Below are 208,412 nucleotides of genomic sequence, written 5' to 3'. Positions count from 1 at the left end.
TTTTAATACATTTGCATCTGACCTAACACAACTGAGCAGATTAGGATTTCAGCACCCTGCCAACCATGAGTAAAAGCCAATGAACCACACTAACAGGACCTGAGTAATTAGAAAGTCCACACCCTAAAAACCTCCTCCCTGACCAGTGAACTGAACACAATCAGTGACTAAAATATATTTCCATTAACTCCTCTTCCCAAAATGATCTTTGTGGCCGGGTGATTACAGTCTGCGGGATTTCATCATCCGCCCTCTCCATTCTCAGAAATCGGGGAAGACAATGTTTCCCATTGAGTGCACGGAGTCACCTGCTCTGGACTCATCGCTGCCTATGACACCAGAGAGATGAAAGCTACACAGAGAAGATGTCCAGGGGGGAGACGGCACACTGGTCTTGTGTGCTCACGATGCAAGATACAGTAGCGAGAACAGAGCAATCACATGTGGAGTGAGGAGAGAGGCGAGTGAGCCAGCGGCTCTGCATGACGATAACTAGTATCACTACAAACTCCAGTGAGTCCTGAATGAATGAGTTACTCTGCTGACGGTCTTTAATCTCACACATGCACAGTGTGAGTCATGTGACACAAGACAACACAGGACAGAAATCAGCATCATCCTAAAGTGCATTTATAATCCTCAGAGGAAAGAAGTCAACAGGCAGGTTTCACTAAACCCAAAATTGCCCAAATTGAAACTGCAAATATAAAATACGCCTAATGGAAACACGTCTATTTCAAAACAAATCCCATTATTTTTACTATTACCTATTAACATCAGGCAAAGGGACTACAGATGAAAACTAGCTTTTGGGCGAACACATGTTCATTTCGATTCATTAATTTACACTGTCCCACAAATCGAACAAAAATTTAATTAAAACAATTAAATGCAGACAATCCATCCATCCATCCATCCATTTTCTTCCGCTTATCCGGGGTCGGGTCGCGGGGGCAGCAGCCTAAGCAGGGAAGCCCAGACTTCCCTCTCCCCGGCCACTTCGTCCAGCTCTTCCCGGGGGACCCCGAGGCGTCCCCAGGCCAGCTGTGAGACATAGTCTCTCCAGCGTGTCCTGGGTACTCCCCGGGGCCTCCTTCCTTGCAGACAATATTTTGCCAAAAAAGCGACCAACTTTTGGTGACTTTTTGCTGCTGAAACTGCCAACAATGTTCCATCAAAAGACGCCCGCTTTTGTTGTCACATTCACGACTGGAAACGTAGCCAGTGTCTCCCTAAATAACTGCTTTCGGTGGCACAATGTCGTCTGGAAATGCCACCAATGTCCCGCCAAAAAACTCCTGCTTTTGGAGGCCAGTTGTCATTACAAACACTGCAGATGTCCTGCTAAAAGATGCCAACTTCTGGTGGCACAATCACCATGTTCATTGTTCACCATGTTCATTCATCATTTGCTGATTAGAATTAAACACCAAGTACAGCTGAGGCTGATGGGAATGAAGCTTTGAAGGTCATAAATCAAAATAGTGCTCAATTTAAACTGGATTTCTAAAAGAAAAGACAGACTCACCTTCATTTAACTCACCCTGAGGGAAGCATGAATGTCTGTGCAAAAATCTATGGCAATCCATTCAATGGTTGTTGAGGAAGTTCACTCAAAACCACAAATGTCAACCTCATAACAGAGGAAGAGACAGAGGACTGCCAAAGTCTTTAAGATACATCATCTGGGAACCATGAACATCTGCACAAAACTTTAAGGGCAATTTATCCGAAACTTATTAAGAGATCACAGCCTGTGTCAAAGTGGTGGACCGACCAACCGGCATTGCAACAAATATACAACACGCAACTACGCAAGTCATGACAAATTGCCACTTTGCAGAGGACTTCCATGTCTTAACATTACGCTCTCGATATCCTTCTGCATCTGCTCTTTAAATTTTGGGATGCCAATACCGTGACGTCAACACAAACACATGCTGGACAGACGTTGCACATGGTTATGTTTAGCACATTGCAACCAACACCGGGACATCAACAAACGCACGTGCTGGCACCGATGGCAAGAATTAGGCAAAAGAGGAACATGCGAAGGTGTTGAAAAAAAAACACATTTAGACAGAAAGTGAGCACTAGACTCCTGCATGAAAGTCTGGGGTTTGTTCAATCCATCATCCAGCCCTCCCACCTACACTAAAAGGGCCTTCATGCTCCTTTTTTTGCATCATTACCGGCTGCATTTCAACTTGACACCGCCTCTCTGTGTATCACGCTGTTGCTAACTGTTCTGTCTGGCTGCCTTCTCAGCTGACGCCATCTAGCTGTGTATCATGGAGACACAAAAGTTTGCTTTAGGCGTCGGATCTTACGTCGAAACCCCTGCAAAAGCGGCAGGATTTGACGTCTTAGGAATGAGAACAGTCTGAAATATAACCATGTGCATGAATTTCTTAAGAAGCGTTCTTCTTTAAAAGGCATAAATCAACTGGGCAAACTTCCTCTGCTGGTAAAGACCATGTGATATGATGGAGAGCTTGAGATCAGCTACTAAACGGACCTTTTTGAGAACGCTGCCTCAAATGCTGTTTCAAAGGTCGACAAAGAAGCTCAGCTATTAAAATTGACTTCATCAGATGCTGTCTCCATTCAGAGTTTCAAGGCCTCATTCAACTCCCACTCAGAGACTATAGAAGGGCAGGATTATGAGCCGCCAACTCAGTGACCTCTCCGGCTCAGAGGAGTGCTAACCAACCATTTAGAGAGCAACAAAAGGCGAGGCCTCGGCCACCAGCACCACTTCATCAGGGCTGTGGCACAAATGGCTCACATCCAAGAGTGGCACGGTGCACACATTCAGCCCAAACTACAGCGTGAAGATGGCCATTCTTTAACCAAAAGCCTCACTGCCCCGAGGGCTCAAACGAGAGCTGATGATGAAGATCAAGTCTAATTAAGGAACTTGCAGAGCTCTTATGGGGTTATACTGCTGCCCGGTAAAACCCTCCAGGTCAATTTAAATTAAAAATAATCTACCTAGTCTTCCAGTAGCAGCTCTAGCTCTGCACGAAACCCTTGTATGTGAGAACAATTCCTGTCTCCTGGGTCTGACTTAAGTTTCTGCATCAAGGTTCGTGTTCGAGGGAGGAAACTAGGGCGCTAAAATCATCATTAACTGGTTTAGGCCTGTCAAAAGAAGGGCATTTTTGGTGGGATTATTTTGACAGCTTTTGGGGAGACATGATGGAATTCCACTAAATATTTCCAAGCCACCACCTGAACAGTTAAACTGCTTATCCTTTGGACAATGCACCCACGAACACGGGTCAGTAGTTAAAGCCTCACAGTAGCGATGGAGGTGCTGTATGAATTTTTCATAGTTAGCCCCGAGGCCTGAGGTCTCACAGCCAAGAGCCTCTGATCCTTTAGGGGTGCAATAAGCTGCCTCTGCATTTAAGTCAGCAGCTTTTTGGGTACGCAGTGACACAGGTCAAGCCACTTTTAGACTTCAGACTGGATTCAGTTCATGAAACATTTAGGATGAGGTTAATATGAGGTGAGTTATAAACACTGAGGCTGAGAGATGCTGGCTTTATAGGCGTTATGAAATGATGTATGAGATGTGATCCCTGTTTGGGCTCAGCAGACGCAGAGTCACTGTAAACCAGCTGCCAGTACAAAAGAAGATCCTTTTTACTATTTTCTAATGTATCTAGTCTAAAATATCAGAATTTGATGATTTCATTCAAAATGAGTTTGCATCTCCTGAAATACATTGCCTATTTAGGGTATAAATGTAACACTTGTGACCTTTGTTGAAAAGTTCATGTGCTAACTTTTGAAACAGTTTTCTAAACAATTAGTTACTGTCTTTCATGATTTGCTTTTTTTTTAAGAAGTGGAGAAAAAAAAATCATTTATATACAGTACAGTACTTAAACACTGTTTTTATACTATCATCTTCACTGTGGTGAAACTACATTATCAATATTAGATCATGGATGGTTGTGTTCAGTGGACTGGAGAATTTACCACCGTTCTTTGTCACTCTCATACTCTGCCTTTCCAGGAATTTTTACATGTTAAATATGCCTCACTGGTCCTCATGACTGAACACAATAACACAGACTTTGATCATGTCTGTGAAACTGCACTCATGACTGATAAAACTAAAACTGAGCTTCACTTTAGTAATATTAAAAATATTTGGGAGGGGATAGTAGATCTACATGCTGTTCACAAAACATTTCACTACTTATCTCTTAAAAATAAAAATCGTTGTTGCATATGGAGCCAGATCGAGGCCAAAAGGTTTGTTGATTTAAAATAAATAAATAAATAAAATTAACAAATAAAATTTGAATGTGAAAGTTCAAGTTGTGATCTTGAATTAAAAAAAGAAAATTTTCAAATTTAAAAAAAGTACAGGAAAAGGTTAATTTCAATTCTGATTAAATTTTTACAGTATTTCAATAAGTTATCTATTTTTAAATTAATAATTTTATTTTTTATCAGCTGCACATTTTGTATTTTCAGACTCAGATCTCATTTTTCTTACACATTCAAATCTCTTTTTTTGTTTTAGATTTTTTTTTTCATTTTACAATCTTTTCACTTTTACATCACATTTTTTTAGTTTGAGAGTTTTGGCCCTGACCTGGCTCCATAGTTGCAGCCAGTCAGAAGTTACAACACTAATTTACAGTGCACATAAAACTGAGCTGGATGAAAAAAAGACAAGGAAAAGATTTTTCAAAGTCGCAGACACAGGACCATCATGCTCTTTTGTCTACCTCCCACAGGCAGTCACATGCTGCTGCAGAGAGCTGCCTTCTCCCTCTCTGTCTGTCTGTCTGCCTTTTCGGTTAAATCATCCTGAGCCGAGCAGCATCCCTCACCTCCGCGTGATCCAAATGCAGCGGACTGAGACGTCTCTATTCACATGTAAACAGCTTAACATGATGTTAAAACTAACGCTGTCAGTAACAGAGGCTTAATAAGCTTCACTGCATAATTCAGTTATTTCTAACAGGCCTTTCCCTACAATAAAGGACAAGTAGGAGGTGCATATTAAAGATTATTGGGAGTTTTAGGCATATGTTGTTTGTATATTACATTCTTTGAAAACAAGAATATCTCAGGTACATGTTAAAATATGGTATGACTCCTCTACATTTTATAATGTATTAATTGTACTACACAGACATATTTTGAAACTTCCATGCTGCATATTAACGACAACATTTTAGAATAATAATGGCACCTTAAAGTGGAATTCCACCAGTGTTATGCATCAAATTCTGTTAGCAGGAGTTTGTTCATAGAAAGCATTACCGAAATGACTAGAAAGAGACAAAAAAATAAATAAATAAATAAAAGACATAAAATCATCTAAGTTGTAAAGTATTTTTTAAGTCAAAAGGCTCAAGTCCAAGTGAAGTCATGAGTCATCGGTGTTAAAGTCGAGTTGCAAGTCTTTTTTGATCGAGTCTAAAGTCGTCAAATTTGTGATTTGAGTTCAGACTTCTATAATGAGGTCTTAAGTTTTGAATTACAGTGCACAGACTCATTAATAATGGACAGAAATCTGTCAAAATTACTTAAGAAAATAATAATATATAACAGTGGTAACATGCCATTTGGATTAGGATTCAATGAACACACAATAACATTTTTTTTCCACTGTGGTTACCGATGACTATTTTATGTAACAGACTATATAGCACATAGATGAAGGAGACCGTTCATTCCTCTCCCTCCCTCCCTGACTGTATCGAGAAGCACCTGACTCCTTCCAGCATAATGCACTTTGTGATTATTACTGGAAAAAAAAAAGCTCTAAGTCTACAAAGAATGCTAATGATTTTTAAGCCAAATCAAGCCTTCATAAAACAGACAGGGTTTTTTTGTCCTCATGCTTTTGAACTACACATGAATATATGAGCTGGAGAAGTAGAAAACACACGCACGCTCGAGGGATTTTAACTTACTACAGAGACACTATGAGGAATGCGTAGTGACGCCTCTGCATGAGTGAGCGGGGGTCTTAAGATCCCCTACATCACCGTTTTTCCCAGCACGTGAAGGAGGCGCTGCCCCTCATGATGCTGGAGCTCTGCTGACAACAGCACACTAAAGAAGTAATTATGGGAGATTTCTTTAATCCCATAGACCAACAGGGTTAACAGCGGCATCCTGCTACAACCTTTGTGCCATATAATAGAAGGCATTCTCAAAGAAATCAAAAAGAAAATCAGATTGAATTTTGGGTAAAGCTCTGCCTGGTAAAAAAAAAAAAAAAAAACCCAAATGATCCTCTGACCTAGTTCAACACAATGGATTCATGAGGAAAGCACGTTAACACGTCAAACAATGACCACAATCCAGACGACGTTAGGATTTATGAATCACCAAAAAATAAATAAATAAATAAGGAATAAAGACATAGATGTCATTTTGAAATGATTAGAAACACTGCTTGTATCAATTTGTGTTGGACTTGTTTCTCTAAAAACCTTTCAGATCCGGCTGTCTGCTCGGCTCGCCTACAGAATATTACATTTTGGAAACAAACACACATTCTTGTACTTCTATCTCTGTGGGGACCATCACTACAATAATGCATTTCTGAGCCCCTAACCGTCAACCGTCCCTAAACGTCAGATCTAAATCCCTAACTCCAAACCTAAAACTAATGCTGTAAGCAACACAGCAACAGCTTGACCAGCTGCATAATCACCACTGAAGTGTTGCTCAAGCCTTGCGTCGTCAAAGGGTTGTGTGTGTCAGCAACTGGCCACAAAGCACCTTAATTGAAATCATCTAAACTTTGTTTCTGGTTAAAAAAAAAGTGTCTGGGCCACATTTTAACATCCCATTTTAACGTCTCACTGCATCACATGCGCATGCAAGACACAGAAAGTTACACTGATATTGTATTTTTTAGATGGGCGTTCTTTTAAAATGGCTTAAATACGTTTTGATATCAACCCCTCTATATGGCATGGTAATGCCGTATAGAGGGGTATATCATACAGCCTTACTTTAATTATCAACAACTTTTCCTCTAAGTGATCCCTAGGAGAGGAAAATAGGGACACATACGCGGCTGTACAGAAGCAATGTTGACAGATAGTTGTCATTCTTTAAATATAATTCAATTCGTTATTTGCCCCAGAGTGCCGTTTGTGTTGCAACAAGTGCAAAAACATAATAAAAGCACACAAAACAAACAATTGGACACACAAACGTACAACTGTTCACAATAATCTGTACACAGGGCGACTTGCACCTGTTGTATGCACTCAGTCTACTTCTCTTTTTTGTTGAGACTTAAAGTATCAATTTGCACCGTGTTGCCTTGTTCCTAACAGTTTGCATCGTGTATCTTTTCAACCTTACTGTCACCTCTATGAAATAATATTGCAAAGTGCCCAAAAAGTGAGAAACATTGTGGCATCCAGTGAGGAGGAACCAACAATACCATGTTTTTTGTTGTTTTTTTTTTTTTAGCTTGTCCAACTTAGCAACAGTAACTAAGGAGGCAGAATTTAGGATTGGTCAGCTGTAATCAGAACCTTGAACTAAATCTTAAACCTAAATCAGGCATCTGAAGAGAAGAGAACCGGTGAAAATGTCCTCACACTGTTGGTTAAATGTTTGGGTCCTCATTATGTAGCAAGTACAAGTACATGTCTCTCTCTCTCTCTCACACACACACACACACACAAAATAATTCTGAGTAAAAGTGTCACTCCAGTACAAAAATGTTCAATAATGTCAGCAAACCATCACACAGAAGGCGCCAATATTTTCATTTGAATTTATGAACAGAAATGTATTAACATTTAATATGCAGGAATGAGACCTTCTGTGAATACATGGCACAATCATATTATATACATTCTTTAAGGAGACAGTGCACGAACATGGTGGAGGGAGGGGTAAATACGGGAATCTTAAAATGACCCTTCAGTGGGCTCTTACTGACGTGAGCCGAGTGAGAAACACAGACTTTAAGTTAAAAATGTTGTTTGTTTTTTTTTATAAAGAAACATGGCTGTTACCAAGAAACAAAAAGTAATACTACTGTTTTGTCGCACATCAATTTCTATATACAAACTAGGGACAGGAGAAATCTACCACAGTGCTAGGCTGGAGCCTTTTTCTTCTTCTTCTTTTTTTTTTTTTAAACTGTAACAATATACATAATTCCCATGTAACACGACAATTACATGTGCAGCTGATCACCCCACATTATTTTAAAGAAACTAAATCAGAGCAAACCTGCGTTTGTTCCTCTCTTTAGCTTATAATGCTTTTAAAGCTCATTGCACATTTTTCCCCCACAGACGTTTGTGTCTTGGTAGAATGCCTGTTTGAATGTGAGCATTAATAGGTGAGATTAAGGCAGTCTCTTTGTGGCAGCTCCTCTTCGACTCGTCCTTCTGTAATGGTCGGAGTTCAGTGTCCTGTTAAGTAGTCCTGGGTGGAGTCCGAAGCGAAGGAGTCGGCGTCCTCGTTATCGGAGTCTTCGCTGCTGTCGTCGGCAGCAGGCTCCCCAGACAGAGCGATGCGAGCATAATCATCGGTGTCAATAGACTTACAGAAGTGAATAGCGTATTTTAGTTTTTCTTCCAGCACCTGTTTACACGAGTACCTGGGCAGCTTCAGCAGGAAGAAACACGTGTAGGACTCCGGCAGGAAGTGGTCAGGGGGGTTGTATTTATCCAGCACCTACGGACAGAGACGATTGCGTTAATATTTCTCCAAGTCAATATAAAGCTGGATTTATACTTCTGCGTTAAAGGGCTACAACGTACCAACAGTGGCTACATGCTGACCAAACTGTGGGACTCCAATTAGCCCTTTTTGCCAACTATAAATCCAGCTTTATACCCCGTTTACACTCGGTTTTAAAATGCGTTTTGGAGATCAGAACACAAGTGAACGGCCAAGACACATCACCTTTCAAAACTGTGTCTATAATGCGTCTCCAGCTGACTACTTGTGTTCAGATTTCGTTACCGCCTACTTCTCTTCCACAAGAAGGTCAAAGGGCCTCACGGACACTTATTACGTCCTCAATCTCACCAATCAGTATCAAACACGTCTTATTCCAAAGAGCAAAACGACGGACCAGGGGTGTAAGGACTCTCCAAAACCACAACTCGATTCATTTTTTCACCTTTAAACCTTTTTTTTCTAAGCGCCTACTGCTATGTCATTATTAAACGATTCGAAAATAACAACAGATCATTGGTTTAATGTCCTGACAACTATCGCTTACATATTTTAAATTCTTCTTTAAAATGACATATTACATGGTATCGAGTGTGATACAACCATCACGCTGACGACATATGATCAGGTTTAGAAAACTTATTTAATGTGTAATAAATAACAATGACTTACTTCACCAGTAAATATGGAACAAAAAGATAAGCCTAGGATTGCAGAAGGATACTTTAGAACGAAAACTGGAAATCTCTCACCTGCAAAAAGCCACCAGGCTTCACTTTCACTTGGATTGACTACAAACTGTAGTCCTTTTTACGGCGATGTGCTCGTTGTTTACACAGTTTTCCACATCGCTGTTGTCTCTACGTCGTCTCTGATGATCAATGACCATTTGATGATCACAATTGAAAGCTTATCTCGATTGATTTTCGATTTAGAATCAAAATTGCGATGCCACTACAATAAACCGTCACGCAACAACTCATCCCACTTGTTATAACAACCCAATCCTGCACGGATGATGCGTTCTCCTGATACGACCTTATTTAAGACGCATCAGGATAGTCAAATGTTTATACAATAAGGGGTATGTGGTGAAATGTGTCCCAGAACCCCTCAGCAAGTGGTTTTAATGATTGGTTCACACTTTTTCATGGTGGTCACTTGTATTTTGCGCTGTCTACTTGTGATCCGAGTGCATTTTAAAAACCAAGAGCAAACACAGCCTTAGTGTTGAATTTTACACAACAAATAACTTTTATAGGAATAGTTTCATGTTTGGGGAAATAGTGTTTATTCACATTCCCCTGCCAAAAACCATGAGAAGACTGATACCACTCTTGTAACTAAATACAAGGCTGCCTCTACAGCTCACAAATAAACACATTTTATCTTGTTTGTTTAATTCATAGAAAAAACCAAACTATAAAAAACACAAATTGTGTTTTATGTGCTGAACTATTTCATCAACTGGTGCAGTAACCTCTTGAAGTCTCCACTAGTTGCCTAGCAACTTCATGGTAATGACAAGACTCCAGGAAGTCGCTGGTCTTGGCCAGGAATTAGTCGAGCACATAACCATTAATAGTTGTTTTTACACCAGCTTTTATGCAGAATGAAATAACTCACCTCACCCGAACAAAAATGTAACACCCGTTTTACGTCATATCAGCTGAAGTATAGCCAGTAATCAAGTAAAAATGATTAATTTAATTAAGTTTTCATTCAAATCAACACAATCATTATGGGACACTGGGCTTCCCAGCTACTGTAGCCAGCAGTAGTGACAGTGCACAGGTGTGAAGATGCTGGCTGAGAAAGAGGCACGCACCTGCACGCACTTTACACAGTCAAATTGATACTATTATTAGTACAAAGGTGTATGCATCAATAATATATATATATATATGTATATATTGTATTTTTTTTTTAAGACAGAAAGTTAACCTTTATCTAATAAGGGGGTTAGAAAAAAGGTTAACCTTCTTTCTCGAGTATCAGCACTCACAAAATCTTTACAACATATGGGCACATCGGGATGAGATGCGGCTATGTATATATGATTTATTAATATACTCTCCACAAAACTAAAACTAAAACATTTCATAATTAATATCACTGCCTACAGCAGGCCATAGAATTTTTTAAGATTTTTGTGAAATAATTATAAGAACTTTGATACCTTCTTAGGCTTTCCAAGGAAATCAATTTTTTTTTTTTATTCCAAGCCAAGGAGTAAGATTTCATCTTCTTACCTGCACAACAAAGTCCCGCCCACGGAAGTCAGCAATGGTGCGCGGCAGACGTGTGCGACCCCAGACAAACCTCAGGAAAAGTGACCTCTCTGTGTTGGAGAAGGACTCCATCACCTCCCAGAACCACTGGATGAGCGACGATGTGGGCTCCACCCCTTTGTAAGTGGCCACCGACTTTAGCAGGTGGAGGGGGATGTCTGGGCTTCCACACACCTGAGGAGAGGAAACATTTACTGTGAAACCAGCACACAGACAGAGGATACAGGCACGTGACTCACAACTTTAAAACTGCTCTCACTGACCATAGTTTCCAGTTCATAACCGGTGAATAGCGACAGCAGGGGAACGGGAACGACTCGAGCCATTCCTTCACGCACAGCAGAAACCTGCTCGTCAAACTCATGGAGCCTGACAAAAAAAACAAAAAGTTTAACACAAACACACATTAGACAGTGAACATGTTGTAAATTCGGCAGGTTTTCTCACCTGTAGTTAATTGCAAGGCGGACGTATTCTGCGCGGTTCTCCAGAGTGATGTGGGAGTACTTGGAGCTGAGCTGGATGTCCTGGCCGCTGGCATTGGGTACCGTGAAGGGGAGCGTCATGGCCTCAAACTCCTCAGCTGTGGCCTCATTGTCCCGGATATACATCAAGCCGGGAATAAAATCCTTATCAACCTGAGAAATGAACAGAGCACATCACCGCTTAAAATTAATCTATGTGTCTCTAAAAGGGATAGTTTTGAAGTAAAGGTTGTGTAAGGTGCATATGCATTCTCAGTCAGTACGTTTCCATGCACAGTGAAGTCGAGCTACAGTTATAGCTCCATCAGGCCATTTAACCCTTTGGAACAGAGGAAAATATGTGATTTGAATATGTGAATATGTGATTGAGCAGATGGTAACAAGCAGCTTCACAAGATGTGGCCTGCAAAAAAATCATTAAAAAAAAGTTACAAGATAATTACCTGAAAATAGGCAGAAGAAAAAAACTTTTTAGAAAAAAGAAAGAAAATATCATTTTAAAAAAAGCTCTAAAATTAAAAAAAAAAGTAATAATTTTATGTTTTTTTTCCTGTAACATAATTTCAAACTAAAATTATTATTATCATGAATACCCTTTTCTGGACATTTTTCCCTCGTTTCTGGAGAATTTTCAAATAATGCTCTCCTCTTTCTTAAAACAAATTAGTAATTTTAATAATTTCAAAAAGTAATTTTTTATCACCTTCTATGAATTTCTTACAATTTGCGTGACATTTCTTGCCAGGTTGCCTTTTTTTCCCCCATTTTAGAAAGAAATAAAACTATTATACTCAGAGTTCAAAGATTTAAATACCCCCTTTAAACCCCCCCCCTTTAATAACCCATAATGTCACCTGCTGTATGCATTCATCTATTTGTGTTTTTGTATTTAGGCGTGAGTGCACTCCTGCCCTCGTGGTCACCACCCAATCCCCTGAGCTCCACAGCGATTCCACTCTTCCTTGAGTCTTATGTTGAATCCATTTCCCATCTAACCTTTCTAATATCTCAAGGGCAAAACCGCAAAACAACAGCGGCTTTGTGAAAGAAAGGGGCCTTTTTTTCCCACTCCGGTATTCTCTCAATGATGGTTCAGGAGCTCATGATCACAGCGTGAGGTCAGGAGTGGACTCACAGCCATCCCTCCAACAAAAGCTGAGATTGTGGCTCATGACTTCTTTTACTAAAATAAATTGAGATTTAACCTTTCTGGAGAGCAGGTACAGTGCGAGTTAACAGACATGTTTCTGGCTGCAGAACAGAGCGGAGCAGGGAGGTGACGGGCTTAAGGTTTAATCTGAGGAGGAATGTATAGGAACGTGTTCTTTTTGCAGGTTATAATACAGATCATGAGGATTTGAAATGTTATATAATGTCTGACATAAAGAGAGACTTTCTCTCTTGTAGTTGGAGGGCGGAGATGTAAGCTAGTAGAGTGTGTGGGAATTACAGTGTTCAGAACATTAAAATAATGTATGATACTAAGCTGCTCATTATTAAACAATGAGCCCAATGGAGGAACATTTTTGTATCATTTAATAAAAACTGTCTTCCTGTACAGTTCATCCCAAAATCAAAAATATATATTTTCCTTTTACCTGTAGTGCTATTTATAAATGTCAGCGGTAGAGATGTCTGTTTCTCTACTTGGGCCAGTTTCCTCTTATTTGTGTACATACATGTGTAAAAAACAAAACCAACAGGCCCGAGATCACACAATATTCTCTTGATATTGCTCCCCTGGGTTCACAGAGAATTTAGCATAAAAGCAATGTGATTGCCACTCTCTGAGACTGAAAACTGAACATATGAATGTATTTAACTGTTTTGTGTTGCATTTTGGGTTGCGCTCGCTCTTTGTAATGTGTGACAGTTGTATCTGTCAGCTTGTATTTATTGTTGGAACAATGTTTTATGCTGCACTCTCGGCCAGGTCGCTCTTGAAAAACATATTTTAAATTTCAATGAGTCTTTTGCCTGGCTAAATTAAAGATTTATAGGAAAGCAAGGAGCACTCTTGCTGCAGCTAAATCAGAGGACCCGAACATCCCCAGAGGTACATCGACCACACTGACTGACCAAAAACAAAAAACAAACACAAAAAAACTTGACTTTAAGAATCTTCGACTTTCAGGAGGCACCCCAGTCTTTGATCTTTTGGATATAAGTCATAATTTTATCCTGTAAGACATTTTTGTGAAATTTTGTCACAGGGACCTCCGAAACAGTCAGTTCAGTTCATCATCACTGAGTCAAAGTGGGCCAAAAATCTGAAGAAACTGAAGCGTTCCTAAAATATGGCACTCGAGACGGCAAACCCAAAAACATAACACACACACCGAAAAAAACATTTTGTCGAACCTCTCAATAATTGCACTATGGTTAGCTTAGTTAATTGTCACATTTATCATTAAAGATTCAAATTAGATTATCTTCTTCTATGAGCCGTCATGCTCGGGTGCAACAACTCAAAAAATTACATAATACAAACTAAAAATTTAAGCTTATGTAAGCTGTATCTTATTGACTAATTCAATTTAATTAAGTTTTATTTAAAAGGCCCATTATCACAAATTATAATACGCCTCAGAGAGCTTACGACATCCCTCTGTCCTTGAACCCTCAAAGCAACTGAGGAAAAACTTCCCCAAAACACCTTTTAACGGGGGAATAATAGTAGAAACCTCAGGAAGAGCGAGTGAGGAGGGATCCTCTTCCTGGGCAGACAGACGTGCAAAAGATGTCGTTAAGATCAATAAAATTACAGTAGCTGGCTAATCAGTCTAATGTCTAAATTACTTAAGAACAATTCTGTACGTACAAATGTTTCCTGCATGAGGCTCGTGGTCGTTTGACAAGTTATGTTTTCACACTAAATGAGCCATCATCAGTGCGTGCTACATGCTCACTGAGGGCCCTGCTGTGTGCAGGAGAGCGAGGCTGTGTACGTACCTCACTGAGGTCAGCGATGGTCAGGTTCATGCCTGCCAGCTGTTTCCATACCGGCTCCGCCAGATTCAGACTAAGAGGGCTTCCAGTCCGGATTGCAATGCCCAGGAGCACTCCTGCGGACGCAGCAAGGCACAGCGTATTACCCGCAAATCAAACAAGAACAAGCATCTGTCACTGTGATGAGCAAAAGCAGAAATATCTACAATAAATGAAGCATGCACAACCGTTTAAACCAGGTGTTTTATCAGCGAAAACGCACATGAAGCATTTGTACTTTCTAAAATAAACATGAATATTTTCAGTTTTTGTTTATCTCGGATTAACGCCCCAGAAGACCTGACGGGGAGATTAACTGGATTATACCTAGGAAGCGGAACATGCTCATGTGAAGAGGGGACTTGGCTGCGGGGTTGAGCAGGAAACAGTCCCTGTTGGCGCCCGACTCGTCGCGACCGTTGGGGGTGACGATGAGCAGCGGGGTCAGGGCGTTCTGCAGCTCCTCGCACATTTCAGCGATGGACTCGCTGTAGCCTCCGCCACAGTCGTCCACAGACTCACCTGAGTAGAAAAAAAACAAGAATATTGAAAACATGCAGCATGAGGAAATGCACGTAGTGTTACTGATAATTAACGTTACTTTTAATGGGGATCTATTGTGCTAATTTTCAGGTTCATGCTTGTATTTTGGGTTTGTCTATAAGATGTTTACATGTTTTAATGGTCAAAAAACAGTTTGTTTCCCTTATAATGTCCGTGCTCGAACATCTGTGTTCACCCCCGATCTGAAACGCTACGTTTTAGCTCATCTCTTTTAACCCCCCCTTCCAGAAAAGCCCAGTCTGCTCTGATTGGGCAGCGTTTCCGTGTCTTCTGTATCTCAGCGTCTCTACACCGTCGATGCAGCTTCGGGAATGACTGACACGGAGTATAGTGTCACTTTCTACTGTGAAAAATCACAAATAAAAGCTTCCAAACAAAACCAGATAGTTTCCTTCAGGAATATGATCCAAAAATTAAGACAGTGACAACCAAGATTACATGTTTCCCTGGTATAAGCATGCAGCTTCATGTAGCTCTGTATGTGATGTGAGCATTTACAGTAGCGTGCCTGGAGCAGATAACCATATAAAGAAAATACATTTTAAGACCTTTTTAAGACCGTCATGAGTGCTTTTTAAGACATATTTTATATCCAAACTGTCAAAAACTATTAAGGACTTACTTTTTTTTATGAGAGGAGATACCACATTAACCCACACAGTGACAATGCTCTGACATTTCTACCTGGGCTGCAGAGCTGGCATTAGTGGTTATTGGTTCCTTGCTGGTTTTGTTTTGTAAATATTGTGATCAATACAGATTTTTCCAGATAAAAAAAAGTTAATGCAATTTCATAAAAATCACATTAACTGGACAATCTACCCACTTTCACTGTCAAAATCACACTTCAAGGCTTTAAATTTGCATTATCACACTTTAGTAGATCACTGCTAATCGTCTGCAGAGTGGTGCTGCCCGTGTCCATGACTTGGAGGAGCACTCATGCAACTGTCCAGTTGGGGTCGGGATGTGTGGACAGTTAAATCATTCCACAACAGGAAAACCACAGATTGGCAGAATAATTCGGAAACATGACGACAGCAGCAGCCATCAATGTGAAAAGACACAAAAAAGGACTAAATTACAGAAGACAAAATAAAGGAGCTGATGGGATCAGACCTCACTGGAGAAAAAATGACTGTTTATTTTACACATTTTTAGACTTTTTAAAAACTAAAAGAAACTCTGTTTACCTCATTATTTGAAACTTGGACCACGTTTAGTATGAACATCCCCAAAAGAAAAGGTATAATAGGTCCTCTGTAAAGAATAATGGATCAGAGGGCGGACCTGACAGTGTAACACCTACCCACAAATTTGACCTTCCACACTCTGTGAGGGAGCAGCAGGCTGTCTGGGCTGAACGAACTCATTTTGGCACACATCTGACCAAATACAGACTTGGTTCCATCAGGACCTGCCAGACCTCCTTTGCTACGGGAACGCTTCACCTGCAGGGTGAAGACGGAAAAAAAGTACACAAAAGATGGTTTGATCTGTTTACATTCTGTGTTTCATAACTTCCTGCCAGATAGAGAGGAAGTGCCGACGGGCATTAATTCTTGGATATGACAGCTCTCTGCACCACTGATACAACCGGATCTACATGAGGGGGGGTGTGTGTGGAGAGGCAGTGGCCTGAAATGAGAGTCTATGTGGAGTACAGTCTAAATCTCAGTCCAGGAACCCCCTGCAGACAGGCTGGAGCACAGATCACACACACCACAGGGAAAAATCCCCTTATGAAAGACATCACATGTAACGCCCAGGAGCCTGTCTGGAACATGGCCTCACAGTGAGAGCGAGAGGAGGAGGGAACTACAGTAACAGTGAGCAGAGACTTAAAGATAAAAGAGATGAAAAAGATTATGAGCGAGCAGCTGAAAAACAATGTATTTCCTTCTGTACCTGTATCCTGTTGAGCTCCACCACAGGTCCATGCTGTCTGTCCCTCACCATCGTGGCTTGAACCACCTTCCTGAAAGCTGCTTCCTGTTCACAAAAACATTTTTTTAGTGTTTTGGGAATAAAATGATAGAGATCAAGTTTTTTTTTGTCCCCGATCCCAATCAAATTCATTTTTTATTGAGTATCTGCCAAAACTGAGTCCCAGCCCAATACATGTATTTACCTGGACAATACAGCTGAAAACTTTGAGTACTTTAAAGTTTTTAAAATCAATTCAGTGTATATGCATGACAGTGTAATCGCTCTGCAATGCCATATGCGAAAACTTGTCTGCAACAGTTCCTTTAGGTTTTTTTTTTCCAAAATAACAAATATTTTTATGTGTCTCTTATCAAAATTCCACTAATTGCAGCATTTTTTAAAAAATAAATTAACTAAATTTTTTTTAAAAAGTCTTTAGAAATAGCTATCAAATCCAGTTAGTGCAGCATTTGTTTCTTCAACAAAAAACCATAGAGAACAAACTAAAATGTGTCTTTACTTGCTCTCAAGAAGACTATAAATGTTTAATATAATCACAATTCCACTTCAGAGTAGTCTTATAGCTGAACTTTCCCAGTAACAACAACAAATAAAACTGGTCACAGTGTTTTATTACAGCATTATAGTAAATCTAGTTTACTAAATATGAACAACAAAAATTTTAATTCCACTTAACGTGGAGTAGCAGCTTCAGTTGACAGTTTCTACCTATTGGAGTAGCAGCATTACAATGAAACCCGAATACTTGCTGCAAATTGTGCTTTCTCTTATGGCACCTGCGTGACAGTGGATATAAACAAAGGGATACAAGGGGCCTGTGCTTAAAATAACTGTTCTTGATCAATTAAAAAATCTGTGGACCTGATAACAATCCTAACCCATTTGGGACATCCCTAGAAACTTCTGCCATCTCACCTTGCCCTGGGAGATGAGGATGCCTCTGAGGGTGTCAAAGCCCACCGAGGGTCCGTGGCCCGTCTGACCCAGTCGACCCTCCAGGTCAAACATGGGTATACACGGACAGAAGAGCTCGGAGATGTGATGCAGCAGCAGCAGCCTGTTCCTCAGGGCCATGATGGGGATCTCCTGCAGGTGGTTGTACTCCATGGGAACCTTCGACAGACCACACAGACAGTTAGGCATGATGAGCGTGTCAAATGTCTGCAAGCGACTTTGATTTGATGACACTTTTGTCTGCAAAACTTTACTGCCATCTACTGGAACATGTGGACAGAGAAGTAATATACAAAGACTAACAGTTTAACCCTTTGAAACCAGAGGAAATTGGCTTGATTCCAAACAGCAAAAAAAAAACTGACCCAAAAAATACTGAGAAATTAGTTAAAACTTACGGAAAATTATTTGAAAATTAGAAAAAAGTTAAAAGTAAAAAAAAAATAAAAAATTAAAAAGCAAAGAAATGGCCTGGAAAAGTATTTTTAAAAATCATTAGAATGTTGTAACATAATTTTAAATATGTAGTTCTGATAATTATAAATACTGTTTTCCCCTAGATTGTATCTTGTATCAATTTGACCTTTCTGTTTTAAAAATCATTTTCTAAATGTACAAATTTCTTGCATTTCTTACCAAGTTTCCCCATGTTTCTGAACAAATTATAATATTTTCTTTCTGCACCAATTCGCTCATGGTTCAAAGTTTCAAATACTTCTAAAAGGTATTTTAAAGGAGCACAAGAAAAGTGATGTCGCTCCAGGTTTCAAAGGGTTAAATTTCCATCAAGGCAAACCGTACCTGTGCAGGCAGTTTCCCTGCGTTGGTGGGCTTACTGGTGGACCAGGCGAGTGTGTGAGCAGACCCACAGGCCACCCTGTTGATCTTCTTTCCCTGCAGCGCGGCCACCAGCCGTGGCCTCTGGATGGCATTAGTGGTCCCGTCTCCCAGCTGGCCCTCGTCGTTGTCCCCCCATGTGTACACTTCTCCTGAGCCAAACACAACAACAAAGCCGTTCTGTGAAGCTGCGATCCAACCCGACTAAGCTCAATTGTTGGGACTCGATGACACAGACTGGATGGATGGCAAAGACAACTTGTACAATAAACAGATCTGAAATAAACCGACAAATACAAATGTGGGGGGGCGAGTAGAAAAAGATCCTACCATCCTCTGTGCAGCAGACGCAGTGCAGCGATCCCGTGGCGATGGCGATGACCTTCTTCCCTTGTAGCCCCTGAACTTGTCGGGGTCTTCGGACATGGTCGTCAGAGCCATGGCCCAGCCGATGATAGTCCCCTTTACCCCTACAAATAACATGACACATACAGTTTGTGCATATCTTTAACAGTGATACAAGAAGCCAGGACTGATCTTGTACTCTGCACCGTGCTGTACGTACCACGTGTACACAGCTCCAGACTTTGTGAGAGCCACAGAAAACTGAGAGCCGCACTCGACTTTGACGACCCCGAGGCCAGTGAGAGAGTCAATCTGAAAACAAGAAGTTCATTTATCAATTGAAACACACATCAGGTGTCTTTGATTACTTCACTCATCCCACCACAATGCACATAGATCGTGCCTCAAGGATATCATCCTTAGTGAGTTTCTGTATTTTGAACAGGACGAATCCACACAGTTATAATGTTATTATTCTATTGAATGGGCGCTGAATATATTAGAAGGCTCCTGCTACACCAACTAATATGTATAAAATGCTGCAATCAGGACGGGGACAGTGCGCTTACTTAACACTAGTATAAAGACAGACAGAAATTAAGTAAACAAGGGTGTTTCCCAAAATGTTAATCTATTCCTTTAATCCCTATCAACCACAAGGCCAGTTTTAAAGAAAGCACTACTTAACTAATGCATGTTGTAAATCATAGATGAGGCTACTGATCTTAAAATAAACAGAAACTCTCGTGAAGCGTAACCCTTTTTTCTCATTTTTGATTCTTTCACACACTCTGGTCTCTTTCTGTATAAAATAACTAGAGAAAAAAGACACGAGTATAAAATGGCACCTCTGCCGACCTCCAGTGAACACTGCTGTGTAAATTGCCTTACCTTCATGGGGACTTTGCAGCCATCGCTGCCTCCCCGGCCCAATTTGCCGTAGTCCCCGTCTCCCCAGGACCAGACCATGTCATCGTCTGTTAGACACAGTGTCTGGGCGTCCCCGCTGCCGCAGGCGACATCAATGACCCTGTGACCCTGCAGTGCATCCACCTGGATAAACCGCACAGACACAAACATCAGCTTCACCTCACAGTGATTGTTTGGGAAAGCTTGTCGCAGTGAGGCAGAGTAAACAGTTTGATTCCTGTCCAAACACCGACTGACACACTTGTCGCTGAAACACTTCAGGTTGACAGATATTTTTTCAAGCCTTTTCGGTGTGCTGACAAACTCTGAGCGCACTATGTGAATACAGAGCAGTATTTTGAGTCGTGTGCGCTAAATGATTACTGACCAGCTTTGGTTTGAGCTGATCCTCGCTGTCTCCGTGGCCCAGTCGTCCGTAGCGACCCTTGCCCCAGGTGAAGAGCTCTCCGCTGGCAGTGATGCAGGCGCTGTGTGCCCCTCCGGCAGCGATATCCACCACTTCCACTCCTCTCAGGGACTCAATTACACGAGGACGGTCACAGGGGCTAAAGTCAAGAGGAGTCATTAGCTACAGTTAAATGAACAATAACTCTTTAATCTGACTGAATTTCAACTTAACTTTTAACTCTAACTGTGCATGAATGCTAAATGTAGTGATCTGATAAGATGCGCGTTTATATGCCCCAAAGCATTTACTCAGAATATATATTTTTTTGACAAAGTGGTTCTGCCTGCTGTTAAGTGTCAAATCTGCCAGAATTATTACATAATTTATTTTTCAATTTATAGAGATAATGTAATTTAGTCAAAACATGAAGTATAGAAGGAGAAAAATTGGTTCAGCATGTTATTAAAATAAGGATTAAATCAAGTAGATGTAACCCAGATTACTTTCTGTAGCTACATATTACAGATGTCCCCTGTTTCCTGTCTGCGCATGCTCCGTCCTTATGTAAGCGGATGTGACGATGTACGTTTCTCCACTTCCAGAAAATGACGAATTTCAAGCAAAAGTGGAGTAAAGCATCAAAGACCATCAAAACACCAGCAACTACTGCACTGAACGACGATAAATATCCATTTTAGCTGTAAGTTTGACTTCAGCTTGTGTGCGGGGGGGCAACCATAGTAGAGCGGCCCTGTAACCATAGTAACTCACTCACTCCTGCTCAAGTGCGCGAAAGGAGAGGGAGAGAGCGCTGTGCTGCTGTCAGAAGTTATCCGTAATTTTTTTTTCACTGTTAGAAAATGCACTTGTGGCGATAGAGTGTGTGAAGAAGTGTTGGTCTCGTGGTCTATGTGAGAGTTGGCAGCCCTGACAAGTTACTATATTTTTTAATTGTTGTGCACGTCACACTGCTGCTCCGTTTACATACGACAGTGCATGTACACACCAGATCTTATTAGAGGGCATTCATGTAAACAGCTGACCCGAAATCTTAAATCAGATTGAGAAAAAGTGTGCATGTAAACGCAGCTATTGCTTGTTTGAAACTGAAAACTGAAGGTGCAAAGTTTTATATTTCAATCTCAACCTTCTGTTCCCGTGGCCGAGTTTTCCATCCTCAGCCTCTCCCCATGAGTACACCTCTCCCTCAGAGGACAGCGCCAGGCAGTGCTTCCCTCCAGAGTTTACGGCCACTTTTCTGATGAAGACGTGTTGGATGGACTCCAGCAGAGTCGGAGTCGACACAGACTCTGTGCCCCCGATTCCCAACCGGCCCCCAGCTCCATATCCTGTCGCATACAGCTGAGGAGCAAAACAAAATATATATGACAATAAATAACATCTTACTGGAGGTCATCAGATTGACATTGTTGATCAATGCTCTGTGTGCTCAGTGTGCAGCCACACAGGTAAAATACTGTAGAGGCTGATAAAAGCAGACAGACCTTTCCATCAGCAGTGACAGCAAACAGAGTCTGCTCCCCGCCGATAAGCTGCACAGGCCGCAGTGTAGCGAGGGCTTCAGTGGGAGTCGGCACTTTGACCTTTGCCCCCTCAATGCCCCCCAGCTGACCTCTGTGGTTGTGGCCCCAGCCGTAGATGGTTCCGCTTCCCCCAGCGGAGAGCGTCCAGTCATCCGGTCGTCGGTTCATCCACTGTACGAGCTGCTCGTCATGCTCACGCTTGAACAAGTCGTGGCTCTCGTGGAGGCCGTTCATGCTCTCGTGATCGGCCATAAGCTCACGAATTTTCTTTGTAACCTTCAAAGGGACAGGAGTGATGAAGCAAAACGGATTAAGAACATTCTCATGTCAAAGCGTGATGAAGAAAAGTGAGCGCAGACGGCACAGCCTGGCACTCTCACCTCGTCCAGGAAGGGTCTTGGTAAAGACGTTCTCTTGTCCAGAGCCACAGCGACTCTGGAGGCGGTGCAGTATCGGCGGAACCAGGCCCACTTATGAGTCTCGGCACAGCAGGGTAACGTATCGAGCTCAAGATCACAGGCAAGAGCAACCAAAACCTAAACATAATGTTAAAATTAGCCTTTATAATGAGCTTAAAACTCTCAGCCTCTGAACCTGTAATGCTAATGTGTTGCTACGGAAACTATTGTGAGCATACCTTGAAAAATGGACTATGAAGAAGCTGCTTTCCTCCCCTGACGATGGGGTCCTCGTATTCATACTGCCTCTGCAGAGCCTCTGGCAGCCCCTTCACTAAAGCGGCCAGTGCACTGCCAGTGAAACTCTGGAAGAAAAATTATCAATCAAATACATTATGTTCAAAAAATATGCCCTATTTACTAAAGTAGTTTTTCCTTCATGTTTATCACTGTTTACAGTTTTCAAAGAAATACGCAAAGCATAAAAAATCACTGCAATACTGCAGTAGACGGTGCATGAGGTTTCGGGAAAGAAAAAAATAGCTGAGGAAGTGGAAATCAAATACATAATCAGATACCATTGTAGGGAGAAAATGTAAACAAACACCACAAGTCAAAAAGCATGACATGCCACTGTTAAGTTAGCTTACACAAGCGCATCCCTCTCAGCCATACATGAATACTGTATTACAACAAATTCAGGTACCAAAGAAATACTTTGTTAATTAAAGACCTAAATATGCTCTGCTTGTGAAAAGAGAGTGACTTCCAGTTATGAAATTAACACTAAAAAGTAAATTAGAAAAAATAAGGGGACACTGACATTTATATGGATTACACATTTGGGTGAAGTCGTTCAACACTGATATATGAAACTTAGTTGTATGACAGTAAAAATAACCAATTAGCAATCTATTACTGCAAATGCTGTGGTGATAATTCTTTAAATGATCGTTACAGACACACAATAAATACTTCAATTAAAGGGGTATATACTAGAAAAATGTGTACAGACTAATATAAATGTTATTCCTTCTCAATCATCAATTATGATCCTCTCAGTGTGTGGAAGTGTGTTTCTGCAGAGACTCTGCCCTTTGTCTGTATTTTCCAATTTTTTTCTAATCTTGCTGTGTTTGGGACATTCCTGTGCACAACAAACGTGAAATCAGGACTTTATCAAAAGGTAGCGGCTTTGTGCCAGACTGTAAGCAGCATGCATCAAAGAGAAACTACAAAAATGGCACACACAGAGCAAAAAAAAAAATGCAAACAGGTGAAATATCAAGTGGAGTGAATCTGGAGAAACACTTTCACTGGCGCTACATTTTACAAACAGCAGCCATAAAAACATTGTACCGCGTAGAATACATTTAAACTGTTGATGTATTTTCATGTGTGAGATCACACTGTACTCACCATGGAGCGAGCCTCGCCCTCACTGTCACCCAGCAGCCTGTTGATGTTGATGGACTGACCGTACTCTGTGGTCAGGAGCTTTCGTAGTCTCTGCAGAGCCCACATCCTGTGTCCAGCAGCTGGACATGATAAAACAAAAAATACATATAGAATATTTAATTCCCAAAGTATATTTTGTGTCTATAGTAAAGCCATTACATGGTTGATCTGGACAATCTTACTGTACCTAGTGCGCTCAGCTGAGCACAAGCAGCGAGGGAAGCAGCGAGGCGAGGCACGATGCTCCTGTTGGAGGCAAAGTTGAGCCTGAAGTCCAGCAGACAGGTGACCAAGTCCATGGAGGGGCAGGACAAGATACAGCGATCAGACAGCAAGTCTTTGGGACCTGAGGAAGACACGAAAAAGGCTCAGTGTCATAAGCCAAGGTGGCCTGTGTGTGTGTAAGGGGTGCAGTTAGAGTATGATTTCAGGAAAATAGCCTGTGACTTCATATTTGTATATTATAGTGTGTTTCTGCTTTATTTCTGCCAATAAACACAGGATGTCACTATTTTTTTGTAGTTTAACATCTGTTGACAGAGTAGGGGTGTAAATCACTGGTTTCATGACAATACGATATTATATCGATATTACCATATTTAGTACCATAATTGCTGACGACATAAAGTCTGCCACAATACGATTTTGAGTTGAATGATTTAAGGGCTGGTGATTAATATGGCAGATATTATATGCTCTTTTAACACAGTCATTTAAAGAAGATGCTGCCACCCCTTTCTCTTGTTTTTGGCCAGAAAATTGCAGGACCTTTCTCCTACTCATAACTTAAACCAATCTGCATGTATTATTTGTGCTTTACATTTCTCACTGTTGGTTTAAGCCGCACAAACATTGTTGAAACACAGCAGCTAATGTCGCTGCAAGAACTGTTTGATGCAGCTTACCAGCAGCGGGCATGATGGGGTAGACAGTGAAGCGCCAGCCCCAGCCGTTCACAGAGCCGTCACTGGTGAATTTCCACTTGAGTTCATCTCCTGGGATCCTCAACTCACTGGACCAGTCAGACCACTCCCGACCTGAGACACACACAGCACGCCGCCACATTAATTTTTAATCCATTTGCATATATTCAATGAATATTTAACTTCACGGTCTTCCTCTCATCACCTGATCTGACAGAGACGATCCTGTTGGCTCCATCCATGATCGTTAACGGGTCGTGGCGTCGCTCAGTTGAACACTGTCGGTCAAACTCTATCCTTAAACCCTCAGCACCTACAAAACCAAATAAGAGCTGAGACTAAACCAAACAGAGAGGTCGTAATGATCTCCAGCAACATCCTGAAAATTGTGTTGTTCATTCAAAGGTTGCTCAAGCTTAAAAAACATTTATCCAAAATGTAAAATAAAGAGTCCCTCGATTTTCCCTTTTTACCTGGGATCTTCACGGTACCGCTGGTGGAGGTGTCATCTGTGTACGGGTGGCTGCTCTCCACAACAACTGGCTGAGAGGACAGACGGCCGCTCTGTGAGTCTGTAGCAACGTCCTCTAACTCGGTGACACACAACTCCAGCAGCATATCGGCAACCTGCAATACATAAACCCGGTGATGTCAAATTTGTCCAACGTACTATGGCCCACGAGGCCTACATGGAATCAGAAACTGAATACAGTAGATCACCTGTGGATAAGCTGTACCCATGCCGGACAGCACAGCAGACAGCACCTCCTTGCCCTTCTCCCCGGAGCGACACGACACGGCCAGTTTGAGCAGGTCCACCATTACACGCGTGTCATCGGGCACGAGCAGACTGGTGAACTCATCGAGGTACTGAGGCTCCGGACCAACCACTTTACTCTGACTCTCAGAGTCCTGAAGAGAAACATAAAACAAGACAGACTTACATACATGTGTCTGGGGTTATTGTAGACCAGTCACTACTTTTGTTGGACAATATATTCTCCCAGAAATATTTGTGAAAAACAATATTATTGTTGTTTTGGGACCATTTAATGCCACTGATAAAAATGATAATAATATAGCATAATAATGCAAGCCTAGACCCTTTCAAAGAGCAGTTAACAATAAAAATAAATAAAATAAAGGCACCATGAGTTACGCTTTGATTTAATTGTAACAATACCTTATTTAACTTTACTACAACAGCACGTTATTCATCTTTATACTTTACAGTATTAAACATTATAACAGCATTTTATTAAACTTTATTACAGCAGTAGTTTATGTAACATTATTTTATAACATTTACTACTGCATTTATAACTGGTTAATTTAATAATTCTTTACTTTAGTAGTTCAGTGGTTTAGAAGAGATTTCAAAATATCGATATGTATTGTGTATCATAATATAACCTAAAAATATCATGCTATTTTAAATCCATAATGCCAAGCCCTAGTTACGAATATTCAGACTTTGAAATTGGAATAATAAAAAATATTTGACATAATTTAATAAAGTAATTATAACCCGTTAATATATACAAACAAGCATGTATGAAAAAGTACCTTTATATAAGTAGCCAAAAATTACTCAGTTTGAGACTTAATACAAAATTTGGTAAACAAAAACAAAAACAAGTGATGCCTCCTGCAAATATATAATAGATGACAGGATAAAGCCCTGCTGTTTATTCTGGCATCACGTTGGCTAAAATGTTGGTGACATTTTTATGTAAACAAACACGCATGTAAACACAACGGGCAATATCGAGGTCAGCAAAATGATCAGGGTCATGGTGATATATTGTACAATAAGACGATAAAGTCATTATTGTGAGAAGCCTTGGTTAATGGCTTCACCAAAGCACATGCTCAGTTGGACAGACTGACCTCTTTTGTCTTGGTCATGGTTTCGGCTATGATGCTGGCGGCTCCGGGGTCGTCTGTGACAGGGATGAAAGGACGTGAGGAGGCACCAGAGGCGGAGGGAGTCATCGCTGATGACGGGGTGACGGCATCTTCTGATGAAGTAGCCTACTCACACACACAAACACACACATGATCACGTTTCAATGAATTTCTAAACTTCTCAATAAAGTTGCCTGATATCTATCTTCAGTCTGACATTTTGTCCTTTCATACTGGTTACAGCATACTGGTTTTGCCTGGATTTTTTGGGTGGAGCTGAGCAGAGCAAAAAAAAAAAAAACGACGATATTAAGAAGGCATGTCGAATTTCGAAGAGCCGCGATATCAAGCTCCTCATCAGAACTATCATTTTAAAGGATAAAAACTTTAGGGCCCAGAATAAAATTGGAGGAAGTTGTGTTACAAAAACTTGGAGTTGTAATAATGATCCCTGTGGTCCTGTGAGAGTTTCTGGTATTTCCATGTTGGACCCAAAATAATTTGCTGATGGTTGCATCTGCACACCTGTTTTTTATGGAAGGAAATGCACAATGCATGGTTATTTTTTTTACAATAAATCAGCACAAAATGCCGTTGAGGCAGCACTTTCAGGACAAACAAAACATCCACAAACACCTTCAGTGACTTCTATTAAAGTTTTTCAGAGACAGGGTTTATGAAATTAAAGTCATACCAAACATTTTGTGTCCCTCACCTCTCCCTTCTTGTCCTGCCAGGGATTAGGGCTGACTCGTTCCTCAGTTTCAGGCAGGACAGGAGGACCTTCTTCATCACTCACACTGGATGAGGAAGAGGAGTCTGAAGGGGGAACAGGTGAGCTGGAAGGACACTCTGCTGGCAGAATCATGCTGGCTGGCATCAGAGCACCGACCACTGCATCCCTGGGGAAACACACAACGCGTCCTGTCAACAGTAATACCCCCTAATGACGATTATCGGTGCCAGTTAGCTGATTAAATTAACTGGAGGTCAAACACATTTTTATCTCATCCTGTTTCAAATTTATCAGTTTAGGCCTTTTCCCAAACATTTTGTTTTCAGATATCTTTGTGTGGACAGTACAGTATGTATAGCAAAACTAGAATAACTGGAAAAAAAGGAAAGGGCGGTGAAATGGGATAAAGGTCTTTAGCCAGACTTGAACTTGCTTAGTCGTCGTTGCGCGGCGTGCATCATGATACTTAACACCCTGTCAACAAACATACCTCGCATACATGATTTGGAGGGCTGACAGCACATGAGACAGAGCCTGCTGTTTGGCCAAGTTGCCATCCAGACTGAGGAGAATCTTGGCCAGCGAGGGTCGATTAGGCTTCACGCTGCTCTGCCCGCTCATCTTGTTGTTCGCTGCTGACGAGTCACTGTCTGACTGCACACCTGGAGTGTACGACACCAAAACAATGACACGGTCACTGACGGGAAGCATCCTAACCCAGATCCAGACATAATTTGCCAGTTGCAGAGCTGCAGTATCAGCAGACTCAGGTCTGTGGTTACAGTCCAACCTGCGCCACGTTTTGATAACTATGTATGTATAAGTATGTGTGTATGTCTTTGTGTCACTAATACAGTCTCTTCTGTCTGTTTATATATCCCTGCATTTGCCAAGTTCTTTGGGTGAGGGGGTTTAATCCTTGTTTTTATTTTCTATTTTCATTTTACTTGTTTTGGAATCCTTTATTTGTCCTGTGGTAATTAATGCATGAAAAATAAATGTACAACACCGTAACATAAAATACTAAGAAGATGTTGGTTGAGACGTAAGAAAAAAAGAAATGAGGTGGGGGCAATTATTAATTTTTTCTATTTCTTAAAGATTTTTTGGGGTGCTTTTATTGCCTTTAATGGACAGGACAATTTGAGAGTGACGGGGGAGAGAGAGCGGGGGCGACATGCAGCAAAGGGCCGAGGCTAAAATCGAAATCCACAGTAGTTGCGGTGAGGATACAGCCTCTGTATGTGGGGTGTTGCTGTATCCATTGAGCCACAAGGCTCCCCGGGCATTTATTTTTTTATCTTAAATGTCAAAATTTCAGTTTCAGCAGTTTAATAAATATGAGCCATGGTCTAACAATGACAGATTAGCTCCCCCTTGTGGACTATCTGCAGTCTGCTAGACACACACAGTGTGTAAGAGTCTGTGGAAACTAAAGCAAAAAAAAATAATACAATTCCAGACTGTCAGTAAAGACGTGTGTGTGTTAATATGCTGCAAGATTACCTAAATAGGACGCTCCGAGTGAGTCCCTGGCCGTCTGGAAAAGTACTGGCTCGTGAACCGAGGGCGTCGTCACATCCACGGTGGTCCAGGCCACGCTGTGGGAGGAGCCACAGGCCACTCGAGTGATCTTCTGTCCCTCCAGACCCTGCACCAGGGTGGGCTTCCTGTTAACTGTAGTGGTGCCGTTCCCCTGCTGCCCGTGGTCATTGTCACCCCACGCATACACCTGACAGTAAACACAACAACGTAAAAACCTAATAACTTAGCTAACTAAAGCTGTAAGGGTTTCTTGCAGAGGCAGCAATACTATAAGAACCGAACAATAACGCCGAACTAAGGCCTGACAAAATTAAAGTAGAATTAAAAAACACAATTACAAAACCAAAAATGAGTAAATGCATTTAAAAGAATATCAGCAGTAAACACAGAAGTCGTCGTACTAATAATAGAATTAAACACAATCAATACAGAATAAAAGGATAAATTAAAAGACAAACTAAAATAGATTAATTAAAACCGATAAACTGACCATGACTGAATTTCATTGTGATCAGTTTTCAGTAAAAAAAAGCTGTATGTTGTCACATTAATTTCCACACTTTTAGATACACTGCTGAAATGTGTTGGTGAAAAAAAAGCCACACAAGAAAAAGTACAGGCATCGCTCCAAGCACTCAATCTTAACAACCTCTTTAAGTGTTCAAGTATTGAGTAGCTGCCTCTCATTATGGGGAGCGATGTGCTGACATTATTAAATTTGTTCTGAGCAAAGGTACTATAAAAGGTGAAACTGGCGGTGTGACAGCAAAGGTCAAAGGTGCCTGGAAAAGCAGATTGAGAGTCGATAAATAAAGTCCCACTACAGGAGGAGAAATCCACACATCTGAATCAGTGCCATGGCAGAAAGTGTCTGAACTATCTGAGTTTATAATACTCTTGATGGAGGAGGTCAGTACAAACCTGTCCTGTCTCTGTAACAGCAAGACAGTGCAGAGCTCCGACAGCAACGTGGACGATCTTTTTGCCCCTCAGTCCCTCAACCATCTGGGGCTTCCGCACATGGACGTCGGTGCCGTGGCCCAGTCGGAAATAGTCGCCTTTGCCCCTGTTTGGAAACACAAACCGTGAACAATCATTTGGGAAAAAAGGTGAATGATCACTTAAAGTCAAAGTATCATCTTACCAGGTCCACACAACTCCAGATTTAGTGAGAGCCAAAGAAAACTGCGCTCCACACTCAATTTGGCAGACGCCCTGCCCGTTGAGCCTCTCGATGTTCTGCGGGATGTTGCAGCCCTCACTGCCTCCACGACCCAGCTTCCCAAAATCCCCATCACCCCAGGAGAACACCAACCCTGAGAAAAACAAAACATACATTACCTACTAGAAAGTATAAAATATCTTTCCACAGAAAGTCATTCTGTGGAGCTCATTGTTAACCCTTTGAAACCTGGATTGACATCCGTTTTCTTGTGCTGTGTTCAGACGCCTTTCCAAACCACAAAAACCTTTAAAACCTGAGAATATTTGTTTGGTTTCTTTTAAAACATGGGGAAAAGGGAAGAAAGTGTGGTTTGTCTCCTAATTTTGCAAGAAATTAGGAAAGAGTGACAAGATGAAAATGACCTGAAAATTAGTTTAGGAGAAAGAAAAAAATATTAAATGTTTTTGGGGTTTTTTTTTAGGTGAAAATGTCCAGAAATGTTACAAAAATATATGTATGTGTGTGGGTTTTTTTTTTAAATGTATTCATTTATTTTTGCATTTTTTTTTAGGTTATTTTGTTGTTGCTGTTTTTTTTTTTTACTTTGGCTTATTTTCAGGTCATTTTCTTTATTTTTTTGTATGAACATATTTCTTGGTAATTTTGTGTAATTTTGTGTTAAGTTGCTTAATGCCTTCTCCGAATGTTTTTGAAAGGAATCAAGTCATTAGCTCAGGTTTTAAAGGGTTAACAGCATTTTTGAAAATATATATTTTAATATAAGTTTCTGACCAAATGCACTGTGTGGAACATTGGAATAAAAAAACACTTAAAAATATAAATCTCTAGTTCTGCTTGTGGTCTAAGAGGATTCCTTTAAGGACATTAACAGAAATACCTTCATCAGTGAGGGCTAGAGTTTGAGCATCTCTGCTCCCACAAGCCACCTGGATGACACGGTGTCCCAGAAGCACTTTTACCTGGATGAAAAAGTGACGGCAAGAATGAGCACATGGTCAATTTACACACCTTATAGTTTACATGGATTCTAGGGTTGAGCAATAGGACAAATAAATCGTCTATCTGCGACTGGCTGAGTACATCACGGGTTGTTTTTTTTTTTGCTGTTTTGTCATTTTATTTTGCTAATGAAATGGTCTGCCTCCAAAGAATGAATGAAAGTCACTGTTCAGTCAGCTGCTGTTTACAAAGAAAAATAGGTGTAAGAATATTTCTGCTCAACATTTTTTAATTTATTTTGTTTATTTGTTGGCCTAAAAAAGCTGACTTGTGGAACGTTGCCAATTCACCACTCGAATAAATCTCCGAGCTGAAAGTACCAGCTAGAAAATATCGGCAATTGCTTTTTTTTAACATTTCGCCCAACGGTAATGGATTCATAAAGAAAACATCATAAACTAGTCAAGCTCTACACATGATACATTTAATTACAAGGCGTAAATATTTGTCCTATTGCACCGGATGATAAAGCAACAGCTAAACATTACATTCTTAGTGCAGAGTGTCTCTGTGATAAAGTGTATTTTCTTCAGTGTCCCTGTAAAGTAAAGAAAGCAGTGAGGTAGGAGACACAGACATACCAGTTTAGGCCTCAGCTGAGTGGTGTTGTCCCCATGTCCGAGGCGGCCATATTCCCCCAAACCCCAGCTGTACAGCTCCCCGCTGGAGGTGATCGCCGCACTGTGAGAGCTGCCACAGGCGATGTCACGGATGCGCTTTGTCTTCAGCGCCTCGATCAACCGAGGCTTGTCACAGTTCCTAGGATGGAAAAACATATATGTCTTTAATTACATCATCAGAAAGTTGTCCACAACACTGCAGCTTGGAGATGAAAGAAATACTTTCTGAATAAGGAATTTACATTCTGGACTATAATAGAAAAAAGAAATCAACATCAGCCCCACGATCACAAATGTTAATGCAAATTCAACTAATTCTCAGAGAATTTTACATGACCGTGCAATTTTTTTGCAAACTGGACCAATCATTATAGTCTCCTATGTGTTTCACCAATCAAAACTTTCCTTGCAATTTCCTAATGAAGCTGCTGTGAAATCTGGCAGAAAAATGCCAATGCTGCCAAAATCCTGGAGGGGCTGCATGATTTATTCCACCATTTAAAGAATACCAAAACTGAGAATAGCAAAGTGCTCCTCTCTAAGAAATGAGCAGTATCTCCTCAAAAAGATAACCTACATTCTGCTGAAGTGTCCCAGTTTGCCATCGTCTCCCTCTCCCCAGGAGAAGACCTTCCCGTCCACAGTCAGGGCCATGGCGTGGCGTCCCCCAGAGTGCACGGCGACCTTCTTCACCACGTAGTTACTGAGAGCGGTGATCTGACGGGGGATCGGGATGGTCCCACTGGACAGGCCCAGTCCTAACCTGCCATTAGTGGCCTCTCCACACGCATAAATCTTCCCCTCGACCGTCACTAAAACAAAGCTTACATGTTAGATACACCATATGTGCAAGTTATTTAATAACATAAACTCAAATAATATTCTATCGCCCACCTGCAAAGAGGCTTTTGGAGCCTCCGGCCACTTGGACCACGTTGAGTGCAGACAGAGTTTCAGAGAAGGAGGGCACCTTGATCTGTGAAGGACACAAACAAAACTGATTAGAGATGCAGCCGCTTCTGAGCGTCTCCCACAGGCGCGACCTCAAGGACGAGTCTGCTCCGCTTTACATTCTCTATAAAGATGGTTACATAAGTGAGACATCCTCAAACAGTAAGCATAAACTGTTACATACTCAAAAGAGTATTATGCTGATCTGATAAACTGGGGCCACTGGTGGAAAACACAAAACTATAGTGTAGTACTTTACTATTACTGTATTTTACTTGAGTATTATCCTTCTATACCACTTCATACTTTTACTTTTCTTCATTTTAAAGGGGAAACATTGCACTTTTTTCTCTACTGCATTTAGATTTTACAATCAAAACGTTATAATCTAATACAAACTGGTAAAAATACATGTTTAAAATGACCTCCATCTGGACCAGCTATGACGTCAAAATACTCCAATCCAGATATTTATTATAGAATAATATGCTTCTCTGAAAGGGGCCATTCTCCTGCTTAAAGACTGAAGAGTGGTTTACTTTTGATACCACTTCATGGAGAGGATTTATGGCTCATGAACCATAGGGTAGTTTAGCCATTGACTCATTCTGGGTTGAAATATGCAAAAGCTGCACCTTGGATCCCTTGAGTCCTCCCAGCTGGTCCTTGTCATTCAGCCCCCAGACAAACACTTTGGTCCTGATGGTGGCGGCAGACTCCAATCCAGATGACTTCTTCCGAGCAAGACTAAAAGACAAAACAAAAACACAGAGTGAGATCATGAGTATGAATTCACTACATCTACGTTTCAATGTTTTTTTTTTCATTATTGTTTCAAAAAAATCACAGCTGTGTTTGAGTAAACACAGCTGTATAGTTAAATTACTCAACTGGAATTGATCAAACACTTTCTTAATGTAATTTTTATGGTCCTCAACCATGATCCTCTTCCATAAACGCATGAAGCCATTCACCTATGACCACATACGCATGGACAACTATGAAGGTTAGGGTTCAGCGCTGAACTTGATACTTTTAACAGTTTCTGCAAATGGTCTATTTTCTCTTCTATATTATTTTAGTAACAGTCTCATAAAACTGCTAGAAACTAAAGATTAGCTATATGTGTATTAACGAAAAGCAGAGGAACAGATTTCCCTTTTAGTCTCCTACGTTATACCTGAAGCTTGTTCAAAAACAAATGTTTTGTTATCAAAGAGAAAATAAATTACTGAAAAAAGGTGCTTAATTCCAGGTGCCGGTATAGTATTGGTTCAAATGTGAATGGTACCCAACCATAATTAGGGTATGTCCACAGACAATTGCTCAACATCCTCAATTTACTGGTTAATTTATGAAACTGATCATGGGATGGAACGTGCTTTGCTGCGAAAACACAGTCTGTACAAGTTTCCTCCTTAGAGGACAATAAAGTATGAACGTGAGTCTCATCGGCCTGCATCAGTAGAAACCCCGTGCTGTTAATGCTTTAATGTTTGCTATAGATGCGCAAAAAAGTCTGCAACCTGTCAGTCATCTGTTCTCATAGCCTTTTTACCTCCCAGTGGCAGTTTTATCATCATCCTCTTCTTCATTATCAGATGCCAAGAAAGGGACTGTGGCCAAGTCTTCATCCTCTGCTCTGATCCGTCCAACGATGCCCAGCCCGTGAATCTTACAGTCTATACCGGAGCTGCGACACTGCTTGATGGCGATCTCAATGTATCTGTGATACTGGGGGGAAGACATCATTCAAGTTATTACAATTTTAATATCATAAACAATAATTAGAAGCTGATATCACTAGCTAATTACTAGGTCTTAGCAGACTAACCTCAGTGCAGTCACTAAGGAGAAGGACGGTCGTGTCTGTGGGATTGATGTTAATCGTCTTCAGCTCAATTAAGTTGTTCAATGAGCTTCCGCCTGTATATTAAGAAAAAAAAATATTACTTCTGATGATAAAAATGCCCATCTGTCAAGAACAGCATAATGTTTATGCAAGAGGAACTATTTGAGGAGGTAGATCGCAAAACCACAATATAATCATTAAATGCCGAAAAAACAGAATCTTTCCAAACTAAGGGGCAACAAAGTGCTCAAGATGGGTTTCTTTTTTTAAAGAACAACAACATTGGCCCATCAATATCACATGTTCTGGTCTTGCCTGTTATTAATTCCTTTCTGGCAGGAGTTTTATGGTTTTCACACCTTTGTTTATAAACTGACTGAAGTATCATGATGACACACCTCAACATTCTGGCTCTATTTATGAATTTAGTTTTTCCCCTTTTTAAAATGTGTTTTTCTGGGTGCACATCTGTACTTTCATTCACTTTATTGGTCATTTTTAAATTAAATTCACTTTTGTAGTATCCTCTGATGTACCTGTGATTTAGAGAAGGCTTGGAGAGATAAGGCTACTAAGTCCTGTGAGGACTATCTGCTTGGACTTTGCCATATCTTAATAAAAGTAGAATTTAAATAAAAAACAAAAACATGAAAACAACTCACCTGACACAACCACTAAAGAGGGCATGTAGCTGCTGTCTGCTGGATCCACAATCATCTTCAGTCTGTGCACGAGAACGTCTGGAAAGAGCTCGAGACGAATCCAGTGCTGCAGAGGAAAGAATGACAAATCCCGACAGGTGATGCATTTCGCTTTAATAAAGCTAAACTAAAAAGGCTGTCAGCGGTTTATTAGAGTGTGCAATTCAATCTCCCACCTTTCCCTGCGAGCCAGAGGACTGCCAACACTGATCACTGCAGTCAATGAGGCGTGAGGCCTGGTTCACGGAGGATGAGACATTGAGGCTCTTGACGGCGCGGGACCAATCGTCAATCAGCATCCCGCGCTGGCTGCTGTGATGCTTCTTGAGCTGTTTTCCTGAGCGGCCGCAGAACGCTGGAGACTGGCCTAATCGTACGAGAGATGAACGACGCAGGTTTACAAACACATGTTGGAACATCACAGATGACGTCTGGGTGAATGTGTGACTAACCAGGCTCGTTGATTCTGCCAAAGGAATGTCTGGTGTTGTGTTTGCGGGTCTTGAAGCAGTTTTCACAGAAGTCAAAGTCGTCACAGTTTCTGCATTTGAACCTGGGGCCGTTTATAGGGAACATCTGACAGCCATCACACCTGCAGACAACACACATTGCATTTGAACATTTTGAGATTTAGTTGGTTAATTTAGCAGACAGTAACCCTGAAGGTAAAATTTGCCACCCTTTATGTGGACGTCCAGTCAGTGTCGGGTGAATTTTTTCAACAAAAGCATCAATGTCCTCAATGCGTGCATGTCCTCACATAACAGGTCAATTAAAGTCCGGGTAAAGCGATAATTAAAATGTGTTCTGAGTTTGTCACATCACAGAAAGATGTGTTATTAAACACCTGACCAAATTTGAATGATCAAAAAAAAGATCGGCAGGTATGTAAAAGAAGGTCTCAGAATCATGAAAACATGCACAGTATTCTCTGATCTGAAACACAGGGGCGTGTCCGCTGGCGGAGCGGAGGTCACGCCAAATTTCGGGACTATGCTAATGATGCGTCTCCTTTTTATACTGCTACATCGTCAGGGGCGGGGTTATGCTGAGTATAGCTCCAATGCATCATCGAGCTATGGTTTTAGGCCCGCCCAAAAAATCTTAAAATAACGAAAATGGTGAAAAAACAGTCTAACTCCAAAATTCAGTGCTATATAGTAAAGGGTCTTTGTAACTTGTTTTCAACAGTCAGTTTTCAACATTTAGAATGTGTTTTGAAACAAATCTCTGAGTTCACTTTACCCGGACTTTAAATATATTCATACCTCACTCCAGGGTGAACACTGGGCACCAGTTCCATTTCAGACAGCAAGCCGGTCCAGTGGGACTGCTGTGGGAAGTCTACGATCACATCCTTTCCATTGGCACTGAAAGCTGAAACAAACAATTCAGCTCAGTTAGTACAGACAGAAAACACCTTTAATAAAGGTGTGTGTTCAGATTTTAAACCCAATATGTAACTGAACAAACTCAATTCAAAGGCTACAGGGAACGGCTCACCTTTCACAACCCCAACACTCCTGTGAGTGACGGAGCCCCATTTGTACTTTGGTGTGGTGACTGTGGGCTTCACCCTCACTTTGTCACCAATCTTTATATGTGAGGGAGAACTTTGTGGTGGGAATCCTGGAAAACAATAAAGAAAATAATTATTTTGCATAACATGTCAACAGAAAACACGCTGCCAAGATTTTCCAGAGCGACTCACTTCTCACTTTCATTACAAGAATCAGGTCATGTTAAAATTAAAATAAACTTACCAAGCAGCTCAATGTGGATGTAACGGACCCAGTATGTCCCTCCTTTTTGCTGCCAGTCACATTGCACATTCAAGTCGTGAAGTCCATCTCTGTCTAGCTTGATCACTTTCCCGACATCTCCATCATACACTTCCTCGTACGTTCTGCAGCACTTCACCATCATCCCCACCTGCAGAGAGTTAGTGATCTGTCAGACTGTCACATTTCATTAATGCACTTAAACCCTCTGACACTTGAGCTAATTGGTTTGATTTCTTTCAAAACATGGGGAGAAGGCAATAAGCAACATAACAAGTCATGGCCCAAAAGTTTGCAAAGAATTATTTAAAAAGTTACAAAATAATTACCAGAAAAAGCAAGGGATTAAAAAAGCCTAAAACAAGAAAATAACCTTATAAAGTGTTGAAAATAAAAAAAAAAAATCATATATATATATTACTTTATTTTTGGTGTAATATTTTTAACTATAAAGTTTATATTATTATAAATATAATTTTCTGGACATTTTTCCCTTTTTTTTGGTTCATTTTCTAGTTATCCCTCTCTTTTTTTATCTAATTTGTAATTTCCTTTTGCAATTCTTGGGATATTGCTTGCGAAGATGGTCACAACTAATTTGCTCAGGTTTCAAATATTCAAACAGCTTGAGAAAGGTGTCTGAACGCAGCACGGAAAACTGATGTTGATCCGAAGGGTTAAGGAAATCTTTAAAAGGCTGCTGCTCTCACCTGAATGTTTTCTCTCACATACACAGCGTAGTCATCGTTGCTCTGGAAGTCTGATCTCTTCTTAAATGTTTGGCTTTCAGTCACCACTGCACCTGGAGGCTAATGTGACACACAGACAATATATCACATATAAAGCTATTCTTAATCACGTCATGGGGACAATTCGACAGGCTGTGTGACAAGTGACTCAGTCCATTATTGAGCGAGTTGTTGCAGAAATAAAAGACAAAGTAATGTACCACAGGGAATGTCGGCTCGGCCTCCTCCAGCTCCTCCAGCACCTCCTCGTCGGAGTATTCATCTGACACGGTGTCGGCATCTGACAGCTCGGTGACGTGAATGTCTGGATGGTCCAGCAGCCAACCCACCAGAGCCTCCACACCTGATGTATACACTCAATTACTCTCCAAAAGCAGAATTTCACATAGTGACAAAAATATAGCAAACACAGTGACAGCTACAGAGTTTCAGCTCGAGTAATAGTGACATAGTGACAGAGGGTGGAAATTTCACAAACAAGTATTCGAATATATTCACAAATTCAGGTTTGTGTCAGATGAAATTATACCTGGGACACCGGAGGCGCTGCCTGTAGTTCCGGACAGCGACTTCAATGCAAATTCGATGTTTTTTCGTGGGAAGCCCATCTCCATGAGCTGGAGGACTATGGGTAAAGGAGGGACAGGGGAGGTCTTCTGCTTCTTCTGTTTGGGAGGTCGGACATGTTGTATGGTGACAGGCGTGGTGGCCTCACTGGAGCTGCTCTCCTCAAACAGCGGGGAGGACGGGTGGGCCGACTCCACAGCCAGGTACTGACACACGGCCAGAGCTGCAGCCTGCAGATACAGCGATACACAGAGCGCTGAAGTCATACTGAAAACATGAGGTCGAATGTATGCAGTGCCAACACTTCGTCTACATCCACACTCATTTTATTTTGTTTTAATACACATACATTTTGTTACTTTAATGCCTAGTGTCCACACTTCTATGGCAGTTTTAAACCCATAAAACAGAGACTTTTGAAAACTATGAGGCAGACAATGTTCGCTTCCTGATTGGGTCTTCTCAGTCACAATGTGTCTTTCCTGACTGGTGACAGCTCTATCACATCATCCTTTCCGGAAAAAAACTATTCATCTAAGCCTTGACTACCAGTGGTGAAGTCGACATGGACATCTGTCCAGATGTCATGTTTCTGTTGTCAGTTAACACTCTAATATGTCACCAAATTTGCTTTGCAACAACTCCCAATTCTGTTTTTTGCTGCTTTGATCCCCTTCAGAAACATTTCCACCTCCTCATCAGTCAAATCAAAGAAATCTCTTGACTTCTTTTCACCATTGCTGTTCCTACTCTGAAATATTTTCTGCATCTAAGCAACCAGCCGCAGAGTTAACGATGTATTTCCTGTTTATAGCAGCATGTGCATGCCCAATGTACATGCTCATGTGATATGTGTCTTCAGGCAAGTTAGTATGGAAGGAGATTATTTTTGAAACTGTGCTAAAACACTCTGAGAGAGGCCTACAGACTCACCTCCATCTCTTGCCTGTCAAAAATGGCTTTGATAGGGGAGGGCTGAGTGGCGGCAGACAGCAGCTGCTGCAGGAGGATCAGCGGAGGCAGCGGACCCTCTGGGGACAAGTCTCCCACATCAGGAGATGACACCACTGGGTCCTCTGTAGGCAAAAAACGGGAGAGTTATCATAACAAGCCCAAACTGAAAAGATATAACAGCAAAATGGTGCTTCAAAGGTCTGTCCATAACAGAACGATTTTCTAAAGTCTGATCAGCAAATCAGTTAACATCTACACACATATGACTCAGAGCGACCTCCAAAGTGTGAAAGTCAAGTCTGTCCTGCCACACAGTACAGTGGCTGCTGTGTTGTGTCGGACTGTACTAATAATGAAAACACAGCTCATTGTGACCAAATGCCCCCCCACTTCACCCACTGGGCGCCATGATGTTTCTCCAAAGCAGCAGAAAGTTGAAAGGGAAAATTATGTTGATCCAGGGTTATACTATAGTGCTGAGCTGCACTAAAGAGCACCAGCTTTCTATAGAAAATTGTTCTGACCAACTTTCAAGATTCAAGAGAAAGCCAGCCCTTCTCTGGGTGAGGGCTTACCACTGGGGTTGGGTCCGATGTCCACGACTGCAGGCTGAGAGAGGATCTGCCTGAGTTTGTCCTGATGAGACAGCAGGGCCCGTCCTGCCTTCAAGATATACAGCCTCAGCTGCTGGCAGCGCAGCAAATGGATGTCCACCTGGTCAGCTGGAAACACAAAAGGTTTGATTAAATCCATCGGCCTACACCTGAGGCTCTGAACACTAAATCAAAGCATCCTCCACACCTTTTGTTGTGGTCATTACTTGTAGACCAAATGAGACATGGTGTTATTTATCGGACGAACAAAATCATGCATATGGTCAGGCGCTTTATCAACCATTAGTCTAAATGCAGTCTTTTTTCTTTTTCTTTTTATTAACCCTTAGGGCTCGCTTTAATATTGCACACACTCATATTGCTCTGCACACAAAATGTGTTTTTCAAAATCAGGCTATGAAAAATATTATACATTAATATGACCTTCTACCTTCATTGAGTTCATCTTTTTAAACATCTGTTCTTATCATAAATATCAAATATCCATTAATTTTCAGAGTTTTAACCCTTTTAATGCAAGGTTTTTGTCATGATGCCACTTTGATTTTGAAACGTAAAAAATTGTTTTCAATATACTACATGCAAAGTAGATTATTATTATTTTTTTGATTATCACAGCCGAGGATATGTCAATAAATTTTTGAGCAACATTGATTGTGACAGTGCACCAAGTGGAAATAGCATGCATTTTCCCCATATGGCAAATATAGTAAAAATGACTTAATCAGGTGGAAAATATTGAAAATTACAAATTCCAAGGCAAAAGCCCAGAATGACACCCAGAAATAATACAAAGCATGTTTTTATGCTTTGATGGCTGCAGGACCATAAATCTTACTTTAAATGGGTTTCCATGGTGCATTTTTTGCACCGTATGAATGTAAAACTTGCTGAAAATTCAGAGATAAAGTAAAAATACACAATCTTACAAAAGATTATGCCATATGCATGTACACAGCCAAAATTAAAATAAAAAAAAATGAAAAAAGAGCAGCGCGTTAAATGTGCCAAACAGTCCCTAAGGGTTAAGTATGATGTTTATGCATATAAGAGCATCAGCTCTAAAACATCTGTGTTGTGTCTCTCAGGAGGTTCTGTACCTGTTAGCCCTCGACTCAGGGACTTTTTCATGCGTTGTTTCTCGAGTTTGCTTCCAGCCAAACTGACCAGCTGGGCCCAAACTGCAAGCATGGGCTCAGTGAATGGCAGGTTCTGCACACTGAAGGATACTGCAGGCAGCTGAGGAAAATGACAACAGAAAAAGCAAATAAGTACTTTGTTGTCTAAAGTAAAAGTAGAGCTAACACACTGGCTGTATGTACACATGAGCACTGAAACACTTCATACCGGTTTGAGATGACTGAGCAAGCAAACCCTGCAGGTCCTCATCTCGTGAAATTGGACAGTGATGCGTCCTTTTGGGGTGATGCGAGTAACTGTTCCCTCCCCGTACTCCTCATGAATCACTTGGCCTCCCAGCCTGAGGCGCCCATCAATTCCTCCAATGACGGCCATCACTGCCATCAGACTGCCGACCCTGGGACCTTCAGAATCAGGGAAATACTCCTCAAGGAAACACTGTAGTAGAGAAAGGGGACATTTAAAATGTATCAATACTGCAGAATGAAAACGTCAGTTAACATTTTAACAAACAAAATAACTAAATCTATAATACTGTAGTAAGTCTTACTGCTTCGGACTGGCAGCTTGCCATAACCTCTCCAATGGAGCTCAGCTGAGTGTTAATGTAATCGTTTATCATGCTGTTCCACTGGCCGAGAGAGTGCAGAGTGCGCAGGACAGAAACAATCTCCTCCGCCAGCGTGCTGCTGTGAGTTGCTGTGAGAGACGCCTGAGGGCGGGACTTCCTCCTTCGCAGGGAACCCTCTGTGCAGGAATTAGCATTTTAGAAGAAAAAAAAAACAAATAGCAGATTTTCACAAAGGGACGGAGTGTAATTCATGACTGTACCTCTCAGAAGTGGCAGGTCTGATGAGCAGGTGCTTAGAAGGCTTCCCAAAAAGTTAAACAACTTCTCCACCAGGAACTTCATGTCCTGAGAGCGCTCCGTCTTGTCCCACGAGGGCAGGACTGCCTGCAGAAGGCGCAGTGCCAGGATCTAAAAACACAAAGGATGCAAAAAACAGAAAGTGTTACTTTCACAAAGCTGGTTTCCATCCTAAAAAGTTTGGGAAATGACCAATAGTTTATAAATAAGCCTCCAAAAAAACAAAAAAATGTCACAAGAACTGACTTTGTTACAAGTCGATGCTAAAAGTATCAGTCTACCATTAAATGCAGAAGGAGAAGGAAGAAAGACCTGGATATTTTGTGAATTCTTTTCAATGAAAATGCCACACATTCACACTATGTTACAAACGGCATTAACTTTTTGTCGCCAAGAGTTGAAAAATTTTTAACTTTGGGTAAAAAGTCAATAACCAATAGTAAAAATGCAATAGTCACGGTCACTTCAAATTTACCATGGTATTGAATTGGGAATCAAATATCGTGGAATTTCACTTGTATTGGTATTGACTTCTAAATTTCTACCCACAACAGTACGCAAGTCTACTTTACTCATGTTCTTCCCCTTGAAATACTGTCCTACTAGCATGAGGAGGACATTATAACTGACCCACCTGTCTCTGCAGAGTGATGGCATTGAAGGACTGGTGTCCCTCAACAATTCGGATGAGCAGGCTGATCCACGCAGAGGTGCTGAGCATGCTGCACATCTGTGGCATGAGAGCGATGCTGCGTATGAAGCCCAGTGTAGACCAGCTCCTGTGCTGCTCCCGAGACACCAGCCTGTGGGAGTGACACCCTGACAACAAAGATGGGTTGATTAAGAATAGCATAGAATCTAAAAACTTGTCATGTAAAGCAATAAAATGCTATTTATCAACGTGGCAGTTCAGCTACCTGACTTGTCATTAGCTCCACTCTCCACAAGCATCCTCAGGAGCCCACAGAGGGTCCGAGTAGCGTCTGTCTGCAGCACCTCTGCATAGATCCCAGCTGTCAGAGACAGCGTCTTCAGCAGGTTGACTGTGCTGGTTAGCATCATAGCTGTCGGGTGGCTGCTCTTCTCTATTAGCTCTCCTTCTGCATCAAGAGAGATCGTACATGTCAATATCTGAACGTCACATTTTGCTTGGAACTGTTCTGAAGTTTTATATTTGTTTAAATAGGAACACAGATATCCAGATGATTTTAAGACAAAAATCACTTGGAAAAACAAATAAAAACCCTCCGGTTGGTCCACTTTTACAAGTTGAGAGTGTTTTGTGGAAGAATTTAAGTACAAGATGTTGCTACAGGATCACAGCTGGATACAAAAGAAAAAGTGCACTTCTAAGCAATGGGAGCAAATATTTATCGAAACAGGACAGGCTGTCATGTAATGAAAACTCTTAAAGAGGTTTTTCTTTTTCCATTTTAATGAACGATATTAAAGCAGTCTGCCAAGAGCGTTCTGCTGGGGGCTATTTCCTATTGCAAATAATGAGTGGAAAATGTCCAGAAAACTATATTTAGGATATTACTAATTACAAATTCAAATTATGTTACAGGAAAAAAAGAAAAAAAAACACAATTTGTGGTCATTTAAATCTCTTTTTTGTGTGTGAATTTTCAGGTAATTTTCTTGTAACTTTTCACTAATTTCTTGACTATTTTTTGGGCCATTTCTTGTTGAGTTTCTCGTCGGCCTCTTTACAGGTTTTTGAAAGAAATCAAGCTTATTCATGATTTCAAAGGGTTAATTTGAGCATGAGCAGATGGTACGTGCCATATTAGAGGGCGGGCAGTATCGTAATCTGACCTGTGTCATCCTCGGTGTCTGAGTCCTCAGTCGGGGGCTGGGCAGCTGGTGGTGGCTCTGCCAGCTTAAGGTCATATTTCCCCTCTTTGCCCATCCTGTACGAGTTGGTGCTGCTGGTATCCCACTGGACCCTGATCCAGCCGTCCTCGCCCAGCTCCCCGATGACCCGACCGAGACCTGGTGCTGGACCATCCTGGACAGAACATTAACAGAGTCAAACCACAGTGTCTTACCTGCTTTAGTTAGAAAAACAGAGTCCATCAACTACCAATGCGGCTTTAAACCAGAATCTGGTACCTGATCTCCCCACTTCCAGTCGACTCCCCTCATAACTCTGGTGCCAATCTTCATCATGGCAGCCAGCTCAGGGCCTGAGGCAGGGAGGGGCGTGGGGGCGGCCTCCTTTCTGGACTCCTCCAGTACTGTGGCCGAACCTCCGTGTGCACACAAACTCAGGTCCTCCTCACTGCTGTCAGTGCTGGGCCCTGGAGAGACCACAACAGCAGAGACGTCAAACACCTCCGTCCATATGTACAAATGTCTTGTATTTGTTTGGACGTCACTCACCTATGAGCCTGAGGATACTCTGTGTGAGGGCCAATATGCCAGAGTTTAGTAAGAGGCTGAGGCTGTTGGACCCGTGTTTCAGGGACAGCATGTGTATCATGGCTAGAAGGAAGCGGGCCTGCGGAATGGTACCCAGACTTGGTCCCGCCGGGTTCTCATTGGTGATGGTCTGCAGGGGAACAGGCTGCACACCTGGTTACAAGAGCAGGTGGTCAAAAAGTCAGTATGTGTTTCTATAACAGCTCTTTAAGTTACATAAGTACGAGTTAAGTTTTCTGAGATGAACCAGCTATATGACCGCGCCACTCACCGAGCTCTTTGAAGCGGGCGCTGGCCTCCAGCAGGATGTTGCGAACATTTTGGATGGCCCAAGAGTACAACTTGCCAAAAGTCACCTCCAGAAGCATTCGGTTGAAGGGAGGGATCAGATCCACATCCTTCAGGCAGTCAGACAGGGGCTCTCTGAAATGGAGAGTTGAAACATTAGAAGTTTTAACACCAAACCTTACACCACTTCACTATTAGTGAAGTTTCCATTACAAATTCAATGTAGTACAGGGTGAGCAGTTTATATACAAAAGATCACTTGAGAGGCGAATCATATCTATAACACAGCAACTAAGATATCAAGTCACCCAAAAAGAGTCAGGGAAATTTCTAAAAATTTTTTTTTTTTTTACTATTGATCCAAAACTGTTGACTTACCCAATGTCGGTCCCTTCAGGTATGACCCTCTGCCAGCCGCAGAGCATTGCATACTGCACAGACGGCAGCAGGAAGCTTTTGGACGCCAACTTCAACATGGTGTCAATGCCCTCCAGTCTCACCTCAGCCCTCTCCAGCTGTAATGTAACGAAGTGAACATCTGTCACCTTTTTACATGTCAAAAGTAAAGTATATATATATCTCCTTTGTTTGTATTTGGGACTCATTCATGTCCCTCGTGGCCAATGAAACATGTATCAGTGACTGAAAAGTAATTGTTATATGGATAACATGGATGTATTGATCCTGCCTTTATTTTATTTATCTTATTACATTGATGTTTATTATATTACTTTACTACACATATATATATATATATATATATAATTAATTATATATTATTAACTTATTATTTTTTTAAATTTAATTCATCATTTATATATTTCAATAAATTTACTATCTGTTATTATTATTATTATTATTATTATTATTATTATTATTATTATTATTATTATTATTATTAGTATTGTCATTGTTCATTTTATTCTCTCTGTCTGTGGGGGTGTGTGACCGTATGGGGGGGATATATATTTGTACACTGATGTACATGTTTTGATATACACTTGAAATTTCAGTAAAAATATTGTTTAAAAAATAATATAAATCTCACTGCATTTTTAATTGTTTTTTTTTTACTGAAAACTCAGTGATGATCTGTCGTTTTACAATCACCTGTTTGAGAAGACACTTCCTCATCTTCTCGACATCCAGGGGCTCCTCTTTCAGTGCAAACTCCACAATGGTGGCCATAAGGCTGGACTGAGAGAAGGCACCCTGAACACTGTGTTTCAGCCAACGGTACTTCTGGACGTTTGTCACAGTGCTGAGGAGCGGATGCCATTTGTCCTGCTGTAAAGCAATAAAACAATTAAGGAATGTCAAACTATGCAACCAAAGACATTTTTAGGTGTAAAATTAACCTAAAAATATATATACACTTTGTCTAAACTCTTCACTCATAAGAGGAATTGTTATGCTAAAAAGTGATCAGTTATTCTCATTATTAGTTTCAGCTCCAGTCTGTATCCCCGTGAGGCCTGGTGTATTTTCATATTATCAAAATTGGCCAGAAAATGATTTAAGTAGCAATAAGGGAACTTATTAATTTGCTCCCTTGTAAAATGTTGCATAATTAACCCTGAGAAACCTAGAGTGACATCACTTTTCTTGTGCTGCTTTCAGATGCCTTTCACAGTTATTTAAACCTTTGCAATATGAGCAAATTGGTGCGATTTCTTTCAGAAACATGGGGATAAAGGCAATGAGCAACTTAGTAAGAAAAGTTTCACAAACTATAAGAAGTTAGTAGATTTTTTAAAAATAAATAAATAAAGTTAAGGAAAATGTTTAGGGAAGAAAGCTAGGGGATTTTTTTATAATTATCAAAATTACATAATTAAAATTACATTACAGAATTATTACAAATATTTTAATTTTTGCAGGGTCATTTCTGTGTTTTATTACTTCCTTTTTCGTTTATTTATTTATTTGGTTTTTTAACTTTTTTTCAACTTAATTTTCTTGTACTTTTTACTAACTTTTTGGCCATAAATTTGATAATTTCTTCTTTTGTTGCCCATTGCCTATTTCCCATGTTTTCGAAAGAAATCAAGCCAAATCGCCTCATCAGAGTACCTTGGTTGTCTTGCTAGTGGGTGACTTCCTGTCAGCAGGCGTGGGGCTGATGTTAACATTAAGTTCTTCTTCATTGGTCCCTTCATTCTCCAGCTTTGGCTCTTCAATGTCAGCAGACTCTGACTTCTTAGGCACTAAAAAAACAATAACAGAATACATTTCACTTCAGAAATAGTTGTATGTGAGAATTTAAAACCCCGTCACTGTCCTGCAGATTGATGAATGACCCACCTCTTTTTTTCCTGCGGTCCCTGATGAGTTTTTGGGTGATCCTCCTCCAGCGGGGCTGAGAGCTCAGCAGCTTCAGTTTGGACACTATAGACAGGTCGTTGCTTACGGCTGGACGCAGCTCATTGAACAGGAAGCGCAGACGCTCGATGACAGGGGCGCACACTTCCTTATACGAGCGACCTTGTTCCTGATGGGTCTAATTAAAGTGGGACAACACAAATACGTGATGAAAAGCCCAAAACTTTCCTTTGTCACAAATTATTGGAACTTAGGAATTAATCCGAGCTCTTGTGTTTTATCACGATGCCTTTCTATTACAGTACAGAAGCTACATGCAGTATTCATACCTTGATTAAAGAACACTTCGCCTGGTAGACCATGCGGCACACGTCAATCACAGATTTAGGGAGGGACCTCTGTTTTCCCTGGTCCACACCCAAGGCACATTGACTGACGAGTGAAAGAGCAACGTGACCTGTGACAGAAAGAGATTTTACACTTTATTAATGAACCAGTGAATATGAGAAGATAAAGCAGATCAGTTTTGAAATTATTTAAAAGTCGAAGACAGAAAACAGGCAAATAACAGTCATTTTGCTAAATAGATCAATCAGTACATTAAATTAAAGGTTCCTGCAGCATCAGGCGAGGTAGATTTAAGACTTCAAGACTTTTTTTTTAATGTCCCTTGGAATTAAGTTTCAGTCCAATTTTCTAATAAACAAAATTGAAGGACAGTTTCATTTTGCCCAAATGGTAACTGTAATATAGTGTAGTGTTTTTTATTCTGCATGTGAGATTCCACTGCTTGGATTGTCATCATGAGGAGTTTAAGCAGAGGAATTTATTAAATTATTAAACCAAAAAAAAAATGTTACCAATTGTTTCCAGATTTTACTATGCAATGTCAGTAAAAAACAATTCAGAAATCCAATAATAAAATTCTGAAAATTGATTAATATTAGATATTTATGGTTAGGACTGGTGTTGGTTAAAAAAAATAACTCACTGAAAGTAGAAAATTATATTACTGAATAATATTTTTATAGCCTGATTCTGAAAAGCGCATTTTGTGCGCAGAGCAATACGAGTGTGTGTAATATTAAAGCGGGCCCTAAGGGTTAAGGTTAGAAAAAACTGAGTTTGGGTTAAAATGAATTGATTTCTAGCCTTCTAGGCAAACGTCTCCTATATGCAGGTTTAAGCTGAGGAGAGGACAGGAGAAGTTATTAGTAAAAGCTGTAAAAATGCAAAAAGTAAATGTAAATTGCAATGTAGCAAAACAATACTTCTGAAAAAGTGGTGTTCTGTTGTGTCAAGTGTAAATCCATAATGAGACTCTGAAAATGTGAGCCCCTTAAAAATAAAGTTAAGGGGTTCTGATGTTGGAGATTGTGAAAGTACAAAACAGAAAGATTTCAATGCATCTCCGTATTAGTCATTACAATAAAAAAAAAGGCCAAGTGAGCCAAAATAAGCTCTTAATTCCCCCTCAAACAGCCCGTCTGAGAGCAGTTGCTAGGTTACCGAGGTCTTGATGTTTGAGCAGGCAGCAGAGCAGCAGGCGGCCGACTTCCTCCACAGGGTGCTCCGGGGGGAAGGTGATGGGAGTAATAAGATGGTACTGCTTACAGCAACGCTCTATTTGGCATAAGAAGTCCTATAATAAAACAAAGACAACAGATAAAGCATGACTTTATCCTTCAGCTGCGTGGAAACTGTGCAGCTGTTCTGTTTGGTTGAGTCACAGTTGCTTCGTACCTTCACAGTGTGGTCCTGAGTGTTGTTGTCAGCAATAGCCTGCAGGAAAGGCTGTGCGTGGTCACTGAGGGTGATTCTGCGGGAGTAGAGTTTGGCCTTGTCTGGAGTGGTCGTACCCAGGGAGCTGCAGTGGTCTTCATCCTTTTCTTCATTGTAGTTATAATGGATCTGACTGGTCTGCAGACCCCCAGAGAAAATGGAGGACTGGAGCCATTCTGTGCAAAGAGAGAAAAAATTACTGATAAGCCTTTGAAATCTGGACAAATTGGCTCGATTTTTTTCTTCAACTACAAAAGACATCACCAAAAAAGCAACTTATTTACCCAATTACCCAAATGAACCACAAATCAGTAAGAAGTTAATGAAAAAAAGTTACGAGAAAATAGCCAAAAAATTGGAATTTAAAAAAACAGGGAAAGACCTGAAAAAAGAAAGAAAAAAAGAAAGATTTTTAAATACATATTCATATAAACTATAAGTTTATTTTTCTGGATATTGTCCCAAAACAATTTTTTAATAATATTATTATGTCTCCTTTAAAAAAAACTAATTTTCAGGTCATTTTCTTTTCAACTTTTCCCAATTTATAGCAATTTGCAGCTCTCTTGCCAAGTTGCTCATTTCCTGATTCCCATGTTTTTAGAAGAAACCAAATAAATTTTCTGAGGTTTCAAAGGTTTAAGTGCTTGCTCAATCCAGGTTTCAAAAGGTTACAATTGGAACCACCTAAAATGCAGAATTTGGGAAAGAGGCATCTTGATTTTAAACCAAGTTGCATAAAAATCACTGAACCCACTGGCACATTCAATCTCCATGGCCGACAGCGGGGTGCTCTTGGCCAGGTAGGAGGCGTGGAGACCGAGCAGCAGCCCCAAGTTCCTCTCTGTGTCAATGAGCGGGGAGGAGAGACTGCTGAGGTCGGGGGTGGTGACGGTCTCCTGGTTCGGCTGCGGATGATAAAACATCCAAATTTTAAAGACTCCCACTTATACTGCATCGTTCAAGATGTTATGCAACACATCGAACTGGAAAAACTTCACAAAACTTCACTGAGGTTTTACATAAAACTTGTCATCTCTCCATTGAATAAACATCCTCACAGCTCTTTGCTACAATAACTAGATTATACTCAATCTGATATGTCAATAAGCAATATGTAAAGCAGCTCTAAACCTTGGTTAATATTTATATTCATTATTTACTGTACATGCCCAATTGCTCATTTGCTTTTTTGACGTGTTTGTAAATTCTGCACTTATTTTGTAATATCTAACATCACTTGTCTGCAGCGTTCACTGATTGTTTGTCAATTTAAATACCAGTTAACAGTTAGTTCACAGACTATAACCAATTTTGAAGAGACACTAATTTTGAAAACGTGTATTGGGACAGTCGGTACCTCCATATACTGGCCGACACAGAAGGCCTGCATCGACTCCCTGGTGTCTTCAAACTGCAGAGCGGCTTCCAAAGCAACCACCGGGTCCTCTCCTGCAAACTGGGCTGTAAGAGCAGATACTTTGTTTTATCAATCAAGGACGAATCCTAAACTGCAGCTTGATTCAGTGTTTGACAGTAATCTTCTCTACTTTTTCCAGAAAAAGGGTTAAATTCACTCTGATTAATTATGTCATTCCAAAAACTATATTTATTTTACCAAGGATGCTGTTTCCTGTTAGCGACTGCGACTGAGCCTGGAAATCCTTGATGTCGTAGACCTTTCCGTCTATGACCGTCCAGAAACCACCGTCTTTGTTATGGTTCTCCAGGTCAGCCTTGCGAATGAGGGAAACCTCCTCGTTGTTCTTAGAACTTTGTCCTGTGAAGAAGGACCCTGCCACAGCAGAAAAAAGAGGTATTTACATCCTAACACATCTTCTAATCTTCACCTCAAATTTAGGGCCCTAATAAATTCAGACCAGTGACATTGTAAGACACAAATGGTGGTGTACCCATAATGCCCGGCCAAGCCAGATCCTCATTATCGTCCCTCTCATGTCCCGGGGCCAAGTGGTTGAAACGGTCGAGGTGCTCCAAGAGTCCAGCCAGGAGAGGAATAGAGCCCGTCTCCTGCATAACACCTGCATCATCGGTGAGGAGGAGGACGATGGACACGACCAACTCAGGCAACAGTACTCCTATCAAAAGAAGACATGGAAAGGCAACTTTCTAACAAGCTCATTACAGGTCTGCATGCAATTCTTTTTTGGAAGGTCCCCCCCCTAACAGAGCAGAGCATTACCTGAAAAAGGACCTTACAATATAACACAAAAAATAAAAAAATGCAATAAAATAAAACAAAAAAATGAACATCTAATTATATATATATATATATATATATATATATATATATATATATATATATATATATATATATATATATATATATATATATATATATATAAGGAAATAATAATAAATAACACAAAAAATATTTGATATAATATAATAAAAATAATAATAATAAAGAATTTAAAAAATGCATAAAATATATAAATTAATTAATAAAATTTAAAATAAACAAATAAAGATTCAGACATTTACTAAAGGGGGGCTGTATGAAATTCATGCAACACTTAAATATTAAGAACTTTCCAAGGGCGAGATTACCAGTTAGATCTCCTTCAATAACCCGTGAGACTTCAGCAAAGTGGCGGCGACCAGTAGAGGCAATACTTGTCGCAACTGGGAGGATGTCTCCGATATGAGTACACAGCAGAGCGATGTACTTTTTTAACAGGGAGCCAACACCCAGAAGCTCAGGATCTGCAAAAAAAATAAAAACACACTAAACAACAGATCAGATATCCTCACCTACAGCTCATGTTCAAACGTGATAGCTGGTTACTTTTATCAGGATGACTAGAGAAAACTTCTGGTTTGAAACACGTGACTTACTGTATCCATTGACATTCTCTGTGCCGTTGACACCCAGGTAGAGTTTGCTAACCAGCAGCCTCTGGAAGCGCAGCAGCAGGTCCAGAGACGCAGAGCGCTCTTTGCTGACATGCTCTGCCTCTAAATAGTTGGAGATGCGCCGAGCAACGTCCTTCAGCCTGGCGATGGTCTGAGAGGCGATGTTCCTGCAGAAATTAAAGGTGTGAATCTGTCAGCAGGCAGCAAGGTGTTAACCAAAATAGCGGCATAGCTGAACCGGGCAGAGAGGAGTTACCTCAACAGCTGCTGTACAAGCTGCACCAGAGGGAGGCTCTGCTTCCCCGCTGACTCGTAGATGCCCGTGTTGATGAGGTCTTTGTCCAGCGCGGTGCGACAGCGGTGCATGGTGGAGGCATTGGCCTCCTGCTCATCGATCTCCTTCTCTTTCTGAGCCTCCTTCTTGGCTTCAATGTCCTGTTGGGAAAAAAAGTTCATTTCAGGAGTTCAGGGATGTCGAGTTTAACAATTAATGTCTAATATTCTGCATCAGTTGTAGGGTTTAAATACTGCACTTAAAAAACATTTGCCCAATGGCCTAAAGTTTGGGGAAAGCACATAAAAATGTATCTATATCTGCGCATGTTGCACAAACAGAGGGAGCACTGTTTCCATGAACATGTTATGTAAGAAAAAGAGAGCAAAGTGATGACTCATGCGTTAGCACACTGACCTGAATCTCAGCGGTGATGGCTGCGTTCAGTGCTGATTCCAAACCTCCATCAGCCATTAAGCTGCTGACCAACAGGTCGATCATGAAGCGACGTCCGGGGCTCACACTCATCTCATTTCCAGATGCTGGGAAAAAAAGAAATAAAAACCTTAGGTTGCTTTCACACCTGTAGTTCATGCAGCACTTTAATGCTTATCGAGTGTTTATATTTATGTTCTTTGGTGTCATGAAATGATCACGGAGAAATAATGAAACTGTGTAAGCATTATTAGTCAGCTTTTATTAGACTGTAAATCGATCACATTATCTGGGCAGCTGTGGGTGCATGATTGTAATGGCTTCTTTTTTCAGCTCACATGTTACAGAAGAAAAATCACAAAACTTTATAAACTCTGCATATATGCTCCACTACAGAACAACCATAGGAGAAGCATTTTTCAACAGCTGCTGGAGGCTTTACATAGAAAAACACATCTGCATTACCTGCTGCCAGGTCGCTAATGAGGTCATTATATGACGGCATCTGAGCGAGTTCTGCATTGATACTGATGACAGAAAGACCATTTGTGACGTTTCTGTCCTATTGCTGAAGTCAGGTATGTTTTAGGAAGCTGTAGTTTTGAAAAACTTCCCTCAGCAGAGGAATCTGACTGTATTAATAACTTACAATAATGTAAAAGTGCGCCCGCACTGCTGCACGTGCGTGCAGCGCCAGCTCTGGCCTTGAAACTGGATCAATTATGAGATTGCAGAAAACATTTCACAACCAGAAGATGGATTTATGATTGGTTTAGCTGTTGAAATTATACTAAAATCACGTCTCCCATCATAAAATCCCATGGAGGGTTCGTTAGTCCATTTGGAAGCAGTGCAAGACCCACTGTCTCTGTCCAGTTTTTTGGTCCTTTCACATCAGCTCAAACGAACCGTACTAACCATGCAAGCTAACCTGATTTTGTCTTAAGCGAACCAAACAGGACAGGTGTGAAAGCACCTTTACTCTCTCCACAGCCAAACACTCTTTGCTCTCCATATCAAAATGAACAAGACTTTTACATTTTCATGTGTTTAACAGCATTAGCAGATGATCGAATTTGCACTCACCAGCATTGGGCAGGAGTGAGGACAACGCCCTCGCCCTCTCCTCAGCGGTGGGTAGCAGCACTGACCAGCCACTCTGGAGGACTGCTTGAGCAGCTGCTTGCACAGTATTGAGCACCCCAGCATTGCTCGCCAGTACCACCACCGTTTGTTTGAGGTTATTGAGAAGCACGCTGCCGAGCCCCAGTCCCAGCTCCTCTGGATCCACCTGGTTACTTATGGCTGCATGGAGCTGAGGAGGGAGGTTTTTAGGAGATATATAAGCTCATTATTATCTGCAGTCCAACTAGTCTACAGCTGAAATGCTAACAAATATTAGGCACAATCACATATGATAAACCAGACATGAAAGAATGTGTGGAGATGTTGAAATAATCTAAAACTGCCACGAGCACAAATACAAAAAAGCCTACCTGGAGCCTGAGCAGGTTGAGTGTGGCGACTACCATGCACTCCTTCTCCTGTGGGGGAGGCCAGTCCGAGCTGCCGTCCATCCCCTCGCTGACCTGTCGCAGGAGCAGGTCCAGCTGCTCGAAGGTCATGGGGCAAACGTCCACCACAAAGGGCACACGCTGCCCGACGGACCACTCTGAGCACGAGGACCAGGCGAAGCTCTGACAAAAAAAAAATCACTGCGTGTTACATGTTTTAGCTCTGTCATACTGAGGATATAAAAATGATCAATGACAGTTTTAGATCACCTGTCCTGGGCCGCAGGAGATTCCCACTATGTGTTTGGAGTTGAGCCCTGGGAGTGCCTTAGGCTGCTTCTTGTTCGAAAAGAGTGTATCAAAGTGCTGCAGCTTATCATTGCTGCCCCAACTGTGCACCTCTCCGTCGTCAGTGAGGGCCAGACAATGTGTGGATCCCACAGCAACATCCACAACCTTCTTTCCTGCTTGCAAACATATCAGACGAAGATCTGTCTGTATTAGCGTTGTGTTGATTTCCGGTTTTCCAGTCAGGTGTATGAGCTTAAAACACATCAGTTTTATGCAAACCATTTGAACCAGCATTTGTCATTATGACACTTTCTGGCGAATAAAAAAAAAGCCCACATCAGCAACCCGTGCAAACGATCAACAGTGTTAAATCAATCCAGTATTGCATAAGAAATAAGCAATATGGCAAAATGATTAAGCGTTAGGGACTGTTTGGCACATTATTCAGAGTTTTCATTCTTCATTTTTTAGTACTATGTTGAAAATAATTCGTTTTTTTGTTTGTTTTTTTATCTAAAAACATAGTGGCATCATGAAAACTGGCATTTAAAGGCTTAAAATTCTAATAATCAATAAATATTTAATTTTTATGATTACGACTTTGTGTACTAGAAAGTTCATGGGGTTTTTAGGGCAGGGGGAGGAATAAGCTATTTCAAGTCCCATTTTTACAGCCTGTACAAGGCAGTAATGTTGCGCCATTATTCTGCCTCGTCGTTGTATTAAAAAAACATACAAACATAAAATTAGGAGGACTGATTTTGTTTTTGTCTTTTTTTATATATATATATATATATATATATATATTATATATATATTATAAATATTTTATATTTATATTTTTTTTTATATAATACTCACCCTGTAAACTGTCAAGCAATTTGGGGTAGCGAACATGCTCATCAGTGCCGTGACCGAGGCGTTGATTGTCTCCCTTTCCCCATGTGTACACTTGGCCATCTTTGGTGAGAGCCACTGAGAACTGACTGCCGCAGCACACCTTCACAATGTCCAGGTCCTGCAGTTTTTCTACCAGTTTGGGTGTTTTGCAGCCATCACTGCCTCCTCGGCCCAGTTTACCATAGTCTCCGTCCCCCCAAGACCACACCTGACCTGTGGAAACAGAGATGGTAAATTAAAAAAACTTCCATTTGCATGATGCCGATGGATTTCGTGGTTAGAAATCAAGCCAAAAACCCTTCTGTTCTTACCATTTTCTGTCACAGAAAGTGTTTGTGCATCACCACTTCCACATGCCACATCCACCACCTTAAGTCCCTTCAGAGCTGTCACCAGCATGGGTGTGGTCTGGTCCTCACTGGAGCCTAGAAACCCAAACAGAACACAATTCTTAGACAAAAAAACAGACAAAAGCTTTATCCAAGTCTAGGCTGCGTCCAGCAGGTCGATGCAGATGGAGCTTACCATGGCCAAGTCGACCGTAGTTCCCTCGGCCCCACGTATAGAGCTCGCCATCAGCGGTAATCGCAGCGCTATATGTGCTCCCACAAGCAATGTGTACCACATGCTTTCCTGCCTGTTTCCCATTGAAGGCTGCGATCATTGCAGGCTCTTCTAGATACCTGAAATAAAGTGAAAATGGAGATGCAGCAGATAAATATCTCCTCTGGCAGATACAACAAGCTCTTGGGAATATTTTGAATAAAATTAAAAGTAAAATTGTCCGTCTCTAGCCATGTTTCAGGCTTTTTAAAAGGAGCTGTGAGTGTTGGATGCTTTCATCTTTGCTTGAAATGCAGTCAGTGCTATCTGTGGACGCTGTCTTTGGTCATAGCATAAAACATTCATAAAATGTCCTAGATTTGGCATATAACATAACGTATCATTTTAGTATCTGTTGATTAATATTTAAAATGTACAATAAGTGATTTTCTACCATTTGGGGAGCGGTATTATACACAACGATTCTCCAAGGAAAATAAAACAGGTAACAGAACAGGCAAAACAAACACTGAGTGAAGTCGTTTCACGTTAAAAACCAATGTTTCTCCGATGCTGTTCAGCATGGCAGCGGCTGGAGCCGAGCTGCCGTTAATGTTTGCAAAGCTTGTTTCTCTTATAAGTTAAGATCCAGAGGTCAAATGACTAAAATCCTTTATCAAGTTAAAATCTATCTTTTAAAGACTAAAAACTGAAAAGAGTCTCATAAAAATGTGGCCTAAAACTGGATAAAAAAAGTAAATTTATGACAACTTATGGCAGTCAACCACAACCTTTACGCAAGTGCAACAGGGTATGACGCCACTGACAGGCGACAGCAACCAAATTAAAAGGACTTGATTCAAATTACAAATGTTCTCTGGCTTATTAGAAATATTTGGGATAATATAAGTACAAGACTCAACAAAATATATCCTAAGTCTTGTGGTTTTTAGACTACTGAAACTGTCTACAGACTATATTTAATACTCATATTTAATATTGGACATCAAATATCAGTTGGAGTTTTGTCTTTGTGCTTACGTAGTGTCTCCATGTCCCAAGCGGCCTCCGTCACCGCAGCCCCATGAGAAGACCTCCCCATTGGACGACAGGGCCAAGTAGTGCTGCCCATCAGGATGAGCCGCAAGCTTCACAATCTTTCTGGAGCTCAGACAATGGATCAGCATCGGAGCCTGCAACAAAACATTTCAGAGGCTCAATCTGCTGCAGATGCACAGCTGAAAGGATCAGCTACTTGCTTTTGTTTTTCAGAATAAAGCTGATTTATTAGAGTGTGCATGAATAAACAGAAACAACCCGTGCAACAGAACTGACCAGGGTTGTGCTCTTGTAGTTTTGGGTGTAAACAGCACCACTGCTGGACAGAATGAGAAAGCCCTTTTCTGAACAGACGATCTGAGAGACTCCGAGGCTTGACAGGGCTTTACACTGAATGGGGCCGTTAACATTGGCATACCGCTTCCAGCCCAGCAGGCCCCAGGCTATCACCTCCTGCAAGGTTCCCTTTAAAAAGAAGACACAGAGAGGAAAACTTAGTCAGTCACATGTACACCTTTTCCACCAAAAGGTTGGTTAGCATGTGCACACAGGTTTTTCAAACACGGATAAACAGGCTAAATATAGGCGTGCATCCCCACTGCCTGTGAACACAGCGTCGTAGTCTGGCTGTGGGTTGTTTTGTTAGTGTGTCCATTCGACATCCCACACAGGCCGGAAAACAGGTAAACAGACAGCAGCAAGATCAGAGATCTTTGAAAACTTTTCAGCTGTTTCTTCTCTTTATATATCTCTTACTTATTCAGTCTCTTTCAAACTCGGTTCATGATTATTTGGATCAGTGTTTCAGCGCTGCTTAGGAGGAGACGGACAGTAACTTGTGATGGTGTCATTGTATCTCCCTGGTTAAGGAGCTGAAAAAAGCAAGTTCACCCCTTTGTGTTGTATTCCTATCAATAATGATGTGAGCCAGAGGCGATAAATACCTGAGTCTACCACAGAGTCATTTGACGCAGGTGTGAATGCAGATTTTACACGTTCTCACTGCATTAAAAAGCCAGATTTTGGCAGGTTTTAGTGGGTATTTGTGCAGTGGGAATGAGGCAATGGTGACAGTTTGTTTCTCCTTTGCAAAAACATGATTATAAAAATACAGTGTGTAAAATTCATGTCACCCTTTCAGATCTGATTAACTGCTGATCAAGGATTCTCACTCGCGTAAAGTCTGATGATAACTATTTTTATCCATTCTTTTTCTGTCTCAACATATCATACAGTACAACTCATCCAAGATAAATATAGCACAAAGATGATGCAGCAGGCACATAACTTAGCATCAATTGAGGGAAGGAGTAGCATCATTGACCTACAAAATAAAGATAAAAAATAGTCACTGTCAGTTGATAAAAATAGTTGTCACCTTGTGGGATGTAGGAGAGTTGCAGTGTGGAGGACTGCAGGGGGAAGCCAGACGATCCAGGTGAGCCATGATCACAACAGCTGTTTGCCGAAGGTCAATAGCCAGGTCATTATCCTGAGGCAAGGTCAGGTAGCGCAAGAAGCTCTCATTTGGACTCATTTGGGCGGTGAGGATCTGGCAACCACAGCAAAGTACTAATTAGCTTGATTATTAACCAGGAACAGGAACACAGGGGCACTTAAAGACAGGTGACACACGAAACAACAGACCTTATTGTCCAGTCTTCAAGTGATATTTGGAGTATATGGAGTGGATGTGCTCCATTTCTCATATACATTTAGAGTCTTATGCTGCATTTACAATGCTTGGTACATCTGAACTCTACTCAACTCGCTTTTGGTTCAAAGTCCTTTTATCTTTTCATTTTCCGCTGCAGATAGCACCTCCTAAAAAGGCGTGTTTCTCTGCCAATCATGCCAATGCCGAGTGAAACTGCTGTGATGTCGTCATCAACTCAACATGACACCCACAGATTTCTTCCAAACCAAACAGAGGAACATCTGCACCTCGTAGTTTTGCGGGATGCCAATTTTTAGAATATGGGTCAAGTAATTTTTTCAAAATGTGGTTGCTATTGACTGTCGCTTGGCTATTTTTTCTTTTTTTATTATTTTTTGTTTGGCTTTTGCTTTTATTGTAAAGGACAGGTTAAGCATAAAAGGGGGATAAAAAGAGAGCGGATGACATGCAGCAAAGGGCCACAGCGTGAATCGAACCTGCTGCTGCAGCAAGGACACAGCCTCTGTACAGGTGGCACCCGTTCTCCTAGGTCGCTTGGCTATTTAAAGGCTGTTCACACAAAAGCAGCTCTTGCACGAAACGTTAAAATTTTGTTTTGTTTGGCCTTTCATTCATTTCATTTCATTCACACCACAACTGCATTTTGGGGGCATGAAAACACAAACTTTAGGTATGTGGTGTTCTTCTATAATGAGTTATTACAAAGTTACAGCTCCAATTGATGATCTGGCATGCATACTACCGTATTTTGGGTTGTTTTTGCGGATCGGTGTACAAAAGGATCATTCTAACAAGGCAGATTTATTAGTCTTTCTTATTTTTTTGGGAAACGCAGAGGAAGGACTTTGGGGTTTTTAGTAGGGACGTTCACTAAAAATGGTGGGTTTGTGCAGAATTTCTTAAGTCACACAGGTGCAGATAATCTCTGACCAATCAGAGGTCTGCAGTGTTTTAACTTCACCTTCTTGTACCAGCTCAGTTTACAAGGAACCTCAACTAAGGTGGTACCCAAAAAAGGACCAGGCACTATCTACAACTTTTGTAATGGAAAAACAAAAAGTGCATGTTGAGTTGAGTAGAGATGGACTGTACCATGCAGTTGGAATTTGGCTTAATTGTACTGCTATTAAGATACACAGATGCTGGTTCACCTCAGCTTCCTCTTCAGGAATGGGCTCCTCCTTGCTGCTGTGTATGTTCTGAAAGCGCTGCAGGAGGGGCAGCAGAGGGGCACTGGTTCCCTGGGTGGAGCGCTCGTTGTCCATCTCCCTGGTGCCACTTTCCCACAGGCGCAGCAGCAGCAGAACAGCAGACAGCAGCTGACTGCAAAGACACAGACAAAGTGAGCAATGAGGTCGCAGTGTATATAAACTGCAGCAGGATATCAGCATAAGCAAATGAGCAGGGATTAAGAGTATCTGGTTACCTGAGAGTGCCCCTCTGCACAGCCAGCTCCAGCAGGATGGCCAGGGCTAAGTGCTGGTCCTGGAGAGGAATGTTGCCTTTGGTGCTGGCACTCCCATGAACGTCACTGGTCCCAAAGAAGACAGGACGTGAGAATCACACAATTTTATCCAACAAGTCTGACAATACACAGAATAATTACTGATCAATAAATAACAAACCTGAGGAACTTGGTGGCCCTCTCAACAACTTCGAGCCACACTGATGATACAGTTCCTTCATCAAACAGAGTCGCCTCTGGAAGAGCTCGCAAGGCATCCAGAGACTCCTGGAGAAGCTCACTGCAAAGATCTGCATCATCTCCTGTAAAACACAAACATCGCCTGATTTATAAACACCCACAAATATGAGATAAAATATAAGACAGCAAGTGCTCACACATCTTCAGATCCCTCTGATATGGAGTGCACGGTTGATAGGCACATCGTTTGTTTATGTGACGCAACAGTACTATCAAATATTTTCATGCTTGATGCTTGATAACTCCGATAATGTTCGAACAGAATTTCTCCCATTTGTCTAAAACATTCAAATCATCCAGGACAAGTGGACCGGCATCAATCATTTCCGACAAAATTCTGCAAAAGAGAAAACTAGCAGTGTGAAAGGGGGAGAGAGAGTGGATGACAAGCAGCTAAGGGCCACGAGCTGGACGCCACCCATTTTCAGATTTGTGCAAAAACTTAAGCAGTAAGAAATGTCGATAAAACACAACTGCAAGATGACCACTTTTCCATTGAGTGTTGTTATGTGACTTCTTCTGCGATGTTATGCAGGTTTATTTCTACTGCAGCCACCGCACTCGCCGTCATTATTTCCAATCAAAGGCGACGTAGGCGTGTTATGCGAGCAGTAATGGAAAAGCAAGCTCCTTTTACGGGCCATGTATGAGGGATTTGCAGGAGCTGATAATCCACGATTTCACAGAGGAATTGTGGATTCAAAACTTCTGGATGATCCGCACAACTTTTGAAGAGTTATGCGAAGCAATAACACGTCTTGTAGCTCCTGCTGCATCATGCCCGAGGGAGCTGGTTCCTACCCACAAGCGCACAGCCATAGCATTATGTGGTCTATAAAAGCCCCAAAAGTATTTTCATTGCAAGTGCCTGAAATACCACCTTATATGAGCGTAAAAACTTTTTTGCAATAAATCGACGTGTTTCCATTAGATGTATTTTATATTCGTTATTACAATTTGCACAATTTGAGGGTTAATGGAAACCTACCTACTTATTGGTTCTAGGGTGCTTGATGAATGAGGTCTCAGACTTGCATGCATTAACATACTATAATCTCAAGCAAGTGGTAACCAATCAGATTCAATGGTCTTTATTCTGTCTGTTGAAGCACCTGCTAAATCAGGAAAGCTCCATAATATCAGGAATTTGTTGGTGTTCATTCAGCAGGTGGTGGTGGAAAGAAAACACTGTTACACCGCTCTGACAGTGTATTCCAGGAATACAGCGAGACTGAGGATGAGAGGCTTAACTGTCCGTGTGTGTGTGTGTGTGTGTGTGTGTGTGTGTGTGTATGTGTGGCTCATGTTACAGGAAGGCTACAGAGACGAGGCCGGCTCTTTGTTCCCACCCAGTCCCTGTGGACAGGCAGCTCTCCACCTCGCATCAGTGCACGTAACAAAAACAGCATCTCTGCTTGCCAAGATAACAAAGACGGACTAAAGTTTATTTTTTGTATTTTACTTGTACAATCAAATAAATATTTAACTCTTTGGTCATTTTTAAGGTCATAGTTTGCTGTGGTGTCTAATTGGACTGCTTTATATTAAAATATGTTTGTCAAAAACTCCCTTACATACATGAAGGGAAATGATTTTGACCCTTTGAGAAAATTGGCTTGATTTATTTCAAAAACATAAAAAGAAAGGCAACAAAAGGACACATAAACTAAAAATTAGATAGATAGATAGATAGATAGATAGATAGATAAAAATAAAATACACTAAACAGTGGAAAAGAAAAACTAAATTATAAAACAAGAAACTTGGAAAAATGCTTTCAATATATGATATTTCTGTAACATAACTTTTGATATTTAATTTTAATATGTATGAGTATAGTTTTTCCTTAGCTTTTTTCTTTTTCCCTAGACATTTTTCCCTAGCTCTTTTAAAAATAATTTTCTAAATCTATTAATTTCTTACAATTCGCGGAACTAGTTTTCGAAAGAAATAAAACCAAACGAGTGTTACAAATGAATCTCCCCAGGCCTAAACCCCTGCAGTCCTTCATCTAGCCAACATCACAAGCTCAGCCTAAAGACATTGAGAAATATGTTGGGTTGTTTACTACCAGCACCTTGTAACATGGTGCAACACATTCAATACCAGCTGTTAAGCAGAGCTCCATTTCCATGACCGCAGCTATCACCATCACCAACGAGGCACAACAGCTGTCAGCGTCCCCCGGATGTTCTTACCTGACCTCCAGGCCCGACGCAGGAAAGCAAAGGCAAAAGAGAGAGCTGCCCTGGACCCGACTCTGGCCAAACCTTCAACCCCTTTACTGGCCGGGCGAGGGCTGAAAAACAAAGCAAAATGCACAGAGATTAACACAAGATGCATTTGTGTGTGTGTAGAGTGCGCACGCACGCACGCACACACACACACACACACAGCTGTAGGGTTTAACTCAACCAAGTATTAACATTCTTTAAGTCATATAAGTACATACCAATCCTATATTATGTAGGTTGAAACAGTTTGGCCTCAATTTGTAGTTTTACAGAACACTTTGTTCAACCACTTTCCTAATTTACAACACTGTGTGCTCAAATCACATTTGAGTTGCAGTGAAGCTGCTAAAGGGGACCAATTATGCTTTTTCTCTTTACAATGCTGGATCTTCATATGCTGCCTTCACGTGCTCATCAGAAATATCATATATACGAGTTACAGCCCTCCTAAATCGGAATTACGAGTGGGAAATTGGGAACTTTTGATAATATCCGGGTTGCCGAACTGTGACGTTTGCGTGACATTTCAGGGCAGCAGAAATGGCAGAAAGCATAGAAATGGTGTCCTGGTGTTTGTTTTTATAAGTTGTTTTATTGAGTTAATAAATTCTACAAAAAGGGGATTTTCCGACATGATTGACAGCTGTGTCAGCCAATCCGTTTTTTTGGTTGTTTTTTTTTTTCAACGTTAAAATATGAAAAGGTGTCCTAATAGAAACCCAAAATACAACTATGGACCTGAAAATGAGCAAAATAGGTCCCCTTTAAATTCAAGGTCCTGTGGAAGAGTTTCACTCACAATAAAATGCCTTGGAAGCACCATTCACTTTTTGGAAAAAAAAAGTTGGATACAGGTCATGATGAACCTGAAAGGTCATCGCGGGACTAATCATGTGCACACTCACATTCACACTTAATCTAAATAAGATAAAATAAGATAAAATAATCCTTTATTAGTCCCACAGTGGGGAAATTTCCAACATTGCAGCAGCAAAGGGATAGCAAAATAGCAAGATAATACTGTGCAAAATAAACTATATTAATAAATAAATAAGTACAAAAACGTGCAGGATGGAGATGAAGGAATCTAATCTTAATTCATACTTAATCTTAATCTAAAATCTCTGCTTCGTCAGCTCTCACACTCTGGCTTCATTATTTTTTACCTCTTGTTGTCAGCAGCAGGCAGTGGTGGGCTGGGCGGCCCCTTCCAGCGGACCTTGTACTTCTCCTCCTCCTCCATCATGCTGTGGCTCAGAGAGATGAGGTAGCGCTCCAGGATGACCAGGCGCTGGCGCAGGCGTTGGGCAGACAGGGTGCTTTTGGCCATCTGAGCCGAGAGCTTCTGCTGGTCGTCGACCAGGACCAACAGACAGTCCTTCAGCTCATTCTCATCTACACACACACACGCACGCACACACACACACACACACAAGGGAAGGGAGATGAAAATATAATCTTCCCTCCTAAATATAAAGAATCATCCATATATTTTTTTTTTTTTTTAGAAAAAATTACATTGTTAAACTTATTTTAGGTGCAAAAAGAGCAACATAAATCAAATTATTTATAAATCTACAACTCGCATGTCATTTCTTTTATGAGCAGGTCAGCTTGAGATTTTTTTTGTTTCATAATACTGAAGAAAAAACTTATAATATTTTCTCAGAGGTAAAATAAAACCATTAATCTGAAACCATTAGTCTCAAACCCACCTGCCTTGTGATGCAGGTGGGTTTGAGTTTCAAAGTTAAACTGTCAACAATTTGTCTCCATATGAAACACACACATGCAAAAAAGGTAACTTATGGTCAGATTAATGGTTTTATTTTACCTCTGAGAAAATAATAAATAAATCTAAAAACATCTGTCAGCAAGAGTTCTCTTGGAACACATGTTAAAATGTACATGCAGTAAATACAATATGTTGGTTCAGAAATACGTTGCCACAATGATCTATGCATGGCCCACTGCTGTTTAAATTATCTATAAATATGTACTTCATGCTCTTCAAACAAATCCAAACTATTTTTAACCTTAGATATCCAGTAAAACTGGTTTCAGGTGCTGTGGAACTTTTAAAAGGAATGAATTGAAATCTGCCCTCAAACTAAGGTCTCATAATCACCTTGGAGATTTTAAAGCTTTATTAGCTCCACAGAGGAGGTTGTTTTTGGTTTGTTTGTCTGTTTGTCAGCAGGATTACAGAAAAAAAATAACTTGCTGGATTTTCATTAAACTTGGTGGACAGTCAGGAAGAACCCATTGAATTGTAGAGTGAATCCAAATCAGAGGCAATAACGAAAATTAATTATTTATTTTCAGATTTCTTTATCTGTTTTTATTTATTTTATTTTAATTTTTTATTTTATTTTATTTTATTCTTTTTTCTGATCCCTTTTTTCTATTTTTTATGATTCCTGTAACTTTTTTTAAAATGCCATGTTTGGTGCAAAGTTGTGTTTCTGTTTTGCTGATTGTGGTCTTGTGAATGTTTCTTGTCCTCAGATCTCTCTGAAAAGATATCTGAATGAGACTGAAAATAAAACAAAATTGAAAAAATATTGTAGCTGTTAAAGAAGTCTTATACTAAGACTATGTTTTAAATATTTTGCTACCCATAAAATTCACATCAACTCGTAAAGCCAAGTAATAAATTTAGCACAAACAGAATGAAAAAGGAGAGGCAAAAACCATGGAAAAAAGCAAATCTGTAAAAAGGCAGCCTTAAATATTCATCTTTCATGTTTACATGATGCATGAAATATATGTATAAAAAATGCTGTAACTTTCTTTTTACCAATATTAATAGACCACAGATAGAAAAATAAACAATAATTAGTAGTTAATACATTGCAAAAAGTGATGAAACACTCCGGTTCTTTTTTACATTGACAGCACAGTGTCTGTGGAAAGTGTCCCACGGTACTTCCTTATTAGTTTTGGTCTCGACTGTTTTTAAAATGACAAAAAGAAAATTAACCATATTCAATATTTTCCCTACCGGCCATGATCACAAACACTCCTTTGTTCTGATCTGGTAGCAAGAAAAGGTTTCATTATGTGTCTATGGAGCAGCGCTGCAGGGAAGACAAGATGAGCCAAAATAGCAGGTCTGAAATCCACTTAAGCTTTATGTAAGCCCGACTGGCCCGAGGTTGTATGAGCCGCGCTACAGTCAGCTGTGCTCGGCTGTCAGGACAGATATACGTCTCGCAGTCAGACAAAGTCTCTTACTATTTATTATACATCACCCTTGGCTAAAAAGTAACTTGTGCGAGAACATTTATAGGAGGTCGATTAACTCTTTATAAAAGATCTTAACACCGTCACAACTTCTTCACTTTAATCCCATCTTCATCAGCCACATGCTTGAAAAAATGCTAGAGGAGCACTTTTAGGGCTTATAGCAAAAGTTTTTGGAAGAAGGTTCTTGCAAAATAACAAAACTCAAAATCTCTTATTGGCCAAAGTTGAGCATCCGGAGGATTTATTTAAGTAATTTTATTACTAAGAACAGCGACCATGCACAAATAAACTTGTGTCTTTTGCAGTCTAAGAAAGCAACAGGATGAGAATTATTATAATTAATTATGGGAAAATGTCAACAAACCATGTATGGATCAATATTTAGGAGGAATGCAGTGATTGTGAAATTCTGGGCTAATACCGATGTTTAAATTATAGTTTGGCCGATAGCCGATACAGATGTTTTTTTGTTCTAATTGATATTGTTTTTGTCAATATTTATTCCAGCTTTGTGCCAGGGACAAAAATAAATCTTCAATATCTAAAAAAAAAAAAAAAACTAAACTGTTTTTAAGTCATTCAGTCCTTCATTACACTACCTTTGAAAGAGCACAAATTCAGGTACACGTTTATGAAACAACCTTTAAAATAACCTTGCTTTACATAAAAACCTTTTTTCTTTTAAAGGAATTTTTGAAAAAAAATTTCTTCAAAAGCCTGTTAACCAAATTCACTATATCATATTTCCTCTTTAATATCTATATTGCATTGCTGTGGAAACATCCATAAATTTCTCCTTCAAACAGCTGTATTTATGCAAATTTTTCACCAAAAACAGAATTGCACAAGATTACATTAAAAAAACACTTCTTGAAAATATTATAATATATCTTTGCCCAAGACACATTTTTACCCAACAGAGCTTGAACGCATCATGATGTAACTCAGTGAAACCTCCGATAGCTGTTAACTGATAAAGTTAACTAGCAGGGACAAAATGCGGTGTGTCCCCTGACAAATTTACTTTGTCCCTTTGTCCCAAAGACGTCCAGGAGAATATCTCAGAATATCTGTTCATGCCAAACACTTCTTCTATTGACAGGATATCAGTCTCAAGTCGTGCTTTTTAGCCTCTGCAAAACTGATCATCAACATCAGCCACTGCTGTGGGTAAATGTCATCTTATTTGCAGATAAGTTGATGGCAGTAATCAACAAGTTAAATATCGGCTGATATTGATGTTCGGCCGATAAATTGGTGCATCTCTAACATTAAGGATCTTTCAACATCTGCTGCTATGGAAAAACTAATGTGCATTACTGAATAAAAGGTACAGGGTAGATTAAATAATTAAATTAAATTAAATTAAAACACTGTTAGTTTTTGAAAATGTCTGAGGGAGCTTCATGTTGGTGATGAGAAATAAAGCTGAAGACTGTGGTCGGGGCAACTTCAAGATCTCTGCAACACCTGTATATCCACCTCTGTTTTATTTGCTTGCCAGTTCATTTTAAAGTATGCTGTATTTGCTGCCAAGACTGACTATTGTATTAATATGTTATCATTGTTAGAAGTAAAAAATTACTTAAAAATAAAAAATATTGTTGTAAAAACTGTTGTAAAAGAGGCAAAAAGAGGTATAAAACACATCCATTGCTCAGGTTTAGAGCAAATTTGTCATCGTCCCTGCACCTCTCTGATTTCAAAACAATAGATTTGGTCTGAGCTGTAACTGCTGAGATCAACATGTTCCAGATATCTGACCACTCAATGGAAAAGCAGGAAGTTTGCTGTTTGAACATTTAAGCATCAGTGACAGAGCTCTCATCCATGTAGCGATCCAGTTACACTCACTGTACAATCAGATCCGTCCGATTTCCTGCTTCACTCAAAGAAAAAAAAGAGAGAAGAGCAGCCAAGTAGCTACAAGCAAAACGTGCATTCACTAGCCCCCCTGACCTACTGCTTATCTCCTACCACCATGACACTGTCCCACCCAGTCCCACCAGTAAACACAACTGGGGTGAGAGACGCTACCCCTCTCTGTGCCACATTGTAACGCCTACCAAGATTACACTCCGAGGGGTAAAAATAACCTCTAAGACCTGCAGGCTGCGAGTTGTCATTTCAGAGTTTCCACATCTCACGTGCCAGAAAAACATGCACACATCAGCAGGGTTAGCAGACGTGAAATTGATAAACACAGAATGTTGGTCATGTGTCGAAACGGTCGGTATCATTGTATCTAGTCGACATTTAAGTGTTGTGAAACCATGTGCTGTCAGCGTGGTGTTAATTACACTACTGGGAAACAGAAAGGTGTAAAAAACAACAGGAGAGCAGGAAAGTATGGCGGTAGAAGTAGGTCACAACAGGATATTTTTAACCTTGTTCAGGTAGCCCACTCACCTGGCTGCCGCCCCCAGTCCCAGGTCTCAATGATGGAGTGATGCACAGATGTCGAGGTCTCCTCCTCCTCTTTCTTCTCTTTGTCGTTTGGTTCATCCTTCTTCTGAGCTCCAAAGCAGTCAGTGCAGTCTTCTGAAATTACCAAAAGAAATTGATTTTCATCAGCAAAGTTAGACAAAAACAACCCTGTCTCTGGCTCCTGAATCACATTTAGACACAGTGTAAAAATGTACCATGCCTTCACAAACAGACGGCATTACTGTGTAAATCTGTAACAGAGCACAGATGAATGCTGTAATCTCTCTGTGCTTACCTGGGTGAGCCGATTCTTCTCCGTTAAATGTTATCTCCTCATCTTTTACCATTTCATTCCACATCTCACTCAGTCCCTCTGGAGAGAACGCCCGCTGCCAGAGGAAGTGAGAAACAAAAAAAATCAGCACGGCACATTAATAAAAAACAGCATCAAAATGTTCAATGTGGATTTGCATCTTCATGTGTTTGCTTTGTAAGATCTGCATGAGTATGCTACAGACAGGCACTCATCACGTTACATAACTGGATCTTTAAAAAGCGTTTCACTGCTGGAAAGACGCTCATTTCATAAAACTAGGCTGTCTGAGCAGTAGAATACATTTGAAATTGGTGCAACTCGAGTAGACAAAACATAGTAAAATGGGCTGTGGCATTTGCTTTTGCTTAAGAGGTGGAAAACCTACAACTACCAGAATGCACAGCGCTGCACCGGCCTAATAAACCCTCCCATAGTTGGTTAACCTAAAGCGAGTTTGTTTTGGGCTTATTTGTCCGTAAACAATATGTTAGCCAGCTAGAAAAACAATATTGTATTACAAATAAACATTTGAGGTGAGAAATAGTCAATGCAGTGCTAAGCACTGCTTAGTTTTACCGTTTGATCTGCTTTTTCAGCCTCCTTTTTAACAACACTGAAAATAGCATGGCACCTACTTCTTACTCATACATTTTTGTATTACAGCCAAACAGGGAAACAAAATATGTTTTTGAAAGAGGCACGACAGTAACAGAAATTTGTTTTTTATTTGATCAGAACTGCCTTGTTTTACATTTTGATCTGAGTTTGAGAGAGAAAGAGAGGGTTGGGTCTCTCGATCCGCTACTTAACTCTTCGTATCCAGGGTGGTGGACAACTGAAAATGCTTAAGTGCAATCTGTAATTTCAGCAACAGCCCGGGAGTCAGCAAAAATCCACCTAACGATGCAAAACATATCACCCATCTCCCTGCTCATCAATAATGAGCAGGGAATACATGATCATTACAACCTTGGTAAAATAGAATAAAAAGTTTAAGGTGGTCTAAGACTTTCGCACAGTAACCTATGTTATCAAAAATCTTGGAAAACTGGGGAAAAGAAGGTAAACTTTAAGTACATACAAACACACACATTTAAGTACACCTAAGGTCTGCTCCCTTTATCAACAAAATCAACCTTTGATTGTCTCATCATCGATGAGCAGGGAGACCTAGGTGCTGGCACAATGGATGGAAGTTTGGCACAGTTCATTCACATACACACACACACACACACACATCAAATTGATATTCTATAAATCTAGTTGAAAATCAGCAAAGTTTCCCTTTAAAGAATCCAGTAAGACCAGTGAACCCAGGTTAGCTTCTATTTGTGCTATATTATCAACTAAATATGTTCTCTTATCCTGAATTTGTTTTGTATTTTTCAGCTTATTAAAGAAAATTTGTTGTGCCGTCTTCATAACCCAGCTGAGACAACTAAGCAACAAAATAAAACTAAATATAGGTGAAGAATCAGAGTACAAAATAGCTGCTTTATCACCGAGTCCCAGCTGATTCAAGAATGTATCTACTTTGAAATCTGTGTCATCATCCCAGTGGTGCAACATCTATGCTTTTCTTTACTTAGAAACATTCACAAGTGGAAAGCCAGCGCTTACTTTCAAGGATCCAGTGTCTTAAATGTCAAAAACATGTTAGCTCACAGATGACACCAGACCGGCAACATAGCACTAAATCTGCCTTCAGCACTGGAGAGAGCTCTAACGGTGGGAAAACATGACACCCTTTCCCAATTTTAGTCCTCATTTGGAAGTGCAAACCAATTTTCAGTCCAGACAGGCTGCAATTTGTGGAGCTGAGAGCAGACAGCTCATCACACAGCCTATTTCGAAGAATGAGACAGTGTTTTATCCCGATCTTCACTAAATCCATCATATATTGAAAGACCTCATAATTACAGCCAACAGTAGTTTGTTTTCACAACAGAGATTTCTTAATGCCTATTCCTCAAACTTACTGTAATATTATAGGCTACACTTCTTTTCACATTACAGGACAAACAATAATCATCTGTGCATGAGGTCTGATACAGCCTCCAGGCATGTCTGAAGTGAGGCGTGTCAGGTTATGAACACTGTCACTTTGTCTCTGAGTTTGACTTTCACCATGTTAAATAAGCAGCATTTTGGATGTTTGTGCAAACTAGTGTAATATGCATCCACTTTCTGGCATCATAGAAAACACTTTTTGGTGAAAAAATAAGGATAAGGGATAAGATGCTACTTCATTATCAGTGAAACATCAAGGTTTTGGGGTTTTGCATTATGTCACCAACATGATGCAACAAAGTAAGACTGACACTGACCTAGGAACAAAGCCACTTTTAAAAGAAACTTAAGTGATACAGTCTTTTTGGCAAAAACAAGTATGTCAAAACAAAAACGCCATCTTTCAGCGAACGCAAATCTCCACAGTCACATGTGCCTGAGCCCACAAAATAACATGCTGTCCTCTCTGAAAAAGCAGTTATTGTCACATTATTCCCTGTTAAATGCACACATACCTGCAAGTCTATCTTCAGCCATTTGTCATGAAATCTCAGCTGAGCATCGAGGGTAAAAGATGGAGAAGGCATCTTCCCCTCTCCTCTCCTGGCTGCAAACGCAGCCAACCTGCAAGACAAAGACATGATAGACTGGGATGAGAGACTGAGAAAATGCTGGGGATTGAAAATAACAAATTATATATCATGCAACTTTTTACTAAGGTTATCAAGACATTGAAATCTTTAAATTATTAGAATATGATATATGTAACATAGACCCTAGCATTATGAAAGGCAAGTGTAATTATTTTTTTGTTATTATTTACATTTTAGTTTTCACCATTTCATTTTTTGTTGTATTTTTAGTCCTTCTGTGTATCTGTATGCATTTTTAATGGTCTTGTGTACAATATAAAACAGTTTTGATGAGAAAAAGGCTAGATGAGAATAAGCTTTATTATGAGCCAGTGAATCAATGAGTGTTTAGCTCTTTGACCATGACTAAATAATAAAGTTAGTTTCGACATTAGCAATTTTCTTTCCTGGTAAGTTTACAGTTTACTTTGAAATCGGCAAAAATGTAGCGTAACAATAATCTATTTTAACATGACACTTGCACTAAGATCACCCCAAACCAGTAAGAAGCATGAAAAACCAATAATATAACCCAAATGTAAACAAGTGGGAAACCCAACGCCAGTTTCCAAAGCATGAGACTGAATCACTTCTATTTCAACGACAGGTCTTTATAAATATACAAACTAACTTTGGACAACAGCTAGGTCACATCAAAATTTAGCTGCTTTTACTATCGTGGATGTTTTGGTTGAAGCAGCGTTGCACAAAATGCTGCACACTTAGCATGACCATCTTTTCTAATGACATATGCGCCAAATTTTTACAACTTCATCTACAACCTAATGAACCTTGTTCTAGCTTCAATCTGATAATTAACGCCAGAATTTGAGGCCAAAGATGTATCCGTAACTATACCGTTACATGAGACGTTGGTAGCAAAACGAGTATATCGAAGCAGTTACAGCTAGCAAGGGCACAGTCTGTGTTAACGTCATTACCGCGGTTACTACCTGGTTATCATACATGATAACAAACACTAGTCCAGCGGGTAATAACGCGCACTGACACAGCATCAGTGTGCTCATAACGCAACACATAACGCTAGGTAACATCCACATTAGCTCGGGGGCTAAGGCTAACTTAGCTCGCTAGACAGCTAATACCAACACAGCGTTAGCTAGCTTAATGCTAACGATGAACAAGCTTTCTCGTGACATGACACCGAACCGGACGAGATAAAAACGTTACGGAGAGTTTCGGTTAACGTGTTGAATTTGACAACATCGTTTGTTTTTGCTAAATTACCTGCGGTCTCTTCTCAGGCTATTCTCGTCCCCTCAGCTGCTTTGCTGCATTAACAAGACGTTCATAATGGACTTGATTGACAGGTCGCGGACTAGGGCACGAGGCATGGAAACAAATTACGTAGTGGTAACTGGGAGAGTGGATGCGGTTCGTGTGTAACGCGACAGCCCGCTGAGGTGGGGTTCTGATGCGAGGTGATCCGGGGTTGTCTACTCCGCCCGCTCGGACCGGTCGGGGTGATAAAATGAGCGCTCCCTGTGGATCAGAGGCGGGACATATGAGGGGCGGGGTCGGCCCGGAGTTAAATAAAAAATGTCCGCTAGGTGGCGATGTGTCTCATGGAATTTGGTGTTTATTTCACAGATGTTTTATTTAGCGACAGAGTTACATATTTAATATAGTTTTAGATGTTTATTTAACGCGTTAAAAACTTTAGCACATTGGCTTGATTTCTTATACTAAATAAATAAACAGGAAATGGACGAAAGATCGCAAGACATTGATAAAAAGGTTCAAGAAAATAACATTAAAAATAAGGAAAGAGACAGGGAAAAAACTCAAGAAAAAGCCAAATAATTAAAAAAAAAAAAATAGTAAATACTTTTTTCTTTCTTCTGTAACATAGAATTATAAATATAGTTTTCTCGGGATTTTTCGTTTTTTTTAACTGACTCACGGCAATAAATTGATACATTTCTTTATTTATTTATTTATTTATTATTTTGACTGTCTGTTATGAAACCCCACCGAATTTCAGAGGTTTGAATGTTAGTAAAAGGCATCTGAATACAGCACAAGAAAACTGATGTTTAAGGGTTAATTACAGAGTGTGTTTATTTTATAATTTATTCACTATTTATTTGTATGTTTAACATGTACATTGTAGCGTCATTTATTTATTTATTTTTTTAACATTTCTAAACCTTTATTTATAGTTGTGCACATTGTAAGGTAGCATAAAGCTATAAAGTGTATTTCTTATACACTATGCATATTATACATATTTTTAAATATTTTAAATATTTTACATACTGGTGTGAAATTGAAGCATAATGCATTTCTTTTCTTTCTTTTTTTTGTTTTTACTCACCTTTTACTTTCATCATTCCTGTTGCTATTTTCTAAAAGTATCTTTGTTTTACCTCAGAGCTACTGCAGTGTATCAGGATTTTCCCCTCAAGATCAACCGATACTGATTTTATACCATTGACCTTTTTAAAACCATTAAATTTAACCTATTTTACAATAAGTTATACTATACACTATGTTATACCCCAGCAGTTGACTTATACAATATTATATTACTCTTGTTTTAGTTTGTAGGGACTACCTCTTATAACTTATTTATGGTATGTTCTATACTTATCTGTATTTATTTCTGCCCTTATGCTGCTGCTGCAATAACCAAATTTCCACCTGGGATCAATAAAGGTGGATATCTTAAATGCTTAAATCTAATCAATAGACCTGTTTGGAATTGAATGCAGCACAATCTGGCTGTATATTATTGTTTGTTTAGTTTTTTTTTGTTGTTGTCCATCATCTGCATGCTGTTATTTTATCTCACTGACCCTTGACCGTTTGAGCAGCAGGTATCAACAATTCATTGCTTTGTAATCAGCTGTAAACAACATTCAGTTTAACAAATTTGTCTTTACTTTATAGGTAAAGAAAAAATAAACAAACAAACAAACAAAAAGACAAATACACAACTAACCCCCCCCAGGGCATTAAACCATGTAATTTCAAAGGGGGTCAGTATTCACAAATTAGGATTTTTTAAATTCTATTAATTATATAAGAATATCAGGATATGGATCTGTTGACTCAAACTTCCATTATTATAATTTCAGTAATTAATTTCACTTATTGGGATGAATATACAGCGATACTGATGGTGCAGCTTCTTTAGATTACGGAGATAAACAGCCTCTGGGGTGTGTTAATAATCTGGGAGGGTTTCTCTGTGAGCGTGACATTTCAGAGGCAAATATAACGTGTTTGTATCCGCCTGAGACCCGGCTATTCGTATTTGTCTTCTGTGGGACAAAGACTGAGGCCTGAATTTCAAACAACATATACATGCAGTTTATTTGAGTCTAAATGTGCTGTGAAAAGCACATGCTGGACTTTCTGTTGGTGTAACACACACGTGTGTGTTCAACAGAACACACTTTTTTTTAAAGGGAGGATTTAACTTTTTAAGACAGTGAAGGGGATCATGAAGATATATTGTTTCTGTCCTTAACCCTTTGAAACCTGGGTGGACATCAGTTTTTCTTGGGCGACACCATTCAAAATTTATTTAAAGTTTTGAAACCAGAGCAAAAAGGTTGAATTCTCTTCAAAAACATGAGAAAAGGCAATGAGCAAATTGTAAGAACTTGGTTAAAGGTGACAAGACAGCAAGCTAAAAGCTCATGTTAAAAAAAGGAGAGAGAGAAACGAGAAAACAGAAATCATATTTGTGATATAATAATATGTGACATAATATTCTTACATTGTGGAAAGGCAAGAAGATTGACCTGATGTCTGTTATGAGGGATATGCCATTAAAAATAATAAACCCTTTGAAGCCTGGATGGACATTTCTTGAGTTATATTGAGTTTAATACTTTAACCCTGCACATATCAGTTTGATTTCTTAAAAAACAAAAAAGCCAAAGAGCAACCAAGCAAGTAATGTCCCACATATTGCAAGAATTTAGTAGATTTGAGAAATTATTTTTTAAAGCTATAGAAGAAATGTCCATATATATATATTTATAATTATCATAATTATATATTTAAAATCACTTTCAAAATTATTATGATTTTTAAGCATTTTTTAAGTTTTGTTTCTTCTTCTTTTTATACTTTCCTGTTTTTTTAAAAAAAATGTATTCATTTAATTATTTTTGATTGTTTTCAAGTAATCTACTTTTAGTTTTTACAGGTTTTTTTTGCTCATTTTGGGGAATTTTCTTCTTTCTTTGCTCATTGCCTTATTCCCATGTTATTGAAAGAAATAAAGCCACTTTGTCAAAGGGTTAATACGTTTATTTAAAAAAAAAAATCATCATAATCATATATTTGAAATCACTTTTTCAAAATTATTAAGATTTTTAAGCATTTTTAAAGTTTTGTTTCTTCTTCTTTTTATACTTTCCTGTTTTTTAAAAAAGATTTTTTTTATTAATTTAATTATTTTTGATTATTTTCAAGTAATCTACTTTTAGTTTTTACAGGTTTTTTGCTCATTTTGGGGAAATTTCTTCTTTCTTTGCTCATTGCCTTCTTCCCATGTTATTGAAAGAAATAAAGCCACTTTGTCCTGGTTTCAAAGGGTTAATACGCTTATTTAAAAAAAAGTAAATATATATATATTTACTTTTTTTTTTAAATAAACGTTTTTTTTTAAAAAAAAATAAACGTTTTCTTCCGACGTATCAGGGGTATATAAATCAGAATATCGCCACAAAAGCATAATTTTTTAACATGTTATGTTGTGATAGTGAGTTTGGGCTGGTGGTCAGCCGGGTGCTCATGGCAACGCGCATGCGCAGAGACTCACTTCCCAGTCTAAACTCCACACTGGACCGCAGCCTTCAGTCATTTCACAGTTAAGCTAAATAAACAACAGAAATGGCTGCTGAGCCGGATCCAAGAAGCATTTCGTTGCCTGTTTTTGGGATAGTAATAGCAGTAGTATCAAGCTTCATCAATGGGTCGACATTTGTGCTCCAAAAAAAGGGAATTTTACGCTCTCGCGACAGAGGTAGCGTGACAGCGCAGATAAGTAGACGAGCATTAGCTTTATTTAAAAACAGCTGCACTGACACAAACGTGGACGTCTTTGAAATAACGCTGTTAATGAGTGAGCCGCCGTTTTCCACACAGACTTAACTTCTTTGACTGCATTTTGTCCGTAGGACGGTCGTACCTCACAGACGCGGTGTGGTGGGGAGGCACACTGTCCAGTGAGTATAGCGCCATCTATGGACTCTGGAGGCGCTCAGTTAACCCTTTGACACCTGGCAAACGAGCTTTGTGTCTTTCAAAAACATAGGAGGAAGATGAGCAGCGACAGAAGAAATTATCCAAAACCTTTGGGTAATAGTAAGAAAAAAATTGTAAGAAATTAGTAAAAAAAAAATCAAAAAAAAATCAAGAAAATTACCTTAAAATTCGTAATAAATAAACAAACTAACAATAAAAAAAGAGAGAGAAAAAAGAAAATGACCATGGAAGAGCTCTTAAAATCTCTAATAAATCTTTAATATAATTTTAAATATGAAATTATGAAAATCAGAAATGTATAAATTTAAAATTATGGTCGTTTTTAAGGGCATAATTTGCTGTGGTGTTTTATTTTGGATGAAGGGAAATTATTTTTGACGCTTTGAGAAAATTGGCTTGATTGATGTCAGAAACATAAAAATAAGGCAATGAGCAGCAAAAGAAGAAATTACCCAAAAATTAGCAAGAAATTAGTTAAAGTAAAAAAAAAGTTTCTAAATCTACAGATTTCTTGTAATTTGTAAAACATTTCATACCAAGTTGCTCATTGCCTTTGCCCCATGTTTTTTTTTTCTTTAAGAAATCGAACCAATTTGCTCAGGATTCAAAGGCTGAAATGCTTATGAAAGGCACCTTAAAGGCGAAAAGCTCAAGGTTTCAAAGGGTTAATGTTGGAAGTCACATTCTGAGATTGGTGCAATATCCTTTAGGCCTGCTCACATTCAATTTTTTCACCCGAGTAATATGTAGATAATATTTTGAACACATCTATTTATGAATCTCAACAGTGATTGTTGGTCAAATTGGGAATTTCCTGGCGTACAATGTGGCCCCCGCTGTGATAGTTACTCCACTGGGAGCCCTTGGAGTGTTATTTGGGTAAGTCTAAAAGATAATTAATGTTTTTTTTTCTTTTTCCTTAAAGGGACAGTTCCCCTGAAAATGACAAAAAATCTAGACTGATAAATAGAATAACAGATAAGAGGGAAAATATGTATTTTTGATTTGGGGTTAACTGTTCTTTTAAACGTTTAGCTTGATATTTATTATTCAGTGTATATAGGGACGTATTGTAGAGCAACAAGAGTTTACATCAGTCAATTATACACTAAGAACAACCAAAAAATGTCCTTGTGTCTGAGTTGTAGCACACAGTTGCTGATCAGGCAGGTTTGTTTCCTCAAGCACTGTAAAGTTGTGTATAATTATTGATCTTTTTTGCTGCCTTTTTAAATATAAATTAAGTCTGTGTGCATCTCTAAAGCCTACATAAATTTATTTGATCTCATCATGTCTCTTTATCTTTTTCAGGGTGTCTGTAGGTCCTTAAAATGTCTTACAGATAATACAGTTTTACAAATATTAGGCCTTAAACTTAACTTAAACCTTAAATTTAACTTTTAAATTGTTATTGCCACAAACATTTTATCTAATGTCATGTATTGATCTATTAATTTCATTCGGCCATAATGAGTCAAGCTGTTCTGTGTGAAAGTCCATATTTCTGATGTTACAAATGTTAAATCTACTAACGAACTTAATTCTGTGTTTTCCTATATATTTGCACTTCGTTGTTGGAAAATTGTAGATGAACCAAACTAACTGTTATAACCATGTTTTTATATGAAACTTACCTCTGCACAGGAACACAGATATCTGACTTTATACTTGCCTGGAAGGATAGAAAAGAAAAAAATGTGATTAGTCCAAAATCTGTCTTAAATTAGGTTCAAATGTAAAAGTATTAAATGTAAGAGTTCGATACCTGCAGACATTCTGTTTTTACATCTACCAATCCTCCACGGTGCAAAGTCAAGTTTTAAACCTCTTACACTGTAAAATCCTCTCAGGACTCTCCTAATTTCATGTGTATCTCACTAAAAGTTATTTTTTTTGTGTGTGTTGCAGGGCTGTGCTGGCTTCGTGGATCTTGAAGGAGCATTTAAACGTCCTGGGAAAACTCGGCTGTGTGTTATGTTGCTGCGGCTCCGTCGTGCTCATCATTCATGCCCCTAAAGCCGAGGCCGTAACGTCAAGACTGGAGTTAGAGGAGAGGCTGTCGGACCCGGGTGCGGAGTGTTTGTTTTTTTTTCCTTTGCGTTACTCTAGTAATTGATCGATGTATCCTCCAACTGATTTAACCCTTTGAAACCTGAGAAAATTGGCTTGATTTCTTTCAAAAACAGGGAAGGAAGGCAATAAGCAACAAAGGAAGAAATGAAACAAAAAACATAAATTAGCAAAAAGAACAAGAAAAAAAACTAAAAATTAGTTTAAAAATTAACTTAAATAAATAAATAAATAAATAAATAAATAGGAAATAACCTGACAGCGCAGACCTCCGCCTGCAGCGGGGATCTCTGACACAGCGCGGATCTCCGCGACATAGTTAGTGGTGGAAAATGACTCCTGCAGACTACTTTGTTTTTGTTTCAGGTTTAGTCAGACTCTGGATGGAATAATTTCGAAACACGATCATGCTGAGCTCTCATCAGATTACCAGGGGCAGATGTAGTGATTGCACATTGCCTTATTTTCAACCTTTCTCTAATTGGGGATGTTGGCAGCCTGCTGGCAGCTATAGAAGAAGTAGGCCTTATTAAAAACATTTTTTGCCTAGTAAAATGATCAATAGTACAGCAGCACCTCTTTTGTGGATAATTTCTTACTCAAAAAAACTAAAAATGTGTTTATTTTAAATTTTAAAAAATTAAATTAAATAATAATAAAGGAACAACATAACATAATTTTATCTGTGTAATTATGAGAATTAGTATTATAGTTTTTATCTAGCTTTTTTCTTTTCTTTTTTTTTCTTTAGCCATTCCCCTGTAATTTTTTTCTCAAATAATTTTCTAAATTTAAATGTTTAAATACTTGTGAAATGAGTTTAAAAGCAGCAAAAGAAAAGTGATGTTGCTCCAGGTTTCATGGGGTTTAAGTTAGTACATTTTCTAACTATTATATGCTTTTTAACATATACAAAGTAATGGCATGTCCTGTCTCATGCTGCAGTGTTTGTAGTGTACGCCCTCTTGGTGGTCCTGCTGCTGGTCATACTGATCGTGTGGGTTGCTCCGGCTCACGGCACATCGAACATCATGGTGTACGTCGCTATATGTTCCCTCCTCGGAAGCTTCACCGTTCCAAGCAGCAAAGGACTCGGTCTCGCTGCACAAGACGTCTTTGGAGACGGACAGTCGAGCAGCCGAGCTCTGGCTGTCTTTGTGGGCTTGCTGGGGACGCTGGCCGTCAGCATCCTGATCCAGTTCTTCTTCATCAATAAGGCCTTGGAGTGTTTCAGCTCCAACGTGTTTGAGGCCATATACTATGTGACGTTCACATCCTCCGTGATTCTGGCTTCTGCGCTTCTCTTCAAGGAGTGGACTGCGCTGACGATGACGGACAGCCTCGCCATGCTTTGTGGTCTGACGACAGTGTGTGTCGGGGTCGTTTTACTCCGAATTTCCCAAGAGGCCTTGATTACCTGGAAGAAGAAGACAGACTGAAATGCCTTTACCTTTACGTGACCTCAGTGCCATACTGCATTCCTTATAGCACAAAGTCTATACTTGATTTGAGTGTTACTTGAGTTTAAATGACTAAACAGTGTATTTATAACTACTTTCATTCAACATTTTACTTGAATCGCCTCACGGGTTCTTATGGAACAGTCTGCAGTTACTGTGTAACCCACAAATATGTTTCAACAGTTTCATTAACACTCATGAACTTGCAAACCATTATCGTTCCCACGTTGTCAAATACCAACACTTTCTCACAGCCGTCGGCGGCTGGTATTAACACGTAAAGACACCCTCTAAACCCAAACGCAGTAATATTAGAAGCTCAGAACGCCTGATGTAGTTCTTAGTTTTTAGTCTTATTACTCGTGCTGAGCCCCAGAGAGCAAAACTACGTTGCAGCACCCAACAGTGAAAACTCCCATCGAATCGCAGCACAAATCCATCATTTTTCCATCTCTTTTAAGGCATTAATAATTGGATAACCTCTCCGAAGCAGATAGAAAAGATAAGTGAAGAAACTACAAGTTTTGGGCGCTTATGATACGAGGTCGACAGATAATCGGCCCGGACGATTACTGGGACCAATGTATTTTGCCGATCATCTGTTTCTTTCTTTTATTATAAGGATTGCTGATAAAAATGAATTCATTAAAAAGAGCAAAGAAAGTCAGTTTTACCATGGGAGGAACTTTTACTTTGTGAAATCTCAGGGAGCTATTTTTATTTATTCATTTTTTATTTACATTTCACAAGACTTTATAAATAAAAGTTGCTGGGAATTTGCTGTATATGATGTTGGACGTTTCAGTTTTGATTAAACATTTTCTAAAGACATTTAAACAAAGTTTTGTGTTGCAGTTTGTTTTTTTCCAAATTCTAAATACTGACAGAGAAATCATAATTTATTTTGTAAATGCATGTCGGTTGCAATTATCAGTTATCGGTCTCATTATCTACTAAAAATATACACTTTTGCCTCCAGGTGGATGTTTCTTCAAGGTAATGATGTCACGTGAAAACTAAGTAAGAAAAAGCAGGGAGGAGGTCAGGGTGGAGGGGTTAAACAAACACAGGACTTTCACCAAGGAGACTGCTGTTTGTGTCCCGTGTGTGTCAACATGATTTAAACCCAAACCATGATCTTTTCTATGCCTGACCAAGTACTTTTGTCGCCTAAACCTACACCTACATTTCCTGTAAACAAGTTTATTTTGAAAAGACACTACATGCATGCATGATACTAGAAAATAGTACCTAAAGTGTTATATTTTGAAGCATAAGGCCATTTGACGAGTCGGGAGTGACAAAAATACGTTGTGACTTTGATCATCATGAGACTGTCTCTTCACCTCTCATCGCTTCTAAAAAGCACATTCAAACTTGGCCTGGGGAATTTGTCAACTTACTTTTTTCTTAAATTCAAATATTTGCAGAGTGACGTACAAAACATAGGTAGCTAATAATTCTGTTTACTTTCATAAAGGCCGGGCCCTCAAGGTTTTAATGCCTTAAATGTGGCCCCTTGAATGTTCTCCCTTTCTCCCGATGCTGGACTGTATCAGTGTTGAATCACCTGCACTTTGACTTATTCAGTGTGCCTGTGAATAATTCAGTGTAATTTCAGAAGCAGCCTGTTTAGTTCAGGAGTCGTATAGAAGACGAGTATTAACAATGACTGAATGAGCGTTTTGTCTAATGGAGGAATTTGTAAAGCTGATACCAAATCTAAACTTTTGTTCTGTGGTTACAAACTGTTTGGACGTACAGCTTATACGTGTGATCTGGATCATGGATTATTTATTCATAAAATGTTTACACTAATTTGTACAACTGTCTTTTTGTCAGAAATGGTTTAATAATTGTGCCTAGTGATCAGCTAAGACTTGAAAGTGGCGCGCTGACTTGTGCATTTGTTGTATAAAGAGTCACTAGAAAAACATTATTCTCACGAGCCCAGTGAGTCCTTACCTTAATCAAGTTTGCTTATCTGCTCGATTTTTAATTAAATCACACTACTTAAGTGCCTGACAACTGTAAGATATTTTAGAAATTATTTATTCAGTATTTTTGCTTTGTTTTTTCTTATACAATAAATTAACCCTTTGAAACCTGAATGGACGTTCAGTTTTTCTTGCGCTGTATTCAGACACTTTGGCAATGAGCAAAGAAATTGGTAAATGGTGACAAAAATAACCTAGAAATTAATGTGAAAAAAGGAGGGAGAGAGGGAGAAAGAGACTTTTTTTTTTTTAAAAAAAGGGAAAAAATGTCCATAAACTATATTTATGATGATTAAAATCATCTCACTCAAAATCTCTCTCTCTCTCTCTACATATATATATATATATATATATATATATATATATATATATATATATATATATATATACACACACATTTAACTTGTTACATTAATTTAACTCGTTACAGTAATCACATTACAGTCACTAATCAAAATATTGGTGATTACAAAGGGGTTATGTATGAAAGAAATGCTTTCAGCAGTTCAAGAGTTTATATGTTGAATAAAACATTTATGTTTTCATGTTTCATGTTTTTTTGCCATACAGAAATGCTCATGTTGGCCTTTTTTTTTGGACAACAGCGAAGACCTTGAGGAAATTTTGAGCGCAACATTCATGTACTTCTGTGGGGTCTTTTCAGCTTTATTATCATGTTTAAAACATTTGTAGAAAAGTAATCAAATGTAATGAGATTCATTACGTTGGTGAAGTAAATTTGAAGTGTGTAAGTACATTTGTATTATTAAATAGTAATCTAAAGTAGAGACAGAGAGAGGGTTTTTGTTATTATTATTATTATTATTATTATTATTATTATTGTGTAATAAAATCGCCGTGATGATCTCATTGAGTTTGTCTGGAGCTGAGCTGCGGGACATGCTGTGTTACCGGACTTCAGCCGGCGGAGGGCCACCGTTCAGCGGTCACACGGACTCTGATAAGCAGAAGAAGAAGCTCGCAGTGCGGCAGTCGTCAAGCGGAGCTGCTGCTGGCTGAATGTGGAGCTGGAGCTATGTGATGGTTAGCCGCAGAGCCAGGAAGAAGGCTAGCTATTAGCTAACCTCTGCTGCTTTGTTGTTTTTGGGGGAAACCGGCCACCTTTGATCAGGTATCCAACTCTCGTTAAAACTTCTCAAAACCTAAAAAACAAACAACGTTTAACGGTTAACGGCAGCGGACTTCGCTAGCTAACCAGTTAGCCGCAAAGCTAATGAAGCTAACGTGGCTAACGAGGGATGTGCTCGCAGTAAAATACTCGTAAAAATGATTAAAATGTAACATTGCGGCACCGTAATAGTGCCGCTGTCACCGACAGTAGTGTACTAACTTGTAATAACCGTGTAGTTAGCATACTGTGTGTAACAGGCGACTTTATTTAAGGTTAGCTGTTTTACGAGCTGCACCTAGCGTGCTCAGGTTAACATTTACCTCAATGGCGCGTCGTTTCCTGAATTCCTGAGTCTTGACACAGGTGTATTGACACATCTACTGCAAGACTTCTTATATGCAACACCCAAATAACCGGTTGGTCATCCAGCAGTTATTGAACCAACGAGCAGGGAAACTACAGAGTACTAAATGTGCTGTAGCTCTGATGGATTATTCTCACACCTTAAATGATGGTTTTTCCTTCTGTACGGTCACCTGCGGAGACGGTAGGTCACTGATGTTAAAATAATGTCACTTTTTGTCCACAGCAGCTGAAAAATGCTTTGTTGTTTTCCATATGCTCTGTATTGTTATCAATTAACCCTTCGAAACTCGGAGCGACATCACTTTTCCTGCGCTGCTTTCAGATGTCTTTCATTAGTATTTACTGTTTGAACCTTCTGCAAACTGGTGAAATTTATTTCAAAAACACAGAACAACAACACGGAAATGTTTGACAAATTGCAAGAAATAAGTACATTTAAAAAAGTGGGGTTTTTTTTTTTTAGAAAAAGTGGGGAAAATGTCCAAGAAAAGAAAAAAAGCCAGGGTGAAAAAGGAAATTTTAATAATCCTAATTGCATGTCAAATTATATTAGAGAATTATAATTTTTTAAGCATGTTCTCCAAGTCCTAATTGCTGTGGTTTTTTAAAAAAACTTATTTGCTTGTACTTTTTACTTTTTTTTATTAATTTATTTTTTATTTTTTTTATTGATTTTTTATTTAGATTGCAAAGGGTTAACCTTTTGAAATCTGAACAAATCGGTCTGGTGCCTTTTCCGCAAAAGGCAATGAGCAACTTGGCAAGAAATGTCTCACAAATTGCATGAAATTAGGGAATGGTGACATGAAAATGACCTTAAAATGAGTTTGGATAGCTGGAGAGAGAGAATGGGAGAAATGATCTAGAGTTAATAATAAAAAATAATACATTTTTAAAATATGGAAAATATTCAGAAAACTACATGTAAGATAATTATATTCTTTTTAAGTTATTAAAAGAAATATACCTGAAAATTAGTTTAAAAAAAGGTGTTTTTCTTTGTCTTCCATACGCTCTGCTCTCAGGTGTCTGGACTGGCCACAACTGCACTGTTGGTCAGCATCTGCACTGTTTGGTAAATGTGACAGAGCACACCAACACATCCAGCCTCACTATGGGTCAGGACAGGGGGAAGTATGATTTCTACATCGGTCTGGGTTTGGCCATCAGCTCCAGCATCTTCATCGGAGGCAGCTTCATCCTCAAGAAGAAAGGACTTCTGAGGCTGGCGAGGAAGGGATCGATGCGAGCAGGTGCTGACCTTTTCTGAGTGTCTAACGCACATCACAAGTCACCCCGAGGAACATTGTTGTCTTTGTCAGCTGAGTTCAGACACTCCCTGCGATTGTTGAGCAACACGACAGCCAAACCAGTGGGAGCAGCCCTTCAGCATACCAGATAACACCTTCCCTTATTTCAAGCGTGCGCGGTGTTGCTCACCTCTGCAGGGCGTGTTTGTGTTCGTGTTGAGCTCTCTGGGAAACATTAACTTCACTGTGTCACTTGACCTTCAGCTCAAATCCACCGCAGCTTCCTGACTTGTGCTGTGACGATTACATAATTCAAGATTTGCTTACATGCAAGTTTTATTGAAATGAGTCCTGAAATGTGTGTGTGTGTGTGTGTGTGTGTGTGTGTGTGTGTCTTTGCTCTTCAGGTCAGGGTGGACATGCGTACCTTAAAGAATGGCTGTGGTGGGCTGGTTTACTATCAAGTAAGTAATGAACCATAGTAGTGAAAAATCTGATCTGAGTCCAGTTAGCACGGACATGGGGAACTGCGTGTAAATGATCTTTAGATGTTGAGCATGGACGTACAAAGAGAACTGAACTGAGTAGGCGCGTTTCCATTAACCCTCAAATTGCACAAATTGAAACTGCATGTTTGAAATAGAGATCTAACTGACTAACTTAAAAAATCTTTGTTGCACCACACTCAAACCTCAGACAGTATTTCAGTTTTTACCTCCGCCTGCAGTGATTAGTTCATCTTTTTCATATTTGGAAATGAACTAACGTGTTTTAATCCCTCACAGTGGGAGCTGGTGAAGCAGCTAACTTTGCAGCGTATGCCTTTGCTCCTGCGACACTGGTGACTCCGCTGGGAGCCCTCAGCGTGCTCGTCAGGTACACAAGACTCCATATTTACTTTCCCCATGTGTGTCAGTGGATTTGTGGAGAGTGTTGTCACTGACCGTATTTGTGTCACTGCAGCGCCGTGCTGTCGTCGTACTTCCTGACGGAGCGGTTAAACCTGCACGGGAAGCTCGGCTGCCTGCTCAGCATCCTGGGCTCCACCACCATGGTGATCCATGCCCCGAAAGAGGAGGAGATCAGCAGCCTCGAGGACATGGCCAAAAAGCTGGTCGATCCAGGTACACAACAGCGGGGATCGTATTTCTTTAACTGAGGTTTTCTTTCTAGTCAGGTTTCATAACAAAAATATTGAAAAACTGAAGCGAATCACATGAAGGTTATTCCACATCAGAGTGGTGCCTTTTTTGCACGTGTTAACAGTAACTTTTGTAATTTTTCAACCTGGACCTGATTATAAAGTTGGACCAGCAGTGAGCGAGACGCTGTAGACGCTGTGATGTAATCACTCTGCGCACCGTCAGTCTCTGTCCACTAAAAGTGCTTTTGCCAGCGACAGACTCACAGTCGCACTTAGCACATGCGTGTGGTGCTCTTATATGATCTCACTGCAAAGTGACACTACTGGCCTGGCAAGCATACTACAGCATTTCAGGTTGTTTTTGTGGATCCGTGTACACGAGGATTGTCTCACAATGTTGTATTAACGCAGTTTTTAAGACTTCCATTTTTAGTATGGCCGTTCTCATCTAAACATGACCTTGTACACAAAAATGTGGGAAAATAGGCTCCAGATTGAACTTACTGAAGTTACCCTTTAAGATAAAACTATTCAAACTTACATATAATTTTCTGTCTTCACATTCAGGTAAAGTCTGACTAAAAACTCTCGTACTCGCTCTTTTTCAGGGTTTTTCGTCTTTGCTACTATTGTAATCATCGTGGCCCTCATCTTCATATTTGTCGTGGGTCCCCGTCACGGTCAGACCAACATCCTCGTCTACATCACCATCTGCTCAGTTATCGGGGCACTATCGGTGTCCTGCGTCAAAGGACTGGGTATCGCCATCAAGGAGGCGATCGCCGGGAAAAACGTGGTGAGAAACCCTCTGGCGTGGATCCTGCTTCTGGGGCTGGTGACCTGCGTGAGCACACAGATCAACTACCTGAACAAGGCTCTGGACATTTTCAACACCTCCCTGGTGACTCCCATCTACTACGTGTTCTTCACCACCTCTGTGCTCACCTGCTCCGCCATCCTCTTCAAGGAGTGGGGCCACATGGGCCCCGACGACGTGATCGGCACCCTCAGTGGCTTCCTCACCATCATCGTGGGCATCTTCCTGCTGCACGCCTTCAAGGACGTTAGCGTGAGCTTGGCCTCCCTCGCCGTGTCCATGAGGAAGGAGGAACGGGTCTTCCCCGCGGCCAACGGCATGGCGTCCCACGGCACCTACGAGTTGCTACATAATGAGTCCACTGAAGACATGGAGGACAGAGAAATAGGTTTGCCTTTTGATAGCGTCTCTAGAAGAAACGGAGCAATGACTTCCTCTTTGGATCACTAAAAAACTCTTTTTTTCAGCTGCCTACGAACTGACTCACCAACCACGACATTGTTGTGGTTCACGACAACAATAAGACAATCAACTGTTTTGGGGGACGTGTTGGACAGACCAGTGGATTGTATTTACTGTTTTAATTTGCCTTACTTTTCTCAGAATATGAGCCGATCATATTCGTTACAGTTAGAACTTAATTTCATTCCTCTGTAGCGCTGTAAATATGAGTTTTTTTTAAGAAATGTTTTGTTATATGTACATGCATATTCATGCACTGACTTACTTTCTATAAATCAAAACGATAAAGGTTTTAATATATATTCTATATGAAGTCCTGCTGACAAATGACGACATTTAAAAAAAGGACAGACACGATGATTTAAGTTTTTTTCGTGATACTTGAAAGTAACAACAGTTTTGTTGGAAGTCGTTCTGAACTTTTTTTTGTAGCGTTTACATGAAAAGCTCTCGAGATGAACCAACAGATTTGTTACATATTTATTGAATTAAAATGATTAAAACATTTGAAGGCACAGTGAATAAATGCTTAACATGAGTATGAGCTTTGTTACTTTTCCTTTAAAAGGTTTAGCATGCACGTTCAACAATATAGAAAATACAGATTTACTTTCACCCCCACTTAAAATACCGTCCACCCTCAATATTCCACCACTGCAAACCCTTAAATATGTATCTGATAAAACTAATTTCACCTCCCTGATCTATTTCTGCAAGTATAAAACAAAGAATAGTTCATCCAAAAAAATCTATTCATTTCTGATAAGGCACAAGTGAATACAAAAAAAAAAAAAGACAAAAAATGTGGCCCAACTTCCCTACATTTAATGGTCCTTTACTACTGAAGACCCAAAGTAAATGTGGAATATTTGTGGATAGTCTGGTAATGCTGACAGTGTTTGGAACTTAACGCTGGTCCACGGTATCGACGGCGGCGACGGCAGCGACGGCAGCACCTCAGCTGCTGGCGAGCGACTGGTGAATCGGTGGCTGGAAGCATCGGACGTGTTCGACCGGCATGTTCTCTCCGTCTCCAGACTTCATGTACTTGTTCAGGATGGCGAAAATCTCGTTGTTGATGACTTGGAATTTGCGGATCCTGTCGACCATCTTCTTCAGTGGCTAAAGGGAAGCAGGAAATATCAGCACTGCTGAAACATGACCTGCGCATCACTTACATCCTCGGCTTGTACTGTTGGTACACCTGAAGTGCCAGAGTGCTTAAAACAGCATCAAAATAGAGCTTGTTTATATAAAAACAGGCTCCTCCTCACGCCCCGACAGAGGTCCTAGCTAAGCCCCCAATGTCCTGCAATCCCAAAAATTTCCTGAAGTCAGAGAAACATGCAAGAAAGTACTTAAATTCTAGAAACATCCTAAAATCCTAGAATTTGAGAAACGTCCTGCAATCCTAGGAATGTTGGATATCTTAGAAACTCCAAAAATTCAAGAAATACACTAAAATCCAAGCATTGTCCTAAAATCCTTAAAATGTCCTACAACTCTAGAAACATCCTAAAATCTGAGAAATGTACTAAAATCAAAGAAAGTCCTCAAATCAGAGAAATGTGCTAAAATCCTAGAAAACAGCCAAAGATTCTAGAAATGTCCAATAAACCTGGAAACTTACAAAAGTTCAAGAAACACTGGAATCTAGAAAGATGTACGGGAGCAAAGTACTTTGAGTATTCCTGGTTTAAAGTACTGTGATACAGCTTACGTGACATAGTAAAGCGCTGCACTGACTTGTTTTATTTCCTGTCTTCAGTTTTCTGATGAAATCTAAAAGTAGACTCAGAGTGTAATGAAGAAATGTGCCGATTATGAAACAGCAGATGTGAATAACCGTCGTTGCGTGTGACAGTACTGCTGATCCTCCTCCAACTCACCACGCTCTTGATGACCTCATCCTTGCCGTCGTGCTTCTGCACCTTGAGAAGGTGGTAGCTGAAGTCGAGGATGTCGAAGCGTCTGTGCTGTCCCAGCAGGGCGATGATCATGCAGCCGGCCCAGTGGAGGCCGTCCCCGAAGCACTGCCTGAAAAGCAGAAAGCGGGTGCAGGGGTTAAAGATGTGGCGCTTTAAGAATCGCATGTGGCGAGAGGACGTCGTGCTGCACTCACTCCACTGTGAACTCGTGGGCTCCCACAGGGATGCAGTACACAAACTGCATGGCACTCCAGAGTCGGTGAAACTCCACGCACTCGTCCACGTGCATCACGCCGTTGCTGGGCAGCGGGCCACGCCAGATGGGGTCGTCCAAGAAGCCCCGCACACGTGTGAGGATGACCTCGAACATGGACAAACCGCAGCACAGCCTCTCTTTGGTCAGAAGGTCGCCCTCACGAGCGATGGCGATTTGCTGAGAGAGAAGTGAGGCAGGAGAACAATCAAAAAAAAAAAAAGCTGAGGGCTGTTAGTAACCCCGAGGGCCCGCTTTAATATTACACACTCGCTCTGACCACGAAATGCAATTGATGGCACAATGTCTTCAGATGAAAAAACAAAAATGAATTATTTTCTATACACATGCTAAGTAGATTTTTTAAAATTATTATCACAGCTAAGGGTGTGTCTATGATTTGCAGCAGCATTGATTGTGACAGTGCAGTATGGTTAAAAAAAAGATGTAATCAGGAGCAAAATAGTAAAAATCACAAATTCCGAGGCAAAATCCCAGAATTACACCCAGAAATAATGCATGCATGTTTTTGTGCTTTGATGGCTGTGGCATCAGAAATTAAAGTTTAAATGGATTTCAATGGGGCATTTTTTGCACTTAACAGTATGAATGTAACAACTTTATTTACAGAGTGTATTTCAGACTTATTATAGGAGCTGAGATGGAAATTCAAAGAGTAAACAAAAACACACAATCTTGCCAGAACTTATTCCATATGCATGAACAAAGCCATAATTATAAAAAAAAAATAGAGTGAAAAGTGCATAAATTGCACCAACAAGTCCCTAAGGGTTAACAGATAAACCTCTTTTATTTGTAACGTGATATAAAAACTCAACACACCAACGACAGCTTCCTGTCATGGCATTTTTAGACCGGCCGTACCTGCGGGGTGCCCAGACGCTCTATCAGAGGAACCAGATGCAGCGCCGTGTATTTGGCCTCCAGGCGCTTCATCTTGGCATCCAGGCGTTCCCCCTCTGCACGCAGCGAGGAGAGGAAAAGTGTGATGGGTGAGCCTGGTGATAGTCTATGTTTTTATTATTGTCAACACATCAACAACGACTGTGAAAATGTAGCTTATTCCTCCGCGCTGTCGTCAGCTGAGCTGTTGTACTGGTTGTACACGTGATATATATATATATATATATATATATGTAGTATTTGAAAAAATGAGGACTGAAAAGCACGTAAACAGTCCTTAAGGTTTAAGTGTTTTTCATTAACAGTGTTGTTTAGTAAATTAGACACTGTGTTGTACCTCATTATACTGTTTTTGACTGTTTTCCCATCAAAAATGTTTCACGCTTACTTGGCTGAAAAAGTGTTTCAAAGGGGATAATTATCAGAAAAGAGTTTAAGAACAACTGCACCAAAACACCATGTTTGTATAAGTCTGCAGCTGGAAACAGCTCATAACATATGCTCTATTTCCTTCACTAGTTTTATATTTCACCATCTGTTTTAGGAAATTATTTAGGACCAAAATAAAAAAGCTGTCATCAGAACTGTCGACTGACAGTTTTCTTCACTCTCTTAGAAACAAGCAAAGCACTCTGGGTATCTTGCAGGAAAAAACAGTCTGGAAATGTTTTCCATTATCCCCACATCTCAGTGATTACTGCTGACTTTCACTTCTGATAGCGACTGCCGGCCTTCAAGTTGTATTCATTGGAACAAACACTGCCAGCCACCGAACAAACACTTCAGACCTCTTCACTTAAAAATAAACCACTTATTCTTTCATTTACCTTTGACATGGACTCTGGGAAGAATGTTCTGGAAAGGTGCAGCATGCAGCAAATCACAAACTTCTTCCTGCGACTGTGAGAAACACGCAGTGAAAGTCAGAACAGACATGAAAACACATTTGAATTGCAGCCTGACAAGTGAAATCCTCCTGATAAATGTTGTCATTTAAATAACTGTCACAGTTTATTTCAGAGGACTGACACATCCCCGTGGATGTGATGTCAGTGCACTGATGAGACTATCAGCTGGATATGAAAGAGAGAACAACTCCACGAATCGCATTTGCATCGAAATAAGAAATTTTCGTTCCATTTTGAGATGCGTACCAGACTCTGCTCGCTCAGCAGACAGAACAGCATGGCGTTGCCCACTTCTCTCAGGTTCTGGAAACACACCGTCTTAAGCTCAGCGTACTCAACAATGTCCTTCAGCTGGTGGTGAAAGAACTCAAGGATACCTGGAAAAAATAGAGCACAAAACAGTGATATTCAGCTCACAGCCTGCGGGCCAAATCTGGCCCCCGATAGGGTTCCCGGTGGCCCCTAACCACTTACAAATTCACAATAAAAATACAGAGATTTACACTGGGAATTGTTTTTGTACTCTTGGTGTACATGAGGTGTGAGTGCATAAAACAGCATCAAAAAAGAGCTTGTTTATAAAAAAAATAGTGCCCCACACGCCTGACAGAGGTCCTATCTAAGACCCTAATGCCCTAAAATCCTAGAAATGTCCAAAAATCCTACAAATGTGCTAAGATCCTGGAAAGGTTTAAAACTCCTAGAGATGGTGTAAAATCCTAAAAATGTAAGAAATGACTAGATATGGCCTGAAATCCTAGAAACATCCTAAAATCCAAGAAATGTACTTAAATTCTAGACAAGCCCTAAAAATCCTAGACATACACTCTAATTTTAGAAATCTCTTAAATTCATAGAAACATCCTAAAATCCTAGAAATGTAATTAAATCCTAGAAAAATCCTAAAATTCTAGAAATCTATTCAAAAACTACACATGCCCTAAAATCCTAGACACATCCTCTAATTCTAGAAATGTCCTAAATTCACAGAAACATCCTAAAATCCTAGAAACACGTATGGGGCTCCTGTGACTGGCATCCTGTCATTTTGCAAAGCGAGATGAGTATTCCTGGTATAAGATATCTAATTTCCTACCCTGTTTCATATCTGTCACATCATTTACTGACCCTCAGCCGCAGCAGAAGTTTAACCCTTTTCAGGAATGAACACATGCTGCCAGGCATTTACACTTCGGTCACAGCACGGGTCATTTTCTCAGATATCTCAAGTGTACGTGTTTCTGCAAAATGATTTGTGCTCAGTGTGGTTCACTCCTGACTCTGTTCTCCTTTTTAAAAAATTGAAAAGGAAAAATAAATTTGAGCAAAACAAGAGCAAACCTTGATATCTGTGCTCTTACTCTGCTGGAGCAGGAAGTTTGTTTCAGTAACAGTGTGACTAGCCTCCCTCGCATTTGAAAGCTTCAATTAAAGCTCTTTGTATTTCCACACAGCGTGCTTCTTTAGGAGGAGTGTAACCTCCTGACTCACAGCATCCAAGAACGTTTAGTTTCAAACTGTGGTTAGAAATAAAAGATTTACGTGGGAGAAGAAAACCATAGAGAAGTAAGGATGCTGACATCAGAGTAGTGGCAAGGCGATTCATTTTAGAGTCATTTTAGTGCATTTAACAGACGTAGGAAAATCATTTAAATCATTAGGGATCAGAAGTTAATGTTTGTTGGTTTATTCAAGGAAATTTAATGAAATGATTTATCATTTAAATGTATTTAATTATTTAACTTTCAGTCTTTTTCATGCATGCTTTCATGAGTTTTGCTTTGACCAATTCAATGGACCATTGATAAATCTTCCAATATGTAGCGGCTGCACAGTTGGTTACCTGGGGAACCGTACTCGTGGCGGGGAAGTCGGCAGATTTTGGGCATCACCTCCATGAGGGTCTTCACGTACTGCATTATGGTGCCCTGAAGCTGTACAAGAAAAGGAGAGCATTACTAAAGCAGCATACAGAGTTAAAATTTTCAGTTTGTGGGAATACTTCACCCCCCAAATTATCCTTTCTATATAAAAAACTCCATCGCGTCACGTTGAATTCATGGAAAAAAAAATTCTTGAATGGCTCCACAGTGAAAGAAGAATCCAAAAAAACAGAGAAAATTCTTGATGAGTCATCGGGTCCACGTTTAACATCAGCAAGACTAAATCAAAACATCCATTTACAAGCTCGCACACAACTCGTGCAGTATAATCAACGTGTAATCAAATTTATCCGGTCGAATGTTCAGCACTTCCCTTCTGAAAGGGAACCAAACAGAAAAGGAAACGTTTTTATGCTCTCTTCAAAGCCAGACTCCATTTACGAAAACAGTCATTTTACATCACTGAACACGGGAGCTGCTGGGACATCACTGCCCTGATCAGGTTTTTTTTGTTTTTGTGTGGCTTTGGTGACTCTGATCTGAATTCTTCAAAACGCTGAAGTCACACAAAAACACAAATCAATGAACAGATCGAGGCAGTGGCAGATCATAAAATTAAGTTTTTATAAATGAAAGCTGGAATGAGAGAGTTTCACTTTTCGTTCAGTTCCCCGTAGAAAAAAGGCAGTCTGGGAGGTGCTCATCATACGACTGGATAAATTAAACTTGGATTATATTGCACGGGTTGTGAGTGTTTGTGATCGGATGTTTTTGATATAGTTGTTAAAGGTGGAGCCCTATGACTTCATTTGTTTTTGCATATTTTGTTCAACATCAAGACTCCAACGTAACACTGCGTGAGTAACTGGTACATAAATGGTGATATAAATGGTAATTTAGGGGGTGAAATATTACTCTAAGAGGAAACCATGAAAAACAGACAAGCAAACAAATACACAAAGAACCTCTTCTTTAACTTTACATTAGAGTGACATCAGTTTCATTCATAACTAACAACCAAAGAAGCCTCTTCAAACAAGCCTCTCAGTCACCGTCACAGAACAGCAGAAAGATCCACCAGGAAAACATCGATATCTCCCACACATCCTTACTGCTCAGCTGTCGCACTCACCAGGCTTTTGACCACCTTCAGCAGTTCCTCCATCACCACGGCGATGCCCTGGTAGCCCAGCAGTCTGCACATGACCTTGATGTGCGGGGGACCCACGAAGTTCCTGTAGCTGCTAAATATGCTGCTGTACGCCATATTCAGGGTCTACAGGCAGAGGAAACACAGGTGATGATGAGAGGAGGTCCGAGACTTATTTAATCTCTTGAATAAACGTTGTGTTCTTTCATCATCCATAATGCATCGTCAAAAACTAGTTGAATTTTTTTTCCTGTTGAAGCCACTAGTATCTTATCCATCACTAGAAATGGGTACGGAGGGAAATTTGCCTCCTGTGGTGTATTAGCTGATAACGTGGCTGGAGGCTCTGTACCATATTTCACGTCAATCCTTCCAATAGTTGCTGAAACAGGCCACTTAAAACAACAAATGTACACCTCACTGTGGCTCTGGAGGAAAGTCACGGTTATCACAGCCGTTCGGATTCATCCACTGAATGTCTGCACAAAATTTAAAGTAAGTTTATCCATCACATGTTGATCAGATGTTTGACCAGCTGCTGGCAAAACATGAAAAAGCTGAGCATCACCAAAATCATTGGAATTATCTTTGGGGATGCATGAATGTCTGCACAGCATTTTAGGTCAATCCATGTTGAGATATTTTAAAGCACTGGACCAACAGACTGATACTAACATCCACAGTCACAGCATTTGTGTGTCTAAACTGTCCCACATGAGAGCGTCATAAAAAACAGGTTTATCACACTAAATTACAGCTACAATTCTTTATGAAATCCTGCATTACATAATAACAATAATAAATCCTTGAATTTACTGGCAACCTGCCTGGCAGATTATGAGACATCCTGTGTGCAAAGTTAAGATTTTAGCTCCAGGGCAGGCTGGAAGCAGATGCAAAACTTGACAGCAACGTGCCAGTTAGATTTTAATATTATTTTAGTACAATTGAAAATATATCTGCTCAGTGGGCAATGCCAGTGTCTGGGGGTCACTGGCAACATCAGAATCATCCTCTGGGGACCGTGAATATCCACAGGAAATATCATGACGATCTGGTCGGCATTTGTTGAGAGGCTTTGGAACAAATGGTCGGACAGATGGATCGACCAACTGACCAATATTTCGTCTCTTTCCCAATAACCCAATTACAACAGCACTGACCAAAGCAGAGTCATGCACAGGTCTGATTTTAAGACCCGCTCCAGAGCCACAACTACGCCGTGCAATATCATACCCGCCCGCCACCCGAACATATGACGAGTTCCACAAATCGACCCAACCAGCTTACACAAAATCCCCAACTTGACCTGAAAATGAAAATTATATCATAACCATGCACCGATCAAAAAATCTGGTCAAGGAGCACATCTAAAGTGATCATTTTGGGACAGTGTTTCCAAGTGGTATTATTTGTAGTGCCACGGTCGCAAAGACAACAGTATTTCTTTTCGTTCTTTTGTCAGCGCCTATAACAGTTTCCAAAGCTACTTCAGTCGCTCAGCTGCCATTTCTGATACTCTCTGAGTATTAGGGATGGCTATCAAGGAAAACAAAAGCGTTATGCTCCCTCTGATTTAGTTGTGCAACCATTGATGTGCTTTCTTTGTCTCATAAATGGAGCCTTCATTTTCCTGGGAGATAATACACAGTGGGGGACAGAAATGTATAGTGAAAAAGAGGCTTATAGGGAACCAATCTAAATGCAGATTGTGTCATTATTCCATCCGCATTACATTGTGCAATCAACATTTGCTTCATAATAACTTCAAATTTGTCCACTTTAATCCTTCAGGCGTGCTTTACAATTACACACACACACGCACACACGCACACACGCACACACACACACACACACACACACACACACACACACACACACACACACACACACACTCACTCGTATCGCTCTGCGCACAAAATGAGCTTTTCAAAACCAAGCTTTAAAAAAAATATATACATATATGTGGTCTACTAAATTCATTGAGTTTATTTTCTTAAATCAATGTCAGTCCTCATACCTATCAAATATTCATTAATTTTCTGAATTTTAACCCTTCAAATGTCAACTAATTTTTAGATGAAAAACAAAACACAAAAAGGAATAATTTATTCATATACTATATGCAAAGTATATTTTTTAATTTGTTTTTTTTATCACAGCCTGGGATATGTCAATGATTTGCAGCAACACTGATTGTGACAGTGCACCTGGTGGAAATAGCGTGTTTTCAGGTAGAAAAAAGGTAAAAATTACAAATTCAAATTTAAATCCCAGAATGACACCAAGAAATAATACAATGCATGTTTTTATGCTTTGATGGCTGTGGGATCAAACACTGCAGTTTGAAGGGGTTTCAATGGTGCATTTTCTTCCCTTAACAGTATGAATTTAACAAAGTTGTTTCCACAGTGTGTTTTTGTAGGAGCTGATCTAAAAATTCCAAGATTAAACAAAAACACACAATCTTGCCAGAGCAGGACAGCCAAAATTATCAAAAAATGAAGAATAAAATAGCGTGTAAAATGTAAAGGGTTAATAATCATTCTGATATCTGTAGTTTTACTAACAGGGGAAGATTAGGGACTGAAAACAATATCAGAAAGGCAACATTTACAACCATTAAGAACATTTTTAGATATAACATGACCCATTTGGATGTTGAACCGTTTCTTAACACCCTTCTCTAATATCCACCGCACGAGGCTTCAGCTCTCTCTCCCCCCCGTCTGACAGCAGAGAGCTGAGGCTGCAGCTGCTCTAATCCAGCAGCGCTCCCACTTAGTGTGGCAGCAGCGGAGACGAGGACACACCGATCTTTGGTCCACTCCTGAGACTGAAAACCTACAGAGCAGCACCCGGCATCGTCACACCTCTTCATATGGTCAAAGTGTAAGAGATACTAAAATGACTGAGTAGTCGGACTGCAGAATATTCTGCTGGAACAAACACCTCAGGCAGGACAGATTGGGATGCTCAACACGTGCTCGCAGTGTTTCTCCGGTGAGTCACGCTTTGAATGGATGACCCCTCATTATTCTCTTAACATGGCTCATTACCATATAGATAATTTTGTTTTGTTGCTGTGGATTACAGCTGATGCAACAGAAAAAAGTGTGAAAGGATGTTTTTCCTGAATTTTATTGGTGGAAAAATAAAAGTATCACGACAGTGACTAGTTATATAAAAGTCACAATGAGCCTGCTGACTTGCACTGACTTATTTATGATAAAAAATGAACTAAAACTGCCTAAAAAAAAACCTATTATCTGTGTCTTAAAGTGTTGGTGCCATTTAAAAATACAGAGTACTGACACAAAAACAACATAGCTAGACAATACACTTTGAGTGTGCCTTTTCCAAAAGAGTAGTGATGTCAGAAATACTGATTTATAGATACATATCGATTCTAAAGACACTTTTTTTCTGCATTATTGATACATCGTTGCCAGCTGTCCTTTTTCACTCCCTTATTGTTCATTTCACTACAGTCATTCATGCTGTTCTCTGCTACTGACAAATAACAGAAAAGTCATCACTTATAGTTAAGTTATAGCCTTTTTGAATTTAACTTTTAATTTAAAAAAGAAATACATTTTAGGCGCTACATTGTAGTTATTGTAGTACTGTATTGAAGTACAACATGTTGCAACACATCAGTGCTACTAATGATCACCACACCCTCTCTGTGAAGTGAACACTTTAATCCAGAATTAATTATTTCACACTGTATGTTATCAAGTTCAGTATAATTTTTTTTAAAAATGTAACACTTGAAATCAATGATTTTCAATTTTGGACAAACAAAGAGTCTTATATTACCACTACTTGACATCTGTTTTAGTTCAAGACTATGTTATTACTTTTTATTCTATCAAAAAAAAAAAAAAACAAATAGAAAAGATGTTTGGCATACATGAAAACAAGTGCATGGTCAATGTAAAAAAAGAACAAATAGTCGTCTATATTGTAGAATATTGTATATTGTATCTATATTGTAAAAATTCAAAGAGTTTAAAAAAATACGACGGTCACTGTCCACAAATGGCAAAGAAAAGAGAAAGAAAAAAAAAAACACACGCACCAAACAAATTATAAAAAGTATTCAATCATTTTCAAGAAATGAATGCTGAAATAAAATTCTATTAAAACGTGACCAGTGGGATTTTAACAGCTCAAGGTTGTCAGATGGTCACCTGTCCTGTAGCAGGTGACTCGACAGCACAGATGAGTCTCTTCACAAATCATCCTGCATTATGCCGAACATCTGTGCTCACCCCCCTCCCACCGCTGCACTTTGTTCCAGATAATCCTACATACGATTCTTATTATCCTCTTTTTAGGCCGCATATGATGAGTAGGTGGCCATCAAGCAATTTTATTAAATTTTATTAATTTTTTGAACTTTAAAATGACTTAACCTGATTTTTAATTAATTAATTTAATTAAGATTAAAAAAACAGGCAGCAGCACACTAAACAAAGTTTCAGACAGTTACTGACAATATACAATATAAAGCTCCTTGTCCTTTAATCCATTGATCCATGATACATGCGCAACACACACGTGTTGAATTTTGCACCGTGCACATAGATAAGGCACTTTGCACCATGCACTTGATACCGTGCACTGTGTGTTACAACCATTCATACAGTCCTCTGTATGAATGGGTGTTTTTTTTTTTCTTTCTTTCTTTATTATTTTAAACTGATGTCATTGATGTGGTGTGTCCCTTTTAAATAAACATTAAATAAATAAATAAATAAATAAAAAATCAGATATCAGCGTGAGTATACCAAAAATAAGACTCTGCTGATCATATCATGGATCACAGAGGGCCAAATCTCTGCATCAAAGCATCTATAACCTGATGGACCTTCATATTTAATCTATTTTTGAAAACTCAAAAGAAACCTTATCCCTTGTTTTGAAGTGCCCCTTTGCCCCTTAAAGCAGCTCCAAGTAATAGTGGTTGAAATCTTCCCAGTATGAAACAACCCTTCTTTATATATGTATATATATAACAAAACTCCAGAACTTTATACATGAAGAATATAATCACAATTGCACTTTAAAATACCCAGGCAACAAATAAAAACAATCCACAATTCTGCATATTACACCATTTTACTAAAAATGAAAAAAACTAAACAAAAATTTTCAATTCTACTTAACGTGGTGTTGCAGCTCCAGTTGACCATAAAAAAAAAAAAATCAGTTTCTATTTATTGGAGTCGCAGCATTACAATAAAACCTGAATATTACCCGCTAATCGTGCTCTCCGTTTACAACACCTGTGTGACTGCAGAGGTAAACAAAGGATCGGGCGAGATGCACGATTAAAATAACTGATCCTGATCAATTAAAAAACGCACTGATCTGGCCTAATAACGATTCTTCCGATTGGATCGGGACATCAATAAATTTCATGACGATGAAATGAAATAACTACTTAAACTCAGAGGTGAGAAACACAAAAATGAGACACTGCCAGGACAAAACTGAAGAACTTCTGCTGCCAGTGTCTGACTGTGTGTTTATGTTCTTTCTCTATTTCAGACTGTACTAACTGAAGGAATACTTTCATCAACTTCACTACAAAAAACAGAAACAGCGTTGCATCATGGGGGTTGCGGTCTACAACATCTCTGCGACCTCAGCCAGAGTGAGCTGGCCGTCGTCCCCCAGCTGCCTGGACACCTTCTACAGCGTCATGTACGACCCCAACTGGAACAGCCTGCTGATGGGCTACAAGCGCAAGAGCTTCATGCACGAGGAACGCATCCCCGTCAGTCAGACCAGCACGCACCTGGCCAACCTCCTCCCGCAAACCGCCTACTTCCTGTGTGTGACGTGTCAGGCGGCCAATCCGGTGCGGGACCAGTGCCAGGTGTTCAGCACTCCGAGTGACAGCAGCGAAGGTCACGACAGGACGGGCTGGGAGCTCGCCATGGGCGTCTGGCTGACCTGCTGCATCTTGCTGCTGGTCATCGCCAGCGTCCTGTTGTGGGGGTGTCTTCACACCATCTGCTCCCTGCCCGGTCAGGCCGCTGACAGCTGCCATGTCGTGACCAACTCGACCCGTCAAGACATGTCCGGATCGGAACGCCTCTACGCTCCCAGACGCACCAGCGAGGACGGCGCCAAACACATCCTGCAGCCCCCCCTCCTCTCGACGCAGCCCGCCGGCCACATAATTACCCAGGACCACGAGCTGAGGACACTCGCCAAGCTGTCCGGCAGCGAGCCAGCGTGAATCAACTGGATTGAGGTCATCATAGCATTGTTTTGCCTGGACTGAATCGTCCCTGAGGTTGTTTTATTCAGAGGGGAGAGTCATGGAGAAAAAATAAACTAATCTGTGCTCTCCAATTACGAATTCCTGCACACAGATTACTCAATTCTGCTCTTGAAACGTTACTATTATTAATCACTTTTGATGATATCATTGTATTTGTCAGCCAAGCTGCAACCAAAACACTTTTACATTCTTTACATGATGTTAGGAAAAGTCAAATTATTCGACCGACTAAAACTGGACGTTTAAATACATGTAAACATGTTAGTCTGACTGCAGACTAAACTGATTTTCTCAAAGTCGGACTTATGAGGGGGTAAGAGGGGCTGCAAACGAGCCAGCCATTAAAAAAATGTAAGCACTGAGGAGGGACTTGTGTTTTTAATTTTGGCTCAGTTGAAGGACTTACAACGTGACAAGGTAGCATTTTATATTTGTTTTAAATAAAAAAAGGCACACCCCAGCCACCTCCCTCCTCTGATAAATAAAACACAGTCCCCCATTACCACCATGGAAGCTAAGAAACTATATTTGAATATTTGCTCCTCTTACACAGCAGCTGATGGAGGCAGCGGCAGAGCAGCAGCTCCACCTTTCAGCAGAGTAAAATAAATGTTTTTCTCAGCCTGGTGTTTCTGATATAAGGGCTTCAAATCTCTGTCGGTAAGGGCAGTTTTACAGCAAGGTAAAGCAGTGAAAATATTCTAATATAGCGTACACTTAAACTGATATTGATTTTTTTTAGGTGGCTTCAAACTAATCAATGAAGGCAGTGCTGTTTGATTATATTGTACATGACGCAGCAGTTTTCTACCCCAAAGTTATTGTAAATAAACAGTTGTGATTGTGATTTGGTCTATATCACACACTGTATAAATAATATAGATTAATTGCAGCTAGCTGAAAGAGGGCATATTTGACAGAAGCCCAATTAAATGTCCTAATCAAGCTATGACGGTGGCTCGACTAAACTGTGCATGTAAACATATGACCTTTCCCCCTTTTCCATCAACATGGAACCGGTTCTGTCCTGGTTTCTGAACTTAGTTTTGAAGCGTTCAGAGCATCTCAGCCAACAATTAAATGGTTGCCAAAATCCGCCGTATGACTTGTTTTGCGTCATCCGGCAGATTTTCGCTTAAAACACAAGCAGAGAGTTCCTGGTGCTGGCGGCACAGGTGAAAGCCAAACACCCTTGATCTGCTACACTCCCGATAACACGGTCATTTGGGACATGGTTCAAAATCGACGAACTATCCCTTTAACGTTAATGTATGGAATCTGGAAAAAATATTTTATTGTTTGGGCCCCTCAGAGGCCTCAGGTGGTGGCTCTTCTCTGGCGGAGATGTTGATGCACAGGAGGCAGCGTTGGCTGTATTTATTAAAAAATATATGATGGAATTGTGCCTGACTACCAGCAACAGACACTGACGCATCACTGAGCTTAAAATAGCTTACAGGTCAGTAGGGTAAGAGCACACGCTGCATACAGCTTTCTGTCTCTCTCCTCTGCACTACAGCAAGTACTGAACCTCAATTTGAGGACAAAGTTAATGTATGTTTTGGTATTTAATTGAACACTCTGTATAAAAGGTCTCATATGGGACATCTGACTCCCAACATGTAGCAATGATGCCCTTGTAAAATCTCCATCCAAATTAGCTTTTGTTTCAAGATTTTCAATGATAAAACTTCTGTAAATGCAGCACATGAAACAAGATTTTATCCTGTCCATAATGAATGTTTCTCTTGTAAATAAGAAGCTTGTGAAAGACTATTTGTTCTTTTTTTTACGCTCACCTGTTTTCATGTATCTTTTCTCATGACGATGCTTTCTCATTTGTAATCTAAGGATATCTAAAAGTAAAATGTAATCAATGTTTGGCCTCAAAATGTGGACTCAAGAGAAGTCGTACACAGCTTAAAAGAAAATCAAAATCCTCCACTCATGGAATCCAATAAAATAAAGTGTTGATAAAGGAAAGTGCACTGACCTTTGACCCGTACAGGTACTGTGGCTGAGCGTTGGGCGGCTTGTCCCTCTGGAACTCCTGAGAGAAGGGCAGGACGGTGCGCACAAACCTAAAATACACACAGAGACGTCAATCAGAAGTGTATCACTACCATCCACAACATCAGAGTACAATGAAGAAATATTCCTGCTTTTCTCTGCAATTGGATGTGTTGATTCCCTCAGTCCTGCTGTAGTTTTCAGCAGTGTTGTGTGCTTTGTCATTACACATACAAGTAAGCAAACAGCAGAAATAATGGATGTACAAACCAAACATTGCATATTTATTAATTTGTGGCTTATAAAAAAGCCGAACAAGTTCATAATGCGTGTTTGTTTGAAGACTACATGGCTGTTACTGCTTATTTTAACTCCACTGAGAATGTCTCTTTTTTATCCACAGATCATTCAGATCAGGTTTCTGGTTTTGGTTGAGATCCTCTTTGGTTCATACAAGGTGGGATCTGATTCTATATGAGCAGAATTTCTTTTTGAAAGGTTTTTCTGACCCTGAGCAGGTGATTTGCAAACTGGCCTCCTCACTGTGTGCCACATGAATTGTGCATTATGTAATTTAAGGGTACTTCCAGCAATTTTCATCCTAGACCGATACATACGATACAGTAGTGTCGCGATTTGGTACATTTTCGGTGCAGCAAAAAAGTAGAAATGCCAGAGACATTTCCTTGATTATTATTTTATTCTATTTTAATTCATCATCATTCATCTTAAGAGGGTCGTCTTAGCAGCATATAAAACAAAGAACAGCTTCTTTAAAAATTAAAACTAGTATTGTAGTTAAAAACAAACACAAACTAAAGAAACAATTCCACTTCTGAAATGTTGGAGACATTTCTTTGTTTTTTTACATTTTATATGCATTAAAACTAAAAGAATTTAGCATTTTTGTACAAAGCAGGAATTATGGTCTGGCTAAACCCCAGAGAGGACAGGCGTAGTACTGACAGCAATAGCTGACCGTGACATCAAACTAACGCACCTGTTGGTGGAGCCGTTATAGCAATAGTTGGGCAAGAAGTCATAATTGAGCTCCCAGAAGACGTGCAGCGTGATCCGGCCGTAGGGGGCCGACACGTTGTGGTTGGCCTCGCGGAACATGGCGTCCAAGCTGTCCAGGGTCAAGTGTTTACTGAGGAGCTTGTGTGTCAGGCGGTTGATCTCCAGAAGACCCTCCAGTTCCTTTAGGCACACAGAAAAAAATGCCCACAGCTGTAAACCAACCAGCACTTAGCAGAAAATGATAACAAGCATGTTATTTATTTAACCCTTAAGGCCCGCTTTAATATTACACACACTCAAATCCCTCTGTGCACAAAATGCGCTTTTTAAAATAAAGCTTTAAAAAATATTATACAATAATATTATTTTCTACTTTCACGGAGTTTATTTTTTTTAAACCAACATCAGTCCTAATAATACATTTCAAATGTTTCTTAATTTTCCACAATATTAACCCTTTAAATGCCAGGTTTTTGTCATGATGCCACTATGTTTTTAGATGAAAAGAAAAAAGAATGATTTTCAATATACTACACGCAAAGTATATTTTTTTATTATTATGACAGCCTGGGATATGTTAATTAGTTGCATAAACATTGATTGATACAGTTCACTTGGTGGAAATAGCATATATTTTTTCCAAATGCCAAATATGTTTAAAGAAAATGGAAAAAAAGTTCATGTTTTTATGCTTTGATGGCTGTAAGATAAAGAAATGCAGCTTGAATGGGTTTCAATGGTACATTTTTTGCAGTTCACAGTATGAATGCAACAGTTTTGTTTACAGGAGCTGAGCTGGAAATTCCAAGATTAAACAAAAACACACAATCTTGCCAACATTTGGGCCATATGCCAACAGCCAAAATATTAAAAAAATGAAGAATAAAAAGCACATTAAATGCACCAAACATTCCCAAAGGGTTGAAAGATTAAAATGAGCGTACCATGATGGAGGTGAGGTCCTCGCTCTCGAAGCGATTGATGGCCAGCTCTAGAGACTTGTAAAGGGCAGCGGAAACCCTCTGAGTGATGAGCCTGTTCAGATCGATGGAGCGGCCGAGGAGCTGAGAGTAAAAAGGCCCAACATAAAGCCAAAATAACGAAGGCAGCAGCACCGAGTAGTAAAAATGCACGATTTGTCCCCTACATACCTGAACATGGCGTTGCTTCAGCAGCGTCTCGTAGCGGTTGGGGACCGGCCAGGGAATGTGAGCTCCCTGGTTCTTGCAGTCGGCTCTCAAACGCTTGTCGAGCAGAAGACTGAGGGATTCAGACACAGGTAACACAGGTAAACCCTACACATCCTTATTAATGAAACAGTATGAAACACAGGCCCTGCAGCAGCCATTTGTCAGCAAAAATCTAAATCTATCTTAATCTAACAATCAAAGGGCCACTGATGCATTATGGGCATAATATGTAGGCAAAAAAAGTCTAATGCCCATTCAAAGTTATTGCAGTTCTTTTTGATTTATTTATTCATCAAAAACATAAATAATGTAAACATCTAGAATAATATAAACAACATTGCTTATGATGCAAACAACTAAAAACTTCTAATAAATAGCTCCAATGTGGATATTTCACCTACCTTCCTGCTAAAATCTTGTAGTAGGCAAAAATCTGATCAGCCAGCTTGTAGACAAACTGATCGAAGCACAAGTTCACCTAAAACAACAAAAGATGTTAAAATTAACAGGTCAGAGTTCACACAGCATAATGAAACTTAGATTTAGTCAAATTGAAAGAAAAAGACAACAGATGAATTGGTAACCTAATTAAAATGTTTTACTTTGATGGAGCTTTCAGTTAAACTCATGCACATATATCCACTTGATACAGTAAATTAGAAAGTTTAGAATCTGTAAGACTAACCCTCCTATTTATTTATTTACTTTTTTCTTAATTCAAATACTTATTTATCTGTTTGCTTTGTTGTAGTTGTTACTATTTTTGCTTTTATTTGTGTGTTTTATTGCAAGTTCACTTGCTGGCTTTCTGAAATTTCTTGAATCGTCATCACATCAAACTGTCTGGTACAAACATCAAATATTTTATAACCTCAGCCTCGATCTCGTCATAGAGGAACTGCTTCTTGAATTTGGTCAGGGCGTAGTGTGCGCTGTCGTTGTACAAGTCCAGAGGATACAGCACGTACCTGGAGAGGAATGAAAAGAGAGCTTTTATTCCAAAGTGCAGAAAGTAAAACCCCTATTATTCCTGTCAAACCAGATTTTTGTCTTTTCAAACACAAATTCGTGGAAATGTAAACCTTAAATTAAGGTTTTAGGAATTAAAAAGTATCACTGTTCCCGTACAAAGTAGTCAGCTTGATAAATATGCGGACAGAAATTTATTTGGGTTTCATAAAAAGATTACTGTAAATATAAAAACATTAAATGGTGAAATTGCAGATTTTTTTTCGGTCATTTTGGGTGAACAGAAGAAGAATTACAGCACTTATGATCCAGTTGATGTGCTTAATGGCTTATGTAAAACCTGCCTGGTATCAAAATAATCCCTGCAGCCGAGATTTAAAACAGACATGAAAACATTCACAGATAATCCCATTGTTTTTTTTAGGATTTTACCCGGGGGTTCTTTTAAAAAACACAAGATTAGAAACAACCACTGAAGTTGCTGAATGCATCTGGCCACTCACACCACCAATAATCTCTCACAGCCAGAACTCTGTGTCGTCCGGTCAAATTTAAAGCACAAATTGTGGTTTAAAAAAGGCAAAGACATCGTTGGCGGTGTGGCAGGGGTTGAGCTATTTTGATTTTTCCCTTTGCAAATGAGTGTTGGAGTACTTTTTTCATAACTCACGTAATTCTAACATCTTCTCCATGCACATCTATATTTAATCTCTCTATTTCAATTTTCTGTACATTATTGCCATGAACCCAGCCCTACCTTCCTATCTGTATGTCTATTTGTTTTTGTAAATTAAACGCATAAAAAGAAATAAAGAAATAAAAATTACAAATTTCCTTCACTTTTTGATCATTTTCTCACTAAGAATGATTATTTTTTGTGATTTACAATCAAATAAAATGAGCTGCTCTCCAGTCTCATAAAATGAATCTCTTTATCCATGTTGACTGTTGACTGGCAGGAAAATGGAAACCCAAAAGGATGTCAGTGTCGATTTTGACTGACAAAAAAAGGCACTATTCTTATTATCGTTGGCTGTTCATGTTGTGTGTCAAAACATGGCTGGATTGCGTTCTAATGACATTCTGTCGACATTCTGTCAACAACGTCTCATATTTCAATCGAGGAAGAGTTATTTAGCGATTGATATCTTCATCGTTTTATTGCCGAGCCCTACGAGCCGTGTCATTTAGCCTCTTTGCAGACACACAGAGTAGATTTTTATTGAGAGAAACTTAAACAAACCGATGTTCGCTCGTTCACATTGCGTCCAATCAGGAAGAAGTCTTACGCATATGAAGTAGTGAAAAAGGTTTGTTTCCTCAGTCAATTATCTGTCACAGAAAGCAAAAAAAACACTGTGTGCTATCCTTACTCCATCATGGATGCTTCCTTCGTCTCCAGGATGTGGTCGGTGAGGATCCAGGGCATGGACATCTCAATGGGGAACTGGATCCTGCGTCCCATTGTCAGCTCCAAGAAGAACTCCCTGAACCAGAGCTGGGAGAGGTCACAGCACTGCTGCAAGGTCTCTGCATAGAGAAAAGAGAAAACTTTTTACAGAAACTCTCCGTCTAACAGCAGTTACAGAGACAGTGAAAAGCTCTGAGGGCTTCAGGGGTCAGACTGTTCCTTATTCTTACCGCTGAAGTTCAGCAGATGGGTGTAAAAGAAGGACTCGCGGTGAAACTTCTCGATGTCCAGGATGGTTGGACCTTCTAAACTGCTGCGAAGAGTCTTCTTTGAACCACTTTTGTCAGCAATAAGAGACTCCAGCATCGTCCTCACCATGTAGAGCTGCGCAGGAAGAAAAGGAGCAGAGCCAAAAGTCTGAGTGGATGATTCATTAAAAAATAAAATCTTATTGGTATCATTAAACATCAGACATCCTTCATGTACTGGTATTCTAGTTTTATTAAGGTGTATATACCATCAAGGCTCTGACTTTGTGTTAAAAAGTGAAGGACTCAGATGAGCATTTTTTAATGGTCTTCAACATATGTGATTTAAGACAATTTAATGGTGGGGAAAATTTATTTGAATCCCCATGAGGTGTTACCAAGGCAACAGCTAGTCTTCTCGGCGTCCATGTATGGGGTCAGAGTACATAATTAGTCAAACGCTTCATTTTCTGCATTCTGGTGATTTTTTATGCATTAGTTTATGGATGAAATGTCTTTTTAATATGAAGAAAAACACAAAAATCATACATGCAGCAAGACAATGGAGAACTGTGACAAGAAGAAACTGTGTCAAGAATTTGTAGAAGTTAATTTATCTCCCTTGTTCCCCCCCCTTTGAATGATATTTATGTGCAGCTTGTATAAAATCCTCTCTGCGTGTCGCTTCTTTCATGTTGTACAATATTCTGCCATTACAAAGAAAATCGACGAAGAATGTGAAATTTTCTCTTGGTTTTTTTCTTCTGCTCTTTCCACCATAATAGAAATGCATCAGCAGGGAGGCTGCAGTGCATTTTACTTTTGATTACCACTTAAAATACGCTTGAGTTCACCTCGGGGGGCAACACTTTTTTAAAGCCCATTTTCATGATGTCCATCACTAAGTATTCAAAACACCAGAGTTTTTAATCTGTTGATTTAAGGCAGATAAACACAGAAGGTCATTGTTTAGTGCAGCTTTGTTGTCCTGCACCTGGAAAACCGATTAGTTCTGGGAACTGAGCTTTAAGCTCATATATCTTTGTGGTTTATGCAACATAAGGAAAGCTACTACAAAATGGCAGTATGTGTGATATGTAAGATTCTTGTACAGGTAATTAGTATCAACCCTTTGAAACCTGTATCGAGATCACTTTTGTTTGCTACATTCAGACACCTTCAAAAGTATTTAAACCTTCAAAATCGGAGCAAATTGGTTTTACTTTTTTTTTGAAAACATGAAAAAAGTCAATGAGCAACTGATCAAGAACTGTTTCTGCAAATTACAAGACATTAGTAGATTTGGACAGCTATTTTTTAAAAAGCTAGAGTAAAATGTGCAAAAAACTACATAACTAGTATAGCTATATATTTTAATGTTTCTGAAAGACATCGAGCCAATTTTCTCAAATCTGAAGTGCTACAGGGGCCCGGTGAGCTCCATAAGCCTGATTAATGTTGACCTGCAGCAGGCCGGGTCACGGTGTGTGAGACCTCGGAGATGAGGGAAAGGATAACAACAGGAAAGGTCAACAAAAGGTGTGGGTTTATAAAAAGAAGAGCAGAGGAGACACCTGTGTACTGGAGGGCCCCACGGCTCGACGAGGAACCTTGATATCAAAGCCGCCCTTTGGATCTTTTTCTCCACGGAGGCACGGATCGTTGTGCGGTTCTCGGCCAGTCTCCCAGTCGCACACCGTCTTCCGGATGGCCTGAAGGACGCTGCAGTGAGAGAACAAATAAAAAAAACTGTCATGAGTTTATTCATCAACCATTAACGAAACAGTCTGTGCCTGAGTACAAACAGGGACACACACTGCAGACAGCCTCTCTTGAGAATTACCGATGTGATAAAGTATGCAAAAAAACATTGTTGCTTGTCACAGATTTGATGGAGGGCATTAACAACTTAGTAGGGTTCAATTTTTTAGACACTACAGAGATTAGAGAACAGCTGCACAGGAGTCCACTGGAGCATTCAGGGACATCTGCAGGAAAACAGATTCACCATCCAAAAATATTACCCTTCCAATCGAAACATGGGTATCAATTATTATTTTATTATTTATTTATTATTATTTTAAAGTTCCGATTGTCTTTTCACATTAGGGGTAACGACCTTAATTATATATATATATAAAAATACAAATATTTCTTTAATTAATCATTTGAACCCTGATAAAATTTGTGTGATTTCCTTCAAAAAAAAACGTGGACAAATGAGCAACTTGGTAAGAAATGTTCCACAAATTGCTAAAAAAATTAGTAAATTTATAGAACAAAGTTTTCGTTAACATTGCAGGGAGCATGCATGATAATCTGCAGCACACATGTAAATGTGATCATTTGAGTAAATGTGACTGCGGTGTGATCCGTACCTCTGGATAACGTTTTTCTTCTTCTTGATGGCCTGTCGCAGCGGGTCGCGCAGAGTGACTTGAGCAAAGTCCTGCAGAGCTGAGTAGATGGTGTGGCGGATGGCGTGATTGAAAACGCTTTCCATGCGTCCCATCAACACCTGCAGTCCCTTTATCATCGCCATCACCTGCCAAAAGCAAAACATTTTACCACTGACATGACTAACACAGCAACACTTACAAAATATTATAAATACCATAAAACTTCAATTAATAGCCCGGCTGTTATTAGCTTAAATGACTGAACTCAACAGGTTTATATTTGGGACAGGTGCCTATGAGACGGCCTTTTATTTCCTTTCACACAAAACTGTTGCTCTGCAAAGATGGGAAATACAATCAAATTATTTATTTAACCCTTTGAAACCTAGGCAAATTGCTGTTATTTCATCTATTTATTTTTTTTCAAACATTTTTCTAAAAATTATTTTTTTTAAAAACATAATAATTCTGTAAAACAAGTTTAAATATATAATTAAGATTAAGATTTTTTTTGTTTTTTGTTTTTTGTTTTCCTTGATACATGCCTATTTTTGCACTATTGTATATTTAATATTTTATATTTTGTATATATTGATATTTTTATATATTTTTTTCTGTACACACGGCTGCTGTGACAAGTGAATTTCCCACAAGTGGGATAAATAAACGTGTCTAAGTCTAAGTCTAAGATTATTATGAATAAAGTTTACTGGACATTTTCCTTAGCTCTAAAAAAAAGTCTTCTACATCCACCAATTGGTTTGTTTTTGTGTCTCTTATTTATTATGCCTCTGTGCTGCCTTCTCTGGTGCTCATGGTTTCAGTAAAATTAACTGTAAGTTTAAACTGTGGAGAATCTTGCATAGCTAAAATTGTGTGTAGCATGTCCAAAATTAACTGAATGACAGCAAGATCCGTCCTCTGATTGAGACAGGTGTTTTTTTGTCAAAATGTGCGGCTACACCGGCCGTGTAAAGGGGACAGGGCGTTTAACTGGGACTAGGCTTTTATTTGAAGTTTTACTGTATGTGTGCAATGAAAGTTACAACTCACCTCCACAAGAGCAAACTTCTCCTCGCTCGTGTAGTTGTATCTGGTGGCTCTCTCATACTCCTCAGCGTTGTCGGGGCACTCCTTGTTGGAGTACTTGTCGGTTGGATGAACCAGTTTCCAGGAGTACTGAGGGGAAAGAAAGTCAAAGAGTTTTAAAAACTGTGATCAACCACAAAAAAAAAAGTATCACTAAATATAAAACCATCATTTGCTATTCATTAAAGCACATTTTTTAATTAAAGATCTCTGCAGCTCTCTGCAGTGTCAAAGATATTTATCAAGAAATAAAAAGTCATCATACAATATGCATTTAAGATTTGTTTAGTTGTTTTTTTGTCTTGTTGCTGTTGTTTTTGTTTTGTTTAACACACTTATGCCACAGTGTGTGCTTTGGTTGACAAGTATATATAAGTGTATGTGTATATGTATATATATATATAGGGATATTTTAAATAAACATATTGTTAAAAAAAATTCTCATTAATACAGTCTTTACTATAGCTAGACAGAAATGATTCATTCCATGTTTTTATTTCTTCCGTATGATTTGTGCTTCCTCACCACTTCCATGACGTGAGCGCTCCACTGGGAGAGCAGCTGCATGCCCTGCAGCGCCAAGTCAAACAGCTTCCTGTACTCAGCATCAGTCTTCTGGGCTTCCTGGCGTCCTGACCCGGTCACCACCTACAAAGACACAAATTAACACTCCTTAACACACCATGAAAATCCTGACTTACTCACAGTAAAGGTTTGTGAAAAGAATAGAGCTGAAACAATTAGTCGATTAATCGCTTAGTTAGCTTTTTTTATCATCCAATAATTGTTAACTTCTTTTCAATAGCCAAAAAAAGCCATGTTTTTTAAATGAGAAATGTAATGGTTTCTTTGTTATACATGATGATATATTAAATATATCTTTAAATAACACAGGGGACTTTTTTTTACTATTTTCTGTTTTATTGACAAAATGATTAATCGATAATGAAAATAACTGAAGCAATCCTAAAGAAGAATTCGCAAAAATTGGCAAGTAGCAGTGCTGGGCGATAAAGCGGTTAATCCGACTTTGATTTCTGTGTTTATACAACAGTCTTCATATATTTGGCTTTGCATTGTTAAAGTTGTTCTTCCAGCAATAATTAAAGCCTTCAGTATATGCAGGATGATATTAAATGTTTTAATATTTATGTATGTGTTTCTGACAGTAGAATAAGCTACTTTAAACCTATATAAATATAAAGGCCCAGTCATAAACAAAAAAACTGTGAGACACTGTCAACCCACCAAACTCTTAATAAATATTGTCTTACAAAATACCCTCCAGCAAAACTTAAGAGTGGAAAGCTTGATGACTGAGTGGCTTAAGGAAACATACTGAGTGAAGAAAAAAAAGCAGAAAAATAAATAATAAAAATTGCACGCTAGAGGAAGTGATCATTAAAATGATTTTTCCATTCAGGAGACATTTCTGTCCTCAGCTTATCAGCACTCAGTCAGAAATCCACTGCGGCAAGACATCTGCTGAAAAGCTTGTTACATCACCGCAGGGAACTCAAACAGCCCTCACATAAGAAAGAGCTCTTCAGGCCTACTTGTACAGGAGATTGTTTGTCAAAACAGCCAGGTGGTGGATGTACTTTAGCTTTTGGATTTTTTTTTTTTTAATGGGCTCATATCTGAGGAAAAGTTGAACACATGCCTGTAATGTCCTAATGCGCTCCCCGTGGATTCTAAACTAACCTCACTGTTGCTGTAGCGAGCCAGCTCCGAGATGAAGCGCATGTGATCCTCGCGGATCTGAATCATCTGCTCACAGATGTTGTACTGAGGGCTGCTGGATATAGACGTGCAAGTCCACCTAGAGGGGAAGAGAGACAAGACGAGCAAAGTGAGGACGGCAGAGATGTGTTCTTAAGAAAGACATACCGGATAACAGGAAAATATTGATCCTGGCTTTTTATTGGGTTTTTTTATATTACTTTACTATTCTTTTTTTTTTATTCAATGTTATTTATTTATTTTTTAATCTACTTAATTATTGATGTACTTTGGTTAAAGGAGCTTTATGTAAGATACGGGCTTAATTTTAGTTTTAAACATTCAAACAATTAAGTAACCCTATCAGCAGAGTGTGAAGAAAAATAAATATAATAAACCAATAAACAAACATCCCACTCATACATGAGGTGTGTTTTCCTCTGACCTGGATTTGTTCTCTTCAAAGTGAGCACTGGTCTTGATGTAGCGGGACAACTCAATCTGCATGTCACCAAACAGAGGGACCACCTGCAGTTGCTGTGGACACAAAGAGCACATAGATCTGCATATTTAAAACCAAATTAAACAGAGGAAGCCCAGATCAAAATGACTGTCTCAGCGCTGCAAAGGATCTGTTTTGTAAACAGGTGATTGTGGTTGCAAAAGTAGATGAAATTTTAATGAACTGATCACATAAACAAATCTGAATGAAACAGAAAAATATTCAGCTTTCCACAACTATAACATATACAAGCAGTTTACTTTCTCTTTTGGAATAAATGAAGAAACACTCTGCTGTAAATCAGAAATTTAGAATAATGTGCAATGAAATAAATTCATAATAGAGCTGAAATGATATCGCAAGTAACTGATGAGCTGATTGACAGTAAAACAATTGTCAATTGTTCAATTTTCAAGTAATAATTCAAGTAATTTTAAGCAAAAATACCAAACATTCCCTTGTTTCTGCTTCTCATATGTGACTATTTTTCTCCATTTCACATCATCACATCATACCTGAATATCTTTGGATTTTGAAAAAAAAAAAAGATATTTTGAAAAAAACATTTGGTTGGACAAAAAAATAAGACAGGTCATTGACTAACTAATCAAGGAAATAATTGGCAACAATCAATGATGAAATAAATCATTCAGCAGTTATAATCAAAGATCCCATTACATGTAAATTAAAGTAATTATGTGATATAAGAGAATGGAACACAATAGTGACAGATATTGAAAGGCATGGATGTCTGGTGTAAAGCTGAATTTTCTATCCTCTTTTTACCTTTTTATTCCCTCCTTTCAGTCTGGCTGTCTTCTTTTATATTTTTTCATTGTTTGTATTTATGATAGCTTTTTTTTTTGTTTTGGTTCACTTGATTTGGGAAATTGTCTGTATATGAATTATTCATACTTCCGTACCTTGAAAAACTTGTCAATCTTGGTCAGGTTAATTCTCTTCTTGGCATCCAGTTTGTAGATGTTGCTGCTGTTTCCATCCATGAGGTACAAACCAAAGCCCATCACCTGAGAAGTAGAGCAGTGGTTATATTCTGCTGGATGTCCATTACTGTCAACAATGCTTCAGTAAATTGTCTGGGAGATAAGAGACATCACAGAAGCAATCATTGACAAATACGTGCTGGCAGGTGCAGCAAACAGACACTTACCTTGAGCAGCATGTGTTTCTCATTGGGCGTGAGGTACATCTTGTTCTCGTAGTAATCGACACACAGGTTGACGATGTCGGCCAGCAGCTCCTCGTATCCATTGATCACCTCCAGCTGCTGCTGCAAAGACTGGCACACAGTATACACAGAATGATTGTTATTGAATATTAGCACCATATTCACCCTCATCACTTTCCTCATTTAGTGAGAGCATTTTTATTCACCTTAACCTTAAAACAGGATGCACATTCTGATAATAAAGGGCAAAACACTGCAGCATATCACTCCGTGACTTCAGCATTATTCCTGACAATATTGCAAACAGGGAGTCTGTGTAAAGCTGTGTATTTTTTCAGATGTTCCACACCTTCCTAAAATGAACTCAGGTGGAAATTCAAGGCAAAATTATCTAAATTATAATACTATCAAATGAATAGTATGTTGCAAATAAATGAGACCAACCTGAGTGATTTTGTTGTGGTTTGCCAGGAACATGGACAAGTTCTGAGACTCCTGGATGGATGAAGGCTCGGACATTTTTCTGAGGAACTGGGCAGCTCTGGGGGAAGGCAAGAAACAGACTTTTGTTTTAAATAAAACACTCAAACCAAGTAGACATTAGGCATTGTTCTTTTGTCAGTCTATTGCAGAGGTTTTCTAGCTGTGAGGTGCACATCGCCACCAAAGCAGGCGAGAAATGAATCCACAAATATACCTACAAATCTTAATAACTGCAAAACTTGCCTAAAACTCATCATGTTTTTAAGACTTCTTCAGTATCAAAGCAATCCAATGATAGTCGTCTGTGCATGCATGTGTGCACTGCAAAAAGGAGCTGCTAATTGAAATTGATTAATTGATTTACCATACTTCCTGATGACATCCTCCAAATTACGAGATTGTTCCAAAACTTAGCCTTACAATAATAAGAAAATCCATAACTTAATAACAATTAACTTCCTCTTCATTTTAAACCTATAACAGGGTTCCCAGGCCTTCTTAAACATCAAATCCTTTTATCAAGGAATTTTTGGGCCTCATTCCCTCAAATTCAGGGACCTAACATTCACTTCAGTTATGCAACTGTAGGAGACAGATGCAGACAGCAGAATGTACACTATTTATGAACATAAAGTAATACAATTAGCAGAATAACTTCAATTTCTATTCTTGTAGAGAAAAGTATTTCAAGCAGTAATTCAAGCACTTCAAATGACCCATTATGTATATCTTCAAAAACCTTAACAGCATTGATTTTTTCCTCTAATTTCCAAACTTCAGTGATTTTAAGGAACTGCTGGAACTGTGTATAAATATATATTTTTGACATTATTAAGACTCAGGATGTCCTGTCCACATGGTTCTTTTATTCCTGAAACAAAAACACTCTTGTATTCATACAGATATTATACCGGTGTTGAAAACCATACATAAAATTTAAAAAAACAAAACAAAGGGAGGTGGAAAGTGTCTAACACACCGTGTTCCAGCAGTGAGGTATAACGGAGCAGAGATAACAGTCTTCATGGATGCTGATGCTGCCCTCTAGTGTCTGGTATGATAACTGTGAATACTGCAGTACAACTTGTTGTTCCTGAATACCTTTTGTAGGCGGAGTGGTCGTTCTTGACGCTGCACTTCATGTTCTTCAGCTCATCCAGCACAGCGAACATGTTGATGAACTTTCCCAGAGTGAGCAGGTACGCCTCGGAGACAAAGTCCTTTCTGCGCTCGGTGTGACAGAGACGACGGACCTCTCCGCAGAAACGGTCGATCGCCGTGCGCTGAAGGACAGAAAGAGAAGAGAAATGAGTTTTGACAACTGGGCAAACCCATCAGGGAGAGTACCTGCTGAATGTAAAGAGTGTAAAATTACCTGGAAGTACATAAAGTTCATCAGCTTGGTGACTTCGGGCTCCAGAACCTCCACTGTCTTCTCATAGATCTCCACTCTGTTGGGCTGTTCGTTACATTTCACCTGAGAGAGAAAAAGACAAACATAAGACAGGAAACCTTTTTTAGGGGAAAGTAGGGTTAAATCAAACCTCATAAAGCTTTTGTTCATTGAGATATGATATAAGATTATTAGGTTTGCAACTAACAGTTATTCTTCTGCTCTTATTGATTAATCTGGAGATTATTTTCTGATTTACAATTTTTTTTCTAACTATTTAGAAAATCATAATTTCACAGAGCTGAATAGGCACATAATCAAATTACATTTTTTTTCAAACCAACAGTACAAGACTTATAAGGAACAAGGTAGATTTATTAGTCTGTACATTGCTGTATAATTTCTTAATGAGATTACAATTTGTCCTAAAATCCTGCAACACCCTTTGGACTCAGTGATATCAGACAGAGAAAGTATGTAAATGCTCAAATTTTAGAGCCTGAAAACAGCAAATGTTTGTAATCATTTTAGAAAATTTCCAAGCAAAATATTGAGTTCCTGCAGAGAATTTTGTTTTTTTTTAAAAATGAACAATTTAGTCATTTTAAAGTTTTTATTAATGTTTCTCATTCTTTCTATTCTCTTTTTTAATCATTTAATTGTGATTATGATGCTTCTATTTCTTATGAATGTGAATTTAAGGCATTACTGTCAAAGAGCTTAATGCTCAATTTTTCCCAAAATAAAGATGATGATGATGAATTTCAGGCTTTTCCGGCACCTTACAGCCACAGTAAATTACATATTTATATTCAGCACATCTTGGTCATAATACTGATTATATCATTTCTTCATCATGTAAAATCAGATGTTATTGTGCCACCACAACAACCAAAATTATGTTTCATAACATCATTTGAATCTTTTGTTTTCAAGCCATGCTCATTGAAAAGACTTCCCGGCATGTTAATGGTCTGTTCGCCTCGTGCTGCTCCATCAGAGGGCACACATGAGCATGACTGACAGATCAGAGATCACACACACGGAGCAGCAAGCACGACTCGAGTGGAGTCGTCTTATTTATTTCTTTATCTAAAAAGAGTAAAAAACTACTTAGTCAGATAGTGATTTAGTATGAACATGGTGCAATTACAATTTCAAGTACTGTATTCAAAATTAAACCTTCTCAAGTGTTCTCAAAGATTTCCAGCGCCCGTGCGAACCCATTCATTACGAGATTTTTAAAGTAGTTGGTGATTAATATTTTAAAAAATGGACTCATTGCTTCAGCTCTGCATATTTCTGTAAGTAATTCATGGAAACACAGTGTGAGTAGAAACTCAGTTTTTACCTGTGGTATTGCACGTGAGCAGCTCCTCCAGGTGTAGAGCATGATGGCGTACTCCTGCCCCTCCTCCAACATCTCATTCTAATACAAAACACAAACGCAGTCTCATTAATGGATCACATTTTGTAAACTAAATCTAAATAAAACACTTAGAGAACATAAGGACATCAACATGCATTCACCATTGCTTTTGTTCGGAGCCATTTGATCCCAGCGAATGGCAGGAAGTGCATTAATGCTTTCAAGCCGGCGCTGCCTTCATACAAAGTACTGTTTGATTCAGACCTCGAGCAATTATCCCTCACTAATTAGACACAAAGTCCTATTATTCCTACTAAGAGACGGTCCAAAGCATCCGTTTGTACCAGAGCCATTTGTTTCTGGGCCTGGATCCTAGAAGCTGTCTGCAGGACAATACCAAACGCTCTGGAGGGACAGATGAGTCCCTCAGCAGATCCTGTGCACAACAAGCCTGTGACCCCGTTCTGGTGAGTTTATTTTTCCCACTGAGTCATTACTGAGGTGAGAGGAGAACTGAAACTGAAAAATGAAGCTCTGATAGATAATTTGCAGAGGTGTGACCCTCCTGCTGTACTGTACCATGCTGGAGTGGACGGTGGCCTGCTCGATGTATCTGGCGATGCCAGTGACGAATGCATTTCGGTCCTCAAAGTTGGTGTTGAAGTTGGGCTGTGGGAAGATGAAAGATTATGTTACAAAAATGACATCAGTCGGCATATAACAGACATAAGACATAACGTTTAAAAAATGCTAGTACGTTTGTTTTTTTGGTTATGTTTGTTTTTGTCATTTTCCAATTATGTAAATGAAATAAACAAATTAAAAATAATAAATATACAATGATAAGTCTTACTTTTGAAGCAGTTCATTTCCTTTTCAAAACCATTCCACAAATTCACTTCTCTGACTGTTATACTTCTTGCTTTGCATGCGATTTCGTCTTCGTTTATACTAACAACTTACTTAAACAACTCCTGGATACAGTCTGGAGGCATCTTATTTTTTTATTCTATACAATAATTTTTCAGTATTTAAGTCGACCAGATCTTTAGATTTGATGGCATGCAAATTTAAAAATAATGTTAGTTAGTTTTGATTATCAGCTCAGTTTACAATTCTTACAGCTCTTTTCTGTAGCATCAACTTTAGATTGTTTTTTTTGCTAAATGTAACAAAAGGAAAGCGGTTTAACTGGTTTTTTTTACCCAAATAGATTTGCCTGATCCAATCATTTTTTATTCAAACAGTTTGTCTGAACTGTTTGAAACTCACAATAGCCCAGTTAGAGCAAGAAAACATACCAACAGCACTCTTTAACATTTTATGGATGGGGTACATTATATTTCGATTAATAAAATCCTTTGGGAAATAGAGTACTTTACAGATATTTCAACTTATTTATTTGCTATTTACATTTTTGTTCATGGCTTTATGTATTGGTTCTCATTGCAGTTCTTAATTACGTGCAACAGTTTATGTTGTTAAATGTATTTTATTCAGAGGCAGCAAACAGAGCATTTTAGTATATATATATATATATATATATATATATATATATATATATATATATATATGTATGATCTATCCAGAATCTTATGGCCTTCTAGACTTTTTACATTTGCTATCGATTTTAAATATGCAAATATATATAAGAGCATTATCATAAATAACAGCATGCCACAAAGGAAGTGTGTGTTATCAGACTGCAGAGTAGACTGGTGGTTGGACGGTGGGCTAACGCAGCTGTCAGCACTGACCTGAAACATGACGGAGGAGGGGAGGGGCTCGATGCATGGCTGCTGGTCCGGGAGCGGAAGCTCCTCCAACAGGTCCACGTTGGACAGGGCATCCTCTAAAGTCACTGTGGATGCCATGCTTCTGAAAAAAGGACAAAAACAATCATGGTTAAAGCTGTACTCTGGAAAAACAGGACCTATAGCTCTTGTTAAACACAACATGGCAGCCTATATGCCCAAGCAATTATCAGCTGACTGACGGATCAGACTTCCTGCACTGTGGATTCATTTTTTGTGTTTGCTAATTTTAGTTATAGTAGTTTATAGTATAGTATAGTTGTTTCAGTTTGACAACATAAGTAACAGTGGAAGGCATGAGAAAAACTTTTTAGTAGGAGGAGGAAAAATGCTGGAGCCGCTGGACGACACAGAGGGAGCGGCATATCGGAGGATAAGCGTGGAAAACTCAACTGAACTTCATCTTAAAACCCAAAATCCGAAGCTAACTAGTAAATTAATGCAGCTGCAGACAGAGCACCTTTGCCTCTGAACTGTGCTTTTAAAAAGGAGCTTCACACAGCACATTAGCTTCCTCTTTGTGTAAACACTTATCAGTCTGCACTCTGCTTTTAACAGCCTCAGCCTCAACAAGCAACAAGGTCGGTGCTGAATCATGGCCGCTGCACCGCTGAAAACAGACTTGCCACCTCTATCTGCCTTTTTCTACAATTTTTCCTGCACATACTTCCTCTATATGACAATAGTTAAAGTATGCACGTTTTCCAAACTTGAACATTTATGCTCTTAGCACGTGTACAGACATGATGTGTAATAAAAAAAACTCAGTTCCCCAGATGTCCTGGCTACTACTAGTTTCTAAATGCTAAATTTGAGGATATGCATTCGACAGGTTAGTTTAGATACAGAGAGATGGTGCAGAGTCATTGTTTTGTTCTTTAGGCAAACCGCTGATAACACAGCAATATTGCAAAACAGCGCAGTTTCATAAACTGTGCAAATATATGCTCATTTTGCCTCATTGATGTTTTATGTAAATAATTCTAAGAAAAAACACTGAAATACAAAACATTTCAATCAAATGAAGCAGATGCAGATACCATAGTTAAAATGTATTATCCCATTTCTCAACAGCTACCAAAAACATATGGCACACAGTCAACAAAATTTAACAAAATGTAAATAACATGGTACTGTATCAGTAAGTGGTGTGGTATGCTTTGGTGTGCATTCTCACTCAGCTGCTGACTGCTGATTTTCTGACGTCACTGCCACCAAACAATCAAAAAACCTATTGCAATCAGATTTGACAGCAGGTCAAACAATCCGCAGCGACTAACCACCAACACAAAAGCCCGGCCATCAGTGTGTGCACACACAGGTCCGGGGTCAGAGGAGGTCACAGCCCTCCTGCTCTGCTCTGATCGAACAGCACAGAGTACAAAGCCGAGAGGGTCCAGATAATTAAGACTGCAGCAGGATACAAGGACACTTTTAAGATGTTCAACAACTGGATGTCAGTGGTGGTAACATGTGAAACACCCAAACATTTATCAACCCAGTGATCAGCACATCTAGGCGATGCTATCAATGTGCATTAGCATGTTGAATGTATTTTTATTCACATCTCCTTCAACAGAGGATCAAAACCGCCCCACAGTCCTCATCCTCTAAACAACTCTCTCTCCGTAGTTGTTTTCTGCAAACCTGCAGATGGGTCTTGCAGCTCCATCTCTACATTTGCACTCAGCTTTGCTTAACAAAATTAAATTTTAAATGTTTTAATGCCACTTGGGATCAAATTTAAAACCACTTTTAAAAAAAAAAAAAAACTGAAAGAAAAGAAACAATTTTCTACATAGATTTTTTACATAGAGTTTTTAAGGATCCGTGGGAACCCTACATAGTGTGACGGACTCACATGCCAATAAGCTTTATTTTACATCAGCACATGTTGACAACAACGTACAGCTTAAAGATTTTAGGCAAAACTTGTGCTTGTAACCTTTATTTCCACTTTACATGCATCAATCTAGGTACCATGTATTATGTGTGAACTGAACCGTGACTCCGGACCGTGACGGTTCCGTACAAATAAACAAACAACACTAATTTTAGCCCATTTTATCTGAAATTTGAAGGTGTTTGACTGGAAACAGCAGAGTAACAGATGTTTCTATCTGTGCACAGAAGTGGATGTAATGTGTTTCAGCTTTTCAGGAAGCCTGACGAAACAAACTGACTTGATGTTACTGGACCAGAGGCGAGCAAGAGGAGGACCTGTGACTTCACCTCCTTTTTACTAAGAATTATTTTTTCTTTCATCAAAATATTTTCATTATTTATTTAGCTGGTGGTATGCAAAACACACAGAGGATCTGGATGTTTAATGCAAGCGCAGGCATGCGATTTCCACAGAGCGTGTGCACAGTGACCACAGTCAATGGCGTCAGGTTACAAAAGGCAGCTGCACGTTTGATCACAGAAATGAGGCAAAGACTGAAATGTTGCTTGGTTGGTTATTTTGGCAGCTTTAAGGCTTCTGAAAGACATTTCCTGGGAAATCACAGCCCAGATAAACTGATTTATCACCTCATAAATATTGTGAGCAATGCAAGCCAGTTCCTAATCTGGGATTGTGACACAGTTTCTGTTGTTTTGGCTCCAGCACAATGAACCTGAAATGACACAAAGACTGAGCTTTAAGTGCTGACTCTTTGGGTTAAAGAGCCTTTGAGGATGTTTAGGTCTGTACTGGGCAAAAGTGCAGGAAATGCAAACCTGATGATATATGGCACAGTTCACACACTGTCCACCCAATGTTTAACACAATTAACCCTTTGAGACCTACCAAAATTGGCAAAGAAAATCATCTAAACAATAGCATAAAACATATTTTGCATTTTGTGGGACATTTTTTGCCAAATCGCTGATTGCTTTCTGCCCCGTGTTTTTGAAGGAAATCACACCAATTTGCTCACTTTTCAGAAGTTGAAATGCTTGTGAACGGTGGCTGAATGCAGCACAAGAAAACTGGTGTCAGTCCAGGTTTCAAAGGGTTAAATTACAGCTGAAGATCAACACTTATCAGAATCAACAAAACTAAAATTGTGTTACTTCTTTCAAGCAGCACTGTGAGTAATATAACAATGCCAAAGTATACTCTAAAAAAACAATGTATTTAACAGTAGATGGGGTAAAAATAGGTGTGGTTAATTGCAAAACACAATTTCTCAAAGAGGGAAGGAAGTCACATGGGAAGAGCTATCTATGTAAAGCAGTTTTCAGAAGCCGTCTCATTAATGATTCAGTCTGACATCTTTTTTTAGTTTGCCAAACTGAACTGCAAACAGGCGAGTAAGCAGTGTAACAGACTGCAGATCAGTCATTTTAGAGACAAAACGGGGAAGTATGAATCACAGACAGTGTTAGCATGTCGAGCACTTCAACGCAGGAAACGACAATGAACATTTCGGCTGATGTCAGAGAAACTGAAAGTAACAAATAAAGAGGATAAACACACAATTCTGCATATAAAAAATATATATTTTTGCAAAAACTGTATGGAAATAAAACAAAATAACATGAGGTATCTTTTACAGATGCTACAGTAACTACTGTTGGTCAACTTAAACTGTGCAGACAAACCACATCTTTTAATAAAATAAGGAACCCTGGTGGCTTTTGTTTTAGTGCACAGTTCCTGTTAAGATTGCAATATGTAGAGCTTGTCTCCTCTTGTAAGAGGCACACAAAGAACAAATTAGAAAAGTCATGCACCTCTTAAAGAGTTAATTTGGTCTGCCAGGTTGTGTGCCTACTGCAGAAGTCGTGCACCATGTGTTTGTGAGGCTCCAGCTGTAATTACACAATAAGGAGCTTAAACCAGCCTCAAGTAGGTAACCTAGGTGTGCCAAGCAGAGGGCAAACACAAGGCACTACCACAAAACAGAAATATTAAGGCCACGAACAATTCATCGAAGATCTTTTTGAAATCACATGAAGGACTTTATGAAACAGGATATCATAACAACATCAATAAAGAGACTTTAAGTGTTATGAAATAAACAAGAAGAACTAAAATAAGAAAAAAATAGGAGACAATTAAACCCAAAGAAAAGACCAGAGCTGCAACAAACTATTATTTTCATTATTAATAATTTGCCCATTACTTTCTTGATTATATGTTTTGCCAAAAAATTTAAGAAAATAGTAGTGTGCAATATTGTCGTCAAGGTGACATCTTCAAATACATTGTTTTATTTGACCAACAGTTCAAAAATATAAAGCAATTCAATTCTTTCTGACAGAAAATGGGATAATATCGTCACGTCATCTGTATCATCATATAGCAGCTTTTAAATTAAATAACGGCATCAGCCCAAAAAGAACAATTGTGCCGATATACCAGGCAGAAAGATGACACTTAAATTAAGCCACTTTAACTAGTTGTGATGTGTCAAAGTTGCCCTGGTTTCGGTTGTTTAAAAAAAAAAAAAAAAAGACTAGCCGTCCAAACCCGAACATCAGCCATGAGTAAGCAGCATATTAACAGTATTCTGGAAGCAGAAGAGCTACTGCAGCCTATAATTCTGCTGCTCTGAATTATTTTCAAGGTTATTTCTAGTCACTGATTTTACTCATGAGTCACTAGATACAATCAGAAAATGAAGCCATCAGAGAAAAATAAATAAATAACACTTGTGGCTGAAGAGGACCCCTAAGAGCAAAATGTGTTAGCTTAAAGAGATAACAGTAATGAACATGTGATTGAAGCTACAGTGAATGGGTAAATGCTGACAATAGAAAGTTATTCAGATGTTAAGATGGAAGTTATTGATAAATGTTTGAAATGTCCAGCTGACCCGCAGATAAAAATAAAACTACATGCTGGGCCGTGTGCCCCTACCAGTAAGTGTAAATTTGTTTTTGTCATTTGTTTGAACTTGAAATGAATAAATGCCATAGCAGCAGAAACGTCAGTGTGTGGTGCAGCAGGGCTTTTAATACTCATTTGGAGATTAAATGTGTGACACTTTTGCAAGCTCTGCTAAAAAAAAAAACAGCAGATCACACTTATCACGGATCCTTTCACATCTGAAGACACAGAGGAAGCCGCTTTATTCCTCTGAAGTGAGAAACAGATTCAACAATCAATGCCCTGCAGCACACTGGCACACTGGCACACAGAAAAAACGAAATAGGTGCAATGAAAACCATGTGACTATATCAGTTAGCTGCATCACATAAAGTGTTTCCCGAAAGGAAGTTATAGACGCGTTTCTAGATGAAGGTGTGAGCACACGTACTCTACAGAATATCGCACCACCGTTACCACGCATCAATTCAATCTCTATGTATCTCAGTTCTTTCACAAGTCAGTGCAAACAAATGACTTCTCCAAAATGTTTATGTTCACACACTTCAATATAATACTTCCATAATGTCCAGTCGGCGATGGACACATCAAATGTTCACCAGAGAACCTACAGTATCATCTTGAACTCAACAGCATTCGCTAAAAATGCTAAATGCAACAGTCAAGGGTATTTTTAATAAATCTACATTCGCTCAAAAAGATTTTTAAGTGCTCAGCACAGATACAGTGTTGCAATGGAAAGCCACTTTTCAGTTTCAGTGGTTTCACCGCTCTACTATAAACAGTATGCAAAATGAGTCTGTTGATGTGTGTTGCTACAAATTGGCTTTGCAGCATCTTTGAAGTAGAAATTCAACCACAGGTAGAAAAAAAACTGCACCACTTTCACCAAAATACCAGCTGATGCGGTTAAACCTACAGTATCACCACGCCTCATCATCCTCCCTCCTTCCTTCCTTCCCTTGTGTCCTCCGCTGACTTTGAGTCTACTGAAGCAGTGCAGTGATCAATAAAGTGAAAGAGTCCTCATCTGATTCATAGACCACACGTTTCCAGGTTTGACTGACAGTGGATGCAGCAGTTGCCAGACAAAATTAACTCTTAGGGACTGTTTGGCAATTTACAGACTTTTCAATCTTCATTTTTTTGATAATTTTGGCTGTGTTCACACATAAGACATACATTTTGCCAGTGTTGTGTATTTTTGTGTAATCCTGGAATTTCCAGCTCAGCTCATTCAATGAGTCTAACATACACCGTGGCAACAAAGTTGTTACATTCATAATAGAAGTGCAAGAAAATGTGCCATTGAAACCCATTCAAACCGCAATTTTTGATCCCACAGTCATCAAAGCATAAAAACATGCACTGTATTAGTTCTTTTTTTTTTACCACATTTGGCATATGGAGAAAATACATGTTATTTCCACTGGGAGCACTATCACAATCAATGCTGCAGAAAATCAGTAACACATCTCAGGATGTGATAACCACAAAAATCTGCTCTGCATGTAGTATATTGAAAATAATTCAATTTTGTTTGTCTGTCTTTATCTAAAGACATAGCACCATTATGACAAAAATAAAAAGGTATGTAAAGGGTTAAAATTCAGAAAATTTATGAATATTTGTTATTTATGATTAGGACTGATGATGATTAAAAAATAACTCAATGAAAGTAGAAAATTATATTAATGTATAATATTTTTATAGCCTGATTTTAAGAAGCGCATTTTGTGCACAGAGCAGTGAGAGTATGAATAATATTACAGCGGGCTTTAAGGGTTAAGGACTTCACTTTGGGATCTACCAAATTACAATGGGCATCTTAAACAGCTTTTGTTAATGTTTATAAGGTCACGCTATTAATCGATTACGTGAATGAATTATCTCCAGTTTAATTGGTTGTAAAAAAAATAATTAGGGGTTGACTGATATTGTTTTTTCAGGGTCGATATCGATACGGATCATAAGTAGGTAATGAGTGCAATAACCGATATTTGGAAGCAAAATGCATATACATTAAAAATGAAAATTTTTCTGTAAATATTTATAACTTGTAATATAACAAACTCCAACACACAACTTTGTTTAAATCCCTTTAGCAAATGTTTAATCAAAACTGAAACGTTCAACGTCGTAAACAAATTCTCAGCAACTTTTTTAATAAAGTCTAGTGAAAATTTAAATAATAAATAAACAAAAATAGCTCCCTAAGGTTTTACAAAGTAAAAGTTCATCCCATGATGATGCTTTCTTTGCTCTTATTAAATCATTTTTATCGTCAATCATTATGTAAAATACCGCTACAGATAATCATCAAAATGCCAAATATCGGTCCCAGTAATCGACCAGGTTGATAATCTTTAGACCCTAAAATTAGTTTTTAGGATTGAGCGGCTGGTCAGTGAACGCATCATTAAGAGGGTGTGGGAAGTACAGTCTGGTTCCTGAACGCAACTATCCTATTACAGTAATTCCCAAAGGAACAAAAGAAAAGAAATTCCCCCCAAAATAACGACTTAATTCCACACTATACACACACTGGCAGTCAGTTATCTTTATTAAAAGTGTAAAAATGTGACTTTTACTGCATCAACGTCTATCACACTGCGGCTATCACACCTGATGGACACAAAAACTCCGAACTCCTACTCACAACTAGTGATACAATCTTCTAAAAACAATAAAGTTGAGAGCGATAAAACTCTGATAAAAGTGAGTCTTTTTGGTGTTTAAAAAGCGCTGCTCACCGACATGTAAGTGGGTGTAATGGCAGTGTATCCCTGCTCGTTGCCGTGGCCTGAGATTAGCCGCAGCTCGGGCCTGTGAGCAGGAAAATGGCTTAACTGAGCAACAAGCTGTTAACGTCCTCGCGCTCATAACTGTTAAAAACGGCTTTTAACGGTCAAACTTAACGAGAAAACGTTAAGAAATGGCGACACGCGAGCAGTGAAGCTTAACTTTTTCTCCTCCGTGTTAACTTCACACACACTGAACTTCGCAATCAATCATTTCTACTCACCCGGAGTTGTTGGTTAACGAGGAAAAAGTTGTCCGTTTTTTTTTCTTACGAAACTACAGCGCCATTTAGTCGAAATCCCTCTGACGACTCAATCCAAGTTATTTGTTTTGTCGGTCGTCGGCCGGAGGAATCTTTCCTCGGTCGGTGTTATTATCATGGGCGGGGGAGGGAAGCCGAGCAGGGAGTTCCTGTCCCTCAAACAGGGAAACTCAACAGGAAACTCGGCTCGGGGCTGCGGTGCTGTCCGCCTCCACCAGGGAGGGACACCGCGGAGGAGAGCTCGAGTCAAAGGAATGTAGTCTGCCCCGAGGGTACGGAGGGTGATTGGTGCCCACACACACGACCCGTTCAACACCCCATACACGCACTACCCGCTCAACCCGCTCAACACCCCATACACGCATGGGACACGGACCCGACTTTCTTTACAAATATATCAACCCTTTAAACCTGAGCAAACTGGTTTTATTAAAAATAAATAAATAAATAAAAAACATGGGAGGAAAGCACAAAAGTAACTTAATAGACAAACCCCAAAAATGAGCAAAAAAAAAAAGTTACAAAAACCAAAAACAAAACAAAAACCTGATTGTTTAAAAAATATACATTTATATATACACACACACATACATATATATATATATATATATATACACACACACACACACGCACACATATATATACACTATCGTATTTGTTTAGTCACATAATTTCAAATATGAAATTATAATCAATATAGCTTTCTGGACATTTTCCCCATTGTTTGGATACTTTTCTAATAACCATAATTTTCTTGCCACCTTTTAGTTTTTGTTGCAAAAAAAATCATCAAATTAACTGATTACATTGTCAGCGCTACAGTCTTTTATTATAAAGCAGTGTTATATTATGGTGAATAACATCTTGGTACATACCTACAACATTGTGCAATAGTCATTGTGTTTCATATGTACACATTATTTACAATCAATACAACAGTGCCTTAAAAAATGTACAAAAGTTACACATTTTTAAATATAGAAGCAACTGTTTGTTCACAAGAAGTTTGAGGATTATGGGTCTAAAAAGACACAAATGATCCCCCAACATAGCGCAGTCCGAGTCCATCTCTGACAGTCGGAACAGATAATGACATCATATGTTGCACATCATCGTGAACAACGACAGCAGTCAGAGAGCAGACAGCAACGAGACACAGAAGCAAACAGTGGAGTTCAGTCCATCACATCAAAAAAGACACATGCACAGATCCTCAGCACTGCTCGAATCCTGCCATCAGAGAGAGGGCCAGAGACTCCACTGTACAGGAGGAAAAACACCAGATTACTTCTTGTTCATTATTGCGATCTTTGCATAAGGTCTATCATGAATGTACTGGCAGAATATCAATATGACGTAGTTTATTATAAATTTCGAGGCCTGGATCACTGTTTTCACTCACAATGAGGGAAGGAGCCGCGACATACAGCCTTGTTGAGTATCGTCACGAGGAACATGTGACAGTTTTTGAAATCTGATTCCATTTTATCAATGGACTCAATCCTGGAAGAGACAGATCACACAATATTTAGATACAAACAGGCTTGTCCAAAAAGCTACATCAGTGCAAATAATAATAATAGTATAAGTATTAAAAATACATAAGAATGTAAACATGTATGTGAATCTTTTAACCGTCTGTCTTAGGAGTTCCTCTTTGTTGTTACTGTCTTTATGGCCTCCTGCTGCCGTTGTTATGTGAATTTTATCATTTTATAAAATTCAAAACATCTTGCTGAAGGACTACAGTTGAGGCTAAAAGTGGCACATCTACAGAAATGTTAATTAATGTGTTGTCCGCATAAAAAAAAAATAGGAAAAATGAAATGTGTGGTGAAATGAAACAAATTCACCACAAAACATGACTTCAAACACTATATGTGTGCACTGATATTGTTACTTTACAGATACAAAACACACATTTCTTTAAGTTTATATGAAATTTACAGAGTCCTTATGGGGTCACATGGTTGGAAAAAAACTTAATGTGTAAATCTGTGCAAACGCATTTGAAAACTATGCCCTTTGATTCTCAATCTGTGTGTCATGGTACCCTTTGATTGGGTAGCAGACATTCCCAGCTAGTAATTTTTGGTTCTGAAAACATTCTGAGAATGGCACATTTTAATGTTTTAGTAATGTTTTCTAAAGCAAGTTTTCTTTTCGTTCCCAGAACGTTCATCTTAAAGTTAGGGCAACATTCTCTAAAAACATTAAAAAAAAATCAATTTTTTTCATTGTTAACATATTACATTACATTTTCATTAAAAATGTTCTGTAATCTCAGGCCCCAATAACATTTTCTAAATGTTGCTTTTAAAATGTTCTTCCTTTGTTCTCATGTAACATTGTGGGAACATTCAATGATCTGTCACCGCTCAACATCAACAAAGCGTTCTCAAAATGCTGAAGTTAAAACATCACATCTTTATATTGAACCTTATAGGAGATACTATTTGAAATGATAACATCCTTAAAACATTCTTTGAACATTAGATTAAAATGTTTTTATAAACTATATTGCAGCTTGAAGGTAACTTTAGCCAATGTTGTGGGAACGTTCCCGCTAGCTGGGTTTGTCCATGAAAAACACAGCCAATCTTAAAATAGGCACTGCCATCTAAACCAATTTTATCCGGTGATTTTGGGATCTCTATAAACACAAATATGCATGTTTGAGTATTTTTTTATAAAGATAAACTTCTTTTTGAACCAGTTTCCGTTATGTGATCACAGATCTCACTGGATCTCTTGGAATGAAACTTTTTCCATTCCCTCACATAAACTATGGTTTTTGTGTTTACTATTTGCTCTATGAATAAAAAAAAACCTAAATAATTCCAACTATGGTATTTCCAACACCCTAAAAACCTAAAAAACTCACATCAGGTAAAATAGGAACATGTCGCAGCCATAAATCCTACACCAACAAACAGAATGATTATTGCCTATATTTTGTAAAACAGGTCGCTACTAAGGATGATAATAATTAATCTATCAATTCTATGCTTTATCAAATATCACTTAATCCACTGTAAATTTTACCCATAATTGATGAAGGAAAGTGTTAACGATTTTGCAAATCTAGTCACTGTGTCATTCAAGTTTGCATTGCGATATAAAACCGGATACAAACCAGCGCGCACAGATTTACACATCCATTTACACAGATTTACACATCAAGTTTTTATAAATCACATTTTTTTCTCTGCCATGTGACCCAGAGAGGCTGCGTAAAAAGCTCTTACTTCCAGGCTCCGAATCCAGCTTGCCAGCGGTCAGAGAAGATGAGGACCAGATTGAGAACCTTCATTATTGCTTCCTTCACAAAACTGACCTGAGAAAACACAACAGCGTCGAACAAAAGTGAGCACGATTAGTGTTGTAAATGCATGTAGGAAACTCGCCCTGCCTGCTGCATCAGTCTGAACGTTTAATACAATAACTCAACAAGATATCAAGATTATATGATAGAAAAGATTTCACAGGGGAGTGATGTGTTACAGTGAGGTTTCAGAGCCGCTTCAGCTACAAAAAACTGCTGACACTGAAGTGTTGTTTAGCATTAAAAAACCTGCCCTCAACCAGATCCTCATTTGGACTTTATTTCGTCTATGTTAAAACATATTATAGAATGAAAAAAAATAAGGATATGTTTTTTTGTATATACACAAACATCTGAAAAGGAGTGTGAGGAAGTAAAGACTTATTAAATCCCACCCCTTCTCCATCAGTTAATGAAAAATAAAACGCGTCACTTCCATTTTATACAAAAAAGAAATTCCTATACAATATTCTATGTGCAACATATTTACATCGTTATTTAGAAAAGGAAAAAAAAAAGTGCAGAAGATAGAAAAAAAAATAAAATGTCAACCCCTGTTTTGCCCATTTATCTACAAAAAAATCATATCTTTATATGTTTTTTAAAATTGTTTCATGCTTGAACATGCTTTAACTCAGTCTTTAATCTATTCCATAATATTCCACCACAGATTAAATACAAACACCTTTCTTTGTTGTGTGCAGCCTGTGAATTTAAAGTTAGAGTTTCCCTCAGTCTCCTAAGAGTGAAGAATTGTATGAATGTGAAAACACAGAATGTGAGCAAAAGTGAATGAGCTAGATACCATTTATTTAGTATGCTTTTATCTACTTTTTATTTTAGGAATATGCATATGAATACTGCAATTTTAAGTCATCCACATTTTTATCTAATTTCTATCTGTACTCTATTAATATTATTATTCTACCAATTCTTTATGTTTTATTTATTCATTTATTTATTTTATTTATCTATTTTGCTCATTGTTTCTTACCGCCCGTGGATATTTTCCTGGAACTGAGTTTTGAATCCAGCATTTTATACGGGCCAAATTTTAAACCATGAATTACTCAAAGACTTTTCCAAGATATTGTGCTGCACATGCTTGTCCAACTTTATTATTTAAAAAAAATTAAAAATGGGAAAACAAAGAATTTCCCCTCAGAATATAACCTCCATCTCGATCACAGAAAACCTTTGAATGGTAGTTATTAATGTTATAAATTATTATTTGTGCTGTTTATAGTTCCACAATATCATGAATTTTTATTAATTTTGACTTTATAAATAATGTGTTAGTGTGATCTAGATATCCAACCTTATGAATGATTCTTATCGCTTTTTTCTGGAGAATGATCAGAGGATGCAAAACCTAAACCTTTTCTCTCCTGTCAGTGTTGTTTACCTTCTCCCTCAGTAGACATCGGTCATGAATAGTAGCCAGATATCTGTAGTGGATCTTGATCAGCTGGTCCAGGTCTTTTGCTTCCTGTACCTGGTGCTGAAACTCCAGTCCCGTGCTGTGCAGAATCTGACAGGAGACGATGTAGACAAAATTCAGATTGTATTCAGATTTTCGGATTTCAATTTAAAGGACCATACAAGTGGTTTTAATCAAATCTGTGTATTTTCCTGCTGCAATGTACCCATGTGACTTTTCAAATCTCGTATCTGCAGCGAACCGTAACTGCCGAATACAACTTTGAAAACTGGTCGGTTAAAAATATAAAGTTATAAAACAAATGTGGAAATAACGGTTGAAAACATCTAAAACCCCATGTATATGGTCTTTTAACAATGATACTATACTGGTTATATATAATCTTGTTTTTCTATTTGAAAATACTTATATGCAAGAAAAACGCGACTATAGTAAACAAACTGATCCAAATATTTATTGGAGCGTATGAGAGCAAACCCTATAAAAAGGTTATTTTAAAATTATACCTGGACCTTCAACAACATAATAATGAAAATACACTTAAAGTAAAAACAAAATGAGTACGAGAGGGTGATCTGATGATCACACACGAGGAATGGGAAGAAATATTTAGACAACAATGGAAAACGAGCTCGCCATCCTGGAGAGAATTTAGTTGGAAGAGACGCAAATCACTTCCATATCTTTGGAAGTGTCCCTCTTTGGTTCCTTTTTTGACTAAAATTCATGACATCCTGGAAACTTTTTTTTTTCAGCCAAAATTAAGTTGAACTGATGTGTCTGGTTAGACTGGAGGAACTCAAATGGAGAAATGAGAATTATTTACCCGTTTATTTCTGTATGTTCTCTTGAAAAAATAAAAGGAGAAATACAAACATGCGTGCTTTTCCGTGGAAGACATTTTGACCTTTCACAGGAAAAGCATGTGTGTAAATAATAAAATCATTGATCATTGAAATTCCATTTAGCTGCTTTGGTATCTGGTTTTGACGATTTTAAATGTCATTAGTGACACTTCTGGAGTCTATTAAGCTTAATGTGAAAAAGGTCTGCGCCGTGACTCACTCTGGTCATAATGTAGTTGTGGAGGCTGTTGACAAAGTGCATCAGTTTGACCCTCAGCAGACACATCCGGTGAATCTGCTGATTTATAGGCTCCTTGACTTTTACTTCCTCAGCCAGAGCTCCTTCCAGTTTCTTTGTGATGTCTGTGAAATCTGTCAGAAACAAACATGTTTACTGGCAGGATGCTCCGTATCCTGAGCATATTCAGGCATGATCGAGTTATTTTCACATATTAACAATTTATTTTGAAGAATTCAGCTCATTATGCTGATTAAAAAGTGCAACAGTAAGTCATACCGCTGAACCGAACTGTGTCCAAACTGTATTTGGCCCATTTGATCTGCAGCAGCAGGAGAAACACTTGATTGTAGATCTTCTGACACTCGGAGCTGATCACAATGTCGACAGGCCAGGGAACCTGTGGAGTATCAATCAATCAATAAATGTTTACATAAATAAAGATCTAAAAAAATACACAGAAAAATAAATAAAAGACTGAATAAACGCTTAAATAAATACATAAATAAATACACAATTTCTAGATAAAGGGATAAAGAAAGAAAGAAAGATAATCAAACAAGGCATACATAAATAAATATCTTAAATTTATTTCTCTTTTTTTACATTTATTTCTGTTTTTCTTTTGAATTTGTTTCTTTATTTGCATATATATTTATTTATTTTATAATGCTTATGTCATTTTTCATCCTTCATAGCTGTGAGTAAAATAAGTAAATAAATGTACAAATAAACACAGAAATAAATTAAGGGAGAAATAAACTAATAAAAGAATAAATAACATGCGGGTCTCAATAAATTCTGAGAAAAACAAATAAATGAAAGAAGAAATAAATACTGAAATAAATACATAAATACACATAAATACCATACATTTATTTCTGTACATTTCTGTTTTTTTGTATTTCTGCTTTTGTTTTTTTAATGCACTTTGTTATATCTGCGCTTATTAAATTATTTTATTTATTTACATATGTATTAATTTATTTATGACACTAACATCATTTTTTTTTATCCTCACAGTGGACAGTAAAATAAGTAAACATCAACATGCCACTTTGAAAAAGCATAAACAAAATGTACAGCCTTCTTACCTTGTAACTCAGGGTGAGCACTTCAAGATTATTCACAGGATGTTTTTTCCTGGCTGGGTCGATGGCCTCCAAGAAGATCGACAACCTTTAAAATATGAAGTGATGAAAAAATATTGACTTTTAGATCAAATAAAATAAACGCCCTTTCTTATCATCAGAGCACAACTTAGATCTGATTGGTGACTGATGAATGGGGATGTAGTACCTGCTGCTGTCCTCAGGGTAGCGCTGTCCCACTGCCTCCTGCAGCTGCACGTTGAGAAAAGACAGCTGCTGCCAGCTCTCCTTCTCCTGCACTTTGTCAAAGATGGCCGTGTAAAAGTCGTACATGGTGTCTCCAGCTTCCAGCAGAAAGTAGTTCCTCATAGCTTGGAGGTATTCCAGCAGCCTGCGGAGACATCGAGGAGCTCAAATGATTAATATGCTCGGACAAAATAAATAAATAATTACATTAAATAATTAAAAAACAAGCTCTCGCTGATATAAGGGTGATGTTTACCTGTAGTCTTTTTTCAGAGTCTTCATGAGGTTCCCGCAGCACTCGATGTACCTCCGCTCGATGTGGGGGTAGAGGCAGGAGCGCAGCGTGAGCTCAAAGGTTTGGCAGGTGACAGACTGAGATGAGCGGTCCACGATGAAGTCGCCTCCAGAAAAACGCTCGTGGAAGTCACTCTGCTCCAAGTACAGCCTGGGTGGGGGGGTGCACAGAAAAGAGCTTTTAAACTCTCTGGACTCACCAACACAAGTCTGGGACAAAAACAACACACATAATCCCTCTGAAATCTTTAGACAGCGCCATTTGAGAGATTATAAAACCGGCAGCTGTAAAAAGGCTTTATAGAAATGATTGCTAAATTGAAGCACTAAGCTTTGTTCTTGAAAGGATGACAGCAGTGGATTACAAAAGTGTTTGTTTTTTTTTTTCTAATGTTTTTATTTGCTTCATTGTTTGCTTTGTCTCTGCCTTTTGGGCTTTTGTCTACACGAAAAGTACCTTTTAGGTCACAAAAAAACATCCCTATAGGATGATTTTCAGATTTTCGTGTGTGCATGTGACGTCAAAGCGGCTGTGGCTCAGAGGTATAGCGGGTCGTCTTCTAAACTAAAGGTCAGCGGTTTGACCCCTCGCTCCTCCAGCAACATGTCGAAGAATCCTTGGGCAAGAGACTGAACCCCAAACTGCTCCTGATGCTGCACATCGGAGCGTGTGTGTGTGTGTGTGTGTGTGTGTGTGTGTGTGTGTGTGTGTGTGTGTGTGTGTGAGTAGTTAGTGAGTAGCAGATGGCACCATGTACGGTAGCCTTAGTCACCAGTGTGTGAATGTGTGTGTAAATCGGTGAATGTGACGTGTTAAAGCGCTTTGAGTGGTCCATTTACCAAGATCATCTATATGGGGCGTCACAAAGGAGGCAACATTTCGTGCAAAGACGGGGGTCTGCAGGTATCATGCACCTGAACTCAATCTTTTTAAGATCTTTTTTTTTTTTTTAGGTAAGTAATCAGTGTACAGTTTGTGTGGCTCTGTGCCGAGTTAAGCTTCATGTAGGAATATGGATGTTAGTGTGAGTTATGTTAATCTACATTTCACCAACAGGTAAGTGCAATTATAAAGTAAAAAGTCAGTATTAAGTTTAGTGGTAGTTTGACAGATTTGTGACATCAGAAATGTGGACTTTCATGCAAAAGAGCTAGAAATCATTTTTTTTTTAAATGAAATAAAATAAATAAAGAGATGGATAAATAAAATAAATCCTTCAAATTCAAATTTAAGACAATTTAATTACTTTAAAGCCTTATATTTATAAAATTTAATTTATGACATTTTAGGCCCTGCAGACACCCTGATGATGGCAAACGTAGCCAAAATGGTGTTGGCTCTTTTTTTTTTTTACATGGTTAGACATAAATATAAAGTCACTCTTACACTTTATTATCCTTTTTTGTAACTTACCACCCCCTTTTTTGTTTTTTCCCACCTATTTATTTGTTCCTTCTATATAGTTTTTTATTTATTTATTTATCTTTTTATTTCTATATATGTTTATCTATTTATTTATTCATTTATTCATCTCCCCTTTTACACAACTGAAAGGCCTTCGTGCTCATTCGGTTGTGTACTTCATTTTTGTACGTTCACAAAAACCAAAAAAAGAGAATTACAAAAAAAGAAGAAGAAGAAGAGAGGTGTCAGCATGCTCGACAGAGGTCATTGATCCAGGTAACCTTCTGGTTAGAGTTTTTTTAGGCTTCTGATTGGTCAGCATCTTCTTTGTGTGGCCAAAGGGTTTCAGTTATATCTCTGCCTGTTGGTTTGACCCGCTTTTGATGACACTTCAATTGTGGTTTTTTTTGCATTTTCAATGGTAGTAGATTTTTTTGGTGATGGGAGAGAGGTAGAGATGAACAGCATGCATGTGCGTGACAAAGACCATTTAGGACCGTCTAAACTAGAGTTTGGATTAAACGGGTTTTACCGCCATCGGAGGCTTTTCCTCCGACAACGTTGTCCCTGCTCAAGACAACGCCTGCACGCAGCTTTTGTTTACTCTGGAACGGTGCCTCTCCATCTTTTCTATTACGAACAAAACATAGAAAGCTCTCCTACGTGAGTGCGTGTCGTGTTAGGAAACTGTAAAGCAGCAGAGCTTTATAGACAGAAAGAGGAAGGGGCGGTTGGTGTGTTACGGCTGAGGAGCAGTACAAAGCCACTTCCCTAAACTTTATGTCACCCAGAGAGTCCCAAACGAGGCTCTGTGTCTGTTACACGGTCTGACTGAGCAGCAGACTATAAGACAGGATTTTATTCTTTTTAAAAATATAATGTCTTCATTCTAAATTTTCCAGAGCTCTCAGATGTGTTTTGAATGTGCAGACAGTTTTGATTATGAGCAGAGAAGTTGCTTAAACAAAAGAGCTAAAGTCCAAACATCAGTTATTATTGTTTTTTTTGTTTGTCTGCTTGTTTTCTACATCGTGGTATCAAATTTGGTATTGAGTATTGTAATTTTGCAAGAATCAGCACCAACTACTAGATTTTTGGTACCATGACATCCTCGCTCACCTGGCAAAGTTGATGGCCAACAGCGGATCATGGACGTCGTCGATCTCCAGGTGCTGAGCAATGATGGACTGCATCTTTATCAGGCTCCTCTTCGTGGCCTGTTGTTCGGTTACTGTGTCTGTGGGCGACTGCTCTTGGCTGCAAAGGCGCGACTGCACTGACTCCAGAAACAGCGTGTATAAGCTCTTCCTCTCTGCATCTGCAATGCAAAATTTTGACATCATTAAAAAAAATAAAAAAACAGCAATAAAAAAAAGCTTGAAACCTGAACTAGTTGAGGTGCAGGAAACTGACCTCTGGAGGATCTCTCAGACTGCTCTGCCTCTTTACAGTCCAGATTTTTCAGCAGCTGCATGGACTTCCCAGCCATGATGATCTGCTTGAGGACGGGTTTGAGGAAGGACACCATGGTGAGCTGCCTGTTGCTGGAGCTCTGATCCCCTCCGGAGCTGCCGCTGGCTGCGTCGTTCAGCTTCTCCTCGTTGTCCACCGTCTCAGACACACTGTACAGCGTGTAGGTGGCGTACCAGAAGTCCCTGTGGTTCACTGGGACGTCCTTGTTCCTGAGCAAAAAAGTCAGTTACTATAGTGTTGCCATCAAAACATTTTAAGAGTTTTGTTCAATTTCAAACCCATAAATTGAGTGCTTGATGCATGCGAAAACACAGTGGGACAAGATACAAGGTAATTTCAGTTCTTCACCAGAATCTAAATAACTCTAATACGTATAAAGAGGAAATGGGAACGGGAACTTAACACTGGAATTACAACAGAAGAAGGGTTTAATATGTGCAAATTACAACACACCACTACAAGAGACAACGGAAGGAATTTGGGTGGTAAAAATTTAACTTGCTCCTCAATTACACCTCAAATAAAATGTAAACAAACTGGTTCATAACAATCGTGTTGGCAGAAATGTGGCAGTAAAGAGGTTAACGCGTTTTCTAGTATTGTCATAAGTTACAGCAATCATGGGAAGATGTGAATGCTGCAGTTAAATATATTCTGGGATATGCAATAGCTAAGGAAGGCAAAGTTATGTATCTTAGATATATAAATGATTGTATTGTGCACTATAATAGATATTTGACCAAGATATTATTGATCACAAGCAAGAAAGCACTAACAAGGAACTGGTGAACCCAAACTGTGAGTGAGATTTATACCATGGAAAAATGACCTACCAGCTTAGACTGAGAGAAATGTTTTTGACGGCATATGGAGGAAATTGATGAACTACGACACGGTGGGAAAAACTTTGGATGTATAAACCTCAAAAGCCTGGATACATACAAACGCCTCTCTTTGAAAATAAACATCTGTAGCCATGACTGTTCTGCTTTTCTTTTTTTATGCTTGACTTTGATTTTTTTTTCTGTCTATCTCTCAAAGTGTGGAAAGAAAGTCACGAGTTAATATGAATGAAACTTTTGTTTGTATAAACAAACTTAAACACAATAAAAAAGAGATTCTTGTTCAACAATTTCTGCCGCAGACCTCTGGATGATGAACTCTTTGGCGGGGTCAAACAGGTGGCCGTGAACGATCCATTCATCCACAATCTCCAGATACGGTCTGACTGTCTCCGTCCACAGAGAAAATAACAAGGCCACCTAGTGAAGAAAGACAAAACCCGGGAATGATGGTACATGCAGACACTTTCTTCTATGTGTTAAATTCACTGATATTCAGGACAAACTCACCGCTTGCTCCGAAGCCTCCCCGGCGCTGTCGTACTCGATGATGGCTTTGTACAGCGTGTTGAGCAGGTGGGAGGCCCGGACCACGTTCGGGGTCTCAGGGGGGACCTCAGCGACCCCGGTGCAGAAGACTTTGTGCAGGACTTTGATCTGAGCCAGGTGAGGGTTGAGTCGCTCCAAAACCGCAGACAGGGTCACCGTCTCATCTGCAAAATAAGACAACTCATCAAATGTCAGCTGGCGTGAGAAATAAATCCCTCCTGGATGAGATACTCAAACCTGCGGTGTGAGAAACAAAAGCCTGACACAGCAACGCTGCGTAGAGTGCAACAGGTGTTCATTCAAGATCTGTAATATTCATAAAGAGCCATGATCACACGGGGACAGTTTGAGCCATCTGACATTAAAACAGGTGCTTCTCCCTCACCTGTCTCAATGCACAACTGTCCACCACCTTATTAAAATCCAGAGCTCTGACTGGATTACACATCCATATATGTACAGTAAAAAATCCTCTTATTTATTTAAGCTGTTGTTGACAAGTATTGTACATTGCTCAATCGCAACCGTTGTATGCTAGTAAGTTTTGCATCATTTTTTACACATTATTCTTTTTTTTTGTGCATCACTGATCATTGAGAACGAATCCTATTATCGAAACGATTACTGTAAACTAATAGCTAATTATGCACTTCACGTTAACAGGAGGTTAGGGCATTTAACTAATGTTAAATGTCTGAGTAACATGAAAAATGTTCTATAAATATAATGATTTTTTTCTCTACCCCAATATGGCAATATATATGGCAATATATTACTGTTAGGAATCAATACACTGACAGAAATATTGCAGTATTTTCTTTTTACAGTCCCGATTCTGTCATTATTTTAAACACTGCTTTATGTTAAAACAGTCTCACCCAATTTTGGGTCATCCTTATGTTTCCAGGCTCCTGTGTCTTTTCATATAAACTAACATTGTTGCAGATTGGTATGGGCTAACTTCAAAGCTCAAACTGCAGAAGAACAAAGGGATGCAGACATTTTAAATGCAGTTTGAATGTTAAAAATCTTCTCAGCCACTGTGGAGATATTAATGCATACAGACATGAAAACTTGTCCAAAAATCTAAGGGCGTGGGCTTCAAAGATCAGTAGCTTATAAGCTGTAGGCGGGTGACTTCAACATACTGACTGAGGGAAACATACATTGCTGAGAACATAAAACCCTTTGAAAAGTCTTTTTAGGAGGATACTGAGCTGGGGAACACAGGATCTCAGGAACAGAGTTACACTCCCCCTAATTCTTCGGTATCAAAAGTTACCCAACATTTCAACCCCCCCGAGTGTACTTGCACTTGCCGTTACATATGAGCTCTCTCTCAATTGTGGTCAGCTCCTCTTTGAAGCCGGTAAAGTACTTGTTGAGCGCCCACACAAAGGCCTGGTAGGTCCTGAAGGGAGGCTCAGAGCCCCTCTTGGAGCTGTAGGAGGAACCGGAGCCCGGTGGGCACGGCTCCGAGCTGTACCCCGTCACCTCGTCTATGAACCTCTGCAGCCTGAACACCGCCTGCCCGTACACGGCGATATGCTCCAGAACAGAGCGCAGACAGTTCTGCAGCACAGAGAGAAAAGACTGTTTACACAGCGGACAGGAGACAAATTTAATAAGATAAAATGCAAACAACTCACAACTTACACTGGTGAGATGAGTTACCACCACGTTGTTCCTTACGGACACTTTTCCATCGTGTTGTTGGAATATAAAGTGTTTCTTAACCCCAGAGAGAAGCCTGCAAAACAGTCACAGAGATCCACTTTCAGATCAAAATCAAGATTTTAATATGAGCCTGAAAAGGAAATTAGTCTTTTAAATCCAACAAGCACTTTTACATGATACAATGTGGTTTTTGAAGTGTGCTTAACCCTTTGAAAACTGGAGTGTCATCCTTTTCTTGTGCTGCTTTCAGACGACTTTCACAACTATTCAAACCTTTGAACCCTTTGAAATCGGTGCGATTTCTTTCAAAAACATGGCAAAAAAGGCAATCAGCAATTTGGTGAGCAATGTTTCACAAATTACAAGAGATCAGTAGATTCGATTAGTAGATTAGTAGATTAGAAAATTATTTTTAAAAAGCTAGGGAAAAATGTCTAGGACAAAAATCGAGCAAAAAACTATATTTATAATTATCATAATTACATGTTAAAATTAGGTTACAAAATTATTATATTTTTAAGCTCTTTCAAAGGTCATGTCTTTGAGTCAACTATCTCTCTTTTTTTAAAAAACTAATTTTCAGGTAATTTAAATGTGTATTTTAGTACGTTCTTGCTAATTTTTGGTTCTTTTGTTGCTCATTGCCGTCTTTCCATGTTTTTGAGCCGATTTACTCGGTTTCAAAGGGTTAATGTTTTTAGTATTGTAAGGAATGGTGTGTTTTTTAACTTTTCTGCACCAATCATAGTGGTGCTCCTAACTTTGTTGTATTCTGCACATTACAACGATAAAAAAGGCCTTCTGTTCTATCCTACTGTTGTATAAGGACACAAATGTTTGAGGACGTGTCAGATATTGAAAAAAGTATCAATTTTAAGAGAGAAGATAAAACGTCTTTGTAAGTTTGTACAGTGAACAGAGTCACACACCACAGCATCATCACATCTTACCACAAGGTCTCCCGAATTACTTGGGTCTCGGTGACAAAGGCCTTTTCTTCCGGCAGATACAATGGATCAGTGTTATACAAGTGCTGATCCCTGAAAAGAGAGGAAGCCGAGGGGTTAACATTCCTAGTCATCTCAGCTCACAAATACCTCAAAGTTACCTTCTATGTTTGTTAACCAGACTATTTTAATATGATCAAACAGACACACAATTAGTCTTTACTTGTACCAAAACATTTAATACAATATTTACTGATTTATTAGTTATTTTTTGGAGGATGTAAGTTGTAAAAATACCAAATTGGAACAAAAAAAGGATTTTTTTTTATACTGCTTAGTTATATGATTGTATATTTTTATAGCTAATATGGCTTGGAAATATAAGTTACTGGTGCAAGCTTTGAAAAATGATGCCTAGCATTTAAGCCAAACAACAGAAAATGTATGTAAAATAGTGGATTCCCCTTATCCCATGGGGGATGCATGACACAGACATAAAAAATATGAAAATTATTAGTAAGAATAAGCGTAAAATCATAGTGGGGGGAATAAATTTAAAAGTGAAGTTAATATAGTCATAAGTAAAAAATAATAGCAACACATTTATGCTATGACCAAATACAGTCAAAATGTACATAACAAAAGTTATATCAGAAGATACTGCTGCAATATTGTTTTGTTTAGGAAAATACTTTAAGAGCATTTTTGTTGTATGCCAAACAGAAAATAACAGGTGACAAAACAAACATACTCAATCTCTGTTACATTCTTAAATTTAACAATATTTTTTCAAGAAACATTATGACTTTATTCTTGACCTCTAGAGTCAAAGTAAATAAGGCTTAAAAACTTTTATACCTATTTCAGTATTTCTATAAAAGTGTCCCAAACGCTGCTGTTAGTGTTGTGGTAAAAAAAAATAATTAAAAACAACTTGATTAATTCGTCCTACATTCTCACGTTCAGTCCTGTATAACAGTTTACTTACCACACATTGAGTAAGTTGGAGTGTAAATGCAAGCTGTGAGGAAATCGAGGAGCGTGAGCCACCCAATACGGCGTCACAACATGCTGTTCAAGCCAGGCCCGGGCGTCAGGCTCGCCCACTGGGAAGACACAAACTGGAATTATTTTGCATATTCAAAATAGGCTTTAGTGTACTGTCGCCGCACCGAGGCTTGTAATGAAGAGCTGCGTGATCTGTTAACACCTGTCCATGTAACTGGAACTGTCTTGTTGTTGATGTCCTGGTCTTCCTGCGGCGTTCTGTCCAACTGGATACCAGAGTCTTCCCTGCTGATTGGCTGCTCGCTGTCATCGTCCTCGCTCTCCTCCTCAGACCACTCCTGAAAACCAGTCAAGACAGATTAGAAACTAATTGTGGAACTGGTTTATTGCTTAATTTGCTACAGCTTTAAAGCCTCTACACAGGACAAAAAAGTAACTTAATTAGCAATAAAATAAGTAATATATAAATGAATACAGAAATAAATAAATATTAAAATAAATACAGGAATGAATACAATACATAAAACATATATATATGGAAGTTAATATACAAATAAATGTATAAATAAATACATAAATAAAAATTTTAAATTGTGTAAATAAATACAGTAATACATGAATAAATAAAAGCTGAAATAAATACAGAAATTACTAAGCAAATAAAATGACAAAAATAAAATAAATGTTGAATAAGAATGGAAATATACAGATAAATGCATAAATAAATAAATAGATTTTTAAAAATTAATGATAATTAAACAGGATATAAATAAATACCTTACATTTATTTCTAGATTTCTGCACAAGTAAATTCATTTTTTAAGTATTTCTGTGTCTGTATGTTAATGCGACAGGAGGTCTTTAGCTCTACATTTATTTCTTTATTTCAGCACATATGTAATCTTATATCCATAATTATTTCTTTATACATTTATTTAATAATCGATACTTTTATAATTGTTTGTCCTCCATACCTACACACACATAGTACGACACAACAACAATATTTAACTGTGGGTATTGTGGACACTCATGTCCATGAAGACGGGGTTTGGTTATGATTTACTCACAGGAGTGTCTGGGTATGGTCCGATGTCTATGTCCTCGCCCTCCATCAGATATTTAGCCCAGTCAAAGTTGTCCTCCTCCTCTGCAGACACAAAGAAGATGTGATATTGTGATACTGATTAACACCGACATGTAAAGGGATTTAACCCTTTCACATGTAAAATCAAGTCTCACTCACCGGCCTCCTTCACCCTGGGTCTCTCAGTAAAGTTTGTATTTGAGGGGGATCCCGATAAGAAGAGTAGCAGTGACAGGACACTGTAATGTGCATCAGTCTGCAAAAAAAAAAAAAAAAAAACATAGAGAGCTGTCCTGATTTTACATAATTTGTCACATTTTTGCCAGGATATTATGACTTTTGGCTTGAGGAAACATGAGCCAGAAGAAAATGTTTCTATTAGGGATTTGTCTTCAGAGAAATGTTAGGCCCAAATCAGTTTTACCTTTGTTCCCTCTGTATTAGGTAAAGGTGAGTTCAGAAACTCTTCAGTCAGCCTCATCCAGCTTTCTGCTTTACTCAAGTCTGAGTGAACCATGAGCTTCTCGTAGATTCTGGAAAACACAGCAGACACAGCTTTGTCACACACACGACACACTGTTTACTGAGATAATCTTTTCTTTATCCTTCCTGTATATTTTGTTTCTTAAGCAACAATAAAAAGGGATTTTTTAAATGCACCTATCATTATAAATAAACAAATAAAACGAGCTTTTACCAGCTGCAGCATTAAAGTGATGAACATATAAATGCATTAATAACAAAAAAACTCTAATATTATAAGATGAAATATTCTGCTGTTCTTTTAATTTCGGTATCTTAAATAGGCTCTATTTTGTCACAGAGTATTTCTGCAATGTGGCACTGCTGCTTTTGCTTAAGTAAACGATATAACTCCTCCTTCCAGCCCTGAATATAGCAATTACGCCAGTAAACACCGGTTATGACCCTGTAAAAGACAGTAGTCAGTCTGTGCAACAGGTCAGAGCAACTGGCACCACAGTCTCACTCACCCACTTATACTGCGCTGGACTTTATGGCTGTCCACGTCCAAATAACGATGAAACCTGTCGAGAAACAAAATTATCTAACATTAAACCAGCATGTGGCTAACGTTTGTTTACATATTAGCATGCTAACAAGCTAGCTCCGAGCTCCTTTTTGCTGTCAATGGTGAAGTCACCTGAAGTTGGACCAGGCGAATTTCAGTGCCAGCTGAAAGTTCTGGTCCTCCTCGTCCTCCTCGACCCCGCTGATGCATTTTATCAGCTTTTTGGTTTCTCTCTCGGTCTCCTTTTCGAAGGTGCTCCAGTGAGCCATGTTTACAGTGGAGCCGCAGTTAGCTTCACGCTACAAGCATCTACGTGTAGCTAGCTATAGGTCGGTCTTGCTGCTGGCCTGGTGGTTCTACGAGCTAAACACGAAAAAGAAACTGTTAGCCGGTGCCATTGGTTTTGACAGTTTTATCTATTTTCCCATTGATTCCTTCAGTACAGCGCAGCGTTAGCGAATATGCGCTTCCTAGCACAGCACAAGCATGTCCCGCCCTATTTTTCCTTGCTGTGCCTCTGATTGGTTTAGCATGACATCTTCCTAAAAGTAACCAATCAAATCAACGAAGGTAACGAGTACTAGCCAATCAGAGGGAGAGTAGGGCGGGTCATGTCTTCACTATTCTATGAAAAGAAATTCGCGCCTCCAGCAACAAATGAACAATCCCTCATCCCAAAAATTCAGTCTTAATTTGTTATGTAATATGTATCTAATGAGAGACTTATCACTTAAAATCAGGATATTTTTTTTATCTAAAACTGAAGCCTTATGCCGTTTAGTTGTATATTATATTATATTATATTATATTATATTATATTATATTATATTATATTATATTATATTATATTATATTATATTATATTATATTATATTATAAATGTATAACTAAATAAAGAGATAAATAAATACAGAAATATATTATTTGAAATGCTAAACGCTAAAATACAAATACAGAAAAAAAATGGAACAATAAATTCGAAAAGATATACATATATACATAATAAATAAATGAAGGTTGAAATAAATATGTAAATAATAATAATAACTGATATTTCAATACCATTCAAACTAATAAATATCTTAAATCTATTTCTACCTTTTTGTAAAACTACATTTATTTATATATAACCCACAGCTTTCTGTATCTGGAGGTAAATGAGGTGGGGGGTCCTAACCTCATCATTTATTTCTTAATGCATACATTGAATTCTTTATTTCTATATACATATCAGCATTTGTTTCGAATTTTTATCCGTATTTCTGTATTTATTATTGTTTTCTCACTTTTTAACTAATTAATTAATTCATATGTATGTAATATTTTTCTTTTTTAGTTGATTATTCACTATTCAAGGTAGCTCACCAACTACCCACAATGCACTGTACCCCGGTTACGGTGGGTGGTAACCGTTGGAAAATCTTCACTTAAACGCTCTCTGAGATTTCCAATTTAACGGTGCTCCTCCTCGCGCGACATACCACTTAGTTTATGACTTTTTCTCGACGAAATGATGAAAAACAAACGCTTGTTAAAATCGTTATTTTAACGCTTATTTCATCACATTAGTGTGACAGGGCGAAAAAAATAATCTGGTGGTTGTTTTGTCTTTAATGGGGCGTGGTTAACCCCCCCCAACACACACACACACACACACACACACACACACACACTCCTTCCTCTCACGCACATAACTTCACTGAGGACCGCGGCGGGGCTCACAAAGCGCCGAGCCGACCCTCCACAGAAGCCGCTGACCAGCTCCCCTCCCGCCCGGCCGAAGGAAATGAAGAGGAGGCTCCACAAGAAATACCTGGTGTTGATCCTGGCATATTCAGGTCTGCTTCTGCTAATCCCGTACGTGTTAGATTACCGGGATAAATCTGTTGAACGCGCTAAACATGGACTGCCGCAGCAACAGCCCCGGTGCCCGGACCTGGAGAACACGGTGGCGCTGCTGTGGGATAACGGCTACAAACTCAACGGCAGCGACCCCCCGGAGCACAACCGGAGCCAGTCTCGGATTCACGTCTACTTGCACGCCACATGGAGGACTGGCTCGTCGTTTTTGGGGGAGTTGTTCAACCAGCACCCCGATGTTTTCTACCTGTACGAGCCGATGTGGCACATATGGCAGGCGCTGTACCCGGGGGATGCCGCGAGCCTGCAGGGCGCAGTGCGGGACATGATGAACTCCCTGTACCGCTGCGACTTCTCCGTGCTCAAACTTTACGCCGGATCCCAAAACATCACCACCTCGTTCATTTTCGGGTGGAAAATGAACAAGGTGATCTGCTCGGAGCCGCTGTGTGATGCGCACAAGCGGCACGAAATCGGTTTGGTGAAGGAGGACCAGTGCGCTAAGTGCCAAAAGCGCGACATCAGGGAGCTGGAGAAGGAGTGCAAGAAGTACCCGGTGATGGTGATCAAAGGGGTGCGGGTTTTGGACCTGAGCACGCTGGTTCCGTTAATGAAAGACCCGGCGATAAACCTCCAGATCATCCAGCTCTTCAGAGACCCGAGGGCGGTGCACAACTCCCGGCTGAAGTCTAAGCAGGCGCTGGTGAAGGAGAGCATCCAGGTGCTGAGGAGCAAGAAGCAGACCGATAAGTATAAACGGCTCCTGGTGCCGAATAACCGGGTGAACCGGGCGGAGAGTTACGTCTCCAGCGCCATGGAGCTCATCTGTGACAACTGGCTCAGCGACATGATGCTGGTGATGAACGCGCCTCCCTGGGTGAGGAGAAACTACCTGCGCATCCGCTATGAAGACCTGGTCCTGCACCCCATGGAGGAGCTTCAGAGGATGTTTCGTTTCTCCAACCTCTCCAGCTACCCTGCTCTGGATAAGTTTGCGCTCAACATGACGCACGGACAGGGATATTCATCGGACAGGCCGTTCCTGATTTCATCCAGGGACGCAAAAGAGGCGATATATGCCTGGAGGGAGAGGCTCAATGTGGAGCAGATAAATCAGGTGGAGGCGTACTGCAGCGAAGTCATGAGGCAGCTGGGCTATCAGAAAAACAGCGTGGAGAAAACAACATGAGGCACAATGAGGATCCAAGGGTCAAAGGTGAGAGCACACAAGTGAGAGAAAAAACCTTTCCAAAAGTGCCACATCCAACCTGTGAAAATACTCTGTTACAAGCAGAAATCATGCATGAAAATGTTACCAAAGTAAATGTAAGAATAATTAGGAAAATGTACTTAGAGTATTAAAGGTAAAAGCACCCAATGCAGAAAAATCTCTAAACACACACACAACCAAAAAACTCAAAATGTTGGAAAAAAGAAAGAGAAAAAAAACACCCAAAACACTTAAACACTTATTAAAAAAAGAAGAAAACATATCCAAGTAATAAATTATACAAACCAGAAAACATCCCCAAACTGAAAATCACTTATATTACAAATAACACCTCAAATCTCAAAATATTTTTTTTTTAAAGAAGAAAAAATAAAAGCACCCTAAATTAAAAGAAAAAACATCCCAAAACTAGAAATTATTAAAATTAAAAATAAAAACAATTCATAATTATTTAAACAGAAAATAGAAAAAACATCACAAAACTCAGAATGACAAAAGGAGGAGAAACTATCCGAAAAAGTCAATTCATACAAAAAACCCACTCAAAAAAAGAAAGAAAACACCCCAGTCCAAAAATATTTAAATTAAAAATAAAAAAGCACCCGAAGTTATTAAGAAAAGAAGAAATAAAAACATTTAAGAATCCTTTAAAATTGGAAACAAAATTGAAGAAGAATGAACAATGTTAATAATGTTAATCAAAATAATTGGCAATTAATCTTCTTTGATTTGACTGATTTATCAATTAAAAAGTAAAAGTATAAATCAGTATGAAAAGAAAATACCCAAGTAAAGTACAAGTACCTCATATTTGTACTTGAACACAGTACTTGAGTGAGTAAATGTGCTGCACAGAGTGAATGTTTACATCGGCGGTTTGACAGCGACATAAAGCAGAGTGTGCTGTATCATGTTTTAATCTACAGTCGTGTCAGCGCAGGAAGTGGGCGGTTTAACAGAAACCATCGGGTCCGCCGCTGCGCTCTGTGCGTGATCTTTGACCTCTGACCTCCCTCTGAGGCAGACTGAAAACAGAGCGTCCACATGAGGATCAGCAACACGGTTTTAATTGGTTTGACGCCGCAGGCGGGTTTAACTCCACGCGTTTAAAGTCCTCCTGTTGTTACTCCTCTCAGATGTTTGACCTTGTCCAAAGTTTGACACTCTGAGGTCGTTTTTTTTACTTTCACCTGCTGGAGGAGGAACGTGTCTCCGTGTGCGTACGAGCCTGATGTCATGACATCACTGTGAGTTTGGAAGCCATTCGTGGTGCAGCGTGCAGCTTACACAAATGTGACGTGGAAATGTGAGTCTGCCGTGCAAAAACTAAAAATGTCAGCGCTTGCTGACCAGGAAGAGACTCAGAATGACTATAAAGAGACACGAAATGAGTACAAAGAGACACAAAACAACTGCCAAGAGACACAAAATTGCCTCAAAAAGACACAAAATGACCTCACAGAAACACAAAACAACTAAAGACAAAAACTTACTTCAAAGAGCTACAAAATGCCCATAAAGAGGCACAAAAATATTTAAAATGACTTAAAAAATACACACAAATGACTACAAAGACACAAAATTGTCTCAAAGAAACACACACACAAAGCGCCGACGAAGGGACGCGACAACTACAAATAGACAAGAAACAACAAAAGAGACAAAACACCACAAAGTCTGTGTGTCTTGCTCCTGTGATGAAGAGGCGGTGGGGCCCCGGGGCCCGGGGGCCCATTGTCTCATAATTCTGATAAATGTACTTTTTTTATGTTGAAAACCCAAAGCAGACAATATTTTTTGGTCATTTGTCTGAGAAGTTTTAATTTTATGTGATGATTTAATCAGATTTTTCAGACAAAGTTTGAAATCTTTAACAAACCACCTGCTGATTGTGATGATTTTTAATTCTCGTTACAGTGACGTTGATGGACTCTGCTCTTATGATGCTGATAACAGCCCATAATCTATTAATGTGTCACAGTGTTGCTTTTTATTAATACGGAGCTTTGCATTTTAGTTTCCTTACAGAAAGCATGTTTGATTCAGTGTGGTGTTAAGGGAACTTAAAGGGTTAAAGGTTTTTTTTTATCTGGACCATATTTTGTCCAGGAATTTCTCCAGTACTGAGAGATGCTAAAACAGGCTGCAGTGTCGTCTCTTTGGGCAAATGACTATAAAGAAACAAAACGACTACAAAGAGACACAAAATGACCTAAAAAACACATAAAATTACCCCAGGAAGTCACATAGAGATGCTAAATGAGCCCAAACAGACACAAACACATATAAAGAAACAATACAAAACATATAATACTAAACAATTATAATACTAAACAATTACAAAAAGATACAAAATGACCCCGAAAAGACACAAAGGACTAGAAAGAGACACAAAGTGACCTCTAAAAGATACAAAATGAGCCCAGAAAGACACAAAAATATGCTGAATGACCTCAAAAAGAAGGGAAATGTTATTTCTCTGTAGGGTCTTTCCATCGTGATGTTTCTAATGATAATCTGTTTTAATGGCAAAAACAAACTCTTAATGGAGGTGAACTGACGGTGCTCAGATCCCAGAGTGGTTACATTGCAGCCTGTTTCTGCTGCTGGCTGCATCAGTCTCTGAAAACTGGACCAGTTTCAAAATTGTGGTTCTGTTTGTCACTTAAAATTAAAAACACAGTGAACTATGGTTAAAAGACACAGACGTTTCCCTTTCGGTTGAAAAGGACTGAATTTTGGATAAATTTGGGGATTCCAGCGCTGCCGTTTGAGACACAAGCGAATAGATTTTTTGAGCCGTCAGAGCGAGACACTCACAGAAATGTTTCTCGCCCCGTAATGACCGACTGATCTGCTCTTTAATAGAGGCCTCATTGTTTTCTCTCTGGCAACGCCGCGTCCTCTCATGGCGAGCGGGGGGGCGCTGGCAGCGAGTCACTGGGCCTCAGACTCTGCTGTCAAGAAGGGGATCATTGTGCACGGCTGTCCGTGACCGCGTGCAGCTCCCAGGGTTACCACCAGCCTGTCACCGCCAGCTCGCACAGGCAGCTGGGCCGCATGCAAGCCGTCAGCCTGCAGCAGAGACGGGCGGAGGCGGTGGGCGCCCCTCGTCTCACCGCCCCCACAGCGACTCCAGATAGAGATACTGATGCAGGTCGAATGTTATTAACCCCACTGACAGTAAGGCTGGGCAATGTATTGCTATTATATCGATATGATAAGATAAGACGAGATATTGTCTTAGATTTTGGATATAATATCCTAAGTTTCGTCTTTGAATTGTAAAAAAAAAAAAACACTACGAAGAGTCACACTATGAGGATGAAGGCACAAAACTATGAAGAAACTCAAAACAACTACAGAGACCCAAAAAGACCTCAAAAAGACACAAATATCTATAAAGGCACAAAGCAATTACAAAGAGACCCAAAATGACTATTAGACTATTATGACTATTAAAAAAGCACAAAATACCCTCAAAAAGATACAAAATGGCTTCAAAGAGACACAAAAAGATTAAAAAAAAAATACAAAATGACTACAAAGAGACACATAAAGACACAAAAAGATACAAAAAACAAAAAAGATACAAATATGACTACAAAGAGACACAAAATGACTACAAGGAGACACGAAAAAAACACAAAAAGATACAAAAAAACATACAAAATGACTACAAAGACACACATAGACACAAAAAGATACAAAAAAAATAACAAAAAAGATACAAAATTACTTCAAAGAGACACAAAATGACTACAAGGAGACACGAAAAAACACAAAAAGATACAAAATGAACCCAAAAAGACACAAACAACAACAAGTTAGTGCAAATTTGACACAAAGAGGAGCAAAATAACTATAAAGAAACAAGAAACGACTATAAAGAGACAAAAAATGATCCCAAAAAGATATAAAATTATTACAAAGAGATACAAAGTGAACTCAAAAATGCACAAAAGGACTAGAAATAGACACAAAGAGATAAACTTTGCATCCTCCTGAACGTACCTGCCCGCTCATTTCTGCTCTGCTTTTATACGAAAGAAGCTGCATGGTTGTGAAACTTGTCACTGCTTGAAGCCTCTGATGGCTGTGAGAGTGAATCCATTGCTACGTGCCAGCAGCGCTCACAACTTCCTCTAAAATTTGGAGCAAACCCCTCTACGCCAGAGCAGTGTGCGTGAAACACTTCTGTCTTCATTACTGACGTTTGAACCTGGACTTGACTATTTGGGGGCGGCACAGCTAACAAATCGTTCATCATGTGATAAAAGCACCAAATTTGGTACAAATATAGCTTCATGTGTTTAGAAGAAATCTGGATATCGGGCCGCCGCAGACCGGCGTTCTCACGATGATGGCGGCCACTTCCAAAATGGCTTCCTGCTGCTATGTAAATATGTTTTATTACAATGTAAGGCTATAATGAATGAAGAAAATGCACTAAAATGACGAGACTGCCTCGGCATGTTACAGTAATAACTGGATTAAAGTGCAGCAGTGAGAGTTCAGCTGCACAGTGACAAAGAGCGTGTAACAGAGCAGTAAAAGTACTCAGGACATTAAATATGCAACTATGCAATTACTGAAAACTCTCTGAGCGATTCTACGAATCCATAATGATGTTAATCATTCATCATAGAAAACACAACCTGCCATGGACCAACTGCGAATGTTAACATCAAGAGCATTTTACAGGATTATCAGTACGTTACTTCTGTACAAAAAAATACGATAATAATAATAAACATCCTCAACTCAGACTTACCCTACTCCACTAATACAGTTCCTGCCTCCCCAAATCTGAGCTTTCATATCCCGACTATTGCTTTTTCTGTTCTTGGATCTCTATCAGTTCTGTTCATGTTAGTGTTTTTTATTATTTTGTATTCTCAATTTTGCATCTCTTTGTGTTTTTCTTTCTGTATTTCATGTAAAGCGTCTTTGAGTACCTGGAACAGCACTATTTAAGTTCTATCCATTTATCCATCCATCTATCCATCCATCTATCCATCCATCCATCTATCCATCCATCTATCTATCCATCTATCCATCCATCTATCGTAGGTCATTCTGATAGTTGCCGTGGGTCATTTTCTCAGCTACAAGTGTCTATCAGAACGTACCATGTCCTGTATAAATGCAGTTCACTGTGGCGGAGGACTTCCTGTCAGGGTCAGTTCCCCTGAACTCGGCCAAATGAAATCACGCAAATGCCAGCTCGAAAGACTCTACATAAAACCGCTTTAACTGTCCGTCTTCAAGCCTGCTCAGACGTCCTGCATGGACACAAAGACACCGCTCCGTCCTCCTGCCGTTCACGAATTATCCACTCGGGCTCCTCAAACCCCAAGTCCCTTTTCTCCACAATGAACTTAAAAAAGCCTCGTTTCCCCGACCGACCTGTCTACCATCACTTTCGGAAGGAAAAGTTCTCCCAGTACTCTTGACCCCGTCCCTTTAAATGTGGTGAAAATCTGTCTCGGTTCCCACTCTCTCGAACTGGCAGCGATCAGCTCGATCCCCAAGAAACCTGGACTGAACTTCCAGCCCATCTCCAACCTCTTTCACAAATCAAATGTCACCTCGCCAAGAGTCGACCACAATATCGGCGTATCTGGGCGAAAATGTCGTGATATTTGCTTTTCTCGATGTCGCCCAGCCCTGACCGAACTGTTTGTGGTCTTTGTGCTCTGTATCTGTTTCAGAGCGCAGCTGCATCATAACTTAAAGGTTTATTTTAAACTTTTTTCTCTCTCGCAGGGGTCTGGTGTTCAACGCTGAGGGCCGAAGGTGAAATAAGAAAACAAGCAGCTGGAATGTGGTCCACTGGGAGCTCGCGAGCCTGAACCCTCTCGAGTTGTTTTCTTTGGGCCGAGGCGGGTCAACCACCTGGAGAAAATCCAAGTGGAGTGAGCACCCGATCACACACAGATGAGTTTGGAAAAGGGAGCAGGCAGCGTTTTTTTGTTGTTTTTTGTTTTTACAGTGTTTAACAACAGCAGGATCTAATGCAGATAGAGAGAACGCAGGACGGGAAATACACAAGAAGAGAGGCCGGTTTGTGCCGCCGTTACACCGGCCGGCCTCTGTCCTTCTGTCCTTTTAGTAGCACTAATCCTTCGTCAAATCCCCTGCAGGCGAGTGCCATAAAAAGCCCGAGACGGGTCTTTCTTGGGAGGTGACTGCCAGGATCCCGGGTGGCGAGCATCGGCCGCGCTCACCTGCGTGGCTTTTTCCGTCCAGCCTGAGACTCAGAGTGGCAGTAATCTGGAGCATTACCGATTCTTAACTGTAGCCGGCTCACTAACAGCATCAACGTAGAGCTTTGAAAGGACAAACTACAGTATTTTCTGGAAAAGAGGCCTGACTGAGGAGCTATTGTTCCACCCCCGGCCCCTCAGGAATCCAGACAGCTGCAGCGCCCCGCTGACAAAACACTCACACGGGTGTGAAATTTTCTAATATCCCACGGACGTGTCTTGGAGAGCTGCCTCTGTCCTCCGAACTTCTTTTTTAGCACGTTTTCACAAACACGACAGACGGTACTGATTGGTTTTGTGTATTCTTACTGTTTCTAGTTTTTGTCTAATATACTGTAAAATGCTGAGACATCCCTCCGGCTGCGGCCGCGTTGAGGAGGGGTGTGACGTTTACCAGCATCCACGTGTTCAACTTTAGAAGTTGGTTCTGTAATAATTTGTTCAGGGTGGAAAACCTGCAGAAGTTCTCTTGTCGAAGACAGAAATAACTTTAAGATTATTTAAACTGACCTCAATAAAGAGTTAGAAAACCCAGAGAAGCGTCTCCCTGAGGAAAATGATTGTTATGAAAACTCAAAATGTTTTTGGCTGAGTTATAATAACCTCAATTTACTTTTCTTTTTTTTTTTTACTGCATTCAGACTCTTTTCACTGGCATTTAAAAAAACTCTGAGAAACCTGAGAAAATTGGTTTGATTTCTTTCCCAAAAAAACAAACAAAAAAAAAAAAACGGGGAAAAAAAAGCTTGGCAAGAAATCCTAAAAGGTGACAGGAAATAATCTGGAAATTATCTCGGGGGGTTATTAGAAACAACTAGAAAAACAAAACAAAAAACAGGAAAAATTACCATAAAATATATTCATACTTTTCTTAATATTTCCATTTCTGTCGTTACAGAAAAAAAAAACATTTTCACCACTTTCTTGGGGTCATTTTTTGTTGTTTTTTAAACTTTTTTCCCTGTTCATTCTTATGTAATTATCTTGTAATTTTCTGCTAATTTCTTGCTAATTTTGGGGCCATTTATTCTTGAGTTGAGTCTCTTCCCATGTTTGAGAAAGAAATAAAGCCAGTTTGTTCAGATTTCAAAGGATTAAAACGATACGACTGCTCATGGCATCATATCGTGCTTATGCACGGTGGAAAAGTTTTGAATGGAGTTTGCATACGGACGAAGACAAACACTACAGCGCCTCTGGGGATTTAATTCAGATATTAATGACTCATAGTATAAAGTATATTAAAAGTATAATTTACCTAAAAAACAACATATTGAGATATAAATCATCTTGATAGCATGTGCTCTGTAGGAGCAGATATATGAAGCACCGGGGTCTTAAAATGCAGGTTTTTCAGGAATAGCTCGTTAATTATGAAAATGTATTCAAATGTAACCAGTGGTGGAGGTGAAGTATTCAGGTCTTTTATGTAAGTAAAAGTACATAAACCACACTGTGGTGTTGTAACAAGTCCTGCACTGAATATGTTACATAAGTAAAAGTAAGTATACTCATGAACATGTACTTTAAGCATTAAAAGTACTAAATCCAGAAGAAAATAAACACGCAGTTCTCAAAATTTTTCAAAATAAATTAGAAAACTACTTAAATATTTATCAAAAATAGCCAATTCATTTTCTGTCAAGCAACTATTTGATTAATCGACTACTTGTTTCAGCTGTACTTGTATTAATTAACAGTAAATTAGTAGTTTAACCCTTTGAAACATTGTTTTCTTGTGTTGCATTCATTCGCCTTTTCACAAACCTTTAAAGCTTTGAAACCTGAGCACACGAGAAAAAAAGGAAATTAACAACTTGCACTGAAATGTCCACAAATTGCAAAAACTTAGTAAAAGGAGAAAAGAAAAATGACCTGAAAAAGAAGATAAAGAGAGAATTATTTGAAAATTAACCCAAAAAAGGAGAAATGTTTATAATTATATATTTAAAATAATGTTATAGAAAATAAATCTATTTTTATGGCTTCCTTTAGGCCGTTTCCTTGTTTGTTTTTCTCTCTTTTTTTCAAATTTGTAGTTATTTTTCTTGCAATTTTAAGTAATTTCTTTACAATATTTTGTGCAATGTCTTGCACAGTTACTTCTTTTTATGTTCTTGTATGGAAACGGGCCAATTTGCTCAGGTTTCAAAGATTTAATTTATAACAAAACATCATATTTTATAAAGTTTTCTTTTGATTTTCATGCAAAAATCTTCAAATTCATACTTAAGCAAATGTACCTGGTTACATTTCACCACTGCGTTTAACGGCGAGAAAAAAAAGGCAAAAAAAGAGTCTGAGTGTGATTGAACTAAATACTGCGTGTCAGCTGACCCCAAACAACAAACTTCCCTTCTCTCAGACCAAAATTAACACGACTGTGTCTCATAATTTGACGATTTTTATTAACATGTGGACATGCAAACCATGGAAGGTTAAACCGGGCAGCCAGTTGCTCCTCGAAGCAACAGGTGCACATATTAACACGTGAGCTACATCTCATATTTCTCAGGTACAGAGAGCATGTAAATATAGCCAGCAAGACGACTGACAGCACAACAGTCTGGAGGACGAGTGCACATGAAGGTTATATAAGAGCCCCGCCGGTGTCCTCTGCTCGAGGTAAAGTGCCAAACTCCGCTCATTTCTTTCTCCCGCAGCCTCCGTTTTAAGTCGATGTTACTGTCGATAAAGTGCTCCCACGTCTCAGAGGAAAAATGTCTAGACGGTTTTTACTGGGACGTGGCGACAAATGTGAGTCTTTTTCTGCACTGATGTTAGTAGATATACAGACAGAATTAGGGACAAAAATATATAGAAAAATCACAGTTTTTTCTGTTTTTTTGAGACAAAACGTTACCTTCTGTACTGCACGTAAAGATTTAAACCAGAGATACTCGACCTGCTTTGATGTGGGGGCCACTTTAGCAAAATGACAGGAGGGCCAGGGGCCACTCGCAGCAGCCCCTTACATGGTTCTAGGATTTAGGACATATCTAGGATTTTAGGATGTTTCTCAGATTTTAGGACATTTCTCAGATTTTAGGATGTTTCTCAGATTTTAGGACATTTCTCAGATTTTAGGATGTTTCTGAGATTTTAAGAAGTTTCTCAGATTTTAGGACGTTTCTCAGGTTTTAGGACGTATCTAGGATTTTAGGACATATCTAGGATTTTAGGATGTTTCTCAGATTTTAGGACATTTCTCAGATTTTAGGATGTTTCTCAGATTTTAGGACGTTTCTCAGGTTTTAGGACGTATCTAGGATTTTAGGACATTTCTAGGACTTTAGGATGTTTCTCAGATTTTAGGACATTTCTCAGATTTTAGGATGTTTCTCAGATTTTAAGAAGTTCCTCAGATTTTAGGACGTTTCTCAGGTTTTAGGACGTATCTAGGATTTTAGGACATTTCTAGGACTTCAGGATGTTTCTCAGATTTTAGGACATTTCTCAGATTTTAGGACGTTTCTCAGATTTTAGGATGTATCTAAGATTTTAGGACATTTCTAGGATTTTAGGATGTTTCTCAGATTTTAAATGTTTTCTTTTGGATTTAGGATGTTTCTCAGATTTATTGACATTTTTAGGATTATAGGACGTTTCTTGGATTTTAGCATGTTTTCACAAACATGACAGATGGTACTGATTGATTTTGTATATTCTTACTGTTTCTAGGATTTTGGGATATTAGGGGCTTAGCTAGGTTCTCTGTTGGGGGTGTGGGGGATCCTCCACTGGCACCACCTGGTATGCTGTTGGGGGCCAGATTTGGGCTGTGGGCCGTAAGTTGAGTATCATTGGTGCAGAGTGAGACTGCATAACCTTTCTAGATCTAGATCTATATCACAGAAGAGACGGAGTGAGAATCAGTCCACGTCTAATAGAACAAAATGGTGAATAAGTGAATCTCTTCATGGCCGAGATACAGAAAAACGCCGCCATCGTCGGACTGTGAAAGGAGATGTTGGACGGAGCGTCACGTTACTTCTCACTCCTGCTAGAATTTAAATGACCCTCAGTGCAACACAGCTCGGCAGCAGCTTACGTAACGAGATTCATTTCCTCTTTGGAGGTCCCCAGTGAGCTATAAAACTTGTGTGGGACTTCTCCGCTTACACAATCGTGCCTTTCACACCTGCCCTCGTGTACTCATACATTAATGCAGCAGCCACTGTGAGCCGTCGAAGGAGAGAACAACAAAAAGGCGGCACGTGCTGTGTGGTGAATTTAAAACGGGGAGCGGTTCAGATGTCTAGACGAGAACAGAAAATGTGTCGGGCTCCGGAAAAATAAAACAACAGCAAAACCTCTTCCTCTTCCCAGAGCGATGAACCAGCTGCTTCACCAGCTCTACACCCAGAAAACACTCCTTATTTACATTTACTGGGTAAAAAGCTAAATAACATCTCAAAGAGACGCAAATACAACAAGATATTTCCCCTCAAGATGAAGCTGTGTGGGAGGAAATCCCAAAGGTTGTTTCCAAACTGTGAGAAAATGTGATCAGAAGTTCACCGGGCTAATTGATGCAGGATAAATAATTAACAGCTCGCATTAATGCAAATCAACCTGCAGGAGATGAATCTGTTTGGAGAAATGTCACAGTCTCATGTTGAGGATTTGCACGTGGAAGATGAGTCAGTTATCTCATTAAAAACTCGCCGGGCTGAAGTGAGATGATGTCATACTGTAAGCTGCGTTTGATGCAGCTGCAGCGCGCAGTAAAATAGTCCCACCACATGAGCCACAGCACGAGGTTCCCATCGTTTTAGAGCTCTAAAGAGAACGACACGTGTTCCCACTCAGCGTCAGATAAATGTGATCAGGTTTCTTGTAATCGAAGTTTAGGGAAGTCTCTGTACCTGTTATTTATGTGCAGTGACCGCCCTAAAGTATTGTTGCGGCATAAAGACCTGAACACAACAGTTCAGTTTTTGGGGAAATGCTTTGCCAGAGAGTAAGATGAGAAGACTGATATCACTCTTGTATCTGTTAATATGAAGCCAGCAGCAGCTGAGACAGACGCAAACAGCTAACAGGCTTTTTTACAGGTTTCACCTCTCTGAGACGATTATGTGAGCAATTTAACAGCAAAGTCAAGTCCATACTGGCAAAAAAAGGATATTAAGGCAAAAATATGAAGCAAAATAGCATTAATAACATTAAAGTTAAATCTGGATCCTTTAACAAATATTTAAAGTTTTGAAAAATGAGCAAATGTGTTTGATTTCTTCCGGAAATATGGAAATAGGCAATGTGCATCTTGGCAATAAATTAATAATAAGTAAACGAAAAATGCCCTAAAAAAGAGCAAAAGAAAAATATTCGAAAATTTAAATAAACATATGGGAAAATGCATACATATTTATCATAATTATATATTTAAGATTATGTTAGACATATATTTATGTATTATTTTAACACCCTTTTTAGGTCAATTACTTGTTTGTTTTTGCTTTTATCTTTTCTTTTTTCCTAATTTTTAGGAAATTTTCTTGTAACTTTTACTAATGTCCTGCTATTTTTTGGGGTAATTTCTTACAAAGTTGCTCATTGCCTTCCTCTCATGTTCTTAAAAGAAATCAGGCCGGTTTGCTCAGGTCTTGTAAAGTGCCCCTTGGATGATTTTTTTTCTGTAGTTTAACTCGGAAGCTGACGTCTCCCTGCTTCTCTCGCCTAAAAGCCAATGAAATTCTTCCATTGGATTTTGGGTCATTGCCAAAAATAAGCTCTGTGGTAAACAAACGTTTATGATGCTTACATGTTTTGTTCAGCAAGATAATCTTCAAAAATGGACACCACTTTTCTGGATTTTTAAAGCCTAAATCCCACCTTCTCTTTCTAACTAGCCGTCCCAACAATAAAGGCAAGAATCCAATTTTTTAATGAGCGTGGATGTGCTCCGATAATTTCTGACCTGGCTGCACAGCTTATATTAGTCGTTATTGGTTCCATGTTGGTTTTCTTTTGTAGTTTTGTTACAAAAATATTGTGATCAATACAATTTTTTCCCAGAAAGTTAAGGCAACTTTATAAAAGTAACATTAACTTCACAATCCAATCAATTTCTAAGATGTTTTTAAGACATTTAAGACACAATTTTTGGAATTTCATTTTTTAGAAGGACCAGCGGAAACTCTGATCTAATGGTTTTCTTAAATACTTCGCCCCAAAAGTAGTTTTACAGTTGGGGTTTTGAACAGGTTTAAGGGCAGAAATGTAACTATCAGAGGTAAATGTTGTGTGCACATTGTAATGGCCGTAAAATAATGACACCGTCTGCGTTTTGGTTCCCTATAAGCCTCGCCATGACTTTGTCATTCTGTCTGACTCTGATTACAATCTTGGGGAAAACGAAGGCTCGATTCACTGCACAAAGGATGTGTGTCAACCATTGTGCAATGAAAACACAGGAAGTTGATGGTGCTTTTGTCTTCCTCCGTAGTTATCCCCAGTTATCAAACAGCATCAGTGTGAGTTCTTCGTAGTTTCGTAGGAAACGGTGGAACATCTAAAGAAACTGTGAAAAGCAAAATGCAGCACGTCCTGTGATGAGGTTAGTTTCTGTGCTCGGAGGAAACAGAAAGTGATGTTTTCAGAATATTACCTCTTGGAAACACTTAAAAAATTGTCTGTTTCCACTTTGAGAAAGATCAACATAATGTGATAATTAGCTTTATAGGCTCTGGTTGAATTAATTAAGTTTAGATTGAACTTCACTGTTTTTCCACCTGTTTCCAGTCTTTATACTCAGCTAATAATAATAATAATAATAAATTAAAGAAGGACACAGAAAAAAGGTCCATAGCATAAATAAATAGATCTGAATAGCTGCTGGCTGTTGCTTCATATTTCACTTTTTTTTACTTTTTCATTTGATTCACCATCTTATTCCCCAAAATATTTCATTTTAAAAAGTATCGGATTGGGGCGTCCAGTGGCTCAGTGGTTAAAGCAGGCACCCCATGTATGAAGGCAGTGTCCCTGCAGCAGCGGCCGTGGGTTCGATTCCAGCTCGCAGCCTGGTCAGGTCATCCCCTCTCTCTCCCCCTTCCACACTGTCACTCTGTCCTATCTGAAAAAGGCAAAAATGCCCAAAAAATGAAAGAGTATTTGATTTACCATCTTATACCTCCAACATCAAGTGTCTTTGATTTATATTTCCCAAAATGTCAAACTATTACTTTGACCTACCCTAAAGACATTTATCAGAATTGCGTCATGCTATAATAAATCAGTCTACTGATGTGATTTTTTTTTCTTTGCAAAAAAACAAAAACAAATCTGACCTCAAAATAAAGAACAGTACAACATAAATAAGGAATCTCTTGAATGTCCGTTAATAATTATTACTGCTTAACCGATGAACTACTTTAGGAACACGCAAGACACTAGATTATTAAGTATCCCATAATTAATCTGTTTACTGGTGATGTATGAGGACAGCTACAGCTAATATGGAGGTAAACAGCGCACACACACTTTGTTTAAATGTTTAAAAACTGCTGATGTGAGCACCGCTCGCTGGGTTTACGTGCGCGTGAGAGATGGTCGCCGTTTGGTATCAGCGACTGCTCTTTTTTATTTGGCATTTTAGGATTCGGTAGTTAAGTTGAAAGTATTGATCTTGGAGTTTGAAGACGTACTTTGCATCTTTTCAGTATTTTGGGATTTTTGGACTGTAGGTTGGACGAAACAAAACAAAGGTCAGCTCGGGGTCTGATAAATCTTGAAGGACATTTGTTACTAATCTCTTACATTTTGAATGGATGCATCTGATAAGGGCTGCAAGTAGCGACTATTTTTATCACCAATTAATCATTTTGCCAGTGAAAAAGTCAGAAAATATCGAAAAATGCACTGTTGATTTCCCAAAGCCCAAGCTGACATGTTAAAACTGTGTTTTATCTAAACAACAGTCCAAAAATTCAAAACTGTTCAGTTTATTATCGTGTATGACAAAGAAAAGCATCAAATCTTACATATAAGGAGCATGAAACCTGGAATTGTTTGGCTTTTTTGCTTAAAAATAATGACTTTGATGCTCAAAATTGTTGTAAATTAATGTTCTGCCAATCGACTAATTGATTGATTGACTAATTTTTGCAGCTTTGCATCTGATCATTTTAAATATTTGTGTAAAATCGGTAAAGAATATAGAATTTTTTCAAAAGGTCCCAAGTTATGATGGAGGCCTGCTTTTTATTTAATAGGGTTAAAATTGCTCTTTGACCGCATTAGAGTGAACATCTCATGTCTGCTTTTAGAGTTTCGGGGAAATCGTCGTTATCTCATAAGAAACAATACAATCAGCATCCAAATATTTCCGTTCCGTGTTCCTGGTATTGTTATGAAAAGCAGCCCAGTACGCAGAGAAAGATCCAGTTCAAAGACGAGATACACAGATGCTATTAGTAACAGTCATGGGACGTAATGCACTGAGAGAAGCGGTCTCACTCGAGAGGAACAAAGCTCGGCATTGTAGCTATTTACATGCTCACATTCTTCGCCCCTGTTTCTTCAGCCGTGAGAGAGGAGCGCACTCGCTGTCCCCCTCTGCGCTCCTCCATCTCCTCCACACACTGACGCTTTTGTGTGAGACAAAGGACAAACTTGTCTGTCAGCAGCTTCGGACGGACGGTACAAATATACCAGAGGACTCTTGTTTGACGTAGAAACTATCTAAAGTTTGGTTAGATCTTATGGGCATCTAGATGGGGCGTGATTGTGAAGAAGCCACTTTTCTCAGATGATCACATGATGAGAGAGAGAACGCTGCCGGGCAATTTTTCTTCTTCTTCTTCTTTTCCCCTCCGGCTGTGTCACGTGTTCAAAAGTGCAGATTGAATCTTGCTTGATTTCTCACACTGCATGAAGATTTCCTTCTGTTTGGAAAGGATCAGCGTGGAGAGCTGATCTCCTGACTGGAGGACACGCGTCTCCTGGAGGATGAACTCCAGCTCTGTGATGAGGATGAAATGCTCCGTGAGCTGCTCGGGGGTCGCTCTGAAGCCTCCCCTCTTGTCTGCTCCCACGTCTCCTCTCTCTTATCTCCCAAGGACTGGACGCTCTGCCCGCAGGAGAGCCGAGGGCGAGGCGGTCTGGTGGGTGGGGGGTCAGGTAGGGAACGTGGAGGGGAGGGTCAGATGTGATCCTCGATGGGGAAAACCAGGCGCGTGCCCCGGCTCAGCAGCTCCTGCTCACGGGAGTCCAGCTCACGCTCTAGTGCCTCCTCTGAGGTGCTGCCGCTCCTTTTGCCGTTGGCGCTCCAGCCTGACCCCCCGGCTGCGTCGCCGCCGCCACCGGACGCCCCGTTAGCTGTGATGGCAGTGTCACCAAACGTAAAGGTGAGGTCGGCGTCATTGCGAAGGAGGTCAGAGTCAGGGTCCCTCAGCTGCTCGTGGTTCTGAAAACACACCCACAGTGGAACATGAGGAGGGGACGGAGGGCGACACACACACACACACACAGATGTAGGACACACAGAGCGGGAACATGTGGCGTGAACAGACGTCAACAGTGTAAAGGCTCATAAGGGACACTGGATTTACAGGAGGGAGGGAGGAGACGCTCTCTTAGTGGTCTGAACTGCAGCAGCTGAACACAACAAACCAGTGACCTACTGTACCCAACGCACCCACAGCCGTCAGAGCGACCTCAGCCGATACGCAAGTCAGACGCCCCATTTAAAAGCTCACGTTGCATGCTGGGTAAGTAATGAACAGCTTTAAAATAGTCACATGAGGTTCTCACAGCTTTAATTGACTGGCTGACGATCAATAGTCCGCCCATGTCCCCGGGGAGGACAGGACGAGTTAACATCGGGTCAACAGGGATTACTCGGATGAAGGGATAAAAAAAAGAAAAAATTACATAACCACGTCTCTCCAACAATTATCCAGGAGGGAAACGGGGCAAAAAACTCTAAATAAACCCATCAGACATTTTATGCAGTTAATAAAAGGGTTTTTTTAAATGATATTTTAGCAGGTTTTTAGCACAGAGAGAAAATACCTTAAAAAAAGTGAAAACATATATGTTTAGATTTAGAAAAATTAAAAGAAAAATGTAAAGAAATATTCTCTCATCACCATGAACGAAGGCACTTTAGTTTATTTTGAGTCCTGCAGCCATCAGTATGAGTATGTTTAGTCTGCGGCTGAAAATAGTCGCCAACAAAGGCACCATTTACACCTGTTTGTTTGCTAAAAATAATAGCGCTCAGCTATTTTGGGAAACTGTTTGTCTGATTAAAAAGTGTAACCATTCATATGTGAGGCATTTTTAAGGTATATTAAGAGGGAATGGTCTGTTCCTGCTAGTCAACGGCATCAGAGCTTTTTTCTACTTCATGTTTCAGCTCGCTATATTTAGTTTTCTTGGTATGTGTGAGGGCAGCACAGATGGAAGATAAACTCAGAACTTCTGTGTTTTTTGCTGCGTTCGTGTGATGTCGGAAGGGTTGAGTTTCGTTCTTCCAACTTTGTTGTGTTTGTGTGTTTAAACAAGCAGTTTATTTATATTTTTATATATTGTTTTATTCTTATATTTCTATATTCAATCTAGGTCACGCTACATAGACAGCAGCTAACACTCATACCATATTATACTTAACGTGATCAAAAATTGATTTTCAGTACGGAAATTCATAAAAATTGCCATGTTTATACATTTATGACGTTGAGTCAGCAGCTCGTGTTACAAAATAACGTTATCAGTGTTAGTGTACTCACCTGGCATGCTTTATAGTTCAAAGTTTGCTCGCTTGCTGCAGCTAATAGATGAATAAACTAAAATGTGCAACTCCTAAAAGTAAATGAAAGCAATTCAGCATCAATTGTTGACATTGTTTGCTTGCTTTCTGCAGCCCTGAAATGTCATGCAAATGTCAAGACTTGGAGGGCCGTAATGTGTTTGTAAGTTGTAAAAACAGTAAAAACGTTATTTCGGAGGAGCACCTGAAGGCAGCATAAGTAATAATACTACACAGTGAAAACACCTTTAACAGTGATTTAAGGTACATTACGGAGGATTTGTTGCCTACTGTTTGTAAACAATATCATCAGCTAAAGTGAGAGTAAAAGCCAACCCAAGATTTGTTATATTTGCTTTATTTCATAACTGTGTCTACGATTTTCATAGCTTTCTTTTGGATGTGTGTTGCTCATCGTTTGGCACCTGGTTGTTACCTTCTTAGAAAGTTCTGACCACACGTGTGCGCGATGCCCAAAAACATCTCAAACACAGCAAAACGAGAAGATAAAATGAGCCAAAATTACCACTACCACGCAGAAGTCCAGTTACACTTAAAGTTTACATACATGTCTGTGAAAACACGGATGCTTCACTCACACACACGCACGCACGCACGCACACACGCACACACCAGCAGCAGCGAACATCTAGATCTAATCAATCAGCAGAGGTTCAAGATAAAATCCAAAATTAGTGTCAACAATTCAGCATCTGACCAAATTCCTCCCTTCCTGTTCCTGAGATATGATGTTGAATAATGGGCAGAAAGGTGTTTTACTTATATTATTATTTTATAGTGAAGTTGACCTTTGAGGTTATAAAATGTCATCACTTCATCAATATATCCTGTTTGAAATATGTGTGAATTGTCAAATAAGTGTTTTGTGAGTTCAAGGTGACCTTTGACCATCAAATTTAAATCAATTCATTCTTCAGTCCACATGGATTTTTAGGAAACTCCCTTCAGGCCTTCATGACATATTAAGTTCACAAGAATGCGAAGGATGCAAGGTCACGGTGACCTTTGACCATCAAGTCTAATCAGTTAATCGTTGTGTCGAATTTGAAGAAACTCCCTTTAGGCGTTCTCGATATGTTGTCTCTCCTCTCTCATGAGAATGCAGAAAAATATGGGTCATAAGAGCAGATTACTTCTGTAGGAGTGTATACGTTGTTCTAAAAGAAAATCCAGCATAGTATATTTTCAAAGATTCAGAGGGAAATCACAGACGTTTGGAAAGTATTAAAAGAAGGACTAATGCACTGTTGTTTTTGTCTTTTTGTGGGATTTGTTGACAATAACAAAAGCAGAATATTGCCAGCATAATCCTTCAAAAACAGTGAGTTTAAGTCTTTTAGACAGCAAAGCCCTCGGGAGTTTTGTTAGCACACAGTGTGACAGAACGCTTCGAACTGGTTTAAATTAATAAATTAGTTTAAATGTTCTTTATTTTATTATGTTCTTTTATGAAGAACTTCAACTGCCTCACATGAGACAACATCTGAGTTAAAACTAGGGGTTGATCGATATTGGTTTTTCAGGGCCGATTACTAGTACTTAATTAGACTGATATTTGCAACTGATTTGCATTTACAATAAAAACGAAAATCTTTCTGTCAATATTTAGAATTTGGAATAAAATGAACTCTAACGGAAAACTAAAAACTGAAACTTTGAACATCAAATACAGCAAGTTACCAGCAACTTTTTTTATATAAATTCAAGTGAAAATTTAGATTTTAAAAAAAAAGCTCCCTGAGGTTTTATAGAGTAAAAGTTCCTCCTGTTCTGACACTTTCTTCCTACTTTTTAATTAATTAACTTTATTGGCAATCACTGAAATAAAATGCTGATTCAGATTATTGGCAAAATACCAAATCTCAGCCGCAATAATCATCCAGGCCGATAATCTATCAACCCTTAGTTAAAAACAAAACAATCAAAACGGAAAAACTAAAATTCCTTCAAATTTGAAGCTTCAAGGTTCCTGAGAACAATAATTTAAATGTCAATATTTAAAATGACAGTTTGAGGTCAATGGGGAACAAAGTTTTCGTGTTTGTGGAACATTTTATTCCCTCCCCATTTAATTATATCCATAACTGAAGAGGAAACAGGCAGGGAGCTTTATTTAATCCCGTTCCTCTTTATTCTGCATCACACAGCGCTGGACGTTCCTGATTATATGAACCACCGAAACTCACGGCCGCCTGGCAGGCAGCGGGCAAACCAACAGCAACAAAGCAGGACAGGAAAGGAGCTAAACTTTCTCAGAATCAGCTTTAAATGAGAGACGATTTGTATTTACTGTGCTGTTAAAAAATGCATTTTGTTTTCAGTGACAGGCTCTTTGGGTCGCAGCGAGAGGAGCGTATAATACTCCAAAAAACCTTCACGTTAAAGTATTAATAATGAATAGGGGAATTTGCCAAAGTGGATCCAAGTGTGACGGTCCCGTCAAAGAGTGTTTCTGTGTTTAAAATATCAGCGCGCAGCGTCTTTCAGAACAGCGATCATCATTGAGGTGCCGCTGAAAAGGCCCTTTTGTGCCCTTTGAATGCAAAAAGGCTTCTCGACTGTCCATTTTCTCTCTCGCTGAAGGCCTCGCTGCTTTGTGTGTTTACTGGCAGCCACTGAGAATACTTTGAGGGTATTACTGTTCTCCTGAGAGAAAAACCTTCAGTATTCACAGAGAGGCTTCCTGAGGCAGCAGGCTCAGGTCTGAACAACGAAAAGGGCTAAAAACAACCACCACCTTTTACAGACATCTAACAACGCTTTGGTTAATTTCAAATATATCTAAAATTCACCTTTTTTTATTTTAGCAGCACTAAAACTTATTAAACTCAAAATGTTCAACTATTTCTTTAAATCCTCCAACTGGACGACATGCAGTGAATAGATTTTCTGCTGTTTCTACACGGTGAACATGCATTTTTCACAGATCACTGGTCATGTAGGAGTGTCACTGTGTGTTTGCTGTTGTGGTTTTTTTTAGTGCATGTGGACACTCACCTCGTACGCCTGGGGGCTGGTCAGACAGCTCGCCAGCGGCCCACAGTATGCGGGCAGAGTGGAGGTGAGAGGCGGACCGCTGTGTGTCAGAATGGGCTTCAGGTAACTGAGCAGTTATTAAGGAAAATAACCCAAAGAGCAATAAATAAGTACAATAAATGTAATTCATATCAAATATCTGTACCTCTTTTTTTTTTACAATATGGCACACTTTATAAAGGACTTACATGCTTTAACTAATGCTTTCATAAAAGATTGGTTATTGGTTATTATCAAGGCAAGTTGAGAAAAAAAAAATCTTCACAACCAAGCAACCAAAAATCAACCCCAAAAATCACATCCTTGTCTTGGCACGCTTGTTTTTGTGTAAGTCTGCACTTTTAAATGTCGATAAGTTTATAATGTTTACAAATGGACCAAAAAAAAAAAGGCAGTGCAGCTTTGAGTAACTGCGCTCATAATAATGGAATACCTACCAAAAACTATGAAAGATGTGGGCTTGCTAAACATGTTTAAACAACAGCTGAAAACCTGTTTATTTAATTAGGCTTTCAATTAATATTATTATTCTTATTATTAATTCTCTCATTTTACAATTCCTGTTGGTCCCTGTTAATTTTACCGTCACTTGTGTACTTTTCATCATTTACTTAATCATGTTTTTATTGTGTAATTTTGTTGTCCTTTTTGCATCTGTTTTAATGTGTTGCATTTTTACTGTAAAGCACTTTGAGCTTCATCTCTTGCATGAAAGGCGCTCTATAAGTAAAGTTTATTATTTAAAGGTTTGTAACTGATCTATAAAGCATTAGTAAATTATTAACCATTAAAGGGAAAGTTTTTTTTTTCAAGTGTGGTTGTGTAAAGTTCTTATCCATAGTCCGTGTATTAGTAGATGGCAGTCTGCATGCCACTAGTTTGGAAAAGTAGACAGGAGTCTGACACAGAAGACAAGTAATGTACTCCTGTGGACGAGGGCAGCAGCAAATCAAATTTCAGCCACCAAAAAATTAACATCAGTTTATGTGTGGAATATTTTTACGGCTTTATCTTCTCATCAGACAGTAATTTCTACTGAGGAACTGGTGCTGTTATATCGCTCTCTTCAAAGCCAGAATCCACTGAGAAAACCAGTAATTTAACATCAGTGAACACAGGAGCTGCTGGTCTACCGCTGTCAGTTAGTTTGTGTTAATGAGGAACTTCGGCATTTAAAAGGTCACAAATTAAGATTTGCAAACTAAATGATCGAGGCAGCTGTAGACCAACAGCTCCCGTGTTCAGCAACTAAAATTACTGCGTTGGTCAATGAAGTCTGGTGGCTTTAATGTGAGAATAGACGGATTTAATGATTTTAGTTCCCTGTCAGAAAGGGCTGTCTATGTCTTTATTTTCTCTTTATTTCTCTTTAGTTTTGTTTTGTTTATTTATAAGATGGCTGTATTGGTTATATTGAAGTGTTTGTTTTTTCCTTCATAGGATGTTTAATTTATCCAAAGACTTAAATAAAAACTTAAATGACAAGAAAGGAACGTCTGATGACAGGATAAAGTGGGGAAAATATTCTAAATATAGCTCACACCTAAAATGATATTAATTATTTTGGGTGGCTCTCCCCGTCTTCAGCAGTAAGTTGCTTAGCTTCCATGACTGAACTGTGATTGCTTCTTCAAACTGGTTGCGTGCCGACCGTCATCTACTGTAGGTAATACACTGACCATGGAAAAGTACCCCATTCAACCTCACTACAAAAGATCCACACTGTTTCAAAATAAAGGCCTTAATATAGCTCACAGACCTTTTATATAGATAGTGGTACCAAAATATCCGATAAAACGGTTTGCAGAAGCCAATTCAAGCACAAAACAGTTTATACTGTCAGCCTACTTAGATTAAAACAGACCTTACAGTCAGTGAGTTCTCCTCCTGCACCGTAAAAAAAACATTTCAAATGATGAATTGTGCTTTAATAATGCTGAGGATGTCTGCCAGCAGGATATATTTGGAGTTTAAATCTTTAAGGGATCCTGCGAGCAGCTGAGAGTAAAATAAATCTGTGGCGCTTGGCAGCAGAGAGCGCCGAAATCAGAAATCAAACTCACTTGTCTAAATCAGCACGGTCTGCTACCCGGGAACAAAGTCCCTAACCTCCCTGCACCACAGCTCCGTGTCATGTATGTTTATCTCAGCCTCAGAGAAAATTCCCCCCTGCTCGCTTCTGCTGCGTCTAGCACGTGTCACCAGGGAGAAAGTCTCCGCCGTGAAACGCAGCTGCTCTGCTCAAAAGCAGGTACACAATCAGCCACCTGGGGAGGGAGTTGTTCAGCGGAGGAAGGGGAGGAGGGAGGAAATGAGCTGCTAAACACAGTTACTGGAGTCTGTTTTTGCAGCCAGTCTGAGCTAAGCAAGTTATTTTGATCCCATACTGCAGAGTGATGCAAAACAGACACCAATTGTGACTCAGAGTTTTATGGACGAGTGGATATGAGACCTATTAACACTACAAGGAGCTGCACTACTTCAAACACTTCCAATTACCTCGTGGCCTAAAAGCAAATGATGCTTTTTATGTCTTTGGTTCTGTGAAGCACATGAAGGATACTTGTGATCAAAGGTGTACCACAGTCTGAAGAGCCAGGCACTCTCCTGTTTGGTTTTACTTTGTCCTTCAGCCTGGGCGCCATCCTGGAGAAACACACACAAAAATCAACATGTTAGTACGAGCAACATTTGTTGCATAACAAAAAGATCCCGGCTGACACATTGTTATCAGGGTAAAATTATTGCAGTAATTTTCATTCTCAGGAAATTTGGTTGCTAGAACTCAACTAGGGGATCAATTTGTTTAATTATCAGTAAAAAACAAGAACAAATTTGCTATAGCTGTGACCACATGCTCTGATCCATCCACATTTTGCCCATTTCTGCCAATTGGCATGAACCATTAATCAACTGTTTTTTAGCTCATGATCAACCTTGGACAAGACTGTGAAAACATTTGAAAGTTACCATCTTTTTTGCAATAAGCCACTCGCACCATAACCCCCTTTGGCCAAGTGGCATGAACACAAACACACACCCTCACTAATACCCCTTTTCCACCAAAACTAGTGCATGTAGGTAGGTTTTTCAAACATATACCCGCTAAAATAGGCTATAGACTGCTTTCTCATTGCCAGTAGAGCAGCGCTGTGTGCTAATCTGTACACAGGGTGACTTGTACTTTTGCATATTCATGCTCCACTGGAGCGGTTTACTTAGTGGACATCATACCTCCAAAGGGCCTATAATAATTCAGTGAGAATTAAAAATGACAATATCTCCTCATAACATAAACCATTTCCAATGTAGTACACAGCACCATCAACAGGTCCTGACAGTCACAATAATGCAGCATCAGGTCCGACACCATAAATGCCGATGCTGCAATATAGCACACAAGTGCAATATACGCTGCCACCGTCATTCACTGTCATCAGCATCATCAATACTGCAAATACAATATGTACAGTTACTGTTAATGAATAAGTATGATATATAAAAAAAAGAAGTAACCACTGTTTTTCACTGGCCTCCATGTTGCTTTCTACTGTTTACTAAACCCTGTTCTTCACCGTTTTCGTGGCATACTCATCCACTACTGGCAACGGGAAAGAAGTTTAACATTTAGAAGATTTTCCCTTGTTTAAAAAACCGGCATATGAGTATGAGTAGGCTCTTATTTTGAAATAAAGGCAACATGAGAGTCGATTGGCTGAGTGCTAATGGCATAATTACTGTTATAAAGGTGTACAGGAAAGACTACGAGCATGCAGTCTCGTTTTCTGTGTTTCAGCATTTTTACTGACACATTCAGCATGTTATACAGTTTGGTGTTATGAGCGCAGTTAAAGTATAATTGATTTATGGATGTTTGATTAGATTCTTGCTCATTAAAGTAAATTATGTTGATTGTCTGCATTTATGATTAAAACACATTTCAGAGTAAAATGACAAATCCCCTCCATCGTACATAAATGCCATGCTGTGAGAAACTTCTGGTTCAGTTTCGTTTCATTTTTTCAACTTAAATCGTAATTCTAGTAATATATTTCATAATCGCTCTCAGAAAATGAGTCATTTCCATCTTACAAATTAAACAACTTCCGTGTCTTCAGACTTACAGTCTCTGCACTGCATCAATATAAATTTGCAGAAGTGGGATCGTTTCAGCGGTGAGAGCAGTGGCGATGACTTACAGTGAATAATAAATCACTTCTAAGACACTCACCCCCTGTAAGACCTGGAAACTGTCTCCACACTGCTGGTCCTGATCTGGGTCCACACCAACCCTGAATCACAGGAAGACAGTAGAAAGAAAATATTTACAATATGTGAAAATGACATAAATTACTTCAAACATTGTTACAAATGTGGCTCATATCTGGTTAGATGTTAATCAGCAGTATTTTTCAGCCCCTGGGTCAGTGTGTCTGTGACTTCCCCACCTGCGACCTCTGCTCACCGTTTTCATTTGTATTTCCCGTGATTCTGTGAGACTCTGACACAAACATGATCTAAATCTCTTTGTGGCTGCTGCAGCTGCACAGTTCAGATTTGTTTGTTCTCTTTGTGGCTCTGATACGTGTCAGCAGCCGATTCTTTGATATCCCACACATCAAAGTGCTGATTATTCAACCTTTTAGTGGCTGGAAAAAATGCTGCAAATTAGCATTCATCCCAATACACCTAAAAACAGTGTGAAGCTTTAAAAAAAAAGGTTTTACACAGTTTGTGTAGTTCAGTGTGAGGGAGAGATTTGGAACAGTTATTAACTTTATGACTCATGACTCAAAACACAAAACCACAACCTCATAAAACAAACTTTCAGTTATTTGGGGAAATCACCATCAAGTCACCCCTGACCCAGAGACAGAGACACTGCAGCATGCAAGAAGAGCTAAAAGAAACATTTAAAGGAAGTTGTTGTGTGTGACTGTCTTTTAATTTAAAAAAAAAAATGCTTTTTCAGATTTTTCTTACAAACTAAACCAGATTTACTGCATAAAGTACACACTAAAAATCCCTCAGTCAAAATAGACCCATTTTAGCTCAATATACTGTATCATTAACGTTATACTGTAATACTTTCAGCCTTAATAAAAAGTAAACAGGTGAGTTATATAAAAATTCTTCCCTGTACAGATGTCATGAATGTTAAAATTTGCCATAGCGACCAAAGCGTTTTTTGTATTAGGCTGTAAACATGATTATTTCTGCTGTAAATTAGGGCATTTTAACACTGGCCTCTATTGACTCTGTTTCAGAGCCAGCCTCAAGTGGCCATAAGAAAAACTGCAGTTTTTCGCACTTCTGTTTTGGCTTCATTTGCGCAAAACTTTCATGATATTTTCGAAATGACGATAAGACACAATTGCGAGATGGCTGCATTTCCACTGAGTGATGTTCTGCTACTTCTCCTCTGGCGATAACGCTCCAAGAAGCATGCCGAAGGATGTTCAAAACATTAGCAGGTTTATTACTATTGCAGCCATCACACTAGCCCTCATTATTTCCAATCGAAGGCCACGTGTTATGTGAGCGATAATGGAAAGGCAAGCACCTTATATGTGGGAGCAGCCAAGAATGAGGGATTTCTGGGAGCTGATAGTCTACGATTTTACAGAGGAATTGTTATTCAAAACTTCTGGATGATCGGCTCAACTTTTGAAGAGTTATTTGATGCATTAACAGCTCTTGTAGCTCCTGCTGCATCATGTGACCTATAAAAGCCAAAAAGTGTTTTGGCAGTTTTGCGAAATATGGCTTTTTCAAATCGCCTGTAATGCCACCTCACGCAAGCGTATTAACTTTTTTGCGATAATTGGGAGTTTTTTCAAAATTGACGTGTTTGATTGGGATTAGTTTATATTCAAAATTTCAATTTGCTCAATTTGAGGGTTAATGGAAACCCGCCTACTTATAAGCAATTTCAACCATTTCCATTCTTGTGCTTCAAGTAAACTAGCTGCTGACAGTAGCTTCCTCAACTGCTTTAAAGTTTCTGCAGCACATATTCAGTCTTCATAGCTGGAAATAATTCCCTCCTGGTGTCTCTTACCAGCAGAGAAGGATTAAACTCAACACAAGCAGATTTTAAAGGGTCTCTTTTAATTCACATAAGCTCTGGAGCAGTTGAGTCTAATCCTTGTGGACAGGGGCCAAGGCAGAGACGTGGAGCCTTTCATGGTTATTTCTGAAACTACTCCGTACAGTAGGAGGTGTAACTCATGTGCATGGTTATCTTTAGACTTTTCCATGACAGCCGCAGAAAAAAATATCCCCTCCGAAGGCATGAGGAGCTGCATTTTCTGCTTTCCATTTTAGCAACTTGAGAAGGAGCAGGTATCAGACTGCCTTTCAGGACTTCTTCCTCTACACGCAAACACAGAAGATCTTCGGTGGCTGGAGGTTGCATGGAAGTCAAAGAACTTGTGAAAACAAAGAGGTGAGAAGCCGCCTAGCGCTGCGTCAGGAAGGAGTGGATTTTAAGATCAAGATACATCTGCCGGAGGGCCCCAACAAAGAGAAGCACGGCCCAGCACACGTTTCCTCTGATAAGAAACACCCATAAAACGTTTTACACACGCAGACTTACGTAAGAGAGTGTTACACTGACTTCAGTTCACCCACTAACCTTTAATCCTAATCCTGGAAACATTCCCTCCTCGCCTTAAACCAATCAAACAGTCCACACGAGCAATTTGCAGGGATTCTGTCCTCTAGGGAAGACATGCAATTATAAACAGAGTCAAAATGGAGGAACCCTCGCCCCACAGCTCTCGGTTTCTTTCTCGCCTTCCTCTTTTGCACATATTCTTTCAGATCAGTTCACACTGGTCTGTTGAGCTGCTTCTGGGGAGCACAGTGTGAGATTTGTTCTTTGCACCTCTGTGTGAAAAAGCTGGCGGACAGTACACACAGATGCAACAAAGAGACGAACTCTGGGTTTCACATCTCAGAGAAAACAGTGAATAATCATCTCGCTTCAGTAACTCCACAAGGAGCTGCAGCACATCTGCCAGAGCTGCTGTGTCACAGTAACTATGCTGCTCTCTTGAGAGATCTGTCTAATGACTCAAATCTAGTTTTTTTCTGATACTAACACAGGGTTCCCACACATTTTGATGGACAAAACTTCAATGCTTTTCCAAGAAAATTTAAGGACTCGTGATACTAAAAGATAAATGTCTTGCCCACTTGCCTGCTGTTTTTCAAACTTATTAGACTAAAACTCAAACGTAATTTTATCTAGCTGGCAAACATGAAGACAGAGACAGAATACTAGATAGAAGAAAAGTACGTGATGGTAAAAAATCATCCACAGGGAAAAAAACACACCACCGTGTTACACAATGAGGGAGAAAAAGTCGATACAGCAAAGTATCGCTGTATTTTTGTGTGGCAATATCATATGGATACCCAAATGCAAGGTATTGTTTTTTTATTTTAAATGAAACTGTTGGCAGCCTTCTTGAATGATAAAATGTATTGCCTTTCAGTTTACTAGATACAATTTACAGCAAAAAAAAAGATTGAAATGAAAAACATAAACTTTATCTTATGAGATAAAACTGAAAAAGTTGAAAAGGTTTTGCTTTGGGGACATTATTTTGCAGATGAAGAAAGGTAATGTATCGCAATATATTGCAAAATATGTACCAACACAATACTCAACATATTGCAACAAGTTTAAAATGGCCATATTATTATATTGTGATAATATTTTAAGTATTGTGGGGCCTCTGGTGATTTCTGCCCCTAAAATACTGTGACAATTTTATTACACACAAGAAAAATTCCATGACTTTTCCAGAAATTTCAATGATTTTCTATCAATTTCAATTCCAGGCCTGGAAAATAAGATTGGGATATTTCATTTCTTTTATAGTTTTTCTATTACTATGGGAACCCTGCTATCCATTCAGTTTAGTGTGTGGAAAATATGAGTGTCAGCTTTTCCCACAGCCCTCTATAGATACCCGATGTTCCCCTTTATCAGAAAAACAGAACTAAACAGTGAAGAAGACAGATTCCAGTCCGAAGAAACCACACGCCGTCCCAACACCAGTTACTCCCAGAGAGTTTGCACACATTCAGATACAGCACCTGGAGTACTCCCACTTTCCGAGCCGGCGTTGCTCTTCCTGCATTTCTTCGCTGATCCCAACGCTGTCACATCATAAACACATACACTCAGTATAGAGCATGTCAACATCAAAGAGTAACTGTAGTGTTTTTCAACCTGGTTCCTATTTTTCCATGTTTTGTGTCTAAGTGACTGATGGGGACTAAGATTTTTGAAGTGGTCCAGTTTTAAGACAAAGCGTGAAACATTAAAACATTATGGAGAGGACCCTACAGCGATTAGACTAGAAAGTCTCTATTGTCCATGAGTGCAATTTGGTTTGCAGCAGTAGTCAAAACAACTAAAATCATACACAACTTCATAAAATAACACAATAAATCGAAATAAGTGCATGTAATATACAACAGATGTCACAATCACATGAAATGCAGAAGAAAAAGCGTTCCAATACAACTTATCTAAGAGCGCTGCATGATCAAAAACACAAATGTTGATGGGAAAAAGGCCTCAAATATCTGTTCGATTTGGCCCTCCGAGGAAATTTAAACCTCCTGCTTGATGGCAGGAGCCAGACATACCTTTATGTTAAAGAGTAAGATCCTTTTTGTTTAACCACAAACAGCCCCGAAATCACTATCCCGATTATATGAAATTTCTCAGAATCAAACATTTTAAATAAAAGCATATCATCGTGTTGCAGTCAGTGTTGGTTTAATGGAGGACGAGACATAAACGAGAGCGGATAACAGTGACCGCTCAGTGTTTTCAAAACAGTAATTGGCAACAGTCTCTGCCAAATATGATGCTCTGTTCTGGGGACATGCACTAATCCTCGGACTTGGCACAGAGGCTCAGCAGATGTTCAAATAAAAAATAAATAAAAAAAACACTGGATGAAATAAATATAACTCTTCAGCTGATGATCCAACTGCTTCCAGCACATAAATGTCAACAACAAACCCATTGCTTTTTGTCTATGAGAGCTTATCTGATTTCACTTTCAGCTCAATTTATTACGCTTATATTTGATTTGAATCCTTTCAGTGTTTGAACTTCGGCTGAATTTTAAACTCCTTGCAGCACTTGCACTCACTTCACCTTCATTGAGTTCTTACACTTAGACTGAAGCTTGTACCAGTGGGAAAAAAAAACAACTTCTTTCACTTCCATTTAACTTCCACTCCAGCTTTTATTATTGTATTTTGTGAGCTGCATCAGCATCTTTCAGTGTTGAAAACTTATTTCAGCACTTCTGTTTTATCCTCCAGTCTAACCTCATCACACCCTCGCTGCCACTTCATTCAGAATTTTGAAAAATCCGTTTTATTGACTGTTTTACACGATCACTGACTGCTGGCTTCTCTTAATTGGTTGGTGGGGGACGCACGCTTCCGAAAATAAGAAAACTTGTTGCAGGGCACATATTAGTTTTCACCATGACTCAAAAACTGACATCCATAGAGAAGTTTGGTCTTATTTTGAACTAATTTTGAGCATCTGCAAATTAATTTAATACCTGATATGTTAAGAGCCACTAAAGTTAAGCATAAAATGACATGAATTAGATGCTGTTTTTGTTATTTGTGCTGCCATCTTGACTGTAAGGCAGCTGGGGGGGACAAATTCACAGGGCAGGACCTGGTTTTGTTCTGTCTGCCGCACAGCGAACATTTCAAAATCAGAGCGTTTTGACTGCTTGATTTTGTAGATTTGGTCATCTGTCTTTGATAATTGTGCCTTTAAACTCAAATAGTTTCTTTTTTGGTCTATTTTAAATGTGTTTATTTGTTGTACTTGTTGTATAGCCTGCAGACAAAGTTAATGTTAAGTCTAGTTATGAACCACACGGATCAAAGATTTGAGGCTCTTTCAGTTATTAAAAATATAATCATCCTCGTGATTATATTCTATCTATATTTTACATACCGCCACACATAGCCACATACTGCCTGTTGGCAGAAACACTCGATATGCTTTGTGCAACGCGCCACACCTCAGTCAAAAATAGAGGCGGCGTGTATTTTTCTTAGCTTCTTGGGCATTTCTGAAATGCGCTGCAGCGAGTCTACTGGAATTACAAGAATTGTCTAGAGTGACCGCCATCAATCAGCTCGGGTGGCCGTCAGCTGCCTGGTCGCCTGAATGAAATCTGCGCTCTAGAGAGTGCACTTTTCTAGTTCAAACTTCTTTCACTAATTGTAATTGTTTTAATATATTGAATGATTATTTTTAAAATATTGCCTAAAATCAGGCTCTCAAGCCAATACATTCTAGTCTATAAAAGGGCTTGAAGAAGATGTTTAAGTGTCTGTTGCTCAGAGGAATAGATGCACCTGAAAATTTCTGCATTGGAGCTGGAAGCTTATAACTCTTCCCTGACCCAGCGTGAGCTCACTGGGATGTCGTCTTTTCTTTACAGCCCGAGGCTCGGAGATAAGCTGCACACCTGCTCGCTCACAAACCATCCATCAAAACCCAATAACAGGAACCAGCAGCGTCTCCTCTCACTCCAGATGTTTGGTATCTCAGCACTTCCATCACATCCACATCCGACGCCTCATCACAACTGCTGCTTCTGTCTGACTCATCAGCCAGAGGACTGTGTCATAAAAACAGTAAACGACACTTGCAAATGTATTCTTCAGCATTAAATTTGGAGAGAAACACTACAAGCCTGTTTTAATGCTCTGTGTGATGTTATGTCCGAGTTCTCCTCCTTTCAAAGCGCCCCCCCCAAAAAGAGCCAAAATGTGTAAATGTATGCACATATACAAAGGATGATACCAAGATATCTGCCTGCCATGCACCACATGTCCCGGTTACCATGGCGACAAGTTCATGGGGGAGATTTTGGCAGCGCTCTAAACCTCCAGCTAACACAATAGTTCCTGCTCGCTACAAGGAGGCATTACTCATATTAAACAGAGCCTGTTCGCTCAGGCCGCCTCTGCTGCTGTCACACACATCACCGCGACCATAATCCGCTTTATCATGACAAATGGAGGCTCCCGGCCCCTGTGCGTCACGGGCGGACCAAAATAAGTGAGGCTGGGCTCGAAACAGACAGATAGGCATGCAGACCTAATGCTGATAACATCTTCAGCAGTTAGTGGTATGGCAGGCTGGTGATAAACAGCTGTTTCAACGGTGGATTCAGCATCACTTTTGGCTCAGGAGGAAAAAAGGCTGCTGCCCTAAATGTGGAAAAATGACATATCATCTGTGGCCCCATGTCCAGGGGGACACAAATCAAGCAGGGGGTCTGGGGGCCCTTCCCTATAAGATTTTAAGTGCCAGACACTAATTTCAAAGTCCTCTGCTACTTTTAAGGTAATAAAGTGTCAATAAAAGTAAAGCACAGTTGCATCAATTATATTTAGGATTAAAACAAACAAACAAAAGATGTGTGAAAAATGTTTGGCCTGTCAAAATGACCAAGAACTGATTGAAAAACTCAGAAATATCATTATACTTGTACAATAAATCTAATTTTGACCTTCAATCATAAACCTCCCACAAAGGATGGGGGATGCTTTGGTGAATTAATGTCCACCAATGTCCAATTACTTAGTTTCATCAGAAAGCACAGCACTGTTTCTTATCTAGGAATTATTTGTTTTGAATTATTTTTTTGTTTTGAATGTAATTTTAGCCTTTAGCCAAACATCATTCAGGAAGGGTGGGGTAGACTGGTCTTTGTAAGATTTATTTCCAACAAGATGCTTGTTTATTTTCGTCATCTCGAGCATGGAAAGCTTTGCGCATGCATTAGAGTAGGGAATGCACGAAAAGTTGGGACAAATCACGTCCCACATTCAGTAAGGGACGTTGCACTTTATTCTGTCACATAGGACGATCATGTTGTACAAGGGAGGGGTGGCATCCCTGCTTTAAAAATGATCTTGATTTTATGAGTTTGTGTTGAATCTAAGAGTATAACCTATCGATCTGCTATAACATAAAACGCAGATATTTCTTTAAAGATTTGAAAGCTGTGGGTATAAGCCAGCAGCAGCGGAGAACTCTGGCCCCACCTCCTGGACAACTCCTCCAAGATTTTGATTTGATTTTGATAAGGAGAAAACTATTATAAACACAGAGGAAACGTGTAGCTGCTCTACAAAGACAGAGCAGTAACCAAAAAATAAGTGAGTCTTTTTTCAGGGTGGCTGGCAAACGAAGTGGAGTAGACTCAGCTTAGTATAATATGTAAATACTCAAGTGAACTACAAGTACCTCGCAATTGTACCTATGTACAGTAATTCAGTGAAAGTATTTTCCACCGCTGGATAGTAGCTTCTAGAAGCCGCAGTTAACCAATCCAGCGGCAGAAACTGCAGTTTTAGCTCTGTTTTGAATGTTTCTTCTTTTTTCGACTGTCATTTGCCTCCTTGTGTAAAATTTTGAGATAAATACAGATGCATGACTTTCACAGAATATATTTCATAAAAGCTAAGAAGGAACAGTATGTGTAACACAGTAAAGTGTGAACAATTAGGTCATTCTTCAAAAGCTATACACACTTTCAATGAAATCATGAAATTTCTGTCAGAGTCTGAATCCTTTTCACACCATGACATCTTTCTGTGGATAATGTGATGTCATTTGTAAAAGGAAATTAAATAGGCTTTTCGTTTGGAGCAATGCTATAGCCTTGTTTTTCTTAAGTTTGAATAATTGATTTTACATTTTTTTATCCCTGGTTTTGATTTTATCTTCTTTTCTTTGATTGAATTTTATTTAGTTATTTTTAATTATTTATTTTGTTTGATTGTTTGTTTAATAGTCTTGCAATTTTTTTTTATTTTTTGTTTTATTTATTTACTTATTAATTAATTAACCAATTTATTTATTTTTTGCTCAAGCACTTGGGCTGTATGTTTGTTTGAAAGGTAATGTATTTTTTGTTGACTTTGAATGAAAACACTCCTCCAGCATTACCTATCCAACAAGGTAATCCCTGATCAATTACCAAAGTTATCACTCTCTGACAAATTAACTGTGGGTATTTTTTTTTTTTAATATTGGTCATTTTCATGAATGGGATACATTAAGCTCTGAGGACTTTTAGGTTAATCCAAAAGGAAATGCAGATTTTATTTTATATGCATTAAACTGTGATGTTACCTGATGTGCAGCCAGGACAGCATGGGCGTCGTCCCACCGCCAAACACCCAGACAGTGAAGAAGACGATGAGCAGCGTGGTGGTGAACATCATCTGACGGGCGTAAGTTGCCGTGTCCCGGATGGCCAAGGCGAACGCCATCGCCCCACGCAGACCTGTAGAGGGTCACGTGCAATGATTAGTCGATTAGCTGACAGAAAAAAATAGCAACTCCTCCAATTATCGTGATTGTTAAGTGTTTTTATTTATTAATTAATTTTAGGATGGTAAAATTGCATACATTAAGATTTTAGACTGTTGTCCAATCACATTTAATCTGAAATTATAAGAAAAAAACATGAAAGTGGCTTTTCATACCTGCAAACATCATCATGTGCTGGAAGTTTCCTTTGATCTTGTGCCGTCTGCCGAGGTTGAGAAGGAAGGACAGCGGGTAAATGTTGAAAGCTCTTCCGATGAATATGGCGATCTGACAGGAAGGTTAAGAACTCTTTGACTGAACAAGGTGTCCTGACTAAAGTGATACATGAAAGTGAACTTCACATCTTTCTTTCTTATGATCTTATTATCTTTTGGGACGTAAATAGCACAAAACTCTGGCATGTCCACAGGGACCTGCAGTCTCCAAGTCATCCAGTATGACCCAGTTCTGCAGGTGTGAAAACATTTTTTGTCTATGAGAGGGGTAACCCCACATGGAAACAGACAAACACGCTTGTTGTGTCTCAAAAGGATACAAAAGCTCCAATGATGAAAATGGGGCTGAAGATGTGATTCTGGAAAGTGAACAGAGCCAAACCCATGTAGGAGAAGATGAAGTTTTCAGCCAGGAAGTGAAGGACCTCAAAGAGCTGTGTGAAAAATATAATATTCGTTATGAATATCAGTTTAGAAACATATGAAAACGCAGCAAGAATAAAACAAAAAATCCACAGAAAGATTGTTGAAATGTTCAGGTTCAATAAGGGGGATTTCACAGAGTTTCCACACTGCAAAAGGTCCTCTGGCTAGAGCTAAGTGCCTCATCTATTCCCTCAGAATCACGAAAAGCTTTGGGAGTTGTTTTTCTTTTCTCTCCCAGGCTGACAGAGCGGCACTCTGCCATGATGACTGCTCAGCCGACTGCATTTTGTTGCTCTAAGCGGGAGGAACAAGATGAAGGAACTGGAAATGCAAAAGGATTTGTCACTTTTAGGCACAGGAAAATGTGCCTAAAAAAAGAAAAAAAATCATTTAAAATATTTTTTAAATTAATGATTACTTTAATTAATTTTTACTCAACAAAATTTTAAATCTGTAGTTTTGATAATAATACATATAGTTTTGCCTGGCTTTTTAATTTTGGACAAATTTAATGCAATCTGTGAAACTTTTTTTACTAAATTGCTCATTGCCTTTTTGTCTTGTACTTTTTTTGTTGAGGATTCAAAGGTGTACGTGCTTGAGAAAGACGTCCGAGAGAAACACAAGGAAAGTGATGTTTCTCCAGATTTCAAAGGGTTAACCTTCCCTCTCTGATGTGCATGTGTAGCTTTCTTTGAAACTGAGTAACCTGCCAGAATACTTGGAGCACTCATCCCAAAATGTGTCACCCTGTGTGGTGTCTTCGTGCTAATCTGCAGCCCGTCCTCAAGGCTGACCTCCCTCTGAGAAACTAAACAGTCGTGTCAGGAGGGATGTCCTCAGACAACCCCGATTAAGGTCACAGCGGGCTGATCATCGAGCCATCTGGCACCGGGGCCGAGCACCCTGTTCATATGTCACAGAGTTCAAAACCATCCAAAATAAGCGGGGCTGCGTGTGCGGGAAGTGATCAGACGCTACCTGCTTGGTGCGTTTGGTGGACTCCGCAGAGAGGTTGTTGTAGGTGTAGTGAGCCTGCGTGATGCCACAGAACAGCACGGACACGACGCCTGAGAGACAACACACACAAAGAGACACATTTAATACAAAGAGACAGAGTAATTTGGATATGCAATAGAAAATTCATAAATTCCTGTATCCAGTGAAATATAATTATAGTAAAAACGAACGTGCATTCGCAGTCCTCGGGTTGCTTTATGCTAAAAAATGTATTGCACTTTTATGGGAAAACCTTAACAGACCAAACACAAATCAGTATGTAAGACTTGTGTTATCATGCCACCCATTAGAAAGACTAACTTATACATTAAAAGGTAAACAGAATATTTTTGAAAACATATGCAGTCCCTTTATGAATTATGTGAAGGATTTAGATCCGTCATATGATCACCGCATTGATACATTTTTGTGGACAATGCAGATTCTGAGTTTATGTAAATTATGTACTTAATTCGTTGGGTTTTTTGTCTTTTAAATGTGTCTCATATCTAGCAATTGAAATTATGGTACTCCATTTTGTATAGCTTACCAGTTTTAACATATGAGGAGCATTTTGTTTTTTTTATTGTTTCATTTTATTTTTATTTTATGTATTATATTTCTTTAAATACTCTTTTATTCTTCATTCTGTGTTATGTCGCAGCTATATGTTATGTGTTATATGGTGATAAGATGTATTATAAAATATGGAAAATCTAAATAAAAATATTGTGGAAAAAAAAAAGAAAATTAATAAATGTAGAGACATCAGAAGCAAAGATTAGCGTTTCATTCCTCTTGTTGCTTTGCTACTGTGTGTCATATTATCTGTTAATTTCCTCTGCTGCACATCTGCTACATAATCTCTATTTAAGTCGCTGTCACATTTCATTTGCATAACAGGCAGACTGAGCTCTCTGAGGACAGTTTACCAGCACTCAGTTTGCTCATAATTACATTATTCAGCAAAATCGACAGTTTGGAATTAAATGACTCTATCTTGAGAAAATGCACTCACCAATGATCATTAACAACTTGAAAAATATATAAGACTAAAGCATCTTTTGAAAGACCACACTTTCTTTTTTCCCCACAAGACCCAGTTTACTGGCCACAAGAAGAGCGACACTGGCAGGAAACTTGTGTCATTAACTGGGGTTTAAAAGATGAGGGCCTTTCCCTGCATAGATGCAGTTTGCAATGAGTAGATGCTAAAAGTACCCACAAAGCCACAAGAGTGTTTCGCTTAGTTCACCTCTGTGCTCTGATTGGCTCGCAGTCCTAACCTTGGCGTGTCAAGATCTGAGGTGATTACATTTACAGCACAGAGGTAATGGTAGTGCAGGCCATCTGCAGAAGAACTGGGCTGGACTTGGTGAAACGCTGGTGTTTGGTGGGTAAATTCTTCTACATGCACAACTTTGTATTATTATGTCATTGTGCTGTGAATTTGTTTTGACCTCATGTAAAGTAGCTCTAAATTATAATCTGGTGCAGTGCATGAAATGGTAACATTTATGCTTAAACTGCACATGGTCCCTTTTAAATAAATAAATAAATAAATAAATAAATAAATAAATAAATAAATAAATAAATAAATAAATAAATAAATAAATAAATAAATAACCTCTGAGTTGGATCAATGGGCTCATTGAGCCCCCTAGTGGTCATTACCAAAAATGCATTTAGAGATTTTGGTATCTATATTTTTTTTAAATAGCTGACAATATAAAAATAATACATAAAAAATACATAAATATTTGTGGCCTTGCTATGTCTTCTTGCTAACAGAATAAGAAGACAAAAAAATTGTGAACTCCTAACCTTAAAACTGTGCTGATGTTTAACAGGCAGGGAGAGACTAATTAGAGATTGAATTTAGCTGCATTATGGGAAATGAAGGACTGAGTGTTTTTGGAGCTTTACCCAAACAAGGACCAAAAATATGCATATGTTGGCCTCTTCTGCTTCAAATTGACTGTTCTTTAATTAACCTGTCTACAACTTAATAAAATACAATACTAAATCACTTAGGTACCCCTCTCATGTTCTTTCAAAAAAAAAGGGCCACAAACTAACAAATTATGATATCATAAATCTAAAAGATTTCAAAGTGGAAAAAAATGAATTCAATATTTGAATAAAGGTTGTGCTATTCATAGTCTAACTAAAACATTCAACTCTTTCCACATTTTTTGCCTTTTTTAAGTTAAAAGCAACCAGACTTGCTTTAAACAGAAGAATTTCAACAATATTAAGAAAGTAAAGTTGTTTCTGATGTGTTTTTGCAGACATACCATAACATAGATGAATGAGAATCTTTGATTATTTACTCCTCCCTTTCCAAACCTTTCCAGGCAAATTCAAGCCGCTACTGCAACATAAAAGTGTGAACGGCCCTATCTAGACTAGAGCTTTGTCCGCTCTGGGCTCCTGTAGAAACACAGCGGTGCAACATGGGGATCCTCGTAGATGAGAACCTGCTCCCTATGTACACATTAACAGCTCATTCTGAACTAACACAATAATTCTTAGTTTCAACTTATTATACATTAATGAAAACATAATTAGGATTATTATATTCCACGTCTGCTAATATATCTCCTTAAATCCTATACACTGGACCTTTAAGTCAGATAGAAGTTTGACAGACGTCTTTAGACATCCTGACCAAAGCCGTCTGGTGCCTGCTTCCCAAAATGCCACCACTTCCTCGACAGCAGTTCCCCGTTGCAGCTCACCTGTGAACCCGCAGGCTTCGGCGAGCAAGAAGGTGCTCCAGGACATGAGGAAGAAGAGAGCCGTCTCCAGCAGCGGGAAACAGTGCAGCTTGGTGAACTTGGTGACGTGGGAGTCCAGTTAAAGACACAACACTGTTCTGAACTTTTACTAAACACAACAATAACACACCTATTTGCAATTGAAACTTGAATCAATTGGATTTTTCTCTGTGTTTTCACTTCAAAGTAGGTGTCAGAGAAGGATATGAGAGCGGTGACGACTCCTGTGGCTGCACCCATCACAAAGGAGCCGCTGAAGATACCCAGGAAAATCCCCACGGACTTGAAAAAGGCTGAGGCATCAAACATGTGTGTGTTCGCTCCACTGGGCTGGTAAGCCACAATTGACCTGAAATACGCAAAAAAACATTTCAGTGTTTGTCATAAATGCAAAATATTTCCAATAATGTTTTTATTTGATTCACATCTCATCTCATTTTGGCTTTTTTCGAAAATTATTTCTATGTCCATTATTTGGTTAATTATAGACTAAAATGTAATTATTCATAAAATATCTCTAGTAGTAGGTGTTTTGTAATCTTCCAGCAGAGGGAGGCAGAGTGCCGTCTGTCTGTCTGTCTAGAGGAGCAGTGATGCAAAGCGGTGCCGCTCTGTCTCACACTTCAGTGTTGAATTTCAACATCAGAAGGCAAAAGGAGCTCAAAAAACAGGCAGAGAAAGAGATTTTTCCGGTGTAAAACGAAAGAAGGTGATGAGTTTGGCAGATACTGGTTAACAGGGCTGAAATCTGACTCACGAAGAAAGCACAATGGCCACTGCGTCATTCATAACACTCTCTCCAAACAGCAGAGCGTAGAGATCCCCATCTGCGTGGAGCTCATTAAAGATGGCCAACACCGTCACTACACACACAGATAGAAGAGAAAATCCTTTACATAAACAGCCACAAACTGCAGCACATAACGCTGGACGACTGTCAGCATGTCGTACCTGGGTCTGTGGCCGAGATTATGGCACCAAAGAAAAGGCAGTCAGTGTAGTAGAACTTGTCAGTCAGCTGTCCGACCACTTGCATCAGTTTGACCACACCGTACATCAAATTCCTGTTGATGGATGTGCAGGTGAGAGGAGAACAAAAAGGTACATCAAGTTCTCTTTAAACAGAAAGGTTTGATCATTAAAAGGACAGTTCCCCTCAAATCAAAAACACATAGTTTTCCTCTGACCTGTAGTGCTGTTTATCAGTCTAGCTTGTTTTGGTGTGAGTTGTAGAGTTTTGGAGAGCTGAATCATTTTTATGTGTTTTAGATTATGGAGATGTCATATGGAAAAGCTGCAGCCTCTACATTAAAGTCACTTAATGCTGTTTATCACCAAAGGTTCATAACTGGTGATCCTTACAGCTCCCACCACTGACATCTTTAGAAATAAGTCAGCTGGCCACATCTGGCTGTGAGGCAACAACAGAACTGGTTTTTATTGATCAAAACAAATGTGAAACACATGCTACCTCCCTTCACTTAATCCCCTTTCACTCTAAACTCACATAACCTTGAAAGTCTGTTTCAGAATAGCTTGTTGCGTCATATTCCCCAAAATAGGGGTGAACAAGTAAAAATTAATCTTAAACTTGGACACTCTTCAACCATTCTGACTTATTTCAGATCTGGTTTTAATTGAATGTAAATGTTTTTAATATTCAACGCTGTAACATGTTTGTCATCTTGGCTTTTCTATTTTTAGCTATTTACATTACTATTTATTTATCTATTATATTTAAAGGGGATCATGTAAAGTTTAAAACATAAATGTTACTATTTGATACACCGTACCCAATTAGAGCTTCGTGCTACTTTGCATCTGCTGCTGGTTGATATTTTAAACACTTGACAACTCACACCAAAACAATGTAGACTGATTAATAGCGCTACAGGTAAGAGGAAAACTATGTTGTTTGAATCTAGAGGTGAACTGTCCCTTTAAGTTCCTGGTTTTAAACTGACATTTCATAATCAGAAGTTGAGCACTCACCCAATAACGAAACATGAGATGGCAGTGCCAAGAAAAGCATAGGTTATGATGGAGCCCAGATTCCTGAAGAAGTGTCTCTGAAAAAAGAAGAAAAACACACTTTCTGAATAGGTTTAACAAAAGTTAGCAAAGTTAGGGCAACACACTTTTTTTTTTTTACTTTTCTTTTACAAAACACGTAAAGAATCAACAAAGGCCCCGGGTCATTAACGTCCACGGGTGGGCGAGTGACTCCCTGTCAAACAGATCTTGAAACACAAACACAGATTCAGCTGTTTGACTGGTTATAAAACAAACAAGAAATCCAAAACAAACACTTTCTCTGGATCACTTCCAAAGCCGAGTGTCAAAGAAAAAAAAGGCTGCTTCAGATTTCTCGAGGAAACGTGCCTTTTTCCTCGCTGACTGCCAGGAGTGATATCTGGAAATAAAACATAAAAGACTCCAATAGAGGGGAAGAAAGAAATACTCTGATTAATATATTTCAGGATGTACATGACAGCTGCTCTGTGGCTGCACAGTCAGGTGACACACAGCTAACCACGCAAAAATATGCACATCAGTAACAATCCGGTTTTGCTACATTGATCTAGAGAAGACATCAACTGAGGCGACACGTTAACAAACAAAGAGGCAGACAAACATCAGAGCCTCTGTCTCTCCCTCTCGAGCTGTTAGCATAGCGTTTAAACTCAACTCCCACTGCAACGGATGATTTAAGAAAATAGCCTGACGCGTGCTGCGGCTTCCCGTTTCCTGGGGACTGTTGTTTGACTCAGCAAATTCCATCTTAAATTACAGTTTGACAGGAAAAAGCATGTCAATACATTTTCAGTAGCTTTAAAATTATTTCTAACAACCAACCTTAGAAACCTTGTAGATAATGAGAACCAACAGCTGGCACAGATTTAACAGTGACACAGCAGATTAATGCTGCTGAAACAATCGATTGATGGCTGATTACTTTAATTTTAACCTACAGTGTTGATAATGGTCTGTAGGACTCCAAAAACTATCTGTAGTTTTTGGAGTCTCACTACATTATACAATGATTAAACCTATTCACTCCTGATAGGACTGAATTATCTGCAAATATTAATTTATCTTATTTTTCACAATTAATCTGACCTTTTTTTGATTAATCAATTAATCTATAACTAATTTATCAATTATTCTAAAAATTGTTTTTTAAAATACTCGATTAATATAACAAATAAATATATTTTTATTTGTATCAATATTATCTGCTTTAAATGGACTGTACTTACATAGAGCTTTTGTCATCTTTTTGACCACTCAAAGCACTTTCACACTACACATCACATTCACACACACATTCACACACTGGTGGCTGACGCTACCGTACAAGGAGGAGGATCAAACCGTTGACTCTCTAATTAGAGAACGACCCGCTTTACCTCTGAGCCACAGCTGCTGCTGTGTTATTACATCAATAACAGCAATAATGATAATAGCAGACCCTATTTGACATATGCTTAATCAGAAAAATACTTCACTTCACTAAATAGCACTGCTGAGACACACGAGCAATTCTTATAATTATAATAAAAACTACACATTATTTAATCATTGTTTATCATAGCAGCATTTTCCCTGAACTGGAAAATCAGTATCTTCTCTTGCGCTCTTGACTTACAACTTAAAATGTTTGAGACATGGATTTATTTAATCACTGGAGTAATTACAGTTTAAACTGGTTTGATTTATGCAAACCAGTTGAACTGCATTTGCCACCAGGAGATATTCTGACTAATTAAAAATTAGCTAACATTATTAACCTGTGCATACACTATCACGGCTGTAAATCCCACAACATTCAGTTATAGAGTTATAAGTAGTAAGACAACTTGATTAAACATTATTTTATGATATGGTATAAAGTATTATATAACATTATGTATAACGTAAAGTACAGCTGAGGCTGATGGGAATATCATTCATTTTGATATATGTTGAATATTTAGCTCAGTTTCCTCACATCTGAGACAGAAATTCATGTTAATGTCACATGTAACGGTTAACTTTATTGAGTAAGTTGAAAATAAATATGTCTACATTTTATATCTAAATATGAAATCTAAATGTTTACAAAAGCTGCATATAGCCAACTTACTTTAAATAAAACTGAGTCAACTTCCATATGATGAAACTACAGGCCAACTTTACCCAGCGGTCTCATTTAAATATATTTAGATTTAACATCCGTATTAGACATTTAGATTATGATTAAACTTTAAAAGAATAACATTATATCATATAATGTAAACACAATGTGAACAGTTCCATATAACATGTTGTTAGATATGAGTTTTTGCATCAAATATAAGTGAATAATTTAAAATACCTAAACATTGTCCTATTACTTTTAATTAACTTTATTAAGCATACAACATTTCCGTAGATCTTCATCAGGCAAAGTTGTAGTAGTTAACCTGATGAAGGTCTGAGAACCGAAAAACTGTTAAAGTTTACTGCAAGTAATAAGAGAGTGTGCAGGAATTTTCTTCACATATGGACATTGTCCTCCTATGCATCTATGTGTGTGTGCATGAAACTTTTTTGCCTCAAATGAAAGAAAAGTGAGATAATATTAAAACTATATCAGGTGGAAAACAGGATCAGAAATTCCACCTTTGGCGCCCAATAATGTCTGTACAAAGTCTCATGACAATCCATCCAACAGTTGCTGAGAAATTTGCGACGCAGCATTAGCAAACTGCAACTGACCAGGACTGCAATCCCAGAGGCCACGCTGCTAATTAACCTGGTTAAAACTGAATTAAATCTCAATCCCTTCACTGTAACCCGTGGTCAGATCCTCATAAGATGCTCTTCACAGTAGCAAAGCACAAGGCCGCTTCTCCTCACTAATGTTTGACTTCTCCTTGATATCATCTATCGCTGTATAATTGGATAAGTCTGAGGTGATCCCTCACAATAAGAACGCGGATCAGATGTCACCAGCTGTTTCAACACATTTCACTCTCCATTATTTCAAGATCAGGCCACTGAAGCACTTTTTCTGGAGATCCACAGTTCTGATACATAAAAAGCACCAACTCACAGTTAAATTCACTTACTGTAAATTTAGTGAGGGATTAAAAATGACAAGCACAAAGCCACACTGAGGTTTCCCCAAATACAACAGATCTGTTGCGCTACAACAAGTGAAAGCAGAACCTGCTCATATTGTCAGCATCAGCGTTTGTATTTGCCAGAGAGGAAATGAAAGACATCTGCTCTGGACTTCCCCTCAAAAGGTCCACTTATGTTCAGTCAACACTGAACGCTGTCCGTGGCCAATGAGCGCTTTTCTTAGAGGACCATCTGTCCAATAAGACAGCAGTTTGTGGCAGCAGATTCGTCCACCTGGAGCATACAACAACATCTTCTTAAAGGTCCAGAGCGTAGGATTTAGGGGGATATATTAGCAGAAATGGCACATAATATAATAAATGTGTTTTCTTTGACGCACAGTTTCAGCTGGTTGCAATCTGCTCACCTGTCCTCACCACTAAATACCTCTGAATCCCCCTAAATTTTCCACTTTGTTCCTTTAAGCAACTGTTTATCACCTAAATTCAGCCTCACAAAATCTGAATTTGACATGCCACGTCTCACCTTCTTTAGACTGTACCCAGCGTGGAAAATGATTGGAGGCAGCAATATGTTGAAGAAAACTTCAGGGTCAAATGTCACCTGGAAGAGATGAGAAATTCAAATTAACAAGGTAAATGTGGAAAAGTTAGAAATGAAGAATTTCTCTCTGACAGTTTCTGACCTTGCGCAGCATATCATTCTGCTCCACATTGTGAATCTCCCTGGAGTTGATCTCCCCTTTGAGGGTGTACTCAAAGAACTTGCCGCTGACATTAAGCAGCAGGGTGCTGACAGGTCCTTCCTTCAGCGAGCAGCTCGGGGGTGTCTTGTTGTGGTAGCTGGTGGCAGGGATGCCGTACCGCAGAATCACACCTACCAGCAAACCTGGGGAGAAAACAACCACTGTGAGACAAGAAAACGCACGAGGAGTGTAAAGCTTTAGACGTGTTTTCGCAGATGAAGTCTCAGTTAATGAATGTGGGGCAAACAATCCACAAACAAACGCCACCAAAATCAATCTCATCCAGCCAGTTGCTCGGCTCTGGATGATTCTGCAGGTGCTTCTGCTTTACAAGCCCCGAGGATCAGGCGGTGACACCGAGAGAGCAGCAGAGCAAAGGAAGAAAAATGGGGAGACGCTTGTGGGAAGAGCTAAAGCCAGGAAAAAAGGAATGAGGCAGGCAGTTAGAGAACATAAATCCCCTGATCAGACAGCAGTTATCTGCAGGAGGCTAACAGAGCAAAGCTGCCAGCACCGCACTCACTCTTCCCACCAGAGAGGGTTAACCTCGTATATAACGCTCTGGCTTCGGCCTGAACACACACACAAATAGTGACAGCTTTGCAACAGAAATAGTGTTGACTTTCACTAATTGTTAAGAGTCAAACCGCCTGTTGTCTCAGTTTCTTGCAAAATAGTTCACAAACTTTAGGTTCTTTCCAGCTCATGGGAGGTTTCATGTGTTTGAACTGGGAAGTAACACAAAGGGAAACTAAGTCGCTGATAAAAGATGCCATGTTCCTTCTTTGAACTGTCACTAAAAATTGTATTAATCTGAATCACTGATTTGATTAACACAATGAACAACTGACAACACAGTTTTTTTTCTGTAGAGTCTGCTCTTTATACAGCAAATCAATATTGGGACAAGGTTTCCACTTGGCAGCACTTTTATACTGGTGATAGTCCAAAAAATACAAAGAGTGTGCTCTAACAAAATGTGGGTTTTAACTTCCGTTACATTAAACTGAATCCAACTACAACTTCTAAAAGCAAGTTTTTCACTACAAATATTAAATATTAGTGTAGTAAGATTTAGGGGGATAATACTTCGTTCTTTCAACACTGTTCAGTTCAACACAAAGATGTTGCCCCCCCAGAACCTGCTAATGTGTGCTCACCTTTTTGTCTCTGATATTTTAAGATCCAGTCATTCAGGTTTTTGAGCCAAATAATCCACAGAAGTCTCTTTCTCTCCAAAACCAACCAACATGGTGAGTTAAACCAGTAAAAACACAGTATAAAGCAGTTTCACAGTAAAAATGTATGTCTGTATTTTTGCGACAATCCTCGTTGTGAAGTGGTTGATAACTACAGCGTGAAAACAGAGTGAAAACTGGAGTCAGTGTTTGGTTTGCTCATTTTGGGCTACTGTAGAAACATGGTGGTGCAAAATGGTGAACTCCGTTGATGAGGACCCGCTTCCTACGTAGATATAAATAACTCATTCTAAGGTAACAAAATTTTCGAGTGGGAAATTGGGAAATTTTGATGATACCCAAGTTGTGACGTTTGTGTGACGTTTTAGGGCAGCAGAAATGGAGGAAAGCATGAAAACAGGGTCAACAACTGACAATAAAAAATGATATATTTCATTATTTTGTTCCTAATAGCTATCATTTACTTTTAGTGTAAGCATATATTAGCTGTAGCGTGTCAGGCCGGTACACTAACATTGATAACGTTACTTTGTAAGACGAGGTGACGACTTCAAGTCATAAATGCATGAACATGGTGGGCAAAAGTGGTCACATGTAAAGTCTGATATGGTATTAATTTTAACTGCTGTCCATGAAGTGACCTAGATTAAATATAAAGATATATTACATAAAAAATATTAAAAATAATATGAGTAAACTGGAAACAGCTTTCAACCTCTTGTTTGCATTAAATTGCAACCCAATGTTTGTAGCTTCCATGTTGTTCCCACTTTACGAACTCAAAGCACATGAACACAACAAAGTCCGAAAAACTACTTCCAAACTCAGAAACTCCGACCTTCAGACATCACACGAACGAACACACGAATACCATTTAACAACCTCAGGCGGCTCCTTTCGAGAAGTTCACTCACAAAACAGACACACAAACACAAACAGCACATACAAGCACACGTAACTGCCGTGACCATGGAAAACACAACATAACATCCTCAGATTCAGATTTTAATTAGCAGCAAACTGATTTGGGTTTAGCAGGATAGATAGCCTTTATCGTCCCATTGGAAATTCTTTTTCACAGTCTGTCCATACATACAAGCATCAGCGAACCCACCAACACTACATGAACACAAACCCCCCCCCAGACAACGAAAGACATCTCTATAAAACAAGACAGCAGGCAACATAGGCCCAGGAGGAGCAATAGATTAGACTGATGTATAAACACGTTTTTCAGCCAGTTGTGTTTAAATGGAGAGACTCTGAATCACTTATTGGAGTGCAGAAGTTGGTATTTTCTGCATGCTCTCTTTGTGGGTTTTAGGCTACCCGCAAACCTACTTCCAGAACATGAGCCAAATACATGTGAAGCTGAAAAACTACAGGCAGTTTAACTGCAAAAACACCAAAAACTGTTTTCTATTAAAGTGAAAGGAACAAATCAAAGTCTGTTCTCCTTATGTGACATCACTGGTTAATAAGTGACATTTGTAGCAATGACTAACAGGGATCAATCTGATAAGATATGTGGGAAAAAAAGAAAAACAAAATACAGATGCGTCTCTGAGACATTACACTGCACTCACTGAGGCTTTGGTTATGTTATCTGATCAGGCAGTCAGATGATAAAAGGCAGACTTTGTTTTTGTTGTATCTGCCACTGTTTTGCTGCTACAAAAGTGTTCCTTAGACTTTGTAATATTTTAGACTATTTCGTGAATACTCTGTGCTCATGTGGATGTCCCACTAGGAATAAACATAAACTAACTGGCACAGAAATACATGTTAACCTGGCTGAAAACAGCACTTACAACTGGGATGAACTGGTTACCTTTAATTTTTAATCTGTAGCCTTTAACGACCGAAGACAAAGGCAATCTCCCATTTATGAGACGGCTGAAGGTTTAAATACTTGTAAAAGGTGTCTGAAAGCAGCACAAGGAAAGCGATGTCGCTCCAGGTTCCAAAAGGTTAATGTTATGTACCGAATCACAAAGTCAAATTCCTTGTAAATGCGAAGTTACTGGGCAATAAAAACATTTCTGATTTTGATTCTGACTTCACCGTTAACAGCTAGTTAATGGGAAAAGTGAGTACATAGTAGGAGTGTGAATAACCAGAGGCCCCACGATACGATATTATCACGATACTTAAGTCACAATTACAATAACATTGTAATTTTATACATGCTGCATTATGCTGAGTATAACAGTAACATACATTGTGATATATTGTGATTTACTAACATTTTTAACTGCAAATTATGTCCCAAAGGGAAACCTTTGTCAACACGTAAGTTTCAAGTATGTTCATCTCACATTGGTCATTTTTGTTGCAGCTAACTATGTCTAGTGGATTGGGAAAAGGAACTGATTTTTATTATTCTAGTAGTCTACCCAAGTTGAATTTGTATTTCCAATATTAATCAACTATAACAACAACAACAACAAAATCGATACTTGACATCCTGTATTGATACAATATCATCATACAAAAATAACAAGATACTATACTATATCGATTTTTGCCCACCCTTATACATATGCAAATTATGGATTTTATATATTTCTATGTAATATATTTCTTTTTTCCCATTGCCCTGTAAACCCTTTGAAACCTGGATCAACAACAGTCTTGTGCTGGGTTCAGATGCCTCTCACAAGTATTTAATTCCAGAGCATACCGGTTTGACTTCTTTTGAAAAAAAGGGGAAAAAGTTGACAACTTTGCCAGAAATATCCCACACATTGCTAGAAATTAGTAGATTTAGATTTTGGTTTTAATCTAGGGGGAAATGTCCATTTAACTATATTTATAATTATTATAATTATGTTTTTAAAATTGTTACAGAATTATTTTTAAAAGCACCTTTTAAGATAATTTCCTCTTTTTACTTTCCTTTTATTTTTGCTTTTTTTTCTACTTTTTTTTCTGGATCATTTTTAGGTCACTTTCTTTTGCTTTTTTAAGCTAATCGTGTTCTTTTTGGCATAATTTCCTTTTAAATTGCTCATTGCCTTCTTCTTTTTATGTTTTTGAAACAAATCAAGCAAATTTGCTCTGATTCAAAGGGTTAAACACTCTGAAGGATTTAAAGATGGTGTATCAAATATTTAAAAGGAACATTGTATAAGCCTTGGCAGGGGGATGCTCTACAAGTAGCTACTTCAACAACTGTATCAGATGTGAATTTATATTTTAATGGCGTTATACGAGATAAAACGATGCCCATTAGGCTGTAATCTAGTTTATTACACCACAGACAGAGGGTGTAAGTGCCCTCAGATATGTCAGGGTGCCGATTCCCGGTCAATCAGGGATAAAGCTGCACATGCAGCAGCCTAGCGGAGAGTAGCCGAGGCTGAGCAGCCGACAGCACCTTCTAGAAATTAGCACCGGCCCAGCCAATTAGGAGCAATGTGAGCTGGTGGAAATGCGGAGGCGCGTCGGTGCATTTGTTCAGACTTAAAATCATGTGTGTACCTCCGGCTTTATCAGCTGGTCGCCTCGGTACAGCCGCTGTGCAACCACCGGGGAGACTGAATCATGCTAAGCCTGCGGGAAGGTGGTGTTGGTGAAGCAGCGAGTGTGTACGTGTTTGTGTGTTTAACCTCTAAGCCTCACCGTAAATCATTGCCAGTCCGGTTTCGTGCAGAAAACGGACCCGTCTGTGCTTGAAGAGCCATATGGTGAGAATCGTTAAGGTCAGCAGCAAAATGAATGTCAGCAAATTAACGCTGTCCTGTCGGTGACTTTCCTCAGCCTCCTTCTCGGTGGCAAGTTCTTCTATTCCGCCGTCCTCCGCCTTCAGCCCCCCGGACACCGCGCTCAATAAGATCCAAACGGGCATCATCGTGTCCAAGGCTCCGCTGCGCTTCGGCTGTCGGAGAGCGTCCATGGTGCAGGATGCTGCTGCTGCTGCTGCTGCTGCTGCTGACAGCTCACCGCCTCTATGCCATGTCACTGCTGGAAGGTACACACAGCTGAGCCGAGTGGGGAAACAATCCAGAGCTCGCAGACCGTAGACTGGAGAGTTCAACCTTTTAAAGGTACACTGCGCCGTGGAGAAAAAGGCGAGGAAGGCGCTCGGAAGTGAGACTGCGCTGCCCTTGTGGAGGAGAGCAGATCACACTGTCGCTCCAGGCTGCCTCCGACTCAAGCTACTGAGTCATTGTCCTTAGAATTTGATGAATTTGCAGTTTGGTCCGCTAAAAAACAGGAAATCCACGTAGGATGTAAAAGTCCAGCATTTTGCAAGATGCAAATACCCGGTTCAGATAATGTGGCCTAGTGGGGTGAGAGGTGGTACAAACACCAGGGGTGCATAACTGGAGGGGGGGCAGAGTAATATGTTTATTATTTTTTAATTGGGGTTGTATGAGACACTTATCAAAGTATATTACCTACGTTCAACGGCGCAGATTTCATTTCAATTATTATAACTACTTGTGTTGTGTGGCATGTTGTCATGTTAGGAAGAGAATTTCAGACAGTATTTGAATAGACTGTAAATACTCTTGCTCTCCTGCAAAACTTTTGCTCTGTTTGTTATTATCTGCTTGTTTTTATCTCATCTTGTTTGCAAACAAATAAACTCAAATTGAAAATTTTGAGAATACAACACAGAATTTTATGCAATAATTTGGTCTTTTTCTGCATCAATTTATGGTGTTAATGTCATTAATTTAATCAAAATAAAAGATGTGAACTGAACTGATATTGATTTTTTTAGGTGCAGCTGCCTCTGTCCACAGCAGTACATTGGTTAGCTTCTGTGCCCCAAACTGGGGGCATGCCAACTGGTATCTACTGCATGTAATACACTGATTCTGGATAAACACCTCATATAACCTCACTTCAGAAGATCTGAAGTTTCCCTTTAAAGCTGCACTAGTTGATACCTATATATTGTCAGTGGACAAGGGGGCCTTCAACAACCCCGAGACCCCAAACAGGTTATTCTAGTTATGCCTTGTGCCATTATGTGCTGCAACAGAAGTGTTGCTGGTTTCACTCGATCTGATGGACTGCTCCACTGCCATATATTTCCCACTGAGGTCCGCTGCGATTGTAGTGGCTACAGGAAATAAACTAAAAGTCGTTGAGAGGCTGAGGCTGGGCCTGGTCTACTGTCTAACACGCCAACAAAAGACTTCCTTAGATTCAAAAATATGTTTAAAAAATGTATTAAAGAAAAGGAATCAACTTATTATAACGTGCACAAAGTGAGTCAAAATGAGTCAAAACGTGCAGTCAAAATAAAAATACAGCGACCCACTTCCTATTCCAACACAGGTGAAGAGCAGATACTCATATAGATTATGAATGTCACCGCCAAAATCCATGTGAACCAACTCTCCAATAATCATGAAACTAATAAATATCCTAAAACACTAATAAAAACACAATACCAAAATATATACCATCTCAAATTAATATGAATGTTAAAAAATTCCCTCCTCTCTACTCCAACAGTGAGTAAGCAAACCTTGTGGATAAATGAAGAGGATGAATCTCTCAAAATGAATTTAAAAGTTATGCAATACTTGCACCTGGAGGCCAATCAGTCACCATTAGCACCACATGTGGTTTTATCATATGATTTGTCATTACTGTGACGAGAATCAGCTGTTGTTAGGCATTAAAGGGAGTCTGGTGAAATGTTTACTTTAAGCAACCTTAGCTATTATTTTTAAATTTAAATTCTGTCACTGTTTTGTGTTTTACACTGTATGAACTATAATACTCAGATGCCCATTCAGTAGAGCTTTTGCCTTACATCACCTACCCCAGCATTTGTGTTTTGTATTACATCAGTCACTTAACGGTCATGTGGTTACACAGAATAAAAAGGGGATGTAGAGAAAGGCCGGGCTTTGGAGCATCTCTCAGAGGCATGATGGGGGATTACCTATTATTAGAGTGGCCGAGTGGCTTAAGTTGCAAGCTAATCTGATGTCTGGTTGGACATGGGTTACATGTTATTTGTGGTTTGTTGTGCATGATTGTGATCCTTTTACCTGACACTCCAGAAACACTGCAAATATATAAACCTGTCTGGCTGCTGTCTAAAAAAAAAACACTCTTATTATAATACATGTTAGATTCAAGACTCTTATCACCTTTTTTTATTTTATCTCATGATATTATAATTTTTTTCTTTAAGATATTTTCACTGGAGCTGATAAATTTGTATAAGCAGCTTGGTTGCAAAGGCAGACAACACCCAGAGAGGTGTGTCTACTGTGTAAATTATGGTGCGTTCAGGGTAGTCTAGTAATTCAAAGACTTTGGATTTGACCTGGGTGATCCTCCTCAATAATCATTGATGCAAGAGGTGAGGTCAAATTTGAGAGAACATATTTAAGAGTGAATTACTTTGTGGTGAGTGGATTGTTTTGCCACAGAAAAAGAAAATAGAGAGGAGGAAATCATGTCATCATCTATAAAACACAAATATATTTCCCAGTAGTAGGTATTGTATAATTATATACGGTAGATGAAGTGTAGATAAAAGACGAGAAAGATGTTACAAGTCATTCATGCAAACAACACAATACGAAAACAAATATGAAACAAGATACAAGACAAGACACAAACATATAGTGCACTTACAACACAAGTAGTGTAAATATAAATACATGTAGTATAAGTAAATGTAAACAAATGTTAAGTGCAATAAACAGTAAAGGGAGTTCCCTGAGGATATTTATGTAGTAAGGTGCAAACGGTCAAAGTAAAATTTGACAGGGAATGAATCAGCATATTTAATTTAACTTGCAAAGAATATCTTCTATGTCTGTGCTTTTTATTTTATGTACTATAGACATGAGATATTATATTTATAACTAAGAAAAGGAATATAAACACGTTGTGGATTAAGTAAACAGTTACATTAATAATTCCATATATTTTTTTAATTCCATATAAGTGTTTACATTTGCCTTGTTCATTTTTGTTGTCCTTTTTTTTAGCTGCTATGTCTCTTTCTGTATAAATACCTATTTACCATGTGTACAACCATACTTGGTGTTTTGTGTGTGATGTGCTTTTTTGTGTAGTTTTATGTTGTACTGTCTGTCTCATGTTGTGTGTATCATTTTATAAGTGCTATTGTGTGTGTTTGTTTTGTGTGAGGTTTTTGTTTGTTTGTTATTGTCCCGTTTTCGTTCAGACCTGCCAAGGGACTGAAGTCAGAAATATTTTATTGAACCATGAAAATGATGGTTCATGATAGTCACTTTGATGCCCGCATAGAAAATTATCGCAAGTAGAAATAAGTAACACACAAGTATATAGAATATAAATATATAAAAGAAATACAGTGATAGTAAACAATTAGCACCAGAATGTAAATATTTGAATACTTTAGAAATCAAGCCTCTATAATATGCTGCATATATAAGTGTGTACAAATATAAATGTAAAGAAATACAGTAACAGTCAATAAGCATTAATATGTGAATATTGAAATTATCTTATGAATAGTGGATAATATGCTTAGTGTGAAAAGTCTGTAAAATATAGAAATTGAGCAGTATATAAAACTAGTATCAGAGCTCATAATATAAAAATATAAATATAAAGATGCGTGCACCGCTACCGCATATTCAAAAAAGGTCTAAAAATATAATCTGGTATGTTGCATCAAATGGTAACATTTATGTTTTAAACTGTACATGGTCCCTTTTGATTAATTATAAGTATCTAATTTAATGTTTTAAAAATCTTTTCTTGATTTTTTTAAGAAACCAAAATCCACATAATTGTACATAAACGCCTCAAGAGTTCAGACCGCCTTTACGTGATTACGTCGCTAAATCCGAGTCTGTGATTGGCTGTTGTAACGACTACCTCGATGCCTATTGGTTGCGAGACGAAGCTGGGAAACAGGAAGCCAAAAAAAAAAAAAAAATCTTGTCAACTCAAGTGCTCGTAAGCTCCAGTCTCACAGTTTCTCTTGCTCCCAGCTCACATTACGACAAGACAAACTGGTCCTACCTGGTGACCACTGAGAGACCAAAATGGGGTGCTTCTTTTCGAAGAAATCCAAAAGAAAGTCGGCCGAAAAAGATGAACGTACACCGACAACAACGACTGTCGAAACTACGACGACAAGCAACGCGGTTCCCCTTGGCAACAACACCGACGAGGCGCCGAAGCAGTACAGCTGGGATAAGAGAGAAAAGGTAAATAACCTGCAAAATTAAGTGATAAAATAAAAAAAATAACAAACGCATATCTGGTGTCAAATAGAAGTCTTAATCAACAAAACTTACTCTGTCTGACCGCTTAACATCTGTTAACTGTGTCTTAAGTCGCTTTCAGGTGCAGTTAGCTACTTTTACACCTTTAATTTATAGACAAAAATGTAACCAGCGTCTGTGCAACAAACATATTAAAGTTCGCCCACATTTACAAAGTATCTACGAGTGTCAGTGTACCAGCTAGTAATGTTACTTTAGCCGCTGTTTGTATATTTCACCGGATTTCCTGTGAAGGTAAACCAACTCTATTTACGTGCTGAGATTGCGCAGCAGCATTTTATCACGACACCCAATCCGAAAATATTCAGCTTTACATACTAACTGTTACTTAACCAGCCGAGGATGCATGTGATGCTCATTATATGTTAACAACACTTGAGTTGTAGGCCTCTCACTGAATGTATCCAGCGTGATCTCATTATCGGATTACAACACTGGCAGTTCGCTGCTCTGCAGCTGACCAACACACACTTAACTTAGACATTACAGGCGTTGACTAAGAGGTGGTTCAACTTCCGTTTTGACTCATGGGATGTTGCACCTTTAACTGTGTCAACCAAAATTATACACTAAACCATGCAGCATCCGGTAGTCTGAAAATAGCTTAATACACACCTGTAAGATGACAAGTTAACAAATAACACTAATGTATAAACAAGCCAAACAACTGTAATGCTAGTGAAACATTAAATAGATACCATGCCTAGGCCTTTTACATTTATAAGCGTGTCTATAATGCTTAATAACCTCTTTTACTGAGCCCCTCCCTACCATAAAACCCATATTGTCGTTTTTAAAATATTTGCCAAATATCGATAAAACACAATTGCAAGATTACTGCATTTCATTGAGTGTTGTTATGCGACTTCTCCTCTTGCGGTAACATTTTAAGAAGCATGGCGATGGAGATACTAGAAGGTTTATTTCTATTGCAGCCACCGCATTAGCCGCCATTATTTCCAGTCAAAGGCGACAAAGGCAAGTTATGTCATCGATAACGGAAAGACAAGCCCCTTATACGTGGGAGCGGCCACGCATGAGGGATTTCTGGGAGGTGATAGTCTATAATTTCACAGAGGAATTGTGAATTCAGAACTTCCGGATGATCCGCTCAACTTTTGAAGAGTTATGTGATCCATTAACGCCTCCTGTAGCGCCTGCTACATCATGCCATCCTAGCGAGGATGCTGGCGTCCTAGCGTCATGAAAGAGGTTAATGTTTTCTAGTGAGATATAAGTCTTAAAAAATAGCAGTATTGTTATTGGATGGAGGAAAAAATAGCAGTATTGTTATTGGATGGAGGATGGTGGAATAGTATTAGATTCTGGTTTGGTACATCTATAAATAAATGTTGTTTTTCTAATCCAGTCACTTTTTTTTGCTCAGGTTGATCCCAAAGACTACATGCTGACGGGGCTCAAAGATGTCACAGTCGGACGGCTTCCTGGCAAACTGAACGGACAACAGTTTGTCATCCAGGAGTGCGAGAACTGCAACATCTACGTGTTCGACCACTCGGCGACCATCACCATCGATGACTGCGTCAATTGCCGCATCTTTCTCGGACCAACCAAGGGCAGCGTTTTTTTCAGAGACTGCAAAGACATAAAGTGCGTGGTGGCCTGTCAGCAGTTCCGCACACGAGACTGTAAAAAGATGGAGACATTCTTGTGCTGCGCCACTCAGCCCATCATCGAGTCGTCGACGGGTATGAAGTTCGGCTGCTTTCAGTACTACTACCCGGAGCTGGCCTTCCACTTCAAGGACGCCGGGCTCAGCATATTCAACAACAACTGGAGCAACATCCACGACTTCACGCCGGTTTCTGGGGAGAACAACTGGAGCTTGTTGCCAGAGGCTGCAGTGGTTCTGGATTATTTGCCGATCCCTGACCCGGAGTCTGAATTCAAGTCTGTCCGAATCTCCGCTGATCCAGAACGCAGCATTGTGCCTTTGACAAAGGGAGGGAGGCGTAAGGATAGTGAAGAGTCCTGCCTCTTTGTTTTCTTCGCAGGAGAGTACACCACTGCAAACGCCCGCAAACTGATCGATGAGGTGAGAGGAACAAAAAGGTCCTGAGTGCGAGGTGGTTTCACTTAAACACCACTGGCAATGAAGTGCTAAAAAGGAGGAAGTCAATCTTTTTTGTGTGTAAATGGAAACTGGTGGTGTGTCAGAGTTTACTTACTGATAAAGGGTTTGGGTGTAGCCATGCTCTGACTGTACTTTAAAGGGTTTGTGATCAGGATCACAAGCCGAAGTAAGAGTAAAAAAGGCTCTCTTTCTGCATTTTATTTCGCTATTTTCATGTTTTTGGCACCATGTCTCTTCAGAGATTGCTTCATAGGGTCTGACCCCACCTGAGCGCTGTGAGGGTATACGCTTATAAACATCACAAACAGAAAATAAGAAAGTACGGGCAGAGGGCAGAGTCTCTGCAGATCTCCGCAAAAATCTCTATAACGGGGGAAAAATAGCCTTCCACTGTTTTGTGGCTGTAATTGAAAAAGCAGTTTTTATTGAACCATGTTTTATGTACGTCCTCCCTTGTTGTTGATCATGTTGGTTTGATTTCACCATGAATTGTACGAATAAACTGTTAAAGCAACAGGTGAACCAAACCATGCAGTAGTTTATAAAGTAAACAAACATTTTTCGATAATATTGCAATAGTGTTAAGCGTTTGTGTGCAACATCTATAAATATAACTAGTAATGTGTTTTTTTCCCCCCCAAAAGGTCTTTTGTTAAGCTGCCTTTAAACTTGTCGAAAGCTGCATTTGAAATGCTAAACCGCCACGTTAAACTGTCTGTGCTGCTACTTAAACATTCCTGTGATGTTTGTGGTGTTAGCAAATCACACATTACTCTATCACACAAGCATGAGACTGGATCCACATGTTGGACAGTAAAAATGTCTTGTTGCAGTCCAGTTTGTTTCCTGTGTGTGTGTGTGTGTGTGTGTATATATACTTGGATTTTTATTGCCTAACTTTTTGTTCCATCTCATTTGCTCAGGCGATTGCTAAAGGTTTTGTGCTGATCCAAACAAAGGAAGTTTCAATGAAACCTGAAGATGTGAAGAGAGTGTTTCAGAGCAATGCAGAGGATCTCGTGGAGTGGATCACCAAAGGTAATTTTCTTTTTTTTGTGTGTGAGTTTTTTGTGCTGTTTTTGTGTTGTTGCTGCAGCTCAGGATCTCAGTCAGCCGAGTATGAAGATCTTATCCGACCCAGCAGTTTCATAAGCCTTCAGCTGCAGCTTGTTTATACTTATTTTCATTTAATGAGTATCAAGTTGTGTTGCACATACTTAAGCAGAACAGCATGCACTTTGTCCTAAAATGTCAAAACTGTCAAAGAGGGTCAGTTTGTTATCTTCCACTAGCGATATAATGCTTTTAATGACTGTTTTCTTTAACTTATTGTATCAAAGTTTCTTCCACCCGAATAAATCAAAGGCAGCTGTATTACCTCTCAGACTGCAGTTTGCTCTTCTTTTCTGCTGTTTTTCAGATGCTTAAAATATGACTTAGCCAACATGCTAACATGATTTTGATTATGACGTTATGACTTAAGTTTTCCAGCGCTGATGTGGTGTTACAAAATTCTACTGAATCAGCACTCAGATTTGGAAATGACTACTTAAATGTAGTTACTGTTTCATAACCAAAGTGTATTTTAAAGCTAGGGCTATTTGTCTTTTTTGTTTTTTTACATTTGAGGCTTCTGTTGAGGTTTTGGAATGAAGCTTTTAATGTCTGTCTTCATAGTTTTTGCCTTAATCACGTAAAAAAAAATCCTAAATTTGAATAATGTGATTCATCTGATTAAATGACAAAATCTTTTTTTTTTTTTTTTAAATTAAATCATCTTTCTTTAACTTCTTCAACTTTGGCTTTATTGTCTTTGAGGGGAAAATCGTCTTGCAGCCTTGTCTCCACAGAGATATAGGCACGCAGACTCAAGAATGAAAAACCACAGAACCTGAAGCACTTTATAGTCAGTTTCAACGTGAGCGCTATGAATGAATCATTGATCAGGTTTAATGATACAGCTTTTGCGACGAAGACGGCTTGCAGAAGCATCATGAATCTATGGTATGGACACTACAAATATCCACAGCCGTGCGTAATGACTGACAGCTCTTCTGGCGCAGTTGGAGACTTTTGTGATGTAACACAGTTACTGAAACTGAGGTTTATTTTCTGTCATCGACAGGTCTAATGAATGGTAAAGAGGCACAAATATAGCAATGCAAATGCATGTTTAAGGGCATTTATACATGCTTTTAATGGTAAACTGTGGGAGTGGAAATGAGGCTTGTGCACAGGCGCACCGCTCCACAATGACTTAGATTTAAAAAACGGGCATACACACAGCTTTATAAATATTAAGGAAAAAAAGCATAAGCACAGTTTTAAGTATATGGACCCTGGTTTAAACAGACTGACTAGACATGCAAAAAAAGCTGTGGAACATTCGAATGTTGATTTGGACTTTAAATGTCAAGGTCATGAATGAGGCTTTGAACTATTCGGTGCAGCCCGAATTAAGTAACAGGATTTTACATTAGAAAGGGACACTTAAATTTAGCTGTAGTGTAAATGTAGCTGCAGAGTCGCTAAGTCGTTAAATATGTTTGGAAATCGCAAATATAGCAGTAAGGGCTGTTTTTGACTCTCTTATCTCACTGCTACAGGTCCTGTCATTGCCCTGGAGCTGAACGGTGACGGAGTCGTGGAAGCCTGCAAGAACATCGCTAATGAAGTGTTCAGTGGGACTAAGGTACTTTTACTGTGGTTTTGCTTCTGTCTTTTCTAGTTTTACACACTTCACTTTTTTGGTAACAAAAAAAATCAAAACACTTACGTCTTATTTTCTCCACAGGTTTTTGTCTCTGATAACAAAAATACGTCCTCTCGAGACGTGGACAACTTCTTTAACTTCGCTGACATGCAGATGGGCTTGTGAACGATTAATTATCATAATAAACCACTCGTCAAGCATTAGATCTGATCTTCTAAAAACCCCCATCCGTCCAGCTCGGGTTGAGTATGAGTAGAGTTTGATTATTTGCCTGTTTTTTGTCCTAAAAAAATTAGATAGCAATGAAAAGAATTAAGGACTGTGTTTGATAAAGCCTTGGATAAAACAATTCACCCCCGTCATCCAACAACATTAGCTGTAAACCACCTGACATCCATTAGTTACTAAGAGTGCTGTGAATATTTATATTTCTTTGAATGTATTTTGTTGCTTTTCATCGATTGTGAATGTGGCTCTCTGCTGTAAATGTAAGTCATTTTAATTTAAAGCTTGTTTTTCTTTACTGTCTGAAACCGTCGTCGCAGTGGAAAAAAACCATGAGCACATGAATGCCTGAGGGAAAATATTTTTTATGTATAAAAATCATATTTTTATTGCTTACAAAGATTTATTTGTGTATGTGGATTAGATAATGGACTTGTTTGAAATGTATATTTGAGACATGCTGTGTAGACAATAACTACATATGTACTGATATCTATTAGGCCAAAGTTGAGTTGTGATGTTATGCGATGTATCTCGCTGTTCATGCAGATGAACTGATTTTGTTTACACTAAATTGTGTGAACATTGTAAAATTGCTGGGTTTTTGATGTAGGCAACTCATGTGATCATTTTTATTTTGTAATATTTGTTTTATACTCTGCTGAATGTTTTTGTATAGACACAAATTAATGTTCTTTGTCATAATTTTTAGTAAAAGTTTCATTACAAGTGATGTCATTTTGTTTTTTATGTCTTTCACACCTGTATTGTTAAAAAAAAGTGATATTGGTTACAGGGTGACAAATTCAAGCCAATGTAAGCAACAACAGGCTATAATAACGATTATGCTGCGTTCACGTGGACTCAGGGAGACAGTTAGGCAATTGGACATTATTTTACTGGACGGGAATAGGACAGTAATATTAGGTGAGGCTGGCAGAGAATACAGGGTATATATGAAATATTTTAACCTTTGGCCATCCTTTGCCAGATGTTATATACTTCCTTTACACAATGCAACACAGGCAGCCTGCACCATTATTGTTAACAGATACTAGAAGTAACATGAAATAATAAACACTAGGGATGCACAATAATATCTGCATTTTATCAGTATCGACCAGAATTGGCTTAAAATGAACTATCTGAGTTCTCCAAAATGCTGATATTATCAGCCTTTCATAGGTATCGGCCAAAATCGGTTTTATATCGGAATCAGCCAACATACTTTTTAAATCCACCACAGAAAAGACTCGATGATCACGAAATTTAGGTGGGGAAAAAAGTGGATATATCAGTTATCAGCCAAATTTGTTGTTTTATATCACTATATTGTATATTGGCAAAAAATTAAATATTTTGCAACGCTAATAAATAGAAAATAATTTAAAATAAAGTGTATTCCCTTCCCTGTAAACAATATGACATCATCATTGTAACATATCGTCATGCATGTCTCTTCACTGTTGGTTTTTGTTTTTTCTCGTGTCGTCCACAAGGTGTTTATTTGCCGTCTTCCGTCTGTGTTCATGTCAACACATCATAGGTTGGTTCATCGATTACTCAATGAACAGAAAGTTACTTACTTACTTAAAAAACAGTCAAACATTTACTGGTTTGGTGTTTCTTAAATGTGAGAATTTCTTTGTCATACATGATAATAACCTAAATAGCTTTGGATTTTTGGAACAGTTGATTGGATAAAACATGCCATTTGAAGACGTCACCTTCAGCTCTTGAAATTACATAGGGTGTTTTAATATTTTAGGGCATTTTATTGACAAATAAGTCAATAGAGAAAATGATGTACAGATTTATCAATGACAAAAATAATCGATAGTTGCAGCCCTTGTTTGTAAAATAATATCCTCGTAAGTTAGTGTAGTTTCTCTGGGAGCCATCATCAGCAAAACCACATGGTTTTAAGGATGTCAGAAAGTTATAGGAAACACTGTGTTTCCTCTTTGTAACCTGATCGACATCCTTTTTTGTTAAAAGATCCTAAAGTTCAACTTGAGCTATTTGAAATTTTTGAACAGACTGCAAATAATACTGTTGTCAAACTGCATGCTTTTTGTGTTAAGCTGGTGAAATTATTTTCCTATGTGTTGCTAGAGAAGCACATTTCTTAAATATTAAGAGACTGGATTCATTTTTGAATGGAAAAAAACACTCATAGCAGCGTTTTTCTGAAGCAGAGTGAATCATGGGTTTTGAATGCTGAGTTTCTCAACACTGTGTCGTCTTCATCAGTGAATCAGAGTAAGCGGCTTTCACTTCAGCTATTTGACTTCCACCTACTTAAAACAGCATTTTTATCATTTGGTTAAGTATTGATCTTTTCGGTCAATGGCTAACAGCTCAACTTCACTCAGTCTGTGTCGAGGGCGATCAATTATTCATTTGTCAGCGATAACATGTAAACACATTGCACTTCACCCACTATCTAAATTTATCCTGATATATCAAACTGTTTTGCACAGATGCCTTTCAGAAAAATAGGGACTTCTTGTGATGTACTTTTTGTATTTGTAAACATTTTGTACTTGAGAATGCAGTTTTTGTAGAGCAAGTTGTCTTTATGAATGCACATTTGTCTGTAATTTGATATTTCTACACTTAAAGCTATGCCCTGTCTATAAAATAACAGAACCACATTAAAAGCTGTAGAATTTCTCA

General features: G+C 39.1%; 9 protein-coding genes and 2 long non-coding RNA genes across 15 annotated transcripts; 6 read left to right on the top strand and 5 right to left on the bottom strand.

Moving 5' to 3' along the window:
• Window positions 1-8,094: 8,094 nt before the first annotated feature.
• On the bottom strand, window positions 8,095-77,969 carry herc2 (HECT and RLD domain containing E3 ubiquitin protein ligase 2). Of its 2 annotated transcripts, none has more exons than XM_088078043.1 (91): window positions 77,768-77,969; window positions 70,770-70,878; window positions 68,224-68,317; window positions 67,911-68,042; window positions 63,419-63,647; window positions 62,217-62,317; window positions 59,939-60,080; window positions 59,740-59,844; window positions 59,465-59,636; window positions 58,014-58,187; window positions 56,912-57,100; window positions 56,618-56,769; window positions 55,559-55,716; window positions 55,345-55,458; window positions 54,995-55,246; window positions 54,113-54,306; window positions 53,825-54,025; window positions 53,415-53,643; window positions 52,311-52,435; window positions 51,876-52,054; window positions 51,602-51,786; window positions 51,314-51,469; window positions 50,656-50,841; window positions 50,361-50,537; window positions 50,103-50,206; window positions 49,500-49,650; window positions 48,704-48,918; window positions 48,470-48,602; window positions 47,290-47,417; window positions 46,943-47,138; window positions 46,712-46,845; window positions 45,749-45,925; window positions 45,017-45,153; window positions 44,622-44,773; window positions 44,312-44,503; window positions 44,042-44,229; window positions 43,745-43,937; window positions 42,844-43,026; window positions 42,561-42,745; window positions 41,890-42,037; window positions 41,609-41,805; window positions 41,266-41,496; window positions 41,019-41,157; window positions 39,880-40,026; window positions 39,284-39,426; window positions 38,313-38,580; window positions 37,984-38,126; window positions 37,745-37,843; window positions 37,017-37,185; window positions 36,757-36,882; window positions 36,522-36,630; window positions 35,706-35,845; window positions 35,430-35,620; window positions 35,215-35,320; window positions 34,535-34,626; window positions 34,259-34,434; window positions 33,336-33,447; window positions 32,644-32,725; window positions 32,327-32,561; window positions 31,711-31,888; window positions 31,008-31,089; window positions 30,089-30,260; window positions 29,866-30,010; window positions 28,906-29,131; window positions 27,890-28,061; window positions 27,379-27,565; window positions 26,646-26,789; window positions 25,476-25,667; window positions 25,229-25,382; window positions 24,961-25,068; window positions 24,738-24,869; window positions 24,020-24,178; window positions 23,794-23,912; window positions 22,614-22,739; window positions 22,357-22,512; window positions 21,938-22,252; window positions 21,580-21,794; window positions 20,412-20,589; window positions 20,006-20,167; window positions 19,335-19,426; window positions 19,100-19,239; window positions 18,734-18,921; window positions 17,894-18,091; window positions 16,937-17,020; window positions 16,338-16,479; window positions 14,792-14,986; window positions 14,429-14,541; window positions 11,439-11,629; window positions 11,255-11,360; window positions 10,953-11,165; window positions 8,095-8,694 (listed from the first exon to the last, which is right to left on the bottom strand). In XM_088078043.1, exons 2-91 carry the CDS (start codon window positions 70,839-70,841, stop codon window positions 8,422-8,424), a joined length of 14,496 nt encoding a protein of 4,831 aa, XP_087934169.1. In that variant the 5' UTR covers window positions 70,842-70,878; window positions 77,768-77,969; the 3' UTR covers window positions 8,095-8,421. The 2 variants fall into 2 exon arrangements, with proteins under 2 accessions (XP_087934169.1, XP_042339597.2); XM_042483663.2 differs by lacking the exon at window positions 77,768-77,969 and adding an exon at window positions 72,135-72,248.
• nipa1 (NIPA magnesium transporter 1) lies at window positions 75,558-80,453 on the top strand. The gene is made up of 5 exons (XM_042483829.2): window positions 75,558-75,891; window positions 76,046-76,093; window positions 76,922-77,012; window positions 78,042-78,202; window positions 79,149-80,453. The coding sequence occupies exons 1-5, from the start codon at window positions 75,759-75,761 to the stop codon at window positions 79,640-79,642; spliced, it is 927 nt and encodes a 308-aa protein (XP_042339763.2). The 5' UTR covers window positions 75,558-75,758; the 3' UTR covers window positions 79,643-80,453.
• LOC148189615 (uncharacterized) lies at window positions 79,483-83,249 on the bottom strand. Its single transcript, XR_015776674.1, has 3 exons — window positions 83,113-83,249; window positions 82,573-82,823; window positions 79,483-79,620 (listed from the first exon to the last, which is right to left on the bottom strand). It is a non-coding gene; the product is annotated as an uncharacterized LOC148189615 (long non-coding RNA).
• nipa2 (NIPA magnesium transporter 2) lies at window positions 82,653-87,370 on the top strand. Of its 2 annotated transcripts, none has more exons than XM_042483660.2 (6): window positions 82,653-82,792; window positions 84,184-84,411; window positions 84,816-84,872; window positions 85,194-85,284; window positions 85,372-85,532; window positions 86,161-87,370. In XM_042483660.2, the coding sequence occupies exons 2-6, from the start codon at window positions 84,273-84,275 to the stop codon at window positions 86,817-86,819; spliced, it is 1,107 nt and encodes a 368-aa protein (XP_042339594.1). In that variant the 5' UTR covers window positions 82,653-82,792; window positions 84,184-84,272; the 3' UTR covers window positions 86,820-87,370. The 2 variants fall into 2 exon arrangements, with proteins under 2 accessions (XP_042339594.1, XP_042339593.1); XM_042483659.2 differs by lacking the exon at window positions 82,653-82,792 and adding an exon at window positions 83,166-83,339.
• cyfip1 (cytoplasmic FMR1 interacting protein 1) lies at window positions 87,298-127,074 on the bottom strand. 2 transcript variants are annotated; one of them, XM_042483658.2, is made up of 31 exons: window positions 126,831-127,074; window positions 118,930-119,047; window positions 117,752-117,841; window positions 117,155-117,232; window positions 115,786-115,887; window positions 115,512-115,693; window positions 114,372-114,468; window positions 113,910-114,038; window positions 113,662-113,766; window positions 112,682-112,773; window positions 112,219-112,336; window positions 111,040-111,162; window positions 110,479-110,604; window positions 109,405-109,571; window positions 108,601-108,748; window positions 107,009-107,162; window positions 106,741-106,897; window positions 105,270-105,366; window positions 104,800-104,876; window positions 104,360-104,468; window positions 104,153-104,272; window positions 103,189-103,388; window positions 102,172-102,259; window positions 93,860-94,003; window positions 92,688-92,778; window positions 91,091-91,221; window positions 90,764-90,836; window positions 89,898-89,992; window positions 88,954-89,192; window positions 88,721-88,868; window positions 87,298-87,953 (listed from the first exon to the last, which is right to left on the bottom strand). In XM_042483658.2, the coding sequence occupies exons 2-31, from the start codon at window positions 119,044-119,046 to the stop codon at window positions 87,789-87,791; spliced, it is 3,762 nt and encodes a 1,253-aa protein (XP_042339592.1). In that variant the 5' UTR covers window position 119,047; window positions 126,831-127,074; the 3' UTR covers window positions 87,298-87,788. The 2 variants fall into 2 exon arrangements, with proteins under 2 accessions (XP_042339592.1, XP_042339591.1); XM_042483657.2 differs by having other exon boundaries at window positions 118,930-119,050; window positions 126,831-127,073.
• On the top strand, window positions 95,768-102,184 carry fndc9 (fibronectin type III domain containing 9). The gene is made up of 2 exons (XM_088078045.1): window positions 95,768-96,880; window positions 99,437-102,184. The coding sequence occupies exon 2, from the start codon at window positions 99,501-99,503 to the stop codon at window positions 100,131-100,133; it is 633 nt and encodes a 210-aa protein (XP_087934171.1). The 5' UTR covers window positions 95,768-96,880; window positions 99,437-99,500; the 3' UTR covers window positions 100,134-102,184.
• Window positions 127,075-127,671: 597 nt separating the features above from the next.
• Window positions 127,672-145,031, bottom strand: tubgcp5 (tubulin gamma complex component 5). The gene is made up of 23 exons (XM_088078044.1): window positions 144,500-145,031; window positions 144,330-144,383; window positions 143,762-143,870; window positions 143,497-143,593; window positions 143,321-143,400; window positions 142,453-142,588; window positions 142,231-142,348; window positions 141,246-141,335; window positions 140,275-140,368; window positions 139,938-140,190; window positions 138,580-138,782; window positions 138,374-138,489; window positions 137,168-137,436; window positions 136,874-137,072; window positions 134,312-134,500; window positions 134,018-134,200; window positions 133,813-133,897; window positions 132,998-133,118; window positions 132,701-132,852; window positions 131,600-131,725; window positions 130,118-130,206; window positions 128,272-128,372; window positions 127,672-128,129 (listed from the first exon to the last, which is right to left on the bottom strand). Exons 1-23 carry the CDS (start codon window positions 144,634-144,636, stop codon window positions 128,083-128,085), a joined length of 3,048 nt encoding a protein of 1,015 aa, XP_087934170.1. The 5' UTR covers window positions 144,637-145,031; the 3' UTR covers window positions 127,672-128,082.
• A 606-nt stretch (window positions 145,032-145,637) lies between these two features.
• chst7 (carbohydrate (N-acetylglucosamine 6-O) sulfotransferase 7) lies at window positions 145,638-155,443 on the top strand. Its single transcript, XM_088078041.1, has 2 exons — window positions 145,638-147,443; window positions 153,228-155,443. The coding sequence occupies exon 1, from the start codon at window positions 146,154-146,156 to the stop codon at window positions 147,414-147,416; it is 1,263 nt and encodes a 420-aa protein (XP_087934167.1). The 5' UTR covers window positions 145,638-146,153; the 3' UTR covers window positions 147,417-147,443; window positions 153,228-155,443.
• A 672-nt stretch (window positions 155,444-156,115) lies between these two features.
• On the bottom strand, window positions 156,116-196,331 carry slc9a7 (solute carrier family 9 member 7). 2 transcript variants are annotated; one of them, XM_088078042.1, is made up of 17 exons: window positions 196,058-196,331; window positions 191,175-191,377; window positions 191,015-191,092; window positions 187,373-187,449; window positions 186,332-186,444; window positions 186,138-186,243; window positions 185,588-185,729; window positions 185,342-185,447; window positions 182,583-182,671; window positions 181,496-181,609; window positions 181,116-181,227; window positions 180,760-180,913; window positions 175,653-175,715; window positions 171,775-171,835; window positions 170,107-170,189; window positions 167,505-167,610; window positions 156,116-163,139 (listed from the first exon to the last, which is right to left on the bottom strand). In XM_088078042.1, exons 1-17 carry the CDS (start codon window positions 196,329-196,331, stop codon window positions 162,876-162,878), a joined length of 2,145 nt encoding a protein of 714 aa, XP_087934168.1. In that variant the 3' UTR covers window positions 156,116-162,875. The 2 variants fall into 2 exon arrangements, with proteins under 2 accessions (XP_087934168.1, XP_042339589.1); XM_042483655.2 differs by lacking the exon at window positions 175,653-175,715.
• On the top strand, window positions 191,932-197,146 carry LOC148189614 (uncharacterized). Its single transcript, XR_015776673.1, has 2 exons — window positions 191,932-196,023; window positions 196,196-197,146. It is a non-coding gene; the product is annotated as an uncharacterized LOC148189614 (long non-coding RNA).
• Window positions 197,147-200,334: 3,188 nt separating this feature from the next.
• On the top strand, window positions 200,335-206,466 carry rp2 (RP2 activator of ARL3 GTPase). Its single transcript, XM_042484065.2, has 5 exons — window positions 200,335-200,622; window positions 202,088-202,756; window positions 203,719-203,833; window positions 205,402-205,487; window positions 205,590-206,466. Exons 1-5 carry the CDS (start codon window positions 200,458-200,460, stop codon window positions 205,671-205,673), a joined length of 1,119 nt encoding a protein of 372 aa, XP_042339999.2. The 5' UTR covers window positions 200,335-200,457; the 3' UTR covers window positions 205,674-206,466.
• The last annotated feature ends 1,946 nt before the right edge of the window (window positions 206,467-208,412 follow it).

This window comes from Plectropomus leopardus, chromosome 5, assembly GCF_026936395.1.
Source record: "Plectropomus leopardus strain MGB_pleo_1.0 chromosome 5, ASM2693639v1, whole genome shotgun sequence".
In the NCBI taxonomy this organism is placed as follows: domain Eukaryota; kingdom Metazoa; phylum Chordata; class Actinopteri; order Perciformes; family Serranidae; genus Plectropomus; species Plectropomus leopardus.
Note: the sequence above shows the minus strand (reverse complement) of the source record. Positions and strands in the feature narration are given on the sequence as shown.

What these genes read in the sequence shown, in the direction of transcription:
- fndc9 (XM_088078045.1), top strand. Translation starts at nt 99,501, where the DNA reads ATGGGGGTTGCGGTCTACAACATCTCTGCGACCTCAGCCAGAGTGAGC.
- herc2 (XM_088078043.1), bottom strand. Translation starts at nt 70,841, where the DNA reads ATGCCTTCTCCATCTTTTACCCTCGATGCTCAGCTGAGATTTCATGAC. An exon ending in AGGGCGAGGCTCGCTCCATG is followed by an intron (nt 22,740 to 23,793) that starts GTGAGTACAGTG and finishes TTTTTCTTCCAG; the next exon opens with AGTTTCACTGGCAGTGCACT. An exon ending in CAAGACCCTTCCTGGACGAG is followed by an intron (nt 22,253 to 22,356) that starts GTGAGAGTGCCA and finishes GTCCCTTTGAAG; the next exon opens with GTTACAAAGAAAATTCGTGA.
- tubgcp5 (XM_088078044.1), bottom strand. Translation starts at nt 144,636, where the DNA reads ATGGCTCACTGGAGCACCTTCGAAAAGGAGACCGAGAGAGAAACCAAA. An exon ending in ACCCAGGGTGAAGGAGGCCG is followed by an intron (nt 143,401 to 143,496) that starts GTGAGTGAGACT and finishes TTGTGTCTGCAG; the next exon opens with AGGAGGAGGACAACTTTGAC. An exon ending in TTGGCCATCAACTTTGCCAG is followed by an intron (nt 134,501 to 136,873) that starts GTGAGCGAGGAT and finishes CCCCCCACCCAG; the next exon opens with GCTGTACTTGGAGCAGAGTG.
- nipa2 (XM_042483659.2), top strand. Translation starts at nt 83,189, where the DNA reads ATGCAACACCCAAATAACCGGTTGGTCATCCAGCAGTTATTGAACCAA. An exon ending in GAAGGGATCGATGCGAGCAG is followed by an intron (nt 84,412 to 84,815) that starts GTGCTGACCTTT and finishes TTTGCTCTTCAG; the next exon opens with GTCAGGGTGGACATGCGTAC. An exon ending in GTGGGCTGGTTTACTATCAA is followed by an intron (nt 84,873 to 85,193) that starts GTAAGTAATGAA and finishes AATCCCTCACAG; the next exon opens with TGGGAGCTGGTGAAGCAGCT.
- rp2 (XM_042484065.2), top strand. Translation starts at nt 200,458, where the DNA reads ATGGGGTGCTTCTTTTCGAAGAAATCCAAAAGAAAGTCGGCCGAAAAA. An exon ending in GCTGGGATAAGAGAGAAAAG is followed by an intron (nt 200,623 to 202,087) that starts GTAAATAACCTG and finishes TTTTTTGCTCAG; the next exon opens with GTTGATCCCAAAGACTACAT. An exon ending in CCCGCAAACTGATCGATGAG is followed by an intron (nt 202,757 to 203,718) that starts GTGAGAGGAACA and finishes TCATTTGCTCAG; the next exon opens with GCGATTGCTAAAGGTTTTGT.
- chst7 (XM_088078041.1), top strand. Translation starts at nt 146,154, where the DNA reads ATGAAGAGGAGGCTCCACAAGAAATACCTGGTGTTGATCCTGGCATAT.
- nipa1 (XM_042483829.2), top strand. Translation starts at nt 75,759, where the DNA reads ATGGCTGCTGAGCCGGATCCAAGAAGCATTTCGTTGCCTGTTTTTGGG. An exon ending in GTGGGGAGGCACACTGTCCA is followed by an intron (nt 76,094 to 76,921) that starts GTGAGTATAGCG and finishes GAATCTCAACAG; the next exon opens with TGATTGTTGGTCAAATTGGG. An exon ending in GCCCTTGGAGTGTTATTTGG is followed by an intron (nt 77,013 to 78,041) that starts GTAAGTCTAAAA and finishes TGTGTGTTGCAG; the next exon opens with GGCTGTGCTGGCTTCGTGGA.
- cyfip1 (XM_042483658.2), bottom strand. Translation starts at nt 119,046, where the DNA reads ATGGCATCCACAGTGACTTTAGAGGATGCCCTGTCCAACGTGGACCTG. An exon ending in AGATTGACAAGTTTTTCAAG is followed by an intron (nt 112,774 to 113,661) that starts GTACGGAAGTAT and finishes TTGTGTCCACAG; the next exon opens with CAACTGCAGGTGGTCCCTCT. An exon ending in AAGGAAGCATCCATGATGGA is followed by an intron (nt 105,367 to 106,740) that starts GTAAGGATAGCA and finishes ATTCCTCTCCAG; the next exon opens with GTACGTGCTGTATCCTCTGG.
- slc9a7 (XM_088078042.1), bottom strand. Translation starts at nt 196,331, where the DNA reads ATGGACGCTCTCCGACAGCCGAAGCGCAGCGGAGCCTTGGACACGATG. An exon ending in GTGGCCATTGTGCTTTCTTC is followed by an intron (nt 185,730 to 186,137) that starts GTGAGTCAGATT and finishes TGCGTATTTCAG; the next exon opens with GTCAATTGTGGCTTACCAGC. An exon ending in CGAAGCCTGCGGGTTCACAG is followed by an intron (nt 182,672 to 185,341) that starts GTGAGCTGCAAC and finishes GTTGTCTCTCAG; the next exon opens with GCGTCGTGTCCGTGCTGTTC.